The sequence below is a fragment of the Macaca fascicularis genome, chromosome 12 (genome assembly GCF_037993035.2).
Source record: "Macaca fascicularis isolate 582-1 chromosome 12, T2T-MFA8v1.1".
In the NCBI taxonomy this organism is placed as follows: domain Eukaryota; kingdom Metazoa; phylum Chordata; class Mammalia; order Primates; family Cercopithecidae; genus Macaca; species Macaca fascicularis.
Window position 1 is genome coordinate 111,098,749 of NC_088386.1, and position 288,358 is coordinate 111,387,106.

At 40.1% G+C, this 288,358-nt stretch overlaps 2 protein-coding genes and 1 pseudogene across 21 annotated transcripts; 2 read left to right on the top strand and 1 right to left on the bottom strand.

The window, feature by feature from the left end:
• The first annotated feature begins 93,346 nt into the window (after positions 1 to 93,346).
• On the top strand, positions 93,347 to 93,476 carry LOC123568204 (small nucleolar RNA U13; annotated as a pseudogene).
• A 7,726-nt stretch (positions 93,477 to 101,202) lies between these two features.
• On the top strand, positions 101,203 to 139,136 carry ATIC (5-aminoimidazole-4-carboxamide ribonucleotide formyltransferase/IMP cyclohydrolase). Its single transcript, XM_005574204.5, has 16 exons — positions 101,203 to 101,304; positions 101,628 to 101,754; positions 107,332 to 107,408; positions 108,836 to 108,902; positions 113,098 to 113,186; positions 114,150 to 114,301; positions 114,985 to 115,141; positions 121,106 to 121,231; positions 122,067 to 122,174; positions 123,285 to 123,370; positions 124,394 to 124,483; positions 127,134 to 127,262; positions 133,107 to 133,199; positions 135,085 to 135,267; positions 137,443 to 137,598; positions 137,875 to 139,136. Exons 1-16 carry the CDS (start codon positions 101,286 to 101,288, stop codon positions 137,992 to 137,994), a joined length of 1,779 nt encoding a protein of 592 aa, XP_005574261.3. The 5' UTR covers positions 101,203 to 101,285; the 3' UTR covers positions 137,995 to 139,136.
• Positions 139,137 to 149,604: 10,468 nt separating this feature from the next.
• Positions 149,605 to 225,207, bottom strand: FN1 (fibronectin 1). Of its 20 annotated transcripts, none has more exons than XM_005574208.5 (47): positions 224,795 to 225,207; positions 223,831 to 223,959; positions 222,454 to 222,591; positions 220,925 to 221,056; positions 219,825 to 219,962; positions 216,989 to 217,147; positions 214,568 to 214,759; positions 213,616 to 213,795; positions 212,821 to 212,997; positions 211,559 to 211,711; positions 209,896 to 210,024; positions 208,483 to 208,626; positions 204,294 to 204,415; positions 199,224 to 199,404; positions 198,853 to 199,029; positions 197,603 to 197,731; positions 197,413 to 197,502; positions 196,427 to 196,621; positions 195,528 to 195,800; positions 193,691 to 193,957; positions 188,513 to 188,607; positions 186,935 to 187,103; positions 186,394 to 186,480; positions 183,788 to 183,979; positions 182,107 to 182,379; positions 180,831 to 181,013; positions 177,347 to 177,436; positions 175,830 to 176,099; positions 174,019 to 174,135; positions 173,180 to 173,344; positions 172,487 to 172,642; positions 171,388 to 171,501; positions 169,979 to 170,248; positions 168,309 to 168,496; positions 167,354 to 167,441; positions 165,042 to 165,218; positions 164,164 to 164,253; positions 163,749 to 163,928; positions 162,210 to 162,299; positions 161,007 to 161,198; positions 160,807 to 160,913; positions 159,185 to 159,323; positions 156,723 to 156,887; positions 154,341 to 154,466; positions 153,714 to 153,820; positions 150,698 to 150,808; positions 149,605 to 150,367 (listed from the first exon to the last, which is right to left on the bottom strand). In XM_005574208.5, the coding sequence occupies exons 1-47, from the start codon at positions 224,940 to 224,942 to the stop codon at positions 150,296 to 150,298; spliced, it is 7,266 nt and encodes a 2,421-aa protein (XP_005574265.3). In that variant the 5' UTR covers positions 224,943 to 225,207; the 3' UTR covers positions 149,605 to 150,295. The 20 variants fall into 20 exon arrangements, with proteins under 20 accessions (XP_005574265.3, XP_005574264.3, XP_005574272.3 ...); XM_005574207.5 differs by having other exon boundaries at positions 161,007 to 161,273; XM_005574215.5 differs by lacking the exon at positions 182,107 to 182,379.
• Between the last annotated feature and the right edge of the window lie 63,151 nt (positions 225,208 to 288,358).

The window sequence follows — 288,358 nt, forward strand, 5'->3', positions numbered from 1 at the left end:
GACTGCAGTTGAACATGTGTTTATCACAGTGTTAATCTAAAAAGAAGGTACCTTATGTAAGCAAGAAGGAGTCCCCTCCCTGGGAGGTGTAATGTGGCAAATCAGTGTGCTGTGGAGGAGGGGTGTGTGAGCAAACAAGGTGTATCAGAATCACTGGAACATATCCAAAGCTTGTAAATCAATGTAGCACCTGGATGTTTATTCATATTAGAATCAAAATGTCCATTTCAGAACATGCCAATAGCTTAAGTTTGAATGCCTGTTAGTTCCTTAAAATTAAATGCCGACCAGGCAACTATCATGTAATTTATAAACACTATATTTCAAGAACATTTATTTATTCAACATGTATTGAGTACAGACCCTATTGAAGAAAGGTAGCAGACCTAGAAGAATCTGACAGGTCTCCCCCTTGAAATTTGGCTCTAATATCTTCTGGTTAGACCCCTCTGCCTCTCTGAGTCTAATTCTTCCCTTTAAAATGGAGATAACGAATCCAACTTGCAAAGATGTTGCAAGCATCAAATACTGTAATGTGTTTAAAATGTCTAGAGCCATGCTTACATTAAAAAAAGCAGAATTTATTCAATTAACATTATTAATGTAATGGCTGATGATTAAGTAAATGTTCAATAAATAGAAATTACTGCTACCCTTATTTTTATTATACATACTAAGTACTATAGTATGCAAGAGACAAATACACTGCCCACAAGGGACAAATGTCCCTGTTCATGCGTGACTCCCATTCTTGTGGAGAAATGCATAATGTCCTGTAAGGTGGGTCCAAAATTTTGCAAATTAAGAAATTCAGGTAAAGCATATTTCACAGATTTTGCTCTAAAATATATAAACTTCCTGAGACTGAACTTGTCCTACAATCCAAAATTAATGAGATGCAGTTCTATCTGAATGATTTCTAGGTATCAGATTGGAAATAGTTTTAACCTTTGACAAATACCACCAATAAAGGACCTGTTAGCTAAGACTCTGTTGACAGATGACATTTGCCCGTGGCTTGGACAAGGAGAGAGTCTGCTTATATTATGGTGTTTACTGATAGGTCACGATAACCCGATCTCGGTTCCAAAAGAAACCTTTCTAACTGTGTTTTAGCCATTCTAGTTGTCCTTTTTACAAATTTGACCCTGTAGTATAGTAAATGTAACTTTATAAATCTTATATACAAAAGAGCTGTAAAAGTTCTGAAGCAGTGCTTATAATTGTTTTGTTATATATTACAAGCCCAACATTTAATTAGATGTACAAAAGTGCCATATAAATATTAATATTTCTTATCCTTATCATTAAAATGCTTTTTAATAGACAAAAGGAAAATATTCACAGCAATCTATATCATATTTCCCATTCTCACTGCACATAAGAAAGTCAAGGTGTAATTCACTGTTATTTTTAAAATCACATTATCTTCATGCCTTGTCATTCTTTGTTAACATGTGAAGATAACTACAGTATAATAGGCTGATCCTATTTCTGAAGAGTGTATCTTGCAAGTAAATAATAAGCATTAATACACACAACGACTATGTGCTCGATCTCAGAAGAAATGGAAAGTGTTTTGCCATCATAAGCACCTATGTTAAGGCAATTAGAAACCTTAATTCTAGCAGTGCACTTAATTCACTTCATATATTAACGGCTAAGGCACTTCAGGTTTAAAAAGATGAATGATACTTGATTATCTAAGGGCCCTTATATGGTTGAGGAAGGAAACAGACCTACTGGCCATTATAATAGAAGATTGACTGTGTGCCCTCTATCCACATAGATGAGTGTCGACTTAAAATGAATCTTACAGGTCCCTCCATGACACCTTTTGTAACTCTCACTAGTTCTGTGCACTTAATGGAACAAAGCTTTCTACCCATTTCTACACATTTTAGAAATAAAGATTCACTTAGATTTTAGGTGAGACAATCTATTCTCTTTTCAGATTTTCCTTTCTTTTTATTTTTTTATTTTTTTATTTTTTTTGAGACGGAGTCTCGCGCTGTCGCCCAGGCTGGAGTGCAGTGGCTGGATCTCAGCTCACTGCAAGCTCCGCCTCTTGGGTTCATGCCATTCTCCTGCCTCAGCCTCCCGAGTAGCTGGGACTATTTTTGTATTTTTAGTAGAGATGGGGTTTCACTGTGTTAGCCAGGATGGTCTCCATCTCCTGACCTTGCGATCTGCCCGCCTTGGCCTTCCAAAGTGCTGGGATTACAGGCATGAGCCACGGTGCCCAGCCTCTCTTTTCAGATTTTCTTATGCTTATCTATGGCATCATATTTTCAAGTATTCCACCATTCAACCTACTTAATGTAAGAAAGCCATCAAAAATAATAAAATTATAGCTACCTGGAATTAACACTAACTTTTCCGAAAAAGTCTGAAGAAGTTTTACGGCATCAGTAGATTTAAAGCTATGCCTTCTGTTAGGATGATTTGAATAGCCGAGGGAAATGTGTAGAAAACTTGGTTATATTCCTGTTTCAGGCATGGATTTGCTTTGTAATGTTGAAGCTTTGAAGCTTCAACTTCGAAGCTTCAAGCTTCAGTGCCGCTGTTGTAAAGCTGGGAAAGAGAGTGGCTCTTCAGCTGAAATTCTACAATTCTAGGATTCTCAATAGAAAAAAAATAAATAAATCTTCCTTCAACTCCAAGGCTCTCTTCCATTACTATGAGAAAGTCGTCCCCCAAGTAGGTGACTTGACAAACCCTTGTGCCTAGAACAACTGACTTCTTCCAGATGATTTTCTTGAAGTGCTTCTCAAGTGGGAAAAAATAAAGGAAAATTAGCTTCTGGCTATTGCTAGCTGGATGTTGTCAAGAAATAATTGCCTAATTATATCTCTCAGAATCCAAAACAAATGATGCCAGAAAACTAGTAGCAGTAGTAGTAGAATATGAAACAGTCTCTCGCAAAACTTTATTTAAATGCCTAGGCATCAAGAAATATGATCTAGAATAACAAGCTTCTTGTGATGGTTAGTTTTATGTGTCAACCTGTCTAGACTATAGTATTCAATTATTAAATCACCTATTGATCTAGGTGTTGCTGTGAAGGTATTTGGAATACGTGGTTAACATCTACAATCAGTTGGTTTTGACTAAAGAAGATTATCATTGATAATCTGGGTGGGCCTTAGCTAATCAGTTGAAGCCTTAAAAGCAAAACCGAGGTTTCCCTGAGAAAAGGAAATTCCCACTAGTTGTGGCCCAAGAGTTTTCCAGCTGGCTGACCTGACCTACGGATTCCAGACACACCTACCCCATAGTCCTGTAAACCAATTATTTAAAATAAATTAAATTCCCTCCCCACCTCTCTCTCTTTCTCCCTGTCTCTCCCTCCCTCTCTCTAGTTTTCCCTCTCCTTTTTTTTTTTTTTTTTTTTTTGAGATGCAGTCTCACTTTGTTTCTCAGGTTAGAGTGCAGTGCTGCGATCTTGGTTCGCTACAAACTCCACCTCCTGGGTTCAAGCAATTCTCCTGCCTCAGCCTCCCAAGTAGCTGGGATTACAGGCACGCCCCAGCATGTCCAGCTAATTTTTTGTATTTTTAGTAGAGATGGGGTTTCTCCATGTTGGCTAGGCTGGTCTAAAACTCCTGACCAGGCCGGGCGCGGTGGCTCAAGCCTGTAATCCCAGCACTTTGGGAGGCCGAGACTGGTGGATCATGAGGTCAGGAGATCGAGACCATCCTGGTAACACGGTGAAACCCCGTCTCTACTAAAAAATACAAAAAAACTAGCCGGGTGAGTTGGCGGGCGCCTGTAGTCCCAGCTACTCGGGAGGCTGAGGCAGGAGAATGGCGTAAACCCGGGAGACGGAGCTTGCAGTGAGCTGAGATCTGGCCACTGCACTCCAGCCCGGGTGACAGAGCGAGATTCCATGTCAAAAAAAATAAAAATAAAAATAAAAATAAAACTCCTGACCTCAGATGATCCACCTGACTCAGCCTCCCAAAGTGCTGGGATTACAGGTATGAGCCACGGTGCCCAGCCTCTAGTTCTCTCTTTATGTGAGAGTGTGTGTGTGTGTGTGTGTGTGTGTGTGTGTGTGTGTGTGTGTGTGTGTGTGTCCTACTGGTTCTGTTTTTCTGGTAGAAGTCTGACATACATTATGCTGATAAACATATATATATTTTGATATCTATCTATGACATATATATGTGTGCATATATATGACATAGATTTTTATGTTTCTGTATTGAATATATCAGAACATCTATTATTGATGGAAACTTTTTTTAGTCCTGATCTTGTGAATTAAAACTGTCAATTTAGAATTAAACCTGACGTGACTGGGCATGGTGGCTCATGCCTATAATCCCAGCACTTTGGGAGGCCGAGGCAGGTGGATCACCTGAGGTCAGGAGTTCAAGACCAGCCTGGACAACATGATGGAACCCTGTCTCTACTAAAAAACTACAAAAAATTTAGCCAGGCATGGTGGTAGGCACCTGTAATCCCAGCTACTTGGGAGGGTGAGGGAGGAGAATCACTTGAACCCAGGAGGTAGAGGTTTCAGTGAGCTGGGATTGCGCCATTACACTCCAGCCTGGACAACAAGACCGAAACTCCATCTCAAAAATAAAATAAATAAAATTAAAGCTAATGCATATAATGCTTAACATATGTCAGGGATGTTTCAAACATACAGATTTATTTAATCTTCACTTCAACTTTATGAGAAAGGTACAACTATTGTCCCCATTTTATGATTAGGGAACCTAAGGCAGAAACAATTTGAGCAACTTGCCTAAGGCCATGTGACCAATAAAAGATAAAATCGGCCGAGTGCAGTGGCTCACGCCTGTAATCCCAGAACTTTGGGAGGCTGAGGCGGGTGGATCATGAGATCAGGAAATCGAGACCATCCTGGTTAATACAGCGAAACCCCATCTCTACTAAAAATACAAAAAATTAGCCAGGTGTGGTGCCAGGCGCCTGTAGTCCCAGCTACTCAGGCGGCTGAGGCAGGAGAATGGTGTGAACCTGGGAGGCGGAGCTTGCAGTGAGCCAAGATTGCGCCACTGCACTCCAGCCTGGGCGACACAGCGAGACTCCGTCTCAAAAAAAAAAAAAAAAGATAAAATCAAGATTCACAAACCCAGGGAGTATGGCTACAGAAGCAGAACCCTTAACCACTTACCTGTAGTGCCTCTTGGAACCCAAAGAGTGTAAAACAACACTAGAGCATTAAGAAGTTTAGAATGGCCAACTGATACAAGCCTGAGTTTTAGATTTGATTGCTGGAACCGGATCTGGCTAAATCTCTGATGACTCTAGTTAGTCCCAAATTCATCAAACAGGGGTCTACAATCTCTGATAGGGACAGGGGCAACCAATGTAAGTGAAAAGAACCCTTAGGCTCTATGAACAAAAGCACTTCAAAAGTCATTGCACATCTAGACACATCTCCTTTTGCTAGTCACAGTTTTCTTTAATATTAGCCATCGAACTGGGAGAAGCCAGAGTCTTCAGAGATGTTGAAGTGTCAGACTAGCCTTTGGAAAAGCAGTGAAACCACTGTTATGTTGGAAAATGTCATCATTACTGAATAGGTTGGAGAGTTTTTTCTTTTCCAAGACTTCTGCTCAGAAGTTGCAGGAAATAGAACTCTTAACTCTCACAATTGAAAATTGAAAATTTTTATCATTTTATAAAAAGTGTGGCCAAGGTGTCAACTGTGGTTATGGTCACCTTGTCCATTAAAATCTAGATGACATTTATAGGTCCCTGTTCACATCTCATAAGCAGTCCAATGTCCTCCCCTAAGACCTCCCAGTCGGTTTCTGTCCTTATATTCACCTAAGTGGTGAGTTCCAGCTTCCACAGAATTAGATCACTGTATGGGTTGTCACAGCATTCTGCCCATGCTACGTTTTCCTTTAACACATCAACTCAGACAGGTATTTCAATCCTCTTCCGTAACTGCCACAATTTAGTGTGTGTCTACATGTCTTTTCTGCCAAGAAAAATTGTGCATGACTTGGAAATGGGCAAAAGACATTACTGTATGTCCTTTTACAGGTCCAGGTATGGCCTAGTAGACCCTCTGGGAATTATGTCATTTTATACGAGTGTGCACCTTTGATTTTCTTTCCATTAACAAGGCCATTTTTTAACTCTCTAGGGATTGTAGAAGGCAGAAAGTAATGTGAAAGATTCTCGTCCAAAGCAATGCGAGTAAATTTGAAAATATTCCTGTTTGATAAGAAATTACCCAGTTTTTCATCTATTACCAAATTTAAGCATCTTGAGTTTCTATTTATACCTATTCTTCAATTCTCATCTGAACTAGTCTTAATAGCATACAACTTCCTGCATTAATGAATTGAATACATTTTTTACATGTTCATTTTATATTTGCACAAAAGCCATATTGCTAACTTTCAAAACGTACACAGTAACATTCTGAAGATTTGAAAAATGGAGGATATTTATACTGAAGAAACATGAAAGATTTTAAATGAAACATTAAGCATCCTCTTTAGAAAACATGTTCTGTGTTTTCATCAATTCAGGCTCCAACCTCCAGCTGGGTTGTTAGGCACCCTATTCTTCTGTTATCTCTGCTCTCCCCCACCCTTATGCAAAGCACTTTTCCACGTATCCCCTCCCCATGTCCCCATTAGCAAAAATAATTATTTTCCAAAATAAAGACCTTTTCTCCCTGAGAAGAATGGTACTGCCAACTTTGTTTATCTTGAAAGATACCAAAGTAAACAAGCCTAGCAAAGATTGAGAAGGAAAATAAATCCAGGTACCAACTTGCTTTATATGAATGAAAAATCTGAGTACCAGAAATAATTTGTTCACATATATCCAACTACCTAATTTATTATTAGAGAAAATAGGCTTTTTCTCCAATATAAAACATTATTTTAGAGGGAATTCAAATTAAGTATTAAAATTGAGCTATTTCAGTCTCATTAAAACTTTTGTAGTAGGATGGTGGAAGAGTTTTAATCAAATAAAGCACAAATTAAATACTATGTACATAGTAATATGTGATCCAATTTTAAATTGGGACTTTAGAACTGAGGAGGTAGCCGGGCGCGGTGGCTCAAGCCCGTAATCCCAGCACTTTGGGAGGCCGAGGCGGGCGGATCACAAGGTCAGGAGATCGAGACCACAGTGAAACCCTGTCTCTACTAAAAATACAAAAAAAAAATTAGCCGGGCGCAGTGGCGGGCGCCTGTAGTCCCAGCTACTCAGGAGGCTGAGGCAGGAGAATGGCGTGAACCCACGAGGCGGAGCTTGCAGTGAGCCGAGATCGTGCCACTGCACTCCAGCCTGGGCAACAGCGTGAGACTCCGTCTCAAAAAAAAAAAAAAAAAAAAAAAAAGAACTGAGGAGGTATTTTCCTTTGGAGGGAAAATGTTATGATGCTCACATTAGTAGATTAGATGTATTATTTAAACACCAAGAATTTACCATAAACAATTATGTAAAACATTATTGTTATATTATTATTATTATTATTATTAAGACAGAGACTTGCTCTGTCACCCAGGCTGGAGTGCAGGGGCGTGATCTCGGCTCACCACAACCTCCACTTCCAGGGTTCAAGCGATTCTCATCCCTCAGCTGCCTGAGTAGCTGGGATTACAGGTGCCCACCACCACACCTAATTTTTGTATTTTTAGTAGAGACTGGGTTTTGACATGTTGACCAGGCTGGTCTCAAACTCCAAACCTCAAGTGATCCACCGGCCTCGGCCTCCCAAAGTGCTGGGATTACAGGCGTGAGCCACCCCACCGGGCCTTATATTTTTATGGGGAAAAGATATCTAAATGGGGAGAAACTTTCCAAAATTTGTCTTTTTTTTGTTTTTTGTGACGGAGTCTTGCTGTATTGCCCAGGCTGGACTGCAGTGGTGTAATCTTGGCTCACTGCAACCTCTACCTCCCAGGTTCAAGCGATTCTCCTGCCTCAGCCTTCCAAGTAGCTGGGATTATAGGTGCCTGCCACCATGCCCAGCTCATTTTTATATTTTTAGTATAGGCTAATTTTTGTATTTTTGGTAGAGACAGGGTTTCACCACATTGCTGAGGCTGGTCTTGAACTCCTGACCTCAAGTGATCCGCCTGCCTCGGCCTCCCAAAGTGCCAGAATTACAGGTGTGAGCCACCACACCCTGTCCAAAATTTGTCTTAAATGATTCTTTAGGAAAATTTTTCAGGTTGATGAGGAAAATATGAACAGTTGTAGTGCCTTTGAAAGAAACTTCTATACATTTTCAAAAGCTCTAAGAAATAAATGAAATATCTGGAATATATAATAATGGTAACTAGAATTAAAAGGTAATGATAATAGCTAAGGTATGTTTGTTCAATTTCAGAAATATTTATATGGCTTGTTCTCTTCAGTCTTTATTGAGGCCGCCTTTGACCAACAGTATGGAAAGTTACCTCCAGTACTTTTCCTACTTTATTTTTCCACCTTTTCCTTCATTGTTATCACATGTACAATATGCTTCTTTTTTTACTTTGTATTCTATTTCCTCCCCTAGAATATGCTCTCCCAAAAAGGAGGAATTTTTCTGTTTGTTGACTGCTTATTCACATCAGTTAAAACAATGCCTAGCACACAGTAGGTCCTCAGGAAATTTTTGTCAACAGAATAATCATTATATCTCGCAATAGCAGAATTCGATTTTTTAAACAGACATACAAAAAAATTGACCATGAGCTAGGCCATAAAGGAGCCTCAAGGAATTTCAAAGATAATAAACACATCATGATTTCTGACCACAGTGGAATTAAGTTAGAATTACCAAAAGTTAACTAGGGGAAACACACACACACACACACACACACACACACACACGCACACACGCATGCGCGCACACACACCCCCACACACGCATGCGTGCACACACACACAGAGCAACATAAGGAGCCTGACTTTCTGGCCAGGCCAGTGGCTCATGCCTGTAATCCCAGCACTTTGGGAGGCCGAGGCAGGTGGATCACTTGAGGTCAGGAGTTCGAGACCAGACTGGCCAACATGGTGAAACCCCATCTCTACTAAAAATACAGAAATTAGCTGGGCGTGGTGGCACTTGCCTGTAATCCCAGCTACTCGGGAAGCTGAGGCAGCAGAATTGCCTTAAACCCAGAAGGTGGAGGTTGCAGTTAGCTGAGATCATGCCATTGCACTCCAGCCTGGGGAACAGAGGGAGACTCCGTCAGGAAAAAAAAGAAAAAGAAGCCTAACTTTCTTCCTAGTGGCGCAGCTGGCTCGTGCAGGGATGCACAGTGAAACAGCAAGGGAAATAAAGGTCCTACCTTTCTCCTCCCTTTGTCTGCTCTCCTCCTTCTCCTGCCATTGATCCCCACTGGCTGAACGCAGTAGGAGCCCATGGAAGCCAAGAAAAATATCCAAAGCGGTCTGTAAGTGTGAGACCCTCAGGGCACCAACCGGTGGGAAAAGTGGAGCGATATCTGCAGTGATCATGAAAACTATGCAGCACGAAATGGTGTATATAGAACAACAGCGAAATGTAAGCAAGCACACAAAGTACTTACTGATAAACAGCTGAGCACATTCTTTCTGAATCAGCTTCACAACAGGATACGGGCTGTCATTGCTCCTACTTGAAATTGTGTTTGAGATCTTTGCCAGGATATTAAAGTAATAAAATGGGCTGGGTGTAGTGGCTCACACCTGTAATCCCAGCACTTTGGGAGGCCAAGGCAGGTGGACCATCTGAGGCCAGAAGTTCAAGGCCAGCCTGGTCAACATGGCAAAACCCCGTCTCTACTAAAAATACAGTAATTAGCTGGGCATGATGGTGGGCGCCTGTACTTAGGAGGCTGAGTAAGGCAGGGAAATCGCTCGGACCCGGGAGGCAGAGGTTGCAGTTAGCTGAGATCACACCGCTGCACCCCAGCCTGGGTGACAGAGTGAGATTCCGTCTCACATAAATAAATAAATAGGAAAAAAAAGTGTAACAATCAGAAAGGAGGAGAAACAATGTCATTATTTATAGATGATATGATAGTCTCAGTGTAAAACTCACATGATATGCAGATTAAATATTAGAACCGAACAGGAGGTCTAGAGAAGTTGTACATATAAAATAAATATTTTAAAAATATATTGCATTTTTACATAACAAATTTACAATAGCAACACATATATTGTACCCATACATAAACAAGATGGAAAGATCTCTGTGGAGAAAATTATAAAACACATTAAGAGATGCCAAAGTTAGACCTAAATAAAATGGAAAGGTAGACCATTTCCTGGATAAGAAAAATTTCTACACTAAAGGAATCGCTTCTTCCTAAATTGACCTAGAGATTCAATGCAATTCAGATTAGAATCTCCAAGGGTTATTTTGGAGAAATTGTCAAACTCATTCTCAAAATTTATATAGAAGAGCTTTGGACCATGATGAAGACAATTACTGAAGAATAAAAGTAAGTGGAAGAAACTTGCCCTACCAGATCCTTATTATAAAGCTAGATAATTAAGACATGCCATGATATTGGCACAGGGATAGACAAATAGACAAAAAGAACAGAACAGAAAGCCCAGAGACAGCCCAATGCAGAAAATGTAATAAAACTGGCACCACAGATGTAGAGAAAAGGAAGGCACTGTGGGATATAGTTCTGAAACAATTGAGTATATCCATAGGGAAAAAAATGAAAGTGGGTTCCTACTTCACACTATATTAAAAAATCAATTTCAGATTGATTAAAGATTTGTAAGGCAAAATATACAACTGGTAAGAGATTATAGTTGACCTTTGAACAACATAGGTTTGAACTGCATGAGTCCAGTCGCACGTGGATTTTCTTCTACCTCTGATACCCCTGAGACCACAAGGCCAGCCCCCCTTCTTCCTCCTCCTCACCAGCCTACTCAATGTGAAGACGAAAAAGAAGACATTTATGATGATCCAGTTCCATCTAATGAACAGCAAATATATTTTTCACTTATTATTTTCTTAATAGCATTTTCTTTTCTCTAGCTTACTTTATTGTAAGAATATAGGCCAGGCGCGGTGGCTCACGCCTGTAAACCCAGCACTTTGGGAGGCCGAGGCAAGTGGATCACAAGGTCAGGAGATCGAGACCATCCTTGCTAACATGGTGAAACCCCGTCTCTACTAAAAATACGAAAAAAAAATTAGCCAGGTGTGGTGGCGGGAGCCTGTAGTCCCAGCTACTCGGAAGGCTGAGGCAGGAGAATGGTGTGAACCCGGGAGGCGGAGCTTGCAGTGAGCCAAGATCACGCCACTGCAATCCAACCTGGGCGACAGAGCGAGACTCCGTCTCAAAAAAAATAATAATAATTGAGTATATAATACATTTAACATACAAAATATGTGTTAATTGACTGTTTATGCTATCAGTAAAGCTTCCAGTCAACAGTAGCTACTAGTAGCTAAGTTTTGGAGGCGTCAAAAGTTTTACATGGATTTTTAACTGTGTGGAGGTCAGCATGCCTAACCTCTGCATTGTCCAACGGTCAATTGTATATGAGAACATCTTTATGAACTCAGGATAGAAAGAGATTTCCTAAGTAGACCTAAAAATCACCAACCTTAAAGAAGATTGAAAAATTAAAATTCAGGACTTTTATTCAACAAATGACACCACTATAAAAGTAAGAAAATAAGCCACAAACTGAACAAGATATGAAAGCTTGGCATCCAGGATATGTAAAGTATAGCTATGAATCAACAAGAAAATGACAGACCAATTGAAAAATAATCAAAGGAAAGAAAGATCACAGAAACAAGCACAAAAGGCCCAGGAACATATGAAAAGTTGCTCAACTTTATAGAATGAAATATAATCCCATACATGGAAGACTGGCAAAAAATTAAAGGTTGGTCAAATCCAGCACTGATAAACAGTAAAACAACTGAAATCTCCCATTCACTGCTGTTTAGAGAATAAATGTGGAAAGCAGTTTGGCATCATCTAATAAAATTGGACATGTGCATATATAGTAACACACTACTTCCACTCGTGTGTACATATCCAAGGGTTGTACATTTCAGACTGTGACTTGTAACACAGTCACTTAACACAGTCAATAGAAAGAATAGAAATATAAGAATTGAATAGAAATATCAGAATGTATTGCAATTAGGAAGGATATGTATTTTTCCTTCACACATTATGTAGGTGTGTACATATATGTATTGACTGAATTATGATAATAAAGATGTATTTTAGGCCAGACGCGGTGGCTCACGCCTATAATCCCAGCACTTTGGGAGGCCAAGGCGGGCAGATCACCTGAGGTCAGGAGTTTGAGATGAGCCTGGCCTACACACAAGACCCCATCTCTACTAAAACTACAAAAATTAGCCAGGTGTGGTGGTGCACACCTGTAATCCCAGCTACTCGGGAGGCTAAAGCAGGAGAATCACTTGAACTCAGGAGGTGGAGGTTGTGGTGAGCCGAGATCGCACCACTGCACTCCAGCCTGGATGACAGAGCGAGACTCCGTATTAAAAAAATATATATATATATTTTTACTGTGTATCTCAGGCAAAAATCTTTGAATATTACTGTCTACAGGAAGTCTTACATATGTATACCAAGAGACAAGTAGAAAAGTATTTATTGCAGCACTATGATGTTACGTCAAGACGACAAAAACCTGCAAACAACAAAATAAACTGGGATATATACACTGTGGTATATTTATGTAATACAATGAGCAATCTACTGCAAACATCAACACGGTTGAATCTCAAAAATGGAATGATGGGCAAAAGGAGTAACTCCAGAAGCATGCCTACTGTACGATTCCATTTATATGTAATTCAAAAATAAGAAAAGTAAATGTGCTATTTAGGAGCACATACCTAAGTAACAAAACTACAAAGAAAACCATGAGAATTATTAACACAATCTAGTATAGAGGTGACCTGTAGTGGGGGCTGGAGCAGGAGGAGAGGCAGTCAAGGCAGAACACTAGGGTCTTCTAGGGAACTTACCAAGTTCTATGTCCTAACTTGGGTGGTGAGTACACATGTGTTCATTTTATTATGACACTTTACTTTGTACACACATGCTGTGTACAACTATACATGCATGATACATGTCACAATTAAAATTTAGAATAAAATGTTACTTCCTGCTATTTTATTTAACTGTATCTCAACAGAAGTCTAAGTCTAAGAAGAAAATTTACTACTATGGTCAATGCATAGAAGGCTTAAATGAATATATAATTTGTTTAAAAATATTTCAAAACTTAGCACAGTTGGAGATAATCAGTCATCCTAAAGCTAGCAAACCACTTTATGACATTTAGCAGCTCAAATAGTGGTTCAAAGAACTCTGTAAGGAGAGGATACAAGGTTTACCTCAAAATCTAATTAATGCCAAGTCATTGGCATCCCGGCTCACCATCACACTAAACACACTAAATTTTTTTCTCTAGAAAGATACTCAGAAACTTAAAACAATTAATTGGATGAATAATTTTACAATTGGGGAAAACAGAGTTAGGGAATAAGCTCAGTACAGAATTATCCATATAAATGATAGCATCCAGAATGCATCACACTCTGCAGTCACTAAAATCAACCAGGTAATGTGTGCTGACATGAAAAGATGCCCCGATACTATGTCAAAGTGAGTAAGTTTCAGAAAAGTTTAATGTTTTAGGCCAGGCACGGTGTCTCACACCTGTAATCCCAGCACTTTGGGAGGCCAAGGTGGGCAGATCACCTGAGGTCCGGAGTTTGAGACCAGCCTGACCAACATGGTGAAACTCCATCTCTACTAAACACACACACACAAACGTAGCTGGGTGTGATGGTGCACGCCTGTGATCCCAGCTACTTGGAAGGCTGAGGCAGGATACTCCCTTGAACTTGTGGGGCAGAGGATGCAGTGAGCCAAGATTGTGCCGCTTCACTCCAGCCTCGGCGACAGAGTTAGACCACTCTCAGAAAAAAAAAAAAAAAAGTTTAATGTTTTAATACTACTTTAGGCTGGGCGCAGTAGTTCACACCTGTAATCCGAGCACTCTGGGAGGCTGAGGTGGGTGGATCACCTGAGGTCAGAAGCTCAAGACAGGCCTGACCAACAGGGTGAAACCTTGTCTCTACTAAAAATACAAAAAAAAAGAAAAAAAATTAGCTGGGCATGGTGGTGCACACCTGTGATCCCAGCTACTTGGGCGGCTGGGGCAGGAGAATCGCTTGAATGTGGGAGGCGGAGGTTGCAGTCTGGGAGACAGAGTGAGACTCTGTCTAAAAAATAAAATTAAATTAAATTAAAATTTAAAAAAATAAAATAAAATAAAATAAATACTACTTCAGGGTTTCCTTAATATTATATATTGGGAGATACACAAGCAAATATGTGAAAAAAAAATTAAGCTAAACTATTAATACTGGTTGAAATGGAGACTTTTGTTTTCTACTTTATACATTTCTGAATTGTCTGAATATTATTTTGTAATGAGTCTGTACTATTTTGTAATATATATATAATATACAAATTATATTACATACGAATTACATGTTTAAGATATATATGTTAACCATTAGATAAAGATGATATGGAATAATCAATATCTTGCTTTGAAATAAACAGAAAATGAAATGGTGGTAGAAGACTTCAGTTTAATAATAATTAGGACACTAAAATTGCAGCTATCTATCTTCTTTCTGAATATGAAAGACTTTGTTCTAGTCTGTGAGGCAATATTGGTTTATTTTGCCATGTTTGTGAAACACTGACCCAAATATTTTTCAGAAATACCACAGCCACACTATTTACCATATTGGCATTCCTTATTAGTGGATAATGCATTGTCCCCTCCTCTCTCCCACGCACACAGCAAATGCTCTTTTTATATTATTGAGTTGACGCTTGAATAAACTCTCTTTTGACTGGTTTGCCCACAAATGCCTCTAGGTGAGTATACAGCCCTGAGGACATAAAGTTCAAAAGTTTTATCTGCCCCCATTTGTACTTTCATTTAGTACATGTCTGCTGTAACTTACTTGAATATAAAATATAGCAACGTGAAATTATTAAGACCTTTTCTTTTCCTTCTTTCTATAGTTAGCTCTAAAAATCAAAAGTTACTAATTGCCTCAATTCTATGAATATGATGCAATAAAGTTGCAGCACAAGAAAAAAATAAAATTTCTGCAAGTAAATTTTCTGGTGGCTGGCCCAATAAGCCAAACATTTCACACATTTACAGACCTAGGCTTTCTACATCATCACACCCCTCATCCACCCCCTAACAACTGAGAACAGGAAGTTTAAACAGTTTCAAAGCCTGATGACTTACTTCTAAATCTAAAAAGGTTACATTAAAATGATTGCCCCCGGGCCCCGCTCCCTCCCCGCTGCCCCCCGACTCTGGAAATAAAAGCTGGCCAGGTGCTGTGGCTCACGCCTGTAATCTCCCAGCACTTTGGGAGGCTGAAGCAGGAGGATCACCTGAGGTCAGAAGTTCAAGACCAGCCTGGCCAACATGATGAAACCCTGTTTCTGCTAAAAATACAAAAATTTGCCAGGCGTGGTGATGGGCCCCTGTAGTCCCAGCTACTCAGGAGGCTGAGGAAGGGAGAATTGCTTGAACCCGGGAGGCGGAGGTTGCAGTTAGCTGAGATCGCACCACTGCACTCCAGCCTGGGCAACAGAGCGAGACTCCATCTCAAATAAAGAAAAAATAATAATAATTTAAAAAGCCATCTTTAAAAAAGTACATTCTCTAACTTTAGGGAAGATGAGAAAGAAAACAGGGGCATGAACCGTAGTTGCCATAAAAAGCACTATTGGAGATATCTATTTCTCTAATAGCAGTATTTTTCCTTGTTTAATTCCCTGTTATCCAATAGTGTTTGTTCTCCAATTTGGGTAAACAAAGCTCAGACCTATCTGAGTAATTTATCCCACCTATTGAAATCCGCTTCTTGTAGTACTGGTATCTCTACCCAGCTTTGCCTCATGGGCAAGAAAGATTACATGTCACTCTCCCAGTGTCACTATGCCAAATAAACTCTACCTACAATTCTCCTGCATTCCATTCACACCATGCAGTCCAGTAAGCTACCTTTTGTAAATTAGGCATATATTAGGGCAGGTAACAATTTATCACACGTAATGTTCATGATGCTATTATAGCTCACACCCTGTGGCTTTGGGACTGGGACACAATCTGAAGAAGGATGACGAAATTGAAACAGAGTATTGATGATTTATCAACACTGTAGGTAAGATAGTAACATAGAGGCATCACTCTTTCATAGTCCCCTCTTCTCTAATAGCTGTCGTAGCATAGATAAAACCCAGATCTTCGTAACAGTAGCTGAGAACTGGTAATAGACACATTTAAAACTGAGTAGTTAAGATCAGCAAAGTCCCTTACTCAATTCCACACGCTAGAACAGACAAGTAGTGAAAAGTCAATGTACTCTGAGAATACTAAGCAATATTTATTTCCATCTACAAGTCCAATAATAAGATACATTTCTGATCCTAATGATGTCAAGATTGAACTATATTTCAAACTGACCCAAGGCTACAGCAAGGAGATCTCAAGTTTTGCCAGTTTTATATTCCCTGTTTATTTTGTCCACTGCATTTATTTTTATCTGCATTTTTCTGATAATAAAAAGAGAAGGAGGACTGGCTTGATTGACAGGCATCCTCCGTTCAGGATCTCCTCCTGACTGTTAAATATGCACCGTACTGCTTACGGCACAGTGTTTCCAAGCTCGCCAGGACACAGCAGTCAGAAAGCCAGAAGACAACTTTCATCATTAGTAAACTTGCTGGAAGCTTTGGCAGAATTACAGAGTGAAAGAGCCATTCATGTTGAACTTAACTTTTTGACTAGAAAAGTTTGAAATGTAACATAGTTTACTACACAGCTTGTTTGTACTCAGACTTTGCAGAAAATAATACAATATAAAATGGATAAATATTCAATATCTACAAGTTTGTTTAAATTATATATAAATTAAGTGCTTTGAACTTATTACTAATGAAAATAAGGCGTAAAAAGCTTTTTTTTGTTTTGCTACAAATTTGCATTACTATCACGCATTAAAATTCCTTTTTAATTAAATGAGTTCATTGAATTGTCTAGCTGAATGAATTTTACTGTTGTATTGAGTTGAAAAGTCTGAGTTTAAAATATATCCACTGGAACAATGATCAGTAGTTCAAAACAGGCTGCAATGCCTGTAATCCCAGCACTTTGAGAGGCCAAGGTGGGCAGATCACTTGAGGCCAAGAGTTCGAGACCAGCCTGGCTGACATGGTCAATTCCCGTCTCTACTAAAACTACAAAAATTACTTGGGTGTGGTGGTGCATACCTGCAGTCCCAGCTACTCGGGAGGCTGAGGCAGGAGAATCACTTGAACCTAGGAGGGAGAGGTTGCAGTGAGCCACGATCCTGCCACTGCATTCCAGCCTGGGTGACAGAGTGAGACTCCATTCCAAAAATACTGTTTCAGTATTTCTCTCAATCAATTATAAGCATCAGTTAATATATATGTATATGTGTACATGTGTTTTATGTATATAGATAAACACTTTTTCATACTTTTTTTCTTAAATAAGCAACTTTCTTCACATTTTCTTAAATGCTTTTGAAGTTAGGTATAAGCTTTTAAGACTCTAAGACACTGCTTAGACCAGGCGCAGTGGCTCGCGCCTGTCATCCCAGCACTTTGGGAGGCCAAGGCAGGCAGATCACCTGCAGTCAGGAGTTCAAGCCCAGCCTGGCCAACGTGGTGAAATCCCATCTCCACTAATACAAAAATTAGCTGGGTATGGTGGTGCATGCCGGTAATCCCAGCTACTTAAGAGGCTGAGGCAGGAGAACTGATAGTACCCGGGAGGTGGAGATGGCAGTGAGCCAAGATCACGCCACTGTACTCCAGCCTAGATGACAGAGAGACTCTGTCTTTAAAAAAAAAAAAAAAAAAAAAGATACTGACTTAATTAGGTAATTTACTAAATTTACCCCACTCATGCATTTGTAACTTACTGAATGCCAATGATGTGCTGTAGAAAATCATACAGGTCATTTTCCTAGATTTGGATTTTCCAAATGTGAATTTTCCAAAGCTTATTTCTATTACCTGCAACAAGCATATCTGCTTAAGGACTCAGATGAGTCTTATTTCCTCTCAATATATATATTTTTAAAGGTTTGACTTGCTCAGAGCTCTTTAAGTTCTTTGGTTGACAGCATTCATTAAGCTTTCATTGGTCTTTCTTTTCTCAATAAGGTAAAATTAATTTCATTTTTAAGAATCTTACTTTGATATTGGCCCTCATAGTTTTTTGGTATTAAAGTGTCCTTTCTCTATAAAATGATAGTGAGAATGGATGGTGGTGATTGTTTCCTCACATTTTTCTTGTATGTAAATTACCCCAACATTTTTGTCAGTGCTGAAATTTTACCATTCAGGTCAGTCCAGAGTCTGGGAAACATAGTTCTTTTCTCATTCTCTGATGTTCTTTTATTGCATTGTAGACAATTTCCGTGATTGTGTGATTTTTGTCAGAGCCTGACAGTCACATATCCTGGATGGCCATACTCAATTCCACATCCCCTACAATGTCTAGCAACCAGCGCCACACTTACAACTACCTCTGTGTATGTTACTTGAATCTAGTTAAGTTCTCACATAAGATTACTGTGATGAGTTATGACAGAAAAAGTCATCTTGGCAATTTTAGCAAAATGTCTTGTAAAGGAAAGGTCATGAAAGGTACCTTTCCTGGTTCCTCTGTTAACCAATGAGATTAGACTTCAGATTATATTGACAGCCATAGACGAATGCTGATCCTAATATTCAGAATCTCCAAAATCATTTTATCTAATCTGTATATGATACATTTTGTGAATAATAAAGATTAGTAGCTGATACAGAACTCTTGAGTTTCTGAATTTTTTGAATGAAAAAAATTTAATTTGCAGAAAAGTTGTAAGAATAGTCACTAATTGCTAACATTTTACCACATTTGTCTCTGTGTGTGTTTGTATACTATATGTGTACATACATATTACTTTTGGCCGTGTGCAGTGGCTCACACCTGTAACCCCAGCACTTTGAGAGGCCGAGGTGGGTGGATCACCAGAGGTCAGGAGTTTGAGACCAGCCTGGCCAACATAGTGAAACCCCATCTGTACTAAAAATACAAAAATTAGCCAGGCATGTTGGTGCATGCGTGTAGTCTCAGCTACTCAAGAGGCTGAGGCAGGAGAATTGCTTGAACCTAGGAGGCAGAGGTTGCAGTGAACCAAGACTGAGCCACTGCATTCCAGTCTGGGCAAAAGACTGAGAGTCCATCTCAAAAAAAACCCACAAAAAACAAAAAACAAAAACAAACTGACAAAAAAAAGTGTATATACATATTACTTTAGCTAAATCATTTAAAAGTAAGTTGCAACTTTATGACTCTTTACACCTAAGTACTTCAACATGTATCTCCTGAGGACAGGTGTTCTCTTACAGAACCAGAGTAGAAATATCAAATTCAGGAAATTTTAACATTGTAACAAGACTATTATCTAAACCCAAAATTTGAATAAATTCAAATTTCATCAATTTTCCCAAGAGTATGTTTTATAGTATTTTCGCCCTTTTGGATTCAGAATCCAATTCAATATCGTGCTTTGCATTTAGTCATGTGTCCGTTTATATGCTTTAATTGGAAGCAGTTCCTCAGCCTTCCTTTTCCTTTCACAACATGGATTTTTTTTTTTAAGAGTACAGGATTTGGGTTTGTCTGGTTGTTTACTCATGACTTAATTCAGATTATGCACTGTTGGCAGAAATTCTACATAAATTACATTGGATCCTCTCAGTTAATCACATTAGGGGGCACAGGGTGTCCATTGATCCTATTACTGAATGTGCTAACTGGAATCACTTTGTTACAATGGTGCCTGCCAGTACCTGGTATTGTTTCATTCACATTTTGGAATCTGTACGTAGAATTTCAGAATAAGCCTCCTCCGTTCCTAAACAGAGATTAGTCTGTTTGGTCAAATCTGCTAATTTCCAGAACATACACTTCAATCCTCTTCAGTCTGCCATCTACCCCCATCACTACCCCACAACTGCTCTGCCCAACGTCAGCACTGATTGTCCCATTGCTGTCTAGTTTTTAGTCCTTTTTTGCCAGTCCTCAGCAGCATTCAATACTGTAGACAATTCCTTTCTTCTAGAAAGACCTCTTCCCTTGATAGCCTCCTGCTTTTCTGCTACTTACTCTCTTCAGGTTTTGCTCCCTTTACTTGGTTATTACGTGTTAAAATTTCTGAGGACTCACTATAAAGTCTGCATTTCTGTATCCTTCTTATTCTATAATCTCTATACAAACTCATTCATGCATATGGCTTTCATTACCATCTATATACATTAATAGTTCACTCTCATATTTACATCTGTAACCTCAAACCCCTCCCCTGAGCTCAAATCCCAAATAGCAATCATCTATTCACAGCTCTACTCAAAAATGACAAAGCGACCTCAAACTGGAAATATCTAAACAAAATTCCAATCTCCTCCACAAAACCTGCCCCTTCTCCCATTCTTCCTTGTGTCAGTGAAGGACATATTCAGTGAAAATCCATGAGTTATTCTTGACATTGCTTTGTTTATCACCCTTCCCACAAATCCAATCCTGTAACAAATTCTATTGATTTAACCAGGAAAATCTATCTACTTCTCCCTAAACCCACAGTCATCACCTTAGTTCCTTAGTCCAAGCCAGCATTATTTCTTTTCCAGATGACTGCAATAGCTGCCTATCTCCTATCTCCCTGCATTCACTCTTGCTTCCCGTACCCCATTCTCCAAATTGTGGCTGGACTTGGGGATTTGTCTTTTTCTCTTTTCAATCTCTCTCTCTCTTTCCACATACACACACACACACACACACACACACACACTCACTCACTGTACTTAAAACTTCTGATGTCCTTGAACTGATTTTAAAATGAAGACCCACATCCTTATCTTAGCATGACTTACAAAGACTTGCATGAAGTGGCACCTACCTACTTTCTGCAATCTCACTGTAAGCCTCTCTAACTAGCATTCTCTTTCCATCAGCCAAATAAATCTGCTTGCATTTTCAGAAAGATGTCATTTTTATTCCTTACTCAGAGAATGAACACAGGCTCTTTCCTTGGCCTAATTAATTCCCATTCATAACTCAGAACTTAGTTTAAATGTCAGTTCCTCTAGAAAGCCTCACTAGACTATAATATCACTACACTCACTAAACTGTATGTGTTCACTGCATCACGCATCTTTTCTTCTCCACTTAAAATTAACTGTACCTTGTTTATGTGAATATTTGAGTATCTAATATTTTCATTAGACCCTAAGTTCCATGAAGGCAGAGAGCTTCTACGCCCAGGACTTTACTTATTGTCTGTTATGAAGCAGGTATTCAATAATAAACTAATATGTGGGGGGGTTTTGTTGTTGTTGTTGTCATTTCTTTTGGAGATAGCATCTTGCTCTGTTGCCCAGGCTGGAGTGCAGTGGCACAATCTTAGCTCACTGCAGCCTGAAACTCCTGGAGTCAAGTGATCCTCCCAACTCAGCCTCTTGAGTAACTGAGATTACAGGTGTCACCACCATGCCTGGCTAATTTTTAGTTATTTTTTTGTAGAGATAGGGTCTTGCTATATTGTCCAGGCTGGTCTCAAACTCCTGGCATCAAGTGATCCTTTCACTTTGGTTTAATAAATGTATACATTTTATTGAATTTGTTTTCTCATCACATGCGTGTATAGTGTTTACTCTGTGCTAGGCACCATTCTAAGTATTTTTTTTTTTTTTTTTTTGAGATGGTGTCTCGCTTTGTCACCCAGGCTGGAGTGCAGTGGCAGGATCATGGCTCACTGCAACCTCTGCCTCCTAGGTTCAGGTGATTCTCCTGCCTCAGCCTCCCGTGTAGCTGGGACTACAGGTGCCTGCCACCATCCCCGGCTCATTTTTTGAATTTTTAGTAGAGACGGGGTTTCACCGTGTTAGCCAGGATGGTCTCGATCTCCTGACCTGGTGATCCGCCCGCCTCGGCCTCCCGAAGTGCTGGGATTACAGGCATGAGCCACCATGCCCGGCTCTGAGTATTTTTAAAATACTAAGTTACATAGTCCATGTTCTATTAGCCCTTTTCAAGCACTGGCTTCTATCTCCCTAACTTGCACTTCATTTTAATCAACACTACTTTAAGTTTGTGATAGTAGTACACACTCTAATTGGACAGGGTATTTTTTCTGACCCTTTATAAAGGTGAACTTTTAGAAGATTTTCTTGTGAACTCTACATACCATCCTAAATTACCTAATACCCAAATTTTAAGTGTGGAGAGAGATGCTAGAACTCTGCAATATTAATGACAAAGCATTCAATATGATCCCATTTGTGAAATGTTTCCCTTTAAATAATATTAATAATGCTGGAAGAAGTATGTCTTAAATTATCTCACAAATTCATTAGATGAAAAATTTAATTACAGAGTAAACAAAAAATCTTCTGCAGTTTTTTTTTTTTTTTTTTTTTTTTTTTTTTTTTTTTTTTTAGACGGAGTCTCACTCTGTCGCCCAGGCTGGAGTGCAGTGGTGTGATCTCAGCTCATTGCAAGCTCCGCTTCCTGGGTTCATGCCATTCTCCTGCCTCAGCCTCCTGAGTATCTGGGACTACAGGAACCCACCACCATGCCTGGCTAATTTTTTGTATCTTTAGTAGAGACAGGGTTTTACCATGTTAGCCAGGATGGACTCGATCTCCTGAACTCATGATTCGCCCACCTTGGTCTCCCAGTGCTGGGATTACAGGTGCGAGCCACCACGCCCGGCCCCGTAGTTCTTATGATCCCAGAGACTCAAGTGGTAAATGTTACAGCAGTATTGAGATCAACAAAATGGTTCAGGACAGGCGCAGTGGCTCACACCTGCAATCCCAACACTTTGGAAAGTCCTGAGGCGGGAAGAACACGAGGCCAGGAGTTCCAGATCAGTATGGGAAACACAGCAAGACCCTATCCCTACAAACAAACAAACAAATAAATTAAAAATAAAAATAATTAAATTTGGGAGGCAGGAGGATCGCTTGAGTCCAAGAGAGCTATGATCTTGCCTCTGCACTACAGCGTGGACGACAGAGCAGAACAAGACCCTGTCTCTAAAACAAACAAACAAACAAGCAAAAGAACAATGGAAAGACAAAAGTCACAGTTCATCCATCAAAAGAAATTTGGGAAATGTTCTAAAATCATTAACTTGAGTTTCTTTAAGAATGCTAAAGTTAATCCACTATATTCCCAACCCTTTCAAAAAAAAAAAAAAAAAAATCTCAAGACTCAGACAACTTCCTGAAGACTTTTAACCCCCAAACACAATGACATACTTATCCTTTCCTACTCTCAACTCTCCATGCCGTGTCCTCTGGCCTTCTGGGATATGTACCATGCTGGATGCTATAGTTTGTCTCAACTCCCATCATTTCACTATTTTCTCAAAAGAATCACAATTATTTTGGGTGGAAGGAGGCAAGATTAGAACACTCACATGTTAATATGTTTTTACACTTATTCTGGTACATCTCAAACTTTAGCATGCAAAAAAATCACTTGGAAAGCCTGTTAACACAAATTCCTGAGTTTCACCAAGCAGTGGTTATGATTAAGTAGGTATGGAATCAGGCTTGTGAACTTGCATTTCTTTTTTTCTTTCTTTCTTTATTCTTTTTTTTTTTTTGAGACGAAGTCTTATTCTGTCACCCAAGCTGGTATGCAGTTGTGCAATCTCGGCTCAATGCAACCTCTGTCTCCCAGGTTCAAGTGATTCTCCTGCCTCAGCCTCCCAAGTAGCTGGGACTACAGGTGCACACCACCATGCCCAGCTAGTATTTGTATTTTTAGTAGATACCTGGTTTCACTGTGTCAGCCAGGCTGGTGCTGAACTCCTGACCTCGTAATCTGCCCACCTGGGACTCCCAAAGTGCTGGGATTACAGGCATGAGCCACTGTGCCTGGCCAAATTTGCATTTCTTTTATGGTTTGTGTTTTCTGTCCTTTTGAAAAATCTTTGCCTAACCCAATGAATGTTAGAATTATTTATCTTATATTTATTTTTCCCTGTTTTCTTCTACAAATTTTATAGTTTAGCTCTTACTTTTACGTCTATTTTAAGTTAGTTTTTGGTATGATATCAAGTAAGAATTGAGGTTTAGTTTTTTCCACACACATATCAAATTGTTTTACCACCATTGAAGTACTCTAGAATCTCTGTTGAAAATCAGTTGAACCACGTATGTCCAATGATTTCTGAATTTCTCTATCTGTTCCAAACTGGGTTGAGACTAGCTTTACAGCAAGGCTTGAAATCAAGTACTCTAAGACCTTCAGTTTCAAAATTGTTTTGACTATTCTGAGCTCCTTACATTTTCACATAGGTTTTAGAATAAATTTTATCAATTTCTTTTAAAAATATCCTGCCAGGATTTTTATTGGTGTTACATTAAATCAACATGGGGAGAACTGCCATCTTAATAATATTGAGACTTCCAAATTATGATGGCAAATATTTTTCTTTTTTTAGATTATTAAAATTTTCTTTAGCAAAGTTTCATAGCTTTAGTATAGAGTTTTACATATCAGTTGTCTATAATTATAGGGCTATTTACATTTTGTTTCTTCTTGGGTTCATTTTGGAAATTTCTATCTTTTTAAGGCATTTGCCTATTTTAAAGAAAATTTGACTTATTAAAAGCTCCAAGGTATTGAGATGCTACAAGACAAAGAACAAACTTTGATAATATTGTGCTATAATGCTACAGACTGCCAGGAGCATAACAAAATTCTATTAAGTACATTCTGTTTTATTTGATGTAGTATACAGAGAAAACCTCAGCATATATATCTCAGGAAACAGAGTGAACAGCAAATCCCTAAATATCCCAAATAGACATTTTAAGTCACAATTTGTTCAAGTTTTAGAGTGGAAGTCATATTCAACTGTCAGTAATAACCTGGAGTGACTTTTTATATCTATTCTTGTCCAGCTTTAAAAGAATATTTAAATAAGATTGTATTATTCTCCTCAGAAGGTGTTGTCTCAGGATGAAAGTAAAACAACAGGCCAAAACTGGAACTATTTTTATATATTTGAGTAAATGTGCCATTTTTACCTATTCCAGAAGACTGGAGCAACAAATTGATTTTTTTTTTTTTTTTTTTTTGTAAGAAATACCAAATTACTACAGACTGACATACATAAAGCTAAGGAACTTGAGGAATTAAGTCAATAGTAAATGAATGATTGGTGGCTAAATATGAGTTTGCATTGATTCATTTATCATATTTAGGGCAAGATATGTTCTGTATCCTTGTTAGTCAATATTTTACATAAGTCTGATTCTACCACTATTTTAGCAATTTCCGGAGAAAACATTAATGGATTTCTATTATCATAGCATAAAGGTATCAGGTTTGTGTTTGGACCAAGTAGTTTGATTGCTAACACTTTTAAGAACAATGTCTGGCTCCATGTAAACCTGAAATTTTAAGGAAACTTTTAAAAAAATAAATCAAGGGTCAGGCATTGTGGCTCACACCTGTAATCCCAGCACTTTGGGAGGCCAAGGCCAGTGGATCACTTGAGGCCAGGAGTTCAAGACCAGCCTGGTCAACATGGTGAAACCCTGTTTCTACTAAAAATACAAAAATTAGCCAGGTAAGGTGGCTCACGTCGGTAATCCCAGCTACTCGGGAAGCTGAGGCAGGAGAATTGCTTGAACCCCAGAGGCAGAGATTGTAGTGAGTCCAGAGTGCACCACTGAACTCCAGCCTTCCAGCCTGGGTGACAGAGCAAGACTCTGCCTAAAAAACAAACAAACAACAACAACAAAAAAAAACAAACAAAAAACAAAACAAACAAAAAACCAGTGACCATTAGTAAGTATAGGAACTTGGGTCTTGTAACAGACTCCTCTCATATCCCTCTATCTTTCTCCTTCTCCAGACTCTTTCTGACTCCACAACTAAAAGAAGAACCAGAGAAAACAATGCAGTGTGGTGTGGAAGACGTAATTTCACTGCAGGAAGTATAGAGCAATTATTGAGAGACAGAATATTGGCCTTCTAAATTTTTTTTTTTTTTTAGATGGAGTTTCGCTCTTTTTGTCCACACTGGAGTGCAATGGTGTGATTTCGGCTCACTGTAGCCTCCGCCTCCTGGGTTCAAGCGATTCGCCTGCCTCAGCCTTCCAAGTACCTAGAATTACAGGCTCCTACCACCTGGCTAATTTTTTTGTGTTTTTAGTAGAGATGGGGTTTCACCATGTTGGCCAGGCTGGTCTTGCACTCCTGACCTCAGGTGATTCACCCACCTCAGGCTTCCCAAAGTGCTGGGATTATAGGCTTGAGCCACTGTCCAGCGGGCCTTCTAAATTATTTAAAAGATAAGAAACTCCTATAGAGAAAATAACTTGGTAATTAGGCAGTATGTCAGGTCCTGAGCATCATGACAAGCCACAAACTGTTGTATAATGACTGAAATAAGTTTCAGAGTCTATCCACTTTACTATGGTCAATCAGGAACCTAAGGCAATTCAATTAAATGGCAATAGCGAGTGAATAATAAAAAGTAGGTATCAGTGGCTGAAGGAGTAGACTTCTAAATTATCTCTGAAGGAATAAGGTGTACGTGACCAACCATACTAAGAAACCTCAAAGAAAAAAACACTACAGATACAAGTTAAGATGAATGACCAGAAAGCATTTTGTTCTCACCTTTCTCAGGGCACTTACCACTTTGTTTCAAACACGTGTTTACAGGTTGGTGTCCCAAGGTGGCGATAAACTTCTTGAAGTCAGGAAACTTATTCTTTGCTTCTCTAGCAATTAGTTCAAGGTCTAGGGCTTTAACAGGTACACAATGAATGATTAAAAAATGGGTGAATAACCAGAGATGATACACAAGAGCCAACAAGCATATGAAAAGATGTTCAACATCACTGATTATTAGGAAAATCAAAACTACAATGAGGTATTACCTCATACCCATTAGGATGGCTACTATAAAAAAAACAAAAAACAAAAAACAAAGTATTGATGGTGATGTGCAAAAATTAGAAATCTTGTACACCATTAGTGAGAACGTAAAATGGTACAGCTGCTATGGAAAACTGTATAGCAGGTCCCCCAAAATTAAAAATAGAATTACCATATGATCCAGCAATTTCACTTCTAGGCATATATACAAAAGAATTGAAAGTAGGGTCTTGAAAAGATATTTGTACACCCACATTTACAGCAGCACTATTCACAATAGCCAAGAGGTGAAAACAACCCACGTGTCCATCAACAGTTGAATGGCTAAACAAAATATAGTATATACAAACAATGGAATATTATTTAGCCATAAAATAGAAGGCTGTTCTAACACGTTACTACATGGATGAGCCTTAAGAACATTATGCAAAGTGAAATGTCAGTCACAAAAAGCCAAATACTGTATGATTCTACCTATCTAAGGAATCTAGAGTAGTCAAATTCACAGAAACAGAAAGTAGAATGGAGGTTTCCAGAGATTGGTTGATGAGAAAATGGGTAGTTACTTTTCAATGCATATAGAATTTCAGTTTCATAAGATGAAAAAGGTCAGGAGATTGATTGTACAACAATGTGAACATGCTTAATATTACTAAACTATACACTTACAAATGGTTAAGATGGTAAATTTTACATGATATATTTTTTACAATAAGTGTTTTAAATAAATGAATAAATGGTTAAATGAATGCAGGGCTACATAAATGAATTAATAATGAGAAACATAAGGAAAATAGAAAACCTGGCAATTTCTGGCCCAGTGCGGTGGCTCACGCCTGTAATCCCAGCACTTTGGGAGGCCGAGGCAGGCGGATCACCAGGTCGGGAGATCGAGACCATCCCGGTTAACACAGTGAAACCCCGTCTATACTAAAAATACAAAAATTAGGCGGGCGTGGTGTCGGGCGCCTGTAGTCCCAGCTACTTGGGAGGCAGATTTTGGAGGAAGCACAAAAGACACCAATGAAGTTTTAGATTTTCTATTAAAATTGAAGAATAGAATTCAAAAAGTCTGCCTATTAAGAGAAATATAACTTTGCAGTAATAAGAAAAATTATCCAAATTGTGGAAGTAAGGCAAAGGATACTATATATCCTGGCAATGTAATATGAAGCACTGTGTAACAGACCCACCCAAGAATCATTTAAATCTCTAGGAGAATGTAACTTTGTTTTACTGTTTTATAATGGACAATGCCCAGAATCATGGAAATTACAGATTTCGATTCACGGATAATACAAATGGTAATAGATTTACTGCTATGTAGCACATTAACCAGTTTTATATCTAACTGTGCAATCTTATTTAAGCAGTCTGTCTTTTATTATCCATAAATATTCAGACTCTAAAATTCTTTTAATCAAATTGACCATTCTAATAGTTCCCTCATTAATTAAATAATTACTTAACATACACTCACCATGGTTCTAGATGAGTCATGTTTAACTTTTTGGAAATTAGACTTTTATATAACACTACTGTCTTATGAGTTTATTAAGATAGCACCTTGGTGATTCAGGTAGTAAATTAATATAAACAAAGAAAACTCATTTATCTATGCATCATTAAAAGAAAAAAAATGAGGATACCAAAACAAAGTCAGAGAGGAGCTCCCACTAGTCAAATCTAAGACAATTTGAGCATCAATTTAAATAATGAAAGTAATAGCATCTGACTCAAATAATTAAAATAAGAATCTTGGTAATATAAGTAAATGAGTGAATGAATAAATGGAGGAGAAGAGAAAGCTCTTCCTCACATTGTAATGTAGAAGGAATAAAGGATACAAAGAGTCACCTTTTAAACAATCATTGTAGTAACAATTGATTCAGGCAAGAGTCATCAATGGATGTTAAAACCAGTGGATGAAGAATCTTTCATGAGAAAGAGGATATTTACATAGTCTCAAAGGATCTCCCCATATATCAGTTATAAACCACAATGTGATATAAATTACAAAGGGACATTCTGATACGATGCACGGAGGACAAAACCTCTGTGGTGTTCTCCCCAAAATGCGTAAGCTATATCTACGCACAAGGAAATTTCAAACTAATCCAAACTGAGGGACAACCTGCCAAATCACTAGCCAGTATTCTTCAAAACCATTAATGTCATTTAGACAGGGAAAGGTGAAGATGCTGTTCCACACTGAAGGAGAATAAAGAGCTACAACGACTAAACATAACATGTGTTCCCGGATCAGATCCTTCACAGGGAGAAAACTCTATAAAGACCATTATTGAGGCAATTAGTGAAACTGCAACATTTGAAAATATTTGTGGATTAGATAATAATATTGTTAAATTTCCTGATTTTGGTCATTATGCTGTGATTATGTAAGAGAAAGCTTATTTCTAGGAAATGCACACTAAGGTATAAAAGGGCAAAAGAGCATATTGTCTGTGACCTACTCTCAAATGACTCAGGAAAAAAAATGTATACCTCTATGAAAATATCCATATTAATACATTTATGTGTATGAATACACAGAGAGACGAAAGAAAGAAAAGAAAAGAAAAGAAAAAGAAAAAGAAAGGAACAAAAAAAGGAAGGAAGGGGGGAGGGGAGGGGGAAGGGCATACATTAGGAAATAAAGTAAATGTACAAATGTTAAAGAGTGAATCTAAAGCCGGGTGTGGTGGCTCATGCCTGTAATCCCAGCACTTTGGGAGGCCAAGGTGGGTGGATCACAAGGTCAGGAGATCGAGACCATCCTGATTAACACGGTGAAACCCCGTCTCTACTAAAAATACAAAAAATTAGCCGGGTGAGGTAGCGGGTGTTATGCCCAGACCGTTTATTCCCCGAAGAAGACCACCAGAGTCCAGAGTCAAAGCTAAACAGCAAGGATCTTTATTACAGGTTCGAACCTGGAACTCTCCCTCGCTCGTGAAACGAGACGGGCAGGAGAGCTCCCCCACTCTGCTCCGAACAATGTTATATAGTCTAAGAAAAGTGGGCATAGAGGTATTATACAAATCAGATATATGATTGGCTAGTGTTTGAACAAGGCGATTTGGCTAACTATGATTGGTTCCCGCCATTTCTGATATTTTGGTTCAAACTTTGAGGCGGGAGAGCAGGTTTATGGCAGCAAGAGTTTATCTTACTTAAACACGTCTTGTGACCTTGCCTCAGAACTTACAAAATCTCTGGTATGTGCAAAACAAAATCTCTGGTACGTGCAGAAAACCAGGTACTCACAGAACTTACGAAATCTCTGGTATGTGCAAAGATTAGAGAGCAGAACAAGGGTGTAGCGGGTGGGGGGCGGGTACACATCTATCTTTGTGTCCTTTCATTTCCCCCTTCTCATAAGTAACTGGATGTCCAATCTTGGATTTCCAGAGTCTTATAATATAGCCTCACTTTCTGGGTGCAGGAGAGGCTGGTGATGGCTACGGAGGACCATTAGTTGGATGGTATCAAACCTTTCTCTGACAAATTGTAAAATTTTATTTACCACACAGGGGCCTATAGTGAATAGAAGTAGTAAAGACATTAGGGGGCCTAAAAGGGGTGCCAGAAGGGAAAACATTGAAGAGCTCCACCAATTGTTAGCGGCTGTAGTGAATTGTTGCTTTTTCATTTCTAAGCTTACTTCGTGTAGGTGTTGGACTCTTTCCTCAACTAACCCTGACTCATTTATATAGAAACAGCATTCTTCTTTGAGGAACATACAGGTACCTCCTTTCTCAGCCGTGAGTAAGTCTAAGGCTCTGCGGTTTTGAAGGGTGACCTGTGCTAGGGAGGTGAGCTGCCGCTGAAGGGAGGCTAGGGAATAGGCGGAGTCTTCCATAGCAACAGAGAATTGTTGTAACAGCTTGTCGTTTTCTATCATGGAGTGTTGTAGGGCCCCTCCTGCTAACCCCGCTGCGACGACAGAGGTGGTTAAGGATATTCCGGCAATTAGTGGTAGAAAAACTGCTCGTCTATGTCGCGCAGTTTTAGTTGGGGCGGTCTTTGCCCAGCCTATGAACTCTGCCGGGGTTAGCAGTGTCAGTCGGGGAACTAGGGTAACAGGGATACACAACTGTCCGTCAGAGACGCTTTTGGACAGAGTTTTTAACAGAGTCATATTACACCAGAAGAACACACCAGGGGGAGCATATATGGGACATATATGTAGCCGATTGGTTACAGAGGCTGTTGCTAAATGCCGAATAACAATAGGGATATTTCTCTTGGTATGGGTCACGGTACAGGGCCACATCGGGTATCATGACTATCGATGAGTTAAAACCTGTATAGTTTGTGGGAGGGGAGGATAGAGGAACAGCCGTTAATGGTGGTCTTCCTAGGGTTGCACACATAAAGCAAGAGGACAGGTCACCTAAACCAGTGAGGTTGGCGAATGCTAGCCCTTCCCGTAATAGAGTTAGCCAGGAGAAGGGCTGCAAGTCTTGTGATAGCTTGGTTTCTTGCCTGTGGATTTGTGTGTGGATTAAGGGTTGAATCTGGACTAGACTTCTCCACAGATATGAATGGCTACTGGGCCAGGTACTAGTTGATGAGTAATATACTCCCCCATGTTGTGGGGTTGTCCACCGAGAGTCCCATGGGTCTCTAATTATCCAAGTGTAAGTGACGGGAGACTCAGTTTTGTAAAAATACCACCCTTGTCGTTCTCTCCAGTATCGGACAGAGTGCGTCTTACAGTAGCTATATGGGCAACCTGCACTCTGGTGCCACCAATAATTTTTACAATTATATTCAGTTTGATCATATTCAAAACAGATCATGGGTATTGCTGGTTGGGCAATCTGGAACCTAGTGAAATTGAGGTAAACTATAGTATTACACCCTGAGGGGGGCAGTCTGCGCTAGCTAGCAGTTTACCCGCTTGGGGGGTTTCCCCGGGGTGAGTTTTGTTCTCATAGAGCCAGAACCTCCAGACATAGGGATTAGACGGCGCAGCAGTGAGGAGAGTCAGATGCATAAGGCATAAAAGCATAGGTAAGCTAGACATGGTTACGGCTATGGGGATGACGGCGCAGGGTTAGCTTTAAGGGATTGTTCTTAGCTTTGTCTATAGTCCATGTAACCAGTGCTCCAGACGGCTCGAGAAGGTCGGATGTTCAGTCCACTGGTTTGACGTGTGTGTAGTGGATCCACGAAGTGATGCCTTCTACTTTGAGAGCGGTGGGAGTAGTCAGGAGAACTTGCAGTGGTCCTTTCCACCTGGGTTGAAGAGTTTCTTGCCGGTGGCGCTTGACTAGGACCCAGTCTCCCGGCTGGAACGGATGAGGCGTCGGCGGAGGTCCTGCCTCGTACAGTTCTCGTAGTCTGGCCCAAATTTCCTGGTGAATTTTCTGTAAGGCTTGTAAGGAGAACAGGAGCTCAGAGACATTTTCAGTTTCAGGTTTGAGTAAGTCATCTTTTAGACTGGGGACCAGGGGTGGGGGTCTGCCATACATGATTTCATATGGTGTGAGGCCTAGTCTGTAAGGGGTATTTCTGGCCCGGAACAGAGCGTAGGGGAGAAGTACTACCCAATTAGCGCCAGTCTCCATGGTCAATTTAGTTAAGGTCTCCTTCAGAGTCCGATTCATCCTTTCTACCTGTCTTGAGCTTTGGGGCCTATAAGCACAATGTAATTTCCAATTTGCCCCCAGAATGGAAGCCAAATCCTGACTTACCTTAGCAACGAAGGCTGGTCCATTGTCTGACCCTATTTGGACGGGAAAGCCATACCTGGGGAGGATTTCTTCCAAAATTTTCTTTGCTACAACCTGAGCAGTTTCTCTCTTAGTTGGGAACGCTTCTGTCCATCCTGAAAAAGTATCTCAGTCTCTGACGTTACAGCCGCTCCTGCATACCGCTGGCCTTGGTGGACGTAGCTGCTGCCATCAGTGAACCAGGTGAGTTCTGTGTCGGGGAGCGGACGATCTTGCAGGTCCTCCCGCACCCCATGCACCTGAGCCAGTATCTCAGTGCACTCATGGGACGGGGCGTCCAAGTCTGGATTTGGCAGCAGTGAAGCAGGGTTTAAAGAGGTTGGGGGCAGAAAAGTTATTCTGAGGGGGTTTAACAGCAGTCCTTGATAGTGGGTGAGCCGGGCGTTACTCATCCATCGGTCCGGCGGCTGCCGGAGGACGCCTTCAATGGCATGCGGGGTTATAACGCGCAACTCTTGCCCCATGATAAGTTTATCAGCGTCTCGGACCATTAGGGCAGTCGCCGCGATTATCCGGAGGCAGGGTGGCCAGCCAGCAGCCACTGAATCTAATTTTTTTGACAAATAGGCAACTGGCCTCTGCCAGGGGCCTAGGTACTGTGTTAACACGGCTTTTGCAACACCCTTACTTTCATCCACGTATAAGTGGAAGGGCTTGGAGACATCAGGGAGCCCCAGCGCGGGGGCTGATAACAAGGCAATTTTGATTTGCTGAAAGGCCAGCTCAGCCTCTTCCGTCCAATTGAAGGGCTGCCGTTCCTTTGTTGCCTGGTATAGGGGCTTGGCTAACTCAGCAAATCCGGGTATCCATAACCTACAGAACCCTGCCGACCCCAGGAATTCTCTCACTTGCCATGTTGACTGGGGTCTAGGGATGCGTAGGACTGTTTCCTTTCGGGCTTTGGTTAGCCAGCGTTGCCCCCCTTTTAATAGGTACCCCAGATAAGTTACCTCCGACTTGCAGATCTGAGCCTTTGTTGCTGAGGCTCGGTAGCCTAGCTCCCCCAGAGTCTTCAGGAGGTCCTCAGTCCCTTGAACACAAGTTTCCGGGGACCTGGCCGCTATTAAGAGATCATCAACATATTGCAAAAGAGTTATTTCAGGGTGTTGCCGCCGGTACTCACCCAGATCTTCATGAAGGGCTTCATCGAACAGGGTTGGCAAGTTCTTGAACCCTTGTGGCAGTCTGGTCCATGTTAGCTGACCGTTGATGCCCCTCTCAGGATCCGTCCATTGAAATGCAAAGAGTTCTTGACTTTTGGGAGCCAGAGGAAGGCTGAAGAAAGCGTCTTTTAGATCAAGAACGGTATACCACTGTTTTTTGGGATGTAAGGCACTCAGAAGGGTGTATGGATTGGGCACAGTAGGATGTATGTCCATGACCCTTTTATTAACTTCTCTTAAATCCTGTACTGGCCTGTAGTCCGTACTGTTGGGTTTACGAACAGGTAACAGTGGAGTATTCCAGGATGAGTGGCAAGCCCGTAGGACTCCCTGGTCTAGGAGTTGGCGGATATGGGGCGTAATTCCTTCTCTTGCCTCCAGGGGCATAGGATATTGCCGAACCCGAACCGGGTCCGTCCCTGGCTTAACTTCCACAAATATGGCAGGTCGATGTTTAGCTAGCCCCAAGCCCCCAGTTTCTGCCCACGCTTCAGGGAAACGCTGGAGCCAAGAGTCAATTCCCTGATCGGGGGGCTTTTGCTCTTGATGGAGTCGGTACTCATCTTCTAAGGTGACAGTCAGGATAGATATTGGCCTGTTTTGGGAATCAGTTATCTTGGGCCCTTCTGGCTCAAAGTGGATTTGGGCCCCCATCTTTGTCAGCAAGTCCCTCCCTAGTAGAGGGCAGGGGCTCTCTGGGATGACTAGGAAGGAATGGGAGACTTTTCCCGTTCCTAAGTCTACAGTCCTCTGGGTTGTCCAGGGGTATTTTTTGATGCCTGTGGCCCCGTGCACCCAGGATGTTTTCTTAGACATTTTTCCAATTGGTTTGGTTAGGACTGAGCGTTCCGCCCCAGTATCGACCAAGAAGCGAACTGGGGACCCCTCCACTTGCAAAGTTACCCTGGGTTCGGGGAGGGGGTCCGAACCCCGTCCTCCCTAGTCAGAGTCCTGGGTAACAAGTACGGAGGTAGGGTTAGCTGGTCTCCGTTTCTTTGGGCAGTCTTTAATCCAGTGGCCACGTTCCTTGCAATAAGCACACTGATCTTTTCCTAATCCTTGCCTAGGGCCTTGCTTTTTCTGCTTTCTGTTTTGGCCATTTCCTGCCTGGGGGAAAGCTGCTACTAAGACTTTGGTCATTTCTTTGGTTGCCTTGAACTGTTTTTCTTCTGGAGTATCCCTATTATTATAAACTCGCTGGGCCATCTGAAGGAGGTCCTGAATCTGCTTTCCCTCTAAACCTTCTAATTTCTGGAGTTTTCTTTTAATATCTGGTGTTGCCTGGTTTACAAAGGACATTACTACCGCTGCCTGATTTTCCGGTGCTTCCGGGTCCATAGGGGTAAACTGTCTGAAGGCTTCCATTAATCTCTCTAAATACACAGCGGGGCTCTCTGTCTTACCTTGTAACACAGAATATACTTTAGCCAAATTGGTGGGCTTGCAAGCTGCAGCCCGGAGACCCGCCATTAGAGTCTGGCGATAAATGAGCAGTCGTCCCCTACCTTCTGCCGTGTTATAGTCCCATCTGGGCCGGGTCAAAGGGAAAGCCGCATTAATGAGGTCAGGATTTGCAGTTGGCTGGCCGTCATCTCCTGGAACCAGTTTTCTGGCCTCAACTTGGATTCTTTCCCGCTCCTCCGTTGTGAACAGGATTCGGAGGAGCTGTTGACAGTCATCCCAGGTCGGCTGGTGAGTAAACATGACACTGTCTAACAACGAGGTTAGATCTTTGGGATTATCTGAGAACCGAGCATTTTGGGACTTCCAATTGTATAAATCACTGGTGGAAAAAGGCCAATACATGAGACGGGAGAGCCCGGTATCATCGAGCGATCCTATTTCTCTGAGAGGCAGGGCAACAGTGGAGTCAGGGAGTCGGGAAGCTTGGTCCCACTGTACGCGGCCTCGTGTTCGGCCGGCCGGCCCCCCCAGGTTACTTTCACTCTCGGCTGCTTCCGCTTCTCGGTTTCCCTCTACGGAAGCACCACCCTGGGGGACTGGGTCCTGCGGGATAAGTTGCGGATATGGTGGGGGAAATGTGGGTTCTAACATTAGGGGGTCCTGGCTGTCCGGCAGCACAGGGGCCGAGGGAGCAGAGGGAGTCTTTTGTCTTGTAGGTCGCGTTACTAGGACTTTGCAGGGCTCAGGGATGAATGGAGTTATCCAGGGTGGTGGGTTTTCCACAAGATCCTGCCACACTAGAATATAAGGAATTTGATCAGGATGTCCTGACTGCCCTGGCAGGAAAATCTTAGTTTTTACCTTAGTAATAATAGAGAGACAGAAAGTTCCTTCGGAGGCCCACCCTACGCCGAAAGAGGGCCACTCCGAATGGCAGAAAGTAACTAGCTTTCCCTTCTTTAGTTCTACGCTTAAGTTACGCCCCCGAGCCTTCACATCCTTAAAATTGGTAACAAGGAGTGAGAGCGGCGTGCTCTGGTTGTTGCCCATCTTTGGACTGCTCCTACAAAGAGAAGGGGGGACGAAAATGAGTGTGAAGCAGAGGGGAGTATCCGACAGGTCCGGTCGGGAAGGGGAAGAAAAGGTTTTATGTTTCGTTTGGGGCTTACACTTAACACTTAACAATAACGGACAGACAGTAATAACGATGAGCATTCGCGAGCGCGTGTCGGACTTCCGACCTGAGTCAGACGGGGCAACCAAGGATGGAGGCCCCCAGATGGGCACTGGGGAACGTCTCCCACCAGTCCCGAGTGGCTGTCTTCTAGCACGCCCGCCAAGACCGTGCCACTTACAGAACAGACCAATACAGATTACAAATTACGGATTTCACGAAATTTCAGGGAGACAGACAGAGACAAAGACAGAGACAGTGAGAAAGCCGGCTTACCTACAGATTAAGATCCGTTGACTTGGGGGTCTGGTGGGCTTGGGGGAAATCCCGGACGAGCCCCCATTTGTTATGCCCAGACCGTTTATTCCCCGAAGACCACCAGAGTCCAGAGTCAAAGCTAAACAGCAAGGATCTTTATTACAGGTTCGAACCTGGAACTCTCCCTCGCTCGTGAAACGAGACGGGCAGGAGAGCTCCCCCACTCCGCTCTGAACAATGTTATATAGTCTAAGAAAAGTGGGCATAGAGGTATTATACAAATCAGATATATGATTGGCTAGTGTTTGAACAAGGCGATTTGGCTAACTATGATTGGTTCCCGCCATTTCTGATATTTTGGTTCAAACTTTGAGGCGGGGGAGCAGGTTTATGGCAGCAAGAGTTTATCTTACTTAAACATGTCTTGTGACCTTGCCTCAGAACTTACAAAATCTCTGGTATGTGCAAAACAAAATCTCTGGTACGTGCAGAAAACCAGGTACTCACAGAACTTACGAAATCTCTGGTATGTGCAAAGATTAGAGAGCAGAACAAGGGTGTAGCGGGTGGGGGGCGGGTACACATCTATCTTTGTGTCCTTTCACGGGCACCTGTAGTCCCAGCTACTCGGGAGGCTGAGGCAGGAGAATGGCATGAACCCGGGAGGCGGAGCTTGCAGTGAGCCGAGATAGCGCCACTGCACTCCAGCCTGGGCGACAGAGCGAGACTCTGTCTCAAAAAAAAAAAAAAGAGTGAATCTAGGTAAAAAGTATAGAGTTCATTGTACTACTCAAAAATTTTCAGTAAGATTGAAGTTATTTCAAAATAAAAATTCAAATAAAAAAACAAAGTTGGATATTAGTGACCAAGACAGCTAAAGAAATTGAAATAATAATTTCTTATGACGTATAATAAAAAGAAAAAATATTTTTTAAATCTAGTGATAAATGTTCAATAATATTGAGCATTTATAGTCATAGGTATAAAAGGAGGTTTAAACATTCAAATGATTACTATTTCAGTTGTGTCCTGAAAGCACAAGTATATGGTGGTTGACAAGCAAACTTTTGCAAGAAATTTAACTTCTGGAAAAATCAATAGCAAAAAGATAACCTCAATGATACTTTTGAGTATCAATTATTTTCACAGAGAATTACCACTAAAAACTGATGTCCAGTTCAATAAGTTTTAGGGAAATAAATGAGCTTTTCAAGGATTACATTCCTTTAGAATACTACATGCTTATTAATATATGAAAATTCTGAAGCAATTATAGTCTCAGATGGCTGAGAAAAATACAAAACTCTCATTTTAAAGAAAACAAGCATGAATCTTTCCAAGGTAAATGAAGAATATTAAAGAATAGGAGTTCATTGTTTGTTTTTGTCTTACAAGCAGGTTAGAGGAAATGCTCATTTGAATATGCTCTGTACACATTGGCAGGTCTGACAAGAATCCTAAATTATAAAGGGAATTTGTTAATGAATTCACCACAGCCTGAATTATCTTTGTAAGGTCTTCAAGAACTGAGAAGTTGCTAGGAGACTGAAAGAAAACAAAAGTAATTGTATCTTTTAAAGAGGTGATTGAGGCAATTAACATCAAATAAATCACAAAAATAGCTTTCAAAACAGCAAAAACAATGGAAGAAAACTGTGTACAAACGAATAATAGGTAACATGTCTCTACCAAGGAAAGTTCAGACGTCATTAAATGATTATATTTTCAGCTCCCACACTGAACTGTGAGCTCCTTGGGAACAAAGGGATGTTGTACTCAACTTTGAATAAAACACTTTAGATATTAAGCAAATATATGAGTGTGAAGAAGAAAAGGAAAAAAGAGAATGGATTAGTGGGGGAAATTGAATATATTAACTGAACATTAATGCACTGCTTTTTTTGTTGTTTTTTGAGACTGAGTCTCACTCTATTGCCCAGGCTGGAGTGCAGTGCTGCAATCTCAGCTCACTGCAATCTCTGCCTCCCAGGTACAGGTGATTCTCCTGCCTCAGCCTCCTGAGTAGCTGGGATTACAGGAGTGTACCACCACACCTGACTAATTTTTGTATTTTTAGTAGAGACAGGGTTTCACCATGTTGGCCAGGATGGTCTCAAACTCCTGACCTCAAATGATCTGACCACTTCAGCCTCCCAAAGCGCTGGGATTACAGGTGTGAGCCACTGCGCCCAGCCTAATGCACTACATTTTGACTTATACGAAACATTAAATTCAATGCCCATTGAATTTCTACAAATTTTACTTAAACGGAAAATATAAATAAAGCATAATGTTGACCAACTATAACTAGCATATGATATTGAATAAATTTACTGTTATTCAATGTTCAATTAACAACCAGAAAAAAAGAAAATAATTGTTATTGGTTCATTCTTCTGTTTCAAACAGAAACTTCAAACTCCTAGAAAATATAATTTGCAGAAATCCAATGGTTTAAAGCTAATGACAGAACGGGTGTTTTACCCTCTCTGTCAATATAAGACATATATATTTTTATTCAATATATGAATTGACCTGTAATCAAAAACTATAAACAAGCTGTAGCTAATAATCTCAGTGATCTTTTGATGAATGAGAGATATAAACAGATGCCTTCGGTACAAAAAATTCAAGTTACAAAAGTGTAATACTCAAGACTGACTTCCTGAAACAAGTACGTTCTCTATGAAAAGCAAGGTGAGGATGCAAATAAGTTGCCTTTACCTTTCCTGAATGCTTAAGGAAATACATCAAGTCTGAAAGGATAAATTACAACATTTTGAATTTAAGAGCTTACTTCTGGAATCATCTTCAAACATTTATAAAGTCTCCACACTACAAGATGTATTATATTCTGAGCCCCTCTCTGGTAGAGATTTATCTAAGATGTTGATAGCATATTTAACACTTGCTAAATGAATATCTGAAAAAAAATTTTTGTCTTTCAAGTTATCTGTAGAACACCAGGTACACTCTGGGGAAAAAAATAATATAATATAAAGTGATCCTTAAATCCCAAGGATAAATAATGAAGATGTCAGGACTATGCCACATGCTGCTAGTAAAATATCCTACAAATCTATTAATGACCCTAGTGAAGAGAATCAAAATAATCAGACCAACTTATTTCACAGTCCGTGTGAGATTATTTTGGATATACAGACATAAAATACTATTATGAAAATTGACCAAAACACTTCTGTTGCCCTGCTTTCATAGCAGAACATTTTCAAAAATTCACCTGTTTTTAACATGTTTTAGTTGCTACTTAAAGAAAAGAATTTTAATAGGAGCCCTCTTTCCATCTAGAGAAGACCCCCAAAATATCCTTGTAATTGAAAATGGACAACTTACGATAATTCTTCCTTACTCTGTACTCCTTTGCCTTCAATTTCTTAAATGTATGGTTTCAGCAATCAGAAACTCTGACCAGTGAATAGGGGAAGCAGAGAGGAAATAATGAGAATAGGAAATCAAAGACAAGAATTGAGTATTTGTATAATTTTATTTAACCCATCACAATAGCAGATCTCTCCCTAGCTCTGAAATATCATTCTCTTACTGACAGATGACTGGCTGTTACTTATATCAGTTTGAAATTTGGATATGGTTTGAAATTACTAAAGAATTCAGCAATGGCCTATTGGAAGACTTGAAACTCTTTGCTCTTTAAACCTGAACTGACAAAGCAATGACTTTTTTTTTTTTTTTCTTTCTTCCGAGACGGAGTCTTGCTCTGTCACCCAGGCTGGAGTGCAGTGGCGAAATCTTGGCTCACTGCAACCTTCACCTGCCAGGTTCAAGCAATTCTCCTGCCTCAGCCTCCCAAGTAGCTAGGGCTACAGGTATGTGCCACCATGCCCGGCTAATTTTCTGTATGTTTAGTAGAGACGGGGTTTCACCATGCTGGCCAGGCTGGTCTTGAACTTCTGACTTCATGATCCACCTGCCTCGGCCTCTCAAAATGCTGGAATTACAGGTGTGGGCCACCGCACCCGGCTGCAATGACTTTTCACTCTATGGACAGTCAATCCATGTAAAAGGAGAGAGAGACTAATTGAAATCAAAAGGAAAATTTTGCTGAGTGACCAAAAAACAATTCTCCTTGTCAGTTCACTAATCAAACATGAAGGTATTCTCTCTAACCTGGGATGTTGTGTCTTTTAGCACAGGAATTTTCTCCTAGTTTGAAAAATATGGCATTTGTTTTTAAGGCATAATCCCTATTTACATTAATTCTAAATTGGCTGCCTAATTATTATATTGATGTTTTCTTTGTCTAATTGGGTAGGTCAAGGCACTAATTTGATTCACAGCTGCAGTATGTGTTTACAGACTTTGGTGAACTTTAATTGCTTATAAATATTGGATTATAAGACCATGAGCCTTCACTAGAATCCTGTTTAGCTCCATATGCTTTCAAACTTGACAATATGTTGTCCATTTCCTGAGAATCTTTCATTCCAAATGGCCCCAAGGGTAAGAAAGCAAAGAATAACACATATGGTTCACATAGCTCAAGTCCATTAAGAATTTTGCTGTTGACAGACCTAATGAGTTATAGACAGGAAACAATATTGTCAATGAGTTATTCCTTCCTTAATAATAAAATTGAAATACTAAGATAGCACAGCTCAATGCCCTGTAGTCTTACTATGAACGTTCCATTTTAATAATGCGCATGATTCCATACCCCGCCCTACAGTATATGCAAATGGAAACATAGACAGGGCAGCAGCTTGGAGCGGGAGAGGCTGATGCTGATGAAAATCTCCTGAACTATGTGGTCAGAGACCTAACCAGTCTCAGGCAGAAGCTGGTCACAGCCCTGTAGCCAGGCAAACCCTCCCAAGGTTGTGTCCTACCAATGGGGGCTTGTCACTATCCTCTCAACTTCTCCAGTGCCATCCCCAGGTGGATAAGGTCAGCCCTTAATGGGCTAGTTGAAACAGTGAAGGGTAATCGGAGGTTGGGAGGAGAACAACATTTCTACTGCTGAGTTATAGCATGGGTTTCTGGAAGCCACTTATCACACCCTAACCCCAATAGGCATTCAGATGGTCCCAAAGACAGCCATGGTTGTCCTGAAAGTGTGACTCATCCCACTTCCTGTGCTTCATCCCACCAAAGCCATCCTGGACTCCTTGATGACTAGCACTAGATCAGGTCAACGAGATTCCAATACCTTCTTGTTGCTTGGGCCACTACTCTAACTCAGAGTCCTGATAGTCAAGAGCATAGATTCTTCGCTCACAAAGATGTAAATTCAAATCCCACCTCTGCCTCTTAACACTGATAATTGCATACAAAATAGAATTTCAATTAAACCAAGGGACACACATTCATGTAAAAATTTTAACATGAGGTATTTTGATACACATCTCATAACTAAGTACTGACAGTTGAACAACTTGATAGGAAGAGATTTTTGCCTTGATTCAAATACTTTCTCCTTTTTGGTGCTTGGCACATATAGACATTATACTTTAATTTTTAAAATATGACTCTAGGAGGGGGTGCCCAAGATGGCCGAATAGGAACAGCTCCAGCCTCCAGCTCCCAGCGTGAGCGACACAGAAGACAGGTTATTTCTGCATTTTCAACTGAGGTATCAGGTTCATCTCATTGGGGCGTATCAGTCAGTCGATGCTGGTCCGCTAGTGCAGCACAACCAGCGAGAGCTGAAGCAGGGCGAGGCATCACCTCACCTGGGAAGTGCAAGGGGGAAGGGAATTCCTTTTCCTAGCCAAGGGAAATTGAGACACACAACACCTGGAAAATCGGGTAACTCCCACCCTAATACTGCGCTTTACCAAGGGTCTTAGCAAATGGCACACCAGGAGATTATATCCCACACCTGGCCCGGAGGGTACCATGCCCACGGAGCCTCCCTCATTGCTAACACAGCAGTCTGAGATCTAACTGCAAGGTGGCAGTGAGGCTGGGGAAGGGGCGCCCACCATTGCTGAGGCTTAAGTAGGTAAACAAAGCCGCTGGGAAGCTTGAATTGGGTGGAGCCCACCGCAGCTCAAGGAGACCTGCCTGCCTCTGTAGACTCCACCTCTGGGGACAGGGCATAGCTAAACAAAAAGCAGCAGAAACCTGTGCAGATGTAAAAGTTCCTGTCTGACAGCTTTGAAAACAGTGGTTCTCCCAGCATGGAGGCTGAGATCTGAGAACAGACAGACTGCCTGCTCAAGTGGGTCCCTGACCCCTGAGTAGCCTAACTGAGAGACATCCCCCACTAGGCACAGACTGACTCCTCACACCTCACACAGCGGGGTACACCTCTGAGACGAAGCTTCCAGAGCAAGAATCAGACAGCAACACTTGCTATTCAGCAATATTCTATCTTCTGCAGCCTCTGCTGCTGATACCCAGGCAAACAGGGTCTGGAGGAGACTTCAAGCAAACTCCAACAGACCTGCAGCTGAGGGTCCTGACTGTTAGAAGGAAAACTAACAAACAGAAAGGACACCCACACCAAAATCCCATCAGTACGTCACTATCAACAAAGACCCAAAGGCAGAGAAAACCACAAAGATGGCGAAAAAGCAGTGCAGAAAAGCTGGAAATTCAAAAAATCAGAGCACATCTCCCCCTCCAAAGGAATGCAGCTCATTGCCAGCAATGGAACAAAGCTGGACAGAGAATGACTTTGATGAGTTGAGAGAAGAAGGCTTCAGTTGATAAAAACTTCTCAGAGCTAAAGGAGGAACTATGTACCCAGCGCAAAGAAACAAAAAACCTTGAAAAAAGAATGGATGAATGGATAACTAGAATAATCAATGCAGAGAAGACCTTAAAAGAACTGATAGAGATGAAAACCATGACACAAGAACTACATGACAAATGTGCAAGCTTCAGTAACCGACTCGATCAACTAGAAGAAAGAGTATCAGTGATTGAAGATCAAATGAATGAAATGAAGCGAGAAGAGATGTGTAGAGAAAAAAGAGTAAAAAATGAACAAAGCCTCCAAGAAATATGGGATTATGTGAAAAGACCAAATCTAAGTCTGATTGGTGTGCCTGAAAGTGACGGGGAAACTGGAACCAAGTTGGAAAACACTCTGCAGGATATCATCCAGGAGAACTTCCCCAACCTAGTAAGGCAGGCCAACATTCAAATTCAGGAAATACAGAGAATGCCACAAAGATACTCCTCGAGAAGAGCAACTCCAAGACACATAATTGTCAGATTCACCAAAGTTGAAATGAAGGAAAAAATGTTAAGGGCAGCCAGAGAGAAAGCTTGGCTTACCCACAAAGGGAAGCCCATCAGACTAAGAGCAGATCTCTCAGCAGAAACTCTACAAGCCAGAGGACAGTGGAGGCCAATATTCAACACTCTTAAAGAATTTTAAACCCAGAATTTCATATCCAGCCAAACTAAGTTTCATAAGTGAAGAAGAAATAAAATCCTTTACAGACAAGCAAATGCTTAGAGATTTTGTCACCACCAGGCCTGCCCTACAAGAGATCCTGAAGGAAGCACTAAACATGGAAAGGAACAACCAGTACCAGCCATTGCAAAAACATGTCAAAATGTAAAGTCCATTGATGCTAGGAAGAAACTGCATCAACTAGCGAGCAAAATAACCAGCTATATCATAATGACAGGATCAAGTTCACACGTAACAATTATTAACCTCAAATGTAAATGGACTAAATGGTCCAATTAAAAGACACAGACTGAAAAATTGGATAAAGAGTCAAGACCTGCCGGGCGCGGTGGCTCAAGCCTGTAATCCCAGCACTTTGGGAGGCCAAGACGGGCGGATCACGAGGTCAGGAGATTGAGACCATCCTGGCTAACATGGTGAAACCCCGTCTCTACTAAAAATACAAAAAACTAGCCGGGTGAGGTGGCGGGCGCCTGTAGTCCCAGCTACTCGGGAGGGTGAGGCAGGAGAATGGCGTAAACCTGGGAGGCGGAGCTTGCAGTGAACTGAGATCCAGCCACTGCACTCCAGCCTGGGCGACAGAGCGAGACTCTGTCTCAAAAAAAAAAAAAAAAAAAAAAAAGAGTCAAGACCCATCAGTTTGCTGTATTCAGGAGACCCATCTCACATGCAGAGACACACATAGGCTCAAAATAAAGGGATGGAGGAAGATCTACCAAGCAAATGGAAAACTAAAAAAGCAGGGGTTGCAATCCCAGTCTCTGATAAAACAAACTTTAAATCATCAAAGATCAAAAGAGACAAAGAAGGCCATCACATAATGGTAAAGAGATCAATTCATCAGGAAGAGCTATTCTAAATATATATGCAGTCAATACAGGAGCACCCAGATTCATAAAGCAAGTCCTTAGAGACTTACAAAGAGACTTAGACTCCCATTCAATAATAATGGGAGACTTTAACACCCTACTGTCAATGAGACAGAAAGTTAACAAGGATATCCAGGAATTGAACTCAACTCTGCACTAAGCAGACCTAATAGACATCTACAGAACTCTCCACCCCAAAACAACAGAATATACATTCTTCTCAGCACCACATCACACTTATTCCAAAATTGACCACATACTTGGAAGTAAAGCACTCCTCAGCAAATGTAAAAGAACAGAAATTATAACAAACTGTCTCTCAGACCACAGTGCAATCAAACTAGAACTCAGGACACTAAGAAACTCAATCAAAACCACTCAACTACATGGAAACTGAACAACCTGCTCCTGAATGACTACTGGGTACATAAATGAAGGCAGAAATAAAGATGTTCTTTGAAACCAATGAGAACAAAGATACAACATACCAGAATCTCTGGGACACATTTAAAGCAGTGTGTAGAGGGAAATGTATAGCACTAAATGCCCACAAGAGAAAGCAGGAATGATCTAAAATTGACACCCTAACATCACAATTAAAAGAACTAGAGAAGCAAGAGCAAACACATTCAAAAGCTAGCAGAAGGCAACAAATAACTAAGATCAAAGCAGAAGTGAAGGAGATAGACACACAAAAAACCCTCCAAAAAATCAATGAATCCAGGAGCTGTTTTTTTTGAAAAGATCAACAAAATTGATAGACCACTAGCAAGACTAATAAATAAGAAAAGAGAGAAGAATCAAATAGACGCAATAAAAAATGATAAAGGGGATATCACCACCAACACCACAGAAATACAAACTACCATCAAGAATACTATAAACACCTCTATGCGAATAAACTGGAAAACCTAGAAAATGGATAATTTCCTGGACACTTACACTCTCCCAAGACCAAACCAGGAAGAAGTTGAATCCCTGAATAGACCCATAGCAGGCTCTGAAATTGAGGCAATAATTAATAGCCTACCAACCAAAAAAAGTCCAGGACCAGACGGATTCACAGCCGAATTCTACCAGAGGTACAAGGAGGAGCTGGTACCATTCCTTCTGAAACTATTCCAATCAATAGAAAAAGAGGGAATCTTCTCTAACTCATTTTACGAGGGCAACATCACCCTGATACCAAAGCCTGGCAGAGACACAACAAAAAGAGAGACTTTTAGACCAATATCCCTGATGAACATCAGTGCAAAAATCCTCAATAAAATACTGGCAAACTGAATCCAGCAGCACATCAAAAAGCTTATCCACCATGATCAAGTGGGCTTCATCCCTGGGATGCAAGGCTTGTTCAATATACGCAAATCAATAAACGTAATCCAGCATATAAACAGAACCAAAGACAAAAACCACATGATTATCTCAATAGATGCAGAAAAGGCCTTTGACAAAATTCAACAGCCCTTCATGCTAAAAACTCTCAATAAACTCGGTATTGATGGAACGTATCTCAAAATAATAAGAGCTATTTATGACAAACTCACAGCCAATATCGTACTGAATGGGCAAAAACTGGAAGCATTCCCTTTGAAAACTGGCACAAGACAGGGATGCCCTCTCTCACCACCTCTATTCAACATAGCGTTGGAAGTTCCGGCTAGGGCAATCAGGCAAGAGAAAGAAATAAAGGGTATCCGGTTAGGAAGAGTAGAAGTCAAATTGTCCCTGTTTGCAGATCACATGATTGTATATTTAGAAAACCCCATTGTCTCAGCCCAAAATCTCCTTAAGCAAAGGAGAACTTCAGCAAAGTCTCAGGATACAAAATCAATGTGCAAAAATCACAAACATTCTTATACACCAGTAACAGACAAACAGAAAGCCAAATCATGAATAAACTCCCATTCACAATTGCTTCAAAGAGAATAAAATACCTAGAAATGCAACTTACAAGGGATGTAAAGGACCTCTTCAAGGAGAACTACAAACCACTGCTCAGTGAAATAAAAGAGGACACAAACAAATGGAAGAACATACCATGCTCATGGATAGGAAGAATCAATATTGTGAAAATGGCCATACTGCCCAAGGTAATTTATAGATTCATTGACATATCCATTAAGTTACCAATGACTTTCTTCACAGAATTGGAAAATACTGCTTTAAAGTTCATATGGAACCAAAAAAGAGCCCACATTGCCAAGACAATCCTAAGCCAAAAGAACAAAGCTAGAGGCATCACGCTACCTGACTTCAAACTATACTACAAGGCTACAGTAACCAAAAGAGCATGGTACTGGTACCAAAACAGAGATATAGACCAATGGTACAAAACAGAGCCCTCAGAAGTAATACCACAATCTACAGCCATTTGATCTTTGACAAACCTGACAAAAACAAGAAATGGGGAAAGGATTCCCTATTTAATAAATGGTGCTGGGAAAATTGGCTAGCCATAAGTAGAAAGCTGAAACTGGATCCTTTCCTTACTCTTTATATGAAAATTAATTCAAGATGGATTAGGGACTTAAATGTTAGACCTAAAACCATAAAAACCCTAGAAGAAAACCTAGGTAATACCATTCAGGACAGAGGCACGGGCTTCATGTCTAAAACACCAAAAGCAACAGCAACAAAAGCCAAAATTGACAAATGGGATCTAATTAAACTAAAGAGCTTCTGCACAGCAAAAGAAACTACCATCAGAGTGAATAGGCAACCTGCAGAATGGGAGAAAATTTTTACAATCTACTCATCTGACAAAGGGCTAATATCCAGAACCTACAAAGAACTTAAACAAATTCACAAGAAAAAAACAACCCCATCAAAAAGTAGGTAAAGGATATGAACAGACACTTCTCAAAACAAGACATTCATATGGCCAACATACATATGAAAAAATGCTCATCATCACTCTCCATCAGAGAAATGCAAATCAAAACCACAATGAGATACCATCTCACACCAGTTAGAATGGCAATCATTAAAAAGTCAGGAAACAACAGGTGCTGGAGAAGATGTGGAAAAACAGGAACACTTTTACACTGTTGGTGGGACTGTAAACTAGTTCAACCATTGTGGAAAACAGTGTGGTGATTCCTCAAGGATCTAGAACTAGAAATACCATTCGCCCCAGCCATCCCATTACTGGGTATTTACCCAAAGGATTATAAATCATGCTGCTACAAAGACACATGCACATGTATGTTTATTGCGGCACTATTCACAATAGCAAAGACTTGGAATCAACCCAAATGTCCATCAGTGACAGACTGGATTAAGAAAATGTGGCACATATACACCATGGAATAATATGCAGCCATAAAAAAGGATGAGTTTGTGTCCTTTGTAGGGACATGGACGCAACTGGAAACCGTCATTCTCAGCAAACTATCACAAGAACAGAAAACCAAACACCGCATGTTCTCACTCACAGGTGGGAATTGAACAACGAGATCACTTGGACACAGGAAGGGGAGCATCACACACTGGGACCTATTGTGGGGAGGCGGGGAGGGGGAGGGATAGCATTAGGAGATATACCTAATGTAAATGACGAGTTAATAGGTACAGCACACCAACATGGCACATTTATATATATGTAACAAATTTGCACGTTGTGCACATGTACCCTAGAACTTAAAGTATAATAATAAAATATATATATATATGACTCTGGTTGCTGTGTGGGAATGAGCAGGAGTGGATGCAGAAAGTCAGTTAGGAGTCCACTGCAACCACCCAGAAAAGAGATGACAGTGACTTGAGGGAGGCTTATAGATGGAGATGGATAGAACAGTGTTACCCATGGTTTAGACAGTATTTTCAAGTGGAGTTGTGTTGATGGTATAGAAGTGAGAGTGAGGAAAATTCAGTTACCCACAATAGCTCCTGTAAGGCAGGAGTAGGAGATGAGGCCCATAGAGCAGTGGACAGCAGCCATGCGGGATTGTTAAGAGCTGATAAACCCTCAAAAGGCAGGTAGCAGCATAGACCTGCCAGGAGAATGGAAGAACTCAGCACTTCCTAGAAAGATTGAGGTTGGAGAGGGTTGATGGTGGATGAGTAGGACCTAGAGTTTTTACAGTAGGTGGAGTGAGGGCTCAACTCATTTTAACTAGACCCAGTGGTGAGCTGGAGCTACCTCACATTGGCTCACAACGGGAGATGGATAAATGTTCAGAAATTTTGCAAGTCCCATTGGCAACCTGAAGTCACCCAGGGTTGGGAATATTTACACCACAGAAATTGGCAAATGCTATAAATCTGAGTTTTCCCTCCTCGCCATCCCCCACCAGTGCTGGTTGTTAAACATTTACCAGTACACCACTGACAAGGCTGGAAGGCCTAAGATCTCCAGCAGATATTTGAGTTATACAATTAATTGACCTGTTCTCTCTTCCAGTGAGACAAAGAATGCTGCAGACACTTCAAAATCTAGAAGTCTTTAGAAAATTATTTTAAATGCAAGGTCTATTTGTCCTACCAAACTTCTTAATTTCTAATTATATTTTTCTGAAGCTACTATTAAAATAATATTTTTGAGCACATATTGCATAGAAAATAAAACATCATAACTAGGCTATAAAAGAATATGCTCGGTATCCAAGGAATCAAGAGTTGCCTTTATTTTAATATATTCTTCTGATAAACATTTTATAATATTTATGTGACCTAATCCTATTCTGATTGAATTACTAACAATAGCTCTATCTTAATAATATAAAAAATATAATAAAATGCTTTATTATAATTTCATCAAACCTTGTACTTTTATAAGAAATTTTTAAATGATCTACGACCTTGTGGAGAAGCAAAAACACAGCATGTTAAATCTAGAATTATAACTCCCAGAGATAATCAATGTTTGCAGTGATAGAGCAGGGGTCTACAAACTACTATGTACCCCAGGGGCTAAATTCAGCTATGCCCATACTGTGGGCGATTATTTTTGCACTACAACTAAGCTGAGTAGTTGTAATAGAAACCATATAGAGTCTAAAATATTTACTATCTGGCTCTTCACAGAAAAAGCATGTGGACCTCTAGTTATTCCTCGATTTATAGATATAATTTATAATAAAAATAGGGTGACATCATACATACTGCTTATCAACCTGCTTTCCTCTCCCACTTAGCTATGCAGTTGATACCCTTCCATGTCATTAAATGTTGTGTTGCATCACTTTTCAGTTGTGCAACAGTCCTTTTTTTTTGTTTGTTTTTGTTTTTGTTTTTGTTTTTGAGACAGAGTTTCACTCTTGTTGCCCAGGCTGGAGTACAATGGCATGATCTCAGCTCACTGCAACCTCCGCCTTCCAGGTTCAAGCAATTTTGCTGCCTTGGCCTCCCAAGCAGCTGGGATTACAGGCACCTGCCACCAAGCCTGGCTAATTTTTTGTATTTTTTAGTAGAGACAGGGTTTCACCATGTTGGCCAGGCTGGTCTCAAACTCCTGACCTCATGTGATCCACCTGCTTCAGCCTCCCATAGTGCTGGGATTACAGGCCTGAGCCACTGTGCCTGGCCCATTTTCTTGATATAACAACATTTATTTAGGTTGTTTCCAATTTTTTAAGGTAACAAATATACTTTAATTCTTTTCTCTGTAATTGATTTTTTTTAGGGTAAATTTCTAGTTGTAGAATTGTTGGATCAAAGTTGACATACAAAAGTTAAGATTTTGGTAAGTTTTGCAAAGCTGCCCTACAAGGATTTTCTTGTATATATTACAACTGTCTTCCTATGAATTTTAAATGTAAAAGGATTGTATTTTCTGGGTGAAAATTCCCCAAGTTTCTTCCAAAATGTCAAGAATAAGTATTTTAAAATATGTCTTTATAAAGTGCCCTGTGTGAGAAAAAGTCAGAAAAAAATTGCCTGAGGTCGTGAGTTCAAGACCAGCCTGGCCAGGATGGTGAAACCCCATCTCTACTAAAACTACAAAGTTAGTCGGGCATGGTGGCAGGCACCTGTAATCCCAGTTACTCGGGAAGATGAGGCAGGAGAATCTCTTGAACCCAGAAGGCGGAAGTTGCAGTGACTAGCCGAGATTGTGCCACTGCACTCCAGCCTGGGCAACAGAGCAAGACTCCATCTCAAAAAAAAAAAAAAAAAAAAATCCAAACTCCTGGTCTGCCCCCCACTCCCCCTAGCTACTCCACTCACAGCCTTCTCCTTCTCAGTTTCGAGCAATGCCATCATTTCAGTTGCTCAGGCCCAAAGCTTGGAAGCCATAATTACCCCTTGTCTTTCTCTCACACCACACGTTCAATCCATCAAGCAATTGAGCTGGCTCCACCTGACAAGTGTATTGAGAAGCAGCCGGCTTCCCAACTCTCCAGTACCCTGGCCTGAGTGCCATCCCTCTTCCTCTGGATTGCTGTAATTATTAACTACTTGTCTTCCTTGACACTTACCTCTCCCCCTACTCACATACACAGTCTATTCTCTGCAAAGCAACCACAGTGATCCTGATAAAATATTTGCTCTAATAGTGTCCTTCCACTCTGGCCATCCCTTTAGCTCAGTAAAAACCAAAGTCCTCACAGAAGCCCATGAGGTCTCTTCATGGGCTGCCCTCACATAGCACCTCTCTGACTGCCTGTCCTGGTATTTTCCCCCTCCATGGCCTCCACCCCAGTCATCCTGGCCTCCTCCTCCCCGGTCCTCTCCACTCTAGCTTCCCTCTGACCTGAGGGCCAGTGTTCTAACTGCTCTCCCTGCCTCCTCCTGGTAGCAGGCCCGCCTAGTTAAAACTGCAACCCCCACCCCATTCCTTATCCTGCTCTGTTTTTCTCTCTCTCTTTTCTTTTCTGCTTTTTTCTTTCCTTTTTCTTTCTCTTTTTTTTTTCTCTTTTTCTCTTTCTTTTCTATATTTCCTTTCTTTCTTTCCTTCTCTTTCTTTCTTTTCCTTTCTGCCTTTCTTTTCCTCTTTCTTTCTGCTGGTACTTACCTTCTACCACATAATATAATTTCCTTCTTTATTGTTTATTATGTGTCTTCCTCCCTTCTCTAGAATGTAAGCTCCGTGTAGATAGGGAATCCTTATTTTGTTCAATAGAACAAATAAATTAACAAATAGCTACATACTCACTTGGCAATCCTGAGACTGTATCAAAATCATGGTTAAGACAGAACTAGGCCAGGTGTGGTGGCTCATGACTGTAATCCCAGCGCTTTGGGAGGCCGAGGTGAGCCGATCACCTGAGGGTCAGGAGTTTGAGACAGACGAGCCTGACCAATATGGTGAAACCCTGTCTCTATTAACAGCGCAAAAATTAGCCAGGCATGGTGGCGTCTGCCTGTAATCCCAGTTACTTGGGAGGCTGAGGCGGGAGAATTGCTTGAGCCCAGATGGCAGAGGTTATTACGCCACTGCACTCCAGCCTGACGGAGCGAGACTCCATCTCAAAAAAAAAAAGAAAAAGACAACTAAATTTAGGGGAATAAAATAAAGAAAATTGATTAAATAATATTTTAAAAGACCCACACTATAGATTAAGCCCCCAAAAGAAATTTATTCAAAACGAGTAAAGAAGAAAATGGAGGCCGGGCGCGGTGGCTCAAGCCTGTAATCCCAGCACTTTGGGAGGCCGAGGCGGGTGGATCACGAGGTCAGGAGATCGAGACCATCCTGGCTAACATGGTGAAACCCCGTCTCTACTAAAAATACAAAAAACTAGCCGGGCGTGGTGCGCCTGTAGTCCCAGCTACTCGGAGGCTGAGGCCGGAGAATGGCGTGAACCCGGGAGGCGGAGCTTGCAGTGAGCCGAGATCGCACCACTGCACTCCAGCCTGGGCGACACAGCGAGACTCCGTCTCAAAAAAAAAAAAAAAAAAGAAGAAAATGGAAAAAGGAGTAGAAAAGACTCATAGGAGACTAGAAATCAGAAAAGCACCAGAGAAGGCTCTACTCTGCCGCTTCTTAACAACATAACCCAGTGGCAGCCAAAGTCATAAGGAGTCCACATCATGAAATACTTTAGAAGCATTGGTTTTTTAATCCATAAATTGGAAATAACCATTTACTAACTTTCTTATATCAAGGAATTATTGTCAGACTTGTAGATAAACACTCCTTGTAAATTGTAAAGTGCTTTATAAATATGAGTTATTTTAATGTGCTGGTATTAAAACACTGGGTTAGGTTGCCTTTTTTTTTTTTGTACTTAATTGGCAATTGGCAGTTAGCATATAAAAAGCCCTTAAGTAGTTTTCATTTAGGAGAAGGAAAATTGATCCCTTTCTACTTTAGCTCTCTCAGTAGACACAGAAAAGCAAGTTGGGGGTGGGAGGGGTCTCCCGTGAAACAACTGCTTTCTGCCAGAGTCCCAGCAGCATAGCAAAATGCCCGCAGCCTTTTTCTTAATTGGGAAAAGAAAAGCATGAAACAGTCCCAAAGAGTGAATATGTACAACCGTTGCATAAACGATGACAAAGCATTTTTTAGTAAAGTCTTAAATGAAAAGCCTTTTTCTATGTTAACTCTTAAATCATGTTAACTATTTTTATTAATAAAGATATCAATTGACCAGCAGTTGATGTCTTAAACATTTAACAATAACTAGATAAGGAGCAAGAATCTGCTGTAGTGTATTTCATTTATTTTAGGCTTGCTTTAAATTTGTTTTATGAGTCTGATAACATTAAAATAACTTGAACATGAACGTTTTAAGACATATTAAAAGCTCGATGAAGAAATCTGTAAACAGAGATAAATAAATATATGAAGATCTTGTAAGCGGCTCCTCTGGCATTTATAATTCTTTTTTTTTTTTTTTTTTTTTTTTTTGAGACGGAGTCTTGCTCTGTCACCCAGGCTGGAGTGCAGTGGCCGGATCTCAGCTCACTGCAAGCTCCGCCTCCCGGGTTTGTGCCATTCTCCTGTCTCAGCCTCCCAAGTAGCTGGGACTACAGGCGCCCACCACCTCACCCGGCTATTTTTTTGTATTTTTTAGTAGAGACGGGGTTTCACTGTGTTAGCCAGGATGGTCTCGATCTCCTGACCTCGTGATCCGCCCGTCTCAGCCTCCCAAAGTGCTGGGATTACAGGCTTGAGCCACCGCGCCCGGCCTGGCATTTATAATTCTACACTCCAAAAAAAGACATTCTTTGCAGTTGTGCCAGTGCCCTCTAGCGGTCAGTGTGGTGTCTACAGTTTTATTAAGTCATTCCCGGCCTTCAAAACGTGCTGGCCACCTCCCATTCTACCAGCCAGCACGTTTGAAGAAAAGAGAGGGGGAAAAAAAATCAGCCAATCAATAGAATAATCAATTTTTTATAATGCTAGAGACTTAAAAAAAAAAACAGAATAAAATAAAGAAAAAGCATACATCATGGTTAGAAATACAACTTTGTACATTAATGAAATCTCAACATTTTGAAGAAAGATTCCATCTCGTGGTTCTTTTCTTTTAGGGTCAAAGATGGAGTTGAGAATTTTATAAAAGCTGTGGATTTTCTTCTCAGAAAAAAAAAAAAAATGTGCCACCTGTAATCCCAGCACTTTGGGAGGATGGGGCAGGCGGATCATGAGGTCAGGAGTTCGAGACCAGCCTGACCAACATGGTGAAACCCTGTCTCTACTAAAAATACAAAAATTACCCGGGCATGGTGGTGCATGCCTGTAATCCCACCTACTCGGGAGGCTGAGGCAGCAGAATCGCTTGAACCCAGGAGGCAGAGGTTGCAGTGAGCTGAGATCGCACCACTGCACTCCAGCCTGGGCGACAGAGTGAGACTCCATCTCAAAAAAAAAGTGCATGTACCTATAATTTCAGAGGTTCATGTAGCACCTGAAGGCCTTGCATCCCAAATTAAAGGCTGGGGGTTTTATATACCTCTACACATCCCAGGTTCCATACGTTAAAAATCCTGTCTGAAATGGTGAGTTTAAAAATCACATTGGAGAAGGATATGTACAGAATGACTGTATGCAAAATAATACTGTATCGTTTCTATGTATATATACTAAAAATATGCAAACTATGGAATGATGCATATTGAATTCATGATAGTTACCACCCCTCAGAGTAAGAAAGGGTAATGAGATGGGGAAAAATGAAGGTGGCCTCAGTTATGCTTATACTGCATCATTTATTCAGAAACTATTCAAGCATATATGGCATATTATTTTAATAAACCTTGGTGGCAGATAATGAATTTTCATTATTTTATTTTCCATTCTTATCTATAAAGTTGGTATATACCCCAATTTTAAAAGGTTTCATTCAAAAAACTGAAATTATTATATGATCTAATTCCATTGTCATTTTAAAAAGGTTATTTTTCCAAAACATCGAAATGTAAGTTCATGTTCTCAGAAACATATTTAATTCTCTCTTGTATAAAATCACCCAAGCTTCTTTTCAAATACAAGCTAAAATATTAATATTAAAAAGCAAACCATTGCTCTCTTCAGAGTCCTCAAGCAGAAAAGCCTTTATTTTTATGGCCATAATTTGATTTCTTGATAGGGAAAGAAGAAAAGGAGAAAATTCTTCTGAAACTAATGTTATATTGGAACAAAATTTATTATCGATCCATATTCATTCTACTAGCAGATATAATGAAAGTTTGGATAAGGTATTATTCTTTCGGGGGATTTTATGTATAGCAAAGTCAGTGTGAAGCCGGCTATGTCATTGTTTGAGAGTCTGAACCTAATCGCCGCTTAATTGATTCAAGCTTGTAGCTGCACTCTGCTGCATAGCATCCCGGAGTGCTCAGATACTACCGGTCAGGTTCGTCCCATCAGAATGCAAAGCGGCAGCTCTTGTGCCTGCCTTGATTGAAATGGAATGCTGGAGGAATGAGGCAGCCCAGGCAATCTGGAAGGCTGGTAGGGAAGAGGATCAGCTTCTGTTTCACCTCCCCATTGATAAAACTGACAGATCCCAGACAGGCCTGAGGAGGTAAATTATGACCATAACATTAGCTAACTGTGGGGTAATATACACTGCTGGCCTATGGGGTCAGATCAAAGCTCCAGTCCTCCCTGTCCTCGACACCTAAGGAGAAGCAACATTAATTTCTGAGGAACTTTACTGGGCCACAGAGTTGGGGCAGAAGGCAGAACTTTCAATGTCATGGTAAGAAAAGGAGGCAAAAGCTTATTCTCTGGCTATGCTCTCCAGTTGGATTAGGGATTTTAGAGACCCTGTCGTTTTGGACTTGTCTTATTAAAATGATGTCTCCACCAGCTGCGGCTCTAGCAATTAAGACAGGCCTGCTTTCCACCTAGTAATGAACTCCTCCAACGGCCTTTTCTCACCAACCACCCACACCCCACTTCCTATTGCCACAGGAAGGCCTGGCCTGGCATAGAGTGTCTAGGTTTTGGGGCTGGGGAACCATCCTACCCATATTCTTTTTTTCTTTGGATTTCTCTCTCTTTTTTTTTTTTTTTTTTTTTTTGCCACTAGAGTGAGATCTGGAGGAACTTCATTTAGGCCTTTGACAAAAGACACATAGGAATGTTTTAAGCCCTGTGTAGTCCAGCACAATTCGCCAGGTCTGGGAATTCCAAATAGGATTTTGGCACCAAACCCAAATAGTGTGCCCAGGCCAGGCCTCATCATCAAGGCATGTATTGTGTCTCTTATGGGGAGCCTAGTAGACATGGTTGTGACTTAAGTGGTTTTTTAGGGATTTGGTGATCCTGAGTCCTGGCCTAATATCAGTTCAGAAATGACTGGCATATACTCTTGGAACAGCGTAGAACGGGTGGAAGGATTAAGGTGAAATGAAGATAGAGACATCTCGTATGAATCACCATCTCACGGCGCAGAACTATCAACATGGTTTCTCCAAATACATGATGTTTCCAAAACCTCTGAATTACATCTCTGAATATTTGGATATTTAAGCGATTTGTATGCCTTGCTTACATTTAAGCTACCTTCCAAAGCAAATTCCATCCATCCTAATTGCTTTCAAGCCAATGTTGCCTTTAAAATATTCCTACAAATCAACTGGTGTTGAATATTGATATACTACTACTCACCTTTAGATTAGAAAACCAGCATGTTTCATCACCAAATTTTTAAAAAGCAATTAATCTTCTCTTACCCATATTGAATAAGAATTCGCTTTAGAATTTCCTTCTCATGAGGCAGAGCTTGATATTTAACTCTTCATATGTTTCATTTTCAGAGGTAAATGAATACGCTGCAGCTAACCTGAGAGTTGATTCCTAGTTAGGAATACATGGAGTAACATGGGGGAAATATCGCCTTTCTTTTGCTCAGGTGAATACACTGAGTGGCTGTAAAGCTACCCACAGTGCCATCCATATCAACCAGATTGTTCGTAGTCAAGTAAGGGCATACGATCAAGGTGTCATCAGGACCTAAGCAATATTCATGATCTATGACAATATGGATCATGCACCGAACTTCTAGAATTGTCTTTAGAGAAAATCAAAAGTTTGTAGCACCACTTTTACCATAGTAGAACTTATTTTTTTTTTTTTTTGAATTAAAAAACAAAAAAACCAGATTCATGAAAAGGATTTTGGTCTCTGAATGCAGGTGAACCTGAATTTGAATCCTAGTGTTTGTAAGCCCTGACTATGTAATCTTGCTCATGGCCTGGCGCCTAGCAGGTGCTCAGAGTTTTCTCTGAAACAGATCTGTATTGATATCCTACTTTTTTTTTTTTGAGATTGTGTCTCACTCTGTTGCCCAGGCTGTAGGACAATGACATGGTCGTGGCTCACTGCAAACTCCGCCTCCCTGGTTCAAGAGATTCTCCTGCCTCAGCCTCCCAAGTAGCTGGGATTACAGGTGTCTGCCACCACACCTGGCTTTTTAAAAATTTTACTTTTAGTAGAGACAGGGTTTCACCATGTTGGCCAGGCTGGTCTCGAACTCCTGACCCTCAGGTGATCTGCCTGCCTTGGCCTCCCAAAGTGCTGGGATTACAGGTGTGAGTGCGTGGCCTGTATTCATATCCTACTGTGGCTGTAACAAATTACCAAAAGTTTCAAGGCTTGAAACAACACAGATTTATTCTATTTCTGAAGGTCAGAAGTCCTTCAGCATCTTGGGCAAGGCTGTTTCCTCTGGGCACTAGAGAGGAGAATCTGTTTCCTTGCCACAGCCTGGCCCCAACTACTATAGCATATTGGATGCTATAAAAAGAAAAATCTCCTAGGCCAAATTGCCTCTACATTTCACTGTAAACACAATTAACTACATTTACTCTTCTCCAGCAGTGATTTTCATACTTTTTGGTCTCGAAACCCCTTTATACTCTTCAAAAGTTTTAAAGACTCTGAGCATCTGTTTTTACGCAGGCTATATCTGTCAATATTTATCACATTTGAAATTAAGATTGGTATTACAAGAGTACACGAAGAGTACAGAAGCACACATTCCATTAAGCATCGGAACAATGATATTATACTTGATGGAGCCACTGAAAACCCCATTCATGAAAGAATGGGAGTGAAAAAAGCAAATGACATTAGCACCACTACGAAAAGATTTTTTACCTTGCAGATCTCCTGAAATGGTTGTAGGAGTCTCTCTGGGCCACATTTTAAGAACTGTTGTTCAGCTGGTGTGAGAGAAGACGCAACGGCTACAGAAATGCCAGTTCTCCATCTCTCAAAGCAATCACCATGCTGACTATGCCCAGAACAGCACAGCAGCCAGTGTTGCCTTCTGCTGAGAGGAAAGACCAAGCAGTCAGACTCTATCCTTTCCCTAAAGACTCTGGCTGTGGGCAGCCTCCATTCCCCGTGGTGTTGGAATCAACCAATGAGGAGGGGAGAAAAGACTTAGAAATAGAGTTCGAACAAAACTCAGTGTCAGCAGTTATAGTTGGTTCTAACATTATTTTTAAAACTCCATTGTTATGATTCTAGTAATCACACGCGGTGCAGGAACTACTAGCTATTTCTCTTTATATGAGTAAAACATTTGGGGACATTTCCCTCTGGTTCAGCTGGATATCACGGAGGCCCTTGACATTTGCCCAGAGGAGTCATCACCCAAAACCACGGGCAGCTGAACCCTGAGAACTCACCTCGGTGTTTATAAATACGGCAGTTGCATCAGGACCCTACAGGTGAGATATCTTGAGGCCACACAGGTATAATTACAATCTGCAAACCTACTCAAGGGGAGTCGCAGGTGAAGATGATGAAGTCAGCCTCATTCCATTCCCTAATTACATTCTCAGCCAAAGACAAACAGCAACATACGGGACATCAAGGTGAGCAGAGGAGCTGACAGCAGCGCTACTCACAATGTGGCCTGTGATCTGCATGGGTCTGAGAATTGTTTGTTATTGGTTCGTGGCATGTAAAGCACACAAAATGAGAGTAAGGATTTAAAACATTTAGAAAAGTTTGACAATAGTTGTATATCTGTTGAAACTAGTAATTCATAAATGTGTTTGTGTTTTACATGACTTTTTCATTTTCCGCTGTTCTGCTTCTTCAGTTTTATCAAAGTATTGATCTGCAACAAATTGTGTGTGTGTGTGTTGTGGGGGACTGATCCATCAGTAATTTGCCAAGCACTGATCTAGAGGTTAAGACCCTTTGGTCTATTGGTTGAAATGTAAAAACTAATTTTTTTAGACAAAAGAACTGATTTTACCTGGATATGATCAGTTTAAAAGTTTATTTCAAGTCTGACTAATCTCAATGAAACACTGAAGTCTAAATTTAATGTCAAGATTTAGATTTGGGCCGGGAGTGGTGGCTCACGCCTGTAATCCCAGCACTTTGGGAGGCTGAGGCGGGTAGATCATTTGAGGTCAGGAGTTTGAGTCCAGCCTGGCCAACACGGTGAAATCCCATCATCTACCAAAAATACAAAATAGTAACCGAGCATGGTGGCGCACACCTGTAATCCCAGCTACTCAGGAGGCTGAGGCAGGAGAATTGCTCGAACCCGGGAGACAGAGGTTCCAGTGAGCCAAGATCACACCACTGTATTCCAGCCTGGGAGACAGAGACTCTGTCCCCTGTCATACACACACACGCGTGTGTGTGTGTGTATTTAACTGGGCACGGTGGTGCACACTCGTAGTCCCAGCTACTCAGAAGGTTGACGTGAGAGGATTGCTTGATACTGGAAGTTTGAAGCCGCAGTAAGCTATGATTGAGCTACTACCCTTCAGCATGGGTGACAGAGCGTGACCCTGTCTCAAAAAAAACAAAAAACAAAAAAACACACCAGATTTAGATTTGACAATTTCAGGGCTAAATAACAAATTAATTAGCAGTTATTATGTTCATCAGACATAAGGCTATTTAATATCATTTCTTTTGCCTGATTCAAGGTTTCCAGGCTTTCAGAAAGCAGTACTATTTAATCAAATACCAATGGCATACTTGTTTCATGCGATACTACATTCCATAGGCAATAATAAAAATGCTATCAAGGCAAAAGTCAAGAGAAGTGGCTGTGGTCTAGATAAATGAAATACAATGTAATTAAGAATATGGATCAGAAAACCTAATTTTAAAAAAGCAATTTTCTCCTTTAGGTTTGTCCTATCTTTATAGTTCTATGTAAATTTTTAACATCCAATACAGATCTCATAGTGTTATTACTGAAGCTCTCGCAGTTGAAGTGCTTGTTTACAAGTGTTTACCTCACCAAACGGATAAACATTGAGGTGCCCTGTAATGGGTTTTTGTTTTGAGTCCATCCATTGATTTGTAAAATTCCGAGTGAGTGGATCCCCTGTGTAAAAGGCTTTTAAATTTGCAAGCACAGGAGTTCAATCAATTCCAATTGTTGGAGTGGGACCAACATCCTTAGGTGAAAGAAAACATTGCTTGATAACTCCTTTTATCTTTTTTAAGCTGAGAAAAGCGGCAGTCTCATTCAAATGCCAACTTCCCAATGAGAAACAAACACTTTCTACTTTATCTCCAGCATAAGGCAGAAAGAACAAGAGAATTCAGCAAGCACGAGAATACTACTTTGTATCTGAGTATCTGATAGCCATCATGTCAGAAACGATCGCAAATTGAATGTTTTGCACCTTGTTCGTGGATACAGAAGTTATTAAATGGACTTATTCCTCTAATCATAAAAACCAAGTCTTCATATTTCCTCCCTCATATTATAAGTATTATTTCTGTTACCTTTTCCCTGATTATAAAAGTAATACATGTTCAATACAGAAATATGTAATAGGAAAGCAAAATCATTCATAGTCATATCACATTTAAAGATAAGCATTCCTAATATTTGTATATACCATTTCCCATTTTTTCTATGGGTATTCATATATGTTTATATATATATATTTTTTGAGATGGAGTCTCTCTCCGTTGCCCAGGCTGGGGTGCAGTGGCACAATCTCAGCTCACTGCAAGCTCTGCCTCCCGGGTTCATGCCATTCTCCTTCTTCAGTCTCCTGAGTAGCTGGGACTACAGGCACCCACCATCATGCCTGGCTAATTGTTTGTATTTTTAGTAGAGACGAGGTTTCACCATGTTAGCCAGGATGGTCTCGATCTCCTGACCCCGTGATCCACCTGCCTCAGCCTCCCAAAGTGCTGGGATTACAGGCATGAGCCACCTCACCTGGCCCATATATGTTTATATTTCTACATAGCTAAGAATAATAATGTATGCATTAATGTGAATCTTATTTTTTTGTTTGTTTGCTTTTGAGACAGAGTCTCGCTCTGTCGCCCAGGCTGGAGTTCAGTGGCATGATCATGGTTCACTGCACCCTCCATCTCCCAGACTCAGGTGATCCTTCCACCTCACCTTCCAGAATAGCTGGGACTTCAGGCATGTGCCACCATGCCCGGCTAATTTTGTTTATCTTTTGTAGAGATGGAGCTTCACCATGTTGCCCAGGCTGGTCTTGAACTCCTGGACTCAAGTTATCTGTCACCTTGGCCTCCCAAAGTGCTGGGATGACAGGCATGAGCCACAGCACCCTGATTACTCTTTTATTTATTATTAAATTATAAGCATTTTCCAGTCAATAAAAATTAACCAAGAACATAATTTGCAATGGCGGCATAATATTCTGTTATATTGAAGTTATAATAGATGGGAGGAGTTTTCTGCTGTTGAATATTTACTTTTTCTAGAGGTTAGGAAGAGCTTTACAGTCAGAAAGGCTTGGCTTGTTGACTCTAAAGTCCTGGCTGGGGCTGGGCACAGTGGCTCACACCTGTAATCCCAACACTTTGGGAAGCCAAGGTGGGTGGGTCACTTGAGGACAGGAGTTTGAGACCAGCCTGGTCAACGTGGCGAAACCCCGTCTCTGTTAAAAATACAAAAACTCTGGGTGTGGTAGTGCGCGCCTGTAGTCCTAGCTACTCGGGAGGCTGAGGCATGAGAACTGTTTGAACCCGGGATGTGGAGGTTGCAGTGAGCTGAGATCTCACCACCGCACTCCAGCCTGGGAGACAGAGAGAGTCTTTGTCTCAAAAAAAAAATATATATATATGTGTGTGTGTGTGTGTGTATGTATATATGTATATATATGTATATATATGTTTATATGTATATATGTGTATATATAGTCACCAAGAAAAATATATAGTACTACTATTGCTTGACTGTACATATGTGTATATATATACATACATATATACATATATATATGTATATAAAGTCCTGGGCCAGGTGTAGTGACTCACGCCTGTAATGCCACTACTTTGGGAGGCTGAGGCAGGTGGATCACTTGAGTTCAGGGGTTTGAGACCAGCCTGATCAACAAGGTGAAATCTTGTCGCTACTAAAAATACAAAAAAATTAGCCAGGCGTGGTGGCATATGTCTATAATCCCAGCTACCAAGGAGGTTGAGGCAGGAGAATCGCTTGAACCTAGGAGGTGGATTTGCAGTGAGCAGAGATTGTGCCACTGCACTTCAGCCTGGGCCACAGAGCAAGACCCTGTCCCAAAAACAAACAAGCAAACAAAAGTCTTGGCTGGTTCCACCACTTATTAGCTATGTGACTTTAGTCAAGTTACGTATTCTCTATAAAGTGCAATTTTCTCATCTATAAAAATTGGGATTATAATACAAGTTACTTTATAGGGTTGTTGTTATAGTAAATAAAGATTATGCATATAAAAGAGTGCATCACAGTGTCTGACTTTTTTCAGTAAATGTTAATTATTTTGATACTGTGATGAATATCTTAGATCATACAGCTTTGGTCTAGTTTTATAAAATTATTTAATTTAAACAAATGCCAAGAAGACTTGAAATAGACATAGAGTTCTATATTTTAAAGAGTATTTTTCAGCTTTCAGTTTGACCAAGAGTAACTATTGAATAATGACTCTGTTAGATTTCTGTAAGTAAACAATTAGGTTGGTGCAAAAGTAATTGCGGTTTTTGACATTGAAAGTTATGGCAAAAACCACAATTACTTTTGTACTAACATAATAAGACAACATGGAAAAGTTACTGGATTTAAATAATGGAGCTAACTATCCTAAATATATATGCACCCAATACAGGAGTACCCAGATTCATAAAGCAAGTCCTTAGAGACCCGCAAAAAGACTTAGACTCCCACACAATAATAATGAGAGACTTTAATACCCCACTGTCCATATTAGACAGATCAATGAGACAGAAGGTTAGCAAGGATATCCAGGACTTGAATTCAGCTCTGCACCAAGCTGATCTGATAGACATCTACAGAACTCTCCACCTGAAATCAACAGAATATACATTCTCAGCACCACATCACACTTATTTTAAAATTGACCACATAATTGGAAGTAAAGCACTTCTCAGCAAATGTAAAAGAACAGAAATCACAACTATCTCTCAGACCACAGTGCAAAAACATTTTGTGACTGTCTACTTGACTTGGAATTATTCATATTCCTCAGATGTGTTAAAATTTGAAAGATGACTGGTTCACTTGGTAAAAGATAGAAAGAAAGGAAGGAAGGAAGGAGGGAGGGAGGAAAGGAAGGAAGGAGGGAAAAAGGGAGGGAGGAAAGGGAGGGAGGGAGGGAAGGAGGAAGGAAAGGGAAGGAAGGAAGGAGGGAGGGAGGGAAGGAAGGAAAGAAGAAAACACTTTGCACATGTCTTCCAAGAAATTAAACCTTTAGTATGCATTGCTCTGACCTGCCCAGGTTCACCATCAATTTTGACCTTTTCCCCTTTGTTCATCTGTTACCCCGCAAGTAACCTAGAAAAGTAGCTGCTGATGGCCAGTCTTCTGTAGAGGTGATAACTATACTGAAAAATACTTTCATATTCACAAATCTGTTTGTTTCTTATATCATCAAAGATGACAGAGAGGAAAAGAGAGGAGAGGAGAACCTGAGACATACTTATGTGTGCTGTGGACTGAATCATGTCCCTTCAAAATCCCTATGTCAAAGCCCTAACCCCTTATATGACTGTATTTAGAGACAGAGTTTTTAGATGGTAATTAAGGCTAAATGAGGTCATAAGGGTAGGCTTCTAATCCCATAGAACTGATAGCTTTGTAAGAAGAGAAAGAGAGTGGAGGTCCATTCCAAGATGGCCAAATGGGAACAGCTCCAGTCTGCAGCTCCTAGCGTGATTGATGCAGAAGATGGGAGATTTCTGCATTTGCAACTGAGGTACCTGGTTCATCTCATTGGGACTGGTTGGACAGTGGGTGCGGCCCACGGAGGGTGAGTCAAAGCAGGGCAGGGCGTTGCCTAACCCGGGAGGTGCAAGGGGTCAGGGGATTTCCCTTTGCTAGCCAAGGGAAGCCATGACAGACTGTACCTGGAAAAATGATATACTCCTGCCCAAATACTGTGCTTTTCCCATGGTCTTAGCAACCGGCAGACCAGGAGATTTCCTCCCATGCCTGGTTCAGCGGGTCCCATGCCCGGCTCAGTGGGTCCCATGCCCATGGATCCTTGCTCAATGCTAGCACAGCAGTCTGAGATCAACCTGTGAGACTGCAGCCTGGTGGAGGGAAGGCTGTCCGCCATTGCTGAGACTTGAGTAGGTAAACAAAGTGGCCAGGAAGCTCGAACTGGGTGGAGCCTATCCCAACTCAGCAAGGCCTACTGCCTCTATAGACTCCACCTCTGTGGGCAGGGCACAGCTGAGCAAAAGGCAGCAGAAACTTCTGCAGACTTAAATGACCCTGTCTGACAGCCCTGAAGAGAGCAGTGGTTCTCCCAGCATGGTGTTTGAGCTCTGAGAATGGACAGACTGTGTCCTCAAGTGGGTCCCTGAACCCTGTGAAGCCTAACTGGGAGAAACCTCCCAGTAGGGGCTGGCAGACAGCTCATATAGGTGGGTGCCCCTCTGGGATGAAGCTTCCTGAGGAAGGATAAGGCAGCAATATTTGCTGTTCTGCAATATTTGCTGTTCTGCAGCCTCTGCTGGTGATACCCAGGCAAACAGGGTCTGGAGTGGAATTCCAGGAAACTCCAACAGACCTGCATCTGAGGGACCTGACTGTTAGAAGGAAAACTAACAAACAGAAAGGAATAGCATCAACATCAACAAAAAGGACATCCACACCAAAACCCCATCTGTAGGTCACCAACATCAAAGACCAAAGGTAGAGAAAACCACAAAGATGGGGAGAAACCAGAGGAGAAAAGCTGAATATTCTAAAAACCAGAGCACCTCTTCTCCTCTAAAGGATTGCAGCTCCTCACCAGCAACAGAACAAAGCTGGACAGAGAATGACTTTGACAAGTTGACAGAAGTAGGCTTCAGAAGGTCGGTAATAACAAACTTCTCCCAGCTAAAGGAGGATGTTCTAACCCATTGCAAGGAAGCTAAAAACCTTGAAAAAAGGTTAGACAAACAGCTAACTAGAATAAAAAGTGTAGAGAAGACCTTAAATGACCTGATGGAGCTGCAAACCATGGCATGAGAACTTTGTGATGCATGCACAAGCTTCAATAACTGATTTGATCAAGTGGAAGAAAGGATATCAGTGATTGAATATCAAATTAATAAAGCAAGAAGACAAGATAAGAGAAAAAAGAGTAAAAAGAAGCGAACAAAGCCTCCAAGAAATATGGGACTATGAGGCCAGGCACGGTGGCTCACACCTGTAATCCCAACACTTTGGGAGGCCAAGACAGGTGGATCATGAGGTCAGCAGATCGAGACCATCTTGGCCAACACAGTGAAAGCCCGTCTCTACTAAAAAAAATCCAAAAAATTAGCTAGGCATGGTGGCGGGCACCTGTAGTCCCAGCTACTCAGAGGCTCCGGCAGGAGAATAGCATGAACCTGGGAGTCAGAGCTTGCAGTGAGCCAAGATCGTGCCACTGCATTCCAGCCTGGGTGACAGAGTGAGACTCCATCTCAAAAAAAAAAAAAAAAGAAAGAAAGAAAAGAAATACGGCACTATGTGAAAAGACCAAATCTACATTTGATTGGTGTACCTGAAAGTGATGGGGAGAATGGAACCAAGTTGGAAACCACTTGTCAGAATATAATCCAGGAGAACTTCCCCAACCTAGTAAGGCAGGCCAACATTCAAATTCAGGAATTACAGAGAACACCACAAAGATAATTCTTGAGAAGAGCAGCCTGAAGACCCATAATTGTCAGATTCACCAAGGTTGAAATGAAAGAAAAAATGTTAAGGGCAGCCAGAGAGAAAGCTTGGCTTACCCACAAAGGGAAGCCCATCAGACTAACAGCAGATCTCTCAGCAGACACCTTACAAGCCAGAAGAGAGATGGGGCCAATATTCAACATTCTTAAAGAAAAGAATTTTCAACCCAGAATTTCATATCCAGCCAAACTAAGCTTCATAAATGAAGGAGAAATAAAATCCTTTACAGGCAAGCAAATGCTGAGAGATTTTGTCACCACCAGGCCTGCCTTACAAGAGCTTCTGAAGGAAGCACTAAACATGTAAAGGAACAGCTGGTACCATCCACTGCAAAAACATGCCAAACTGTAAACACCATCAATGCTATGAAGAAAACTGCATCAATTAATGGGCAAAATAACCTGCTAACATCATAATGACAGGATCAAATTCACACATAACAATATTAACCTTAAATGTAAATGGGCTAATTGTCCCAGTTAAGAGACACAGACAGGCAAATTGGATAAAGAGTCAAGACCCATCAGTGTGCTGTATTCAGGAGACCCATCTCAAGTGCAGAGACACACATAGGCTCAAAATAAAGGGATGGAGTAAGATCTACCAAGCAAATGGAAAGCAAAACAAAGCAGGGGTTACAATTCTAGTCTCTGATAAAACAGACTTTAAACCAACAAAGATCAAAAGAGACAAGGCCATTACATAATGGTAAAGAGATCAATTCAACAAGAAGAGCTAACTATCCTAAATATATATGCACACAATACAGGAACACCCAGATTCATAAAGCAAGTCCTTAGAGACTTACAAAGAGACTTAGACTCCCACACAATAATAATGAGAGACTTAACACCCCACTGTCAACATTGGACAGATCAACGAGACAGAAGGTTAACAAGGATATCCAGGACTTGAACTCAGCTCTGCACCAAGCTGATCTAATAGACATCTACAGAACTCTTCATCTGAAATCAACGGAATATACATTCTTCTCAGCACCACATCACACTTATTTTAAAATTGGCCACATAATTGGAAGTAAAGCACTCCTCAGCAAATGTAAAAGAACAGAAATCACAACTAACTGTCTCTCAGACCACAGTGCAATCAAATTAGAACTCAGGATTAAGAAACTCACTCAAACTGCACAACTACATGGAAACTGAACAACTGCGGCTGAATGGCTACTGGGTAAATAACAAAATGAAAGCAGAAATAAAGATGTTCTTTGAAACCAATGAGAACAAAGATACAATGTACCAGACTCTCTGGGACATATTGGAAGCAGTGTTTAGAGGGTAATTTATAGCACTAACTGCTTACAAGAGAAAGCAGGAAATATCTAAAATCAACACCCTAACATCACAATTAAAAGAACTAGAGAAGCAAGAGCAAACACATTCAAAAGCTAGCAGAAGGCAAGAAATAACTAAGATCAGAGCAGAACTGAAGGAGATAGGGACACAAAAAACCCTTCAAAAAATCAATGAATCCAGGAGCTGGTTTTTTAAAAAGATCAACAAAATTGATAGACCGCTAGCAAGACTAAATAAAGAAGAAAGAAGAATCAAATAGATGCAATAAAAAAATGATAAAGGGGATATCACCACAAATCCCACAGAAATACAAACTACCATCACAGAATACTATAAACACCTCTACAAAAATAAACTAGAAAATCCGGAAGAAATGGATAAATTCCTGGACACATACACCCTCACAAGACGAAACCAGGAAGAAGTTGAATCTCTGAATAGACCAATAACAGGCTGTAAAATTGAGGCAATAATTAATAGCCTACCAACCAAAAGAAGTCCAGGACCAGACGGATTCACAGCCAAATTCTACCAGAGGTACAAAGAGGAGATGGTACCATTCCTTCTGAAACTATTCCAATCAATAGAAAAAGAGGGAATCCTCCCTAACTCATTTTATGAGGCCAGCATCATCCTGATACCAAAGCCTGGCAGAGACACAACAAAAAAAGAGAATTTTAGACCAATATCCCTGATGAACATCGATGCAAAAATCCTCAATAAAATACTGGCAAACCTAATCCAGCAGCACATCAAAAAGCTTATCCACCACGATCAAGTTGGTTTTATCCCTGGGATGCAAGGCTTGTTCAACATACACAAATCAATAAACATAATCCATCACATAAACAGAACCAACGACAAAAAACACAGGATTATCTCAATAGATGCAGAAAAGGCCTTTGACAAAAATCAATAGCCCTTCCTGCTAAAAATTCTCAATGTACTAGGTATTGATGGAACGTATCTCAAAATAATAAGAGCTGTTTATGACAAACCCACAGCCAATATCATACTGAATGGGCAAAAACTGGAAGCATTACCTTTCCGGCACAAGACAAGGATGCCCTCTCTCACCACTCCTATTCAACATAGTGTTGGAAGTTCTGACCAGGGCAATCAGGCAAGAGAAAGAAATAAAGGGTATTCAATTAGTAAAAGAGGAAGTCAAATTGTCCCTGTTTACAGATGACATGATTGTATATTTAGAAATCCCCGTCATCTCAGCCCAAAATCTCCTCACTGAAAAGCAACTTCAGCAAAGTCTCAGGATACAAAATTAACAGGCAAAAATCACAAGCATTCCTATACATCAATAACAGACAAACAGAGAGCCAAATCATGAGTGAATTCCCATTCACAATTGCTACAAAGAGAATAAAATATCCAGGAATCCAACTTACAAGGGATGCAAAGGACCTCTTCAAGGAGAACTACAAACCACTGCTCAATGAAATAAAAGAGGACACAAACAAATGGAAGAACATTCCATGCTCATGGATAGGAAGAATCAATATTGTGAAAATGGCCATACTGCCCAAGGTAATTTACAGATTCAATGCAATCCCCATCAAGCTACCAATGACTTTCTTCACAGAATTGGAAAAAACTACTTTAAATTTCATCTGGAACCAAAAAAGAGCCCACATTGCCAAGACAATCCTAAGCAAAAAGAACAAAGCTGGAGGCATCACGTTACCTGACTTCAAACTATACTACAAGACTACAGTAACCAAAACAGCACAGTACTAGTACCAAAACAGAGAGAGAGACCAATGGACAGAACAGAGGCCTCAGAAATAATACCACACACCTACAACCATCTGATCTTTGACAAACCTGACAAAAACAAGAAATGGGGAAAGGATTCCCTATTTAATAAATGGTGCTGGGAAAACTGGCTAGCCATATATAGAAAACTGAAACTAGATCCCTTCCTTACACCTTAATTCAAGATGGATTAAAGACTTAAATGTTAGACCCAAAACCATAAAAACCTAGAAGAAAACCTAGGCAATACCATGCAGGACATAGGCATGGGCAAGGACTTCATGACTAAAACACCAAAAACAATGGCAACAAAAGCCAAAATAGACAAATGGAATCTAATTAAACCAAAGAGCTTCTGCACAGCAAAAGAAACTACCATCACGCAACCTACAGAATGGGAGAAAATTTTTGCAATCTACCCATCTGACAAAGGGCTAATATCCAGAATCTACAAAGAACTTAAACAAATTTACAAGAAAAAAAACAAACAACCCCATCAAAAAGTGGGTAAAGGCTATGAACAGACACTTCTAGAAAGAAGACCTGTATGCCACCAACAGACACATGAAAAAATGCTCATCATCACTGTCATCAGAGAAATGCAAACCAAACCACAATGAGCTACATCACACGTCAGTTAGAATGGCGATCATTAAAAAGTCAGGAAACAACAGATTCTGGAGAGGATGTGGAGAAACAGGAACGCTTTTACACTGGTGGTGGGAGAGTAAATTAGTTCGACCATTGTGGAAGACAGTGTGGCGATTCCTCAAGGCTCTAGATCTAGAAATATTTGACCCAGCAATCCCATTACTGGGTATATACCCAAAGGATTATAAATCATGCTACTATAAAGACACATACCTACGTATGCTTACTGCAGCACTATTCACAATAGCAAAGACTTGGAAGCAACCCAAATGTCCATCAGTGATAGACTGGATTAAGAAAATGTGGCACATATACACCATGGAATACCATGCAGCCATAAAAAAGGATGAATTCATGTTCTTTGCAGGGACACGGATGAAGCTGGAAACCATTATTCTCAGCAAACTATCACAAAGACTGAAAACCAAACACCACATGTTCTCACTCATAGGTGGGAATTGAACAATGAGAGCTCTTGGACACAGGGCAGGGAACATCACACACTGAGGCCTGTCACGAGGTGGGGGGCTGGGGAAGAGATAGTATTAGGAGAAATACCTAATGTAAATGATGAGTTGATGGGTGCAGTAAACCAACATGGCACATGTATACCTATGTAACAAACCTGCATGTTGTGCACATGTACCCTAGAACTTAAAGTATAATTTAAAAAAAAAAGAAAGAAAGAAAGAGAGAGGAAAGAGTTATTACTCTCTTCATATATGTACACCAAGGAAAGGCCAATGTGGGGCACAGCAAGGAGGTGGCTCTCTGCAAGCCAGGAAGAGAGCCCTTACCAAAACTCAATAATGTTGGCATCCTGTTCTCAGACTTCCAGCTTTCAGAACTGTGAGAAAACAAATGTCTGTTGTTTTAGGCACCTAGTCTACAGTATTTTGTTATGGCAGCCCAAGCAGAGTAAAACAACATATGCAACCATTTTTACAATCTGAAATACATGACTTCTGAAGTTCTAATCAATAGTCTTATAAGTATATATGAGAAGGCACTCCTTATACACAGAAAGGGGTAAAACAAACGATGATAATTATCTAAATCCATTTACTTTCAAAAACATCTGAACCCTGGTAAGCAATACAAGTTGTTGATCCTAAAATCAATTAATTACATTTTCCATTATTCCTAGTAATAAACTGGGAATTTATAGGAATAAACTAGGAATAAACTAATAAATATTCCTAGGAATAAACTAGGAATTTATTATTCCTAGTAATAAACCCAACAGAACTGTATACATATGTGCACCCCAAAAATGTACAAAAATATTGATAGCCAAAACCAGAGAATGTATTTCAATAGAATACACATGTATTAAATGAATAATCTTTCTTCAAGCTCATTCTTTTTGGTAAAGAATTTTTAGGCTGGGCGCAGTGGCTCACACCTATAATCTCAGCACTTTGGGAGGCTGAAGCAGGCAGATCACTTGAGGTTAGGAGTTCAAGACCAGCCTGGCCAACATGGTTAAACCTTATCTCTACTAAAAATCCAAAAATTAGCCAGGCACGGTGGCATGCGCCTGTAATCCCAGCTAATTGGGAGGCTGAGGCAGGTGAATTGCTCAAACCCGCAAAGTGGAGGTTTCAGTGAGCTGGGATTGTGCCACTGCACTCTAGCCTGGGCGACAGACTGATTGAGACTGTCTCAAAAAACAGAATTTTTAAAAAGTGTAATTTTCCCTCTATTTACATTTTTAAAAGAGCTTGGGCAGTAAAGTTTATAATGACAATTGTAGCAGCTAATCCCCAAGATGGCCCTTGTGTAGTTTCCTTCCCATATTCAGTAAGGCTAACCTGTGTAGCCAATGGGATACTGGGAAAATGATGTGGTGTGTCCTCCAAGGCTAGGTCATAAAATGCGTTGCAGCCGCTACCTTGCTCTCTCTTGAGTCACTGACTCTGGTGGATGCCAACCACCGTGTTGTGAGGACAATCAAGCAGCTCTGTGGAGAGGGCCATGTGGTAAGAAGCTGAGGCCCCCTGCCAATAGTCAGCATCAACTTAGCAGCCATGTGAATCAGTCATCTTGACGCAAGTCTTCTAGCCCCTCTCAAGTGTCCCAGCTGGCATCGTGACTGTTAACCTCATGAGTGATCCTGAGCCAGAATGACCTAACTAAGGTGCCTCCAAATTCTTCACCTTCAGGAAATTTATGCCATCATACATATTTATTATTGTTTGAGGCCAGTAAGTTTTGGAGTAATTTGTTCTGTGTGCAGCGATAGATAACTAAAACATATGCTGGTACAGTTACCGCATTGTTATTAGAGTACTCAACTAGTCCATATCTCTATTTATTTCATGCTGTATATGAAGAATTTAGAGTAATAAATTTAAAAAATCAACTTTGGGGTCAGGTAAGGATATTTAAAATCTAGTACTTCACAAGCACATTCCAAAAGAGGATATTCAAGTAGTATTTAAGTATATAAAAGGATACTCAACCTCATTAGCCATAGGGTAATTCAAATTAAAACAACAACTAGGCTGGGCCTGATGGCTCATGCCTGTAATCCCAGCACTTTAGGAGGCTGAGGTGGGTGGATCACCTGAGTTCGGGAGTTTGAGACCAGCCTGACCAACATGGAGAAACCCCATCTCTACTAAAAATACAAAATTAGCCAGGCGTGGTGGTGCATGCCTGTAATTCCAGCTACTCGGGAGGCTGAGGCAAGAGAATGGCTTGAACCCAGGAGGCAAGTTTGCAGTGAGCTGAGATGGTGCCATTGCACTCCAGCCTGGGCAACAAGAGCAAAACGCTGTCTAGAAAACAAAAAGGGGGGTGGGTACATAGTACGTAATTCCATTCATATAAAGTTCAAAAGCAGGCCACACTAATTTATGGTGATGGAAATCAGGATAATGGTTACCTTTGAAGAGGAGGAGGAAGCAACTAAGATGGGACATAGGGTGGGGAGCTTTTGGGTGTTGATAATAATCTATTTCCTCATTTGTCTGCTGGTTATGCAAGTGTGTTCACTTGCTGGATATTCCTCCAGATGTATACTTATGATTTGTACACTTGTCTGTATGTATGTTATTCTCAGATAAAAAGTTTACTAAAAAAAAACATCCAACATGGTAAGGTATAAACCCCAATTTTCTCATTGACATGGTTGAACTCTCATCAGGTGGGAGAGTGCTCTTGTTGTTAGAAGTTACATACTGAATTATCAAAAGGTAATAGGGCACAAGTTTGTAATTCTTAAATGGCTTAGAGGTAAAAATATAAAATATGTGTTATATATGAATATATAGTGTATATGATACATATATGGAATGAATATATATGTATGTATTTGTATATATGTATGTGTGTATGTGTGTGTGTGTATATATATATATAGAGAGAGAGCTCCAATGATGAAGCAAATATGGTTTTTTAAAAAAACACAATTGCCAGATGCAGTGGCATGCACCTGTAATCTCAGCTACTTGGGAGGCTAAGGCAGGAGGATCACTTGAGTCCAGGAGTTTGAGACCAGCCTGAGCAACACAGTGAGACCCTGTCACACACACACAAACAAAACCCAAACAGGTTGGGTGCAGTGGCTCACGCCTGTGACGCCTGTAATCCCAGCACTTTGGGAGGCTGAGGTAGGTGGACCACCAGAGGTCAGGAGTTCGAGACCAGCCTGTCCAATGTAGGGAAATGCTGTCTCTACTAAAAATACAAAAATTAGCCAGGCGTCGTGGTGCGTGCCTGTAGTCCAGCTACTTGTGAGGCTGAGGCACGAGAATCACTTGAATCCAGGAGGCAAAGGTTGCAGTGAGGCAAAATCATGCCAATTTGATCATGCCAAAACAACTGGGGAGTTTGAGTGAAGGGTATGTGAGAGTTTATTGCATTTTTCTTGTATTTCTTCTGAAAATTTGAAACTCTTTCAAAATAATTAAAACATATTTTTAAAACAGCTGTTAGCTGGGTGTGGTGGCCCACAACTGTGGTCTTAGCTACTCAGGAGGCTGAGGCATGATGATTACTTGAGTCCAGAAGTTGGAGGGTTTAAAAAAAAAAATCCAACTGTTCCACTTACTAATTGTATTTCCACGGGCAAATGGTGAACTTCTCTATGTCTCAGAAGACTCATCTCTCAAGTGGGGATATTAGGCCAGGAACGCTGGCTCACACCTATAATCCCAGCACTTTGGGAGGCCAAGGTGGGAGGATCACTTGAGCCCAGGAGTTTGAGGTTCTAATGAGCTATGGGTGCACCACTGCACTCCAACCTCAGTGACAGAGCAAGATCTTGTCTCCAAAAAAAAAAAAAAAAAGAGTGGGGATATTAATATCAACTTTCAGGACTATTCTAATGATTTGACAAAATAATAAAAATAATAGGTAACAGTTATATAACTTGCCCTAGGTCACACACGTAGTTTTTTTTGTTAGTTAGTTTTTGTTTTTGTTTTTGTTTTCGTTTTTGTTTTGAAACAGAGTCTCGCTGTGTCACCCAAGCTAGAGTGCAGTGGTGCGATCTCAGCTCACTGCAACTTCCCCTTTACCAGTCAAGTGACTCTCCTGCCTCAACCTCTTGAGTTGCTGGGACTACAGGCATACACCACCACGCCCAGCTAATTTTTGTATTTTTAGTAGAGACGGGGTTTTGCCATGTTGGCCAGGCTGGTCTCGAACTCCTGACCCCAGGTGATTCACCCGCCTTGGCCTCCTAACGTGCTGGGATTACAGGCATGAGTCACTGTGCCTGGCCCACAGAGCTAGCTTTTATGAGCCAGAATTTAAACCCAGGAATTCTGACTCCAAAACCTACACTCTCATCTAATGAACAAATCAATCAAGTGACTGTCACATAGCAGGTCATTAGTGGTACCTAGAATGATGACAATGCTTGTATTAGTTTCCCAGGGTTGCTGTGAAAAAGTGTCACAAACTGAGGCTGGCTTAAAACAACAGTATTTTATTCCTTCATAGTCTGCAGGGGAGAAGCACAAAATCAAGGTGCTGGCCACAGTATCCAGCCTTTGATGCACCTTGGGAAGGATCTTTCCTTGCCTCCTACACCCTATTGTAGTCTCAGATGTGCCTTGGCTTGATGGCAACATAATTTCATTCTGCGCCTCTGCCTTCACGTGGCTTTCTTGTGTGTGTGTGTGTGTGTGTGTGTGTGTGTGTGTGTGTGTGTGTGTCTCAGTGTCTCTTCTCCCCTTCTTATAAGGACACCAGTCATACTGGATTCTGGCCCTCTGTAATTCAGTATGACCTCGTCTTAATTTGATTACATCTGCAAACACCTTATTTTTAAATAAAGTCACATTCACGGGTACTGGGGATTAGGACCTCAACAATCTTTTGGGGGAACACAATTCAACCAGAAACTATGCTTAAGAACTTTCTGCCCTTTTCTTGCCAAATAGAGTAAGTTTAACTGGAAGGACTCCCCCTGGGAAGAGAGGAGATGAAACTTGGACATGGAAAAAAAAAAAAAAAGAAAAGGAAAGAAAAAAGAAATCCCTTCATGGCTCCTCCCTCTGCTTAAAGATGGGGAAATAGAGATGCTGCATGTTGTTCTCAGAAACGTGGACATTTCAAAGTTCAACCAGATCCTTCAGTGTTAAAGGGTACTGACCAAGGGCAGATGGCTCAACAGTGCTTGAAAAAGGCCCGGGTTAGAGGAATAACGAAGGGTTATCAATGACCACTCAGGGTAATAAATGTAAAGTATCACATACACGTGAGCAGGGGACCTGGGAAAATTATGTTATATCTAGGTAAAAGTTTCTCTTCCTCTCTGAAAAGTACCTTTGCTTGGGGGGAATATAAATGTCTATGTAAGTATTGGATTTGAGAGTTGGAAGTTTCTAATGAGAGAGTATATTGCCATTTAACATTGCAGCAGGGGTGGGAAAGACGGAATCAAGGAGATTTGACTTGGAGTCTAGTGTTCATCTTACACCACCATGTGGAAGCCCTCAGGGATGATATTCTATCTTCAGTAACTCAGATTTTCAGAAATGTCATGCTGTGAATTATTATGTCTAGAGGAAGATCAGACATATCCCTGTGAATAGGGAAGTGATTTTCCCAAAAGGGAATTTGAGGCTCAGTGTGGGTATGAGTAAGAAAGCAATTACTGAGAAATGCAAGATTGAGGGCAGGAGATCAAGGAAAGAAACTGAGTTTTATCCACAAAGGGAATTCTTCTCAAAGGTTCTAACTTTTGGGAGCTCTCCCTTTGGGCAATGGGAATAATGACATGTAGCATGCAGCTTATTAGTTTTTGCATATCATAATTCTATTTACTCGCAGCATAATAGGTGAATCAGATACATCTGTACAGTCTAGTGTGGGAAGGACATGGAATTAAAGGATGGAGTAACAAAGGGAAATGTGGTTGGATGTTGCTTCCTCTGCATCCAATCGTGAGAAGCCTCCTTTCCAGAACAGGTAAGTATTGTTAGCATCCAAAAAAGCAGTGATCAGTCCCAAAGCAGAACAACACGAGATAGGGAAGAGCACAAAGCCAAGAAAGCCAACGCTCATGGGGATTACCCAGGAGCTGGTGTAGAATAAACCCATTTCCTTAATATTCTATGAAAAAGTAATCTTAGGAGATCCATGTATAGGGAAAGGGAGTTTGATGACATAAACAAGTATAAAAGCTTAGCCAAGAAAACCCCACCACTTCACCATTTACCACTTCACAGTATATATTCACATTTTTATAACTTGTATTAAGAAAAATTACCAGGCCGGGCACAGTGGGTCATGCCTGTAATCCCAGCACTTTGGGAGGCTGGGGCAGGTGGATCACCTGAGGTCAGGAGTTTGAGACCAGCCTGACCAACATGGAGAAACCTCATCTCTACTAAAAATATAAAATTAGCTGGGCGTGGTGGTGGGTGCCCGTAATCTCAGCTATTTGGGAGCCTGAGGCTGAAGAATTGCTTGAACCCAGGAGGCAGAGGTTGTAGTGAGCTGAGATTGTGCCATTGCACTTTAGCCTGGGCAACAGAGCGAGACTCCATCTCAAAAAAAAAGAAAGAAAAATTACCGGAAATTTTGAGAAAAGGCAAAAATATGATTCTGTTATTTTTAAATATTATGAAAATAAATTCACCTCGGAACTATATCTGTTCACTACCAATTAGGGTCTGAAGTCTGTGAAGTTGGATGTTTTACTTGGAGAAACTGATAATTGCAAATTATTTGAAAGAAAGAAGAGTCCATCTTTCTTTCCTTTCTTTATTCTTCAACTTTTCACTTCTCAAAGAAGGAGAGACAGACATATACTTAGAATGTCTGTCCAAAAGAGAAACTAACTCTGAAGGTTATGGTTTATTGCCATGTAGAAACATTAATTAGATTTGCAAATAATTTAACAATCTAATTTCTGTTTTTATTTATTTTACTTACCATATATATCAGTCTGATATTCTCACTTGCACTGGTTTTGTTAATCTCCTGGTTAAATAAAAGTTCGATTCATGCTAACATCTTGTATACAAATTACACTTATATTTTGAAATCATACATTAATGCCTGCATAACTTGTAGAAAATCATATCAAAGGACATATGCTTTCCATTTTTAGCCTGGTTGGTTACAGATTGAGTGGGAAAAAGGAGAAGGGCAAGAAGAAAACGTTTCAGGAAGTATATTTGTAGTTTGAAGAAGCAAACTTAATATTATAATATTTTAAATTTGACTGCCATGAATAAGCTTCATAAATTTACTGTAGCTGGTGGGAATATGTAGGTGATAGCAATGATTTTCAGTAGGAGCAGGAGAATTTTATGTTTATCAAAAAAGCAGTTTTGGATTCAAAAACAATACAAAACATTCCTTTAGGAAATTGTTCAGTATTGTAAACCTGAAAGCATGATGCAATGTTCTGTTTATATTTGCTTTATTTTTTAAATGTAAATTAAACAAAATATTGTGCTTGTCACAAATATACTTCAAGACTTTATCTTTTGGTGTACTGTAAATAAGAATTTTGTAGTTACTGTGGTGTGTGACCAATTAACTCAGCTTGTTAGTTACTGTGCTAATGAGGCCAAAGCCTTGGATCTGATCCCCAAATGATCAAGCCAGTCTTGCAAATTCATGCTGTGTCATTAGTCATAAGAGCAACCTGATGAAGTCAGAGAATCTCGATGAAGTAGCACAAATCCACTGGCCCCAAAGGAACTGCAGTTGTATATCCCAAAGTTCAGAGGTTGATCACATTCTTTATCATGGTATGGCAGCTACGGAAAAATGTTAAACCTGGAGCTGATGATAACCAATGATTCCTTTCTTGTGCTTTTTATCCTTTTTAAAAAAATGAATGAAAGATAAGAATGTTCATCATCAAATTTCATATAATGCTTTAGTGTTAATAATCCATTCATCAGGATACAAGGAATCAGAGGTGTGGGAAAATTTAAAATCAGATGATCAGGCCTGGCGCAGTGGCTCACGGCAGTAATCCCAGCACTTTGGAAGGCCAAAGGGGTGGGGGTGGATCACCTGAGGTCAGGAGTTAGAGCCCAGCCTGGCCAACATGGCGAAACCCTGCCTCTACTAAAAACACAAAATTAGCCGGGCATGGTGGCGAATGCCTGTAATTCCAGCTACTTGGGAGGCTGAGGCAAGAGAATTGCTTGAACCTGAGAGGCGGAGGTTGCAGTGAGCTGAGATCATGCTACTGCACTCCAGCCTGGAAGACAGAACAACACTCCATCTCAAAACAAACAAAGAAACAAACAAGGCCGGGCACGGTGGCTCAAGCCTGTAATCCCAGCACTTTGGGAGGCCGAGACGGGCGGATCACGAGGTCAGGAGATCGAGACCATCCTGGCTAACACAGTGAAACCCCGTCTCTACTAAAAATACAAAAAAAAATAAGCCGGGCGAGGTGGCGGGCGCCTGTAGTCCCAGCTGCTCGGGAGGCTGAGGCAGGAGAATTGCGCGAACCCGGGAGGCGGAGCTTGCAGTGAGTGGAGATCTGGCCACTGCACTCCAGCCTGGGCGACAGAGCCAGACTCCGTCTCAAAAAAAAGAAACAAACAAAAAAAACCAGAAATAGGATGGTCAGAGCAGACATTGCCAAGAAAGTGCCATTTAAAGAAAGCAAGTGAATTAGCCATACAAGTGTCTGGAGAAAGCACCAGACCAGAAGTGACCAGAATGGGCAGTCACTGTGTAGTTTTTAGGTGGGTGTGAGCACAGAGTCCATCTTTCTTTCCTTCCTTTGTTCTTCAACTTTGCTTTCTCTTTCTTTCTTCTTTCTTTCTTTCTTTCTTTCTTTCTTTTCTTTCTTTTCTTTTCTTTTCTTTCTTTTTTTCACTCTTTCTCTCTTTCTTTTCTTTCTTCTTTTATTTCTTTCTTTCCTTCTTCCTCTTTCTGATGAAGTCTTGCTCTGTTGCTCACGCTAGACTGCACTGGCATGATCTCGGCTCACTGACCTCACTCCTAGCCTCAGGTTGTCCGCCCACCTCAGCCTCTCAAAGTGCTGGGATTACAGGTGTGAGCCACCGTGCCTGGCCTATAAATCTTAAATTGTGCTTTTTGTTTTTACTCATCTTTAGGAAGGTATAATTGACAAATAAACATTATATATACTTGTGGTATAAAATAAGTAAATAAAATTTGAAAAACAATTCACCAAAATATTATTAATATCAGTTAAGCTAGATCTTCTCTTGTATAGAAGAATTGTGCTCTGTCACTTGTTATAAATTGTAGCTTTATCTGACACTGACCAACCCTCAGGCTTCTTTTTAACTCACTCTGACTTATTTGTCTTACCCAGAGATTGTGGATTCCCTGTCATCAAATCAGTCTAAAGGGTATTAAAACCCCTACAGCCCTTATTTCTTTGCCATAGGCTTTAGGTGACTAAAAAAAATGTACTGTCCTCTCACTATCTAAGGACTACCTTCCTTAGTATCTTTACGTAAGGAAAAAACTGGTTTTTCTGTTTTATCTGACAAAAGAGAGACATGAGGGAGAGACTGAATTCTTTCTTGAAACAGAAATATTCCTATCTCTTATCAAGTATTTTTATTGTTTAATTTCCTACACTACGTACAACAGGATTTTATACCAAAAGCAGTAGCTTCCCTAAAGTGTACTTGGTACTTGTTTTTTGTCAAAGTCTATTCTGTCTTAAAGAGATCATATTTTTTCAAGCAACATTTTATACACATTTGAATGAGAGAAGCTTCTCTCGGAGGCTTTGTGCATGTATCAGGCAATTTTCTCACTCATGATATGTGCTTCTGTGTGATACACGAAGCAAAATACTAATGTTATTCTTTTCTTCTGTTTTTTTGCAGTGCTTCCATGATTTTTATTTTTTTATTTCTTCTTTCTATAACTAGACTCAGATTCCAGAATGTCTATTTTTAAATTCATGCTTCTACATGCTTTCATGGTAGATTATTTGCATATCCCCAAGAAGATTTTGTCAAGGGATAATTTCAGTAATTTGTTTTAGAAAACAATAGGAATACTGCATTTTAAAACATGTGTTGCCAAACTTCACCAACAATACACCCACAGGATAAACACACTCTGTGTGAACTGAACAATGCCCCTTGAAAACCTACACTCCAAATGTGTACATTACAACTATCGTGCAATAAGTAATTTTCCCAAGTTACCATGCTCATTGGTTTCCACAGGACAGGCAACCTAGCAGGGCATTCCCTCCATGAGGTTACGAAAACACATTGCGCTCCTGTAGACACACAGCACCCTCCCCCATTGTGCTTATTGCCAAACACTGGGCTTCCCAATCGCTTTGTGTTCAGTCAGAGAAACAGGAAATCCAAACCCGGCCAGAAAAATGCACAACAGCTCAGCAGAAGCAACTTTAATAGGAGCTTAGGGAACCTTCCATTGCTCCCATCCTGGAAAAGCATGTGTTGTGGCAGAAAGAGCACAAACTCTAGCAATGGACAGGCCTCAGGTCATATCCTGGATCTGGCTGGGTTGCTGGGTTACTGGCTGGGTTGTCTCAGATAAGGTCATCTCTGGGTTTCATTTCCATCTTTTCATCTCTTTGTAAAATGGAAATTATCATCATACTCCCTACAGTGGAACCCACTGGTCAAAAGCCATTGCCAGGTCTGCTGCTGTTAATTTCAAGTGGGAAGTCTGAAGGATTGCTGCGGACAGTTTATGTACTGGAATCTTTCTGGCTTGAGCCACTTCCCCAGTGATTATTAACATTATGCCCTTTTTTCATCTCTAGATACAATCTAGAACCCAGGAACCTAGTTCTGCATCCTCTCCACTACAGCATGTTGGGAATCCTTTTGTATTTAGCTGCTTGGATACTAGAAGAGGATTGAAATTCCAGTCCAGTAATTCTCTTCCTAGTTCTTCCTTCAATATCATCAAAGCGGATTCAACATGTAACAGAATGTTCAACTCTGTTATTTTATTGGAGAAGATATAATAAGTTAAAATCACCTCACATATAAAATTTAGAGTATATTAGATGGTGATAAGGCTTTATATAGAGGAAATTGTGCAAGGAAGGGAAAGAAAATGCAGGAGAATGTGAAGCGGTTTTGCAAATACTTTAATAACTAACTCTCTTCTCCAAGTCTTTCTTTAAATATCATCTTAATGAGGTCCCCTGATAACCAGATTTTTTTTTTTTTTTTTTTTTTTTGTTTGAGACGGAGTCTCGCTCTCAGGCTGGAGTGCGGTGGCGCGATCTCCGCTCACTGCAAGCTCTGCCTCTTGGGTTCACGCCATTCTCCTGCCTCAGCCTCCTGAGTAGCTGGGACTACAGGCGCCCGCCACCACGCCCAGCTAATTGTTTGTATTTTTAGTACAGTTGGGGTTTCACCGTGTTAGCCAGGATGATCTCAATCTCCTGACTTCGTGATCCACCCTCCTCAGCCTCCCAAAGTGCTGGGATTACAGGCGTGAGCCACCGCGCCCAGCCAACCAGATTCATATCAAAAACCTTTACTTGTGTGGTGTCTCACGCCTGTAATACCAGCACTTTGGGAGGCCGAGGTGGGTGAATCATTTGAGGTCAGGGGTTCGAGACCAGCCTGGCCAACATGGTGAAACCCCGTCTCTCCTAAAAATACAAAAATTAGCTAGGCATAGTGGCGAGTGCCTGCAATCCCAGCAACTTGGGAGGCTGAGGTGGAAGAATCGCTTGAACCTGGGAGGCGGGGTTGCAGTGAGCCAAGATCACACCACTGCACTCCAGCCTGGGCAATTAAGAGAGACTCCATCCGTCTTAATAATAATAAAAGCATTACTTCTGGTCCTCCATAATGTGCTCTACTTTTTCTTTTCTCCTTATGATGATGCCTATTATCTGTCTCCACTTGCTCCACGAGGACAGGAATATTTGTTTATCCCTAAGTTTCTAGAATATCGCACGGCACAGAGTACTCAATAAATATATACGGAATGAGTGGAAAGTGTAGTAGAGGACAGCCTCTCTGAAAAGTTGACAGCGAGGAAACATGTGAAGTTGGTGAGGGAGTCAGCCCTGAAGGAGGAAGCATGGCCAGGCTGTGCAGGCAGCAGAGAGTCTACTATGGTGGCAGTGGGGCCAACAAGATGGTGAATCATAGAAGAGGGCAGCGAGGGACCAGAGGGCATCAGTTCTGTAGGTTATTATCAATACAAGTACTTTGGCTTTACTGAGAATGAGAGGGGAAGCCACTGGAAAGTTTTAGAGCAGAGTGTATTATGATGGAATATGTTTTTAAAAGGATCACACTGGCTTCTCTGCTTCAAAAAGACTATAGTGAGTAAGGATAGAAATAGAAAAGCCAGACTGGGCACAGTGGCTCACGCCTGTAATCCCAGCACTTTGGAAGCCCGAGGCAGGCGGACCACCTGAGGTGGGGAGTTAGACACTAGCCTGACCAACATGGAGAAATCCCGTCTCTACTAGAAATAGAAAATTAGCCGGGCATGGTGGTGCATGCCTATAATCCCAGCTACTAGGGAGGCTGAGGCAGGAGAATCGCTTGAACCCAAGAGGCAGAGGTTGTGATGAGCCTAGAACGCACCATTGCACTCCAGCCTGGGCAACAAGAGCAAAACTCCATCTTGAAAAAAAAAGAAAAGAAAGAAAGAGAAAGAAAGAAAGAAGGAAGGAGGGAAGGAAGGGAAGGAAAGGAAAGGAAGGGAAGGGAAGGGAGAGGAGGGGAGGGGAGGGGAGGGGAGGGGAGGGGAGGGAAGGGAAGGGGAGGGGAGGGGAGGGAAGGGAAGGGAAGGGAAGGGAAGGGAAGGGAAGGGAAGGGAAGGGAAGGGAAGGGAAGGGAAGGGAAGGGAAGGGAAGGGAAGGGAAGGGAAGGGAAGGGAAGGGAAAAAGCCATTTAAGAGGCCTTGCAATAACCCAGGAGGGAGATGCCAATTACTTGGCCAGGTTGATGGCAGTACATAGTGGCTAGAGTCTATATACCTGCTAAAGGTAGAGTTGATGAGATTTGCTGACAGATTAGACATGGGGTATGACAGAAAGATGTTTAGGGTGACTTCAAGGTATCTCACAGAAGCAGTGGTTGAATATAGGTCCCATCAACTAGATGTAATGGCTGTGGGAGGCATTCTTGAGGGAATAGAACTAAGTGTTGAGAATCAACACATCTCTTCCAAATTCCCCCATCACACACACACACACACACACACACACACACACACACACACACACACATATCACCTCTGTTGACAAGTGAAGCTACAAAGGTAAGGATTAAATTCTAGACCCCAATGTTTAGCCATCCTTTGAACTCAGGCTGCTTGGCAACAGCATTTCTCCACTTTTTTCTATGTGCTTGTTTCCCTAGACTGATAACATTGAGGACTTCCAGCAGTAATAGATATTTAGAGCTAAATGACCCTTCATAAATCATTCTAGCATGGTACTTACCACACAAAATTGAATTTCCACATCCAATCAAAGATGCCATTGATTGTAATATGCACCATTATTTTTTGCATTGCTAAGAAAGAAAAAGCAGCCATTTGAAATATGATTGATATTTTCTTATTTATCTATGACTTACTTGGACATAGATTTTTAAAAATTCATATACTCTTATGCATATGTAAAAAGGAAAATATAAGCAAAGTAAATTAAAGTATTTCTAAAATGTTTTCCTTTATTAGGTTATTAATTACATTTTATTCAATGTTATAAAGTCCTCACTTATGCAACTAGAGTTAGAACATTATGCCCCTAATTAGTATTAAGTTCATCAGTTTCATCAATAAATTATAAGAAACATGGATTAGACAAAATAGAAAATAGAAAGTAGAAAATAGACCAGAAATTAAGGAGAGAAAATAGAAAATAGGTTTTGCCTCTCCTGCTACCAAGTTATGTTTAAGTCTAACACCTATTTTAGATCCACCATTAAAACTAGATAGACTAACTTTAGTCAGTTTGGGCTGTAAATAAAGCATGCATAATTGTATGAATGCCTATGGGCCCTGCAACTTCCTTGTATTCAGAGTCCAACTCCTCTGAACACATTTCATTTCAAACCTATATTAGCTTTATAACAAAGTACTCTCAAGTTCAGAAGCTTAAAACCACAAACGTTGATTATCTATTTCTGTGGGTTCCAAGTCCAGGAGTGGTTTACCTGGCTGGTTCTGGCTGGGGGCCTCTCATGAGGTTGCGTCTCACTGTCAGCTGAGGGTGCAGTCTTCTGCAGGATTGACCAGGGCTGGGGAATTTCCTTCCCAGCTCATCCACATGGCTGTTGGCCAGCCTCACATCCTTGCTGGCTATTGGCTGGAAACCAGTTGCTGGCTACTCGGGCTTCTTCAGAGGGCTGTTCATAAAATGTCAGCTGGCTTCTCCTGAGCCAGTGATCCAACAGAGAGGGAAAGCAAGTGACAGCCTGAGATGGAAGCTGCCCTGTCATTTTCACAGTATGTTACGGGGCCCACCAACCAACCCTGCTACAATATGAGATAGAACCACCCAAAGGTGAGAAGATGGAAGACGAGCATTATTGGGGACTATTTTGGAGGCTAGCTCCCACAAATTTAGTTTTTTCAATTTCCATGTTTCACTGCACAATAACTCCCAGTGTACCATGAAGATAATTGACAACATGGTGGGGCGCGGTAGCTCATACCTGTAATCCCAGCACTTTGGGAGGCCGAGGTGGGTAGATCATGAGGTCAGGAGCTCGAGACCAGCCTGGCCAACATGGTGAAACCCCATCTCTACTAAAAAAAAAAAAATTAGCTGGGCATGGTGGCACGCACCTGTAATCCCAGCTACTCAGGAGGCTGAGACAGGAGAATTGCTTGAATCCGGGAGACAGAGGTTGCAGTGAGCAGAGATCATGCCACTGCACTTTAGCCTGGGCGACAGAGCAAGTCTCCATATTGGGGGAAAAAAAAAAAGAGAGAGAGAACTGACAATGCAATATTTGCTAAAAGGTTGTTTCACTAATACTTCCTTCAATAAGGAAGCTGGGAGAAAGGACTTCTGCTAAGCTACTGACAGCCATTTTGCGTTCAATGTTGGCACTGTCTGGATCTTGGCAGGTATCATTGGAAAGCTTTTTTTTTTTTTTTTTTTGTGAAAACTACTTATTTACCTTAATGTTCCCAGAACCAATCTATGTGCAAGACACATGGTAGGTATTGTATAAATATTTGCTGAATGAATGAACTTTTCAGATGATCTAATCTAATTTCATTTCAATACTAGCCCATGGTTTCTCAGCCCTTCAAAAACCCTGGCTATCAAATCAATCATAATTCCTACTTACTAGAATTTCCTGGTCATCACTGGCAGAGGGAAAAATATGTAAGGCAAGAAAGAGGTAGGCGTAAGGATGCAACACAATAAGGGTGGAGAACATATCCACCCCCATAGCATTGTTGAAAGGTGTTGCAAAGTCCACCTCCACCAAAATATCTTCTCTTTTGATACCAACTAGCACTATGACCTGATCTAAAAATGGGCATTGCCTTTTTAAAAGGAATAAGTACTTTTGAGAAGGGAAGGAAATGAAAGGATTCTACCCTGGCTTTGCTAATGAATCAGGACTGATCTGACAAGCATCACTTTGAAATTTCGAATGAGTATTGGCCTTAGGGCAATGAGATCAAAATGAACACATTTCAGTAAGAACCAAAAAGAGGGGCCGGGCGCGGTGGCTCAAGCCTGTAATCCCAGCACTTTGGGAGGCCGAGGCGGGCGGATCACAAGGTCAGGAGATCGAGACCACAGTGAAACCTCGTCTCTACTAAAAATACAAAAAAAAAAAATTAGCCGGGCGCGGTGGCGGGCGCCTGTAGTCCTAGCTACTCAGGAGGCTGAGGCAGGAGAATGGCGGGAACCCAGGAGGCGGAGCTTGCAGTGAGCCGAGATCGCGCCACTGCACTCCAGCCTGGGCAACAGCGTGAGACTCCGTCTCAAAAAAAAAAAAAAAAAAAAAAAAAAGAACCAAAAAGAGGAGCAAGAGGAAGACACGAGGCCAAGAATGACAAGAGCATAGACCCACTGTCCCGCTGTGCTGCTTTCTCCAAAAGATTGTCAACACACGCTAAAAAAGGATATTTGAATGGTTTATAGATACTCTATTCTGAAGTTTTAGCACATTTTTTATTTTTTATATTTCAACTTTCTAAAATTAGAATGCACCTTAACGTGGAATGTTATACGTCTCCTCAAAAATAAGAACAGAATACCTATTCTCAGCAACAACAAAGATAGAAAAGCAATGGCACACATTAGAATTCCAAAATTCAGTGGTTGCTCCTTTCCAGGCTGAAATTTATGCTCCAGGAAGGTGTCTTTTATTTATTTGTTTATTTAGTAACACAGTGTGGCTCTGTTACCCAGGCTGGAGTGCAGTGGTGCGACCTGGGCTCACTGCAACCTCCACCTTCCGGGTTAAAGTATTCTCATGCCTCAGCCTCCCAAATAGCTGAGATTACAGGCATGTGCCACCACTTCCAGCTAATTTTTGTATTTTTAGTAGATGTGGGGTTTTGCCACATTTGCCAGGCTGGTCTTGATCTCCTGAATTGAAGTGATCCTCCTGTCTTGGTCTCCCAAAATGCTGAGATTATGGGCATGAGCCACCGCGCCCAGCCCAGGAGGGTGTCTTTTAATCATTAGTTCTCTGTACATAATTAGCCCAAGCGTCCAGACTTCAGAGTAAGAAAAGGCAGTTTCAACTCTACCATTTCCTGGTATTGTGACCTTAGAGCTTCTTCAGGTCTTCATTTTCTGCATCTCAAAAATAGGAGTAGGAAGAGAATGTCCATCTTTGGGTTGTAATGAAAATGATTGATAAGAGCACTTCATTAACTGGAAGTCATTGTGCAAATGTAGTTGGTTGTCCTTGTCTTTGAAATTCTGAGTTGCTACTGATGCCCCAGGGAACAACCTTTGCCACTCCCTAGTGGTGGTGTGTTCTTCTGGGAGCACAGCTCCTAGAAATAAATCAACCTCCTTCATTACCCTTTTTGGAGATGCTTCTCTGTGGATATGCTTAATATTTTGTGTGGAACAACTGCATGAACACATTGCATAAAGAATACGTGGAGAATAATCTAAGCAGGGAAAGGTTGAAGTGTTCTTCTGTGTTTGCACCTTCTTAACCTTCTCCATTTCTCCACCTTTGTTAAGCCTAAATGTCCTCAATGCCCTCCTTGCCTGCATTTCATTGCCTTGTCTTTAACATCTTTGCAAACATAAAGTTTTTGTGAGAAGGAGCAAGTCTATAAATGAATTTGTGTTATGGACACTTTGATAACTCACATTTATGTTCTGTTAACTGTAGATCCTCTCTCCTTTCTAGCTTGCACCATCCTTAAACATGAAAGTATTTTTTAAATAAAAAATGTTTATTTAAATGTAGCTATTTGTAGATTCCTTTCCCTTTAGTCTGCACAAAAGTTTTTCCTGAGGGCAAGAATCATGTTTATTCTCTTTCTCTCTCTCTCTTTTTTTCTTTTTTAGATAGAGTCTTGTTCTCTAGTCCAGGCTGAAGTGCAGTGGCTTACTGCAGCCTCAACCTGGGCTCAAGCAATGTCCCCACCTCAGCCACCTGAGAAACTGGGATTACAGGCGTGTACCCACAAAGCCCAGGTAATTTTTTTTTCCTAAGGGACAGGGTCTCACTGTGTTGCCCAGGCTGGTCTTGAACTCTTGGGCTCAAGGGATCCTCCCACCTCAGCTTCTCAAAGTACTAGGATTATAGGCCTGAGCCATGGCACCCTTCCTGTTTATTCTTTATTATGTTGATGTAAGAACCCAGTCCTTGCCCTTGTACTCTCCTGCTATTCATATCCATCTGCTATTCATATCCATGCTGAATCAACTCCAAAAGCAAATGAACACATTCTTAAATGCTGATTGAAAACCTGGCATTGGCCGTGCGCAGTGGCTCACGCCTGTAATCCCAGCACTTTGGGAGGCTGAGGTGGGTGGATCAACTGAGTTTAGGAGTTTGCGACCAGCCTGACAACATGGAGAAACTCCGTCTCTATTAAAAATACAAAACTAGCCAGGTGTGGTGGTGCATGCCTGTAATCCCAGCTACTCGGGAGGCTGAGGCAGGAGAATCACTTGAACCCAGGAGGTGGAGGTTTTGGTGAGCCAAGATCGCACCTTTGCACTTCAGCCTGGGCAACGAGATCGAAACTCTGTCTCAAAAAAAAAAAAAGAAAGAAAAGAAAACCTAGCATTAAAGAGCCAAAGTAAATTATGTTTTATTTAATGAGGGGAAATAAAAGAAAATATATATATATTTTTTAAAAGCATAAAATTATGTTAGGGGTTTCACAATACTTGAACTTAAAATTTGTATTTATTTATGGTTGACATCCTTTAACATTTAACGATAAAAAATGTGATAATAAATTATACTGATGTTATTCCCAAGTTTTGCTTCTGCTTGAAAGGTCTTCTGACATCCAGGTTTGATAACAAATAGATGCAATGTGTGGTCTCTTGAGTCTGATATTTAATCTTAATCCTAAACTAGACTGTTTAAAGGAAAGAAGACATATGACAGATGACAACTGTGTTTCATCTTATAATTGAGCATATGGAGTCTTCCTTCTTACTCCTGAAGGGTGACACATTTCCTGCCCCAAGAAAACATCCAAGTATTTTATCATGCTCTTATTGTTCCAAGTGATCCAAAATATTTTTCTTTTGCTATTGATTTTTATATGGAGCTTTTCCAGATATTAGATTGAAGATTTTAGTTTAACCTTGTAGACTGAACTTTTCTTTTGAAATGCTTAGGATAGTGGTTCCAAGTTCTGAAAATATGATGCATTATTAAAGGTTTTATTTTTTATAAATAAATTCTAAGGAAGTACATCTGATTAAATGAATTCATTTGTGTAAAGTGTAGAGAACAGTGCGTGGCATGTAGTAGTGATATATAACTGTTAGCTATGTATTTATAATGAACATTGTCATAGCTATACATTTGTAATGGGCATATATACATTGCTAGACATCAGTATATTTTATTGAGTAAAGTTGTATAAATAAATCCATACAAATTATTTTCCTTAAAACTTAATGCAAATGAGATTTTTTGAAAATCCTTAAAATATGAAAATTCACTTTCCCTGGTATTCAGCCATGATATATACTTTTAAAATCTGTGTATATATTCAATTATTTTACTTTGAAAATTACAAAATCGACACATTGGCAAGCAACCCCAAGATAAAACAACACTTTCATGTGGCGATCACTTTTCAGCCCTCAAGCATGATAGGCTGTATCAGGTTGGAGGTTACTAAGGCTTTACTGGGGCCGCCATAGTTTACTAGGGCTGCCATAATATAATACTATATACTGAATGGCTTAAACCAGAGAAGTGATTTTCTCACAGTTCTGGAGGCTAGAATTTCAAAATGAAGGAAGCTTTAGTTTCTTCTGGCTTCTCTCTCCTTGGCTGGCAGATGGCTGCCTTCCCCGCTGTGTCCTCACATAACCTTTCCCCTGTGGGGGCACATCCCCAATGGCTCTCCCTTTTCTCATAAGGACACCAGTCATTTTGAATTAGGGCCCACCCTCATGACCTCATTTAAACTTAAGTATCTCTTTAAAGTTCCTATCTCTAAATATTGTCACATTATCTCTCCACATAGTACTGGGGGTTAGTATTCAGCATGTGAATTTGGAGGGACACAATGTAGCCCATAACACAGGCCCTGTTCTACTTTTTTCTAATGTTAATTATACTTTTATTCTTTGGGGGTTTTTTAAATTACACTTTTTTCTTTTTTTTTTTTTGAGACGGAGTCTCCCTCTGTTGCCCAAGCTGGAGTGCAGTGGCACAATCTCGGTTCACTGCAACCTCCACCTCCCAGGTTCAAGCGATTCTCCTGCCTCAGCCTCCCAAGTAGCTGGGATTACAGGTGCCTGTCACCATGTCCGGCTAATTTTTATTTTTAGTGGGGATGGGGTTTCACCATGTTGGGCAGGCTGGTCTCGAACTCTTGACCTTAGGTAATCTGCCCACCTCACCCTCCCAAAGTGCTGGGATTACAGGCGTGAGCCACTGTGCCCAGCCAAATTACACTTTTAAAATAAAGTTTTAATTTAGCTTTTCTTGTTATTAGAAACATAGCCAATCAGAGAACTCAAAATCTAGGATTTTAGAATCAAAGGAACTTACACTTCTGATCTAAAGATCGCTTTACATTACTTAATAATTTAGACACCAGAGTAAGACATGAAGAATACATCTATAAGGGTCTGGTACCAAAATCCTGAATTTATGCAAGCTAGATTCTACATAATCAGTTCTAAGTCTCTGGATTTTTTTTATGAATTCTGGCAAAACCAAGTATATATTGGTTACCACTTTTCTAATTTCAGATAATTCCCAAATTTGTAACTTATAGTTGAATCGTGCTGTATAAATAATATTTAAAAAGTGTTAATGTAAACCTTCTCAAGAAATTCTATGCGTTATCTCAGTTAGCAACTGACAGACAATTCTTAGATTCCATCTAGACCAGTGGTGTCCACTAGAAATATAATGCGGATGACATACGTAATTTCATTTTATTATTTATTTATTTGAGACAGAATCTACTCTGTCGCCCAGGCTGGAGTGCAGTGGCACCATCTGAGCTCACTGCAACCTCCACCTTCTGGGTTCAAGTGATTCTCCTGTCTCAGCCTCCCGAGTAGCTGGGATTACAGGCATGTGCCACCATGCCCGGATAATTTTTGTATTTTTAATATAGATGGGGTTTTACCACGTTGACCAGGCTGGTCTTGAACTCCTGACCTCAGGTGATCCACCCCCCTCTGCTTCCCAAAGTACTGGGATTACAGGCATGAGCCACCACACCCAGGCAACACATGTAATATTAAATGTTCTAGTAGCCACATTTAAAAACTAAAGAGAAAAAAATAAATTACTTTTATTAATATATTACTTTTAACCCCATATATGCTAAATATTGTCACTTTAACATGTAATCAATTAAATTATTAGAAATATTTTATATTATTACTGTTCTTTTCTAAGTCTTCAGAATGTGGTATTTGTTTTATACTTACAGAACTTCTCAATTCAGGTTAGCCACGTTTCAAAGTGCTCAATAATCACACGTGGCTCATGGATACTATAATACAGTGCAGGTCTAGATAGATAGTTAGTTCAATGGTCAGCAACACATTGTATTAGGTGCAGGTCCATGCTATCCTTTGCTAGTGTGTTTCTGAAACAAGTATATTCATCTACTTTTAAAAATCTTTTAGGGTGTTTTAAGTTACTTCTATAGATTTCAAATCAACTGCCTTCCACAAAAATGACATTGCTTACTCAAATAATAATGTTTGAAAGTAGGATGGCCCGAGATTTGGTTAATTCAAAGCCTTCATAATGGGATAAAAAACCCCAGGCTCTTCTCTTCTTTCTTAAACCTCAAGATTCTCTCTCTTGAGGTCTCTACTAAACCCGTCTCTACTAAAAATACAAAAATAGTCAAAGGATGGCTGTGACGGTTACTATAAACATATCCATAGAGGAAAAGGCATTGCTTAAGCTTCTTTCTAAGAGATAGGAAAAGTTTTCCCAAAATATCCACCTAATACAAAAAAAGACAGTAAAGAAGAAACAGAGGAACAAAACAAGTTAGACATATAGAAAACAAATAGCAAAATGGCATAATTAAATATAAAAATAATAACATTAAATGTGGGCCAGGTACAGTGGCTCATGCCTGTAATTCCAGCCCTTTGGAAGGCTGAGGTGGGAGGACTGCTTGAGCTCAGGAGTTTGAGAATTAGCCTGGTCAACATACCAAGACCTTGTCTGTACAAAGAATAAAAAATTTAAAAATTAGCTAGGTTGAGGTGGGAGGATTGCTTAAGCCTAGGAATTCAAGTGTGCAGTAAGTTATGACTGTGCCACTGCAGTCTAGCCTGAGTGACAGAGTAAGAGCCTGTCTCAGAACACCACCACCACCAACAAAAAACATTAAATGTAAATGGACTAAACAATCAAACTAAGAGGCAGAGATTGTAAAATTTGTTCTGGTTTGGACAATAAATTATAGTTCACCTAAAACAATATATTTTTATTTGGTTTTAATGTCATTAATAGGTAAAAACTCATATTGAAACTCTAATTATAATAACATAATTGTAGGACTTTCTCAAGGATAGTTCTAAGGAATTAACACCCACACATTCTTGGAATCAGAAAATTGAAACGCAAGGATATTCAATGAGCCATTGATGGGGATATTGACCTTACCAAAATAACGTAGGAGTTGAGGTAGAACACAAAGACTGTGAACCAGGTCCCCAGATCTCTGTGAATGAATATCTGTGTCCATGAATTGGAGGTGACGGAGACTAAGAGTAGAGAGTAGTAGAGATAGATCTTTTAAGTGTCTATAGTTAGTGTGTTATCTACTAGTTATTGTATTAGGCACTCAGATAAGCACAGAGAAATAAAATGTAGTCCCTGCCCATAAAGAGGGGTTCAGCATGAAGGGGCAGACAGCTTGTAAAGAAATAAGTGTGATCCTTTTGCAGTTCATAAGCATGATGTTTGGGTTTTCAAATGCTTTGAAAACTTTGCTTTGGGTTTTCAGATGCTTCTGTGAGAAGTACCTTCCTCAAACCCTGTTACAATGGTGGCTCACATCTGTAATCCCAGCACTTTGGGAGGCCAAGATGGGTGGATTTCTTGAGGCCAGCAGTTCAAGACCAGCCTGGCCAACATGGCAAAACCCGTCTCTACTAAAAATACAAACATTAGCTAGCCATGGTGGCCTGCACCCACAATCCCAGCTATTTGGGAGGCTGAGGCACAAGAATCTCTTGAACCCAGGAGACTGAGGTTGCAGTGGGCCGAGATTGTGTCACTGCACTCCAGCCTGGCCAACATAGCAAGTCTCTATCTCAAAAACAACAACAAACAAAAAACAACCTTGTTACAACATCAGGACATCAGCACATTACCTGTCTAACATTTAAAAAATAAAGAAAGGAAGAAAGGAAACAGACAAATGAGTGAAATTCAATGATACAGGTGTTACAATTAAATAAGCTCCTGGATCAAAAAAGGGGAAAGAATCAATCCACCACATGGAGGATACAGCAATCAAGAAAGCCTTTAGAGAGAGAGGTAACATAAGATCTATTTGTTCTTGGATTCATTCTGATATTTTATTTGTAGAAACATTGGTAGTAGGAGTCCAGGTGCTGAGAAAGCTATAACAACTATTAATGCTGATGGTGGCTATTCAGCCAAGTGTGAGATATGATAGAGACTGGAGTTAAGTGGTTGACATAAGTAATCTAGAATAAGAGGCAGAGGCTGGGGGCCGTGGCTCATGCCTGTAATCCCAGCACTTTGGGAGGCTGAGGTGGGTGGATCACTTGAGGCCAGGAGTTCAAGACCAGCCTGGCCAACATGGATAAACCCTGTCTCTACTAAAAGTACAAAAATTAGCTGGGTGTGATGGTGTACGTCTGTGGGAGAATCGCTTGAACCCGGCAGGCAGAGGTTGCAGTGAGCTGAGATCGCGCCACCGCACCCAGCCTGGGCAACAGAGTGAAACTTTGTCTAAAAAAAAGAAAAAATTATTTCCTTGTAGAAGCTTTTCCCTCCCCGCTGACAGTCCCTAGGTAGATCCCTCTACAATAAGACTTGCATTTCTCTTGCATTATCACATTTCCCTCTTCCCTACTGAATCAGTCAGTGTTACAGACATACAAATGTGAGTATTTATTCTTTCAGATTAAGAAAAAACAAGGCTGAGTGTGGTGGCTCACACCTGCTATCCAAACATTTTGGGAGGCCAAAAGCAGGAGGCTCACTTAAGCCCAGAGTAACACAGTGAGACCTAGTCTTTACAAAAATTAGCCAGATGTGATGGCCTGCATCTGTAGTTCCAACTACTTGCTAAGCTGAGGCAGGAGGATCTTGAGTCCGGGGGGTCAAAGCTGCAGTGAGCTGTGATAGCACCACTGTACTCCAGCCTGGGCAACAGAGTGAGACCCTATGTCAAAAAAACAAAACCAAAATATCAATAAGCTCCCTGGACCCACTTGCACTACCAGCTACCATGCTACTCCTCTACTCTCCTTTTAGAGTAGCGGTTCTCATCTGGGGGCAGTTTTTCCCACAGGAGACATTTGGTAACGTCGGAAGACATTTCCGGTTGTCACAACTGGAGTGGGGTGCTACTGGTATCTAGTGGTAGAAGCCTTGGATGCTGCTAAACATACTCAAATGTGCACGATGCACCCCCCCATCCCCCGCCACACACAACAAAGCATTATCTGCTCCAAAATGTCTATACTGCTGAGGTTGACAAACCCCGTTTAAGAGCAAAACTCCTTAAAAGTGTCATCTCTATTTCAAATCTCCAATTCCTTCCCTCATTCTGTCTCTCTTTTTTTTTTTTCTGAGATGGAGTCTTACTCTGTTGCCCAGGCTGGAGTGCAACGGTTCACTGCAACCTCAGTCTCCCAGATGCAAGTGATTCTCATTCCTCAGTCTCCCAAGTAGCTGGGATTACAGGCACACCCCACCACACCCAGCTAATTTTTGCATTTTTAGTAGAGACGGGTTTCACCATATTGGCCAGGATGATCTCAAACTCCTGACCTCAATGATCTGCCCACCTCAGCCTCCCAAAGTGCTGGGATTACAGGTGTGAGCCACCATGCTCAGCCCCCTCATTCTCTCTTGAACCTACTCCAGCCAGATCCTCGTCTGTACCACTTCCCCAAATGTGTCCTTGTCAGGATAATCCAACATCTAGTGGTCACGCTCAGTCCTCATCAGACTTGACCTACTGGCAGTATTTGACACACAGTATCCTAGGTATCCAGTGTCCTACACTTAACTCTGTCTTCCCCCCAGGGCTACTACATTTGTATCCTTCCCATTTTCAGCTGATGTCAACTTTATTCTTCCGGTTCTACAAGAGGTCGTCCATGCTCCTTCTCTTCCTTTCACACTTGGCATCCAATTTGTTAACAAATCTTATTGGTCTTCCTTCAAAATGTATCTGGCATTTAATTACTTCCTCCAACGTCCACTGCTGCCACTCTGGGCCATGCCACCCTCATGTTTCACCTAGTTTTAAGGTTCTAGATTACTGTGAGAGCTTTCGTAACCAGAGTGAGTGTGTGAAAGAGGTAAATTAGATGTCACTCCTTCTCAAAACTCTCCAAGGGCTTCCTTTCTCATTCAGAATAAAAGCCAAAGTCTTTACGATGTGCCCATACAGCCTTATCCAACCTGATTGCTGACACTGTGTCCTCCTTCTCCTAGTGAAGTTCCCTCTGTTGCTACCATACTGCCCTTCCTGACATTCCTTAGACACTACAGCCACACTCGCTATGCATGGCCTTTGCACTTGTTGTTCCCACCGCTTGGAACTTTCTCCTTCAAATGCCCTGTGGCTTGTTATCCCCCACCCAGCCCTCCAGTCCTTACTCAAATGTACCTTGTCAGTAAGGAATTCTCTGCCAAGCCTTCTTAAAGGTGCAGCTACCTCTGCCCTGTCTCTCTTCTCTGCTCTATTTTATCCAAAAGGACAAAGTGTCTCCTCATCTGCTGGCTGCAGTGTCTCATGCCTGTAATACTCGTACTTTGGGAGGCCAAGATGGGCAGATCGCTTGAGGTCAGGAGTTCAAGACCAGCCTTGCCAACATGGTGAAACCCTGTCTCTACTAAAACTATAAAAATTAGCCAGGCGTGGTGGCATGTACCTGTAATCCCAGCTACTTGGCAGGAGAATTGCTTGAACCCAGAAGGCAGAGGTTGCAGTGAGCCAAGATCGCGTCACTGCGCTCCAGCCTGGGTGATAGAGCAAGACTTGGTCTCAAAAAACCGAAAAACATTAAATGCCTTCCTGAATGAATTTTCTTTCTTTTGCTTTTTTTCTCGCTCAGGTTATCTGTTAGACCTAATTAAGTAAGCTTATCTTCTTCTAGGCTTCAACTACTACTTGAATTTCATTAACTTTCCACATTTATTTATCTCTAACCTCACTTTTATTCCTGAATTTCATTTGTATTGCCAACAATTTGCTATATGATTTTAACTGTGTCCACAATTATCTAGACTTTAAAATCAATATTTAGAAACGCAAACATATTTACCGAACCGCTGACACTGACCTTAAATTAAAATAAACACATGCCACAACTGTTCTTTCTCTTACATATATTTTTATATTTTAAAGCAAGAACTGATGGAGTCATCCTTACTTTTTTCTAATATTTCCTATATCTAATTTATCCCTTCATCCTGCTGATTGTACCTCTTTTGAGTTGTCTCACATAGATCACTTCTTTTCCACCTTCTTATGTGTGAGTGGATGCAAAACCTTCCTAACCAGTTTCTCTACTCCCTACTATTCCAATTCATTCTTTGTATTATTGTCAGCTTTATATTTCCAAACACTTCCAGGACCTTCAAGAAAAATGTTAGAATTTCATAATAGGTCATAAATTCGTTTAATCTTCTGAACCACAATAGAGAGGAATTTTGTACCAAGCTCCTGGGAATCACTTTATATGACAAACTACATCCACTTGAGTGGACAAACCCTTGGAGCAAGTCAGCCCAAGATGGCACAGCTTTATTAATCCTTAGAGTCCAATAGGAGATCCAAGATTTGGAAGGGAGATGGAGGTTTTTCAGAGAAAGTGATGAGTTTACACAAGAAACAAACAGCATAGGGGCAAAACCAGATTATAACACCTCCAAAGAACTGAAACAATTCATGTACATTAAATATTTTAAGGTATATTAATATGATTTCAGGGTCTTCAAGTTTCCTTTGGGAGGTATGTGAAGTAAGAAGAAAAGAAATGAAAATGTAATCATTATAGTGTATACACACCCTTTCTGTCTTTCTGAAACAATAATTCTGCAATAAACCATTGGTGAAAGATACATTCTCATCTTTGTGAGAACATCTCCCTTTTCTAAAACACTAGCTTGCTGGTGACTAGATCTTTGAAGACATACTTTGGTGCCCCGAAAGATACCTGATTAGCCAGACCAAGGGAACCGAGAAGGAGATTACACCTCTATTTTACTCTTATTAGTCTCTTTGCAGTTTGTACTTTCAGTAGACTACCTGTACTTAAATTTGCTTCTTAAAAGATGATGAAGACTGCAGAAAAAATACTATGTCCATATTACAGGTAAAGCAACAAAGGTCCCCAAAAGATGGAGGGACTTGGCCAGGATCACAAAGCTAGTAAAAAACTCATTTACTCTTTTTGTCATTAACATATTAAGTCCTATCAAGTCGGGATTCTAAAACTATGGGAGAATTAATCAAAGTAAATATCTTTATTTTTATTTTTTGAGACAGAGTCTCGCTCTGTAGGTGCAGGCTTGAGTGCAGAGGCACTATCTCGGCTCATGGCAACCTCTACCTCCCAGTTCAAGCGATTCTCCCACCTCAGCCTCCTGAGTAGCTGGGTTTACAGGCACCGCCACCATGCCCGGCTAATTTTTTGTATGTTTTTAGTAGAGACGGTGTTTCACTATGTTGCCTAGGATGGTCTTGAACTCCTGAGCTCAGGCAATCCAACTGCCTTGGCCTCCCAAAGTGTTAGGATTACGGGTGTGAGCCACTGTGCCTGACCCACTTTTTGTATTTTATTAGAGACGGGGTTTCACCTGTTGGCCAGGCTGGTCTCGAACTCCTAACCTTAAGTGATCCACCTGCTTCAGCCTGCCAAAGTGCTGGGATTACAGACATGAGCCACCACTCCCAGCCTGTTATTTTTAAAAAAATTTTAAGAGACAGGGTCTTGCTCTGTAGCCCAGGCTGAAATGCAGCCCTGCAATCATAGCTCACTGTAACCTCAAACTCCTCCCATCTCAGCCTCTCAAGCAGTTAGGACTGCAGGCATGCACTATGTTGCCCAGGCTGGCCTCAAACTCCTGCCCTCAAGTGATTCTCCTATCTCTGCCTCCCAAAGCACTGGGATTACAGGCATGAGACACCGCATCAGGCCCCAGAATAAACATCTGTAAATGAAAGAGTCTGTAATGAAAGAAGCTCTACAAAATCAGTTTAGTGCCATGTTTTCTCTATTAATTCTTTTTTTTTTTTGAGACAAACTCTGGTTCTGTTGCCCAGACTGGAGTGCAGTGGCGCGATCTCGACTCACTGCAAGCTCCGACTCCTGTGTTCACGCCATTCTCCTGCCTCAGCCTCCAGAGTAGCTGGGACCACAGGCGCCCACCATCACGACCGGCTATTTTTTTTTTTTTTTTTGAGACGGAGTCTGGCTCTGTTGCCCAGGCTGGAGTGCAGTGGCGTGATCTCGGCTCACTGCAAGCTCCGCCTCCCAGGTTCCTGCCATTCTCCTGCCTCAGCCTCCCGAGTAGCTGGAACTACAGGTGCCCGCCACCACGTCCGGCTAATTTTTTTGTATTTTTTTTGCTTTTTTTTTTTTTTTTTTTTGAGACGGAGTCTGGCTCTGTTGCCCAGGCTAGAGTGCAGTGGCCGGATCTCAGCTCACTGCAAGCTCCCCCTCCCGGGTTTACGCCATTCTCCTGCCTCAGCCTCCTGAGCAGCTGGGACTACAGGCGCCCACCACCTCGCCCGGCTAGTTTTTTGTATTTTTTAGTAGAGACGAGGTTTCACCGTGTTAGCCAGGATGGTCTCGATCTCCTGACCTCGTGATCCGCCCGTCTCGGCCTCCCAAAGTGCTGGGATTACAGGCGTGAGCCATCGCGCCCGGCCATTTTTTTGTATTTTTAGTAGAGACGGGGTTTCACCGTGTTAGCCAGGATGGTTTTGATCTCCTGACCTCATGATCCGCCCGCCTCCACCTCCCAAAGTGCTGGGATTACAAGCGTGAGCCACCGCGCCCGGCCTCTATTAGTATTTTTTAGTTATACATCATGTGTCTACATTTTCATTCCATCGTGAGCTCCTCGAGGACAGTGCTTAGGTGATATTTATCTCTGTCTTCTGACACTGTATTTCTGCCATCCAGGCAGAAACGGCTCAATAAAAATGTATTGAATCGAATAAGTATTTGTAATTCACATAACAGACAAATGCCTGATGCCTAAGCAACTGTTTATTTCCCCTTATCAATAAATGTCAGCATTGTTTTCTCCTTTCCCTGCTTTCAATTTCCTGTAAAAACCTAATAGTGACTGGCCAAGGAAATTTCCTTTTTAAATTCAAAGTTGGCGCACACACTGAAGACACTGCGATAATCTTAATATATTCCTCGTAGGAATGTGAAAAGTGTTCAGAGCAAAGGGTTAACATATTTGGAGGTCAAAAAATTGATTCTAGGCTGGGCATGGTGGCTTCCGCCTGCAATCCCAGCACTTTGAGAGGCCAAGGCGGGTGGATCACCTAAGGTCACGAGTTCGAGACCAGTCTAGCCAAAATGGCGAAACCCCATCTCTACTAAAAATACAAAAATTAGCCAGGCGTGGTGGTGAGTGCCTCTAAGGCCAGATACTTGGGAGGCTGAGGCAGGAGAATCGCTTGAACCCGGGAGGCAGAGGTTGCAGTGAGCCAAGATCACGCCACTGCACTCCAGTCTGGGAGACAGAGCGAGACCCTGTCTCAAAACAAAGAAACAAGCAAGCAAACAAACAAAAAACAGGCTGGGCGTGGTGGCTCACTCCTGTAATCCCAGCACTTTGGGAGGCTGAGGCAGGCGGATCACCTGAGGTCAGGAGTTTGAGACCAGCTTGGCCAATATGGTGAAACCCCATGTCTACTAAAAATTCAAAAATTAGCCAGGCATCGTGGCGCCTACCTATAATTCCAACTACTTGGGAGGCTGAGGCAGGAGAAGCTCTTAAATCCGGGAGGCTGAGGTTGCAGGTTGCATGTGACATAGCCGAGATCGCGCCATCGCACTCCAGCCAGGGCAACAAGAACGAAACTCCATCTCAAAACAAAACAAAACAAACAAAAACCAACAAACAGCAACAAACAAAACGGAGGATGGTAAATAACTGTCCAGATACTTTCCAGCTTTGCCGCTATGTGAACTATTCCTTTGGTTTAGTTTGTTTTCAGCATGGGTGCTTTGGCACTTTTATGTACATTCCAGCCTCTGGGGACAGGCTTCCTAGAATAACAGGCGTTTGCCCCAGAGGCCGTGGGGTGGCCTCACTTTGGGGGCGTGGGTAGATGGCGGCTCCCAAGCCGGGACTTTGGGCTCGCAGGCAGGATCCCTTCCAGCCCAAGCACCCCGCCCAGGCGCGCCAGGCAGAGCCCCGCCCCACCCGGCCTTTCCCTTCCGCCCTGGGGCGCGGATCTTGCGTTTGAAACTGAGCAGCGCAGAGCGCGGAACCTGGCCGGCGGGCCACGTGACAAGCCCGGAGACAGCTCCGCCCACCCGCTTCCTGAGCCGCACATCCAGTCCTCCCTCCTCCCTTCGCACGTGGTGCCGTTGCTGCTGCCTCCAGCTCGCCCCGAACCCAGTTCCTGCAGCCATGGCTCCTGGCCAGCTCGGTGAGGCCCTAGTGGAGCGGCGCGGTTCGTGGCCCCCCAAGCTCCCGCCATCGGCGGCGGCGGCGGGACCCGGCATGCAGGGGCGGCGCTGCGGCCCGAAAGCCAGCGTCCCCGCTCCCCAGCCGGGCCCCAGCCTGCGTGTGGCCCGCCTTAGAGCAGGTCGCGGGTGTAGGACCTGAGGAGGCCTGGGCCAGGCCTGCGAACGCTGGGTCCAGGTGCTGGCCTTGCGATTCGAGAGTCTCCTCCCCCAGACCCTCCCAAGGCCTTGCAGACCACAGTGCAAAGTGCTGCGAGTCATGAGAAAAAAATGCCTTCTCTTTCAGCCTTATTTAGTGTCTCTGACAAAACCGGCCTTGTGGAATTTGCAAGAAACCTGACCTCTCTTGGTTTGAATCTGGTCGCTTCCGGAGGGACTGCAAAAGCTCTCAGGGATGCTGGTCTGGCAGTCAGGTAAGGCACAGCTAGTTCATCAGAAAGGAGTGTGATCACATTAACCAGGAAGTATTGTATTCTAGGCACCAGGAGCTAAATAAATGCCTTACTTACTCCTCCCAGTAGCGCTGTGAGGTTGGTGCAATACTTCCCCACTTTATGGAAGACAAAAATGAGGCTCAGAGAGATTTACTAACTTTTAAGACCTTGGACGGCCGGGCGCGTTGGCTGACGCTTGTAATCCCAGCACTTTGGGAGGCCGAGGTGGGCGGATCACTTAGGGTCAGGAGTTCGAGATCAGCCTGGCCAACATGGTGAAACTCCTTCTCTACTTGAAATACAGAAATTAGCCGTTGTGGTGGGACACGCCTGTAATCGCAGCTACTGGGGAAGCTGAGGCAGGAGAATCGCTTGAACCTGAGAGGCAGAGGTTGTGGTGAGCCGAGATTGCACCATTGCACTCCATCCTGGGTGACAAGAGAAAGACCCTGGACAACACACTGGAGAGATTTAACAACTTCTGCACAAGTTTAAAGAGTTGAGTAAGGGAGAACTAGGATTGGAACCCGTGCTGTTCCTGATTTTAGGGCCCTAGTCTTAGCCACTTCCTTAAACAGATTAACGTAGGTGGGCCACTTGTTATTCCAGGAAAACTTCAGTTACTTTGGTGAGTTAGTAAAACTTGACATCATGAAGATTCCAATCTACCTCCCTTCCCTTAGAATCTCCGGTAACCATATGAAGGTGCAAACCATTCATTCCCACGTTCACAAGCCCTTCATTAGCTGACTAGGCCGTGGAAAGAAGGGACTTAGAAGTGATTAAGCAGGATGCCGTTCCTGACGTCAAGGACTGGCATTCTGGTAGGAGAGGGAGTAAGTCTACTGAAAGGTAGAAAATGGAAAAGACTGTAGGATAGCTATTTAATAAACGACAGTGAGAGTTCGGAGGAACGAGATGCCCACCCCTGAAACATATTTTAGAATGAAAGAGGTGAAAGATGCCTGTCTGCTTTTTGTTGTCATGTGGAAAATTTGCTTCTTGGTTTCTAGATCCATGTAGAGGTAGGTTACTACCTTTTCTTTGTGCAGTTCTCAGCTATGTGAGCAGTACACAGCTTCCCTAAATTTAACAAGATGGTAAGCATGCCTTACTTTGTTAACAAACACATATTTTATATTATCCGATGCCTTTTTGTGTCTTGTCTCTGGTTTTCATGGGAAACCTGTGAGAATCATGGCAGGCAAGTTGGCTCTTTGCTCATCAGGAACCGAATGAGAATTCGAAGTCCAGACCTGTGTTCTTTCCATTGGGCCAAACTGGGTCCTCCTATGGTAATGGAACCTTCTTTAAGCAAAATCCTCATCTGTAGTCTCTTTTTTTTCCCACCAAACTTTGTATTATGGAAACATTTCAGACACAAAAGTAGAAAAATATAATGATCCCTTGTGTCCTGTATCTGTCTTCCACTTTAGGTACCTGTCAACTGATGTCTTATTTCTGTACCTCTACCCACTCCTCACTTACTTTCATTATGGTCATATCTTCTTTCAAAACTGGAAATGTAAATGTGTTTCTCTTCTATGAAAGAGTAAGAAGTTCACCATGAGTGATTTATTTAGAACCCAGCACAGTAAAGTTCATTGAATGAAGTGTAAACAACTTGGAGCATTTGTTTTTCTGCAACAAAGGCCACATTCAGTTGCAGTGGTATTTTATTCAGTTGCAGTGGTATTTTATTCAGTTGCAGTGGTATTTTATTCAGTTGCAGTGGTATTTTATTCAGTTGCAGTGGTATTTTACATATATAAACTCTTATAGTCCTTGTAACAACTTTTTAGTGTAGGTAGTGTTGTCCCCATTTTATAGGTAAAGAAACTAAGCACAACGTAGTTAAGTAACTTGCTTGAGATTACACAGCTAGTAAGAGGCCAAGTTTTTTTTTTTTTTGAGATGGAGTTTCGCTCTTGTTGCTCAGGCTGGAGTACAATGGCACTGTCTCAGCTCACTGCAACCCCTGCCTCCCGGGTTCAAGCAGTTCCCCTGCCTCAGCCTCGCAAGTAGCTGGGATTACAGGTGCCCGCCACCATGCCCGGCTAATTTTTTTGTATTTTTGATAGAGACAGGGTTTCACCATGTTGGCCAGGCTGATATCGAACTCCTGACCTCAAGTGATCCGTCTGCCTTGGCCTGCTGGGATTACAGGTGTGAGCCACCACACCCGAGGCCAAGATTTTGTAGGGGTGGAAAGGTGTCACGACCAATATTTTTATAAGAGAAGATAGGTTATAAGAGAAAAGCATAACAAATTTATTTAACAAAGTTTTACATGACATGAGAGCCTTCAGAATGAAGACCCAGAGATAGAGGGAAAACCATCCATTTTTATGTTTAGGTTCAACAGCGAATACACAGAAAGGTAGAAGTATGATTGGACAACAAGGATATGCTGTATGCTAGTAGACTGAGGTAGAGAAAGCCAGGAAAGCCTTTTTGTCCAGATTCTTCTTGGCATTTCTAAAATTCCTTCTCCACCCTGCCCTCCAACAGGGTCTCCTGTCCTACTACTGGGCAAGGAGATAAGAGGATTTCTTTATGGCCAGCTCCTAGACAGAAAGCCAGGGGTAAGTTAGAATCATAAGTTTAATTCTTATGACTGGCTTTAGGAAAAGGGGTTCTAGATTCTGTAACCTGCCCTGGGGAAGAGAAGTTCTGGTTTCTGTGACTTCAGGGAAGAATGAAGGGTGAGAGGCAAGAGGACAGGAGAAAGTTAGATTTTTGTTTGTTTGTTTGTTTTTGAGAGAGTCTTGCTCTGTCGCCCAGGCTGGAGTGCAGTGGCACAATCATGGCTCATTGCAGCCTCGAACTCCCAGGCTCAGGCAATCCTTCTACTTCAGCCTCCTGAGTAGCTGGGACTACAGGTGCACACCAGCATGCCTGACTAATTTTTGTATTTTTAATAGAGATGGTTTCACCATGTTGTCCCCCGGGCCTTGAACTTCTGGGCTTAAGCAATTATGCCTGCCTTGGCCTCCCTAAGTGCTGGGATTACAGGTGTGAGCCACGATGCCTGGACAAGATCTTGGTTCTGGCTGGGCGCAGTGGCTCATGCCTGTAATCCCAGCACTTTGGGAGGCTGAGGCTGGCGGATCATCTGAGGTCAGGAGTTTGAGCCCAGCCTGGCCAACATGGTGAAACCCCATCTCTGCTAAAAATACAGAAAAGAATCAGTCAGGTGTGGTGGTGCACACCTGTAATCCCAGCTACTCAGGAGGCTGAGGCAGGAGAATTGCTTGAACCCGGGAGGTGGAGGTTGCAGTGAGCTGAGATTCCGTCACTACACTCCAGCCTGGGTGACAGAAAGAAACACTGTCTCAAAAAAAAAAAAAAAAAAAAAAAAGAGATCTTGGTTCTGAGGCTGCTTCTGAGCATATTTTTGGGTATTGTTATCTACAATCATTTTATCCCAGGAAGTTAACCATTACCTCGCCATGAGGCAAACTGATGGATTTTAATTGGATTTTAATTAGTGAGTATACAGCAGTGAGCATACATAGAATTATTTCCCAAGACTACAGCGATTATGTATAAATTCTTCAGTTCAAAGGAGTAGCAAGCTTTTTAATTACCCCAAATGTTTAATTCTAGAAATAAATCTACCTTCTCTAAGTTTTAAGTGACTGTCTTCATTTGGAGGAAATGGATTTTATTTCCTGAACCCCAGGAAAAGAAATTTTGAATTTGAAAACATTTATGTCACCAGTTTGTGGATGTTGGAACTGTGTGTGTCATTGGTCAAACACCAGTCTTTTGCAAATGGCTCCCCTTAATAGGAGTATCTACCCAGGAAATTCCATATCTTACTGGCAGAACTTGCTGCTTTAAAGTGTTTATTATAGTCTCAGCTACTTGGAGGATTACTTAAGCCCAGGAGTTCTCGGCGGCCATGCACTATAGTTGTACCTGTGAATAACCACTGTACTCCAGTCTGGGCAACATAGTGAGATCCCATCTCAAAAAAAGCTATGTATGTTGATTGTAGAAAATTCAAAAGTGTGGAAAACTATAAAGAAGGTAGTAAAAATGGATTGTAATTCTTAACATGTTAATATATTTTTCTTCTAGCATTTTTATAAGCATGCACTTTATTTCATAGCTTACACGGAAAATAGATGCAGTTTTGCTTACTGCTTTATTTATTTATTTATTTTTTGAAATGGAGTTTCGCTGTTGTTGCCCAGGTTGAAATGCAGTGGCGTGATCTTGGCTCACTGCAACCTCCGCCTCCCGGGTTCAAGCGATTTTCCTGCCTCAGCCTCCCGAGTAGATGGGATTACAGGTGTGCACCACCATGCCTGCCTAATTTTGTATTTTTAGTAGAGGTGGGGTTTCACCATGTTGGCCAGGCTGGTCTCGAACTCCTGACCTCAGGTGATCCATTTGCCTTGGCCTCCCAAAGTGCTGGGATTACAGGTGTGAACCACCCCATCCAGCCCCTGCTTTATTTTTTCTTACATATTGTGGACATTTTTACACACCATTACAACTTATAAAGTCTGCCAGAGTGTTCATGGTTACAACTTTCTAGGGGTCAGCTTGGTGATATAAATTAATATTTAAATACAGTCCTTCACTTGACCCTTTGTCACATTGTGTGATTATTTTTTCTAGTTTACTGTTTTTCCCCATGTAAAACTTTTTATTTGACATTTCTGTAATCAGACCTCTCAATCTTTGTTTAATAATTGCAAAGAATATTATACATATTTAATTTTGCTACATACATGATTTTTTAAATGCTTAAACCTTTGATTCATAAGGAATGTATTTTTGTGTGGTTTTAACCAGTTATTCCAATACCAACACCACTTTATTAAACAGTCTTTTATGTCTTCACTCACTTGATACGCTATCTTCATGTGGTGTCGTTGTTGCTTTTTGAGATTGGAGCCTTGCTCTGTCGCCTAGGCCGGAGTGCAGTGGCATGATCTCGGTTCACTGCAACCTGCATCTCCTGGGTTCAAGTGATTCTCCTGCTTCAGCCTCCAGAGTAGCTGGGATTATAGGTTCCAGCCACCACGCTCGGCTAATTTTTTGTATTTTTTTAGTAGAGATGGGGTTTCATCATGTTGGCCAGGCTGGCCTTGAACTCCCCAACTCAGGTGATCCATCTGCCTCGGCCTTCCAAAATACTGGGTTTACAGACATGAGCCACTGTGCCCGGCCAAGGATATTTTTAATGCTTTTTGTTACATACTGCCAACTTCTCAGTTGTATTTCTTAGTAATATTTAATGAGTGTGGCTTATGATTCAGTTTCTAAATTCTCTGAAAATTATAAAACCAATGCTGTGATAGCTACCAATTATCCCTGAACATACACAACAGTTAGGAAATATATTAAATAACCTTTTTTTTTAAAAGTAAATAGAATTTTACTTAAGAAATCAAGTATAGTGAAAGACTTAAAAAATCAGAATTTTCTTGTTGAATTCACGCTCAAAATCTCTTGAAATGAAAACAGTAGATGCTTTGAATAGTGTAAAATAACAGTTCATCCACACCAGTAGTACTATTCTGTTTATCTGTTTTTCAGAGATGTCTCCGAGTTGACGGGATTTCCCGAAATGTTGGGGGGACGTGTGAAAACTTTGCATCCTGCAGTGCATGCTGGTAAGTGGTTGGTATCTTTAGTGTAGAACAGTCAGTGGTTTCTAGGAATATTTTAGTTGATAACGTCCTAAAATAAAGGAAGAAAAAGGCTCAAGAGAAATTTACATATAAAGTTAATGTTATGAAGTTGCTGGCAAATTTCATAATATGTTAGAACTGGTTTAAAATCCGGCTTGTCTTACTACTTGATGAATTCAGATTGTTTTCCTCTGCTTGCTATTAGTCCTCACCTGATGTGTAATTTAGAGGCTGGTATTTCCTGCTCGAGTGGCTGAAGATATTTAGATTTCATAGTATGAAAAGACTTTTAAAATAGTTCAAACTTAGAATGAAGCATCACAATGTAACCGACTTGCCAAAGAATGTTTTTTCAAAGTGCTTTACATTTGTTCATTCACCTGAGAATGAACTATATATAAACCAAAGTGACAAGAAACTGATATCCTAGTTTGTCAGTTGTGGTACAATTTGGTGAATAAAGCTGAATGGCTACAGATCATCAGACATCCATTGACTTACAGGAACGCATAGACTGTTCTGGAACTAGAAACAGTTTTGTAAGATTCTGTTTACCTTTTTTATATTTTATTGCTCAAGAAAAGGGGAGCAAGAACTGAAGAAAAGATTTTTAAATGTATCCTTTTTTTTTTTTTTTTTTGAGACAGGGTCCCACTCTTGCCCAGACTGGAGTGCAGTGGTGCAATCACGGCTCGCTATAGCCTCTGCCTGCCTCCCAGGCTCAAGCAGTTCTCCCACCTTCGCCTCCCAAGTAGGTGGGACTAGAGGCATATGCCACCATGACCAACTAATTCTTGTATTTTTTTATAGGGAAGGGGTCTTACCTTGTTGCCCAGGCTGGTCTCAAACTCCTGGGCTCAAGCAATCCCCCACCTTAGCCTCCCAAAGTGCTGATATTACAGGCATGAGCCACTGTGGCCAGCCAAATATATCTGTTAATCCTGATTTTTTTGTTTGATAACTCCTCAACTATATGTTTGATATTCTTTAAGACTATTATGCTGGGCATGGTGGCTCTTGCCTGTAGTCCCAGCACTTTGAGAGCTGAGACAGGAGAATTGCTTGAGCCCAGGAGTTTAAGATCACCCTGGGCAACGTGGCAATACCCCCCTTCTCTTTAAAAAATTAAAAAGACCAGCTGGTTGTGGTGGTGCATGCCTGTAGTCCCAGCTACTTGGGAGGCTAAGGTAGGAGGATTGCTTGAGCCCTGGAGATTAGGGCTATAGTGAGTTGTGATTACGCCACTGCAATCCAGCCTGGGCAATAGAGCGAGACCATCTCAAAAAAAAAAAAAAATTTTTGTTTTTAATCAAGAGGATTTAATTTGATTGAAGACACTATGTTGAAAGAAATTCCTTAATCTTACTTGTTTTTTGAACCTAATACTTTGTTTAACTTTGTTAAATTAGGAATCCTGGCTCGTAATATCCCAGAAGATAATGCTGACATGACCAGACTTGATTTCAATCTTATAAGGTAAAAACCTGAAATTGAACTTTGAACACATTATGACCAATGACAAAGACTGTGCCAGACCTGGTATCCCTGGTTTTTCTTACTCACTGTAGACATTTACTGCCTGCCTTCTGTGTGACTTTGTATGTGTGTAAGCATTTTGGTTTGGCCAGATTTATATAACCAAAATACATACTTAAGGTTTTTAGGAAGTTAGAGTCTAAATCTTAGTATGTATAGGTTGAGTATCCCCTATCTGAAATGCTTGGGACCCAGAAGTGTCTTGGATTTCAGATTTCTTCAGATTTTGGAATATTTGCGATAACATATCAGTTGAGCATCCCTCAGAAATCCGAAATGCCCCAGTGAGCATTTCCTCCAAGTGTCGTGTTGACATGCAAAAAGTTTCAGGTTCTGGAGCATTTCAGATTTTGGAGCATTTCAGATTTCAGGTTTTCCTATTAGGGATTATCAACTTGCACAACTAACTGAGTTATTTGCATAAAGATACTGGCTGTTTCTCTTAAATATACATAACAGCTTTATTGAGATCTAATCCACATACCATACAACTCACCAATTTAAAATGTACAAATCAGTGGTTCACAGAAGTTGTGCAACCATTACTGTGTTAGTCTATTCTGCATTGCTATAAAGGAATACTAGAAGCTGGGTAATTTATAAAAATAGGTTTATTTTGGCTCATGGTTCTACAGACGGTACAAGAAGCATGTTGCCAGCGTCAGCTTCTGGTAAGGGCTTCAGGAAGCTTACAGTCACAGTGGAAGGCAGAGGGGGAGCTGGCATATCACATGAGAAGAGGCAAGAGAGAGGGAGAGGAGGAGTTGCCCGGCTCTTTTACTTTTTAAATTTTATTCTTAATTTAATTTTATTTTATTTTGAGACAGGGTCTCACTCTGTTGCTCAGGTTGGACTTCATTTGCACGACCTTGGCTCACTGCAACCTCTGCCTCTCGCATTCAAGTGATTCTCCTGCCTCAGCCTCCTGAGTAGCTGAGATTATAGGCATTTGTCACCACGCCCAGTTCATTTTTACTATTTTTAGTAGAGATGGAGTTTCACCATGTTGGTCAGACTGGTCTCAGAACTCCTGACCTCAAATGATCCACCCACCTCGGCCTCCCAGAGTGCTGGAATTAGGTGTGAGCCACCACGCCTGGCCTTCCCGGCTCTTTTAAACAACCAACTCTACATGAACTCAGAGTAAGGACTCATTATGGGGAGGGCACCAAGCCATTCATAAGAGATCTGCCCTTGTGACCCAGTCACCTCCCACCAGGCCATACCTCCAACATTGGGGATCACATTTCAAAATGAGATTTGGAGAGGACACACATCCCAAACCATATTAATTGCCACATCCCAGGCTGGTCTTGAACTCCTGACCTCAGGTGATCCGCCCATCTTGGCCTCCCAAAGTGCTGGGATTACAGGTGTGAGCCACCATGCTCAGCCCACAAAAGTTTTTAATTTTGATGATGTTGAATTTATTTTTTTTTTGTTGCTTGTGTTAATGGTGTCATATCTAAGAAACTATTGTCTAATCCTCAGTGATGAAGATTTTTGTGTATATTTTCTTTCTTTCTTTCTTCCTTTTTTTTTTTTTTTTTTTGAGATGGAGTTTCGCTCTTGTTGCCCGGGCTGGAGTACAATGGTGTGATCTTGGCTCACTGCAACTTCTGCCTCCTAGGTTCAAGCGATTCTTATGCCTCAGCCTCTCAAGTAGCTGGGATTACAGGTGCCCGCTACCACGCCCAGCTAATTGTTTTGTGTTTTTAGTAGAGACGGGGTTTCTCCATGTTGACCAGGCTGGTCTCGAACTCCTGACCTCAGGTGATCTACCCGCCTCGGCCTCCCAAAGTGCTGGAATTACAAGCGTGAGCCACTGCACCCAGCCTGTGTACATTTCTTTTAAGAGTTATTTTAGTGTTAGTTATTATAGTGTTAGTCTTTGTTTCATTTTAAGTTAATTTTTATATACAGACATGAAATAGAAGTCTTACTTTGTTTGTGGCTGTCCAGTTGTCTCAGCATCGTTTGTTGAAAAGACTGTTCTTTGCCCAATCGAATGGTCTTGGCACCCTTGGTCTGCGTGCCTATTGTTATGCCAGTACCACACTATTACTACAGGTTGGTAATAAATTTTGAAATCAGCAAGTGTGAGTCCTCCAACTTCCTTTTTCTTATTCAAGAATGGCTTTGACTCTTCGGGGTCCCTTGTATTTCCACATGATTTTTAGAATCAGCTTGTCCATTTCTGCAAAACAACGCAGTTGGAATTTTCATAGGGATTGTGTTGAATCTGTAGATCAATTTGGGAAATGTTGCCATCCTAAGAATATTAAATTTTCCAGTCTGTGAACATGGGGTGTCTTTCTATTCATTTAGATTGTCTTTAATTTCTTTTAACATTGTCTTGTGAAGTAGAATTGTTTTCTTAATTTTTTTCTCATTCATTGCCAATGTATATTTTAATACAATTGAATTTTGTGTATTGTTCATATATCCTGCGGCTTTGCTGCACTCATTTATTAGTGCTAAGAGGTTATTTTTGTGAATTTGGGATTTTCGGTATACTAGATGATATCATCTGCAAATGGAGATAACTTCACTGCTTTCTTTCCTGTCCTGATGCCTTTTATTTTCTTTTCTTTGCTAATTGCCCTGGCTAGAACTTCTAGTACAGTGTTCAGTAGAAGTGGTAAGAATGGATGTTATTGTTTTGTTCCTTTTCTTAAGACGGAGTTTTGCTCTTGTCACCCGAGTTGGAGTGCAGTTGCGTGATCTTGGCTCACTGACCTCCGCCTCCCGGGTTCAAGTGATTCTCCTGCTTCAGCCTCCCAAGTAACTGGGATTACAGGCGTGTGCCACCTTGCCCAGCTAATTTTGTATTGTTAGTAGAGACAGGGTTTCTCCATGTTGGTCAGGCTGGTCTTGAACTCCCAACCTCAGGTGATCTGCTCTCCTCAGCCTCCCAAAGTACTGGGATTACAGGTATGTGCCACCTTGCCCGACTAATTTTTGTATTTTTAGTAGAGACAGGGTTTCACCATATTGACTAGGCTGGTCTCAGACTTCTGACCTCAGGTGATCCGCCTGGCTTGGCCTCCCAAAGTGCTGGGATTACATGCGTGAGCCACCGGCTTGGCCTCTTATCTTGTTTCTGAGTTTAGGGGAAAAGTATTTAGTCATTCACCATCAAGTATGATGTTAGCTGTGGGTTTTTCTTACACTTTGTCATGTTCAGTAAGTTCCCTTCTATTTTTATTTAGTTGAGTATTTTTATATGAATAGCTGAATTTTGTCAAATCCTTTTTGTACATCTATTGAGATGATCAGGTGGTTTTTTGATTTTTCTAGATGCAGTTTGTTAGTGTTTTGTTGAGGGTTTTTGTGTGAAGGTACGTACCTAAGAGATACTGGTCTCTAGTTTTCTTGTGCCATTTGTCTGGTTTTAGTAGGAGGGCAGTAGACTTAATAAAGATGAGCTGCAAAGTGTTTCCCCTTCTCTTCTGTTCTTCTGTTTTTTGTTTTTTTGTTTTTAATTAGTTTTCAAGTTACGCTTGTTTCGCTAGGGAGCCTGCCCCCAGAGCTCCTCACACTACAGGTCTAGGAGTAGAACTGTACTTCACTGATTGTTAATTTTGGATTACTTCTGTATTTTAAATTATTCTTTTGGCATTCCTGTTACCATCATTTTTATGACCTCTCTGAAGGCAAAACAAATGTTTCACCCTTAGAATGCTCTGATATTTTTCATCATTGTACCAATCCATTGGAAAAAGAATCTAAATTCTAATGTTCTGAATAATAGTGATCGCATTCCAAAATGTGGATGTTGTCTGTAATCTTGTACTTTATCCTTTTATTAAAATGTTTTATAAATGTTTGATGGCTTGGTGGTTCTGGGTAGCTAAGGTTACGCAAGCAGCAGCGTTGCAGTGTGACGTGGAGGGAGTACTGTGTATCCAGATCCGGACAGCACCTGCTGACTAAATTCCCTCTGCTCGACCCCAGCAGGACACCCTGACTTTTTAACACACTTGTTAGAACTCCAAAATGTCAGGCTCATAGTTTATATTTTAGTTCTGTATGGCTTTTGATAACGTTAATAGTACTGACTTGTCTTTTTCCTAGATAGCTGTAAACCACATGAGTGGCGTTTTTAATGACGCCAGATTCGTCTTTGTTTTAGAGTTGTTGCCTGCAATCTCTATCCCTTTGTGAAGACAGTGGCTTCTCCAGGTGTAACTGTTGAGGAGGCTGTGGAGCAAATTGACATTGGTAAGTCAGAAAAACCATTTTAGAAGACTGAGAGAGGAGAGAATTATTTAAATTTTAGTGAGATTTCATTTTGACTTTCATTACTGAGGAAATAGAAAATAACTGCTTCTGGATTGTGTTTTGGGATTACTATAATTCATTTATATTTTCTTTTTTCATTTATATTTTCTTTTTTTATTTTTTTTGAGACGGAGTCTGGCTCTGTTTTCCAAGCTGGAGGGCAGTGGCATGATCTCGGCTCACTGCAAGCTCCGCCTCCCGGGTTCACGCCATTCTCCTGCCTCAGTCCCCCGAGTAGCTGGAACTATAGGCGCCCGCCAGCATGCCCGGCTAATTTTTTGTAGTTTGTTTAGTAGAGATGGGGTTTCACCGTGTTAGCCAGGATGGTCTCTATCTCCTGACCTCGTGATCCGCCTGCCTTGGCCTCCCAAAGTGCTGGGATTACAGGCATGAGCCACTGCGCCCGGCCTCATTTATATTTTCTAAGCTATTTTTTGTGTGCAGAGATTCATCTGGATAATTTTCCTGATTTTTTTTCTCTTTTTTTTTTTTTTTGAGACGGAGTCTTGCTTTGCCCCCCAGGCTGGAGTGCAGTGGTGCAATTTCGGCTCACTGCAACCTCTGCCTCCCAGGCTCAAGTGATTATCCTGCCTCAGCCTCCTGAGTAGCTGGGATTACAAGTGCACACCACCAAGCCCAGCTAATTTTTTTTTTTTATTTTTAGTAGAGACGGGGTTTTGCCATGTTGGCCAGGCTGGTCTCGAGCTCCTGACCTCAGGTGATCCATCTGCCTCAGCCTCCCAAAGTGCTGGGATTCCAGGCGTGAGCCACCGTGCCCAGCTTATTTTCCTGATTTTTAAGTCAAGAATTAAAATGGAAGTACATGCACAATGACTTTATTTCAAAGAGGTTCATAAGCTGATAGGGACATACAAAAATCATTATGTCTTTTGTTCTTCAAAGGTGGAGTAACCTTACTGAGAGCTGCAGCCAAAAACCATGCTCGAGTGACAGTAGTGTGTGAACCAGAGGACTATGTGGCAGTGTCCACGGAGATGCAGAGCTCCGAGAGTAAGGACACCTCCTTGGAGACTAGACGCCAGTTAGCTTTGAAGGTGGGATGCACTGTCATGATATTGTGAGTTATATCCATGGAGTGCAGCATTTGCCAGACCAGTCAGTATTCAATTCTTGGTAGATTGCATCACCTACCAAAGCTCTGCGTGGGGTTGCTGTCCTTTTGTTAAAAATTGAGAGACCAGCTATTACAGAGGTATTCTGTCACAAAGATTGAAAGAGGGCCGGCGCGGTGGTTCACACCTGCAATCCCAGCACTTTGGGAGGCCGAGGCTGGCAGATCACCTGAGATCAGGAGTTCGAGACCAGCCTGGCCAACGTGGTGAAACCCCGTCTCTACTAAAAATACAAAGATTAGGTGGGTGTGGTGGTGTATGCCTGTAATCCCAACTACTCGGGAGACTGAGGCAGGAGAATCGCTTGAACCCAGGAGGTGGAAGTTGCAGTGAGCCGAGATCACACCACTGCACTCTAGCCTGGGTGGCAGAGTGAGACTTTGTCTCAAAAAAAAAAAAAAAAAAAAAGATTGAAAGAGATTTGGAAAGGGGTAATTTGTTGGGCCATTCATTGCTTTGGTGTCATTCATGGTGTCATCATATCGTGCGGGCACCACATAGCACTGAATGGTGAGGAGATCTTGTTTGCCGTGGACCTAGAAAACCATCTTGTCCCCGCTTTGGGAAGTGCTGCTAGTGTCTCACAAAACTTACGCTTTTTGTAGGCATTCACTCATACGGCACAATATGATGAAGCAATTTCAGATTATTTCAGGAGACAGTACAGCAAAGGCATATCTCAGATGCCCTTGCGCTATGGAATGAACCCTCATCAGACCCCTGCCCAGCTGTACACACTGAAGCCCAAGCTTCCCATCACAGGTAAAGCCTGAGCGTTCTGTGGCATGGTTTGCTGTGTCTGGAGAGTGTGTGTTTCTCTGTATTGCATCTGATGTGGTTCACATTCAGAAGATGATACATTCCATAATGCCTCTTGTAGCCATGTGATAACCATCTGGTTGGAGATGCCATTTGGACTGAAGAGCACAGAAGTTGAGTAGTCCGGAGTTCTGAAAAGGTGTCATGTGGAGATGGAGATTGGAATGTCTCTGCCGGGTAGATGTTTTTGAAGACAGGAGACAGGATGGGATGGCCTGGACTTTATAGAGAAGAGGGTCAAGAATGAGCTTTGGGGTAAAGGCTTGGTAGGTATACTGTGGAGGAACCAGCAGAAGAAAACTTGTGAAATTCCTGTTGCTGACTCTTGAGGAGCAAGTTTTCTAAGCCCTTTAGGTTTCCCCAGACATTACTGAAGCAATTGCAGCCTCTGGAAGAAGTCTGACTATTCTCCAAGGTCTGCTTTGTGGTGAGCCCGTCCTGGGGGTTGGTGCTGGGTATGTAAGGAGCCTGATGACCACTGGCAGGTTGGCTTCCAAGGAGCCATTTGCGGAGAGGGACAGCTGCAACACTGGATGCTGGCTTCTGCCCTGGCATTAGGATGTAGCCTCTCCTCCAGGAAGGACCCAGTATTTGATGAAGTAACATAAACCATCAAGTTCTCAGGAATTTGAATTGTTTTGGAGACCTAAATGTGTTGATGGTCTGGCACAGAGCAGTTGTGCATTTGAGAACAGAAAAGGGACTGTTTGATTTGCAAATGTTGTAAGAAGCAGTTTCCTTGGAATGTCGGAGCTAGAAGCCCAATTGAAGTAGGCCAAAGGAGAAATGTGATGTTAAGAACTAACAATATTAAAGAGGTTTCTTTGAACAGAGAAAGTAGGACTTCCCATGGGTTGGTAGAGTTTAGAGAGAGTTTTTAAATTTGTTCTGTTCCAAAGGTAGGCTGTGAGAGCCTGTCCTGCTCTGGTACAAGGGAGAGTGGGGGCAGGGACAGAGGTGAGAGTCCCAGGCATGGAGGCCTTGGAATCCCAAGCACTGCTGGGGTAGCTGGCCTTGGCTGAGAGCAAGGGCAGCCTCCTTCCTGCCTGGGGCGGTCAGCATTTGCTGGTGGGATGCAGCCTGGGCTTCCTTTCTCTGTCACCAGCTGAGAGAGCAATGGGGAGGGGAGCAGCGTGCCAGGTGGGAGGAGAATATGAAATAGTCTTCATGTTTGCTGCATTCTATTGTTCTGCCTCAGATAGATTTTTTTTCTTTTTTTAATTAAGGTGATGGAGTCTCTCGCTCTATCACCCAGGCTGGAGTGCAGTGATGCAATCTCTGGTTGAAGCGATACTCCTGCCTCAGCCTCCTGAGTAGCTGGGATTACAGGTGCGCACCACCATGCCTGGCTAGTTTTTCTATTTTTAGTACAGATGGGATTTCACCATGTTGGCCAGGCTGGTCTCAGACTCCTGACCTCAAGTAATCTGCCCGCCTCAGCCTCCCAGAGTGCTGGGATATTACAGGTGTGAGCCACCACACCTGGCCTCAGATACATTTTGACACTAACACTTCCCAAGTCCTCACAGCACAGTAATCTTTTAAAAATGGAAATCGGATGATGTGAGACCCTACTGAAAACCATTCCTTGGCTTTTCTTAAGCACCTTGCCCTGCCCCACAAACCCTATGCTGCCTGCCTGCCACGTATCTGCCCCCTCTGCAGCTCTCCCTGCCCTGGCTCCTAGCCCCTCTGCCCTTTGCCTCCAGTGGGCCCAGCTCCTTCCACTCCAGAGCCTCTGGGGCCTTGTCCCCTTCACCCAGAATTCTTCCCTCTGCCCTTCACGATCCTGGTTTCTTGTTATTCAGTCCTCACCTCCTCAGAGAAGCCTTCCCTGACCACTCAGACCAAAGTAGCCGCCCATGATGCTTTCATCCCGTCACCCTGTTTTGCTGCACGTGTTTCTGTTTATTCCGTTCAAGTTGTCGTTCCCCATTAGGATGGCAGCTTCTTTTTTTTTTGAGATGAAGTTTCACTCTTTTTGCCCAGACTGGAACTCAGCGGTGCTGTCTTGGCTTACCGCAAACTCCACCTCCCAGGTTCAAATGATTCTCCTGCCTTAGCCTCCCGAATAGCTGGGAATACAGGCGCCTGCCACCACAACCGGCTATTTTTGTATTTTAGTAGAGATAGGGTTTCACCATGTTGGCCGGCTGGTCCTGAGCTCCTGACCTCAGGTGATCTGCCTGCCTCGGCCTCCCAAAGTGCTGGGATTACAGGCATGAGCCACAGCGCCCGGCCAGGATGTCAGGTTCTGAGAGCAGAAGCTGCATCTGTTTTTGTTTGTTGCTGAATCCCCAGGGTTTAGAAGACTGCTTGGCACATTCCCTAAATGTTTACTGAATGAACAATTAGAAACCTGACATTTTGCACAAATTTTTCCTTCTAGGACTTCTTGAAACCGATTTGTCTGCTGTTATATCTGAGCTATTTCCTGCTTATAGTTTATATTCTCCATTAAGATTCTAAGGCAAAAAAAAAATCCCTATGTACTGTCAGTTCTTACACTTTTCATTTTCCAAAGCGTTTTCACTGGACTATATAAAAGCCTTCATTGTTCCTTAGACTGTGTGTGTGTTTCTTTTGAAGTTTAAAGTATTATTTGTGGTAAACGTGGCAGAGGTGGCCCTGGACACATAAATAAGCGTTTCTTGTGTGAGATTCCCAGGGTTTCTCCCCATCATGGACTTATTTCCACAACAGAAAAGGCAGTTTGCCTTTTCATATGGTTTGAGTATTTGGCAGCGATGTTATTACAAAGTGTACAGTTGTGTTTGTATCTAAAACAAAATTGAAGCAAGAACAAAGATGGGGTTGTATGAGTGTGTGTATGTGTCTGAGATTTTAATGACTGGTTTGCTTATGTTTGGAAACACGATTCCTATTTATTTCAGCTATTTACTAGATTAAGCAACTTTCATCATTTCTCTGTTGCACTTTCTATTTCAGTTATTAATGTCTTTGAAAATTTGATATTTGAAGGGGAACCAGATACTCTTTTTTATTTTGAGGCAGAGTCTTGCTCTGTTGCCCAGGCTGGAGTGCGGTGGCGTGATCTCGGCTCACCACAAACTCTGCCTCCCAGGTTCAAGCGATTCTCCTGCCTCAGCCTCCTGAGTAGTTGGGATTACAGGCATGTACCACCACGCCTAGCTAATTTGTGTATTTTTAGTAGAGACGGAGTTTCACCATGTTGGCCAGACCAGTCTAAAACTCCCAACCTCAGGTGATCCACCCGCCTTGGCCTCCCAAAGTGTTGGGATTACAGGCATGAGCCACCACACCCATCCAGATACTCTTAACTATGAGATGTTTCAGAAACCAAAAGTTTTCTCCCACTTACCAACCTTAGCCTAAACCATCTATGATGAGTGGGAGGGAGATGGGGTAGTCATACATATGGTGTTTTGTTTTATTATGTGTGTTGTATGCCTTAGGGGATATTTTACTTTTATTGTTTACTATTTATTGCCTAGTTTGTTTCTTCTGTGCCTCTCCCGTAAATTTCATGAGGACAGTGATTTTATTTGACTTGATTTTTGGTTGGGGGAATTATTTTTTCAAGTTCTTTTTAAAATGGGCTTTATTTTTTTAGAGTAGTTAACAGGTTTACAGAAAATACACAGTGATTATAGGGAATTTCCATATACCCCCTCTTCCCCATAGTTTCTTCTATTGACATCATGCATTAGCGTGGTTCATTTGTTACATTTGATGAACTGATTTTGATTTCATCATTATTAAGTAAGGTTCATAGTTTAACATTCGTTCTTTGTGTTGTACATTCTCTGTATTTGGAAAAATGCATAGTGGTATGTATCCCCCATTACAGTATCACGCACAATCGTTTCAATGCCCTAAAACTCCCTTGTGCTCCTCCTCATCCCCTCTTTCCCTTCTCCCCAACCCTTTGCAACCACTGTCATCTTTTTCTCTTTTCTTTTTTTTTTGTTTTTTGAATGGAGTCTTGCTATGTTGTCTGAGCTGGTCTTGATCTCCTGGGACTCAAGCAATCCTCCTGCCTTGGCCTCTTAAGGTGCTGGGATTACAGGCATGCACCACCATGCCCAGCTATTTTTACTGACTCTGTACCAATTTCCAGAATGTCAAATAGTTGGGATCATACAGTATGGAGCCTTTTAGACACTTTCACTGAACAACATGCATTAAGTTTCTTCCATGTCTTTTTGTGGCTTGGTCGCTTAATGCTGAGTAATATTTCATTGTGTATGAATGCACCACATTTTATCCATGGACATATTGAAGGGCATCAAAACTTCCAAAACTACTAAAAAGGACAGTTTTGGTAGTTGATGAACAAAATTGCTATAATTGTTTGTGTGCAAGTTTTCTTTTTTTTTTTTTTTTTTTTTTTTTGTGACGGAGTCTCACGCTGTTGCCCAGGCTGGAGTGCAGTGGCGCGATCTCGGCTCACTGCAAGCTCCGCCTCCCGGGTTCCCGCCATTCTCCTGCCTCAGCCTCCTGAGTAGCTGGGACTACAGGCGCCCGCCACCGCGCCCGGCTAATTTTTTGTATTTTTAGTAGAGACGGGGTTTCACTGTGGTCTCGATCTCCTGACCTTGTGATCCGCCCGCCTCGGCCTCCCAAAGTGCTGGGATTACAGGCTTGAGCCACTGCGCCCGGCCCTGTGTGCAAGTTTTCAACTCATTTTGATAAATACCTAATATTTTCTTTTACTGTAGACTATTTATTGCCTATTTTTTATTTGCCTCCCAGTAAGCTCCGTAGGGACAGTGACTTTTTTTTTAAGAGGGTTGCAGGGACGGTTTTTTCCACTGATGTATCCTGAATACCTAGAACAGTGCTTAACATCGTAGTAGGCATTCAGTAAACATTTGGCAGGGTCTTTAAAAACTAGTAAATACTTGGCAAGGTCTTTAAAAACTATCTTAACCCATGAAGGACATGAAATTATACTTTTTTTTTTTTTTGAGACGGAGTCTTGCTCTTGTTGCCCACGCTGGAGTGCAATGGCGTGATTTTGGCTCACTACAACCTCTGCCTCCCAGGTTCAAGCGATTCTCCTGCCTCAGCCTCCCGAGTTGCTGGGATTACAGGCGCCTGCCACCAAACCCAGCTAATTTTTGTATTTTTAGTAGAGACGGGGTTTCACCGTGTTGGCCAGGCTGGTCTTGAACTCCTGACCTCGTGATCTGCCCATCTCGGCCTCCCAAAGTGCTGGGGTTATAGCCATGAGCCATTGTACTCGGTTCATTTTGTTTTTAATTAGTGCTGGCCCACCATTTCTTTCTGTGTGCTGAACTTCTTATGTTTATTCACAGGAGATACTAGCTCCTAAAAAAAATCTGCCAATGGTAAGACACTAGGTAATGGAAAACTCTGAAGTTGCAGTCTCCTTTTAACTACAGTTCCGCTTTAGGCAGAGTCTGCTGAGTTTGCCATCAAAGAAGGAAAAAAACCACATTATTTCTTCTCTTCTTCTTCCACCCACAGCTGTTGCTTTAGCTTGTAATATAATTTCTTAAATCTATAGGGTTTATGACTTAAATTTTGTACCATCTCTGTAATTACCTCAATTGTTTAATCTTAGTTCTGTATTTACATGAATTCCTGACTGATCACTAGTCTTGTCATAGTTTCTCCCATCCCTAAATCTCTATTTAGGGATGGTTCTGGTCCTCCAGTCGTGTGTGTGTGTGTGTGTGTGTGTGTGTGTTCATGTACATGTGCATTTTTTTTTTTTACAGATGGGCTCAGGCTCAGTTGCTTTGTTCTTTATCATCAAGATTTTATGCTTGTGTATATCTCTTTGGCTTTTAATTATACTTAAAACATTTGTTTAGTCATGTTATTTTTTGAGAAGTGTGCATACATCTGACCTCACTGATCCTGCTTAGTAATGTGCATGTATATTTTTACATTCAGTTCTAAATGGAGCCCCTGGATTTATAAACTTGTGCGATGCTTTGAACGCCTGGCAACTGGTGAAGGAACTCAAGGAGGCGTTAGGTATTCCAGCCGCTGCCTCTTTCAAACATGTCAGTCCAGCAGGTAAAGCTCTGCGCTCTAGAACGTTCCAGAATTGTTCGAAAGGCATTTCTTCTTAAATTTTTTTGAATATTAACAAGTTCTAATGTGAATATAGACATTTTATGAAATCTGAAAGTCATCTGTTGATAACAGTATCAGTGTAACAATCTAAAATCTGATACACACACACACACAGAAAATTGGGTAATATTGTCAGATAGGAAAATGAGGCAGGAATTCGCAGGGTAGAACCATAAAAGTTTAGAAAATAAAAGTGAAATATCCTAATGCAGTAGACACAGTCTTTTCCCACATCTTTGAAAATGTAATGGAGTAAACATAAAGAAGAAGTTCTTAGGACTGTTTATCTGAAACTTTTTGTAGTCATTGTATGAGATACTTTGCTTCTGTGTTTAAATCATTATTTCTGCAATCGAGCTGTCTGTACACCACATCTTGCTGACAGTCCAGCACATGATTTGTTCTCAGATGTTTACTGGATGTTAAAGCGATGTGAGTGGGGAAGAAATGAATGATGTGTGATGTCAAAGTGATATCAAGCAGAACAGAGAAAGAGACAGTAATGAAGTAAACCAGCTTCACCTACACGCTGGGTACTGTCAGGCTTCAGTGGCTCTGTGGTTTCAGAGGGCAGAGAGGAGATTTCCCTCACAGTGCTCCCACAACCATATTTTTAGTGTTTAATTATCTGGCTAAATAGATTTCTGTTTAGTTTAGCATAGGCACTAGAAAATATGCTGTATAGACTGGATGTTAAGAAAAATGTCTTGATTTAAGTGTTGACAGGTAGTAACTTTAGCTTTCTTGGTTTATGATTTTACTATTTTCTAACCAGGTGCTGCGGTTGGAATTCCACTCAGTGAAGATGAGGCCAAAGTCTGCATGGTCTATGATCTCTATAAAACCCTCACACCCATCTCAACGGCATATGCAAGAGCAAGAGGTCAGACTCCTAGGGCTTTTTGATTTGGAGGAGAAAGAAAAAGCAATGTTTTATCCCGAATAGAATAAAAAGGATAGAATAAAGAAAAAATATATAGATATTCTATGTAATATATAGATGAAATTAAGGGCTTCTATCTCTATATAAATGTGGTTATTTTATGTAATATAGTTTGATTAAAGTAAAATACCCTTTCATTATAGGATTTCCAATGTTTACTAATATTTAAGAGTGATTATATGAGTGTCTCAAAGACATTTGTTTATAAAAGTATGTTAGTATTTTAAGATAATAAATGGAAACACAATTGGAATTTGGTGAATGTAATTTTGCTAATTTAGGCTATTGAATGTGTTATTGTTTAATATGTGACCAAAATTGAAATTATAAAAAGCTATTTTTTTTTTTTTGAGACCGATTCTTGCTCTGTTTCCCAGGCTGGAGTGCAGTGGCACGATCTTGGCTCACTGCAACCTCTGCCTCCTGGGTTCAAGCAATTCTCCTGCCTCAGCGTCCCAAGTAGCTGGGATTACAGGTGCATGCCACCACGCCCGGCTAATTTTTTTGTATTTTTAGTAGAGACGTGATTTCACCATGTTGGCCAGGCTGGTCTCGAGCTCCTGACCTCAGGTGATTTACCTGCTTCAGCCTCCCAAAGTGCTGGGGTTACAGGCATGATGTATGGCTCTTCTAACTTTACTAAATTTGGTTAGAGTCATGTTTTATCAGAGACATTTACTTGTTGAATTTAATAACCTGTGAATATTTAATATTTGTGAAAGTTCTTGAGAAACTATTATCATAGTTTATCATCTACAGCAGCGGTCAGCAACTTCAGCTGAATCCAGCCTGCTACCTGTTTTTGTGAATATAGTATATATATTAACTGGTCCTTCACAGAAAAAGTTTTCTGAGTGTCACTCTAGAGGATAAAATTAAAGAATACTTTCTTACTGGTTACTTCAGTTAAATGACTTATCGATCTGTTAAAATCTTATGTAAACAGTAAGGTTAGATTTAGAGAAATGAATTTTCTATGACAGTAGAGAATTTTATTTTTCTATGTCAGGATACTTTGTGATAAATACCTCATTTTAATTTTATTTACAGGGGCTGATAGGATGTCTTCATTTGGTGATTTTGTTGCACTGTCCGATGTTTGTGATGTACCAACTGCAAAAATTATTTCCAGAGAAGTTAGTGGATATTCATGTATCTTAATCTGTGTGTAATTGAATAAAGCTTTATTTGTTCATATTGTTCACTGAAACCGTACTATATTTATATTTATATCTTTAAATTAGTTAAGTTTATCATTTAATGTTCATATTTTAAATAGGACATGAATCTTAAATTGTTAATTTTGAAATGTAGTGAATTATTGTTTCAAATGGACATTTGGCTGTTACGATAATGTTTTTAACTTATATATTTATTTTAAATTCTTTTGTTGTCTTTATGCCAAAGTTATTGTTTCTGAAGAGCAGAAGTTGTAATCTTAGGTAGTGATGCGATAATCTTATTGTACAATGGGGAAAAAATAGAAGCTACATTAATAAACTTACTCCATCAGTTGAATACCAAACAAGTATTCCAGACAGGTGGGGGTACTGATGGTAGTAGGAAGACAGGAAGAAAAGGAAAAAAGGTTGAATAGCTCAGAAAGGGAAAAAAATAGTCAGAAGTGAAGGCTGAAGGAGCATGTGGCTTGGCAGTATTTTGTTGCTTTAGGATTCTTTCCATGGCTACTGCCATCCCTGAGTTACAGGTTACAGGAGGGCTATGGCGTTTGTACCTTTCGTCATGTTGAATCTCTGATTTAATCTGGTCTTGCTGTTAAGGAAAACGCCTGCCGGAAGAGGTCATTTAACCATGTACTAGCAGAGTCAGGACTAGAATGTGCTCTTGTTCATTCAAAACACTCCCTGAAGAAATATTTCCTCCTGAGGTACGTGCGTTAGAGCACATCACTCATATTTTCTTAGTTTAAACTGAAACGAACAAAAACTTGGAAAGGACAGAAAGTTAGAATCTGCGATACAGAAAGCCGTATTCTACCATAGATTTCTCTTTTTCAAGTATAGCATTAGCATTGTCTGTTGGAGGCAGAAACCAGAACATGCTGCCACATTATTTAAGACTGATAATTGCTGCTAGATTTTTTTAAGAGGTGTTCTCTGATTTTTAAAAATAGAAATTAAAATTTAATATTTTTGCAGGTATCTGATGGTATAATTGCCCCAGGATATGAAGAAGAAGCTTTGACAATACTTTCCAAAAAGAAAAATGGAAATTACTGTGTCCTTCAGGTGAGTGCAATTCATGTTTGAAGCAATAATTTGTACTTTTATTCTGTGTCTCTTCCCCCCTTGTTTAATCTTTCCTTTATACGCATACCCTTCTAGTTTATCCTTATCATCCTTTTCCCCTAATCCTGCATTAAAAAAAATACTATTAACTTGGGGATTTGAGATGAGGGTAGCTTTCTTACCCTCAATTTTAACTTTTTGCTCGTTGAAATGGCTCATGCCTGTAGTTTCAGCCACTTGAGAGGCTGATGTGGGAGGATGGCTTGAGGCCAAGAATTGGAGGCTGTATTGTGGTACCGTGATGCCTGTGAATAACGACTGCACTCCAGCCTTGGTAGTGTAGTAAGACCATGTCTCTAACATATAATAATAACAATATTTAATGGAAAGTCTGTCCATCCTTCTGTTACCTTTTGAAAAAATAACTAATATTTTAAATTTCTGGATTATCTTTCCTGAAATAGTCTGTATATTCAGCAAATGTTTGCATGTGCATTTCTTTTTCTATTTTCCCATTGACACAAGTGCACCCTGCTTCACCTTCTTGGAAGTTTGTCCTGTATCTCTGTATTTAACTTACCTAGACAGTCACCAATCTTTAGCTGCTACAAATACCCCCACAGTGAATGACCTAGAAAAGTCCTAAGGGTGAAATTAAGGCTTTAAAACAAGCTATATGTGTATTGATAAGCCTGATTGATACTGCCCCTTTCAGATGTTGTAGGCAAATTCATTGTCCTAACTGAAATATATAAGGATGCCTGTTTCCCAACACTTTTGCCAGCATTGTGGTTTTATACTTTTAAAAAGTCTCTGCAATTAGAAAATGGCATCTCAATGTAGTTTTAACATTGTGTGTGGTATAAGCATCTTTTCATGTTTGAATGTTTTTATTCTTTTTATGAACTGTCTTTCCATATTCTTTGATTTTTCTACCAAGCTGTTGAGGTGTTGTGTTTGTTTTTTTTTTTTTTTTAACTGATTTTTATGAGCTCTTCTGTATTGGGAAAACTAACTCATGGTCTAAGATTATGCATTGATAAAGCGAAGAGTTATTTCAATTTAAAGTAAAAATTCCTAATGCTGCTTTTCACATAGTATTTGATATCAGAACTCTGTGGAATCCTAATTCCATATAAGGAAAGTTATTAAGTATATTCCTTTGATTGTAAGATACCAATAATTTTATAGTTCACGATAGATTCCATGTCAGCTATTCAAGGAAAGAAGAAAATACCACATTCAAGATACATATTTTTTTTTTTAGCCACTTGACAGTCTGTTGGCCAGGCTAGAGTACAGTGGCGCTATCTTAGCTCATTGCAACCTCTGCCTCCTGGGTTCAAGCAATTCTCCTGCCTCAGCCTCCTGAGTACCTGGGACTACAGGCATGCACTACCAGGCCTGGCTGATTTTTGTATTTTTAGTAGAGACCGGGTTTCACCATGTTGGTCCGGCTGGTCTCGAACTCCTGACCTCAAGGGATCCACCCGCCTCGGTCTCCCAAAGTGTTGGGATTACAGGCGTGAGCCATCACGCCTGGCCTCCAGTTTCTTAATCAAGTTTTTTTGTTGTTGTTGTTACTAAGAGTATTATGTACTTAACAACTATTAGCATTTTCTTGTAGCATCATGGAAAATATTTTCCAAAACCTGAATCATTGTCTTGATCTCTTTAACACCTGATAGTACCATGTTGGAGAGTGTCAAAGGAATATGAGGACTTCATTGCTATTTTACTTATTTGAGTATTTGGCTTAGTTTGCACATTGGATACATGATGATAAGCATGAGACAACTTATCCCTCTACCTGACTTATGATAAGTTTCTCCTAGCATCAGTTAATAGGAGAGCATATCAACTTTAGAAATTTTGTCATGCGTAATACAAAGGAACATTTTAGAATTCAAGAAAATGTAGATTAAGCAGAACTAGTATGTATGGGGTCTTGCTTATAAATTATAGATGTCAGTGCTTTCTAAATCAAAGATCATCCAAAGCATAAGGAAGAAATAGTGTCAAGTTTAAAAAAAAATCCAGGGAGAGAGTAGTGTTACACATATTGTTCCACATACCTCAATGTTTTTTTGGTTCAAAATTTGGGAGAGGAAGATGACAGTAACTCATACAGATTCCTTCCAAATAACAAAGACCCAGGTTACAAATCCTGTTTTCTCACTTTTAGCTTTTAATTCATGGGTTAGCTGGGTATTTTGTAACAGATTTTTAGAAAGGAAAATTAGAATTTAATGTTTGTGTCACGGCTTATTTAATTAGCACATCTGTTTTATCTGCCGACCTTTCAAAAGAACCATACACATAGTAACTTAGCCAAAAACACACTCACTGGAATCATTGGTTTTTAACATGTTGTATATAGGTTGTAAAATCTATAAAATGCTATTGGGTAGTAAAACCTATAAAAGACTTTGGAGAAAAATATTAGTGCCTGGCTATCGTATTGTATCATGTCAGAACAATTTAACACATCATTTGGTGTGTGAGAAAAATTAGAAAATTAGAAAAATGTGTAACAGAATTAGAAACATGCATGTAACTTTACTTATAATGAAATCTTTTGTACATAAAGTAAATGAAAATTTCAGGGAAGTGGGTAGATCACCTTTAACTTTTACAATTTGTATTTTAGATGGACCAGTCTTACAAACCAGATGAAAATGAAGTTCGAACTCTCTTCGGTCTTCATTTAAGCCAGAAGAGAAATAATGGTGTCGTCGACAAGTCATTATTTAGCAATGTTGTTACCAAGAATAAAGATGTAAGTTGGGAAGTATCTGAACTGACTGCTAGTAACTTCAGTTGGTCTATTTTCAATACTTATGAGCTTTACATTTATTAAGATCTGGATTTAGAACTGCTTTATATGCACACAGCTGTCTCATCTTTGAGTCATCAAATAAGCTTTGGAGTTTAAGAAATGAATCAAAGGCCATGTTAGATGCTTCTGTGCATATGTACATAGAGAGCTATGTAGCTTCAATCGTACATAAATGGGATCATGTGTTCCATAATCTGTCTCCTGTAACTTGCCTTTTTTCCATGTACTAGATGAGGCTACAAATGTGTTTTTGTATCAATAAATACAGATGCTGGGTGCGGTAGCTGACATCTGTAATCCCAAAACTTTTGTAGGCCAAGGGGCAGATCTCTTGAGCTCAGGAGTTCAAGACCAGCCTAGCCAATGTGGTGAAACCCTGTCTCTAGAAAAAGTACAAAAATTAGCCTGGCGTGGTATCTGCACCCATAGGCCCAGCTACTCGAGAGGCTGAGGTGGGAGGATTGAATGAGCCTGGGAGATTGAGGCTGCAGTGAGCCGTGTTTGTGCCACTGCACTCCAGTCTGGGTGACAGAACAATACCCTGTCTCAAAAATAAATGCGTAAGTATTCATATCTTTATCTGAAAGTCCATATGGCAATCAGTCCATGTGTAGATGTACTATGATGGATGTTTTTCTTATTTTTACTTTTATTATTTTTGTTTTAAGAGACTGGGTCTCGCTCTGTTGCCCAGGCTGGAGTGCAGTGGTGCGATCATAGCTCACTGCAACGTGGATCTTACGATGGATAATTAGATTGCTTACATTTTCAGTGCTATGATCAATGTTTTTATATAGACAAGTTTTTGGACTTGTGCTCTTTGTTATCTTGTAGTAGGTACATGTTCCTAGGATAATAATGGTGATTTTTGTGTTTTGGATATATTATCTCATTTAACACTTAGATCACTCTTTAGGGCTGACTACCATTGTGTCTGTTATGAAGATCACAAAATTGTACCATAGAGGACAGTTAAGAAATTTGCCCAGAGTTGTACAATAAAGAATGGACAAGCTGACATTTATTTTCTGGAGTATCTTAACTGGGCCTTAAGTTCAAAGGATGTTTTTCCTAGGTCTAAAGTAGGCTGTGCTTGTTTTTCAGTACTTTGAAGGAATCATTCCATTGCTCTCTGGTCTGTCTGGCTGATAGCCTGGAATTTTTTTATTGAGTGCTAGGCACTGGGTATGAAAAAACTGTAGCGATATTTGGAGGGCTGGATGATGTTATTTTTTTCTCCGGTGTTGACTTGTGCTTCGGTTGGGCAGATAAGGTGTAGGAGATATCTTCATTCTGTGAGGAATTGTTGAGCTGATAGGAGTTTAGCCTTCAGTCTTTGTGAGGACTGGTCTGTTTATGGTTCACTCCTGCTCTCTAAATATCTACTGCTGTACGCTGAACTCAGCTTTTGTCCCTTAGTCCTCTAAGACTGCCAAAAGTTGTGCTCAGCCAATTTACCTTTCAGTTTATTGCATGCCACTTGGAAAATACCTTGAGGAGAAAAGCAGACTGTCAGGCCCATTTCTTCCTGCTTCCATTTTCTCTGTGATCTTTGCCTGTTAGTACTTGCTGTCTGTCCTCTCTGCCCAGCTTTTTTGTTTGTTACTAAAAGAGGATTGGTCTCTTAGCAAGCTATTTGCTGTAACAGAAGAAGATGGGGGACTTGCTCCCAGGTCTGACTCCTGAGGCCTTTTCAGTAGAATTGCTGGAAATGAACCTTAAAATCTTTATCCAGAGAGTTCTGTCTGTTGATAAGCATACGATGATTAACACATCTTTTTTTGTTTGTTGATTTAATGTCTATTCTTTTATTTCTGTCTTTGACAATTAATGGTGTCCTGACGTAAAGAAACATGTAGGCATACATAGAAATATCTTTCAGCCCTTTGGAATCCACTCTGGTTGGTTCATGTACTTTGAAAAATACTGAATGGATATTGACCTAGATTCCATGGTACCATGTTGAGAATTGTGCCTACCTATTGAGAGTCTTTTTTCCTAAGGTTTGTAGATATTGGATTCATTAATAATTTAGCAATCTTGATAGGTTTTGTGCCTCTGGATATTTTTTTACAAGGGTGGTGGGTGTGATCTTAATCGTTTATCTAAACTCTCTCCTTGCTTCATGTGAATTCTTAGTAGAAATTTGGAAACTTAAGGATGAGAGAATGATAGCTTTATTCTCCTTTCTATTTTACCCCTGTCTTTTTAAGTGGATTTTTGTTAACATTCCAGCCTCAGAATTATTAGTCTGGAAACATTTCAGTCCTGAGAGAACCAGACAGGTGGACAGAATGTTTATTAATACTGAACATGTTTGAATTGTTTCCTCTTCTCCCATTTTTCTTGAATAGTGCTTTAATTGTTTTAACTATTTGTAGCATGTCTCTAAGACTGGATTCCCTTACTCCCAGTCCACTGGCATTTCTCGTATTCCTTGATCCCAACCCAGGATGTCAAGTATATTAGTTTTTATCACGCTGCTGTGAAGAAATTCCTGAGACTGGGTAATTTATAAAGAAAAGAGGTTTAATTGACTCACAGTTCCACACGGTTGGGGAGGCCTCAGGAATTGTACAATCATGGCAGAAGGCACCTCTTCACAGGGCGGCAGGAGAGGGAATGAGTGGAAGCAAGAGAAATGCCATACGCTTACTGTCAGATCTCATGAGACTCACTCATTATCACGAGAACTGCACGGGGGAAACTGCCTCCATGATCCAGTTACCTCCACCTAGTCCCACCTGTGGACACGTGGGGATATTATAATTCAGGGTGACATTTAGGTGGGGACACAGCCAAACTACATCACCAAGATTATCTTTGGAGGTCTAGACATCTATGAAGCTGGCTTTTGCTAATAAGTTTTCTGGGAACCAAAGGAATCAGATTTATAGTTAGTGACTCAAATAGCAGATAAAGATAAAAGATATGTAACAATAATAATACCTTAGAGTAAATTCTTAAGAAATCCTAATAGCTTTTTTAAATTCAACTTTTAATTTTGAGGTGAAAGTTGTAGGTTCACGTGCAGTTGTAAGAGTTCCCATGTAACCGTTACCCTATTTCTCCTAATGCTAGCATTTGTCACACTACAGTACAATTCCACAACCATGCCATTGACATTGATAACAGTTGAAGATACAGGACACTTTCTGGCCGGGTGCAGTGGCTCACGTCTGTAATCCCAGCACTTTGGGAGGCCGAGACGGGTGGATCACGAGGTCAGGAGATGGAGACCATCCTGGCTAACATGGATTGGGAAACCCCATCTCTACTAAAAATACAAAAAATTAGCCGGCCTGGTGGTGGGCACCTATAGTCCCAGCTACTTGGAAGGCTGAGGCGGAAGAATGGTGTGAGCCCTGGAGGCGGAGCTTGCAGTGAGCCCAGATCACACCACTGTACTCCAACCTGGGCGATAGAGCGAGACTCCGTCTCAAAACATAAAGAAAAATTAAAAAACATAAAGATACAGGACATTTCCAACACTGCAGTGATCCCTCATGTTCTTCTGTAGCCAGGCTCACTTGATACTGCTTCCACCCCCTCCTTACCCTTGGGCAACCACAAATCTATTTTTCCTTTTTATAATTTTCATTCATCATGCATTCATACACAGTTTTTTTTGTTTGTGAACATAAGGTTTTGTTTTTGTTTTTGTTTTTTGGGGAAACAGGTTCTAACTCTGTTGCCCAGGCTGGAGTGCAATGGCATGATCTTGGCTCACTGCAATCTCCGCCTCCCTGGTTCAAGTGATTCTCCTGCCTCAGCTTCCCAAGTAGCTGGGATTACAGGCATGCACCACCACACCTGGCTAATCTTTGTATTTTCAGTAAAGACTGGGTTTCACCATGTTGACCACCAGTTCAGGCTGGTCTTGAACTCCTAACTCAGGTGATCCACCTGCCTTGGCCTCCCAAAGTGTTGGGATTACAGGCGTGAGCCACTGTGCCCAGCCTAAACATAAGTTTTTATTTCTCTTTGGTAAATGCCCAGGGTTGTTAATTGCTTTGTGGTATGGTAGTTGCATGTTTACTAAGAAACTGCTGAATTGTTTGCTAGAATGGCTTGTACCATTTTGTATTCCCCCCAGCAGTGGATGAGTGATCCAGTGTCTCTGCATCCTTACTAGCTTTTGGTATTGCCACCTTTTGTTTTGTTTTGTTTTTTAAAGACATTCTGATACGTGTGTATCAATATCTCACTGATTTTAATTTGCGTAATGGCTCATGATGTTGAACATTTTTTTGTGTACTTATTTGCTACCTGTGTATCCTTTTTGGTGAAATGTCTCTATGTCTTTTGCTCATTTTCTAATTAAATTTTTGACTTAACTGAGTTGTTTTGTTTTGTTTTGAGATGAAGTCTCGCTCAGTCACCTAGACTGGAGTACAGTGGCACGATCTTGTTTCACTGCAGCCTCCACCTCCCAGGTTCAAGTGATTCTCCTACCTCAGCCTCCTGAGTAGCTGGGATTACAGGAATGCGCCACCACACCTGGCTAATTTTTATATTTTTAGTAGAGACGGGGTTTCACCATGTTGGCCAGGCTGGCCTGGAACTCCTGACCTCAGGTGGTCCACCTGCCTTGGCCTCCCGAAGTGCTAGGATTACAGGCGTGAGCCACTGCGCCTGGCCTGTTACTGAGCTTTTAAAGTGTTTTTGTGTTTTAGGGGCTAGTTTGTTGTTGGATATGAGGTTTGTTAATAATTTTCTCCTAGTCTGTAGCTTGTCTTTTCATCCGCTTTAATGAGGAATCTTTTACAGAGTAAAAGTTCTTAATTTTACTGAAGTCAAATTTATCAACTTATCCATTGGCTGCAGCGAATATTCTCTGTCCCCTTAGCATACAGAGGTGGACTGTCATCCTTCTTTTCCATTTGTATTCATGCTTTATACTAAAGATAGTGATATTTTTGGGTGTTACTCTTGTTGTTCTGTTTGGTCCAGTAACTCCTAATGGTTTTTGAACGGTTTCTACTTAAGTTATTCTAAACAAAAGAGAAAATGATCCTAATTTGATTTTTCCAAACAGTCTTGGCTGTCCGTGTGCATCATAATGATTTTTGATGTCTATGAAACAATTCTCCGCATTGGTTCTGAACATAAATTTTACCATGTCTCCAGATTGTTAAAACTACTCTGGTCAAGAAAATATTGTTTGTCAGTTTTGGAATGGGTATGGTAGTTCTTACCTCGTGTGATATAAAAAGATTGAATCCACAATTGCTGCAAAATAACATTAGTTTGTTTCTATGGATGCATTGTGCTAAGTTCCACCACAAATGTGTTAAATATTTAAGTAAATCATGGTAGTGTGTAGCAGGAACAGTTAATTTCCCTCTGTCATTTGAGAGGTATAACTATGTCGTAGGTCTTTTATATTAAATAGAACTAAGAAGCTTGAAGTTGGCTGGGCGTGCTGGCTCACACCTGTTGTAATCCTGGCTCTCTGGGAGGCTGAGGCAAGTGGATGACTTGAGCTCAGGAGTTCGAGACTGGCCTGGCCAACATGGTGAAACCCCATCTCTACTAAAAATACAAAAATTAGCCAGGCATGGTAGTGTGCATCTGTAATTGAAGCGTGAGAATCTCCTGAACCTGGGAGGTGGAGGTTGCAGTGAGCCGAGATAGTGCCGTTGGAGATGTCCCATTGTGTCTGGGAGACAGAGTGAGATTCTGATTCCAAAAAAACACAAAAAATAACATTTGAAAAAAGAAGCTTAAAATTAAATGAGTTTAAAAGGCCCCATGCGATTTACCATTGTGTATGTGTTTCAGTTGCCAGAGTCAGCCGTCCGAGACCTCATCGTAGCCACCATTGCTGTCAAGTACACTCAGTCTAACTCCGTGTGCTACGCCAAGAATGGGCAGGTAAATGGGCTGTTGGACTTGCCTTCAGGGGACTGTTGTTTTACGAAATTATATTTAAGCATCCGTCTGCCTTAGATATTGGACAGCCTAAAAGGGAATACGTGCCAAGTGTTTCTCTTTTGGGTTTGTTAGTGTTTTCCTCAGTACCCTGGTGGGCTGTTAAAACTAATGATGATCAGAAAATATCTTTGGCACCAGGTACTTGGAACCAGGTACTCAAATTAGTTGTGCCGCTTCTTGCCTGGAGTAGCTTGGCACATTTTGGATTAGTGAGACTCTAATAGCTGTTACAAAACTGGATTATTTACTCTTCTTTTCCCCCATTGCTAGTATTTCCAGGGAAGAGGAGGTAAGTTATGGTACTGCCACCTGCCAGCTTGTATTTTTGCAGCCTGCAGGGTATTTTCACATTATTTTTTACATTGTCTTATCAAGAATCTGCTGAGTAGAAAGACTGCTAGACTAGGAGTTAACCTGATCTTTAAAAAATCATGTTTATTGAGGCATAATTTGTATACAGTAGAATTCACCTTTTTAAATGTACAGTTTGACCAGCTTTCACAAATTTCACAGGATGTGACCGCTGCTGCAATAAAATACTGAACATTTCTCACTGTGTAATGTTAAGCAAGATATTGAACTTCTTTCCTAGTGTCCCAAGCCTCAAAATACAAGATCGAACTGATTCATCTCTGAGGTCTCTGCTAGCCTTTTCTTCACATGGTGTCCTGAGCTTATCTCTTTGGCATTTGTTAAATTATTTGGCCCACACGTGATGGGGAGGCAGATGGATATGAATTAGCCTATGGCCTGGAAGACCCAAGATTGCCAGTCTCTGTAGTAACAAACTCCTGGGACATTGTGTCTACTGACGTCAGGTCCTAGGAAGTTCTGTAAGTCCATGTAGAGTGAGTCCTTCTTTCCTGATGTCCAGGTGGAGGCGGCTGCACAGGTGTTTGTGATCTCTTTTGTCCTCTTGTAGCTGTGGGCAGGGTTGCCAGCAGCTTGCTCAGAAAGAGATAGACTGTTGGGCAGACAGCTGAGGGGGCTGTTCATTGTAGTAACTAAAACCAGAAAACACACCTGTGCATTTAAGTCCTTAGTGCTTAGAATTCAACCCATAGAAATAGAGGAAGGAAGGAAGAACATTTGTACCTGGTGGAATTGTTTCTACTTTTAAGCTACCCGCGTCAGATCCTTATCTCAATTTCTGAGAGTTGATATTTTAACTATAATTTATACACTGGGGCAAAGACTTTCAAATAACCGTAGTTATTTTTGTGGTCATTGGTTTTATTTATTAGTTAATTATAGAGACAAGGTCTTGCTCCGTTGCCCAGGCCAGAGTACAGTGACATGATCATAGCTCACTGTAGCCTTGGACTCCTGGGCTCAAGCGATCCTCCCACTTCAGCCTCCTGAGTAGCTGGACTACAGGTGTGCGCCACCACCCCCAGCTATTTTTTTATTTTTATTTTTTATAGAGATGAGATGTTGCCATCTTGCCCAGGCTGGTCTCCTGGGCTCAAGTGATCCTTCTGTCCTGGCCTCCCAAAGTGCTGGGATTACGGGTATGAGCCAGTGTGCCCAGCATTGGTCATTAATTTTAACTTTTTTTTTTTTTTTTTTGGCCTCAAGCCATCAATTTTATTGAATTGTAGAATATTAATAGTCATGTCATATATCACTGAAGAGCTATAAATAGTAGTTATAAACCTCTTATTACCCCCCCTTTTAATGACTTAAAAATTATTTATATTTCTCTTGGCCTGATATGTTCCTCCACAAAACTAATAAATAGGTTTTAGAGAATGTGCACAAAAGATCCTTTTGAGAAGAAAGTGTTGTTGGAAGAGGTGTTCACTTTAATGTCTGTGTTCCTCAGGTTATCGGCATTGGAGCAGGACAGCAGTCTCGTATACACTGCACTCGACTTGCAGGAGATAAGGCAAACTATTGGTGGCTTAGACACCATCCACAAGTGCTTTCGATGAAGTTTAAAACAGGAGTGAAGAGAGCAGAAATCTCCAATGCCATCGATCAATACGTGACTGGAACCATTGGCGAGGTGAAAGACTTGTCATTGGGTTCTGGGCTGTATTAATATTCAGTTCACTCCTTTATGTGTAACAGATTTTAGCTTCATCACTACACAGAGAAAAAGATACTTTCCTTGAAATTCTATGTTGTCTAAAATTGAGCATTGAAACTTCTTACACATTTCTCATTTTCTTCTGTCTCATGTAACTTTCTTCATTGTTTTTGACCCCTTTCTGAAGCCACAGACCTCTGTCTTTTTAAGTTGCAGCCTTGGTGTAGGTTTGTATATTGTACTTCCCCTGTTGTTTATAAGCTTTTGATGACAAGGACTGCTTTTCACCTATGTCGAGATGTCTGCCATCGTGTCAGGCATGGTGCTTGCTGTCTGACGGGTCTATATTCAACATTAAATACAAATTGCTTGACGGCAGGTAACTGTAGAGTCTTCTCCCACCATATTTTCTACATGTGCCATTAATAACTTGATATATTTTATTACATTTCATGTTCTTCTGTTTGAAGAAGGTATGTGGGAACATGACAATCGCAAACTTTAGGTAGGTAGCCTGCCAGAAGAAAAGATCTAGCCTAGTTTCTGGACATATTGCATGCCTAACAAAATGCTGGATGGAAAACAGAAGCCTGCTTAATCAAATAGTAGATGGTCTTCTGAAGAGCCAATTGACTACCCTCAGTTTTTTATTCAGAAGCAGGAATCAACATCAGTGTCATTGAAGAATGAGGCTGCAGAATGTAACTGAAGTACTTAAAATATCTTTTTTTTTTTTAACTTTGATACTTGGATTTTTCTGTTTGATATTATCAGTCAACCCCTGCTACTAGTCCTGGAAGAGTCCTGGAAGTGAACAAGAGTAAAAGTACATCAAAGCTAAAACATCACCCAAGATAGAAGCACCTTGTAAAATATGATTAACTGTCTTAGTCTGTTTGTGCTGCTATGACACAATACTGCAGGCTGGGTAACTTATAAACCATAGATACTTATTTTTCATAGTTCCGGAGGCTGTGAAGTCTCAGATCAAGGTACTGGTGGGCTGAGAGTCTGGGGAGGCCTACCCTCTGCTTCCAAGATGGCACAGCCCTCTCTGGAGAGGACAGACACCATGTCCTTACTTCACAGAAGGGGCAAACTTCCTCTGAAGCCCTTTTATAAGTCCATAATCCATTCATGAGGGCCCCACTCTCATCGCCTAATAACCTTCTAAAGGCCTTACTTTTTAATACTGTTGCATTGAGGATTAAGTTTCAACATGAATTTTGGAGGAGAGACACACTCAAACCATAGCAAATATGAATTGTGTTTTGTCTACAACTGATTTTAGATTTAAAATAATTTTTGTATAAACATAGTTATAGAACATTCATCCTCATCTCTTTCCTAGATTGGATATGGAGGGGTTTTATTTGAAAACTGAAAACCCTTGGAATACAATTTTTTATTTGCCTTCTTTGCTACAGTACTATCAAAGCAGTAGGTCTAAATTAGACAGTAGTCTAATTAATAGACATAAAGTAGTAGATACGAAGCAGATTTAAATTAGAGATTTTTAAAACTGTGTATTTTTATGTAAGTAGCTTAGCCAAAAATAGAAAAATTATATATATACTTGGAATAAACTGATTTAGAAAGTAAAATGGTATTATCTTTATTTGGTAAACTTAGAATCACTTTTTTTCCTTAATGAAAATGTTTCTAAAAGCATCAGAGAGATTCTAGATATGTGAACTTCTATGTAAATAATGGTCATTATTTACAGTTAAGAAGTTCTGGCTGGGCGCGGTGGCTCATGCCTGTAATCCCAGCACTTTGGGAGGCCAAGGTGGGCGGGTCACGAGGTCAAGAGATTGAGACCCTCCTGGCCAACGTGGTGAAACTCTGTCTACACAAATACAAAAATTAGCTGGGTGTGGTGGTATGCTCTTGTAGTGCCAGGTATTTGGGAGGCTGAGGCAGGAGAATTGCTTGAACCTGGGAGGTAGAGGTTGCAGGGAGCCGAGATCGTGCCATTGCACTCCAGCCTGGTAACAGTGCAAGACTCCGTCTAAAATAAATAAATAATAATAATAATAAAAAGAAATCCTAGGAAAAATGCCCAGGTGCTTTCTGGCATTGGTGCTTTGCACCAGATGGGACTAAAGACAATGTCAGACTAAGCTTCTTCCTTTCTCTCTCCCCACATAGGATGAAGATTTAATCAAGTGGAAGGCATTGTTTGAGGAAGTCCCTGAGTTACTCACTGAGGCAGAGAAGAAGGAATGGGTTGAGAAACTGACTGAAGTTTCTATCAGCTCTGATGCCTTCTTCCCTTTCAGAGATAACGTAGACAGAGCTAAAAGGGTAAGTATGGAATTGGGTGCGTTTGCCTAGAGTTGAGCATTATGTAGAAACTGTTTCAGAAATTCTGCTTTTGATTTTTTAAAGGTGTGGTAAAGTGATACAGATCGGTAATATTCAGAGAACCATTTGGCTTATCCATTGGGTGGATGGAGAGCCCAAATCTGTTGTTATTCTGCCTGTTTGAGTGGATCTTTGTTAGCATATGCTTTTTAGAGGGGGATTTTGAGTTTTGCAGGTTTTTGCATAAAGTTGCGTTTTGAAAATCAATTCCCCCAGAGTGGTGTGGCGTACATTGCGGCTCCCGCCGGTTCTGCTGCTGACAAAGTTGTGATTGAAGCCTGCGACGAACTGGGAATCATCCTCGCTCATACGAACCTTCGGCTCTTCCACCACTGATTCACACGCTGCTTTTTGGCTTGCTTATGTGTAGGTGAACAGTCACGCCTGAAACTTTATGAGAATAACTTTTTAAAAAAATAAAACAGCACCTCTTAATCACTGGATCCATAGCTTTTGGTAGTTGTGTTTTATGTTAAAGATACAGGCTCTTTCAACTGACACATGACACATAAATGAGGAATTCCAGAGCACCCCTGCCTGCCGGAGCTCAGCCCGTCCCACAGCACTGCCTGTGTGAAACATAAACATTCACGGGAACCAAACGGACTGAGCAGCCAGAGGACATGGCACAAGTGTCTTAAAGCTCCATGTTTCCTCCCAGGGGAGTCTTCTCATGCTGTTTTTTTTTTTTTAATGTATTTTTTTGAGATGGAGTCTCGCTCTGTTGCCCAGGCTAGTCAGTGATGTGATCTCAGCTCACTGTAACCTCCGCCTCCCAGGTTCAAGTGATTCTTCTGCCTTAGCCTCCCAAGTAGCTAGGATTACAGGCATGCACCGCCATGCCTGGCTAATTTTTGTATTTTTAGTAGAGACAGGGTTTCACCATGTTGGTTAGGCTGGTCTCGAACTCCTGACTTCGTGATCCACCTGCCTCGGCCCCCCAAAGTGCTGGGATTACAGGCGTGAGCCACCGCGCCTGGGCCTCATGCCATTTATTTTTAATCACACTTCTGAGAAGCTTCGTTGTCTACTTTTCAAACACAGCAGATTGACACCTGTGAACTGGAACCTTAGAGGGGATTAGTAAGTCTTGCTGACACCCTGTATGGATAATCTAATGCATCTTTTTCTTAGTGCTAAGTGAAATGTTTCCCAGAATTTCAGCAGCCATGGATTCACTCTCTGGAGCTACATAAAAATGTCGTCGATGTTCAGTGCTCAGAAATTGTACCCAATATTCCAGTTACAGGCTTATCACTGCAGTGGGCACAGTGGGAGGGCAGTGCCTTCCTTCGTCAGGACAGCCCTGTGGATCTGTGTGTCCTGCCTGTGTGCTTCTGACCATTCCTGTGCATTGCACCTGTGTTCAACTAAAACCCTTTGCCATTGTTCACCTTGACTGATGAGTCCTACCCTCTTCCCAAGTCTTTAACCTACCCCCCCTTGCTAAATAAAAATTTCTGAAGTTTTTTTCTTAATGGTCATGTTTCTAATTTATTTCTGCATCAGCTAGTCTTCCAGCCCCTGCATAGTACCTGCCCACATTGAAACAAGGCTGACTTGTGTGATCAGTAAAACACTGCAGAAAAAATATGACTTTTGAGGCTAGGTCCTAATGCATTGCAACTTTAACCTTGTTTTTTTGGATTACTTCCTCTGGGATAAGCCAAGGCCACGTTGTAAGATTTAAGCAGCCCTCCACAAGGAGAGAAGCCATCTTGCTTACACTTGCTGCCAGCCATATGAGTGAGCCACCTCAGAGGCGGATCCTCCAGCTCCAGTCCCAGGCAACATCTGGCTTCAACCTCTTCAGAGACCTGAGCCAGAACTGCCCAAAAGAGCTCTTGAATTCCTGACCCAGAGATACAGAGAGATGCATGCTGTCGTAAGCCACAAAGTTCTGGGATAATTATGTAGCAGTGAATAGCTAGTACAGATCTTGGCTTATAAATTAAGTGTGCATTGTCTTTTTGATGGTTCTTTGGCTTGACCAAAGGTTAACATTAAGGGTATGATAATGGGAACAGGCTGGGCACTGTGTCTCCCGTCTATAATCCTAGCACTTTGAGAGGATCGCTTGAGGCCAGGCATTCAAGACCAGCCTGGGCAACATAGCAACATCCTCATCTCTAAAAATAAAAAAGAAAATTTTAATTAGCTGGACGTGGTTGCTCGTGTTTGTAGTATTCTTCACACAAATGAAGAATAAATAAATGGAGAACATACAACTCCCATGCAGAAGAATTCTAAGTAATTTACATCAACATTCCACCTTTAAGATGGGCATAACTCCCAGTCCTTAAGTGTGGCCTGTACACAGTGACTTGCTTGCAAAGAGGAGAGTATAGAAATGGGAATAAAATAGTAACTACAGTGGAGAAAACTGACACTTTCTCAGCCAGATGATCAAGGTCAACATCGATAAGGTCATGTTGCTAGGAAATACCTCAAAATGGGAGAATGGCACTTTACCTTTTTGGTCTTCTTTCAAAGACCCTGTACTATCAGCTTAATCATGAGAAAAACATCAGATATAACCTAGCTGAAGGACTTTACAAAATACCTTCCTACTGTCAAGATCATCAAAAAGAAGAGAAGCATGAGAAATTGTCATGCTTAGAAGAGCCTAAGGAGACGTGATGACTAAATACAGTGTGGTGTCCTGGATAGCATACTGGAACAGAAAAAGGACATTAGGTAAAAACTAAGAAAACCTAAAGTGGTTAGTTAATATGTATCAATATTGGTTCACTCATTGTAATAAATGTACTATGCTTTTGTGAAATACTAATAATAGGGGAAATTAGGTGTGATGTATCCTCACAATTTTTTCTGTAAACATAAAACTTAGAAAATAGGCTGGGCGTGGTGGCTCACGCCTGTAATCCCAGCACTTTGGGACGCCAAGGTGGGCGGATCACCTGAGGTCAGGAGTTCAAGACCATCCTGGCCAACATAGTGAAACCCCGTCTCTACTAAGGATACAAAAATTGGCCAGGCGCGGTGGCTCACGCCTGTGGTCCCAGCACTTTGGGAGGCCGAGGTGGGCGGATCACGAGGTCAGGAGATCGAGACCATCCTGGCTAACATGGTGACATCCTATCTCTACTAAAAAATACAAAAAAATTAGCCAGGCGTGGTGGCGGGCGCCTGTAGTCCCAGCTACTCGGGAGGCTGAGGCAGGAGAATGGCGTGAACCCGGCAGGCGGAGCTTGCAGTAGTGAGCTGAGATGGCGCCACTGAACTCCAGCCTGGATGACAGAGCGAGACTTCGTCTCAAAGAAAAAGAAAAAAAGAAATACAAAAATTAGCCAGGTGTGGTGGCACGCGCCTGTAGTCCCAGCTACTTGCGAGGCTGAGGCAGGAGAATTGTGAACCCGGGAGGCGGAGCTTGCAGTGAGATGAGATCGCTCCACTGCACTTCAGCCTGGGCGACAGAGCAAGACTCCGTCTCAAGAAAAATTAAAAAATAAATTAAACTCTTACAAAATAAAAAGCCTATTTAAAAAAGTATATAACCACATTCAAGTATCGTACTAAAAGGATAAGTCGTTTTTAATATTAAATACCCAATCACCTTTAGATCTCACCCAATGGCTAATTTTTTTTTTTTTTTCAGTTTTTTGATTGTGCTACCCAAGCCTGGTACATCCATTGCATTTGATTGGCATATCTCAAGTGTCTTCAACAACTGGTTTCTCCTTTTTAGATTTTTTTCTTGCAGTCAATTGAAGATTTTTGATCCCATAGTGTCCCACATACTGTACTGTGCCATTGCATTCCTGTGATGTCATTTAGTTTGTGCCTCTGCTCCTTTGTTACACATTGATAGCTGTAGTTAACGTAAATTTTTTTAGTTTGATTTATTGAGAATTTAGAAAAAGGTTTTGAAACTTCCCTCCATGAGGATGAGTTTTCCATTTTCTTCCTGCAGATTTATAAATGTTCACTTCATACATATTTGAGGCTAAAAACATGGACACATGTTTAAGGTTATTACTGATTTTGGTTCTGAGTTTTCTTTAATGCATTTTGTCAACCTTTCCCTTTGCACTCAGCCCATTTGTATTCAATTACTGATAATATTTGAGGTCTATTTTTACTATCCTATAAAGTTTGACCCCCTTTTAATTCCTTTCTTCTCCCCCATCACCCCTACCCCACCCCATTCCAAACTCCTGTTGATTCCTGGACTTGAGGTTACATTTTCACTTAGCCTTTTTTTTTAAGACCAGACTAAGGTTTCTATTTACCTTCACTTCGTGTATCTATTCCAGTGCCTACAGTTTCTCCTCTTGTGTTAACTGTGTGCAGTGTCTGTGTGGTGAAGCTTCCGAGACCTTATATGTCTAAGGTTTTTTTTTTTTTTTTTTTGAGACAGATTTTCACTCATGTGGCCCAGGGTGGAGTGCAATGGTGTGCTCTCGGCTCAGTGCAACCTCCACCTCCCAGGTTCAATCGATTCTCCTGCACCAACCTCTCAAGAAGCTGGGATTATAGGTGCACGCCACCACACCCAGCTAATTTTTGTACTTTTAGTAGAGATGGGGTTTCACAATGTTAGCCAGGCTGGTCTCGAACTCCTGACCTCAGGTGATCTGCCTGCCTTGGCCTTTCAAAGTGCTCGGATTATAGGCATGAGCCACCGCACCCGGCCAACTAAGGATATTTTTATCATGCTTGTATATTTGAATTCATTTTGGCTATGCTTACAATTCTCAGTTTTAAATTCTGTAATACTTTAAAAACACTGTTCGGTTTTTTCTTGTATTCATTGTTGTATTTAAAATCTGATGTCAATCTGGTTCTTGTTCCTTCTCAGGAAACTTTTTTTGAGACAAAGTCATTCACTGTTGACCATGGCAGGCTGGAGTGTAGTGGTGTGATCTCCGCTCACCACAGCCTCTGCCTCCGTGGTTGAAGCAGTTTTCATGCCTCAGCCTCTCGAATAGCTGGGACTACGCGTGTGCACCACCACACCGGCCAATTTTTGTGTTTTTAGTGGAGATGGGGTTTCACCATGTTGCCCATACCGGTCTTGAACTCCTGACTTCAGGTGATTTACCCGCCTCAGCCTCCCAAAGTGCTGGGATTACAGGTGTGAGCCACCATGCTTTCTCAGGAAACTTTAATTTTTTCCTGGGTATTTTCAAGCTTCTATAATGTGTCTAGGTGTGGGTGTTACGCGTATTTCCCTTTGTTGGCACTCTGGGTTTTTCATTCTAGGAAACTTATTCCTGTTATTTGTGCTAATATTTCCTCTCCCATTTCTTCTCTCTGTGGTGTTTTATCCAAATGTTAGTATTTCTAAGCAATTCTATATCTCTTAGCCTTTCTTTTATATTTTATATTTCATTTTCTTTTATTCGTCCCTCCAGATTTCTTTAGTCTGGTCTTCTATTTTTTTTTTTTTTTTTTTTTTGAGACGGAGTCTCGCTCTGTCACCCAGGCTGGAGTGCGGTGGCCGGATCTCAGCTCACTACAAGCTCCGCCTCCCGGGTTCACGCCATTCTCCTGCCTCAGCCTCCCGAGTAGCTGGGACTATAGGCGCCCGCCACCTTGCCCGGCTAGTTTTTTGTATTTTTTAGTAGAGACGGGGTTTCACCGTGTTAGCCAGGATGGTCTCGATCTCCTGACCTCGTGATCCGCCCGTCTCGGCCTCCCAAAGTGCTGGGATTACAGGCGTGAGCCACCGCGCCCGGCCTAGTCTGGTCTTCTAATTTACTCATGAATTCTTACAGTGTATCCATTCTGCTGTGTGTCCTGTCTATTGATCTCTTTATTTCAGGAGTTATATTTTTCACTTCAAATATTTCTGGTTTTCTTTTCCAATTGTTGGTATCATCTTTCTAGCTTTGACTATTTCTACTTCTGTTAGAATCTGTAATCTAGTATGTTACTGTTCTTTTAAAATCTGTTTACTCAAGTGTTGTGATATGTTGGCCTGTGAGCTCATTTTCCCTAACACCGGCTACCCAGCAGCACGTGCTTGAGACAGATCAACTGATGCACTCCTCGCCAGCCCCAAGGGGTTCAGGAAGGACAGGTTTGAAAGAACCCTGGGGAGGAGCACCCAAGCAGCAAAAACAACCATTCTTCACTCTAGAAAACGACTCAGTTTAGGGCTGTCAACAGCTTCTTTCTCATTTTACTGTCTCACTTCCCTGCGTTTTGCGAAAAAAAGCGGTGTCCTGCCTTAAGCGAAAGTGCCACCCCTCACACACAAGCTCACTCCTGGGTTCCTCATATTTTGCTCTGTGAGGTGGTGTTTTCCTTTATATGTACTCAAGTTAACGTTGGTGGACGTAACCAGTAACCAAAGAAGTTGAGCACTTTGGGAGGGTCTGGAGCTGGAACCCCATTAACATACGTGTCTAGTACAATTCAATCATTTGAAACGTCAAGACTGGAGTTTCACTGGTATGCATAATGATCTTATGTCTGTTGTTTCCATGGTACTGAAGGAAAGAAGATCCATGATGTAACAATGCCCTGACCAATACCAAGTGTATTTCTATTGGGGGATTCCCTGGGCATAGGGAAAAAACAGTCCATGAAAGGGATTCTCTACTCTTCCTCCCATTGCCTTGCCCTTTGACACCTGCTTCTCTCCAGGCCACCTTTCTAAATAAAGCCCAGCCTATGTCCCTTCCTCAGAGCACAGAACCCTGCAGGCCTTTAAGCTCGCAGTGCCTTCCATTCTTGGACATTTTTATACCTTATTTTTGCCAAGCACTGTGCCAGGCACAAATTTATCTTTAAAAAAAAATTGTAATGAAGTATGCATATAGAAAAGTGCATGAAACTTGTACCATTTAAAGTATAATTTTTAAGCAAACACCTGTGTCACCACCAACCAGGTCAAGAAGGAGATTTTGCTAGAAGGCCCCCACATTCCTGTCCTTGATCACGACTCCATCTTTCCCTCAAGGAAATTGTCTTTGTGCCTCTTAGGACAATGACTACTTTGTTTTGCCAGTCAGTAGGTGGGCAATCTTGGGCACATAGCTTAACCATCTTGGAGTTTGATTCTTCTGTAAAATGGGGATGGATTCACTCCTCCAAAAGGCTGAGTAGCTTCTGGCTAAAAGCACATAGTCTATCAGGTTCAAGTCCCACTTCTGCTACTTACAAACTATGTGATATTTAATGATTCACTTTGCCTTTCCCTCAATTTCTATTTGTAGAATGAGATGAGAACAATACTAACCTCTTAGAGTTGCTCTGAAGAGCAAATGAGATAAAATATTGTGGGCACTTAAAATACCACCTGAGTCATGATAAATACTGTTTCAAAAAGATGCTAATTATTCTTCTCATAATGCTTTTGTGTATATGGAAGCATAGGAACTAGTGGAAGATAACCTATGGAAATTACTATGAAAAATAATAAGTCTATTTATGGATAAGTTTGTTTCAGTTTCCAAATTGGTAGCCACAAAGTTTCTGAGTTCTTTCAACCTTCATCTACTCTTACCCCACATCTCTTCCTCATGAAGGAGCAAAATTAGATTTTCTACAACTAAAGTGGCATTTCTTAAGATTTACATAATGTAAAATTCACCATCTTAACCATTTCAAAGTGTATTGTTCAGCGGTTTTCGGTATATTCACACAATTGTGCAACAATCACCATTATCTGTTCCATAAAGTTTTCATCACTCCAAAAGGTAAGTCTTAGCCATCACCGTCCATTTCCCCTTCGCCCCAGCCCCTGGCAACCAGAAATCTACCTTTTGTTTCTATAGATTTGCCTATTCTGGACATTTTGCATAAATGGGATCACACAATATGTGCTCTTTTGTGTCTGGCTTCAACTTAGCATAATATTTTGAAGGTTTATGTTGTAGCGTGTACATTCCTTTTATGGTCAATTATTTCATTATATGGATATACCACATTTTGTTGATCGATGGACATTGGATTGTTTCCATGTTTTGGCTATTATGAGTGATGCTGCTATGAACATCTGTGTGCAAATTTTTGTGTGAACATATGTTTTCTGTTCTCTTGAGTATATGTCTAGGAATGGAACTGTGAAGTTGTATGGTGACTGTTTAACATTTTGAAGAGCTGCCAGGCTGTTTCCCACAGCAGCCACACCGTTTTACATTTCCACCAGCAATGAATGAGGGTTCCAGTTCCTCCACCATTGCCATATATTTTTGAGTCAAAAATAGCTTTCCAGCACTTGGCCCAGCATCTTACATCTGAAGCTGAATTACAGAGATAGACAGGTTTCATTGTAAAGTCCTGTCCAGCATTCTGGCAAAGGCAGTGCTTCATTCTAGAATGAAATGGCCATTTACAAAGTACCAAGTTGCAAAGGGCTCAGTGGGAGACTCCTTGGCCTTTGACGAATTTTTGCCCAAGGGATCCTGCTGTGGTGGGTAGCTTCAGGGCAGCTGACGCCAGCCCCAGTCCATCACTCGGGGCTGGCTGCCTTGTACGGCTTCAACCAATGCTAATTTCAGTCCTTTGGGGGCCCCACACAAGCTATTTTAGAGGTAAATTTGGCTCCTGAGATTGTTAAAACCTGTATGTCTCTAAAGAGTAAGTAAAAAGGAATTCAAGGAAATGTAAAACACGCTTTAATATCTCATACCTGACTCTACTGAGGAATGTTAAAGGAATTTCCCATTTGGGACTTTCAGCTGAAGCCCCATTTCTGTTGCTCTTTTATTACATATTTTCTTCATTTGTAATTTATACAGGTTTCTATTTGCAATTCAAATGGAATCTTTAATGAGGATATGGAGTAAAACGATGTGATAATGAAAACAATGTGCATTTCAAGTATAAGTGCCATATATTCTTGAAAAAACTTTTAGTTTCTGCAAGGTCATCTTTGTGTTTCTTCTGCTTTATCAGCCTTAATGGTAATCTTTAAATGTTTCCAAACATGGGAAGTCCCAACAGTGGTCTTTTTTTTTTCTTTTCTTAATAGTTGAATTGTCTCCTTCGAAAATGGGATTTTTTAATTGTAACCTGCCACATTCCCTACCACAGAAATGGGAACTTACTAAATAGGAAGCAATTTCAGCACTTAAATGTGCTGATGTGATGTTTCTTAATCACTTTAATGAGTTTCATACCACTAGAAATGGAATAGAAGTTTCAATGGAAATATAATTAAATAGAAAAGTCATTTCCTATACTTGTAATTTCCCCCTGATCGTTTCTTTATTCACCTCCATAGAAAGGGTGCCCTACAGGTGTATAGCGATATTATTATACAGACTTATTTGCATAATTCACTTAGGTTATTAGAGCTGAAAACAATATAAAACATAATACATTTTATTACAAATCAAGTGTAGCAAGGCAATGTAAAACTTTAAAACGATATTTCTTTTTTAAAGTCTGATTAATATTTACTAGTTTTACCTAATTTTTCTTGAATTGTCAATTTCTTGCCTAAAAATAGATTTTTCTTTTAGCAATGCCTTTTCAATGTTGCCTGCTTAAAATAATGCTCGGGGGAAGCAATAACCTGAATCAATAAAAACGGCAAAACATCTTTGGAAATAGTTGATTCTCCTGTTTGAGATCAGAAGTAAACAAACTGTTTAGCTGGGAGCTTATCAAGCCATGCTAAAAGTGTCAGCTGACACAAAGTAAGACACGTTAGATTGGGGTTATCATAGGGGTTTCCCTAAGACAAAACTCTATACTATACTATTTGCTGAGAAATAGTACGAAAGTTTTACCATTCTTGTACTGTGATGCTAAAAGAAAAGGCCATGTAAATGTGTTTAATTTGCTATTCGTTTAATTCATAAATTTAATGTAAGGAGAATCCAACAGACATTTTGGAAAGGGTGGCATTTTTCCTGACCTTAAGTGGGAAACTTGAGGTTTTTTACATTTCAACATAAAAGTAAAGGGGCTTGCTATCCATTTAGTTAATACAGTCCAACTTAAACTGCAATTTTTTTAATTTTTAATTTTGAGATGAAGTCTCACTCTGTCGCCTAGGCTGGAGTGCAATAGCACAATCTTGGCTCACTGCAACCTCCGCCTCCTGGGTTCAAATGATTCTCCTGTCTCAGCCTCCCAACTTATGGGGACCACAGGCATGTTGCCACCATGCCTGGCTAATTTTTTATTTTTTTTGTAGAGACAGGGGTCTTACTATGTTGCTCAGGCTGGCCTCGAACTCCTGAGCTCAAGCAATCCTCCCACCTCGGCCTCTCAGAGTACTGGGATTACAGGTGTGAACCACCATTCCCAGCCCTTACACTGCATTTTAGGGTAAATATTTTTAGGTTTGTAGTTAGGCAAGTGGTTTGAAGCATCATCAGTCTCAAACCATAGCTGCTCTTTCCTTATATTTTTAGATATCAAGACCTTTAAGCAAGATTCAGATGAAGGGCCTGCTTTACCAGCTCACCTGTGAATATGGAGGCACCAGCTTACTTTCTGCAGCACATGTATCTCAGGGGGTCGTCCCTTCCCACAGTGTATAGATTGGTATTGAGACAACATTCTCTCTCCAGGGTGCAGAGATGACCCACATATGTGAGACAGTCATTTACTGTCACCTTTATTTTATACTTTCTGTGGTTTCTAAAAAACATACAGAGTAGCTCTCTTGGTGACTACTGGGCTGATAAAGCTGAAAGATCAGTAATGTTAAACAGAAGTCCAGGGTCTGGGTCTGTATTTTGCTAAGGAACCCTCATCTGAGCTTCATTCTCTGTAAAATTAAGCTCTAAAACCTCTCCTAAATGAGATGGCTAAATGTCAAAGCATTTTGTAAACTGTAAATCAATTCAAATGTGAGTTAGTTTTTTTTTTTCAAATGAACATGAAGTATCTTTCTGTATTTAGTTTTAATATTCTTTGCCAGGTATTTATTGAAATACCTTCTTTCATTGTACAATAGTGTATTTAAAAAGTGCTTTGCATGTCTTGTTTATTATGAACTACTAATTTTTTACTAATTAACAATTAACTATTTGCAGTGGCACTATTATACTATTCTGAATGTCACATTTATTTATTTATTTATTTATTTATTCATTTGTGTTTTTTGACATGGAGCCTTGCTCTGTCCCCCATGCTGGAGTTCAATGGCACAATCTCGGCTCACTGCAACTTCCACCTCCTGGGTTCAAGCCATTCTCCTACCTCAGGCTCCCGAGTAGCTGGGACCAAAGGCACCCACCACCACGCCTGGCAATATTTGTATTTTAAATAGAGACAGAGTTTCACCATGTTGGCCAGGCTGTTCTCAAACTCCTGACCTCAGGTGATGCACCTGCCTCAGCCTCCCAAAGTGCTGGGATTACAGGTGTGAGCCACTGCGCCTGGCCTGAATGTTAAATTTAATCTCAAAGTTTGTTTCCTCAATGTTAAATTGAAAAAGAAATGACCTTTACAGATCAGGAGTAAACAAACTGTTTGGCTGGGAGTTTATCAAGCCATGCAAAAGTGTCAGCTGATCCAAAGTAAGACATGTTAGATTGGGGTTATCATACTATGGGGTTTCCCTAAGATAAAACTCTATATTATACTATTCAAATACTTTTAATATCTTAGTCATTTTTATTTTCCTTGTAGGCAATCTCTTTGAACAGAGGTTTATTCAGTAAAGGAAGGAAAGGTGGAGGAAGGAAAGAATTATAATGGTTAGAAAAGAGTAACTAAAGATTATTTCGATTATACTTCTGAAGAGCAAACTAGCAATTTTAATAAATATTTGGGTTCACTTAAACTTATTAAAGCAGAAAGTATAAGGCTGTCTCCATTAGTGCAGAGATGGAAGTGACAAAAACGAATTCGTTTTTGTAGCAACTGACTTAGAAAATCTTGTACTGAAATCAACAATTAGAGAGACTTGCACATCATAGATTTTCAAATGTTTGCTGAATTGAAAAAGAACATTGACAAGAATTATTTCCCCGCAAAGTGTCTTATGTCAAATAGATGAACTTCACGTTGTGGAATGTAAATCTTTTATTAAAACAGTTGTCTTTCCACAGTAGTAAAGCTTTGGCACATACAGTATAAAAAATAATCACCAACCATAGTTATACCAAATTCCTCTTATCAACTGCATACTAAGTGTTTTCAATACAATTTTTTCCGTATAAAAATACTGGGAAAAATTGATAAATAACAGGTAAGAGAAAGATTTCTAGGCAATTACTAGGATCATTTGGAAAAAGTGAGTACTGTGGATATTTAAAATATCACAGTAACAAGGTCATGCTTGTTCCTACAGTATCACGGGCCAGACACTTAAGTGAAAGCAGAAGTGTTTGGGTGACTTTCCTACTTAAAATTTTGGTCATATCATTTCAATACATGTTGCATCTTGGTTGGCTGCATATGCTTTCCTATTGATCCCACACCAAATCACAAGTTAGAATCACTTCATTTAAAATACTGAGCGGTATTGAATACTTTGAAGCAGAACAGGCAATGTGCAGCCCTCATTTACGAGAAAACTCTCAGGACACTCCCAGGGTGATGCTTGGAGAAGCTGTGAGTTGAGCTGAAGCTGGAGCACTTCCTCCAGAGCAAAGGGCTTAAGAAAGAAACAAGAACTCTAAGATGGGTCTGCTAACATCACTCCAGTTTAGATGGATCTTGGCAGAGAGACACGCTTGTTCCTCTGGGTTGGAAAGATTTACTCTCGGGAATCTTCTCTGTCAGCCTGTACATCTAAAGGCATGAAGCACTCAATTGGGCAATTAACATTCTGTTAAAAAAGAAGGGAAAAAAATTAGTGGCAAATACTGTAAAGTGTACAGAAAAAAAAATGCGGGGAGGTGGGGACTCGTGACAGCTGCTTATAAATAGGATAATATTTCTTCCTAGTTTCAAGAACCTAGCAGCATACTGGGCAATAGGAGATGTTCAAGAGTTAAATAAATGATAACTTAAACTGTATTATAGAACACAGTGTTTCACTTAAGTCATTCATGGGTTTTTTTAAAAAATTAAAATATTTGGTTCATTCTGAAGGAAGATACCTGTAGAAAGGACTGTCTAGTATGAGGGAACACACTCGTGGCGCCAATGCACTTACAGTGTTTGTTCTTTGATGGTATCTCTGAGAATACTGGTTGTAGGACTGACCAGTAGTGCCTTCGGGACTGGGTTCACCCCCAGGTCTGCGGCAGTTGTCACAGCGCCAGCCCTGAGAGAGTAGAGGCATGAAGTCAAATGGGGTTTATGATAACCTGAGGACATCGTAATTTAGTGTTTGAGTTAAAGAAAAATTTCACAGCTTATGCACTGGCCAAATATAAGCAGTTAATCACTAAGGAAACTTTGATGATGATTTCATGCATTTATAATTCTTAGAATACATTTTGGCTTATTACCATATCTTATACCTGTATCTGTCTCTCTGTGTTGTTTCTTTTCCCCTGAAATGTCCTCTCTTCTCCTCCTATTCAAACCTTACCCATCTGCTGAGGCTCATTCCAATCCCAACTTCCTCAACAAGTTCTCTGCACTAGATGATGGAAAAGGTTTTCATAGAATCGTAGCGATTTTAAAAGGGACTTGAGATCACATGAACAAACATTGTCATTTTATAGGTAAGGAAACAAAGACCCAAAGGAGAGGAGTGACTTTGCTTAGAGGGAGCAGGGCAGTCATACAGTGGACCACTGGTGGAGTTGGGGCTGCTACCTAGGAGGTGGGGTGACCCCGGCCATGTTCTTTCTAATGCACCACTTTGCCACTCCCTTCCTAAACTTCCCTAGGCAGAGACATGGTAGCCTTTCGTCCGGCCAGAGATGGCATGGGAGATGGAAACGGGACCAAGCTGAGCCAGTGAGGCTCCTCCCTGAGGTTTTTGCTGGAAATGGGAGGACATACATGTTCTCTTTTACTACTGTTCTTAAGCTGGGAGGGGGTAAAACTGGAGCTCACGGAGGTCAGTCATCAATGACACCATCTGCAGAGACCCCTCTGAAGCATGGCGCCAGTGCATGGGAAGGCACGAGGAGCAAGAGGGACTCCGGGCGCCATTGCTGGAGCAGCCCCTGAAGCCAGTGGGTCCTGGGACTTTTCCATTCTGTGGACCATTTTTGCTTAACTTGAGTTGGACTTTTTTTCTTACAACTAAAATGCAGCCCTAAATAATACAATCACTTTCTTTTTTATATTAGAATTTAAATATTTTGAACATATTTCTCTGTGTAAGCACATATGCCCCTTAATACCTAACACAATACCAGTGACTGCCTCCTTACAGAGTCATTGAATCTTCCTTTCATATGAGAAAGTAACCGTTTCCACTCCTGTCTTATGTTTCATTTAGCACTTTACTTGAGAATGGAATAAGCCTCACACATGAAAGGTTTCATGTGCATAAATAATGAGAAGATGCTGAAGTGAGACCAAAATCAACTTCCCAGCAAATTCACTCTCCATCACACATTTTTAAAACCAGAGTGACTGAATTCCAGAGTGACGATCACAGTCGTTATAAGTGTTAATGGGGGAGAGAGAGAGAGAGAGAGAGAGAGAGAGAGAGAGAGAGAGAGATACTGAATTCAATCTAAATTCCAATCTCCAATTCTCCTCCAGAATTGGGAGCACCTCCCTCCCCATGTAATCACTGGGGGTGAAACAAGATCAGAGTAGTTTCCATGGGCTGCCCCTGGTGGGGTCAAGACAGGCCCCTGAACGCCCTTGCTGCCAGATTAATTTTCCTAAAGATTAATTTTCCCAAAGACTATTTTCCATCATGTTTCTTTGCATCTTGGATACCTGTAATTGGTTAATGCCAAATGCATTAACCAGTGAGTCTCACCCTCGAGTGTGAAGCACGCCCCTCACCTACCAGGATTTGGGGAGTTGCTGGGAGGGCACGTCTTCACTGAAAACAAAGAGCTGTCACGTTCCATTTCTTTTATTTGAGTTACGCGTCATTTTGTTTTGAAATTTCAAATCATATTAGAGAAAGGCATATTATTTTTTGTTATACTGGGCATATTTTAGAAATGGTTGAGAAGTACTGGTTTAAACAATGGGCTGCCAAGGCCCTCCATAAGCCACTTCTTCCCATCTAATTTCTTACCAGAAGACAGCAGGCAGAGGGTTGGCTCACCAAAGCCCACCTGGGCCAGCTCCTTTCGATCCCAGGGGGTGTGCTTTCTGTCTCTCTGCTTTCTACCTTCTCAACTAAACCTTAGGCATCGTAAACTTCAGTCAGTTCATGCTTCTCTTTCTTGCTAATTCCAGCCTACCCAGAACTGTATTTGTCAGACCCACTTAGAACTTAATTAGCTTGACTTCGAAATGTATGCTAATTTAACATCTTCAACTATATCATTAAGAGCCAAGACCATTTCCCATTTCCTCTGTTTTTCCTGTATTACTTAGCACAGTGCTAGACCTGTAACACGGATCTGTTCTGAATCAAGAGAGAGGGTGAAAGAGTGGCATTTTCTTACATCTGAGATATTATTCAAAATATTTAACAACGTTGCCATGGGGACACCAGTCCATCAGAATGGAGCTGGAGGCCTAGAGCTACACTGCACTTAACACTTTAGTTGCTGAAAAATAGAAGCAGCCTGAGAGTAGCAGGGGAGGGGATGGTCTCAGGCTGCCCAGGATGGGGAGAACTGGCTGAAATGAAACACATTCTGCTCACCACTAATTAATTTGACTAGTATCTCTGCTTCACTTTTTTTCAGTGTAAATGATACCTCTGAGATGCCAGGGAGCTTAGGAAAATGATTCTAGCATAGTATAAATGACAGGTATTGCTATTAAGAATGACTCAGGACTCATGTTTTTGGTACTCTACATGCCATTCATTCTTTCTATTACTAGAAATAGTAATTCCTGCCATTCATTCTTTCTAGTACTAGAAATTACTATTACTAGAAAGAATGAATGGCATGTAAGGTAGACATAGAGCTACTCTAGAGCGCTGTGTCAGCAGCTGTATGCCAGCAAGAAACATGGTATTTTAATACTTCCGAAGGGTCTCTGCCCCTCCTGTGTGTACGACACATCCTCGCAGGAGCCCACCCTTTATCTTAGCTAGCTTGTAGGGAGCCTGGCACATCTGGTCTTACCCGCTGGCCTCCAAAGCATGTGCAGGAGCAAATGGCACCGAGATATTCCTTCTGCCACTGTTCTCCTACGTGGTACGTCTTCCCATCATCATAACACGTTGCCTCATCTGCATGTAGACACAAGACAGATGCACGTGTAAGCTGAGAATAATACTGCAGACTTGATCTAGGGGTGGGTTCTATTTCTGTCCTAAATTTGTATCATCACAGTGCAAATTCCACATATTTATGTGAATCATCCATAAGAGAAGTACTACTATACAGATCTTAGGGTGGCATTTCCAAAAATTAGACTTAATATACTGGAAAGGCTCCAATGGGAAGATGGAAATCATATTTTACAAGTTGAATCTACAGACTAATAAAGCTGCTTTCTAGCATTTTACTGCAGATAATGGTCAAAATACTCATGTTGGAAAAGTGCTAAAGTGTCCTGTAATAACATTAAATCATGACTCATTTTTGAAGCTTGTCTTCACTTTCCCAAATCAAAAGACTAAGAAACCCACTGTTCACTCTTCAAGGAGACCTAAAGTCTCCGATCATTTCTGTGAATGAGAGTTACAGCCTGATAATGAAAGTGGGAACGCTTAATAAGGCAACTAAAAATGATCTGTGATGACGTACGAGGGTCACACTTGAATTCTCCTTTTCCATTCCCAAGACACGTGCAGCTCATCATCTGGCCATTTTCTCCCTGACGGTCCCACTTCTCTCCAATCTTGTAGTTCACACCATTGTCATGGCACCATCCTGTAGGGGTGGGGAAAGTCAGGACCAAAAAGTTATTTGTATATTCTGACTCACAAGACAGTGGGTGAACTGGGACATGTCACAGGGTCTTCAGAAGCACGATCTGGAAGAAACAGCAAGTTAAAGATAAAAACCCCTATAACGGGCCATTTTATTTGATTATTTTTATTTATTTAATTTATATATATATATATTTTTGAGACAAAGTCTTGCTCTGTCACCCAGGCTGTAATGAAGTGGTGCAATCTCGGCTCTCTGCAACCTCCATCTCCTGGGTTCATGCAATTCTCCTGCCTCAGCCTCCCGAATAGCTAGGATTACAGGCACTCCCCACCATGCTATTTTTTTTTTTTTTTTTTTTTTTTTTTTGTATTTTTAGTAGAGATGGGGTTTCACCATGTTGGGTAGGCTGGTCTCAAACTCCTGAGCTCAGGTGATCCACCCACCTCAGCCTCCCAAAGTGCTGCGATTACAGGTGTGAGCCACCATGCCTGTCCAATGGGCCATTTCTTTGGTTGACTTTTAAAATATTATTTCTTTATCATTTACCATTTTCTAGGACATTTTAAGATCCAGTTTATTCTGCCACAATCATGACATAAGAATAGTCAGATGAAATGACTTTCATTTGAATTCTCACTATTAAGATTTAAAATTGTGGAAAACTAAAGTGGGATTGGAGTAGACTGTTAGGAATAGATCCTAGATGAAAAATCACTTTTGGATTTGCAGAAACCCTGGATATGAAATAGTTCAATTAACCATAAAACAAGGATCAGCTGATCTCTACATGCCACCACCTGTTTCAGGTACGTGGGAAGAGTAAAAAAAAAAAAAAGAACCTGGATAAAACAAAACAAAAACAAACAAAATGCGAAATTATTGGTTATTATCCACATCAAATAAGACTGGTTCTGTGGAATATCTAAAAGTCACAGTTATATGCCTTTAACTACTATACATAAGAGGTAACGTTTTAACCTCCAGGGCTTGTACAACAAAACACACCTCAGAAGCTTATATAACAATATACTACTTCTTCCATTTTATCAACACTTCAGCCTGCCTTAAGTTACAAAGTAAAATAATTAGACAACTATGACATCAAAACAAAGATTATGTAAGTTTAGCCAAAGAGTCACATAAATGAACTTGACAGCTCTGCTCCCACAATTGCACCTAAGTGCTTAAACAGGTAATAAACGTACAAACTTAAATGTAGTTCGATTTCAGGAGTTAAAAACCACCTACTTGAAGTAAAATATTAAAATTTCCAACTCCTAAACAGCATATGATGTTTTTACTGTTTTTCATTTTCAGATGGTCAAATATGGAAGTCTATATTGAAAACAGCTGGCTCTAAAATTTCAGTCTGTATTAAATGATTTCAAGTATACAAGCTAAGTAAAATACTTTGAAAATCCTTTTTTACCAAGTCCTATATTCCAATCCCATGGGACATGATTTCTGTATGTCTATAGGTGGCTTATTTATAGGCATAATGGTCAACATCTATAAAAATGAACCAATTGTCAATAATAATCACATCTCGTAAACATAAAGAATAAATGAAAGGTTTATAAATTCTAATCCTAAATCTCAAAGCATAATAGATATTTCCTAGGCACATTTTAACTTAAAAAGTTTGAAAAATTAAAACCTATTAGAATTTAAAAATCAAACATTTATCAATTCAAGTTGATTTTTAATGATCTAAAAGCAGATTATCTGTTTTTTCTTTTATATTTCTAGCAACATTCAAGCTACCTGGGCTATGTGTGTGAGGCAAAAGTGTGTGCATGTGTACTATGATATGTGCATGTTTGTTTTATGCTGAAGGAGACAGTGTTTTTGAGTCTAAATGTCCACCTCTGATTTCACTCAACACTAAAGATGAAAAGAGATTTGAAGTTTTTCTGTGTTTCTAATACTCTTAATTAGACCTGGTTCCAAAAGCCTTTAACTTTATCGATTTGTTTTCACAGAAAATTTCAAAAATCAAATTAGCACCATAACCTTATGTTTAATTAATGGTTGTGTTGGCATACAACCCTTGAAATGAAGCAATGTCCACCAAGTAAAATTTCCCATCATTTTTCTATGATGCAAAATATTACTTCGAGTCAAACAGTATTCCCTTGTTTGCTTCATGTTTGGAAGAACCTGTGTCTTCCAAACATGCTTCCTTGGCACATGAGTGCATGCATGGAACTGAGGAGACGAACACGCAAGTGGATGGACAAAGCAACTACTCACTAGATGAATCACATCTGAAATGACCACTTCCAAAGCCTAAGCAGTGGCACAACAGTTTAAAGCCTGATTCAGACATTCGTTCCCACTCATCTCCAACGGCGTAATGGGAAACCGTGTAGGGGTCAAAGCATGAGTCATCCGTAGGTTGGTTCAAGCCTTCATTGACTATGAAGAAAAGGAGGAAAAAGCAAAAAGAGACATCTTATTAATCGATTTGGACCATAAGAAAAAAACTGAATGATTGTATACAATCACTTAATCTACAACAAAAATTTTAGGAGGATTAAGAGGCATTCATCTGTTCTATCAAGGCATTAACTGCTCTAAAAAACCATGCTTAGATGTAGTCAGTGGACACCTGTCACAGGCATCTGACAAGAAGCCCATCTTTTATTTTTCCCTTTGTTTCTAAAATAATTGCCATTTCTGCTAAAACTACTTTATAGAACGTGGAACAGATCTCGAGGCAGTTTAAGCTAGTTGAGAACTTTAGTGGGATGCAAAGACTAGCGATGCCTCTCCACTGGTACCTGAGTGACCTTGGGCTAGCTATTTAACATTGCTCTGCCTCGCTTCCCTCATCTGCAATACTAGGAGAATAATAAAAATATCTATACCTCCTGGGGAATCTTGCGAAGATGATATAAGGTCATGAATTCAAAACATTGACCCTTTTCCAAGGCTTAGAAAGTGTTCACTAAATAAAGAATAATTATTAAGGTTGTCTTTTGCTTATAATGCAAAAGTCTTAGCATTTTAATATACCATTATAATGTAATTTTCAATTTTATTATTTTAATTTTTGCATAATAGTGCAGAAAACCTAGATTTTGGACACTGTTACTATAGTGGTAAGACCGCTTTATCAGTGAGGTCAACGGTTCCAAATAAGAAAAAGCCCTTGGAATGCAGATGATTTAGGAATGAGTAAGGGAGTGTCTTCATGTTACCTAAGATCTTATCTCTTCATGATTTGGAAAAGCTTATTTTAAAAAAAATCTATGCAAACAAAGCATGCTTCAAATTATTCCCTAAAAATTAAATAAACTAATTTACTTTGACTTAAAGTCCCACCATGTATTTTTCTTTTTACAGTGCAAAACTCAACAGCTCAAAAGCAGTAGATATTTGAAGTGCCTAATTTTTAAAAGGCATCACCCTTGAAGAAAAAAGTGTTTTGGAGAGCTAGTAAGTCTGAGACGTCTCAAAGCTGGGAGAACCTGGTTAGAATGTAGAATACTGCTGCTGGGAATAAGGAGTTTAAAAGAAAAATGGAAGGAACTTAAATTGTTCCTAGGGGTTTCTATACTCAAAAGAGCCAAGAGTTAAAATTCCATCCTAACTAAAGTTAAAGAGATGGAATCTTTTTTTTTTTTTTTAAATGACTTAGAAAAGCACGAAGACCTTTTTGCTCTTGAAAATTCTGTTCACGTGGCATTCTGCTAGTAAAATCACAAAAGGCAAAGATAAGCATTACTGTGGCTATGTAATACAACAAACACAAATTAATCTCCTCCCAACCTCTCTCCAGCCAAATGCTCAACTGCTTAATTCACAGGAATTTATACATGTAAAGTAGCACAGTCTTCTATCAGATGAGGGAAGAGACTAAAATTAAGCGACTGGCCTTAGGAATAAAATCTGTCACTTGGCAAAAACAGGACTTAGCACTCTCTGTTGGTGTGGAGTAGAGAACCCTCCTGTTGGAAGATTCGGGATTCACGGTTTTGATTATCTCCTATCTCATGTGCCTTGGTGGATCTTCAGCTGCTTCAAATTGAGAAGCCAGGTGGCACACTATTGATTTAAAAGGATTTCCCAGGTGCTACAGAGAAGAGTCAATGATCTTTTAACCTCTATAGAAGCTTTTGACCTATATAGTCAGGAAAAAAATGGAAATAACGTTGGGAAAAATGGAAATAACATTGGAAAAATGAAATAACATTGGAATAACATTCTCTGCAGACAGAAATGCACAATGGTGGTAGCATTTTATATCAGGAGCAAAAGCCAACTGTCCCCATGTCTGCAGAAGGGGTATTTTCTTTATAGGTAATCATTTCAGTATTTAAGAATCACTCAAGAGGACAGCAGCATGGTGAGATGGAGAGGGTCTGGGGAAAGACATCAGGAAACCTGTGCCCTATATCAACTCAGATACTCACAAGTAAGGACTCAGAGTGTTGTACTAAATAATATTTGAAGTCCCTTCCAGATCTATAATCATATCACCATTTGACAGTCTGTCAATTACGTATGCATTTTGTGAAGACAACAGGATATGGCAGGAGGTGAGGGAGAGATTAATTTAATACAAAGTTGCTCATTTATTTCATGTTGATGTGTTGCATTATTTCCCAAAGATAAAAAGACAATGGCAGCAAAGGTACAGTCAATAGAAAAGCCCATCTCTGGTGTAGAGCAGAGGGGAGCCTGTGTCTTAATAATACGTGTTTACATACCAGAGTTGCCCACGGTAACAACCTCTTCCCGAACCTTATGCCTCTGCTGGTCTTTCAGTGCCTCCACTATGATGTTGTAGGTGGCACCTCTGGTGAGGCCTGTCAGAGTGGCACTGGTAGAAGTTCCAGGAACCCTGAACTGCAATTATCGGTACATCCAAAGCAGAGAAAAAGCATTATAGTGAGGAATGACATGGGCTCTCCTCTTACCAATAACCCTCACTGTTTAAACAAAGCAAAGGAAGACAATAAACAAAAAAAAAAAAAAAACAAAAAAAAAAAAAAAAAAAAGGAGGGTATAGTGGTCCTAACCAGCGGAGGAGAGAAATGGAACAAGGATAGGGGCTAACATTCCTGCCAGATTTTCCTGCCAACAATCTACCTATGTGGTCCGTAGTTAGCAGGAGCCCTCGACAATACTAGAGACAGCCTGCCCTTGATCTTGCTTCAGTCGCAGGTCTGCATAAGCCCTCTGGAAGCTCTGGCCATGTTTGCTTGACATAAAACCTGGACACTGCACTATATGGGAGACACAGTCATGCTACTCCAGGAGATATCTGACCCCAGTGTGGAGTCCTTAAAACAGTTGGGCAAATCCTCAAACCTGTGTTTCTAAGCTCATAAATTTCCTCCAGTGTTGTCAGTTTTTAAATTCTACCACTTTCTAAAAATAACAACATAATAAAAATTGATACTGTCAGTGGGCCGGGTACAGTGGGTGGCTCATGCTTGTAGTCCCAGTACTTTGGGAGGCCAAGGTGGGTGGATTACGAGGTCAGGAGATTGACACCATCCTGGCCAACATCGTGAAACCCCGTCTCTACTAAAAATAGAAAAATTAGCTGTGTGTGGTGGCACGTGCCTGAATCTCAGCTATTTGGGAGGCTGAAGGAGGAGAATCGCTTGAACCAGGGAGGTAGAGGTTGCAGTGAGCCAAGATCACGCCACTGCACTTCAGCCTGGGCAACAGAGCAAGACTCTGTCTCGGGGAAAAAAAAAATTGATACTGTCAACACAAAGAATATACATTTTAGAGAATCAATCACTTATCAGCTGCTATGCACAGCTTAGCCTGGTTTTTTTCTATAGACATATTGTAGATAGTGGGGTTCTTCAAGGACAAATCGCAAAGGTAGTGTTGTAGACTGATGCACACAAATGGAGATTCAGGTAGAATGTTTTTCTTTCTTTTCTAGAATCATCTCTTTGTCCTTACTCAAAAAGGAACCTCAAATGTGTGAGAATAATAGAAATAGTTTCATTTTCTCTATGAAATAAAAGCTAGTGTCTCTCTGGTATATCCTCCAAAGTAGAGCCATGTCGGGATTAAAAAAAAAAAAAAAAAAGGCTTAAATGTGCCATCTTCTAAGAGGTTCTAGAAGGAAAGCCACTTTTTTTTTTTTTTTTTTTTTTCCTTCAAAAGATGGGGTTTCACCACGTTGGCCAGGCTGGTCTTGAACTCCTGACCTCAAGTGATCCACCTGCCTTGGCCTCCCAAAATGCTGGGTGAGCCACTGCACCCAGCCATGAAGCCACTTTTTATCTGAGGGCTGGTCACTTCAGTTACCTAACTTACTCCTTTCTGTGCTGCTCCATGAGAAGTGAAGAGAAAAATTAATTACCTGTAAGGGCTCTTCGTCAGTGCCAACAGGATGACATGAAATGATGTACTCAGAAGTGTCCTGGAATGGGGCCCATGAGATGGTTGTCTGAGAGAGAGCTTCTTGTCCTGTAGAGGCATTTGGATTGAGTCCCAGCCCATGTGGGTAGAGGTGATAGTCTACGTCTTCCCTGGGGATGTGACCAATTTGAATCTCCTCACCTACATTCGGCGGGTATGGTCTTGGCCTATGCCTTATGGGGGTGGCTGTTGTGGGAGGTGTGGTCCGCCTAAAACCATGTTCCTCAAAGATCATTTGTTGCCCAACAGTGGGTTGCTGACCAGAAGTGCCAGGAAGCTGAATACCATTTCCAGTGTCATACCCAGGGTGGGTGATGAAAGGGGTCTTTTGAACTGTGGAAGGAACATCCAAGATCTCTGGTCCATGAAGATTGGGGTGTGGAAGGGTTACCAGTTGGGGAAGCTCGTCTAGCCAAGAGAGGTTAGAGCCAAAAAAGCAAAGCGCATTAAGCTCCAAGAAGCAGCAGCAATAATAATCATCTATTCAGGCAACAATGAATGTTCACCAATGTGATAAAAAGCCCTCAGAAAATGAGCAGTTCTGAGATCACGAAACACTTTTTCCAGAAAGAAATCTTTAGGATTTTTCTCAAAGGTTTCTTTATAGTTTAGAAAGAAAAAAGTGTTAGTATGAATTTATCATACACACAGCTTTAAACCGCTGGGCCCCTTAGAAGCTGCCTCTGCTCAAATTAAACCTGATGGAACCGAAATGTGCATTCTCTTTCTTTCTTTTTTAAATTTGAGAAGCAAGTTGTAGGAAGTAGAATCCAGACTAATCATATCAGTGTCTTAAGTATGAGAATTACAGAGGTTTGGCTCAACAGTTTTTCATGGTTTGAAATGGTAAAAATAGATAAAACACACATTCATTTTTTAAATTTTCCTATCACGACAGCATTTTCTTGAAATTAAAACTGGGTGCAAAAGCAAGACATTATTTAGCTCGAAGTTGTAGAAACCAAACAATAAATAAAGATAAATGTGAGAGGTTTCTCTTCCTCCTTTAAAAAAGGAAACATTTTAAAATTCAACAGAAGGTATAAAAGAAGAGCAATGATAGCAACTTGGTTTTACATTTTAGCATCTTGTTTGAATTTTTAAAAGGTGAATAACAAGGCTTTATATTGAGTGGCTGTAGTAAAGAAAAAAAATAAAACCAAACTCTGCAGTGCATGTTAAATTATTCCTACTATTACAGAATACAATATATACACTATGCTGTTAGAAAAAAAATCACAAGAAATGCATCAAAACACGGAGAACCTTTTCATATTGCAAGATTGCTCATCTGTTATTAGTTTTGTCCTAACTTTCTCCTTGTTACCTGCAAGGTACTCTTACCTGTCTTTTTCCTTCCAATCAGGGGCTCGCTCTTCTGATTATTCTTCAGGGCAATGACATAAATTGTATATTCGGTTCCCGGTTCCAGGCCTGAAGGGAGAATAGAACCATCACATTATGTCAATGGGCTCAGCTAGTCAAGTGGAAGTCGGTCTCACCAGCAGATGCTACTGGGAGGAGGCACTTCCTCTTCAGCTGGCTGTTGGCCTCTTGAAGGTAAAATCAACTTCACTTTTCCTCCATAAACACCTAAATATCCTGCATATAAAGTACACATCGCAAAGTACTTGTCTGACTGTCATATCTGACACCTGAATAGACACTTTTTGGGTACCTTTTCCAGGGTATTCTTTTACCATGTGGTCTTATTTGCCTTTTTGAATTTAAGAAAATCTATCAGCATCATATACCACCAGTCCTGCAGATTATATACATGAATCTACTTAGACCTAATAACCAAGTGGTCCTCAGTGGCAGATCAATGAAAAGCAAAACTCAAGGCAAGTGAAGGGTAAGAGAGATTGGCCAATCTTTGTACAGCCTCTGTGGGAAGTGTCTAGTTCAATTCCTCTCATATCTGCTTCTATTTTCCTGTTCTCCCGAGTTTTAAAAAGGCAGTGTGTCCTTCTAATGTCTGTATGTTCTATGGGAATTTTAAAGTCTAGGTGATACTCTATACAGACTGATATGGTTTGGCTCTGTATCCGCATCCAGATCTCATCTGGAATTGTAATCCCCATGTATTGAGGAGGGGAGGTGATTGGATCATGGGGGTGGTTCCCCCAGGCTGTTCTCATGATAGTGAGTTCTCACAAGATCTGATAGTTTTGTAAGTATCTGGAATTTCCTCCTTTGTGCTTCTCTCTCCTGCTGCCATGTAAGACATACCTGCTTTCCCTTCCACCATGATTGTACATTTTCTGAGGCCTCCTCAGCCATGCGGAAATGTGAGCAATTAAACCCCTTTATAGCAGTGTGAAAACAGACTAATACACATAGTTTAAAAATTTCATCTCTTGGGCAAAAATAATACTAGAGACTTATAGTCTTTCCCACCAAGGTAATCAACTTTTATTGGCCATTCCAGGCATTCTTTCTGATGTGGGTGGTTGGGATTGCTGTGCCTCAAGACCTATCCTGTGATAGTGGTCAATGGCAGGTGGTACTCTGGCAAGTCCTGCAAGAATGCCATATCTATAGAGATCTGAGTGTAATGACAGAATCACTATCAGCTAGTTTGCTTTAAAAATATCTTTCTCCAGGACTGAATTGACAGGTATCTGGCAAACTTGCAACAAAAGGAAAACATGAGTCTAGTCATGCCATTTAGGACAGTCTTGAAATTGCATTTTCCTTCACTCATGCCTTCTGGGATGTATTGAGCTGTACCACTCCTACACAGAGAATGCTTTTTGAGGTTATCAGGAACAGGGTTTTGCATTCTCATGACACAGTATCAAAGACGCAGCGGGCGTTTGCTAAGGACTTCATGTGCCCTAGGTAGTAAGAAGGAAAATGACAGCATGAAAGCAGCAATACCAGTAATAGTAGCCTCTGTGACACCAGGGCGGGGCCGAGGGACCACTTCTCTGGGAGAAGACCCAGGCTTCTCATACTTGATGATGTAGCCGGTGATCCTGGCACGTGGCGGCTGCCACGATACCAGCAAGGAATTGGGTGTGGTGGCCAGGAAACGCAGGTTGGATGGTGCATCAATGGCTGAAAGAAAAGAAAATTAAGTCTCTAAGAAGGCAAATAACCAAGAAAATTATTCCCACACTTTTCTCCCTAGCCCTTCTAAACACACTTAAAAGAATCTGAGAATACTGTAAACCGGAAACAGGATTCTCGGGAATCTATAATACAAAAATATCCGCCTCACTTTTGTTTTTTGAGTTCATGAGACTGATTGCATACAAGTCAGTGGCATTTCCTCAGTAGAAGGTATAGTTACCAGTGGAGGCGTCGATGACCACAGGGGAGCTCCGGGCATTGTCGTTCAGGGTGTACAGGTAGATCTTGTAGTCAGTGCCTGGTTGTAAACCTGGGATTTGAGAAGAGATGATTTTTACCAGTTCTTGCTTTACTAGGAGAATTCTCAAGCTCGCCTGCAGTTTTTCTGGGTTTCTCTATCATCCCATATTTATATAGACTATCAAAGTGGTCCACATTTGAACAGTAAAGTAGAGCATGGTATGGATGTAACTGTTAACAAGAAATGTATCTTGAAAGTGAATCACTGATGCAGATAAGGACACTGGCTAAAGTAAATTCTGGAATGCAAAAATGCTATATTGGAAGAGGCAACATTCATTGCAGAATGAGGGGCGGCCATTTATTGAGGTTTTCTCTTTATAGTAATCAGATGATCAATAGCTGAGCCTTGGATTCAGAATTTTAAAAAACTGAAAAAGACCTCAGATATTGAATATTCTTTGGTTACAACTTTGACCTTTATTAAGTAGTATCATTTACTTTTATATTAACTATGCTTTTTAATCTATACTAATGCTAAGATCTATACATCACTGTTTTTTATTTCTTTTAGTTTTAAACTTTGTGTTATAATTTTTTAAATAAGAAAGGGCACAATGATGAAAGATCAAACTTGTTGAATGAAACTTATGCCATTTCCATGACAAATATTACACAAAATCAGGCATTCAAAAGACAAAGCAATTTCTGATCATAGCATGAAAATAATGTTCTAAAACTGGGTAATGATAACACTGAAAATAAATTTTATCAGTGTCAGTCTTAGAGCAATTAATAAATCAGTTTACATTGTGGATATTTTTTAACAAATGTGGTTAGCACAGTGAGTTCCCTGACCTGTGATGGTGTAGCTTCTGACATCTGGCTTGATGGTTCTCTGGATTGGAGTCTGGCCATTGGCTGGAACAGCATCAACTTGGAAGCCAGTGATCGTCTCGGTCTTGGTTCTCCAGCTAATGGTGATGGTGGTCTCAGTAGCATCTGTCACACGAGCCCTTCTTGGTGGGCTGACATCTGTACAGGAGCATAACTAGAGATTAGTGCCTGCTTGGCTCATCCTTGTAAAGTTTTGGTATTTTAAAATGTTTCCTTGGTATATATCACATTCATCCATTTCAAGAAATATATAACTAGTAATGTGTAGATTATCTCCTTTGGCATTCAGAGAGAAAGGTCAACTGCAATTAGAAAATATGGAAAAAAATGGCCGGGCGCGGTGGCTCAAGCCTGTAATCCCAGCACTTTGGGAGGCCGAGACGGGTGGATCACAAGGTCAGGAGATCGAGACCATCCTGGCTAACACGGTGAAACCCCGTCTCTACTAAAAAATACAAAAAACTAGCCGGGCACGGTGGCGGGCGCCTGTAGTCCCAACTACTCGGGAGGCTGAGGCAGGAGAATAGCGTGAACCCGGGAGGCGGAGCTTGCAGTGAGCTGAGATCCGGCCACTGCACTCCAGCCTGGGCGGCAGAGCGAGACTCCGTCTCAAAAAAAAAAAAAAAAAAAAAGAAAATATGAAAAATCTACCTCTCATACACTTTATTTTGAAGAACTGAAAAGCTTTATAGATACTACCAGTGGTTCCTAGGGCTGGCTTTTTAATATCTACAAATATTTCAATAAATATTAAAATTATTAATGCATTATAATGTAAAAATATGTGTGGTAGGAGTTATAACATGGCCAGCTAACAATTATATGTGTGTGTGTATGTGTGTGTGAGAGAGAGAGCATGTGTATGTCTGTGTGTGTCTAATATTACTGCAAGTATTTTATCTTTTCTCTCAACAGGTAAAATGCCATCCTTCTTTTATAAACTATGAAACTTTGACACTTTACCTGACTTTTGAAAAGGCATATATCAAGTGATTGATACAACAGAAGACTAGAATCTAAGCCTGATTTTGGTCCAATGGTTACTGTGCTGTGATATAATTTGGATATTTGCTCCTGTCCAAATCTCTGTTGAGTTGTAATCCCCAATGCTGGAGGTGGGGCCTGGTGAGAGGTGTTTGGATCATGGGGGCACATCTCTTGTGGCTTGGTGCTCTCTTTATGACAGTGAGTTCTCAAGAGATTGGGTCATTTAAATCTGTGGAGTCGTCCCCTACAACTCTCTCTCTCGATCTTGCTTTTGCCACAGCCATGTGATGTGCCTGCTCCCCCTTGGCCTTCCATGATGATTGCAAGCTTCCCAAGGCCTCCCTAGAAACCAAGATACCAGCACCATGCTTCCTGTAAAGCCTGCAGACCTGTGAGCCAGTTAAGCCTCTTTTCTTTAGAAATTACCCAGTCTCGGCCGGGCGTGGTGGCTCAAGCCTGTAATCTCAGCACTTTGGGAGGCCGAGACGGGCGGATCACAAGGTCAGGAGATCGAGACCATCCTGGCTAACCCGGTGAAACCCTGTCTCTACTAAAAAATACAAAAAGCTAGCCGGGCAAGGTGGCGGGCGCCTGTAGTCCCAGCTACTCGGGAGGCTGAGGCAGGAGAATGGCGTGAACACGGGAGGCAGAGCTTGCAGTGAGCTGAGATCCGGCCACTGCACTCCAGCCTGGGCAACAGAGCGAGACTCTGTCTCAAAAAAAAAAAAAGAAAAAAAAAAAGAAATTACCCAGTCTCAGGTATTTCTTTATAGTAATGCAAGAATGGCCTAATGTGCATTATTAAGATAGAGCAGAAGCCAGTGGGGTCTCCCCAAGCTTAGCTCTATGAAAACAAATTCTAAAAAGTAGAGCATAAACTAGATGTCAGTCCTAGTCCATAACATCAACATTATAAGCTGATGAAGTGATTCCATTTTATGGGTCAGTAGACCCCTTTCTGAAGGAGTATAAAAGATGACAGTCATGCGTCAAAAAGACAATCAAATTGATTTTCAAATTAGGACTCATTCCACTGTTAACATATATAGCTTAAAAACATTTTTATTTATTTATTTATTTATTTATTTATTTATTTATTTTAAGAGACAGGGCCTTACTGTGTTGCCCAGGTTGGTCTGAAACTCCTGGCCTCAAGTGATGCTCCCACCTCAGCTTCCCAAAGTGCTAGGATTTTAGGCATGAGCCACTGAACCCTGCTGATTTACCATTCTTTAATTTTGGTCTATACAGAAGGTTTGTCGATATGAAGAGATTTTATTGCTTACTCTCTAGAGTGGTGACAACTCCCTGAGCTGGTCTGCTTGTCAGAGTGTCCTTAAGAGCATAGACACTCACTTCATATTTGGTGGCCACCTAGAGAAATAAGGGCATGGTGAGCATTAGCAGTGTCATGAACTGAAACCCAGGGAGTTTCACTACAGCATTAGGTAAATACAATGATTAGAAAATAAAAAATAAACAAACTAGCAAAACTCACAACCTTGTAAATTCCTTGATTTCATTCCTACAGTGCAGGTGATCAACGTATTTAATTTATCAATTTTAAAATGCTCTTAGCGGTTAAGCTTAAGTAAGCCATAGATTACATACTTAAACTAAGCTGGTAAAAAAATGAGGAAAGTGGGTATTAGCATATTTTTCTTTTTTATGATCTGACAGGTGCAAATCATAATTTTACCCTTATCATAGAGAGGCAAAAAGAATGTTCCATTTTGTCTCTGAACAATCTTTCTGTAGTTTCCCCTGAAATTGACCTTACGTTAAGAGCTACATCAACCCCCTAGGTTCCTAGCAGTTTTCTGCATGTATGTCTGGAAGGTTTTTAAAATGTTTTAATGAGGGTAGGGTCAAGGTAAACTGGTACAAACTGTAAAATATTCTTTACCAAGATAACAGAGCTCAGAAAATGCATAACTAAGTCGATTTATGCATTCAAGCAACGGATATGTAAATTGTCCCCCACAACCTTTTAAAATAAGCACAATACATCTAAAAGAGCTGAACAAAATCCAAAGCTATTTATAAAATTCTGTCCCAATGGTTACCTGGAAAACTTAGGTCAACATAAAGGAATTCTGTTGATACAAAGTTACAATAAGAGTATTTGATGCAGAGGAAAAGAATAGTTAGATTTATTATTACATTATATTTTCACCACCTTAGAAACTGTATTAGAGATGGTCTCCATCTTTATTCCAATGAACAAAGGTCACGTCTTACCATAAGTCCTGATACAACCACGGATGAGCTGTCAGGAGCAAGGTTGATTTCTTTCATTGGTCCGGTTTTCTCCTTGGGGGTCACCCGCACTCGATATCCAGTGAGCTGAACATTGGGTGGTGTCCACTGGGCACTCAGGCTCGTTGGTGTGACCTGAGTGAACTTCAGGTCAGTTGGTGCAGGAATAGCTGTCGGGATTGTCATTGGTTAGAGGTTATCTTATAGGAAATGGGGAAAAAGGAAAATAAAGTGGGTTCCAAGAAGTAGAATGGATTGTTCTTGTTGGGTTAGGTGGGTTCCCTGGTCAAGCAAAGATTCAGTATGAGAAAGTACAATAAGGGATGTAAAATGAAGAAAGTGTTTGCTGAGAAATGCGTTTTATATCCACCAATTCTCAGAATCACTGAAAACATTTGGATAAATGCCAGAACTCTAAGAGATTTTAGGTTTTAGAAGTTTTTTTGCTTTCCCTTAAAAAAAAAAGTTATATTGCCTTATTGACCATTATGATTTACTTTCCCTTTGTATGGAAAAATAAGCAGTAGCCCTTTTTCTTTCTTAAAATTTTTAATTAATTTAGAAACAGGGTCTTGCTCTGTCATCCAGGCTGCAGTGCAGTGGAGCTGTCATAGCTCATCGCAGCCTTGAACTCGTAGGCTCAAGCGATCCTGTACCTCACCCTCCTGACTAGCTGGGACTACAGGCATGTGTCACCACACCTGGCTAATTTTTTCATATTTTTTGTAGAGATGGGGTCTCACTTCATTGCCCAGGCTGATCACGAACTCCTGGCCTCAAGCAATGCTCCCACCTTGGCCTCCCAAAGCACTGGGATTACATGTGTGAGCCACTGCACCCGGCCTCCTTTTTCTACATAAAGTATCTTTGTATGGATTACCATTTCACACAGTATTCCATCCAAAAAAGAGAGAATAATGTTTTTATTGTCTCTTTATTTGGACCCTATGACAGATATGGCTGCTAAATTTGATGTTCTCTCTGTAATGCGGCATAAGAAGAAAATTGGCTCCCAACAGAAGCAGAAAAGAGAAGCGAAAAGCAATAATACAGACTGTCACCTCTAGGGTTTATGCTGTCACTAGGATACATCTTTAGCATTCTACTCTGCTTCAGAAATAAAGCACAAGAGCTAAAGTATTATGGAAAGCAATTGCCCTATTGATTGTTTCCTATGTGTCTGAATCACAATCATTTAAGCTAATTATACACCAGCGCATGACATCTAACCAGAGAAGAAAGGTCTTACCCATGTGTGCTCAGAATCATGCTGCTATGAAATGCCCCAGTTTGGGTTCCTTTTTATAAGTAAGCTGTATGATGCCAAACTTCTTTCCTTTATACATAGTGAGGGTAATCACAGGGAGTCAGAGCTTAGGAAATAATCCACAATTTTAGTATCCTCTTCAAACGTCTCATTTTATGGTCTTGTTTATAAGCCAAGATACTCCAAAATTTCTTTTTATCAGACTTGTTTACTTAAATATCACCTCAGTTTTATTGTTTCTTACCATTCCTCTTTAAAGAGGATCTTTCCTAATAATTTTTTTCACCCTTACACGGGAATCAATAGCCCAGTGAAGTATAATTCATTCAGCAGGGCATAAAGCCGCTGCTCCCATGGGCACCTGGTGGTGCAATTAACCATATACCTGTGGACTGGGTTCCAATCAGGGGCTGGCTCTCCATATCATCGTGCAAGGCAACCACACTGACTGTGTACTCAGAACCCGGTCTGAGGCCTTGCAGCTCTGCAGTGTCTTCTTCACCATCAGGTGCAGGGAATAGCTCATGGATTCCATCCTCAGGGCTCGAGTAGGTCACCCTGTACCTGGAAACTTGCCCCTGTGGGCTTTCCCAAGCAATTTTGATGGAATCGACATCCACATCAGTGAATGCCAGTCCTTTAGGGCGATCAATGTCTGTTAGGCAAATTAATGGTAAGAGGTTATGTGAAAAGCAAGTTGTGAAATAAGCATTTTTATAACATGCAAAGCAGTTTTGCAGATACCATTTTCTTTGACGAAGTCCAATTAACCCACTGTCAAATGGAAAATCACTTAAACACTTGCTTAATCTTTCTTGGTTTAGAAAATATGCAATGTTGCATCACTTATTAAAACATAGGTGTATGTGAGATAAGCAGATACCCCGCAAAACGTCCCCACAATGGCAACGTATTTATATTAATTTAAAGATATTCTACTACCATTTGATTTTACAATGTGATGTTAGTCTCATAGACCTGGATTTTCTATACCTTGGAAGTGGTAAAGCTGATTTGCAACGTCAGATTCAAATTGTTATAATTGTTCTTTTTTTTTTTTTTTTTTGAGATGGAGTCTCCCTCTATCATCCAGGCTGGGGTGTAGTGGCATGATCTCAGCTCACTGCAACTTCTGCCTCCCAGGTCCAAGCAATTATCCTGCCTCAGCCTCCTAGTAGCTGGGATTACAAGCACGTGCCACCACGCCTGGCTAATTTTTGTATTTTTAGTAGAGACGGGGTTTCACCATGTTGGTCAGGCTGGTCTTGAACTCCTGACCTCGTGATCCTCCTGCCTCGGCCTCCCAAAATGCTGGGATTACAGGCATGAGCCACTGCGCCTGGCCCTATAATTGTTCTTACACTCTTCTTTTCTCGTCTCTATTAAGCATTTATAGTACACTCTGGTCCAGCCATAGTCCTTCAAATGCCCCAAACATAACAGCTACATGAGGCACACTTCAATCAGCTTTACCATCCAGTTGTAGAAAAGACGGTCTAGGAAAATTTTTTGTAGATTTGCTATAGGCAAATAAGATTTCGCTGAGGCCATTTGAGCAAAAGAAATTCAAAGCACAGCAACTAACTATGGTAGTTTCACAACTTCTTTCTCTATAAATTCCTTGCTTGGCACCGAGAAGGAAAAAAGATGTTCGTAAAGGGCTCAGCTCAAGACATAAACTAACCAACAAGTTGACTTTCCCTATATGTAATTGCAAAAGACATGTGGCGGGCATTCAGACACCCAAGAACAAAATTCGACTTTGAAAATGGAAACCAAGCAGTGGTTACGTACTGGTTACTGCAGTCTGAACCAGAGGCTGACTCTCTCCGTTTGGATTCTGAGCAAAGACACTAACCACATACTCCACTGTGGGCTGCAAGCCTTCAATAGTCATTTCTGTTTGATCTGCAAAGGGAGTGAAAAGCAAATACGATACCCACGTCATCCACTATAAAGTCCTCCAGGTGGCTTCTAGAGTTTGGTAGTGAACATATGGTGGCCTAGAATTTTTATTTGCAGAATTGTAACAAAAATATGGAGGAGTCAGACTTTGATTTCCTCTTGGACAAACCTGTTCATTGCTAATACAAATTACCATATGGGAGTGAAGTCACACTCAAGGATAAGTTCTAAAGCTTAATATGATGCCCCCAACAATTAGTGATACTGCTCTCAGAAAAAATGAAAATTAACTTGACTTTAATAAATTGCCTTAAGATCCTAATTTCACAAGTATTCTATTTAAAAACAAAGACAACATAGCTAAAAGGATCTGAAAAAGTCAGTTAGGCCATTTCTCTTTTTAGTGTGAATGATAAACAAAACCAGAAGGGTGAATCTAATAATTTAAGATGCCCATATCACTAAATAGAACTATCCATGTTAAAACAGAAATGCACTTAAGACTTCTACTGTGAAGAGGGTTGATAACAGTCTTGAGCCCTGAATTCATGAATGGGGAAAATGATGACATAGGACAAGAATTACATAGTACTCACAACAAGGTAGCCATTTACATAAAAAAGAATATTAGATGCTACCCCATCTATCCTGTTGTATATGAGATGCAGATTATTCTTTTTTTTCCTGAGATGGAGTCTCTCACGCTGTCTCCCAGGCTGGAGTGCAGTGGTGCTATCTTGGTTCACTGCAACCTCTGCCTCCAGGGTTCAAGCCATTCTCCCTCAGCCTCCTGAGTAGCTGGGATTACAGGCAGGAGCCACCATGCCCAGCTAATTTTTTGTATTTTTAGTAGAGATGGGGTTTTGCCATGTTGGCCAGGCTGGTCTTGAGCTCCTGACCTCAAGTGATCTGCCCGCATCAGCCTCCCAAAGTGCTGGGATTACAGGCATGAGCCACCACGCTCGGCCAAGATGCAAATGATTCTTACCTGGACCTGCAGTTTTAGTTTTTGTTGGTCCTGGTCCATTTTTGGGAGTGGTGGTTACTCTGTAACCAGTAACAGGGGAACTTGAAGGCAGCCACTTGACACTAATGCTGTTGTCCTGAACATCGGTCACTTGCATCTGTGATGGTTTGTCAATTTCTACATATAAAAGCAGGGAGAAACCGGTGAAGCCCCAGTCCTTGGAGAAAAGATTGGACAAGCCCTCCTCTCTAGGTCTGCTATATGTTCAAATGATCTCTTACATGAGAAAGGTATTTCTTCTTGAAAGAACACAGAGAGAGCTTTTAGAGGGATGGGGCAGGCATCTCAATACCATTTCCTATTTTTGAGATGGCTGCTTCATCCACAAAGAAGCTACATTCCACAAGCAGATACCTGTCATCCTACTTTATCAACTCATCCATTCTTTTCCAACAAATATTTATTGAACACTCTCCATGCCCGTCTTATTGCAGACATGTGGAATATATCAACAAAACTGACAAAACTTCCTGCCCTTGGGGTGCTTCCTTCTTTATCTGGCTCAAAACTCTGTTAGCTGCAGGTGTTAGCTGCAGTTTGTTGTCTCATTAAAAAGGAAAATCTATTCCACAATGAGAAAAATACCTTGGGAGAACATTGTAAAAAACTATCTGAATAAATAAGCTGGTGTCACCCCAGAGTAGAAGTTTGTACCTGTTCGGTAATTAATGGAAATTGGCTTGCTGCTTGCGGGGCTGTCTCCACGGCCAGTGACAGCATACACAGTGATGGTATAATCGACTCCAGGTTTGAGGCCACTGATGGTAGCTGTAGACTTGCTCCCAGGCACAGTGAACTCCTGGACAGGGCTATTTCCTCCTGTATGAAAAGGGGTTAGTTCAGAGTGTGAGGGGCTTAGAGCTACTTGGGTATTACTGATTAATTGAATTACCACATTTATAGCAGCATGTAAATCACATCTTCTTGCTTATTCCCTTTTAAAGAGCACTCTCTTGAACAGAAAGAGGTATTTATGCACGTAGCAAACCTTGGTAAGTGTATAAACATTGAGAGAAAATTACAGTTAGCGCTATTTTAACATTTCAGCTTTAAAATGCCACTGAGTAGTAGAGTAGCATTAAAAGTGGGAAGAAGGTAAGCCCTCAACGGAGGATTGCACGCATTGTGTCCTTTTTAAAAATTTTAACGGAATAAATTCCTGTTAAATAAAATTTGGAAAATATAGAAAAGTAAAGAGAAGAAAAAATAAAAATCACTTATTTCCACCACTGATAATATGTCTGTGAATTTACAATCCTTTTATTTCCTCCGCTCTGCTGTTCCCCCTCTAGTTGTATTATATAAACAACTTTTTATTTGGCTTTTAGAACAAATTATATCATCTATATCTTCCATATTTTCTTGGAAAAAACCAGGGCTCCATTGAATGGACTTGCCAACATTTCTTTAATTCTTTGTTCACTGTTGGGCTTTCAGGTTATCCACAACAGTCTGATTTAATCAGAGTGTAAAATAGCATTTTGCTGCCGTACCTGTTTCTCCATAAGTGATCCTGTAATATCTCACAGTGACAGCAGGAGCATCCCAGCTGATCAGCAAGCTGGTGGGGGTCGCAGCAACAACTTCCAGGTCCCTCGGAACATCAGAAACTGGAAAAAAAAATGGGAAACTTTTCACATCCGTAATTTTCAAACAATACTCAGATTTATTCTTTGTTTATTTTCCAAATAGTTGTCTTAATGATTCCTTCATACAGTAATGTAAATAATATGTGTAATTAGCAGAATTTAATATTATGACGAATTCAAGATAAGAGGTTACAGAGCCCATTCAAATTGTGATAAAATGATTATTTCAAATTTAGGGAAGAATTTTTTTCCCTCAACATTGTGTTTGGAAAAATTTCAAAACTACAGAAAAGTTAAAAAAAAATGTAATACAAGGCCGGGTGTGGTGGCTCACACCTGTAATCCCAGCACTTTGGGAGGCCAAGGCGGGCAGATCATTTGAGGTCAGGAGTTCAAAACCAGTCTGGCCAACATGGTGGAATCCCACCTCTACTAAAAATAAAAAAATTAGCCGGACGTGGTGGTGGGCGCCTGTAATCTCAGCTACTTGGCAGACTGAGGCAGGAGAATTGCTTGAGCCCAGGAGGCAGAGGTTGCAGTGAGCCGAGATCCCGCCATTGCACTCCAGCTTGGGTGACAGAGCAAGACTCCATCTCAGGAAAAGAAGGAAAAAAAAAGTAATACAATGAACACCTATATACCCTTCCTTTAGGTATTTGTCTCTGGCTTGACAATTTGAGACTAAAATACAGGTATCATGATGCTACTGTTCCCCTAAGTACTTCAGCCTCTATCTGCTAAGAACAATGACACTGTTACCCTAAAATTATATTTTTAAAGGTACTTTGAAAAAGTGTTCAGTTTTCTACATTTTTTTTTTTTGAGACAGATTCTTGCTCTGTTGCCAAGATGGAGAGCAGTGGAACAATCTTGGCTTACTGCAACCTCTGCCTCCTGGGTTCAAGTGATTCTCCTGCCTCAGCCTCCGAAGTAGCTGGGACTACAGGCGCATGCGACCACGCCCAGTTAATTTTTGTATTTTTAGTAGAGACAGGGTTTCACCATGTTGGCCAGGATGGTCCCGATCTCTTGACCTCATGATCCACCCGCCTTGGCCTCCCACAGTGCTAGGATCAGAAGCGTGAGCCATTGCACCTGCCCCCCCCCCTTTTTTTTTTTTTTTTTTGAGACAAGGTCTTGCTCTGTCACCCAGGCTGGAGTGCAATGGCTTGATCTCAGCTCACTGCAACCTTCGCCTCCCGGGTTCAAAGATTCTCCTGCCTCAGCCTCCCGAGTAGCGGGAATTACAGGTACATGCCACCACACCTTGCTAATTTTTGTATATTTAGTACAGATGGGTTTTCACTGTGTTGGCCAGGCTGGTCTTGAACTTCTGACCTCAAGTGATCTGCCCACCTCGGCCTCCCAAAGTGCTGAGATTACAGACGTGAGCCACCACATCTGGCCAATTTTCTACATTTTCAATAAAACTTGTGTTATTAGAAATGCATAAATGCCCAAATCAGGTGAGAAATTTCTTGAGAGGAAAAAAATGATCTTCTTTACTGCTACCATGCCCAGACTTCTTTACCATATTCTAAGAGAGGTGTTTCTCCACATATTCTCTCCCTTTCCTCTCCGTGTCCCATGACAGTGATCTATTTTTTTTTTTTTTTTTAAGAGCTGATGACAGACAACAGCAAGCTACTTTACAGAATCTACCAACTGGGTAGGAAAGTCTTCTGAGTTTCTTTGCAGACCAGAAAACAAGTTACCTGTTGATTGTTGGCCAATCAATAAGGGACTTTCCTCTCTGCCATTAAGAGCAACGATGCTGACCACATACTCTGTGCCTGGAGTGAGGTTGGTGAGGGTGATGGAATTCCGAGAGGGGGGCACCCGATCTTCTCGAGGTCTCCCGCTCATGTGCTCGGGGTGATGGCGGATCCTGTAGCCAGTGATGGTGGCTCGAGGAGCAATCCAGTGCACAGTAAAAGAGTTGGCAGTAATATCAGAAAAGTCAATGCCAGTTGGGGAATCAAGACCTGTTGTTCCCACCCAGGGGAGGAAGAGAAAAAAGAAGAAAAGATACTACCAGTTTAGGAAGTGAAGAAGGTGTAGGGGAAATTAACGTACATCCAACATTTCATTCCTGTCTCATCAATACCATGATTTGCCATAAACCTCAGAGTAAGATGTACTGATTCTAAGCTACATATGAATTTTAAAATCTTAAATTGACTCACTTCAAAATAGCCAGCTCAAGCACTCATTTTTTTCTTTTGCTAAGTAATTCAAGCAATTTTTAGGGGTTATTACTGTAGGTTTCTGTGTTACATTTGGAGATAAGTGTTCAAGATCTTCTGAGAATTGACATTTTCAAATTCTTCAGTGTTTAAATATTCTGTGTTTCTATCCTGTAAGTGTATCCTTCCAAGTAAAGCAAGATCTGCCCACTCTCAAGGTAAATGTTTGACTCTCAGAGAAGCCTCCTAAGCTCAAGAGGGAATTTATATGTCAACAGAATGGTAATGATGCCAAACACAAAACTTTCTGAAACTAAAGACATTATCCCAGACAAATTACAATGCTGATAATTCCTCATGAATTGACATTTTTGAAAAATGCACAAAAATTCAGAGTTTGTTGTAAATTTAAACCACTTAGTCTCTGGGACTTCCAGCAAATTTCTGTTCTAGTTACAGCATTCACTAGTTCTATTCAATAAGAAACCAAACTAAGATATCGTAAGTCCTTTTTGGAAGCAAGTAGACTATAAATAAATTAATTAATACACTAAACTGTATCTTTTTAAAGAAAAAATTAAAAGAAGCATTCATATTTAAGTACATAATATTTATGAGGTTCAGTTCAACTTCCTTCTAGTAAATTCATATTTTATTAAGTAAAAAGTAAACTTGCTGGGTTAGTAAAGGAAGAAAAATAGATGACAATGAGTGTTGGGTCAGCCATTAGACAGAGCCACCTAATGAAAAGGAATGTCCACTAAATCTAAATAACAAAGATCTTCTTAGGAAATGTTTTTTAAAAGGACAGACAACAAATTTCTTGATTAATTTGTTAGTGACTGAAAGTCTAGGTGATTGTTGAGTAAGGTATCTTTTAGTTTTTCAGACCAGTGGTAAAGTCATACTGTGATGACAAAAGTACACACACCACGACCACAAAAAATGGAGATGTATTTCATTTGTTATACAGAATTGGTAGGCAAAAGTCATACTTTTGACTTTATCCAGTATGACTGGATAGTCATACTGCCAACATCACTCACCTGTTTTCTGTCTTCCTCTAAGAGGTGTGCTCTCGTGTTGTTCGTAGACACTGGAGACACTCACTACATATTCTGTACCAGGCAGGAGATCTGAAAGGGCAAGTGGGGCTTATTTTAAAACTGTGCTTGAAAGCATGAGAAACCAAAGCGCGCCCAGGACTATTTCAACTGATGAAATGTCCAAATGTCCAGTCTTAAATCCTACTTACACTTAAGTGAACACTAAGGCAAAGTGTTCACTGAACAGACCTGGCGAAGGTCTGTAATTAGATGACTCAGCTGGATTTCAAGTGGGACGAAGTTGCTGCAACAACTGGATATTTCTCGCATCCACCTGAGAGTATGTCTCTGGAGGGCACATGATAATCCTGGCTGTGGTACTATGGATTGCCATTGATGCCTCACAACAACCCTGAGAGGTAGTTTGCTACTTTTAAAAGCAATTTTCTTGCCATACAATGTACTGCATATATTTAAAGTGATTTGATGGGTTTTTACATATGTGTGACTTGGGAGACCATCACTGCATTCAAGAAATGAGCAAACCTATCACCTCTAAAAATTTGATTTACAATTATCTCCATTTTGTAAATGACAAAAAACCAAAAAACAATAACAACAAAAAATACTGAGGCACAGAGAAGTTATCTTCTTTAATTTACTTGCCCAGGATCATACAGGGATTGACCCAGGCCAGCACTGGTGGTCTTAGCAATTAACCTTTACTGGAAAAAAGCCACACTTCAAGAGAAAGCAATCGGTTCTGCCATATTAAAATGAGAGCAGAATAGTTTTTTAAAAATTAAATATACATCCCTGAGTCTCTTCTTCCTTTTTTTTTTTTTTTGAGACAGACTTTCACTGTGTTGCCCAGGCTGGAGTGCAGTGGTGTGATCTTGGCTCACTGAAACCTCTGCCTCGTGGGTTCAAGTGATTCTCCTGCCTCAGACTCCGGAGTAGCTGGGATTACAGGTGCCTGCCACCATGCCTGGCTAAGTTTTGTATTTGTAATAGAGACAGGCCTTCACTGTGTTGGCGAGGCTTGGACTAGAAATCTTGACCTCGTGATCCGCCCGCCTTGGCCTCTCCACGTGCTGGGATTACAGGCGTGAGCCACTGTGCCCGGCCTCTTCTTCCATTTTGATACACAATCATGCATAGCTTAATGATGGAGATACATTTTGATAAGTGTGTGATTTGGTGATTTTATTGTGTAAGCATCATAGAGTGTACCTATACAAACCTAGATGGGCTTGTAATCCCAGCACTTTGGGAGGCCAAGGAGGGTGGATCACTTGAGGTCAGGAGTTCAAAACCAGCCTGGCCAACATGGTGAAACCCCACCTCTACTAAAAATACAAAAAAATTAGCTGGACCTGGTGGCTCATGCCTGTAATCCCAGTTACTCGGGAGGCTGAGGCAAATCGCTTGAGCCTGGGAGTTGGAGGTTGCAGTGAGCCAAAATCGTGCCATTGTACTCCATCCTGGGCAACAGAGGGAGACTCCGTCTCAAAAAAAACAAAAAACAAAAAACACCTAGATGGTAGAGCCTACGGCACACCTAAGCTATAAGCTATATGGTCTAGATGGTAGAGCCTACGACACACCTAAGCTATAAGCTATATGGTCTAGATGGCAGAGCCTACGACACACCTAAGCTATAAGCTATATGGTCTAGATGGTAGAGCCTATGACACACCTAAGCTATAAGCTATATGGTCTAACCTACTGCTCCTAGGCTACTAGCCTGTGCAGCATGTTACTGTACTGAATACTAGAGGAATTGTAACATATGGTAAGTATTTGTATATCTAAAAGGTACAGAGAGTGAGGTTTCTAAACTTGGAACTCCTACTCACTCAACCCTCATTCCCCTGCACACCATTTGCCCTTCAGCGTTTCTGTAAAGCCTCCTGCAAAGTTTGGAAAAGTGCCAGATTGGAGGACCAGATGCTTGCATTCCATTTGCACCTTACTAGCTGGCCAGTGGCAATTTACTTAACCACTGGGGACCTCAACTGCTTCGTGTTTGTTTATTTATTTTTTTGAGACAGGGTCTCACTCTGTCACCCAGGTTGGAGTGCAGTGGCATGATCATGGCTTGCTGCAGCCTCAACCTCCCCAGGCTCAGGTGACCTTCCTGTCTCAACTTCCGACATAGCTGAGACCACAGGTGTGCATGACCATGCCCGGCTAATTTTTGTATTTTTTTTAGAGACGTGGTCTCACTGTGTTGCCCAGGCTGGTCTCGAACTCCTGGGTTCAAGCAATTGGCCCACCTCAGCCTCCCAAAGTGCTGGGATTATACAGGTAAGAGCCACTGCACCTGGCTTGCTTCATCTTTAAAAGAGGATAATAATGACTTTGCTAGGAGGGAGAGAGGCTACCTTGAGGTCATTTGTAGCATTAGGATTATAATAAGGTCTTAGAACACATGATTAACATGTGACAGGTCTATGGCTAAGGGGCAGACATTGTGATACAGGGGCTTGTATACTGGGTGATGCTGTAATTAGTGATTCCAGGGTGCTCTAGAACAGAAGCAATAGCCCTGGGGTGGTGGATATGCCAAATAAAGATATTCTTGCCCTCAGCCACAAAGTAAGAAACCAAGATTATGGTCACGTCAAGCTGCTCTTCTTTGTGTTTCATTGTCTAAATTATGTTTGAAAGGTAGAAGATGTTTTCAGACTAATATTTGTTAATGTACCTAAATGTAAGCTATTTTTCCCTTATGTAGAATCTTTTGCTGTTGTTATATATTTGACTATTACAGTGAAAATAATAAAAAGCACTGTTTATGTGAATCACAGCACCATCTTACAGCCTACTGTTTGATTCTTTAACAAAAGATGTCTATTCTATAATGGTTGGGACTAGAAAGAGACAATTTCCATAAATTGTTGTTGTTTATTTAATGTCAGGTTTTTCTTTTTTTTCTGAGCTCTCAGCCTTCTGAGAAATCCTTCTAACAGATTCTTTTTGAAGTACAAATTAAACTTCTGACTCTCTTCAAAACAACATCCTAATCTAGCCCAAGCAATCAGTCACTTTTCTAAGTATTCAAATCCTAAATCAACTACTGACACTTTTTTTATAAAAATGAGAATAAAGCATGCCTAGTGACACTATTTTCAGTTCTCATTTTTTTCTCTAAAGATTTACATTTAGTCATGTAATTTCTCTTGATATTCACTTATTTTTATCTGCTTATTTGGAAGCGGAGTTTGTTTAAAGTCATGGAACTTTCCTGCTGGTGTTTTTCCACTATGATTTCTTTAAAAGCTGTAGATATCAAAAGTATATTAAGATAGCAACAAACATTACAGCTTTCAAAATTTATGGAGCTGTACATTGAATTTGGAGTTTAGTTTGTAGCTTGGTTGCAGCTGTCTTGCTTTTAGCTGCTCCTACTTGAGAACTCAGAATTCATTTGCTATGCTCTGGGTTAATATTTATGGAACAGATACATTCGACTGCTTACTTGTTAAGACCACTGCATTGTCTGAAGGAGAAATTGACAACTCTGCAACATCTTCCTCATTTTTCACAGGTGAGTAACGCACCAGGAAGTTGGTCAAATCAATGGATGGGGGTGGAGCCCAGGTGACACGCATGGTGTCTGGACCAATGTTGGTGAATCGCAGGTCAGTGGGAGGAGGAACAGCTGGTTTCGAACAAGAAGGAAGACTCATTTAATATAATTTTAAAATTAAAGCTAACGAAGTAGCTGGAAAGGTAAAACCAATATTTCATGCATAAAGGAAACAGAATCATAATCATGCAAACAGTCTAATCTAAATCTATTTTAAGTCATAGTGTACTACTGTTAAAAATAAAACACTACACACAGTACTGTTAGGCCCCCTTTAACCTTTTTGCCATCATCGATATATTTAAAAAAATAATTTTAATCTACTTTCAAATATGTTGACTTTATGTACATTATTAATACCACTGCAGATTATTTTATCCCAGGCTGAAGAGGCTTAAGTCGCCACACAGCAAAGAGAAACATAGCGGTACTTGACAAAGAAATACATGCACACAGACAAAAAGACAAGAGGGTCCTAAACTTCCCCCCATGTGAGATGTCTAGAGCTACAAGTCCATTCAGTGAATTCTACTTACAAGTGAAAAGTGTTCATGCAAATTGGTTCTCAGCATGTTTCTTTTCCCATGCACAGCAGAGAACCTTTAAAACGTTGCATGCATGTCCCCAGACTGTGGTTAAAGAGGTGTTTCTTTACCTAGTGACAGCAACGAAACCTAGAATGCTCCCAAATTTACTTTTCTCCTACCTCAAAACACTCTACCCTAAATTTTGATGGGTTTTTAGCTACAAAGAAGGAACATGGTAGAGTTTATCAAAGGGTAGAAGGAAGAGCATGATGGTACATTTTGGAGATATCTTTCTTATAATTAATTGGTGCTTATACAATTTGGTATTCGTGTTTGGTATTTAAGAAGAAAAATTCTAGGTCTCCAAATTGAATGAACATTTGCTATTTTATATTTAACAGAACAGACATCTGAATTTTTCTAGCTCTATATCTAATTGTGGTTTAAATGAGAGTGTACTGAAGAATACTTGCATATGTTTAGCAGATGCATTTGATTCCTTATCCCCATAGTCCACCTTGTCTTAATCTTTGGCCAACTGCTGACTTCCCCCTTAAAACATCCATATTTAACCAGAGTAACTGGTGGCAGCATGCAACACCATCTATGTCTCAAACACAGAAGTTTTCGAAATTCACCCGTTTGTTGTGTCAGTGTAGTAGGGGCACTCTCGCCGCCATTTATGAGAGTGATAACGCTGATATCATAGTCAATGCCCGGCTCCAGCCCTGTGACTGTGTAGTATCCTACTGAGGAGTCCACAAAATCTTCAAAAATAGGGATACCTTCTCCTGCCGCAACTACTGTGATGCGGTACCCAATAATGGTGGAAGAGTTTAGCGGGGTCCACCTCAGGCCGATGCTTGAATCGGTTATATCAACAAAGCTTAGGTCAGTGAGTTGGGGCACCTCTATTGAGTTACAAAGCAAAGGGGGTGGGGGGCAAAAGGAAAATAGAGGCAAAAAAAGAGGAAAAAATAAAGCAGTGTATATCAGGTTACCAGTAGTAACATTGATGGAATGTTAAAGCAATGATGGTAATATGCAATCTGTTTTAAATTCTCTGAAAAGACTTCCTAAGCATCATGAACAGTTTGCTTCCCTGGAAGAATAAAACAGGTTACAATATTCTTTTAGGGATTTTTTTGTTTGTTTGTTTTGTTTTGTTTTTGTTTTTGTTTTTGCATTTTGAAAATGTCCTTAAAGGGTACAATTTGAACTGTTCAGATTCCTAAAAATCATATGCCTGTTTAGGATGTCAAAACCATTCTTAGAGCCTAGACATAGTATCTGAAGTAAGCATCAGCAATGTTTAATAAGTATCTGAAATAAGTGTATGAAGTAAGTATCAGTATTATTTAATAATTCCAAAACTGTTTTAGTAGAAAATAAGCTTGCATGAAGAAGGTTAAAAAATAATAATTAGGTGATAAATTGATATTTTTTCTCCCATACAAAATTCATGACAATATCATCGCCATAATGCTAATGCATTATGAATGTATGGTGTGAAATGTGCCATTCAAAAGCACATCGAGGCTTAGGAAAGAGGCTTAAGGTCAAGGCCATTGCCACTATTTTAGTTCATTTATAATCAACATATGTAATTAGCGTTAGTAAAAGCATTCTTCTGAAGAGTCCAAAGGGGGACACAACTGTCCAATGCTTTCATTCTGTTATAACCCAATGGACAAACAAGCCTATCCTTAGACAGGCCTTTACAATGTTGTCTTTCAAGCCACAACAAAGAACACCCTGAAGGTGTGGCTTTTACTTCTTTTTTTTTTAATCCAATTTTTAAAAAGAAGGATTTGAAACTGCAAGATGAAAAACTGGACGTGTCAACCAAATGCTGTTCCCGTGCTCACATACGAGGACAAAACTATTTTCGAGGACAAAACTATTTTATAGGCAGCTGTTGGAAATTGATACGGACTGTAAAATCAGGCAGAAATGTACCGATGGGATGCATTTACCATATTACTTTGAGCCTGTCAGTACTGAGTACAGACACGTGACAGTGTTTTAGTCATACTTCCATGTGAGCGGACATTACAGAGTTAAAGCCGTGGCTGCCACTCCATTACATACTCGCTGCAACACACAGCATCCCAGTGAAGCACAGACAGTAAAGCGGTGTTAACAGCAAGCATTTGTCCAAATCGCTGCTTTGACTTCTTGGTTTTGGAGAGTGCAGCTGGGAGATCGGAATTAAATCCCAACTATATTTGACACCCTTAACCGTCTAGGGATTAAGGTGCTAATCCCCACTCTTATTGGAAGTGCCACTCTCAGGATAGCAGCTTATTTTTCTATTACCTGGGATGATGGTATCAGAGATAGGGACACTTTCCTTGTCATCCTTGACAGTGTAAACACTGACATTGTACTCCAGGCCGGGACTCAGGTTATCAAAAGTGCAGGAGCTCTGATCAGCATGGACCACTTCTTCCAAAGAATATCCCTGCTGGCCGTTTGTAGGGGTTGTGGTAATTCTATAACCAGTAATGTCTGGAGGAAAAAGAAAAGAGGAAGTTATTGCACAGAGCATCTGTGAGCCAGAGCATATTTAACTAGACTCCAATGACGGACTCACAGAGCGGAATGCAGAAGGACTTGGCATTTGCTGAGGACTCCACTGTCACTGTCTTTCAATGCTTGCAACAATCCTTTCAGGCAGTACTAAGATCCTCACTTTATTTTATTTTTTGTTTTTATTTTTTGAGACACAGTCTCCCTCTATCACCCAGACTGGAGTGCAGCGGCACGATCTTGGCTCACTTCAACCTCTGCCAAGATCCTCACTTTAAAGGAAATTTTGAACCAGGGGAGTGATTCCCAAAAGCTTTCATTTCCAAATCCCATGGTCCTACCACTGTACCCTGCTTTTCCTTAATGAATCATTTGAAGACAGCTGAGGAATATTCCTTTCTACCTGCCTAGTATGGAATCGCTCTCAACCTTAAGCACATTCCTCAGAGAGCTCTCCTAATTTAAAAGGTCTGAAACTATGGGATTTAAAGGAAGAGAACCAAGAAAGGAGAAAAGGCGAAAAACAAAAGTAGTGATACTTATTCTATAAAGAGTATTGATTGGGAGGTTGAGGCAGGCAGATCACCTAAGGTTGGGAGTTCAACACCAGCCTGGCCAACATGGTAAAACCCCATCTCTACTAAAAATACAAAAATTAGCTGGACGTGGTGGGGCATGTCTGTGGTCCCAGCTACTCGGAAGGCTGAGTCACGACAGTTGCTTGAGCCCAGGAGGCGTAGGTTGCAGTGAGTCGAGATGGCACCACTGCACTCCAAGCCTGGGTGACAGAGCAAGACTCTGTCTCAAAAAAAAAAAAAAAAAAAAAGAGAGTATTGATTGTTGAAGTCTTCAGGAATCATAGAAATTGGGCAGTAAAAGAGTTGAGGGGGATGAGAGATATTCAAATAAAAACAGTGAGGACTAGAGAGCTATAGAGCCAGATTAAAAGTAAAATGAGAAAGTATATTAAACTTTATAAAAGGCAAGGAGATGACAGAATTTCATTTGCCATTAGGAACAGGGTAAACACTAATGTGGCAAATACAAGGAAACCCAACTGAATGAGAAATAAATATTGAGATCATTACACTTGCTAGTGATCATCCAAATGTGTGGGCTGGGTCATTGAGACAAGGTATGAATGATCCTGCTGCTAACAAGCGTGAAGCTTGCCAACTGAAAGTTTCAGATTCGGAGCAACTCAGCTGGAAATTGTATAGCTTTGGCTTAAACGATGTTTAGATAAAAAACTTTACCAAAATCATTCTACTTCAGAGAGAGATTAAAAGAGATATTGTGAGCTAGTTTTTTTCTGTGTGGTTGCATACATTAATCAGACTTAGAGATGATAGCCTTAGCTCTGTGCCCTGGCAAAGATAAGAACTATACAGTACTTTTTTTTCTAACAAAAATTTCACAATAATTTAACAGTAAAATTAGAAATAGCTAAGGAATAAACTAAACATATCCCTTAAATTAACAAATATAGGAGGTTAGAATGCAATCAACATTAATTGGAACTTCTATTTTTGTTTAAGATTTTTCTCCATAAGTTTTGTGAGACTTCCATGCGGTTTTGGCAAAAGTAATGAATATCTAAAATTTCCTGTTATTGCCATAGTACATCGTGCTATTTGACTATTATTACAGCTATCTTTATACATTTTAGCATTTTGTAAATAATTTTCAAATATATATGAACAAGGAATTTAGACAAATGCTTCATTTAAAGCTTTAAAAATGGTCAAGAAACCCCTTAATCAAATTTTTCAGTTTGCATAGAATATAATTTTAAAAAATTACATTCCAAATATGTGATGTTGGGTGTGAGAAGGAGTCTACAAACTTAAGTTACAATCCCAGTTTTGTAACATTTAAAATGTGTGACTATGAGTAGGCCAATTTTTTCTAAGTCTCAGTTTTCTTATTCTGTAAAACGAAGGTATTTCTGCCTTTCATCACCCTTAAATATTTGTGGTGCAACTTATGACAAAACATTCATAAAACTTCAAGGAATAATAAACTTAGGCTCTGTAACAACTCACAAAAGGGAAATTACGTAATATGACTTCAGCCATTTGTTTGGCACTTTTTAATGCACTCAGCAAAAGGCACCTTCCACAGCGCTTTTCTTCAGCCCTACAGCTGTGTGAGGATCTGCCTTGTCCCCCTAGACTAGGGTAAGATTGTTCTGTTTCCTGTGATTGAAGTCAACGTGGATTAAAGCATCCTGCAGGCTGCCCCATGATGTACGTCATGTACTGCTATAGTCTGTATGGAGAGCTGAGCATTTGTAATTTGAATCCTTTCTTTGTCTGAAAGAAACAGTTTCTAAAATCTTTGTCTTGGGAAGGTATGGTGTATACTTGCCCTGTGATCCATCCCAAACTTACCTGGGGTGGTACTCCTCTCCCAGGAGACTGTGAGCACTCCAGTGTCAGGGTTTGTCTCCAGATGCAAGTTTGTTGGTGGAGACAATGCTACGGAGAAAGAAAATTTTAAAAGTTAAAGCTGACACAAAGCTCTTGACCTGTGTAATCTTTCCTCCTTCCCTACCTCCCTCTCTTCCACGCTTCTTGCCTCCCTCCCTCCCATATAAATATAGGTCACGTTATGAAAACATGATGGACAGCAGCAGTTCTCTGACAAGACTTTTCTTATGATTAATGATTTTGCAATACTATTGAAATTATTTTCATCTCGCCTGTTCATAAATATTCTTGACATGGAAGGAACATTTCTGATGCCATAAAATATAAAGCATGAATTGAACCTGCTACTCCAAATTCAGGAATAGCATTAATAATTTAAGTAAGGATGAGATATCTCCCCTGTGCCATTCTCATAAGTAAAAAGTGATATTGACACTAGATTTTTTCAAAAAGTGGAACAGTTTTAAAAACTAATAGAAAAGGGAAAAAGAGTTCTTCTTACGTGTCACCACTTTGTTTACAATTGGCGCATCTCTTTCCTGTCCGTCTCTCAGGACTTGGATGGTGTAGACATATTCCACTCCTGGAGTCAAGCCAGACACAACGATGCTTCCTGAGTCTGAAGTCACTTCTCGTGGTGCCTCTCCTCCCTGGCTTGGTCGTACACCCAGCTAGAGGAAGGAAAGCAAAATAAACACCAAGGACGAATATTTCCAGAGGCCTGTTACTGCTGTGAGGTTGTGATTATGCTTTAAATAGCGTAAACTCTTCAGAAACTGCACAATGTACTTTTATTAGGAAATGATTTGGGGACTCTTTTATATACTTTAGCTGGAAATTCCCCAAGGTGGGGAAGGTTATCTTCCAAACTGCATTAAGGTGGATTATTACGGAAGGTTCCAGAGAAATGTCATTACATACTGTTTTGCTTGATAAAGAATCTCTTGTTACAAACCAGACATACCCAGGGACTGTGGGCCACATGCTATTTTGTTTCTATTTTTCTGTGTGTGTGCTGGAAGGAATGTTTGAGCTCTCCCTTTAACAAGTTATTCACATTCAATTCACCTTTCAGTTGCCATATAAAGGCACTAGCCCCTGTAGCAACTGTATTGCAAAAACACACCTTTCGAAGAGCTATGTTCATAGCTTCAACTGCAGGATGATACATTACAAGAGAAGAATTAGAATAACTATGCCCGTAATTTAAAATCCTTTTAAGATCCTTTTTCAAAAACTCAGGTAACACTGTGCTATCAAATAGTGTCCAACTCTAAAGAGATCCTTCACACACCATAAGGCTTCTGAAAGTCAGCATGACATTCAGGGAATTTAAAAGGTATACTGGCAATCTTCAAAAAGTTCCTCTATATTTGAGTAGCATAATCATAAGTATGGCCATTCATATACTTTATCTTTGGTGTATTTTTTTAAATAATCAAGGGGATTGAGTCATGATTTCCAGCGATAACAAATATTTCTGTCTTCACACTAAATGCCAAAGAATGGAATTCTTTTCAACATATTCATTTGTATTCATCACTTCCCTAATATCATTACTTTAAAGAAGATGAATCCAGATATCCACAGGGAAACCTTAATCTTAACTTCTATTAAGAGATTTACCCGCAGCGCTTTGAACAGTTGGAGATGAAACTGATTGGATGAAAATGCGATTTTTAAGTGACTCTGAGTTTAACTGATCTCCCTAAATTGGCTTTTGTGAACTTGTTCACACCCATTTAGAATGACACATCAAATAAAGTTTTCCTATGTTTTTTTGAAATGTAGTTCCCTGCGGGAAAGGATAGAGAAAATAAGATAACAACAAGCAGCAGCTTCGTGCTAATGTTTTATCCTTAGAAAAGCACTTTCATAGCCTCCATCCATTCTTGGAACAATTCAGTGAGGTAGGCAGGGAAGGATTGTTAGGCCCTGACAATGTAGTCAAAGATGTATGAACAGAAGCAGGTGGCAAAACCCAGGTCTCCTGACTCCTGAGCACCCTGTTTCCACTACATGGGAAACACAAGGACAGCTCAGGGCTGTATCACAGAGATTAGGAACATGGGCAGTTTACCTTAAAACCAATTCTTGGAGCAGGTGTCCATGTGATCACAATGGTGGTCTCGGTCACCTCAGTGTTGTAAGGTGGAATGGAGCTCCCAGGCTGCACTGTGAGAGAGAATCAATACACGTTTTCAAAACTTAAGATCACAGATGATTTCATAGAATAGAGATAACAAGTATCTTTATAGAGAACCTCAGTTTAACCAAGCAGTGGATAGAGAATGTAACATATTTTTTCATTGGGTGAGAATTGGGAGAGGATCAGGCTTCTCAATCTTTAATGTGCCACACACATCATCTGGGTCTGGCTAAAATGCAGATTCTGTTTCTGGAGGTCTAACAAAGAACTAGGGAGTTCGCATTTCTGACAAACACAGATAATACCGATTCTGTTGGCCCATGAATTATACCTGAGTAACAAGGGGTTAAATATTCGCTAAGGCAGTCTTTTCAATGAAATTATATAATCTAATTCATGTCTTTCCATCATTGTTGGGATTTGAGTTTTATGACAATAAATTTCCCTATATCGTCAGTGTAAAATCCCTTATAAAATGTACAACTGGCCACCACAAACTGATTATCGTATTGTTTCTTAATCATTAATTTAAGAACAGTGGTAAATTATAGATGGTGATCTAAAAACAGTTTTATGCTGGGCAGGGATTGGTGGCTCATGCCTGTAATCCCAGCACTCTGGGAGGCTGAGGTGGGCAGATCATTTGAGGTCAGGAGTTCGAGACCAGCCTCGCCAACATGGTGAAACCCTGTCTCTACTAAAAATATGAAAAATTAGCCGGTCGTGGTGGCTCGTGCCTGTAGTCCAGCTGCTGGGGAGGCTGAGACACAAGAATCGCTTGAACCCTGGAGGTAGAGGTTGCAGTGAGCCAAGATCATGCCATTGCACTCCAGCCTGGGTGACAGAATGAGATTCCATCTCAAAAAAAGAAAAAAAAAAAAAAAAAGCTTTATGCTGAATTATTCCACAATAATGGTCAACTATTTTTGGTTGCAGTAAAACATGCTATATAAAAGTTAAACAAAATCTGCCACCATGGATGCACTTTGAAGTCTAAAGATTTGTACTTTAAATATGTGATTATTTATTCAGAATAATAACACTGCAAAAATTTAGTATTTTATCACCAGAATCAGGAATCATAACAAGTTTGTTTTGCATTTTCTAGCATCTTGACATCACTGTTCTTTTTCTTATCGAAAATATTACTTTGGCTGGGTACAGTGGCTCATGCCTGTTATCCCAGCACTTTGGGAGGCTGACGTGGGTGGATCACTTGAGGCCAGGAACTCAAGACCAGCCTGGCCAACATGGGGAAACCTCATCTGTACTAAAAATATAAAAAGTAGCCAGGTATGGTGGTAGATGCCTGTAATCCTAGCTGCTTGGGAGGCTGAGGCAGGAGAATCAATCACTTGAACCTGGGAGACAGAGGTTGCAGTGAGCCAAGATCACACCACTGCACTCCAGCCAGGGCGAGAGAGCAAGACTCCATCTCAAAATAAATAAATAAATAAATAAATAAATAAATAAATAAAATAAAATAAAATATTACTTAAACAAATTTTTATTTTTATTTTTTGAGATGGACTCTTGCTCTGTCACCCAGGCTAGAGTGCAGTGGCACAATCTCATCTCACTGTGACCTCGGTCTCCTGGGTTCAAGTGATTCTCCTGCCTCAGACTCCCATAGCTGGGACTATAGGTGCCTGCCACCACACCCAGCTAATTTTTGTATTTTTAGTAGAGACGGGGTTTCACTATGTTGGGCAGGCCAGTCTCAAACTCCTGACCTCAGGTGATCTGCCCACCTTGGCCTCCCAAAGTGCTGGAATTACAGGCATGAGCCATCGCACCTGGCCAAAAATAAAAAAAAAAATTTTTTTTTTAAATCTTCTTTTTAAATAAAAGATTTGTTTTCGGTTTTAGCACCAAAAATGAAAGAAAGAGAGAGAGAGAAAGAAAGAGAAAGAAAAGAAAGAAGGAAGAAAGGACGGAAGGAAGGAAAGGAAGGAAGGGAAGGAAGGGAAGGAAGGAAGGAAGGAAGGAAGGAAGGAAGGAAGGAAGGAAGGAAGGAAGGAAGGAAGGAAGGAAGGAAGGAAGGAAAGAAGGAAGGAAGGAAGGAAAGAATGTATATATGAAGTTAAGATAGAGCTTTCTAACAACCTCACAAATCTTATTATAAATTTAGAAAGGTAAAGTCACAGAAGGCCATATATTTTGAGTTGGGTAAGTTAAGTTCAAGGGTATCAAGTGTGTGAGTAGCCCTGGTCACATGTTTGATATCTCCACAATTCTTCCTCTCTTTGCATCTCAATCAAATTTTGTTCCCCTTTACATCTCAATCAAATTTTGTTCCCATTGGGAAAAAAACCTCCGAATGTATTTATACTAAATTATGAATGGCTGGCAAGACAAAGAATTAGTCTCCAGAGTTATACAAACAGGGATTAAAAAGTGTTCAGACTCCAGTCTCAACTCAACTCCAGTCAATTTTTTTTTCTTTGCCATGTGGGAATTTAGAATCAACATCGCAATTCTCGCATTTCTTTTTCAGTCTGGATTCTAAGGAGCCATTTTTTTATTTTAAAAATATTGTGTGAGAAAAAGCCAAAGATATATGTGGGCCACTTCATAATGATAGCTCTAATGGCTGAATTGAGGTACTACTGGTTTAGTGGGCTGTTTCATCTATGTATGTTATTATTTTGATGGTGTTTGGTGGGGGTTGGGGGAACATGACTGGGATGGGTGACCCCGATGCCTTTTAGTACCTCTGAAATTATACACCACTTGGCTGCTGCTGACTCTGCCAAAATGCCATGACAGCCCTGTGTGACCATTTTTTAATGGCCCACGAAAAGCAATTCAGAGAACAGTCAGTTTCTTTCACTGAACATCTGTGAAAACCACAACTTTTTTACAAATTATATTTGCCTCAACTGTCCTGGGCTTTAAGACTAGGTATTTTCTATTGCTTGAGCCAGCCAGCTAGAGTCTTCCGAAGTTTAAGATGATGCTCTCTGCCTGGGAAGGCCATTATGGGAAAATCACCAAACCACAAACCCACAAACGATGTCAAACAAAGGATGTGATTCTGAGTGTGAGCTATGGGTTCTGGCAGGTCTTGTTAGGGAAGAAAGCCCAGCTGTTAAAGAAATAAAATTTGCCCTATCAATACAGGAATAAGCTGAATTTTCCCCAGAAACAGCTTTTTCCCGTAACTTTTCTCACATTCGCTCTTAAGAATTTAGCACAAGTTATAAAACTCAGAAAAGTTACTCCCAGAATTCAGCTTAGTAAGACAGTAAAAAAGTTACAGAAACTTAGTAATTTCAAAACCATGCAAGCCTTGAGGATGTTTACAACCTTAAGGAGTACTTAAAGTTCAAATGGAGTTGTAGAATACCCTGCTTACATTAGTTTATTTAAATATAAGCTTCGTTGAACTGTTTTTGTTATTATTCCTTTCTCAATCATCTATTCACCAAGTATTTTTTGAAAGCATACAATGTTCCAGACACGATGTTAAACTTTATCTAATAAAATTACTTTTGGCTATTAGTACTTCAATTAAAATAATTATATTTTATATGAATCTATTATGCAAAGCATAAAATAATATATCCAATATATCAAAGTCTTCAGAAGTACTTGAAATATCTTGACCCACCACCTTCCCTTAATTATTGTTAGCATCATTAAAAATGCTTTTTCTTTCTTCAGCACTGTGTTCAACCAAAGAAACTACATAAAATATGCCTTATGTTAAGGAATGAACAAGACAACTATAGAATTCTACATTTTAGTAAAAGACAACATCTACTGAAAGGGCACCTTCACTGAAATCTCCATTCTAATCCACTGAAGGACATTTATAACAAATGAATATTTACAAGAAATATAAAGACATTAATTTCATGAGAGTAGATCTTAGACTATCTTAGAACCGTGTAAAATTTTAGCCAAATTTTCAGGTAAGCTTATTTGCAAATTAAAAATGAATTTTACTTGCTTACGATTAACTATTATTTAGGAAAAGGGCCAAATTTCATACAGTAAATTTAAATGGAAGTAAGTTTTCCTTAAAGTATGTATTTTTATGGGGAAAAGTTTATATTTTCTTTGGGAAATCAATTCCATAGTTATTTACAAACTAGGCTTCTATTGACTTTTTGAATGCTTTTTAACATCCATACTTTTAAATTAGTCGAAGAGTAACATTTGTTGAAGGCTCTTAGAAAATTGCAAACTAGTCCATGGTTACAATATATGCTAAAAAAAGTGCTTATGTTAGGTGCTTCTATAATTCAAAACGTCAAGTTGAAAATAACAAATAATGTTCAGCCAGAAATAAGGAGTCTCATAATTCTCTGTAATGTAAATGGAAATGTATTTAATAGAAATCAGTTTGTGAATAGAGGTCTTTATTGTGATGTAGATATGTGGGAGATTTAAGACCACTTCCTTTAAAATGTTGAGCAAAAGGACAGACGTGGCCAAAAATTATTGTTAGTATTTTCCTCCTCTGAGGAATTTCAAGAGTAATTTAAGAAAAAAGCGATTCTGTCTGCAAAAGTACTTTAATCTTCTGCAGCCAACACTCATAAAGAAATCATTTCCCTGGCTTCATGTTCAATTAGTTGGTTCCCATTCAACCTGTAGATATTTTTATTCTGCATTCATAGTTACTATTCAATGCCCAAAGTAATAGAATATAGACATAGGTGCTAATTTTTTCTTGCCTTAACTAGTATTTGGTAAATTCATTTAATGTAATAGAATTTAATTTTTGTAATAACAGAGTGCTTTAAACCCATGTTACTCAAAGTGCTGGCTCTAGAGGAAAGAAAGAGCTTGGCAATGTATGCGAATTAACGCACTGCTTCCTTCAAGAAAATCTGGCTTCAGAAAAATTCTCAGCTCTACTAAGCAGTGTGCTTTGTGATTTACATTCTGGCACAACTCTTTTTCTTGTTGCAGACTAGCAGCAAACAATTAACGGGCCAGCAGCCAGTCTACGGAGCACATTTTTAGTATCACTGATTTAAATATATACTAACTTTTTAATGGTTTTTTTTTGGGGGGCCGTTGTTTTGTTTTTTTGTAAAGCATGAAGAATAGAGAATGTAAATATAGTTAAGAAAAGGCATTTAATTTTCGGCTTACGTGTGGTAAAGACTCCAGTGGCTTTGGGGCTCTCTTGGTTGCCCTTTATGGCCACAAGGGATACGGTGTACTCAGATCCAGGCTGCAGATTCCTCAGTGGGTACTTCGAGACAGAGGGACCCACATTGTACTGCCTGGGCTGGCCTCTTCGGGTCAGGCCCACAGTCAGTCGGTATCCTGTTATCCGGGCCCGAGGTGGAGTCCATCTCACCAGGACAGTAGAATCCGTTTCATTGACAAACTGGAGGTTAGTGGGAGCATCCAGTTCTAGGAAAAAAGATGAAACATGCCAAGAAATATTTAGATCAGTAATGATCATAACTCAAGTCCTGAAGCTTGATTGAATGTCTAAGTTTTCTCTCCTCAAGGTTGCAACTATGTGAAAGTCAGAACCCCGGAAAAACTGAGCCAGTAAGAGATTGAGTGCTACATAGAACTTTGCCAAAACTCTGCCAGTCATGAGAAATTGTGGAACCATTTTGCTTGACTGTGATCCTTCGGGAAGTCTAATGTTCCAGCATGACCTTCCCATCACTCTCAGAAATTATAGTTACATTAAAGCAATGGTATTTTTAAAAAGGCAAAACAAACACTTCTGAACTTCACAGGTTGCTCTGAGCCAAACAGATTAAGGAAAAAGGGATATGCCTCCTAAAATGACAGCAAGAAGCAGCTCTCTATGGGTCAGAAGCAATATTCTGTGAAGAGTCCCTGCTAGAGAAATAAAAGTTATTTTCACATGGTTCAGATTAGACAGTAATTACAGTAATGATAACATATCCTCAGATTCATGGTAGGATACTGGTGAGTTTGCACTATCAGAATCACATAAGTTGTGGAGTTTATTCTTAAGAATAATAACCAGCAGTTTTCCCACCGAAATTTAAATTACATTTCAAATAGAGGAAATATTTAAGAGGCAGTCAAGTATAATAATTCAGAGCATGGGCTTTGGACATAGGTTATAGAGCCAGCTCTATCCATTCCTATCTCTGTGACCCTACAAGTTCCAGAATTTTTTTAAAGCCTCAGTTTCTTTATGTATTCAATATGGATACTAGTAAGACCTTCCAGCTGGGCACGATGGCTCATGCCTGTAATCCTAGCACTTTGGGAGGCCAAGGTGGGTGGATCACTTGAGGTCAGGAGTTTGAGACCAGCCTGGCCAACATAGTGAAACCTGTTTCTACTAAAAATACAAAAATTAGCAGGGCATGGTAGCGCATGCCTGTAGTCCCAGCTACTTGGGAGGCTGAGGCAAGAGAATCGCTTGAACCCAGGAGGTGGAGGTTGCAGTGAGCTGAGACTGCGCCACTACTGTCCAGCCCTGGCGACAGAGCGAGACTCCATCTCAAAAAAATAAAAAATAATAATAATAATAAGACCTTCCTTCCTAAGGTCAAAACAGAGTAAATATGAGAATAATGCTTGTAAAAACTGAGCAGATAAGCTGGTGGCTAGTAATACTAGATACTTGACAATTGCTATTCTTAAATGAATTCTACTGTGTTACGATCCTGCATTTTAACTTTGATCTAGATATATTTAGTTACAGGAAAAATGCACTCAAATTAGATTCTCTTCAGTTCTCCCTCTTAGTACCCTTCAGCTGATACATGTATTTTAGAAATGGGTTACCACTTAGCCTCATGGAGCTTGTTTGAGTTTTGTTTTCAAGTTTAATGTGCTTTGTGTTCACTATGCATTCCCTTGCCGGCTGGGTATTTCCCTCTCTCTAAGCCATACACCTCTGAGTCAATGGTTTGCTGCACTTCCTCACGGGCTGGAAGTGAGGGTGGAGAATTTGGAGGGGAGGTAAAGATAGGAAAAGACATACTGGTTGTCTGTTCGGCAGTCAGAGGCTTGCTCTCCCTCCCGTGGTTCACGGCAAAGACTTTGAAGTAATAGGTGACCCCAGGGGACAGCCCGGTGACTTCTGCGAAGGTGTTCCTGCTGATGGGCAACCTCTGCCCGTGCTCCCCAGGCAGGTTGACGGGGATCACATCCACGCGGTAGCCGGTCACTGCACTCTCAGGCGGTGTCCACATGATGGTGACCTTCACGTCTGTCACTTCCACAAACTGCAGGTCCCTGGGAGAGGGCACTGTATCTGACAGACAAGAGTCAACCAGTCATTCACATTTTCTGCTGAAGATTATTTTTAAGAAGCCAGTTTCTCGGATATGATAGGCAGTTCACTGAGCCTCTCATTCGAGAGTTTTGCTAAGTTTTGTCTCTTAATCAGATCATATTTTCATGGCCCCGTCATAGTGCTTAAATTATGACATTTGAACCTTTTGTCTAAAATAGTTAGGTAATAAATGAGTTACCAGCATATGAAGTGTCATATGATGGTGAGGGGAGAGGGTTATAAGAAAAGATACTAAAAAACAAAACAAAACAAACAAAAACCTTTGAAATAACTGCAGAAAATAATGTAATGGTTTTTGTTTTACTGAATCATTTTATAATACTTAAGAATCAAAGATGAAATGACCCTTGAGCTTCTGGGAGAAAATTTGTAGACGGACGTTATGGTGTTGGTTTTTAATAAGAAAGGCCAGTAGCCAGCTTTGATAAGTTACTTATGACATTTCAGCTAAACATCAGAAGTTTAGGGAAAAACTATTGCATAAGATTATTTGAATGTGGGAACTATTGACAGAGACAAAACCACCCCCCCTCAGGAACAATCTTGATAACATAACATAGGAAGTGTCTTCTTAAAAAAGTTACCTGAACGTGGGGTGCCAGTGGTTTCTTGTTGAATGAAAACAGGTGTACTTTCTTGATTTTCTTCCACGGCAAAGATAGTGATGTTATACTGAACGCCAGGTTGCAAGTCACTGAGGGTGACGGAGTTTGCAGTTTCAGGAAGGTTGAGTTCTGTGCTGCTGCCTTCTACTGACGGTGAATAGACTATTCTGTACCCTGCAGATGGATCAACAAAAGTTAAGATGCACTGTTTTCTTTGAGACCGAGGCTTAGAAACACCATAAATCCTCCCTTTTCGAATATTCCTTAGCATCTTGCTTGATTAGTGAAGAGCCAGTGATTCTTTTTGACTCTTTTAATATTGCCACTTCTTGTAATAATGACTACTCAGCACGAAGATAAAATAAGAACAGTCATGCAAACCTTGTTAATAATAAATGTCATCCTTGAAGACCTGAGATCCTTAATAAATGTCAATTAGAGATGCCATTAGGTGAAAATATTCATGTTAAGCTGATTTTTCCTCTTTGAGCTCCAGATGAGGGAAGCAATTAATGAACCAGCCTGAGCAGAGTTGTCTAGCACTGTGTGTGTCTTTTTGGAACTTCAGTGATGAGGCAGTTGAATCACCTAATGAGCTAAGAAGGCAGCTCAGCTTTCTCCTTAAGGATAAATCTTAGAGCAAGGTTTTCAGGAAAATTACACCTCTTCAACCCTGGGAACACTTGCTTTAATAAGCCAATGAGCTGGCTTTACAGGTTGTGTGTATGTTGTGGTGTGTGTGTATAAGGGAGTTGGTAAAATGGTTTCGAGGGGAAATGTGCCATAGAAAATAACTCCCCCCGACACACACACACACACACACACACACACACACACACACCTCTCTCCCATAAATTATATTGGAGATTTAAAGTGATATGCAGATCCACAGTCAGAATCTGCGCCCTCCCTGTTGATGTCATTAAGATTAACATAGCAGCCAAAGAGCGGGAGGCTCAGCTGACCTGTGATGGGAGCCTGGGGTCTGCTCCAGCGAACAACAATTGAGGTGTCATCAACTTGGTCCACAGTCGGGTCAGGAGGGGCGTCGGGCGCTAAGAAAGAAAGAAAGTGGGGCAAACAGTCAGGAAGTGCTACTACAGGCCTGTGTTTTACAGAAAAAGATTATTTTAACATTATGTAGCACACAGGTACCTGTTGTTTGTGAAGTAGACAGGATCAAACTCTGCTCCCCATCCTCAGATATCTCATAGACATTTACAATGTATTTTCGGCCAGGAAGCAGGTCAGGGATGTTCACGGAAGTGGCTGTGCTTGGAAGATCTTTGAAATGAAAAGACAAGGTAACTAATCGGAGCAAACTAGTCCCTCAAATGACTCTACAGCTTAGAAGAAGGATATTTTAAGAACTATATATTCATAGGGAAAAATGACTGAAGGTAATGTGCTAATAGATAATCAGTGATTATTATTTTTACGGAGTCTTGCTGTGTTGCCCAGGCTGGAGTGCAGTGGTGCGATCTCAGCTCACTGCATCCTCCACCTTTCGGGTTCAAGCAATTGTTCTGCCTCAGCCTCCTGAGTAGCTGGGATTACAGGTGCACACCACAACACCTGGCTAATTTTTTTGTATTTTTATTAGAGACAGAGTTTCACCATGTTGACCAGGCTGATCTCGAACTCCTGGCCTCAAGTGATCCACCAGCCTTGGCTTCCCAAAGTGCTGGGATTATAGGAGTGAGCCACTGCACCCCGCGTAATCAGTGATTATTAATGTACTATGGGAAAACCCCACTCCTTGTCTTTCTCCTTTCTCCTCTTCCTCCTTCCTTTCATTTTTCCAACTTTTTCTCTAAAGATGTGTAACTTTTGTAATCTAATGCCAAATTTTTAAAAATAGCTCTCTGCAGTAAGAAGTCAGGGTAGTGATTATTGGTGGAAGATGATGTGGTCAGGATAGACAGATATTCTTTTTCTTGATCCGGGTGCTGGTCTTGTGGTGTGTTCACTTTATAAGAATTCAAATTCACTGAACTCAGTGCTTACGATTGGCACACACTTCAGTGTGCTGATAAAGTTTTTTAAAGGCCCCTCACCATAACTATTTGAAAAGTATGAGTGATGATACTGTGCTAACATTGTCAGCTGCAGTCCTGGTAATTACTTCCACCAAGAAAACAGCTTTTGCTGTAGAAACTTGTGCCCAGGTAGGCACATGATGCAGCTGGCATCAGGGACCAGGAACATGTGAGGGTGGCTTGGGAAAAACCCGGCCACTTCCTAGAAAGAGTCAGTCCTTTCCTTCCTCATGCCGAAGGCTGGTTTGTTCAGTCTGAGCTGTCAGCCAGTTCCAGACCACAGATACCACCTGCCTAGAGGCCCCTCCCAGTGAGAGTTTTCCAGCAGCTGCCCCAAACCGGTCTTGAGCGACATATTGCGCTTACCCAGATACTGTGGCTCATCTCCCTCCTCACTCAGCTCATATTCCACCCGGAATCCTGACACAGTGTCGGAAGCTGAGACCCAGGAGACCACAAAGCTGCTGGCTGTGATTTCAGTGACAGATTCAGAAGTGGCCACAAGGGGAGAAAGGGGAGTTGTCTCTCCTGTCACGGTGTTGCCTAGAGAGTCACAGAAAGGGGAAAGTCAGCCTTCAGCCTTCTAGAAAATGTACCGTCCTTGCTGCCAACATCATTTTTTAAAATGTTGGTGCCCCTCATGGAAGAATATGAATTGAGAAGGAAAGCACTTCCTCAGGAGAGCTCAGCTCCAGGAACCTTGGGCATAGGAGGCGTGAGGGTGGTTGTGTACGTACTGGTCACAGGTGTGCTGGTGCTGGTGGTGGTGAAGTCAAAGCGAGTCACTTCTCGGTGGCCGTACTGCTGGATGCTGATGAGCTGGCCCTCGTATACCACACCAGGCTTCAGGCCTTTGATGGTGTAGGAGTTTAAGTGGCCTGGTATGGTAGCTTCCTTCCAACGGCCTACAGAATTTTTCTGAAAATTTAAATAAACACACACACACACAAGTGTTTACAAGGATGAACATTTGAAGATGTTCAGTAATCTTCAGAGAAGAATGACATAGGCAGGACTTAGGCAGCTCCATTCCAGAGGCACATCATGGAAAACTGGATTCCCAATGGTTATATAGTTAGGTATAGTTAGATATAATGCTAACTACTGTTCACATAGTTAACACATAATGCTAACTACTGTTAACATCAACAAACTGCTGCAGTTTACTTACTAATACCCATTCTCTGTGCTATTTACCTACATTCTCCCATTTAGTCTCCATATCCTCCTGATGGTGAGGCAATGGCATTGTTGCTCCCATTTTACAGATGGAGAAACAGAGTGATATGTGATATGTCCGGGGTGACATAGTTGCAGACACTGGGCACCTTCCCTTTTTTTTTTTTGAGACAGGGTTTCACTCTTGTTGCCCAGGCTACAGTGCAATGGTGCAATCTCAGCTCAACGCAACCTCTACCTCCCGGGTTCAAGCGATTCTCCTGCCTCAGCCTCCCAAGTAGCTGGGATTAGAGGTGTGTGCCACCACACCCGGCTAATTTTATATTTTTAGTAGAGATGGGGTTTCTCCATGTTGGTCGGACTGGTCTCGAACTCCTGACCTCAGGTGATCCGCCCACCTCGGACTCCCAAAGCGCTGGGATTACAGGTGTGAGCCACCACACCCGGCCCACACCTTCACTTTTACCAAGTTAATTATGTTATATCAGTAACATAATATGATTAACCTAAGCTTTGCCTCTCCTATTTATTTTTTGTTCCTATAACAGATAACATTCCTCTCTGAAGTACAGAAATGCCAATGCCATATATTCTGTCTTTTAACTCAGTGGGATACGATTCAAGTTTCTTGCCCTGAAAAAACAAAGGCAGAATGTTGCTTTGTGACTCAGTTCCTGGGGCCATCACATACCAGGTTCAACAAGTCTGGTTTTGTGACTCATTCTTGGATAGGAGCTACCCCATCAGAAGTGGTTACCCAATTTTGGACAAGACTGCAGAAAAAACGCAATTTTGGTTGATTTAATCTTTTGCTCCCAGTTTATATTTCACATCCTGTTCAGCTTCATTAATATGCCATGGGTCACAAAACTCAGTGCAATAAAATGTGTATGAAAGAAACACCCTTACTTCAGACAAGATGAGACACTTTCAAGTGTAAATATTCTAAACTAATATAAGTCAAAATATGTTTTTTATGCCCAGTGGTTTTTTAAAATTACCCAGTCAACCAGTTCCTCAATAATTCAAATACTCAAGTGTCCATTTATATTTCTGGTATAAGCGAGAGTGATCGTAGTACTCTTCACAGTGAAATTTTAACTCCAATACACTGTGGAAAAAATTTGAAATCAGTCACTGCAATTAGCTCAAATTTAGTAATAAATCATTTTTCAATGTGAGCTTGTTTGGTTAGTTATTAGAAGAAAATAACAGAAAATAAAGTCTCAGGCGGCATCCATTAAAAAAATCCCTGAATTTATGTAGTTGTTAAAAATCTCAAAAAATTTGTCACTGCTGCTCTTTGAAGACTTTCCAATTCAACATACATTTTATATCTCCTTTTAAGTGTCTCCCACTGCAATGGTCTCACATAATACTTTGGATATCCTTAATTTTAAAGTAAATAAAATTAGTGATGCAATAAGAAGATGAGAGACTAGAACGTGTTGGATGCACTGATGCTGTTGACTTAGATCACTGGATATCAACTTCTGCAAATGGCCAGATTATGGACATAGGGTGAAAGAAGAAAAAAGGATGACTTTTTTTTTTTTTTTTCATTCACCATTTGTTAAGCAGTGTGCCAGGTGCTGAACCATTCTAGACTCTAGGGAGACTATACTGAGCCAATGAGAAAGACACGATTCCCCTCTCTAAGAGAATCTGTTTCCATTTTCTATTCTTCTGGTCTTGCCGCCATGTAGACAACATGCTTACACCTCTATTTTTTTCATTTGTCAACAAGAAGTCATATTTACAGACTCTTTGCTATGAGACTTGAGGATTTATTTATATATTTATTTACGTGGACACAGGGTCTTGCTCTGTCTCCCAAGCTGGAGTGCAGTGGTGCCATCTTGGCACACTGCAACTTCCGCCTCTCAAGCTCAAATGAGCCTCCCGCCTCAGCCTCCCAAGTAGCTGGGACTACAGGTGCATGCCACCTTCCCCTGCTAATTTTTATATATTTTTGTAGAGCTGGGGTATGGGCATGTTGCTCAGGCTGGTGTCAAGCTCCTGGGCTCAAATAATCCACTGGCTTCAGCCTCCTAAAGTGCTGGGATTATACATGTGAGCCACCGTGCCCAGACAAAGTTGAGGATTTAGCTCAATAATACCACCCTTTTCCTTCCAGAATCGTGGACATTCCCAGGGTCTGACATTTGTATCATTATATTTGTTCTTCTTGTGTTTATATTTGTAATTTAAAGTATTAAGTATCTTTTTTTTTTTTTTGACTTCATCAGCTTTTGGTACCATCTCTCTTGATTCTCTATTTTGAAAGATAAAGCTATCACCTCCTCTCTTCTCCACCTTCCATATCCACCATTTTTTCATGTAAATGTTTACTTTTTACTTTGTTTTTGTGCAACCAAGTTTCCATGATGCATCTATAGACCGATCATATCAAGCATTAGAAATATATTCTTTTCAATGAGTCTAACATCATGACTGCTGGGTGGATCAAAGTTTCCAGAATCAAGGTTCAATGGAATTTTTCCTCTCTTTGTTTTTATACCTTAATATTGCTGCATTTTAGTTTGCTTTATATAGGAATTATTGCCTTATAATACATTCGGGTTTTTTTTTTTTTTTTTTTTTTTTTGAGGCAGAGTCTTGCTCTGTCACCCAGGCTGGAGTGCATTGGCGCTATCTCGGCTCGCTGCAACCTCCGCCTCCCGGGTTCACGCCATTCTCCTGCCTCAGCCTCCAGAGTAGCTGGGACTACAGGCTCCCACCACCGCGCCCGGCTAATTTTTTGTATTGTTAGTAGAGACGGGGTTTCACCATGTTAGCCAGGATGGTCTCGATCTCCTGACCTCGTGATTCGCCCGCCTCGGCCTCCCAAAGTGCTGGGATTACAGGCGTGAGCCACTGCGCCTGGCCACATTTGGGGTTTTTTTGAGAAAGACTCTCTCGCTCTGTTGCCCAGGCTAGAGTGCAATGGCGTGATCTCGGCTCAACTCCCTGCAACCTTTGCCTCCTGGGTTCATGCGATTCTCCTGCCTCAGCTCCTAAGGAGCTGGGACTACAGGCATGTGCCCCCATGCCTGGCTAATTTTTGTATTTTTAGTAGAGATGGCGTTTCACCATGTTGGCCAAGCTGGTCTCAAACTCCTGACCTCAGGTAATCTGCCTTCCTTGGCCTCCCAAAGTGCTAGGATTACAGGTGTGAGCCACTGCACCCGGCCACATTTGGGTTTATTATACATTCCTCCACCTGATTGTCATGTTATTATTTTAACTGCATTATTTGCCCCTGTGATTAATTATCCCCAAGCCTGCTTTTTCTGTGAAGTCTCTCTTTATTCTTGGAGACCTCAATCCCTGATCCCTCAATCCCATCCTCATCTTTCTGTTCCATCTGTATTGGTTGCCCTCTAAGCCAGCTATGCAGTTACTACATTGCAAAGTTTTCCATCACTATCAGGGGTCTGATTTGGAAGCACTGTTTGCTGGACCCCACAACTTTCTTCTTATTTCACTCTTGTTTTTCTGGAGTGTATCTACAAATACTCTTAAGGAAAAGGATGTATGGAAAATAAACTACCAAAAATCTGTCTGAAAATATTAATGTGCCCTCATATTTGATTGATAACCTGGCTGAGTATGGAAGACTTTAAAAGTTTCTTTTTATCCTTGGAACTCTGACACATCAAAGATGTGTCTAGACGTGGTTCTTTCTGCTAATTTTTCTGGGCACCTAGGAGGCTCTTTTAAATCTGAAAAATTCTGTCCCTCTGCTTTAGGAATTTAGAAAAAGAATAATTTTAACAGTTTAAATTTTTCCCGAAGAGTTTAAATTTAACTGCCTGGGTTGGTCAAATTTTGTTTGTTTGTTTTTAATTGTGGAATTCAATAGCTATGATTTAAAATGGACATTTTTTTCTTCTATGTTTAAAATAGTGTTTCTCAAATTATGAGCCATGAACTTTGGAGTTAAACAGGGCAGGGTTTAGAGAGTAAGAGAAACTAAAACTAAATAGACCAATATCCTCCTTATTTGGTTTCTTCAATTTCTAGTCACTTCTCATTAGGAAATCACAGGGCTACTGTTTAAATAAACCAACTGTCATCCTTCATCTAAACTTCCCTCCCATCATCTCTTTTCCTTCTATCTAAATAAATTCAGTAGATCAAAAGTAAAATTTTAAAAATGATCACTTTAAAAGTGAATCAAAAAAGAAATATATTAATTTAGCTATTTTTTTTTCAAATTATGAAAATGACACCAGTAATTTTCCTTTGATGAGGTTGCAAGACATATAAAAACCTTAGATTCTCTTCCCACATTGGCCAAGAACAATTTTAAGCATTATCAGTTCTAAGTCCTTACAAAAAAGATTTCTCTAACATAAAGAGCTAAATTCTTCCAAATACCAGCCACCCCCGCCCCACTGCAAAAAAAAAAAAAAAAAAAAAAAAAAGAACCCAAAACCAAAATCCCCTCAGTCTACAAGTCAATTTAATTGAGCACATATTGTTTGTTCACTAAGCAAATATAATAAAGGCTATAGGAATAGTTAATCAGACTTATTGGCTCAAAAGCTGGGAAAAAAAGAAACCATCAGAATTTGATAAGGTCAGGAGACTCAGTATCCAAGGTTTCTGGGTGGGATACTCACAGGCCTCCACCTGAGAATGTACTTGGAAATGTGAGACGGCTGTGGTGCATTCCACTGGATGGGGTGAGAGTTGGGCTGACTCGGAGTCTCAGTGATAAATACTTGGACAGGACCACTTGAGCCTGGAAATGAAAATGTAACATTTAATTATCTTAGATATTCACTCCAACTTAAAACTGTGTACATGGACAGTCATCATTACAAACAGCTTTGCTTGTCGTTAAATGTGAGTATAGTAAAATTATTTGGGATTAGTTAATCTTTTAAATATTTACGTTGAAAATCAATGCAGCAAATCCATTTTTAGCTGATAATTACTGTTCTTCATATGAGAAATGCAAATCGTAGTTGTTTATAGCAAATAAAATACATTTTTAAAAAAAGTCTCTTGGCTTGCTTTTATTTTCTCTATTATCAAAGTAAGAATTATGAGAAAATTGTGAAACGATCCTATAAAAATAATGTAATACAGAATGCAAACTTCATTTACTTATTGTATTGAGCCTCTTTTAAAGCAAATTCTAATTTTGGAAGGTTTTCATCAAGAATGAATCTACTACCTAAGAAGGAAACAACATTCCAAAGGCCATATGAGATGATGTAAAACAAACACATTTCTAAATGGGGGTAGAATCTTAGACAAATAGGCAAAGGTAATAATTAAAGACCTAGTTTTATTTCTCATCAGTCTAAGCAATCTATCAGTTTGGAAAAAACATCTCGTTTTATTTTTATTCAAGAAGTGTATTCCCAAATCACACCATTGATCCATAAAATTATTAAGTGATTAAACTTATTTTTTTCCAAAATCAGTTATCAACAGAAATGACTTTATGAAGTATATACTAAATTCCGTATTTCTACATCTTGATGTTTATCACTGCTATCAACAAAATTTAAAGTATGGTTTTGGTTCTTTTGTCTAAAAAAAAAAAGGAAAATAAGGGAAGTAGCATCAATTTCTAAATAGTGTTAACTCCATTTAAGATAATAATGAAATAGCTAGAAAATTTATGCTTGCAGAACAGAAAACTATCTTTTCTTAAAACACTATCTTTATGATGTCAGTCAATGTTTAAATTACTAGAAATAAAAATCATGTCTTATAATAACCTTTTCAAGAATTTTTAACTGACACTCTGTCAAACAGAGCAAAATTTTGCATGTGTAATAAAGCACTTCACCAGATTATTAACAGATTTAAGTTTTCTGAAAGCTTCTAGGAAAAACTACATTGATTTTCAAGCTTTATTATCTAAGCTGTTAAATTCTCTTTGAAAACAAAGCTTTCTGTAGCAGAAAAAAACATATAACTTGGATATCCATGTAGATTCAGAAATTCTAGAACAATATGCTCACTTCTACACCAGTAACAATTCCGGGTTGGTTGAAGATTAACAAATACTTTGAATCGTAATTCCATTTAATGCACATATTTCCAAGCCACATGAATACCAAAATACCAGAATGCATAAAATTATCAGTTTTTCATTTTAAAGTTGTATGCATTTCACAGAACACATAGGATGTTTGTTTTAATCAATTGGCCTAAGTCAATTCCATGTCCCTGTTTGAATTGCCCCTTCTGTTTATGAAGATCCTTACAAAGGGAAACACATTTTTAAAGACAACTATTCAAGAAAAATTTTGGAGATGTGACTATTTAACGTACTTCCATGTAGATCAGGAAAGCTAGGAATATCATGTCCTTAATTATTTATGATAATTGGCATAGGGTTATTTAAATATTGATCCTTTAAAGAAATCCGTCTACAATTTCCTCTATAAAGAGACATCTGATACACAGTTTATTTAGTTTTGTCAATCACGATTTTGAGGGGGGAAAAGCTTATAATGGTTAAATGTCTACTAAGTTTTAAAAAAGCAACATAAATGACCTTTACTGTTCACCTCTAAGCCTAATCATATTTCTACATCCACAAGGACACAAGGAGGAGGATAAAAATGGGCAGGGAAAGGAAGGAAAAAGGGTACTGCAATGGTTTTTACCCCAACCAAAGTGGAACAAAACTACGGGTCCCTTTTGCTTTCATAAGATTTTAAGCACTGGTCTGAAATTCTACGTTTTAAATTTAGCCTTGTGCCATAGCCCACCTTTAAAGGAAATGGACTGAACAGCAATGGAATTTAGCATGTTTTTGTTCAGGAAGTAAAGAGACTGTGACAGTTATTTCTTAGATCAATTAAATTCCTCCATACTAGCTTATACTACATATAATTACTCTAGCTTATATTACGTACCTTTGAAGACAGAAAAGTTAAAAATTATGACATCTTTTACATTATTAGATTTAAATTTTTGATAATCCTTTTGCTACTGGTAGTTGGTATAACTTTTTAAGTTAACTTAATTGGCATATACTAGCTATTGCCATTGTGAAATCTTTACTCCCTCTCTTATTCAATATGAATAAACTAACAATAAAATGGTTGAGATGATACCAAAAAAGGAGATAGTATAATGTCTACACTTTTAAAATTAGTTTAAAATAAAGTCTAACTGAGTAATTTCCAATAGTAGTGTCCTTGGAGAAGTTAAACATTTATGATTTTTCGACTCAGTCCTTTTTTTCTCTATTTATTTTGCTGAGATCTGTGCTTTTCTAGTTGCTTATTGACAAACCAAATGTCTCTTATCTTTTGCTAGTTTGAACAACTCTACCAAGTTCTCTGTAGGAGGAACAAACAGGGCAGAACTCAGAGACAATCTATTGGTAATCTGTTGTTCCTTTATTCTCACCACACTCTTAAAGCCCTACATGCTAGGCCACTGAGCAAACCAGAGATACAGATAAGCACCAAAGAGCGTATCTGAGGTCAAATGCCAATCTCTTCCCTCCAAAATTGCCTCTGTGCTCAGTGGGCTCTTGCTGTTCTCCTTTTTAAAGAGTAGGAGTAAGGTCAACATGTAAAACTCCAATAACTCAAGGATTCCTTCCTTTACGGATTTTATCTCTAACATGTCCACCTAAATGCTTCCAGCAAGCATATATTAAGTTACAAAACATTAAGTGATTCCTACACCCAAATCCTCCAAGAAATACAACTTAGGAGGTTGATCAATCTGTGCTATAAGCCTTCAAAAGCAAAGTCACCTTCCCCAGCACTGACAGTGTCTGAGGGTTGGGAAAAGCAGAATCTTCCAAGTTCCCAGAAAAGGTGCATCTGGGTGTTTAGTACTTAGGATGGAACTTTCAAGGTAATCAGCTACAATCTCCCCATATTACAGATGAGGAAATGGAGGAGTGAGGCTTGGCTAACACTACCTTTGGCCAAGTTGTTCCCATAGCTTGTTCTCTGTCACAGTGAATCTCTTATTACAGAGTTAATTTAATCTTAATTTCTGTCACATGCAGATTCTGACACCCTGAAACTCTTTTTTATTTCTGAATGTAGGCCATATTTCAAGTCAAACATTAGTGAAGACTTCGGAGATTTTGTACCTCAGCAGTTGCTCAAATAACTGATGTCTTTTAATTAGCCTTTCATGTTTTAGTAACATGTTTTATTGTAATCACTCAGTGAATATTTAAATGCAATTTTTCCCCCAAATGAATTAATTACACCTACAGCTAGGTATGATGTCTTTTTGACCTGGAAAAACTCAGCAATAAACATTTGAGGGTGTTTGAACTGTGTGGGCAGAGAGTTGACCGAGTTACTCAACCCTTGGCCCAACATACTGTGTTCCTGGCTGCAATTGATCAAATAAATGAGAAGTTTGATACAAAGGGAGCTTAGATGACATGTTGAATGAACACGTACCCTAGGTTGCATTTCATGCCATCTCTCTACACAGCTTCTCTGTTAAGAATCATAATATAAAACCCCAAACCTTTACTCCCAGCATAACTCACTTGGTGGTTTTTATTTCCATGTATGGATATAAGATGAAATCAGCCAGAGTGTCTTAACCTAATGGCATATTTTACAGTGTTAAGAAGTAAAATTATAGACAGGCACATCTTCATAGCCTTCTCTACCTTTTACTTGACAGAGGAAGAGAGAAAAGTTATTTTAATGAAAAATTCAATTATTAGATAATAATAGGAGAAAAGGGTGGGAAAGAGGGGAGACCCCCAACTTAGGCATGAGATCATTAATAATCACTGCCCTGTTGTTATAACCCAATTGGCAGTTCTCAACTTGCAGTAATAGAGCTACTTACTTGGATAGGTCTGTAAAGGTTGGCAATGCCACTCCCCAATGCCACGGCCATAGCAGTAGCACTGGTATCTGACACCATGCACATACTTCTCCCATGAATCTCCAATTTGATAAAATGTCCCAGTCTCTGAATCCTGGCATTGGTCTAAAATACACGCAAGGAAAAGATAAACAGCCTTGAAGACTTAAAACTATGAATTTAATTTCAGGGTGCTAGAGCATACATTTAGTTTGAATAGAAATTTGCAACTGTCCTTACACATATATGCAGTCAAAAAAGTATTTTGTTCACATTCTTCACCTTACAGGACAATTTGTAATAATAATTTAAAAAAGTACCTATTAGGAGGAATAGTTTTCTAAAGGGTAATATTTCTAAATAAAAATGTAAAGATTTGGATTTCAGTGTATATTGATAATCTACATATTAATATTAAATATTAGATATTATTTTACCCATATTAATGTAACTGGCTTAACATTTGAATAGCAAGAAAAAAATCTGCCATAATTTCATTTTCCTTCTTCAAAATTTAAAGAAACTAATTTGACATTTAAATGACAGAGCTAGACTTTAACTATGAGTACTTGCTGAGCAGCTTCTAAGAAAACCTCTCAGGCTTCTCTCTCAGTTCTCGCAATCTCACACTAAACGAACTGATGATATCAGTTTGTTTTCTTAGTTAGCAACCAGTCTCTTTTGGTAAAAAAACTAGTAATGGATTACCTTAAACTTTGTCGTGCTGGTAACACAGCTCTTTTAAGGCTCAACCTTCACTATTTGCTTAGTTCTATTTTGAAGGGCAGCCAAACAAATTCTAGAGTATTTTGGTGGGCGATATTTACTGGTACAACCCTTTGCTCATGCTGTTGCACAGCTGGTAAGGAAGAGAGTTTGAGAGCAGCCTCACCAACATGGAGAAACCCCGTCTCTACTAAAAATACAAAATTAGCTGGGCCTGGTGGCGCATGCCTGCAATCCCAGCTACTCGGGAGGCTGAGGCAGGAGAATTGCTTGAATCCAGGAAGCGGAGGTTGCAGTCAGCCGAGACTGCCATTGCACTCCAGCCTGGGCAACAAGAGCGAAACTCTCTCTCTCAAAAAAAAAAAAAAAAAAAAAAGGAAACAATACTTTTCATAGCATGAATTATCTTTATGATTCTAAACCAAAGAATAAATTCCATTCAATTAAAATAAGCCTAAATTTGTCATCAAATTCAGCAAAAACCAGATGACTACCAATATCAAGATATTTTGGTTCAGTATTAGAGAGAAGACTTTACAAAGCTCTTTGCAAGCAACTGATTAAAGTCTGGAGCCAACTTCAGTCACGTGATTTCACATAGCTTTTCTCATCTGAAACTTGCTACCATTCTCCCTGTGCAAACTCATCTAGGGAAATGGGGCTACTCACCGACGGGATCACACTTCCATCTACCCCGACCCTGACCGAAGCATGTACAGTTCAGCATGTGTCCCTCTTCATGACGCTTGTGGAATGTGTCATTCACATTGTAAGTGATGTCATCAACAATGCACTGATCTGTTGAGGAAATAGGTGGGTGAGTGAGAAACTTTTTAAAGTTCCATTGATGAAAGAAAAAAGGTATGCTTCTCAAAGCACACAGCTACTTCTGCTTAATTATCAACACCTTCCACTAAAATAACTTTTCTACAAGCATAGAATAACCTTTTTAATACAATTTTTGCCAAAAATTTTTTTTTTCTCTCCAAAATCTGTAACTGTTGCAGAGGTTACAGCATGCTCAAATAAAGGATATGGCCGGGCGCGGTGGCTCACGCCTGTAATCCCAGCACTTTGGGAGGCCGAGGTGGGCGGATCATGAGGTCAGGAGATGGAGACCATCCTGGCTAACATGGTGAAACCCTTCTCTACTAAAAATACTAGCCGGGCGTGGTGGCGGGCACCCATAGTCCCAGCTACTGCAGAGAATGGCATGAACCTGGGAGACGGAGCTGGGAGTAAGATCACGCCACTGCATTCCAGCCTGGGCGACAGAGCGAGACTCTGTCTCAAAAAAAAAAAAAGTAGTAAAATACACTTTCCTGTGAAAAGCCAATATTTGAACAAATATACATCTTACTTTCTGAAAGTTTCTTGCTTAGTTGGTAATTTCCTTTAAATATCTGCTTGTTAGGATAAATAAGAAGAAGATTAAACATATTTATCTAACACCCAGCATGATGTAGTGGTCTGGTCTATGGAATAGGGGGAAGGGGTGGAGATATATATATTCGGGAAATAAAATGTCAACAGTATTCATATTGCTAAAATAAATTAGGCCAACTCTGTTGCTCACTCTTTGAGAGATCCTGGGGAAATGACTTTTTCCTTTTTGGGTCTCAGCTTCTTGATCTATAGAGTGAGGTCTGTATGTGTTATTAAGGTCTCTTTCAGCTCTGCAACACCACAGGTAATTATTACTCCTGGATGGTGTTACCCACTGGACACCACAAAAGGAGAACAAATTCAGACCAATATCTACACACTAGCCATACAGATTATTAATAGCTCAGAGTTCTCCCTAACTATTACTTTTCAAATCAAAGAAATGGAAAACTAAAACACTTTAAATAAGTCAATACTTCCTCATATTACACAGCTGGGTGCAAAGGAGAAAAACTAATCTGAACAAGGAAAGTTAGTCCCCTATGTATTTGTTTCCTGAAATTTAGATCTGCAAGGATCTGATTTTAGAATAACAAGGTCTTCATTTCTTTACAGAAATTATCCTATCTTTTCTAGACATGAATCCAGTGGCATAGCCTAAAGCTGAATGGATCAAATGTTTCATTCTTACTTTTGAAGTCATCTTTTTGGCTCAGCCTAAGTACTTACATCCTAGGAATGTTTCAGGACGTTAGCATTGCTATGCCAGCTTGTCTTAGCAGGCTGCCTGAAAGGCTTATCTTACCAAGCATGGTAGACTAATGAATGAAGTGGCATTGAGTATTTCTTCCCCTGCTTGTGGCAAAGTGCAAGTTTTCATTAAAAAAATGTCTCCCTCTCTGTACCTTTTGCCATCTCAAATGTTTTCATTAATCAGCCAGCGTACCTCGAAGCTGCGAGTAGGCAATGCATGTCCATTCCCCACGACCGTTCCCAACACACGTGCACCTCATCATGTGGCCCATGTCATGCTGCTTATCCCACTGATCTCCAATGCGGTACATGACCCCTTCATTGGTTGTGCAGATTTCCTCATGGGCTGTTTGGAAATGGATGAGAAAGGCACTTGATAAATGATCACAAGGTCTAAACAGGTATGTGTGCAATAGGATCCGTTCAGTTTGGTCATCCCAAGAATTCTCACTGGGGAAGAAGCTTTGTGTGCATCCAAGAAATCTAAGTGCTGTCAGGTGAAGGGGTAGAATTTTTGAGCCCTGGAGGCAGAAAACGTAGTCCAAACATGAAGTATGTCATAGAAAATAGTTACAGGAAGGGTTAGGGGATGTTAAACTAAGATAATACCTACACATTCACACAAAGGGTTCATGCTGTTCTAGAAGCCTGGATTTAACTACTGCTTCATAACTTTTCCCAGTTCCAATTTATTCTGGATCAAATAAAAACTATGTGTTTGGATATAGAATTTCAAGCAAAAGTGGTTTTTTCTTCTAAACTCAACATTTTCTTTTGTTGAAATAAAGAAATAAAAGTGTAAGCAGTTTCTTTGTCTCATAGTCACTCTTGACAGTGCCTACTGCACAAGCTCTTGGTTCTACAACTGGAAAATCAAGGGGAATCTATGGGGTTCTTGAAATCTGAAAACAAGTAAAAGATATTGGTTTCCATTTGTTCGCCATCTATACAAACTGGAAACCTTAAAAAAAAAAAAAAAGGCGAGATTCCCTACCTGTTAGAAAACACTGAGTTTTAGTCACTTTGGCACTCTTTAATAAGTGCTGGAGCTTCTGCCATCAAACCACAACCATGTGTCAATGTTGTAGCTCTGTGACTAAAGCCATCATATATATATTAAATGTTGTGAGCTACTCAGTTGTGTGCTCTTTACAAAGACAAACCTGTGTAAATTCATATTTCCAGACTTAGAAATAAGCAATTATACTTTTGACACTAAATCATGTCAATGAGGTTTAAAAATTATATAAATAATTATCTAATTATTCTTCCCAATCCTTATGTATATGATGTAACATCACACACATACACACACACACACACACTTCACATGAAGTTTTCTGTTGTCTCAAAATTGTCTTAATGAATGAAATAGGAGTAAACTGGACACTAGTCTTTAGTCTCTATTCCCTAAATAGTTGTCAAACAAGACAACCCACAAGGGCTTCATCTTACCAGCCATGGGGCAGAATCCAAACTTCTGGTCGGCATCATAGTTCTGTGTGGTCCCACACCACTTCATGTTGTCCCTTCTGCCCTCAGAAGTGCAATCAGTGTAATTGTGGTTGTTGTATAGGAAGGGGAAGTGGCACAAGGCACCATTGGAATTTCCTCCTCGAGTCTGAACCAAAACTGCCAGGAACAATACACAACAAGGAAGGAAAAGATTACCGCTGAGCTTTCCAATGTACACAGAATTACTGGTCTGAGAGAACCAAGTTTCTGCAGCTAATTCTCAGAGAGTCTATTTCAGAATAAAAAATATCTGATAATATAGTTCTAAGCTTCTTATAATGTTTACCTTCACCTTCAAAACAGATTTAAATCCCATTTTCACTGTCATTTCCCCAGCACCCCCCACAAAAGATTAAATGATAGCTTTGAATAAAACATTGTTTTAACTGGAAAATAAGCTAAGGCATTAAAATATTCATCCTGTGTATTCCTCAGCTCTGTGGGATCATCTACTGATTCCAAAATACAAGTATCTTTAATCACATCATAATCCCAGTGTGTTAAATCAAATGAACTGGAAGGCTATTCCCTTGGTGTCATTTCCCAACAGTACTGGGGAAGACGGAAGAATCCTCAGCTGTTATGTGAGCTCCATTACCTCTTGAGTCCAAACTTAACAAAAGCGATGCTTCTTGGGCAGCCTCAAAATAAATGGCTAGAATGCTGGCAAATAAAAATAGGGCATGCAAGTGAGTTTTTTTTTTCACTTCTGTGGCTCCCCCTTGGGACACTCACCAGTATGGTCTGTGCAGAAAGAATATTTCTGGTCCTGCTCATAATTCGAAGTTGTGCTGCACCAGAGATGTCCGTCCTGTCGCCCTTCTGTGGTGCAGGAGTAGAACGTCCTGCCATTGTAGGTGAATGGTAAGACACATGGCTCTCCATTTGAGTTGCCACCATAAGTCTGGGTTACAGCTACAATCATAATCAAAGGAGTGTCAGTAAACAGAGATGCTTTATCTCCCACTAGCAGCTGCTTATTTATGGCTTCAATGAGATACTGAGCTTGTGCCCTCAAAGGAAGAAGGTATGAGTACAGATGATCATCGTTAATTTCAGTCTAAATGCATTACTCAGGAATCCACGTCTACTGTGGATAGAATGACACCTGAGTTCTTCTGCTGATATCCTTCATGACCACTTCTGCTGCCATGCCTCAGTTTCTCTATTTGTAAAGCTATATTTATACAGGTCAATTAAGGATGCTGCTTAAGGATGTTGGGATAATATTTATGGCTATATCTATGCCATAAAAATTAATATATAAGGCTATTCTGGGGGAGAATTGTGTACCAATTTTTATTGCCATAGTTACTACCACATTTGTAGCCCAGAATACATATATTAGGTTATTGGAACATGTTTACATCACAAAGTTGCTGAAAATTGAGATTTAGAATATAAAATTTTGATGATCATTCAGAAAGCAGCTCTCTTGTAACAACACTTTAGACAAATAAAGATAATACAATCTTTACCCATGATGCCCATCGCCAGAAAGAAAATACATAAATTAAAAAGGTTGGAAGAAAATGTTTCAAATGCCAACCCTGATTGTTATCACAGGGTGGTAAAGATTACAAGCTTCTCTTGTTTGTTTTATTGTTTCACATTGAATGAATGTATTGTCCTTCAAAAACTAAATAATAAAGTCATCAGTCCTATTCTTCAAAAAGATAATGCATACCTGTCTCTTGGCAGCTGACTCCATTGCCCAGGCACATGCAAAGCATTTGCTTATTTCCTTGTGTCTTCAGCCACTGCATCCCCACAGAGTAGACCACACCACTGTCTGTGACACAGTGGCCATAGGGGGCAGGCTGGGGGTGAGGCTGCGGTTGGTAAACAGCTTCACGAACATCGGTGAAGGGGCCAGATCCTAATGGCATGAGAAGGGAAGGTCATGAAACTGGGTGAGAGAAGACTGTTCACTACTTTCTACAGTCAGGATCTTTAGGATCTCACAGAGATCACTCTGAAATCCATGTCGTTACTGGCCTGGGACTGGAAAAAACAAATGTCCCTTATTCAGCAGTTGCTTTTGTATTTAGTCTAGGAAATAATCCACAAGTGTCTACCAAGTGGTCTCCATCCTCCAGCTCAATTGGGGCTACTGGGATTATATTTCTGTTTGTTTGTTTTATGGGGTTATTTTTGAGATGGAGTCTCACTCTGTTGCCTAGGCTGGAGTGCAGTGGCGTGATCTCGGCTCACTGCAACCTCTGCCTCCTGAGTTTAAGCGATTCTCCTGCCTCAGCCTCCTGAGTAGCTGGAATTACAGGCACATTCCACCATGCCTGGCTGACCTTTTTTTGTATTTTTAGTAGAGATGGGGTTTTGCCATGTTGGCCAGGTTGGTCTCGAACTCCTGACCTCAGGTGATCCACCCGCCTCGGCCTTCCAAAGTGCTGGGATTATAGGCATGAGCCACCACACCTGGCCAGGATTATATTTCTAAATCACAGACATCATCCTGCCACTCCATACAGCAGATACCTTGAACATCTCCTCGCTTTTCTGTGTAACTGAGCTCATTAGAGGGTGCCTTCGGCAGCTGTCCTGGATTCTCTGGAGGTCACCTCCACCTTCCACATTTTATTTCTCCTCAGTATTATTGCGATTCTGTTGTGCTTTTTCTAAAACCAATCGATCCTCTTAAGACAGCTTTCCTTTCAGAACAATACAACAGGATGTGTCGATCTTTTCTTTCAACTTTTAGATATCTGTTCTCTTGGAGGCCAGGGCCCACCGCAGAACAGAATCAGGGTTGATGCTAGACCAAAGGTACACTGAATTCAGTGCCTCCCTAAGTGCTGCTGAACACTAGAACCCAAAGATGTTCACAGGCAAAGAATCCCAAGGTCAAACGTACTAGGGAGACATGGCGCCCATCCCCTACACGCCACCATGGAGAGTATGATGTAAAGGAACATACAAATTCTGCAGAGCAGGTTCCATTTTGTTTAACCCAGTGCTTTTCAAACTTTTTTGAACAATGGAGTCTTTTCAGTATTGGCAATATTCATAAAAATAGCTAACATTTACTGAGTATTTATCCCCATTTAATTCCCACCTACTCTTTTAATCTATTTTGGTAGATTGACATTTATAACTTTTTTTGGTCAGTAGCAATTTTATTAAAGATAATCAAATAACTCAAAGATATCAAATCTAATCTTGTTCACCTTTGTAAGTGCCCAAAGCAAGACAAAAACTCATCAAAAGAAGAAAAATTAGAACAATTAATATTTTTAACTGAAGGATGGCTGAGACACTATATAATGATACTGGCACATCATATAGTAAAAAGTTGATCAAAACGTATTAAAAATAATGAGAGGAGTGCACATTCATGTTGGCCATATTTCTCTCTTCAGATTTTTATGAAACATTTATGATGTAAAAATCTTGTTCTTATGCCAAAAATGATTAAAACTTGTTTTTTTAAAAAGAATGCTTGGATATCATGTCTTTCATGGCCATCTCCAGGTCCTCTCTGAATTTCTAAAATTTCAAATGCCAATACATGAAGAAAATGATTGTGCATTACTTTATAAAATGTAACAAAGTTTGCCAGAGCATAGAAACCACATATGAAGGATGGTTTCCACTACAAAAAGAGCTCAATGTCGGAACAGGGAAATATATTTCATTCAAAAACAAACAAACAAACAAAAAACAACAGAAAACTCAAATGTACTTTTTTTGTTCTTTCCTAGGGAAGAACCAAGTAGTCATCTAATTAATTATAACTCTCATTTCCTTTCAAATGAACTTTGGATATTCAAAATACGTGTGCGTGCGTGTGATCTATCCATGGTAGATTTTATGATGATAGGATTCTTTAAAACTCAGTTTTATCTTTTGGAGATAAATCTGGCTTTTTTCCCCCTAAGATTTATTTGCATCATTTTCATTTATTTCTCAAAAAGTTAAAACCTGACATTAAAAAAAGTTTTAACAACCCATAATGTGTTAAATGATCTTAGGTTATTCACTGAAACCCTGCAAATTATCCCCAAATGGCATGTCAAAGGAAAGATGGATTTGTGGAAATATTTCTTGACCTGCTTCCCCGTTTCCCGCCCCTGCTCATCCTGTGCCTCACCGCTCGATGTGGTCTGCACAGTGGTGTGCCTCTCACACTTCCACTCTCCTCGGCCGTTGCCTGTGCAGATGCACTGGAGCAGGTTTCCTCGATTATCCTTCTTGCTCCAGGTGTCTCCAATTCTATAGGACGTCCTCGTGTCCTGATCGTTGCATCTATCTGTGTCACAAAGGAAGCACATAAATACATATATCAGGTCAAGAGTGGCAAGTGGTCAGTTCAAACTTAAAAAAGGAATGCTATCTATGCCTGGTAATCTATTTTTGCTAATAGGTTCATATTCAGCTCTAGTGCTGCAAGGTATTACACTTCTGAAAGATGAAATTATATTTGTTACAATGGAAAGGGAGCTGAATGGTTTAGTCTAGTTTCATCTCTCTGTCAAATAACATATTCATTCGTTCGTTCATTCATTCATTCATTCATTCATTCATTCATTCATTGTTTTCACACCGTTCCTTTGGCTAACTTCATTCTCTGGCATTATATTTCATCTTTTTCCTTCTCAGGCTTTTCCAGGACTTTTCCTAGTCATCACTGTCTATGGCCTGCCTTTCTTTTTTTTTTTTTTTTTTTTTTTTGAGACGGAGTCTTGCTCTGTCACCCAGGCTGGGTTGCAGTGGCCGGATCTCAGCTCACTGCAAGCTTCGCCTCCTGGGTTTAGGCCATTCTCCTGCTTCAGCCTCCTGAGTAGCTGGGACTACAGGCGCCCACCACCTCGCCCGGCTAGTTTTTTGTGTTTTTTAAAAGAGACGGCGTTTCACCGTGTTAGCCAGGATGGTCTCGATCTCCTGACCTCGTGATCCGCCTGTCTCGGCCTCCCAAAGTGCTGGGATGGCCTGCCTTTCAATAGGGAACTTGCTTTAGAAAACTATAAACAGGCTGAGTGCCGTGGCTCATGCCTGCAATCCTAGTACTTCAGGAGGGTGGATCATTTGCAGTCAGGAGTTCGAGACCAGCCTGGGCAACATGGTGAAACCCCCGTCTCTACTAAAAATACAAAAAAAATTAGCCGGGTATAGTGGCGGGCCCCTGTAATCCCAACTATGCGGGAAGCTGAGGCAGGAGAATCGCTTGAACCAGGAGGTGGAGGTTGCAATGAGCCGAGATCACGCCACTGCCCTCCAGCCTGGGCGACAGGGCGAGACTCTGTCTCAAAACAAACAAACAAACAAACAAACAAATAAGCAAACAAAAAAAACTTAATGGGGAGACAAGCAGGTCTTAAAGGGTCTTCACCAATGGATACAAAGAAGCTATAAAAAGATGGTAGTATCTCTTTCTTCATTTGTTATGTAAAAAATTTAGAGGATGCACAATTTCTTTTACTAAAATGTTATTTTCCCCTCCCCTATACTCCAACACCTACAGTATTTAAAAATCACTAGCAAAATAGCCCCAAATTATTCAGTGTTAGCCCTCCAATGGAAGAGTGGGATCAACATAAAATGATAATTTGTAACTAAATGACCATTAGTCTATGTGTTCATTTATCTGGTAAATAGATTATTTAAAGTATAATCCAGATTTGCTCTGTACCATGATGTGAGTATAGAGGATCTGATTTCTTTGTGAATCAGATATTGTTGCAACTACTGGGTTAGACACAAAAAATTAACAGTCGATGTAGGTTCAAACAAATACACACTCGCATTCATCTCCCACAAGAACAGAAGTTTGCGTGAAGGTATAATTACTGATTAGAGCTTTTTCCCAACTCCCCCGCTAAAAGTATTATCATCCCCTGAACCTCCATAGTGCTACTTTCAGTAGTTCTGTTGAAACCTTTAATATTGTGTTTTGCAGATGATAAATATGTGTAAGACTTTCTCATCTCCCTGACCCCCTAAGTGCTCTTCGAAGGCTGAGCTAATGTTCAGTTCATATCTGCACCCCTATAATACCTCGAACAAAGTAAGTGCTTATAAAATTGTCTGGAATAAATGACTTCTCTTTCCGAAACTTTTCCCAACTTGCTATTTAAAGAGTTCTAAATAATAGATAAGGTTTGAGTCAGACATCTAATTTGTCTTAAGCTAAAATATTGCCACAAAGATCCTGGAAGTCTGATGATCACAGTAACATTTTAAATGCAAAATAGCTAATAAACCAGCAAGTTTCTGGGAAAGTTTTGGTCAAAATTGTTACCATTTTTCATGAGAGACCTATTTTTTGTTAGCAAAGAATTTGAATTTGGATGATGGCTATGTTAAGATAGTTAAATGTTTTCAGCCAGATAAATAAAATAGGTTCAAATTATTTGGATTTGATTTTAAACTTATTTACAACACCAGCAGTTAATGGCTGTTTTACTTCAACAAACTCTCTAGTTGTTATTAGTGTAAAATATCAAAAAAGGAGCCTTGAAACCCAAAGGCAACAATTAAGACCCCAAGACAATCTTAGAAGGAGCAGTAAAGATGCCAGGGCCCAGTTTCTTTATAGCACTAATAAAATGCGTTGGGTCAGAGATACTATTCTTAACTCCAGAGTAGATCATTTAATGTATGGGATAAATTCTTTTTAATTTTATCAATTTAGCCTACGAATGTGCCTTATTTAAATTTCAAACATAGAAGGAAACCTAAACCTTTTGTTCAACTCTTTGTCAGTGGCAGTGAGCTGAGATTGAACCTTATTGAAGTGGTATGTTTTTCTATTTATGTAGTCTTCTCTGAAGATGCAGAGTAAGTTGGTTATGAAAGTTTTCTTGACATCCAGAAGTTACCAAAGCATGCTGGTATACTGGATAGGTTCTAAGTGACATAGTATTACCCGTCTCTCTAGGAGTCCAGAAAACAATACCTGGACTTTAACATAAGGATGTAAAACATACTTCTAGAGGTGCATGTGATGCGTCCGCTGCCTTCTCCCAGGCAAGTACAATCTACCATCATCCAGCCTTGGTAGGGCTTCTCCCAGGTTTCTCCGACCACATAGGAAGTCCCAGCAGCATGATCAAAACATTTCTCAGCTGTAGGGAAATTTGGAAGAAAAACAGGAAAAAAAAAATGGTTATTTTGAATTGTGCAAGCTCCCTGTAATTTAAAGTGTAGTGTGTAAGCAAAAATTCAGCCACATTTTTTTTAAGTGGCACTCTGTTCAGAAAGAATGACACACCCAGCATCTAAGCACACAGTAAGTAGCCAAGGCAAAAGAAAGCTCCAGCTGAGTTGGCAGGCAGAAATTCCATTCTCCTAATAAGTACATGGACTACATATTTTCAGAGAGCCCCAAACTTCCCACCAGCATTTCCAGTAGCAAGGATTTATGTGTATAACTAGTCTGTGGGAGACTAAATATGCAAAATTCCAATTACAAATGACCAATTATGAATTTTGAGTGGCCTAAATACAATGACAAAAAAAAAAAAAGCTATTTTAAAATGTTGGAAAGCAAAACAATACAAAACAAGACAAGAATCTCTAAATTAGAAGATAAATAAACAGAGTAAAATTTATAGCCAGAAACTTTCAGGCTTATACTTACAGAATTCAACTGAGGACTGAGACCCAAAGAAGCTCAACAAGTTTTAATTCGAAAAGAAATGACCAGAGTGTGACAAGCACACACTATTTCATGTTTCAGTCCAGGACATTCCATAGAGAAATGTGTCCAAAGTGTCATTTTTTTCTTTTAAATAAATTATATCTTGACCAAAGAGGAATCTGGGATCAGCTATTAGGTAAAAGAAATGACTTCATTCTAAATCTCTATACTTTTGAAGCAAAGTTCAGACTTCTATGTGCAGTCAGTACTTTTTGATCTGATTCCTGTAAGAAGACTATGGATTCTATAATAATTCATTATTTCAAATAAAATTCCCATTGGTTTTCATTGGAATTCAGGTCTATGACCTACGTAGATGTGATTCTGGTCTAACTCCACATTAGAACTAAGCATCCCAGCTCTGGCTCAGCCCTGAGACTCACACACCTATGGGCTTGCAGGTCCATTCTCCTTTTCCATTACCAAGACACACACACTCTAACATGTAACCACCAGTCTCGTGTGGTCTCCTCCAGGTGTCACCAATCTTGTAGGACTGACCCCCTTCATGGCAGCGGTCTGTTGAAGATACAACACAAATGTTAGGAGAAGGCAGAACCAATTTTTCTCTTTTTTTTGGTCTCATGTTCCACCCATGGTAGGTACTTAGGTTGGCTAAAGTAGAGACACAGACAACAGCTTTCCCATCAGAGACAGGGGAAACATTAACAGGTCTGGTCACTTGGAGTCAATTCAATTAAGTGTCTTGTTTAGAACACAATGGAAAACTACAGAGAAATCTGGATGGCAAGGAAGAGGTCAAAAATCCTGCTTTCCCAGAGAGATCACAGGAAATTGGGTCCTAAGCAGAAAAGAAAGGCTGGGAGGCTTGGTCTTCACTCACATACAGCAGGCTAAGACTGAGACTAATTCAGTGAAAAGGCCACAGCAGGCATAGCACTCCAGGTTTTAGGAGCATGGAGAGCCTGTATTTTACCCTAGGATAGAAATGTCATTTTGGGGGAAAGCAAACAGACACATACATATAAAGTGTGGAAATCCTGGTAGTTTTCTAAGGTGTTAAGTCCAATGGCACATTCAAATGCTGAACTAGACTAAACACTATGGACCCTTGCCTCTTGCGATTTGCCTGTAAAGTTGGATAAAGCCTAACATGAAGTATGGGGTAACTTGACTGGGCCTATTCACATGGAACACTTTTGAATAGAAGCCTTTAAGATGACTTATATTTAAAGAATGGATCTAAAAACTTAAATACTATGTTAATAGAATCTATTGGTAACTCAGTGAATCATACTGGAAAGAGTGCCTTAGCTAAACTGGAGTTGATGAGAATCAACCCGGTTCCCAAAGTTCCTTAGCAAACACGATTGGGTTAATAATTTAGTATTATCCCTTGGAATAGGGACATCTGCTTCCTGGGTACAACCTACTGGTCACCAAGAAACCAGACTGTTTCTGTGAGGTGTAAGAGGTCTCTGCATGGCAAACAAGAAGATCACACAACACATGGCTTGTTCACTCTTCATGAACACCTTCCTAGTCACGGCAGAAAAGTCTCATGATTTGTCTAGCTTGAAGATGTCCAGGTGATTTAAAATGGGCAACTCACCTAAGCATGTCTTATTGAAATGGAACCCAGGAGGTCTCTTGGTTCTACTGTGTACACAAACACACACACTCATAAATGCACACACACTCATAAATGCACACACACTCATAAATGCACACACACTCATAAACGCACACACATCAAACACTGACTCCATCTGTGCTCATACCCGTCTTTAAGAAACACAGGAACCAGTTGGGTGACCACTTAAGAGTACCTGGTCACCAGGGCCAAATCCCAAAGTTAGGAATATCCAGTCATGGATAACAGAAAATGACAGTGATGGTAACAGAGACGTTCATATTTGGTATTTTGGCGTCATTTTACACAATGTCTTCCTTACTTGCTATGGTGCAGCTTATTCTCCCTCGCCCAGCCCCGATGCAGGTACAGTCCCAGATCATGGAGTCTTTAGGACGCTCATAAGTGTCACCCACTCGGTAAGTGTTCCCAGTGTACTTGTCAAAGCAAGTCTCTTCAGCTGAGGGGAAAAGGAAAGTCCACGTGAGCCTCACTTAGGTACAAGTTTTTCTAGTTCACTAATCCCCTCTAAAGGAAAACCCACTTTTCTATTCCACAAGTAACATGGTACAACTCAAAGAATAAAATGAAGTGAGAGATACAGATTTTTATCCTAGGCTCTAATAAGGCCATGGTTTCTGACCTTGACAAATTCTCAAATTTTCTGTAAATTATTCATATTGTAAAGAAATCTCAGGCTCTTAGAAAAAGGCCATGTGAAGTACTAACTTATGACAGAGCTAGATTTGTGAAGGGTTTCAGATCCCAATCTCTGACTCAGGAAGTCAAACCAAGGTTCACATAAAAAGCAAACAACTGGCTGGGCACAGTGGCTCAAGCCTGTTATCCCAGTACTTTGGGAGGCCAACGCGGGTAGATCACCTGAGGTCAGGAATTCGAGACCACCCTGACCAACATGGGGAAACCCTGTCCCTACTAAAAATACGAAAATTAGCTGGGTGTGGTGGTGTGCGCCTGTAATCCCAGCTACTCAGGAGGCTGAGGCAGGAGAATTGCTTGAACCCAGGAGGCAGAGGTTGCAGTGAGCTGAGATCATGCTACTGCACTCCAGCCTGGTGACAGAGCAAGACTCTGTCTCAAAAACAAAACAAAACAAAAACAAAGAAACAATTTGAAGATCCCCACCTCCCACCAGGCCTTAACATTTGTTAATCCTATGAGTTCCATTTTCCCCTCATGAGTGCTTCTCTGACAGAGTTGCTATAATTTATAAGAAAAATGTCAATGGTCCCAAAGGAATGAGAACTTTGAAGTGGCTAGTGGTTTTGTGTTAACTGCCGCTGACAAATTATTTTATAATATAGGTCCCCAAAGTGTTTTCTGGCTCATAAACTAACAGTTTAAGATTTGAGACTGCTTTCTAATAAATTAAAATTTTATAAGCAATTTTTTTTTTGGTCAGAGGACACACAAAATCTTTGATTTTCTCATCAAAAACTGTGAGAGTAAAGCAAAAACAAGACTCTAGGAACGAATTTGGGAAAGATTCGTTTCTTTGTTTTAAAGGTAAAAGCATGTGAAAAGCAAACACAAGCAGTTTTTAAACGTTTATTCAGAGGAAATGACAGGTAATTCTATTAGAAAAATGGTGTATGTAGTTTTACTTACGAATGCAAAGTTTAACAATTACCACTTCATGTATTAAAAGATACTAACTATGGGGTTTGTGGTCACTTACCTTCAGGTTTACTCTCGCAGTTAAAACCTCGGCTTCCTCCATAACAAGTACAAATCAAGGCATTGCCCAGGTAGGTCCGCTCCCACTGTTGATTTATCTGATAGTGTTTTCCATTGTCATAACAACCGGCTGCAAATAATTGAAGGAAAACGTTACTACATTTCCATTCCTCCTTTTCCCAAAATTATGGAATTTTCTTCATGTGAATATTTAGGTATATTTTTTTCCTTTCAACTTTGCTAAAAGTTATATACAATGATGTCATTTGCATCTGGCCAGGGGTCTACATAAAAAAGTTGGAAACATTTTGGAAGGCAGACAATTGAAATCACATTTTTAAAACTTGCAAGGAACTTAACTATTCTTTTGGAGTAATAGTAAAAAAGGACAACTTTAAGCAGGTTTCTCGAAGCAAAAGGAGGGTGTGTCTTTGAAAAATGGAAAGAATTCCAACCTCTGTTCTTGGTGAAGTATCCTGAGCGGCCCTAAAGAGGTTGGAACCAATTACATCTCTTCCAAGTCAGTTACAAACAAGACAGCTATTTCAATACCCCCTTTCCACCCCCATGTTGAAAATATTTGACCAATTATTTAACAGAAGGAAATAAGTAGCAGTAAGGACCACACTAATCCTGGACGGAAAATTTATAGACATGCATCATTTTTCTCTTTAAAAGCAAGTTTTGGTTAATTCCTAGAAGGACAATCTATCTGAACGTGCAGAATTTATTAGAACACGGGTAGGTCGCAGAGTCCCCGTCCTCCAATGCATGATCTTATCATCTCAGGCCCTCAGAAGCAGCCTGCTCAAAACTCGATCCTTTTGTGTGCACAGCTGGTTTCTCTCAGTAAAGCGCGCACACACTCGCACACACGCGCGCGCACAAAACTTCAGCCCCAACTTTGGTCGGCTGTAGGGTCCCATCCCTGAGGCAGCCTGTTTCAGCCCGCGGTCAGTACTCACGCTTGCTTTGACTGACAGCCACCGGAGACTGGGGCTGAATCATTTGCTGAGCCTGCCTCTTGCTCTTCGAGGCTCCCGTGGAGGGCACCGCTGTCCCCAGGCACAGGACGGCCAGCAGCAGCAGCCCGGGCCCCGGACCCCTGAGCATGTTGAGACGGTGGGGAAGAGATGCCCTCACCGGGAAGCAAGTTGCCACCAAGTTTGCTTCCCTTCACAACCTGCGGGAAAAATCCCTTCCAATGCCTCCGGGGGGTTGACGCCTCCAATAAGGTGGGGGCCAGAGGGTGGGAAGGGGACGGGTGGAGGAACAGAGGGGATGCAGAGGACCAGAGAAGTTGTGGCTGCAGGTCCCCTCTCCCCGCTCGCGCCTGGGGTTCCCTCTCCTCCCCCTGTGCAGCACAGCCGGCGCGGGCGTCCGAGCCCCGGGAGCCGGGGCTTATATGGGACAGTCCCCTCCCGCCCCGCTGGAGGCCTGGGGCGCGGGGGAGGAGAGACCCGCTGGGCTGTCCCCGCCCCGCCCGCGGCCGCCGACCGCGCGCCGATTGGCCCGGGCTCCGGGTGACGTCACGGGGGACTGTGGGTTCGCAGCGAACAAAAGAGATGCTGATGGCCCGCCAGGACTGGGGCAAGACAACTTTTTTTTCGGTTTCCTTTGCGGTCATCAAACTTTTTAGGGGATGGGGGCAGGGATGGGAAGCGGCTGGGAGGAAAGGAAGTGGCTGGACTTGTGTGAAGCGAAGGGGTTGCAAGACGCTCCCCCTTCCCTTTTCTTTTTTATTGGGGGTGGTGGTGGTGTTTGAGGACATTGCGTCACCTCTGGTCGGGGTGGGGGGTGGAAATCTCTGCTTATAGGAATGTATTTTGTGGGGAAGAAACCCCATAAAATATCCACCACCTTGCAGCTGTAAGAATCCAGACTTTTCAGTCCCAGGGCGGGGCTGCCTTTCCCCCCACCCTGCTCGCTTTCTTTGGACTAGAGGGCACTGACTCGGGACTCCCTTATTTTGTCTTCACAGCTCCCTGTTCGGACTTCACTTCTCAGCTCTGCGCCTGTCTGGCTCTGAGAAAGGGCCAGGGGACGAACGGGGAGCGAAGGGGAACAGAGACCTTGAATGAGCTTCTACTAAGTACCGGGAGTTCCGCGGGGCGCTTTGCAGATCCCGGGGAAGTTCAGAGAATAAAGTTTTCCTTTGCAAGGACAAAGTAACAGTTTGCTTTTTCACAAACTCAGGAAAGCCTTTCTTTCCTGGGGATGGGACACCCGTTTCCACTGAAAGTGAAATCACCGTGAACAACCTGAAAATTGGAAAGTTGGACCAGCTGTGGGGAGCGAAAGGTCTTCGTGTCCTTTCCCACATTCACCGCGCCAGTGACACACAAAGCAGAGAATTTTCTGCCCGAATCATTAAAAGCCGGGTGGGTGGGGGGCACCCTGTGTACTGTCTTGCCCTCCTTCGGTACCTTTCTCGCATTTATTTGCCATTTTCTTTTTGCTGACACGTTCCATTACAGAATGTCCCCTCCATCCCCCGCCGCCAGATTTTTTCTATTTCAATTGTTATTTACTCCAAGAGTGTGGAAAGTGCTTTAAGATTCCCCCGTCTCGAACTCTAAACCCAGAGTGGAAAGGGAGTCTAAAAAGTCTCTCATTTAGCAACTCATCACATCAGTCCTTTTTTTCAGACAAACGCAAGCACAATTGCTTTTAAAGATCTTCAGAAGGAGGAGTCCACCGCTTCCACAGTAGATCCAGAGAGACCCAAACTGAATGCTTTGCCTTCTCCTTGCGTTAGGATTTCAGAGGTTCCATTTACTTTGAGAGGACATGAAGCTACTAATAAAATATATTTATTTCGGCTAGATACCTGTTTTCTCCAAAAGTTTCACCTTCAGTAATTGCCACAGGAGTAATTAGAACTCTGTTCTATAAAATGCCGGACACATTAAAGACACAAAATTAGCATTTGTTTTTATTCATGCAAGGATTTAAAACCAAACCAAAACAAAGCAAAACACCCAGCAAATATCAGGTTCCTACAAATAGTGTAAAAAAACCTCTTGAGGAATCTTGGTGACCCACACTCCAAGTTGAAAGAGTGCCATGGATTTCCCCAAATTTAGAATTCTGTCTGGGTTAAAGTATTTTTTTTTTTTTAATTTCTCATCGCTTGACAAAACAGTTTTCTCTTTCAAATATAAAAGAGCTCCTTGTAAAATGCTTGGTAAATTTCTGGGAAGCTGAGTGTTTCTTCCAGAGGGATACCTGGAAATCCGGATGTAAGCAAGATAAACCTGTAGCTAAAGCTTTCTTAAAATCCATTGATTCTGGGGGAAGGAAATAAGTGATTAGAAAAGTGTTTTCTCAACCAAAACCATGATAGTATGATATATTTACTGTACTGAAAATACACTAGAATAATATGCATAGTGGAGCTTGAAGTGGAAAGCTCACCTTACATTTTGGAAGAAACTTTTGTATTTCAATCCCATAGATATCTAATTTATTTAAGGAAACAGGATATCTCTGTCTCATAAGAAAAAAATAATAACATCTGACTGATTTTTATAGAAATGCTTCGGAGTTTACTCTTTTACTTGAAAGGTTTTTTTTTTTTTTTTTGACTTTTTTTTTTTTCTTTAAACTTTAGAGACAGAGGCTTTTCTTAGTTATGATAACAGGGCTTACTACAGTATTCTTTAATTATCAAGATCCCTTGCAACTCTAAGTCTGTTATCTCTGACTGGAGAGATAATTAAATCCTTAAAGACTATTCTGACTCTAATTCAACCAATGTGTGTGGTGTCCAGGATCTTTGGACTTCCTTAAGAATTCTATTTTATCAAGGTGGTTCTTCCTCAGTAAGTTGTATTCTTCTATTGGTAGGAAATGCTCTTGGATTTCTTTCTTTTCTTTCTTTCTTTCTTTCTTTCTTTCTTTCTTTCTTTCTTTCTTTCTTTCTCTCTCTCTCTCTTTCTTTTTTAAAACTGTACTCAGAGAGGGAAATGTGACAAAAGAGAAATCAATAGAGACAAAGTAGATTCACGGGTACCCAAGTTCATGGGCTGGGAACAGGAATGAACTGTAAAAGGGCACAGGGAATCTAATTGAGGTGATGGAAATCTGTGTTCTAACACTACATTGCAGTGATGACTGTACAGTTTAGTAAAAGTTTCAGAATTCTAGGGATTATACACTTAAAATGAGTGAATTTTACGGCATGTAAATTATGCTTCAATAAAGTTGTTTTTTTCAAAAGTTGATTTTAAAAGTTAGTATTTGCTCTTTTTTACTCCTAACCATCTCCTGATTTTGGTTTCAAGGATTTGCTCTTAAGTAGCAGCAACATACACAAGGCGTCCTCATTTCTTCATATTTCTAAGAGGAAGTTTGCCGTGAATATAGTAGTGGATTTCTTCTACACCAGTAACTCCTTCTGAAACCTGCTATTTGTGTGAGGGCATATATGTGGTAGACACAGAACAGATCTTCATTTAGGACTGTGCCTTGTTTCTTCTTGGACTTGCCATAGTGATAGAATTTTCCCAGAGCCTCAGACAACTTAAACTTTTTGTAACAAAAAGAAGCACATATATTTTCAGGAAGTTGGGGGGGGGGGGGTGCGGGTGGCGGGGGGCCATGGTATTGGGAAATTTTATTATTCCAGAAAGTTAAGGAGAAGGTTAAGGAGGAGCATGAGCAATTATGGAAATCTTAATTAAATTGATTTCATTTGTTTTGAAGATTAGCGATGGAAACATTTGATTAAGCACACAAAAGAATTGATCACATCCAGTCATTTAAAAGGACTGAACTAAAAACAGGCCAGGTGTGGTGATTCATGTCTGTAATCCCAGCACTTTGGGCGGCCAGTGTGGGAGGGTCACTTAAGCCCAGGAGTTCAAGTCCAGCCTCGGCAATATAGTGAGACAGTCTCAATAATAATAATAATAACCAGATTTGGTGACAGGCACCTCTTGTCCCAGCTACTCAGGAGTCTGACTTGAGTCTTGGGGGATGACTTGAGCCCAGAAGATCGAATGATCAAAGCTGCAGTGAGCCATGATCACACCACTGCACTCCAGACCCAGCCTAGGTGACAGAGCAAGATCCTGTCTCAAAAATTTAACATTTAACATTGAAATGTTAAATGTTAAAGGTTACATTTAAATATGTCACATTTATATGTTACATTTAAAAATGTTACATTTAGATGTAACATTTAATTGATGGGCTGTTTTTCCTGAAACCCTTTCGCTTTTCTCCTGTTATTAATCTCTTTCAGTTCTGCTCGAGAGGAGACCACTGACTCTGGAGAGTTCGAACTTTCATTTCATCTTCTTCTATAAGTAGATTAGAGGTAGATAAAAATTAGAGAAAGAGGGAGATTAGAGTAGTTTTTTTTCTTATTTTGAATTTTTTTTTTTTTTTTTTTTTTTTTGGCATAAAATGCTTCCCTTCTTCCTTGAAAATGGCCGAGTTTACAAAAATGTTACTCATTAACCACAGGTGTGAGAAGTTAAAAATAAACTTCCCTGCGGGCAGCCCTCATGAGTAGAATGTCTGAAAAGTTTGTCAATAATTGACAGGGTGCCTGCAACCAGGGAGAAAATAGTGGATAAGGGCTTTAAATGATGCCATGAAAACTAACCAGTTTTTGCTTAATAGGCATTTTGTTTATAGTTTAAGTGACTTTGTTTTTTAATCAGCACTTTTTAAAAGCCTTAATCTATGCTTTTTCTTCTTAACAGGAATATTCTTTTCTCATTAGAGTGATGTAACTCCCAATGGGCATGGCAAAGGCGTTTAACTTATCCAGTAAAATGGGAACTGACTACTATGTAGCTGGAACATGGAACCAAAACTATCTTGGAGAGCATTTCATCTTTCCAAGCAAGGCAGCAGCTTCTTGGAAAAATTTTAATTTTGTGTGTTATTTCATGTTGCTGGCATTAAAGAGTTTTTGTTGTTGTTGTTGTTGTTGAAAGGCTGAATTAAAAAAAAATTAGAAGATTTGCCATATTTAAATTATTTTCTATTCTTTTTACATTAGCATATTTTAAACATCTCATATGCAGCTAATCACAAAAGTTAGTTGAGTCAAATGCTTAAAAATAACCACAAACATTATCTAATAAATAACAATTTATGCCAACAACAGACTATTGTGATATAAGCAGTCAATATTTATGCCTACCTGTCTAATTAGTGAATTAATTAGTTAAAATAAATTAAGAATATATTGAACCGAATTGTAAAAATGCCAATATACTTGTAATTGTAAATTTATATTGAACCATTTTCTAGATAAATTTGATATATTCTTTCATTAAGTATGACCATTTTACTGAGATAAAATGGACATTTAAAATCATTACTATTTTAAACATTAAAAACTAAGGCACTGCTTACATGCATGCACATTTAAGTAGTCACGAAATCACAAAGATTTCAGCACCTAAATAGAAATAATTAAATAGCTGGATTTTATTAAACACTCTAAACCAGATCCAGTACTAAGTGTTTCATATGCATTTTTTCATCTAACCATCAACAAACTTTTAAGGTAAGCACTATCATCTTCTCATTCTTACCGATGAGGATATAAAGCTTAGAAAAGCAATGTGCAAAAATGTTACTTGTTAAGTACAGACGTGAAAAGGAAAAATAAAGTGCCCTGCAGGCAGCTCTCATGAGTATAATGTCTGAGAAGTTTGTTGATAATTGACAAAGAATGAAGTTTTCTGACTCACCAGCCTTGTAGAAATTGTGGCATCAGGTTGTGTCACTGTCAATACCAGGTAATTAGTCAAGTGATTACATAATGGTCTCCTTCAGAAACAAATGTATGGACAAGACAATTGGCTAAACAATTTTGTGGTGACTTCTTTCACATGAGATTGATTTATCAAAAGATGTCACCCAGGACTCTGCTAACTGACATGCTACCAATTTTCTTCTGTTGTAGCCAAGGCCATTCTTCTGGGAACCAGTTTCCTTCCAACAGCCTGGCTGTGTTTTAGCATTTTAAATCAAGTGTGGAAGATGGTTACCATTGACTCTCCACTGGGCTGGAAGTTTGCTGGGGGCAGAGGCTCTGTCTTGTTTCCTCTCTATGCCCAGCACTAGGTACCAGGCACCCTTGGATAAGTGCTTGGCAAATGTCAAATGAATGAATGGAAGGAAAGAAGGGCGGATGACAAACACTCTGAGATTCACATTCAGTGGCTGTCCAGCCAGGCACAGTGCTAAGTGCTCTTCATATGCTATTTTATTTTATCTTCAAAGCAACTGCCAGAAGTAGATATTAATAATGCCATTTTACTCTCTGAAGTTCAGAGCTGAAAGATGGTCCAGATCTGATGCCATAAGACAGGGACAGAGCTGAAATTGAAACCAAGGTCCTCCTGACACAAAATTCTTGCTCTTACCCAAGACATACATGGCTTTCCCCAAAGATACTTTGCCCTATATGTTAAAAGAAAGTTGGAAACATTCTCTGGTGGTTACTTCTTATCTTCCTCTAGATTGTTCTGCCTTGCTTCTGGACCCTGGGCCTGACCCTGTGAACTGCAGGGCTGGTTCCTCTGTTTGCTGGAGGACAGAGGATGAAAGGTGAGAGTTGTTCCTCCCCACTTCCTCCTTGCTTCTAGCTTCAGTGCCAGGGTTCTGGTGGCAGCTCCCTTTCCCCAGGACCGGCATTCTCAATGGGGCAACATTGCCCCAAGAGGGTGAAAGTGGGTTCTTGGGGTAGAAGGGGAGTGGTTAAAAAAACTTCAATCCTACCTAATAAAAATGTTATTCCTTAGTTGTGAATTTATCTTTTTTTTTTTTTTTTTTTTTTTTGATAGAGTCTTGCTCTGTCACCCAGGCTGGAGTGCAGGGGCATGGTTTTGGCTCACTGCAACCTCTGCCTCCCGGGTTCAAGCGATTCACCTGCCTCAGCCTCCCTAATTGCTGGGACTACAGACATGAGCTACCACACTGGGCTAATTTTTGTATTTTTAGTAGAGACAGGGTTTAACCATGTTGGCCAGGCTGGTCTCGAACTCCTGACCTTAGGTGATCCGCCCACCTCAGCCTCCCAAAGAACTGGGATTACAGGCATGAGCCACCACGCCCGGTCATGAATTTATCATATTAGTTAGACTTCAAATTTCATTTCTTTCCTGGAGGGTTGTGTAGGGAAGGGTATTAACACATAAAAAGAAAAAGGGAGAAATATTGCTCTAGAACAGCAGTCCCCCCAAGGCTGTGGTCCCCCGAGGCTCCAGCTGTCACCAGCTCCTTCCCTATGATGGCAGCCCTAGGAGTGACAAACTGCCTACATTGCTAGTCCCTGGGAACCTCAGCATCCCTTCTTTATCCCTTGGTCATGCCCACACTGGGGTAACTAACAGTGCTTTCACCAAACTCTCCCAGTGGAAATCACTTTAATTCCATTTTCTGCTAAAACCCTGGTGATCCAGATTCTTTCTTTTTTTTTTTTAGATGAAGTTTCACTCTCGTTGCCCAGGCTGGAGTGCAATGGTGCGATCTTGGCTCACCGCAATTTCCACCTCCTGGGTTCAAGCAATTCTCCTGCCTCAGCCTTACAGGTATGCACCACCAAGCCCAGCTAATTTTTGTATTTTTAATAGAGACAAGGTTTCACCACATTGATCAGGCTGGTCTTGAACACCTGACCTCAGGTGATCCACCCGCCTCGGCCTCCCAAGGTGCTGAGATTACAAGCATGAGTCACCGTGCCCAGCGACGATCCAGATTCTAACCATCCAATGATAACATGAGCAGCCTACCCCATAGTTTTAAGCCTTAAATTATAGCAGAATAGACTTAGGACATATGAATTCTTTTACAACCTTAGCAACTAGTATTAATCCTGCTGTGATTTCTTTGTATTTCCCATGACTTGCATGGTCTTATTTTTTTCTCTCTCTACTGAATGCCTGCCCTTTTAACACTGTATCTTTCCCAAAGTAAAATGCTCAGATGATAGGAGCAAATGACATAGTGATCATACAATGATGGAGAAAAGAAACCGGAATTTTATATTTAAATTTATGGTATTTTAGACAGGTTCTCACTTCGTTGCCCAGATTGTAGTACAGTGGCAAGATCTTGTCTCACTGCAAAGTCCACCTCTCAGGCTCAGGCAATCCTCCTACCTCATGCTCCTGAGTAGGTGGGACTATAATCCTCCCACCTCAGGCTCCTGAGTAGGCGGGACACGTACACCACCATGCCCGGCAAAATTTTGGTATTTTTTGTAGAGATGGGGTTTCGCCATGTTGCACAGGCTGGTCTCAAACTCCTGGGCTTGAGTGATCCTCCCGCCTTGGCCTCCCAAAGTGTTGGGATTACATGTGTGAGCCACCACGCATGGTCATGTCTTGACTTCTTAACTGTCTTGGAAATAATTTGATTTTGTCCAAGTAATTTTGTTCACGCAAAGAAGTTGAGATCAGGGGCACGTCAGAAAGAGATTCATCTTTTAAAGTGCTCCTTAAATCTACAAATGCAATAAATGTAAAAGCTAAAGGTTTTTATATATTTTTCACACATGTAAAAATGCAAGTTTTGCCTTTAAATTCATTTTAGGTACTGAAATAATCTAGCTGAGAGCATGCAAAGTCAAGGAAAGCTTATTCAGATCTGCTCTACTTCAGCATGTGGTAAATTCCTAGGTGTTCACAATATTAGTGTAGACAAATTCCTTCTCTAGAAACAAAACCTTGGACAGACCTGGTAGACTAGTATCACTTATGCCTCATAGAGACTTTCCATCAAAACCAAACAAAAATCTGTCATACCTTTATTCATAGAATACAGTGTGATATTAGGGAACACAACTGTTTCTGAAATGCATTGAAACTGATAGTATTCTATAGGTTTTTCTACTTACATTTTTTCTTATTCTTATTATTGTTGTTGTTGAGACTGAGTCTTGCTCTATCACCCAGGCTGGAGTGCAGTGGCATGATCTCGGCTCACTGCAGCCTCCGCCTCCCAGGCTCAAGCAATTCTCCTGTCTTAGCCTCCCCAGTAGCTGGGATTATAGCTGCCCACCCCCAACGCCCAGCTAATTTTTGTATTTTTAGTAGAGATGGATTTCACCATGTTGGCCAGGCTGGTCTCGAACTCTTGACCTAAGTGATCTGCCCGCCTTGGTCTCCAAAAGTGCCGGGATTACAGGCGTGAGCCACTGTGCCTGGCCTCAACTTACATTACTTATTTTTCAAAACCTAGAGAATCCATTAATTTTGGCTTGTTTGAATTTAAAAGTGATTATAATGTTTTTGTTACTTATATATGAGCAGTATTTCACTACAGCTCATCTTAAAGATATTTGATAATTTATCCTCTGTTTTTACAGCAAAATGGTCACATTTTTGTCAGTTGACAATAAATAAATCCTTTTTTTTTTTTTTTTTTTTGTAGAGTTGGGGTTGAACTCCTGGCCTCAAGTGACCCACCCAGCTCAGCCTCTCAAAGTGCTGGGATTACAGATGTGAGCCACCACACCTGGCAGACAATAAATTCTTGAAAGATTCCTGATACTTTACCAACTTACACATTAAGTTAATCTTCCCATTTTCTTTGTCCAATTAAGTTTTAAAGCAAAATAATATAAATATTTATAGACCCAAATTGTAAACACATTTCAGTTTTGAGGAACAATATAAATGGAATTACAATTAGAATACCAAGTTTGCACCGATATTTTTAAAACTTCTCTGGGGAACTGAGTTTTTCAACTTAAGGACACAGCATATTAAATTAGAAGGTATTTTCCTTCACTAACGAACATTTTTGTTTTTTAATTGTCTACGGTTCTCTTTCAAATTTGAGTTTTAATGGCGGACCAATTAATGTTGCTTAAAGTTACAACTTAGACAAACACTTAAAATATCTTAGCAAATTGTGGTTCTGGTTGTTCTCCTATATAGGAGGTAATTATATAGGTAATTAAGAGGGCAATTACTCAAGATTTAAAAAATTAAATAACATGTCCATACAATTTTCTCTGAAATGTTCCCTTCAGATTTTTAAAGCAGGTTTATTGAGATCTAATTGCCATATAATCTGCCCCACATACCTGTATACAATTTGATAAGTAGTGACATAATTTTGACAATTTTCTATTACATCACTTTATCTTTTCTTTTTTTTACACCACCTCTCTCCACTTATTACATATATTTTTTACTATTGTTTTAATATTTCCTTTTAGCGTATATAGCATTCAATCCTTTTCTATCAGTCTGAGCTTTGGAAATAAATTTTATTTTTTTGGAACAGGATATCAAAGAGTAAAATTGAAGGAAAGTTTAATCTCAAACTCATGGGGTAAAAGATATCACAGGAAATAAATGCTAAAACCATGGGTTTTTAACGTGTTGAATTAAATAGTTCTTAACTTAATTGGTAGATCATTATGAGATCTATTATCATTTGATATAATTAGTATGTAAATAAGGTGATATAAATTATGTTCTGTGAGAAGTTGTCACTTGTGATGATTGTTACCTCTGTGTAAAAGTGAGAAAACCAACAGAAAGATGATGATGTTTAGTGGCAACATTAATGATCATGAGCCTTTTCTAATTATTATGGCCCAATCTGGTATTTTTCTTCTCCTCATTTTGACTTTACCTATACTTTTTTTTCCCACACAGACCAGGATATTATTATAGCGCTTTCAAAAATTTTATATTGATTCTTTTTTCCCCAACAGTACTGTAAAGTCTTTGATTGTAGGCACTAAATTAATTCCTTCTGGAAAGATTTTTTTTTCTTTCTACCATTTGAAGTTTTTTAAGTTGTGTGGTGGAGACTGCTAGTTGTCCACACAGATCCATTCTCTTCTTTCACAGTTAGTCCCATCGTACACAATTAGGCTAAATTTCACAGTCTCCCTTGTAGTAAGTTACGCATGGCAATAGAAATAGTTCCTCATCAGTGGAATGTGAGAAGAAGTGATCTATCCCAGCTCTGGGTCTGGGCCTTAATTTATTAACATCCCTCCTCCAGATTCCCTTGTTCACTCCCACTAGCTGAAATACACAACGCAGAAGACACCCAGCTTCTAACCATGTTGCTGATCAAAATGTCTTGGAAAAGTTTGGAACCTGAATTACCATGAAGAGCAGACCTTGACTATTGACATGAGCCGTTCACTTTGAGACTGTTGCATGAGAAATAGACATCCTCCTTGATTGTAGAAACCCCTGTGTTACTAAGCAGCTTTGTTACAGCAGCCCAGCTTTCATAGTAACCAGTATGACACACTACCTTCCTTACAAGCCTAGTTGTTTAGCTGCCCTGTTCCTGCTGACTGCGTGTGATTTGTTTATTAGCTTTGCCCTGATATTTGCAATTCTACTTTCAAGTTTCCTCTCTTTCGTAGCTTTCCATAAACTCCACGCAAAATTTTAGCTTCTATGCTAAACTCCCATAATATTTTACCATTTGTTTGTAAATAATAAATTCAAGTCTTCCATTAAATATTCTTGAGCACCTGCTAAGAGGACTGTTATGGTTTGAATGATGTCCCTCCCAAATTCAGTCTGGACCCCTAGTCTTCCAGAATGTAACCCGAGTTGGAAATAGGATCTTTAAAGAGGTCATCAAGTTAAAACACGTACATCAGGGTGGATCCCAATCCAATGTGACTGCTGTCGTATAACAAGGGGAAACAGACACCCAGACAGGGAGAATGCCAGGACAGATGAAGATAAAGATCAGGGTGAGGCATCTACAAGCCAAGGGGAAACAAAGATTTCCCACAAACCACCAGAAGCTAGAGGAGAGGCATGGAATGGATTCTTTCTTACAACCTTCAGAAGGAGCCCACCCTGCTGACATCTTGATTTTGGACTTCTAGTTTCGAGAACTGTAAGACAATACATTTCTGTGGTTTAAGGCCTCCATTCTATGGTACTTTGTATTACAACCTTAGCAAATGAATCCAAGCACCTGGAATATTAATGATAACAAGAGAATGAGTGATAAATTTAGGTTCATAGATAGAACTCCAGAGGCATGACATAATATGCCCAAAGGCAAATGCCTGGTTAACTGAAGGGCTGAATTTGTTGATGCTTGCTCTTTCTTACAGATGTTTTTGTGTCAATCATTGTGTGTAGGAGACATTGATAGATAAGATGTAGGCTCTACTTTTATGGAATGTAAAATATAGTAGCCAATTGACAGAGATAAAAAGGTTGATTTTTGTACACTATTGGTAAGTGTGTCAGTTGGAAAAAGGTATACATGTGCACAGATTTTAGGAGTGAAAATTGAGATAATCTTTTAAAAGGACATTTTGGCAATATTTAAAATGCATGAACCTAAGACACGGTAGACTGAACACATGCATTTTCTCTACACCCTCCTGAAATCACACCTATAGTTCAGAGATGAAAACAATTTAAACACACAAGAATAAAGAGAATAAGAAAGGAGACAGTAGATGAGAGACAACAACATTTTGGAAAAAGGAACACAGGTGGAGAAATAATAACTAAGGTCACAGAATTAATGCCAGCAAGCCAAAAAAAAAGGAAGCTGATTGGCATTCAAGAAACCCAGAAAGCCTCAATCATGGGAGGCATCAGGTACCCCTAAATGGAGGGAAGGAAAGTGGAACTGAGAGGTGTTTGAAAGTCTCTGCAGAAAGAATAACTGGACACGCTCTTTACTCCTGCCCCTATTCTACCCAGCCATGGACTGATCCACCCCTCCCCCACCTTAACCAAGTAGGACTCAGGAAATTTGCTGTGTGGATAGATTGAACCAGAAAAACCCCAAACTCAGTGGCAGGGCGGGTGATAGTGGTGAAGCACAGGGCTAAAAAAAAAAGGAGAGTTAAGTGGAGGTATACTTGCTTACTCTCCATGTGGCGGATTGAAAATGTGCTCTCTGGACTTTGTCTCTTTGGAGACAATAATCTGTAGATCTGACACTGGGGATTCCTGCAGTAAAATAGCCAGACCCCAACCCCATCACTTACGGTGTTGCCAATCAGTCACTAAGCTCCACCACTCTGCGCAGTTTCCAATCAGATCTTTAGTGTCCCGATTCTAAACATGAATGGATGTCAAAGGATCAGTCACCAAACCTTTGAGAAAAGCCTCCAACACAAAAGTTTAAAGTGAATTTATAGAATACAAAACTATAGAAAAGAATAAGAGGCAATGCAAAAAAAAAAAAAAAATAGAAGAAAGTGAAGATTAAAACAAACTAAAATCTAAAATCATGACTGTAGAAAGAGAAGATATTGTGAGAAGGAAACAAGAATAGTGATCTATACATGTATTCAGAGATCAAGACCCCGATCCTTAAGATTAGCATCCTTATTAGAAGAGGCACCAGAGACATCTCCCCAACCCTGTATGCCTTCCTGACCCCAGGCAAGCACAGAGGAAAAGGAATATAACAGGAAAAGAGCCTGCACCAGAAACGAACCCTGCCAGACGTTGATCTTGGACTTCCAGCCTCCAGAACTGTGAGAAAATAAATTTCCATTATTTAAGCCCCCTAGTTTGTGGTATTTGTTATGGCAGCCCAAGGAGACTAGCATAATGTCTCACATTTAATAAAATTAAACGAACACTAAAAACAGAATGCATTTGCCTTTTGAGGCAGCAATTCCAAATTTCTCTGTTCTTTAAGATATGTAACTTAACCTAGGAGTCAGCAAACCTAGGGGCCAAATCCAGCCTATCCTTTGTTTTTGTGCAGCCTGTAAGCTAAGAATGATTTTTAGAATTTATGCAGTTGAAAAAATTAAAAATAATACTTTATGACATAAGAATGCTATATGAAATTCAAACTTCAGTGTTCATAAATGAAGTGAAAAAATACATAATCGCATCTATTTTTAAAAATGTATTGTCCCTGGCTACTTTTGTGCTACAGTGGCACAGTTGATCAGTTGTGACAGGGACCATATTGACTACAAAACTGAAACTATTTACTGTGTTCATTTAGGAAAATGTTTGCTGACTGCTGGTGTAGACCATCTGAGTGGAATTTCCTTCCAGATTCTTATACTATTTTCTCCAATCTTTTATAGTTGTCTTGCCCAAACTTAATTAATAGCAATATTTTAAATATCTCAATTTTATTGAGTTTTTCCAAAGTAATTCAAATTGGTTTTCTTAGGAATTGCTCTCTTTTAACATTTTGATTTTAAAGATAATATGGTTTGGATATTTACCTCCTCCAAATCTCATGTTGAAATGTGATCCCCAATTGTATTAGTCCATTATCATACTGCTATGAAGAAATATCCGAGACTGGAAAATTTATAAAGAAAAATAGATTTAGTGGCTGGGAAGACCTCACAGTCATGAAGGAAGGGAAGGAGGAGCAAAGGCACGTTTTTCATGGTGGCAGGCAAGACAGCATGTACAGGGGAACTGCTGTTTATAAAACCACCAGATCTCGTGAGACTCACTCACTATCACAAGAACAGCACAGGAAAACCCACCTCCATGATTCAATTACCTCGAACTTGGTCCCTCCCATGACATGTAGGGATAATGGGACCTACAATTCAAGATGAGATTTGGGTGGGGACACAGCCAAACCATGTCACCAGTGTTGGAGGTGTGGTCTAGTGGAGGCGTTTGGGTAATAGGTCAGATCCCTCATCAGTAGCCTGGTGCTTTCCTCATGGTCATGAGTGAGTTCTCACTCTATTAGCTCTTGGGAGAGCTGGTTGTTAAAAGGAGTCTGGCACTTCCTCCCTTCTCTCTCTTTCCCCCTTTCTCTCTCCCTGTGACATACCTGCTCCCCCTTCACCTTCTGCCATCAGTAAAAGCTTCCTAAGTCCACTCCAGAAGCCAAGCAGATGCTGTATATTGCCATGCTTGTACAGCCTGCAGAACTGTGAGCCAAATAAACCTCTTTTCTTAACAAATTGCCCAGCCTAAGTATTTATTTATAGCAATGCAAAACAGACAAATACAAAAGGTAAAAAAAGCTTAACTTAATTACATAATTATCAAATCCATTACAATGGCAATAAACAGTTAGGTACCCAACAACTGACTTCTGTTAAACATATAAATCAAATTATAACAGCACAAGAGCAGTGACCTGGTAGGGTGGAATCATGAGGTTTGAGTATACCTTGAGTATTTCCCTCCATTTTACGGAGGGAAAGCAGAGCACAGTTGGGAAGTGGGTTGAATGGAAGTTGCTTAAGAGATTTTGTTGTAATTAGCCTAGTTATTTCAGGTATCTGATTTTCTCATCCCAATTAAAGAATAAACCTCCTAAGAGCAGGGATAATATTTTGATTTCTTTTGTATTCTTTCGAGCATGGAACACCAAGTTGGGCACATGACAAATGTTCAATAAATCCCTCTTGAAAGGTTAGATGATGAGACTTCTACATGCCAGAGGTGATAATTCTTGGGGTAAGTCAGCTCTCAGCCACCTAGAAAGGTTTTCTCAACCACTGATTTTAGACTCTCAATCTGTTTTGATTTGTGATGCTGTATTCTTCTTTGCCATTCTCCCAAATGACACGTCAGCTTTCATGATTCATTTTTATGTTTTCTTGTCTATTGCCTCAATATTGGACTTCTGCCTAAGCAGCAAAATTCAAAGAAATCTCTTCTGTTGGAATTGCTGATGTGAAAGAAGCCCGTGAGGTTCAAATGACCTCATAGTGCATAAAACAATGTGAGTGAATATGGGGAGTACTATTTATTGTTCAAGACAAAAATGAGTATGTTGTGAAAAGCTTGCTCAGTTTTTAGTAAGATGAAATTGCTGGCTGAAGACTGCCTAAAACTCACATTCTGAGATGTCATTAATATTGACAACAAAAAGGAACTGTCTTAGAAAGTTAACTGTTACACATAATATATATAATTCTTGCATTAACTATTTTGATTTTTAGCTACCCAGGAGTATGATCAGGAATCTGTAGTAGTACAGCCTAGTCTAAGTTGCCTTGTTATTTCAAGGAGAGAAATTCTTTTAAAATTCTGTTAAAAGTTAAATTCTGTTAAAAGTTGAATATGTGAAATCTGGTGGCATAGTAAGCACTAATAGAAATTAGGTTATTTATTAATTTATTATGGATTTGCCTTACGATTATAGAAAAGGTACATATTTGTATAATTTAATCACTTAATTACTCTCATTTTAAAAGCTAAATAAAATTATATCTGGTCTATTCACATCATTAGTATATTGCAAAGATGCTTGACAATTGTCTATAGAGTGGCATTGGTGGCTTTGGGTGGTATGATATTTATCAGTTACAATTTTTATATAATTGACATTCCAGTTCCTGTTCTGTCAGTATATATCTATGTGAACTTGATTATACTGAAATCTTTGTTCCTCAGTTTCCCTAAAACAAATGTGTTGGATTAGATTAATTCTTATTCCTTGGGTTCAAAAATTACATAACTGTAAAAAAGCTTTTGTCCATTATATTTTTTCAACTTCACCTAAAAATGCCCAAATGCAAAATGATATATGCGTACTTCTTAAACATTCATGTGCACATTTTGCATATACTCAGAATATTGGAGCACACATCTTAGCAAGGAATATAGATTTATATCCTAAATTTGCTTTTGTTTCTAACAGAAGAAATGAAGAGTTCATACCTGACCACTAGTAAGAATAAAAGCTTTGTTTCTCTCCTCTGTTTAAGTAATTAAAAGATCTTTGTTCCTGTACTTCATGATTTCCCATTTTGAGGGTCCCTAGGGATGAGAGGAGCGCTCATTAAACAGCTCATCTCTTTCCTGCCTGAATTCCACATAGAGAACTGATGGGGGCTAAGGTGAAGGAAGTGGCTCAGGAAGAGAGTGAAGGAGGCCTGCGTAGTGTACCCAGAGTTAGGGAGTCTCATCCGTCCTCTCCAGGCCCTGCTGGCCAGAAGTGGCCCACACAGGGCACGTTGCTGTTCCAGTAAAGCCAACTGCATGGACAAACAGAGGAGCAGCAAATATCGCAGTGAGCAGCCTCTCTACCCAGGAGAGAAAAGGAGAGCAGAGTCGATCAGTCTGGTCTGGATATTTTCCCCAAATTTACAAAGCCAGTGAGTCACTTCACTTCTCCAGAGGAGAAACAAATTGGGAAAATTGGCCCAGAGAAGCACCAAGACTATGCTTATGGAAAATCACCAGGAAGTGGGAAAAGGTGTTCCCTCTAAACCTAGAATCATCATCACTAATAGCTGTGTTCTCTATAAATAAACTTCTGAAAATTAAAAAAGTATAAAATGCCAAGATATGTCATGTAAAACCATTTAATGTAACTTTTCAAGTAGATTTATCTATAATTAAACCACTCTTGGTTTTAAATTTGCAGATGCTCTTTGCAAAGAAAGTAGCATGAGTTTAACATTTACCTTCAGTATTAACTGTCTTAATACTACTATTGCTTACTTTGACATGTTAGTTTTAATATTTATATTTGGAGGAATTAAAAAACAACTGGACTTCAAAGGAGGTATAACTCATTTTCACAATCTGAGTTCATGTGAATGTTTTAGAAGAAATTTCAGAAATGGCTTTGAAGTTATCTGAGAAAATGTTTACAATTATGCCACAGGGAATTACAATTCTATGTGTAGGAATTGTTTCTATGGAGATACAAATTGCTGAACAATGCAGAATGTAGTTTGATAGAATGAGAATGTTAGAATTTTCACAGTGCTTAAAGACTGGTAATTAAATTATAACTAGCAAAATAAGAACAAAATAGCCACATCTTAAGTACAGTTTGACTTTCATAACTAAAGATAAAAATTACAGGGAGGTAGGATTTTATTTCACCATAAAGATGAACTTCCTAATGGTAAGAGCTATCTAAGATGGAAATGGGCTGCCATAGTTGAACAAAAAACATAAAATTACTTGGGGATGATATTTAAAGGGGAGTCACTCATGCTTGTATTGTACTGCATGCCTTCCAAGATGTCTTCCAATTCTAATACTTGTATTCTATAAGAGCAACAGAATCATGCAATGATGAAAACCTTTTCACAATTTTTTTCTTTTATATTAGTTAATAGACTACACTAAGAGTACACAGCATGCCTCTGCTTACAATAATAGAAAAGAACAAAGAACATTTAAAATGGGCTATTGAACGAGACCATTTGAAATAAATTTTTACAAATTAAGGTGTTAAACCATATCTATTTTCTAAGCAGATTTTTAAAAAAGATCCTCGCAGGATCTTTTTTACTGCTAGTATTCCTTTGTTAGTTCTGAAAATAGATTCTGTACATCACTCTGTAAATAGTACTGTATATTACTAAAATTTTATTGGTAAATTTATTTGACTGATTCTGAAGTTTAGAAGGAAAACACTGAACAAAAGTTTCCCAAAGAATGGACCGTATTAATTTGGAAGCACAGTCCTGAGGAGTTCCCAAGTGGATGGGTTCTAGTGACCTGGCAATCATTCATCAGTTAACCACAGCTGATTATTATCTCTATGAATGGAGCAAAGTTGATATACAGACCTTGAGGCAACAATGATCAGGATACATGACTAGTTTTCTTATTCCATCTCAGAGTCACACTTCAGAAAATTTCCTTAATATTTGATAGTAAATGTCACGCCCTCAATGACAACTAGGAGGAGCTGTTTGGTCTTGACTCTGTCTCAGAACTCTTTCCATGGGATCAAACATTGCACCTTGTACTGAATTAATCTTTCGTGTCTTTTGACCACATACGTAAAAGGTAAATAAAAATATATGTATTTTAAGCTCTGTTAAAAAAAAGCACAATTGCTGGTCTCTTGGATAATTAAGAGTTTATAACAATGAAGATTGCTTTGTCCTTTGTTCTCAGGATGCCCTCATGGGCTGTTTTAGAAGGATGACCTGTTCAATTTTCACCTCGGTCATCACCTCTGAGTCCTGTTTCTGCACACGGGAACTTTCAGTGCTCCTTACCTCTTCTTTTAGTTTGAAAATAAAGGGTTTTAAAGTCTCAATCTAGGGTCTGAAATGAAAAACGTCTTTTCTCTCTAGTGGTTATGCTAATGCAAATTCTCCGATGTTACTCTGCATAACTGAATCACTAACTCTGCATTTCAAAGTGCCAACATTGGTAAACCTGAAGCTTTATTAATGTAACAAACATTGTGCTGGAAACAAAAATATGGTTTCTGATCTCAAACATTTTAAGATCACATTGGAGAAAAGACACAAACTGTAATGTCTTCACAATTGGTAGGCAGTGGAGGACATTTTCTCTGTCATAGAACTGAGAAATTGTCAACATATATACTTTTTTTGGTGTGTGCATTTTGGGAAGTAAAGAACATGGGGATGAGTAAAATTATAAACCTTTAGTTTTTGTCTTCCTAAAATGTCAAGTCTTTAAGAACCCATCAGCAAATAATATTAGCTTGATCATCCTCAAATAATGTTAGATTGAGTCAAATGAAGTAATTATTTCTGTAGGTCACAACAGTCAATATTGACAAGTTCATATGGTTCGCCTAATTTAAAAAAAGTGTACATTAGTTTTCTTTTTTTGAGAGAGAGTCTCACTCCGTCACCCAGGCTAGAGTGCGGTGGCACTCACTGCAACCTCTGCTTCCCGGGTTCAAGTGATTCTCCTGTTTCAGCCTCCCGAATAGATGGGATTACAGGCACACACCACCATGCCCAGCTAATTCTTGTACTTTTAGTAGCGATGGGGTTTTGCCATGTTGGCTAGACCTCTGCCACCATGTCCAGTTAATTTTTGTAGTTTTGGTAGAGACAAGGGTTCACCATGTTGGCCAGGCTGGTCTCAAACTCCTGACCTCAGATGATCCACCCTCCTCAGCCTCCCAAAGTGCTGGGATTATAGGTGTGAGTCACTGTGTCTGGCCTTGCCTTAGTTTTCCACTAACGCACAAATCTATGACCACAAATCTGGCCCCTTAAAAAAACACTCATTTATTATCTCACAGTTCAGTAGGTCAGAAGTCTGGGTGGGCTTGACTGGGTTCTCTGCTTAGGGTCTCATGAGGCTGAAATCAAGGCTGAGCTCTTACCTGAAAGCTCTGGAGAAGAGTCTGCCTCCAAACTCAGATGGATTGTTGGCAGAATTCAGTTCCTGGTGGTTGTTGCCAGGGGTTGTTCTCACAAACTAGAAGCAGCTCTCCAGTCCTTGCACGTGTTCCCCTCCATCTTCAGGTAGCAGTGGCCTTGTGCTTTGAATCTCTCTGACATTTCCTGTCACCAGTCTGAGAAAGCTCTTTGCTTTTAAAAGGTTCGTGTGATTTGATTAGCCCCACCAGATAATCTGCTTTTAATTAACACAAAGTCAACTAATTAATAACCTTAATTACATCTGCAAAATCCCTTTTGCCACATAACATAACATAATCAAAAGTGCGGTGAGAGGTTGTATAGCAAAGTGGCTAAGGGCGTGGGCTTGAGAATCAGACTATCTGGGTTCAAAGTCATGCTCTATCACTAAATTAGGTGACACTGAACAAAACTTTTTAGCTTCTCCGTGCTTCTGCAAAACAAGCATCGTCTTTAATAATCTACCTTGTTTGTTGGATTTTAAAGAGATCATTCTTAACAAATATTTAACAGAGTGTCTGGCACATAATAATTGCTCAATGAGTAACATTTAGTATTATTAATGCAGAAAAAGAAAATGAGAGAAGAAAAGGTGAGATAAAAAAAGAAGTGAAAGAAAATTGTTGTAGGCAGAGTGATCAAGGAAGGATTTATAAAGGAAGTGAGGCTTGAGTTAGAGTGAGGTTAACTGAATTTTTGTAAGCATGAAGAGGGGCAATGTATCCTTTCTAAATTGTAACAAATTTACCAATAAAAGGTTTGCATTTTGTAGAAATGAGAAACTGATTACCTCTGCTTATTTGGACAGTAAATGGAACCACATTTTCTGCCTGTTGGCAAACACCAAATATGTATAATATATTTTCTTCAAAGGTAAGTAATGAGAAAATTAACTGACAAGGCACGCTGGATTAACAGGTTACTATGCTATATTTGATAAATAGGCTTATTCCTGATACCTGAGACTTACTCCAGGACTTTTTTTTTTTTTTTTTTTTTTTTTTTTATAAATGGAGTCTCGCTCTGTCACCCAGCTGGAGTGCAGTGGCATGATCTGGACTCAATGCAACTTCTGCCTTTCGGGTTTAAGTAATTCTACTATTTCAGCCTTCCTAGTAGGTGGGATTACAGGTGCCTGCTACATCACCTGGCTAATTTTTGTATTTTTAGTAGAGGCAGTGTTTCACCATGTTGGCCAGGCTGGTCTTGAACTCCTGACCTCAAGTGATCTTCCCACCTCGGCTTCCCAAAGTGCTGAAATTACAGTCATGAACCACCGCGCCTGGCCAGGAATTTGGTAAGCCATGTTTAAATATACAGCAGACCAGGTAGGAACCCTAAATATGCTTTTCCTTCATCATTTGATTGGTCCAAATGCCTTGGTCATTCTCTCCTAGCATAACCCAAGCAAAAATAAACAATGACCAACGAATAAGGCTCGACAGTCAATCAATTGAATGGGAAAGCACCATAGCCACTTAGATCATAAAAAGCCCAAGTCTGCAGCCAGTCAGTCCATTCTGCTAGCAGCTTTCTGATTATATATCTTCTCTCCAAGAAGGGGCTGTTCCAAAGTTGGCCCTAGATAGTCCCTCAGTTGATCAGTGAATTAATAGTCAATTAACTAAGTATTAGGTTGATGTGATAGTAATCGCAGTTTTGCCATTGAGTATATTACATTGAATATAATGACAACAATTGCGATCACTTTCACATCAACCTAATATTATGATCTCTTTTTCTAATACATGACCCTGTGATAAGAGAAAACACCCCGATTTTCCTCTAAAGACCCATCATTCTCCACTTTCAGTGCATGCTTTTCAGGTCCAGCTGATCTCTGGGTGGGATTTTGATTCAGGTCCCAGTAATCAGAGCACTGCAGTGACTGATTACCAACAGCCTTTACTATTGGTTCGTGGCTGGGCTTGCAGTCCAAACTAGGCCAATGGAGACCCTTCCTGAGAATTTTTAAAGAATTAATTAATAATCACACTTCTGTTTGGAATTGCTAAAATGGTAGAATATAGGTGTGATGCTACTGGTGATTACTCTGCCTCTGTGTGGGAAGAGCCTTCCTGAGAATGAAGGCACCCCAAAGAAAAGTGAGATCTGAGGTGGAGGGGCTCAGCCCTGAAGATGTCATTTGAGCATCTATACCGTGCTGCATTTTACATATCATGCTTCTGGACTTCTAAGTTATTGAGCCAGCAAGTTATTATATTTTCTTTAAGCACACTTGAGCTTGCATTTCTGTCATTGTCAACCAAGAGTTCTAACAGTCAGCTCACAGAGCCTCCAATTTAACATTCCCACTTTAAACACTCAGATTGATTAATCAATTTGAATCCCAGCTATAGAACCCTGATAGAATCTCTACCCTCTGATCCAATCAGACAGGCTCACAGAGCACAGAAACACCTGTTGTACTTTGGTGGGTGGGTGAGGGGGGATAGTGATCATGGAAGAGGAACAGACATACATAACCAAAACCATTTGGTTCAAATGTGTGTGACTTTTATAATCAGACAATAAGAATATTTATTTATTTTGAATAATAACTTAAAACAATTTAAATAGATTTAAATAATCTATTAAACAATTTTTGCTCTTTTGTTACATTCAGTGGCTGCCAAGAGTTTTTAATCACTCAAGTAATTTTAATTAACAATTAATAATGAAAATCTAAGCAACAAAAATGTTCACTCTAAGTCATTTGAAATAAGAGAAGTAGTGCTCATATGGTACATGGAGAACCCGTTTTTCATTTTCACACTTCACAATCTCACACTGTTTTGCCAAATTCCTACAACCAGTCCTTAATGACCTAGTCTCAGTCTCAAAGTACCTCTCTCCCTAAGGCATCCCATCTCCACAGCAACAGAAATGTATTGCTCAGTGAACCTTACAGATTATTAGGCCAGCTTTCATTTGAGATGAAAAGTTTCAAAGAAGTCAGTAATAGTGAAATATTTTTTAAAAGGTGGGGGAGGAGAATATAATTTTATTGAAATCCCCCAAACAACTTGATATTACAGGTGACATCAGTTCCAGCTCAGACTGTAGCTAGTTGAGTCCTGCGTTCCACAGACTTTATTCCTAAGTAGATCTTTGTCTTTAGGAGTGAGTGTCAAGCCTCGTTCAGTAATTTCAAGCTGGAAGGGACCTTGGAAATTTTCTAGTCCATACCTGTCATTTTATTTTTATTTTTATTTTTTTGAGACTGAGTGTGCTCTGTTGCCCAGGTGGGAGTGCAGTTGTGCTATCTTGGCTCACTGCAACCTCCACCTCCTGGGTTCAAGGGATTCTCCTGACTCAGCCTCCCAAGATTACAGGCACATGCCACCATGCCTGACTAATTTTTGTATTTTTAGTAGAGATGGGTTTTCACTGTGTTGGTCAGGCTGGTCTCGACTCCTGACCTCTAGCGATCCACTCACCTTGGCTCCCCAAAGTGCTGGGATTACAGGCATAAGCCACCGTACCTGGCCCGTACCCATCATTTTAAAGAGGAGAAAACTCAGACTCCGAAAATGTAGACCAATAATCGAAGCTGGGTGACACATACATTCCAGGAAGGAAAAATGGCTGGAACAAAGGCTCTGAGTCAAGAAAAGATATGCTCAGGGACAAAATTTTGACAATGAATTTGGATGTGACTTTAGGTGCTTGAGGGGTTGACTGTAAACTTGAAAGGTAAATTATTAAGTCCAAATTATAGAAGGTTTTGAATGTTAAGGTGAAGGGTTGTTGTTTTGTTTTTAACTTTATAAACACAAAAGTATGGAAAGTTGAATAATGAACGCCATGTGGTTACCACCCATTTTCTACAATGATCAACTCATGACCCATTATATTCCAACTATGACACTACTTCCTCCCTCCTTCTCTTCTGTCTCCCAGATTATTTTGAAGAAAATCTTTGTCATGATATAACTTTATAAATATTCCAACATATTTCAAGCCCCGCACTAAAGACTTAGAGGGTTTTAAAGTATTCTGTAGATAAGAAGAAGCCTTTGAATATTTTCAACCCAGGGAGCAACATGTCCAGAATTGCAGAAGGCTCTTCTGGCCGTTCCATATGGGATGGATTGAAGTAGGAAGTGGCAGGGCAGTGTAAGCACTTGATATGCCACATTGTCCTTGTCACAGAAGCGTTGTTTCCTATTTTCTGAGTTTAACGTATGCTCTGTGGTTTCCCATGCTGGTATTTAAGGGTAGAAATAATTTATAGATTCTTGGCCAATGGAGATATTTCCTTTTTAGAGGTTTTGTCATTTTGACATTTCAGTTTCACACTTTGTAGTTCTTTTATTCATTGAGGTGTATGGCAATAATGTAAGTGTGAATTTTTCTATTTCTCCTTATGTATTAAATATTCATCTTTTATTTTATTATGTTGCTTATGAGGGACATTCTGGGTACTAGCTTGATGTTTATGGAAGAAAAAAAAAAGCTTCCCTAGCTCTAAAAAATTGCCTTTTAAGTTCCTCATCTCTATAAGTAGCAAAATATAACACATAAATTATTCAGGCAATACAAAATGAAAATAAATACATTTCAAGTGACTATCTAAGAGATTATTTCTCTGTGCATTGAGTCCTCTTTTATATAGTCATTGCAAAACCATGAAAGACTGAAATATTTTCTGAATGAGAAAACTTTCAACATGAAGCAGCACACACAGCACCGTGAACAGAAACTAAAATAAACCCTGTCTGGCCTCAAGGTTTGTGTTGCATATTTAGAGTTGGAAATACTCATTTCAGGGTACATTTTTCTTTAACCCAGTCATCCCAGAGTGGAACAACAACACTAGAGAACAGATAAGAGTGTCTGTCTGGCTAGCTGAACACACTGTCCTTCACACTGCTGAGAAATTTACGGAGAATGCTAGAGGTTTTTAGATCTTGAAACTGTACAAGGCACTCTTCTGCTTTTAATTTATGCTTTGAGGATTTATACAAGATAGAAAAGAGCAAATAACTCGCTTTCCATTTAAAATGCTCACATTTTCCATCTGGTACATTGTTATGAATAACATGTCTGCATTACATAATAGTAAATTTTTCATACCAGTATGGGTCTGCCATCAATTTATAATCAGAAATGTCACATGGTGTATTGAAAAGAAATCAGAATTGCACATGGTTGCTGCATTTGCCTTCTTATATTTCTTACCAGAAGCCCTTTTCCTTCTTTTCAGCTGCTCTGTGAATTGTGTGGAATCATTGGAGAAAAACCCAAGTAGAGAGCTAGCAATTTTAAAAAATTGTAAAAAATTTCTTTGAATAACTATAACAATGGTATATTTTCAGTGCTTTTCCTGTTATCCTTTTGGTTGCATTTTAAAAATCAAAACACAAAATTGATAGATGACAGATAATAAAAAAATTTTTATAACCAAATCTCCTAATGCTTGAAATTTCAGGCGAATCAGCAGAAAGTGTTATGAGCATGATTATGCTGCTGTAATGGGTCAGACAATATCTCATGCTAACTAAAAGCCTGTCTATGACTGTGGCAGTCATACATATTTTCTGAAAAGGAATTCTAGCTTCTCTATAGGATTTCAGACTTAGAAAGTCAGACACCTGCCCAAAGCTTTCCCAAACTTCTAATTAACAGAGCAGCAAGGCAGAGAACCTGAGTTCTCATTACTGATCTCCCACTAATGGGATGTGCCACTTTAGGTGTATTGTTAATTTCTGTTTACAGTGTTTCACTTTCTGTATTTCCAGATAAGAAAGGATTCTAATTACAAAAACAATTTAAAAAGAGTCTACACATATAAGATAATGATTGCTATTATTTTTACTTATTTATACTAGGGAATCATGATTGCCAACAATCACTCAGCACCAACAATTTATTGAATGTTTATCTGCCCGCATTCTTCTTGTGGCTGGAAATGTAGCAGTGAACCAGACCGAGACCCGGCTCCACTCGGTATATAGTGGGGGGAGTCAGACATTCATGAAAATAACTTCTAGTGCCACAGATATTTCAAAAGATGGAGTAAAGAGTTCTGTGGGTCTGAATGATAGGGTGTGCTAACCAAATATGAGAAGTTGATGAAGATCTCCTAGAAGAGTTGGTGCAAAACTTGAGTCTCAAAGGATAAGCTGGCTGAGGAGTTGAGCATAGTATTCTTGGCAGTGGGAACATCATGGATAGAAGCCTGGATGCAGAGGAGAGGCTGATGCACTGTGGACATGAAGGAGATCAGCATGACTGGACTGGAGCTCACTTCCTGGTATTTTTCACCTCACTGCATATAAGCATCAATGAACCTGCCTCTGCTTCTGGCCATATCAAACAGTTCAATAGTTTGGCATCTTTGTGATCAGCTTACAGAAGTGCTGTGGGCTTTGTCAAAGCAGTTAGGAAGCTCTAGCTTACTGGTCGAGAGAACTTGGCATGAGAGGATGCTGACGAGTTAGACAGAGGTCTGATTGGAAGTGGTTGGGTGCTGAGCATAAGTTGGGAAAGGAGAAGTTAGTGCAGGCAACACATTCAAGATCATTGAAGGTTAGTGATGGGGTTTGACTGTGTTCTCACGCAAATCTTATCTCAAATTATAATCCCCATAAACCCCACGTATCGAGGGAGAAAGTTGGTGGGTGGTGACTGGATCATGGGGCCGGTTTCCCCCATGCAGTTCTCGTGAAAGTGAATAAGTTCAGATGAGATCTGATGATTTTATAAGTGTGTGACAGTTCCTCCTTCACATGGTCTCTCTCTGTCGCCTGCTGCGATATAAGTTTTGCCTACTTCTCCTTCTGTCATGATTGTTAGTTTCCTGAGGCCTCCCAGCCATGTGGAACTGTGAGTCAATTAAACCTCTTTTCTTTATAAATTACCCAGTCTTGGAAAGTTCTTTAAAGAAAGTGTGAGAACAGATTAATACAGTCAGATAGGCCTTTCTGAGCCTAAGTTCTTGACTATACTAAGAGCAATGGAGAGCCATGGAAAATTTTTAAGCAGGAGAGAAGTTTGACAAGAGGAGGACGAGATCTTGAGATGCCTTTAAGAAATCCACTTGTAGGGGCCAGGCGCGGTGGCTCACGCCTGTAATCTCAGCACTTTGGGAGGCTGAGGCAGCGGATCACTAGGTCAGGAGATCGAGACCATCCTGGCTAAAACGGTGAAACCCCGTCTCTACTAAAAGTACAAAAAATTAACCAGACTTGGTGGTGGGGACCTGTAGTCCCAGCTACTCAGGAGGCTGAGGCAGAAGAATGGTGTGAACCCGGGAGGCGGAGCTTGCAGTGAGCCAAGATTGCGCCACTGCACTCCAGCCTGGGCCACAGAGGGAGACATCATCTCAAAAAAAAGAAAAAAAGAAACCCAACTGTAGCTGCTAAGGTCTGGGGCTCAGAGAAGAGTATAACCCCAAGCCCAGTTCTCCAGAGTCATATTGATTCTAGGAAACCCTGATATTCTTTCAATACATTCCTTTTTTTGGTCCATAGCCCTGGTTGGTTTCTGTTGCTTGCAATGAAAGAACCCTAACAAATGCAATAATGCAGAAGCAACATTGAAGATGACACTGATTTAGACAAGATTTAATCTGTTACATGAGTAAATAAACAAAGCAAAAGGAACAGAATTTACCATACTGCATCCCTGCTGGGAGTATGTTGAGCTATCTGGTCTGGGAGACCTTTGTGACCTGTTGAAAGAATATACATGGATTTACTTCAGGAGGGAAAGAAATATAAAGTGTTGCTTTAAAAATAGATCATATTCATTGTAATTAAGAATGAAAGTTGTAAAAATTATGGAGTGTGTCCGGGTGTGGTGGCTCACGCCTGCAATCCCAGCATTTTGGGAGGCCGAGGCAGGTGGATCACCTGAGGTCAGGAATTCAAGACCAGCCTGACCAACATGGTGAAACCCCGTCTCTCCTAAAAATACAAAAATTAGCTGGACGTGGTGGTGGGCACCTGTAATCCCAGCTACTTGGGAGGCTGAGGCAGGAGAATTGCTTGAACCTGGGAGGCAGAGGTTGCAGTGAGCCGAAATGGCACCACTGCACTCCAGTGTGGGTGACAGAGGGAGATTTCATCTCAAAGAATAATAATAATAATTATGGATTGTATAGAAAAAATTACAGTGGAAGCATTATGTGTGAACTTTATTGGAGAAATATTTATTATGACGTATCGAGTTACATATACGAGACATAAGGTTAAAATGGTACCTTACTTTTTATCATCTTTGTATAGTCAGTGAGAGGCTTTTTTCTGTATACATTGGAAACCTAATTTTTAAATTTAATATTTAAAACAGATAATAGTTGATATATATATGAACTGGACACAAATTAGCTAGACTCTCTTCCTAGGGTAAATGATGTCATTTTATTTGACTCCTTTTCTGTTTTAGCTCAGTTTTTTTCCAGCTACTTTAATAAAGAATTAAAGGTAAATTTTTTCTCAACTTGTATTACTTCAGCAGATTAATTTTCCATTTTGTCCATGTTGAGATAAAGATGGTAGCATCCCTATACAAAATCTTACTACCCATATTCACTTGGAAAAATATCATGAAAAGGTTTTACTAAAATGAATGAAGTGAAGCCATTCTGTTTTGATAGTAAGTTTCAGAGGTCGTTTCATCAATGTGTAAGTAGCCTAAAGACTTCAGTGGACTTCTATAAGAATGAAAAAGAGAAAAGCAAACCTACGAAGATGCATAAAAATTATGAACTCTGGGAGTTATCTAATTTACATATGGTTTCTTTTCATAAATTCAGGCAGAAGCGTCACCTATTTCTCACCCCTAGTTTTTGGAACGTCTTCCTGTTCCTATGCTTGGTTACGTGTGGATTCGGTCTAGACATACCAACCATTAAGCAACCAATTTCACAGTTAAGTGAGTTGTCTGTGTTTAGATTTCCTGTTGCCCTCTTAAACCCTATTGTCTTCATCCCTTGTGATCATCAAATTATATACATCCTGGGTATCCTGTTTCAGAGAGATGACCAGTGGCTCTCATCTTAGCTCTCATCTTAGTGGCATCTCATCTTCATTCCTGGAAGAATTCCCACCCTTTGCCGTTCCACATGATTTTCTTTGGCCCTAGAGCAATTGTCTCAATGTGCAATTGAACCTTGATAAGGAAGTCTTCAGGAAATTCTTTGATGATGACAGGCATGTTTGTACTCCTACCCATGTTAATGAGACACACATGAAATCAGTTTGAAAACCTTAATGCTGTTAATTTTTCATTAATGTAACTTTTCTTCTGATGCCTCCTTCAAGGAAGCATAATTAATTCTTCTCTCACATTTCTTTCAGTTCTCACTAACCTCCTCCCCAAAAGAAGTGCCACTTTTTCTAAAATTTCAAATATGAGCTACTGAAGTTACTGTCATAAGAGATTTTTAAATCAAATATGTACTCAAGTGCGAAGAAAATTAACTCGCTATTGAAAGCTCAGAAACAAGAGATAACATGATGTAGTTATCTACCAAGCAGCACTTCTCTTATTTGGGAAAGTAACATTCTATTCCTCAGTCACACCCATCCATCTGCCCCCTCCAGGTGTCTGACAAGAGCATCTCTAAAGGTAGTGGGGCTGGGAGGAGCTACTAACTTTTTCTGAACCAGGCAACTAAAGTTATAAGCTCATGCCAGTGGTTTACAACATTTTTAACTTACATTTTATCTAATTGAGAAACAAATTAAAAAGCCAGATGTTTCTGTGGCTGAGGTTCAAAAAATTAGTCCATCCCTAAACAATACCGGTCAAGTCTCTTTCAATTGCAAGCATCCAAAATCTAACTGGCCTGAGCAAATGAGTGAAGATGTTGGCTCCTATAATTGAAAAGTTCACAGGCATCAGACACAGCTGCATGTAGATGTTTAATATGTGTCATCAGAACTTGGGCTCTTTTCAATACTCCTGGCCCTGCCTTCTCTGCATTGGCTTGTTTTCAGGCAGGACTCCTCCCATGCACAAATATACAGTGATAAGATGTCTAGCAGCAGTTCCAGGCTTTTATTCTACTAATTTAGCAGAGGGAAGAATGCCTCTTTCTCCATTGATGCACTCTTTCAGAGACTCAGTAAACAACATCTGTTTTTGCTGCCTAGATTTGGAACCATTGAGAAACAAGAAAAGTAATAAGGAGCCCAAATACCACCCTAATTACTGACAAAGTTGGCATTAGATATCAGTTGGCCTCAGATGGACTTCCTAATATGAGCCATATAACCAGGCAGACTTTCTACTCAGTCCTGGGCTGGGTCTCCCGAAGGGGCCTCTGTGAGCAAGCTGGCCTAGTGAACGTGACCTATTTATTCTTTTCAAATTTACCAATTAGATAAGTCATTCTTCCTTGAGGACTGGGAGGAGGGGTTGAGAAAGGCCAGAGCTGTTGCATCTAGCAAGGCTGGAGATGTCATGAATGTGGAGAAAGTTCTGACCTAGGATCTCCTGGCTCTTTTTGTTTCTTAACCCACTGAATTAACTATTAAACCCATGAGCAACCAGTCCTTGGCTGCCTCCCTCCAAGGACAGTTCTATTCCCTCGTTTATAGGGCCACCCCCAATAGTGAAATCCACTTCATTGAGGATCCCTCTCAATCTTCAGTGGTCACCCAGAGCTCTGAAGTGGGTCAGAGCAAAACAGGCACAATTCAGAGATATTGTGGGTTTAATTCTAGATGACCCTAATAAAGCAAATATTGCAATACAGCAAGTTGCACAAACTTTCTGGCTTCTCAGTGCATACAAAAATGATATTTCTACTATACTGTAGTCTATTAAGTGTGCAATAGCATTCTGTCTAAAGAAACAATGTATATACCTTAATTAAAAATGCCTTATTGCAGCCAAATGCAGTGGCTTACGCCTGTGATCCCAGCACTTTGGGAGGCCGAGGTGGACGGATGACGAGGTCAGGAGTTCAAGACCAGCCTGACCAACACAGTGAAACCCCGTCTCTACTAAAAATACAAAAATTAGCCAGGCGTGGTGCTGTGCGCCTGTAATCCCAGCTACTCAGGAGGCTGACACAGGAGAATCGCTTGAAACCGGGAGGTGGAGGTTGCAGTGAGCTGAGATGGTGCCACTGCACTCCAGCCTGGGCGACAGAGGGAGACTCCGTCTCAAAAAAAAGAAAATCTTCTTGTTAATAAATGCCAACAATGATCATCTGAGCCTTTAACAAGTTGTAACATTTTAGCTGGTGGAGGGTCTTGCCTCCGTGTTGACGACTGCCGACTGATCAAGGCGGTAGTTGCTGAAGTTTCTTAGAATAAGACATCAATGAAGTTTGCCACATCAATTGACTTTTCCTTTCACAAAAGTTTTCTCTGTAGCATGTGATGCTGTTTGAAAGCATTTTACCCACAGTAGAACTTCTTTGAAAATTGGAATAAATCCTCTCAAACTCTACCACTGTTTTATAAGCTATGTCTATGAAATAGTCTAATTAAGTTGTCATTTCAGCATATTCACAGCATCTTCACAAGGTGTAGATTCCATTTCAAGAAACCACTTTCTTTGCTCTTCCATAAGAAGCAACTCCTCATCTATTAAAGTTTGATTAAGAGATTGCAGCAATCCAGTTACATCTTCAAGATCCACTTCTAATTCTAGTTCTCTAGCTATTTCTACCATATCTGCAGTGGCTTCCTTCACTGAAGCTTTGGACCCCTCAAAGTCATCCATGAAAATTAGAATAAATTTCTTCCAAACTTCTGTTAATGTTGAAAATTTGATCTCCTCCCATGAATCATGAATGTTCTTAATGGCATCTGGAATGGTAAAAAGTTTCCAGGTTTTCAATGTACTTTGCCCAGATCCATCAGAGGAGGCAACTATAGCCTTACCAAATGTATTTCTTAAACCATAAGACTTGAGACTGGGTGCCGTGGCTCATGCCTGTAATCCCAGCACTTTGGGAGGCTGAGGCAGGCGGATCACGAGGTCAGGAAATCAAGACTATCCTGGCTAACATGGTGAAACACTGTCTCTACTAAAAATACAAAAAATTAGCCAGGAGTGGTGGCCTGTGCCTGTAGTCCCAGCTACTTGGGAGGCTGAGGCAGGACAATCGCTTGAGCCTGTAAGACGAAGGTTGCAGTGAGCTGAGATCATGCCACTGCACTCCAGCCTGGGCAACAGAGTGAGACTCCATCTCAAAAAACAAAACAAACAAACAAAAACAAACACACAAACAAAAAAACCTTGAAAGTCAAACTTAGTCCTTGATCCATTTACTGTAGAATGAATGCTGTGTTAGCAAGCATGACAATAACATTCATCTCCTTGTACATCACTAGAGCTCTTGGGTGACGAGGTGCAAGGTTAATGAGCAGTAGTATTTTGAAAAAAAAAACAAACCTTTGCTTTGAGCAGTAGTTCTCAACAGTGCGCTTAAAATAATCAGTAAACCATGCCATGCTGTAAACAGATGTGCTGTCACCCAGGCCTTGTTGTCCTACAAGCAGAGTAGATTTAACATAATTCTTAAGGGCCCTAGGATTTTCAGAGTAGTAAATGAGCATTGGCTTCAACTTAAGAAATCAATTGCATTAGCGCCTAACAAGAGAGTCAGCCTGCCCTTTATAGCTTTGAAGCCAGGCATTGATTTCTCCTTTCTAGCTATGAAGGTCTTCAATGGCATCTTCTTCCAGTAAAAGACTACTTCATCTACATGGAAAATCTGTGGTTTACTGCAGCAACTTTTTTTTTTTTTTTTTGTGAGACAGAGTCTTACTCTGTGACCCAGGCTAGAGTGCAGTGGCGCCATCTCAGCTCACTGCAACTTCTGCCTCCCGGGTTCAAGTGATTCTCTTGCCTCAGCCTCCTGAGTAGCTGGGACTACAGGCGCATGCAGCCATGCCCAGCTAATTTTTGTATTTTTAGTAGAGATGGGGTTTTGCTATGTTGGCCAGGCTGGTGTCGAATTCCTGATCTCAGGTGATCCACCCACCTCAGCCTCCCAAAGAGCTGAGGTTACAGTTGTGAGCCACTGCACCAGGTCTACTGCAGCAACTTTTATCAATTATCTTAGCTATAGATTTTTTCTGGATAATGTGCTGCAGCTTCTACATCAGCACTTGCCGCTTCATCTTGCACTTTTATGAAATGCAGATGGCTTCTTTCCTTAAACCTCATGAACCAACCTCTGCTAGCTTCCAAGTTTTTCTTCTGCAGCTGCTTCTGCTTCACCTCTCTCAGCTTTCATAGAATTGAAGAGAATTAGGCCCTACTCTGGATTAGGGTTTGGCTTGTGGGAATGTTGTAGCCAGTTTGATCTATCTAGATGACTAAAACTTTATATCGGCAAGAAAGCAGTTTTGCTTTCTTATAATTCGTGTGTTCACTGGAGTAGCATTTTTCATGTCCTTCAGTAACTTTTCCATTGCTTTTACAACCTGGATAACTGACATAGGAGGCCTAGCATTCAGCTTATCTTGGCTTTTTTCATGCCTTCCTCACCAAGCTTAATCATTTGTAGCTTTTGATTTGAAGTGGGAGATGTGTAACTCTTTCTTCACTTGAATGCTTAGAGGCCATTGTAGGATTATAACTTGGCTTGATTTCAATATTGTTGTGTCTCAGGGAATGGGAAGGCCAAAGAAGAGAGAGAGGGAGGGGGGGAGAGAGAGAGTGGGGGGGGGGAGAGAGAGAGAGAGAGAGAGAGAGAGAAACAAACAAACAACTGGTCAGTGGCTCAGTCAGAACACACAACATTTATTGATGAAGTTCTCCTCCATCTTATATGGTCACAGTTTGTGTTGCTCCCAAAAAGTTAGGATAGTGAATACTAACATCAAGATCACTGATCACAGATCACCATAAGAGACATAACAATAGTGATAAAGTTTAAAATATTATGAGAATTGCCAAAATGTGACACAAAGACAAAAAGTGAGCACATACTGTTGAAAAATAGTGCCAATAGATTTGTTCAATGCAGGGTTGCCACAAACCTGCAATTTGTAAAAAGTGCAGTATCTGTGAAGTACAATAAAACAATGCATAATAAAACAAGTTATGGGCTGGGTGCAGTGGGTCACGCCTGTAATCCCAGCACTTTGGGAGGCCAAGGCCGCTGTATCACCTGAGATTGTGAGTTCAAGACCAGCCTGACCAACATGGAGAAACCCCATCTCTACTAAAAATACAAAATTAGCTGGGCCTGGTGGCACGTGCCTGTAATTCCAGCTACTCAGGAGGTTGAGGCAGGAGAACTGCTTGAACCCAGGAGGCGGAGGTTGTGGTGAGCTGAGATCACGCCATTGCACTCCAGCCTGGGCAATAAGAGCAAAACGCCATCTCAAAAACAAACAAACAAACAAAAAAACCCCAAAAAAACCAAGTTATGCCTGGACATTAATTCAACCAACTTCAAAGTCAGTTTGTATCAAAGACTGAATATTCACTTCCTATTCTCTTTTCCATCCCACCTGATATCCTAGGTCATCCATTATAGTCTTTCAGAGGTCAAATGAAATCATAAAACACTCCACTAATGAAATGCATAGAAATTTCAGTCGTACATTCCAACAATTTAGAGATCCCCCAAATGTAACCATAACAGTTTTTTAATGATCAAAGTCCTGGGAAGAAATTATAAAGCCCATAAAAAAGCTTCCTTTTAAATTATAAACTACAGATATTAAAGTCTAGAGAATATTATATTCTATAAATAAATGTCACCATTCTTATGCAAGGAAAGGTCAAAGTCCAAATGTCTGATGTTAAAATTAAAGTTCAGAAGCCATTCTCCAAAATGTACTATGCAGTAGCTCAGTCTCAGTGCGTGGGGCTGTGGGTATGTTGGAAGAGGGTAGGGGCTGGTTCTTTCTGGACCTCAGAAATTATACTAGTTCCACACCAAATCTCTCACTTTCTAAAGAACCCAGAGAGTTAATAGGACACACAGATTTCTATAGCACTGGCATCACACTCATCATTTTTAGAAAACAAGTTAATACCCAACCTTCTAAAGCAGCCATCCTTAACAAAATTATGTATCAAGAACTGAGTATTTTATGCTGCCAAAAAGCATTACAGACATATGAAGGTGTTTGAAGAAAGGATAGTAGATGAAAATCTTTTTTTTTCTTTAATCTACTAATCCTTTGTTTACAAATGGGGTCTCACAGCCTGGTGCGGTGGCTCACACCTGTAATCCCAGCACTTTGGGAGGCCGAGGTGGGTGGATTGCCTGAGGTCAGGAGTTTGAGACCAGCCTGGCCAACATGGTCTCTACTAAAAACACAAAAATTAGCAGGGTGTGATGGGAGGCTGAGACAGAAGAATTGCTTGAACCTGGGAGGTGGAGATTAAGTGAGCTGAGATTGTGCCATTGCACTTCAGCCTGGGTGGCAAGAGCAAAACTCCTTCTCAAAAAAAAAAAATAATAATAAAATGGGGTCTTTCTGTGTTATCCAAGCTTGTTGTGAACTCCTGGGCTCAAGCAATCCTCCTGCTTCAGCCTCCCAAAATGCTGGGACTATAGGCTTGGGCCACTGTGCCTGGCCTCCCCCAGTGCTAGTTGCCTGGACTCCATGGCCTATAAACTGCTATTCAAATAGAAGATTCTCAGAAAGTAAGAAGTTCATTTTGGCACTTTGTATTTACCATAATTTGGGAGAAACATCCATTTCTGCCCACTCTCTCCATTCCCAGAGAGTGGCATTTGAGACACTGCTGTCTTCTTGCACAGTTTGCAGAGTGGCAACAACAGCCCCAGTCAGCAAGTCTTGTTTAAGATTCCTGTTTTTCTTTTCATACTGGAAAACTCTTAATTGCTGTTTCCTCTTGATCCCTGTTTTTCTTCACTTCCTTCATCTTTATTCAAATGTTACCTTCTCAGTACACTCACTCATAGTCACCATAAGTAAAATTGCAATCTTCGCCTATGATAGACAGAATAATGTATCTTAAGTAAAGATATAATTTCTGAATTTACTAATGCTTTTGAAAAACAAGTCTCATTTTAAAAATCTTAAATGAAAACTATTTTTTCTATTTTAAATCATTTAAAATGTGGGAGTGAGCTTTATAAATGAAACTGCTATCATCATCAACATCAACTTTGTATAAAGGAATTCCTTATCATATGGAAGAAAAGGTCGTTTTGACCAAAAGAGTTTTCACAAAACTGTTCAGAAAAAGGCTAGGTGTGGTGGGTGAATATGTTTTGTTACATGGCAAAAGGGACATGGCAGATGTGATTAGGTTAAGAGTCTTGCGATTGGTGAGTATTCTGAATTGTCCAGATGAGTCCAATGTCATCACTAAGATTCTTATAAAAGGGAGGGCAAAGGGTGAGGATCAGAGGAGAGGCGATATCAGAAGCAGATGTGGGACTGATGTGATCATTGGAGGGGGACCATGAGCCAAGGAACACGGGCAGCCTCTGGAAGCTGGAAAAGGCTAGGAAACGGATTCTCCCCTAGAGCTGCCAGAAGGAACGCAGTCCTGCTGACACTTTGATGTTTAGTCCAGTGAAACCTTTTTTGTACTTCTGACCTGCAGAACTGTAAGAAGATAAATCTGTGTTATTTTAAGCCAAGTTTAGGGTACTTGGTCATAGTACCAATAAAAACTAATATAGAACTAATATAAACTAATATAGAAATTAACACAACTCCCTACCTCTGTACTCCCCATCCCCCTCATCTGTTTAGTTTTCTCCATAGTACTTAGCACTGTATCACATACTAAATATTTTCTCATGTGTTATGTTTTATGTTTGTTTTCTGTCTCTACCCACTAGAATGTCAGCTCCAAGAAGGCAAGGGATTTTGTGTTTGTTTCTAACCCCCAATGTCTATAACAGAATCTACCATATACTAGACCTTCAATAAGTATTTGCCAATGGAAGCATGTATTTGTCTTTAAAATTTTTACCACCTTATATCATTCTTAGTTTTTTTTTGAACTGTTTTTAATTTTTACTTTTAATTAATTTATTTATTTATTGAGATGGAGTCTCGCTGTATCACCCAGGCTGGAGTGTAGTGGCACAATCTCTGCTCATCGCAACCTCCGCCTCCTGGGTTCAAGCAATTCTCATTCCTCAGCCTCCCAAGTAGCTAGGATTACAGGTGTGTACCATCATGCTTGGCTAATTTTTGTATTTTTAGTAGTGATGAGGTTTTGCCATGTTGGCCAGGCTGGTCTTGAACTCTTAACCTCAAGTGATCCACCCACCTCAGCCTTGTAAAGTGCTGGGATTACAGGTGTGAGCCACCACACCTAGCCTTTTTCTGAACAGTTTTTTAAAAACTCTTTTGGTAAAAATGACCTTTTCTTCATTATGATAAGGAATTCCTTTACACAAAATTGATATAGATGATGATAGCAGTTTCATTTACAAAGCTCGCTCCCACATTTGAAATGTTTTAAAATAGAAAAAATAGTTTACATTTAAGATTTTTAAAGAGAGACTTGCGTTTCAAAAGCATTAGTAAATTCAGAAATTATGTCCTTACCTAATACAAAAAAAAAGCAATCTTTAAATTTCTGGCCAAATATCAATTTCCTGAAGTCACACAACTCCAAATCTAAGGATCTCAAGTCTTCTAGTGAGAATTCCAAATATGTTTCTCATAGATTAGAGGAAGTAAATCATCTCAGAATAACTCCCTCCCTTCCTCCCTGTCTCCCTGGTACCACATAGTCTTTTCTCCATTGCAAATAGAGGAAATTACCAAATGTGCTACGTTCTAATTTTTATGAAATCTGCCATGATGTATTTTATTATTATGACCCTGAGTCACAGGCTGGGTTTATGGTATTCTACTTTCTGCCTATGCAATTGACGAGTGTTATGTTTCCTCTTTTCTTTGGAAAGTGATACGGTTTGGCTGTGTCCCTACCCAAATCTCATCTTGAATTGTAGTTCCCACAATCCCCACGTGTTTTGGAAAGGACCCAGCTGGAGGTAGTTGAATCATGGGGGCAGGTTTTTCCCATACTGTTCTCGTGGTAGTGAATAAGTCTCACAAGATCTGATGGTTTTATACGTGGGAGTTCCCCTGAACAAGTTCTCTTGCCTGATGCCATATAAGATGTGACTTTACTCCCCCATCATCTTCCACCATGATTGTGAGGCCTTCCCAGCCATGTGGAACTGTGAGTCAATTAAACCTCTTTCATGTATAAATTACTGTCTTGGGTATATTTTTATTAGCAGCGTTAGAATGAACTAATACATAAAGTTTGTAAGTAGTGCTATGTGCTATGTGGTCATTCTGCTCCAAGGCTCGTGGGTTTGTCATGAACTCTGCATGTTACCCAGTTGTCTGCACAGGTATCTCTTAAATTAGCTTAAGGATATTTATCAAGCCACTATTTTGTGCAAGGTGGTAGGGATACAAAGACCACAGTCTCTAATTATCTTGAGCTTTTAGTCTAGTGAGTATCTTCCTTCTTACTTTTAGGGTGCCAAGTGTCAGAGCTTGTTGCTGTTTGATGAATTCCAAGAGGCAATGGAGAAAATATAGGAATAAATTACATTTTCTTCTACATTTAAGATGTAAAGGAAACATTTTCTAAGTAGAAAATCCTTATTTTTCAGAAAATAACTTCTTAGGTAAAGCATATCATTTTAGCCCTTTTTACAGAAAAAAAAAATACAATGCTTCTGGTTCAAAGTGACAATTTGAGCACATATGTTTTAATCCTCCTCTTTCCCAAATAACCATGAAAATGCAGGAGACACTTTTTAGCATTGCTGAAACCACGACAGAGTGACATCCACGTGTTCAAACTGAGTGGAATTCGTGGAGGATATATGCAGATAGAAGAAGTTGAGTGACAGACAAGACGACCAATAGTTTTCTGCACAAGAAGAAGCCAGTCAGAGAAGTAGGTGGAAGCACCTTCTACCCCAGAGAGGGAGCCGGAGGAAAGGTTGGGTTTTGGGAGGTCTTTGAGGTGCAAATTTCTGTGACACTGGTCATGGCTCACATAGAGCGTGATTGCTGCCATGGCTCTTAAATTATTTGAGCTCACACTTTATGTAGTTGGTCATTCCTAGGCAAACAGCCAGGGCTTCCTTTGCTGAATCCTAAATGAGGCAGTTATGCCAGGTAGGAAAGGGAAGTGCTGCCCCAGCTAGCTAGATACCACAACAGAGGAGGCAAGGAATTCCCCAAAGAGAGGTACACTTGGGTGTGATGGCCTTTGGTTTGAAGTTGGAATTCCTTCTTACTCCCCAAGTTCATGGGCCACCAGCCTAAGAAAGCAGTGAAAATGCTTTCCTTTGTCTGTTTTCTTGTTTTTGTTTTCATCAAAGATTTGAAGAGGTAGACTTGCAATTTCTGATGAAAGCATTTTAACCACATAGATACACCTCTATCTGCTTTTGCAGGGGTGGGTAAATAGAGGTGAATGGCAGGATAGATAAGTGAGAAGCCCCAGCTGTCAAAAGGAGAGGACCATTATGAGAAAAGGTGTTCTTGTGAGACAGTGATTATAAAAGAGGATTAAAAGGTCTAAAAGCTCATCTTCCACAATTGATTAAATAAAGTGCCTCATCACCATAAAATGGCAGCCATTAAAATGATATGATTAGAAACATGTATTGCATGAAAGGATTTTCACAATACATTGCAAAGCTTAAAGAAAGAGAGCAAGAAAACAAATGAAATAATAGCAAAATGAATACATTGTGTGTGTGGATAGCAGGAAGGCGGGAGTGAGGGTTGGCAATAATCGGAAGATCAATACCAAAAAATTATACACCAAAATAGGTAATAAGGCAAAAAGTTAATATACAGCCTGGAATTTGATTTCAATGATTTTATAATCTTTTTGATGATGTATTTTTATTTTTTCACACAAAATGAACATAAAGGGATATGTTTTTCTTAAAGTAAATATTGTTTCTCAGAAAGATTACTTTCCAAAAAGACACTAGACTGAAACAATGTTATGGATGCGTTCTTAACGCTTAACAAAGAAAGGGGTAATTTCCATTCTATTTAAAATATTCTTCAATGCAGGAAGAGATGGAAAGTATACCAATTCATTTTATGAAACTGTCATATCTCTGGATATCAAAGCCTAACAAAGGGAGTTGGAAAAAAATCAAGCAGGAGCCAATTTCAGTTGTGAATATGATGCAAATTTTTGAAAATGATAATATAATTGTTTTTAGTATTTTGCTAAGTAATAATGCTATGGCCAAGTAGCGTTTCATCTCAAAGTGCAAACATGTTTTAATACTAGCAAGTTTATTAATAAAATTGTTAAGCAACTCAGAAAGATAAGCTAAGGCTCTAGAGATGCTTATATTTGTGACACACAAAGCAAGAGAAAATGGCTTTCATTTCAATCTGGCACTTTGCTGGGATGGTACATTCAACAGAGAAAGAGGGCCCCGTCACAGCTGACCCCCAACAAAGATAGCCTTGCCAGTTACAGGTGGCAGGCTGAGAGGTTGCCACAACCTACCAAGGAGAAGACTGATAGCTCAGAATGTCATACTCACTCTCTGTTGAAGAAGTTTGGTATTCTAAAACGACAGAACAAAGCAACTACAACAACTACACAGCAACTTAAGTTTTACCCCACCCTCCCCTTTTTCACCCTGAAAGACTTGTGCAGGGATTTAAACCATCTCTGACAAAATCCCCTATCAAACAGACAATGAAGAAAACTTTAAAAAATAGGTCATTCATTTTATTCTTCAGTAATTATATAAATAGGCAATTCATTTTATTCTTCAGTAATAAAATGAATTGCCTATTTATATAATTCATTAATAAATTAGCTATTCAAAGAAACAGAAGAAAACTTAAAAAATAGGTAGTTCATTTTATCACTGAATATTGGGAGGACTTTTGATGTAGATCAAGGTGTGAGGTCAGGAAACGCTTCCTAGAGGTGAAAATATGTTCTTTAAAAAATGTGATGGAAGCAGTAAATTGCAGATTTAAGAGGCAGAAATAAAATCAGCGAATTGGAAGACAACTTGGAATTCTCCCAGCATTAAGAGAAAAATAAAGGAATCAATATGATGAGAAGAGACAACAGACATGAACGAGAGATCCGGGTAGTTCAGTTTATGCATGAAGACTTTTAGAAGACAACAGAAACAGATCTGAGTCACTGAAGATGTGGTCTTCATACCAGAAGGGCTAAGAAAATGCCAGGCACATTAACAAACACATTCCACACATAGCCATAAACATAAAATGTCTGAATTTCAGAGAAAAGGAGATTCTTTAAATGGAAAGTTAAAGGTATCCTGACATACAGCTGCAGAGACAGACACTGTATTGCCATGGGGAGAACTCCAGCACCAGAGGTGAGTAGGTGATGGAGAAGAAGCAGAGTTTGACATGTACAAAGCTGAAGTGAGTCTCTAACTATTTCAAATATTCCAAATATTCCACTCTCTATGAAAGAAACTATATAGTGCTTTTCCAAAATATGACAAGGATCCAAAAGAATTATGTTTCATTACCAATAACAAGGGGTGAAATGAAAAGTAGTTTTTGGTACTGTCAATAATAAAAAACACATTTTGATCACTAAGCTATAGAAATTCTCTTACACATCTCTGTATAGATAAAGGCATTACAAAATTTTTGTCATTTGGAGAGGTGATTAAAAATATGCAACAAAAAATGTAGAAAAATATGTATAATATTGCAGAAGTATACCAGACAATTAATTAAGATAAATACTATATTATTTTTCTGAACTTTCTGAGTTTTGTCATATTTTCTCATATTTTAAGATTGTGTTGGCCAGGTGTGGTAGCTCATGCATGTAATCCCAGGACCTTGGGAGGCCAAGGCAAGTGGATCCCTTGAGCTCAGGAATTTGAGACCAGACTGGGTAACATGGTGAAACCTCATCTCTCAAAAATAAAATAAAAATAAAATCCAAAGCTCATACTCCTTCTCCACAGTCCATTGACACATCATATCTTGTATTTGGGAGGGGTACTCTTGAGGTTTTCAGGTTCAGGGACTCAATTGAATATCCCTCACAAGGGCCTAGTGCTCTTAGAACTTGAAAGTTTCAGAAACAAAAAATAAAAAAAAGAAAGAAAATATTTTAAAAATTAGAAAAAAAGAAATTAAAATAAATATTTAAAAAGATTGTATTTGTTGTTCTTTCTCCTTTTAAATGCAAATTCCTATTCATACCTAATTTTTAAATCAAAGTATGATTTATATACAGTAAAATAAGTCATTATAGTTGTTTATTTTTTTCTTAAATGTAACCCATAAAATTGTATAAGTTTCAGGCATCCAAAACCAGGATCCCTCTCTTGCACAAAAGCCAGGCACTCTTTCTGCATTTCTTTATCCTACCAAGAAATAAATCAACATAAGGAAATAAAAACTTGAAAAGGGGAAGATTAAGAACTAAAGGGATTCTGGGTGATATGAAGATTGGAAAACATTTTTAATGTCTACATAATTGTTAATATAGTTGTAAAACCTAGTGTAAGTGTAAAAAGTAATTTTTGAAAGAGAAAAATAATAGAAAAATTAATTATTAGATATCAAAAATATTGGATCATTTTATAAAATGTGGTATGGAGTTGGGGGAGATATGAAGAGGACTCTATTTCCCATGGCCCATAAGCTTTGTATTTAGAGTCTGTTGAGGATGGTATGTGGTTTTGTCATTTAACCTAACATTGGTGTAATATTCTACATGTGATAACTTGTGTATCATGGGTACTCACAGTCAGGATGGACACTAGTTGGAACAACTCACATAGTCATCACAGAGCATACAGAAGAAACACTATCTTGGATGTAAATAATCACTGGTAGAAAGTTGCAATTCTAAAACATTCAATTTTTTTTAAAAAGTAAATTCTAAAATCTTCAATTAATATCCAGTTATTATTCTCCAGTGAGAATGTTGGATTTGGGAAAACAATAACTATTGAGTGGATCAAAATGTTTCTATCTTATCCTTGACATCATTAAGCCAAGGCAAATAGAGATACAGGGACCCATTAGCTCCTATACTAGATGGTTAGAATACCAGTGGTCAAAACATACCAGTTCCAAAGCTTCTGGTGTCTTCAATGTTGGCTTCAAAGACAGCAATTGCAGTAAATGTCTGTGAACTTTTGAAGGGCTGATCTCACTTTCTTTTCTCCACTCCAGGAATGAAAGCAAAGCCCTTTTGAAAAAAACATATTCATCATCTATCAGTGCCTTGACTTTGTTCTTCCCATTACAGATTCATTGGTTTAAAAAAGTATTTGCTAAAATAGGTAAAGGCCCTCTTTTCCCATCAAAAGCAAATAAAAACTCCCAAACCCCAAACAACAATAAATTTTCTGTGAAGTGTTAACTGATTTCTGTATTTGTTATATAGAAAATGTTGAAATTATAATTGGAAAAGTAGTGAAATTCGGAGTTGGAACTTTGAAACAGTGATTCTTTTTCTGTCATGTACAAGGTGGACATTTTTAATATTTAGGAATTTTAATTCTATATAATTTTTTTTTTGTTAGTGGTTATAGAAAGCACAACTCTGGAAATACATCCTACCTTCCACTTAACCTGAAATCTCAGGTCAATAGTTGATCACTTGTGGGTTATGTCATAGGGATGGCATTCCAAGTATTCATCCGTCTGAACAAGGCAGGAGTATTGTTCCCCCTCTATTTTTTTTTACATAATTATGAACTGTTGCTACGATGCTTCAATTCATTTGTTGGCTATAGATGTGTGTGTGTGTGTGTCCTATCTGTTCCCATGTACAAAATTTCTAGTAACTCAAGATTGTGATACCAAGGCAAATGTTTCCAGCACCACAAATGAATTTTTCATGGGCCTGTCATTTTAATTTTTATTCTTTTGGCTTTTGCTTAGGAATAGTTTAGTTCAGTTGCTTGGGTACAGTTGATTGAATACAGTTGCAGCAACTAATTAAAATCTGTTATAAGCTAGGGGCACTTTAAATTTGTACTCTTTTGTCTCCACTATGATGCATTATGTTAAGCCCAGAGTTTAGCACCTGTACAAATTCCCTCTTAGTCTGAAGCTTTGACGAATAATGAAGAGGATGCGGTATTACTCACTTTGAACTGAAAAAAAGTTTATTAAAATATAATGTTCTATAAAAAGGTGGCAGAAACAGATCCTCTCGCTTTTCTTGTTGAAAATAGGTGAGGCTCCCTTGCCATTGGGTTTCCTGTTCAATGGTTGGGTTTTTCCAGCAAAGGTTTCTCCCTGCAGGAAGTCGGAGGCTCAGAGGAGTGCGAGGTCCGGGTGTTTACTATCCCACCTGCCTGTGTGTCAAGTCGCTGAGGATTGGCTTTGGTCCTCTACCAAAGGCCACAGCCCCTGCCAGGGAATCCCTCGTCCAGCCTGCTGTCTGGGCCTATTCTCTCCTACCTGTATGTTTCCAGCCCTAGGATTGGCAGCAGCTCCCTTTTTTGTTGTTTGTTTGTTTTTTGTTTGAGACGGAGTCTCGCTCTGTCACCCAGGCTGGAGTGCAGTGGCGCGATCTCGGCTCACTGCAAGCTCCGCCTCCGGGGTTCACGCTATTCTCCTGCGTCAGCCTCCCAAGTAGCTGGGACTACAGGCTCCCGCCACCACGCCCAGCTAGTTTTTTTGTATTTTTTTAGTAGAGACGGGGTTTCACCGTGTTAGCCAGGATGGTCTTGATCTCCTGACCTCGTGATCCGCCCGTCTCGGCCTCCCAAAGTGCTGGGATTACAGGCTTGAGCCACCGCGCCCGGCCAGCAGCTCCCTTCTGTTGATACCCTCAAGGTACTGTACCATGCCTTCTTGCTTCTTCTAAACCCTGCACATTCCTTTGTAAAAAGTGGTTTTAATTAAACTCACCTCAAATTTTCCAGTGTAAGTGTGCCTTCTGTTTTGTTTTTAGGTCCTTGGGTAAGGCAGTCATTTAAATAAATTAGGCATTTTGGGCAATGTTTATGATAAGGGAGAGAGAATAGGGAGCCACAGAGCCCTGCCTGAAATTCCTGGGCAATTCCTTCCCTTTCAACTCCATTGATCATCCTAATTGACTCTCCCTTCTTCTGGTCCCCAGTTTCCTCGTGTCTGACTAAAACCTTTAATTTCCCTTCTCCATGGAATCATCTCTACCTCAGATTAAGTCCAGTAGTCTAGATATAATGCTCTCTCTCATCTCCTGAACTTCTCATAAACTTTTTGTCTCCTATGCCTCATTCTTTTGAACACCGATGTCAATTAATTGTTAACTAGGAAAGCAATTTGACATACTAACCTATGTTAAGGCACAAAGGTCTACTAATGCCTTAATCATGTGTAGCACACCATGGAGTACTGACTTCTGAAGATAAAAATGACTTATCCCAGATTACACAGCATAAACAAAAGAACGACTCTCTAATGGTGAAAATATCACCCATAAACACAGGGAGTTTTACTAGAAAGACATGATGAAGCAACAAGTGCAACCTAAAGTCACATGATAGGAGTCTGTCAGTTCTACTTCAAAGTAAGGTTTGTATTGAGACCTCAGTGGTAAGTTTAATGTTCAAGACTGTGCCAAAATGAGACCATTTCTCTTCCTAGTAATAAGAACAAAAGTAGAATGGATATTGGAAAACTTGATACAAGAAATGAGCACCTACTATAATAATTATGTCTAGATGTGAGCAATCTTCATTTAGATATGGGGTGGGTACGACTTAATGTGTTAAAACTTAAGAAGAAGGGGGAGGGGGGAGGGATTGCATTGGGAGTTATACCTGATGTAAATGACGAGTTGATGGGTGCTGACGAGTTGATGGGTGCAGCACACCAACATGGCACAAGTATACATATGTAACAAACCTGCATGTTATGCACATGTACCCTAGAACTTAAAGTATAATAATAAAAAATAAATAAATAAATAAATAAATAAACTTAAGAAGAAATTTGAAGAGTAAGGAATTGGACATACTTTGGATAAGGTTAAGAACTTCTGAAGGATAAGGACCATTTTCAGAGCCATGTTGATTTTTATTCCTCTGAAATAAAAATATTGGGGTGTTGTTAATACCTATATGATGGTTTGCATTATTAAGTATTTGATGCCATTAACGTCAGCACTCAGATATGTTTTACATACCATGTTTTAAGAGCTTCTGTTGGTAGTGGCATCCAGTGTAACCCAGAAATGAATGAACAAATCTCACTTTGTCATATGCACTTTATCCAGTTTGATTAGGACATGCATGCATGTTGCATAGCAGGATTTTATTAAAATACTGCACATCAATTCATTCTCAAGGGGGAGGCCAGTAATATCCCTCCAGCATCTACATATGATTTCTAGCACCCCAAACCCTAAGTCTATCAGTTGGCTGAGAAATAGCACTTGGAGTACAGCTAGGTTGCAACATCAGCGACAGAGGCCTGGGGATAGGAGAGTGTGAACCAGAGGGAGGTTTGCAGGAGAGAATCTTTTAGAAAGTTCAATCCTTTGAAAACTCTCCCTAAACCTTCCCTAAAAGCCTCATATACTGACCATTGAGGTTTCCATTGAATATTTTACACTGCTTCTTTCACCATTCATCCAGAAGATGCCTGCCAAATACCAGATGCCACTCTGGGTGCTGCAGATGCATCCGTGAGAAAAAAACAGATAAACTATTTCTACCTTATAGGGAGTGAGGGGCCGGGAAATAGACCGTAAGCAATAAATATAATAAATAATTAGACCATATAGTGGGCTAGAAGATGGTAAGTGTTGGCTCAAAAGAAATAGAGCTGGGTAAGGGAGTCAGGAATTTGAGAAGTTACAATTTATTAAGTGACCTTATTGAGCAGGTGACATTTGAGTCAAGACTTGAAGGAGGTAAGGAAATGAGCCACACAGCTACCTCTTTAACACTGACCATTAAATCAGCCTGTTAAAGCAGCTCTGGGCCGGGCACGGTGGCTCACACCTGTAATCCCAGCACTTCAGGAGGCCAAGGCGGGCGGATTGCCTGAGCTCAGGAGTTCGTGACCAGCCTCGGCAACATGGTGAAACTCCGACTCTACTAAAATACAAAAAATTAGCCAGGTGTGGCGGCATACTCCTGTAGTCCCAGTTACTTGGGAGGCTAAGGCAGGAGAATCGCTTGAACCCAGGAGGCAGAGGTTACAGTGAGCTGAGATCGTGCCACTGCACTCCAGCCTGGGCGACAGAATGAGACCCCATCTCAAAAAAAAAACAAAAAAAAAAACAAAAAAAAAACCAGTTCTGTCCGGTTGAAATAGAATGCAAATAGCATAGGTCATTTAAGATTTCACAGTAGTCACATTTTAAAAAGTAAAAAGAAATAAATTTATTTTAACAAAATATTTTATCTAACCTAATATATTCAAAATAGTTCAGCATGAAATCAAAATTCTAGAAAAAAATTAGATATTTTGCATTTTGTTTTTCATACTAAGTCTTAGACACGTGATGTGTATTTTCTGATTAATCAATTTGGACTAGCCACATATCACATGCTCAGTAGCCACATATGGTCAGTGGCTACCATATTGGGTGGTACAGCCTTAAAGAGGGTTGAAAAAGTGTCGCTTTTGAAGAACACACTAAAAAGGAGTGAGTGGTCCCTCTGCTCTCCCATCCCTCCAGGCTAGGCAGGGGGTGCTTGTGGGCAGTGGAGAGGTGGCAAGCTTAATTTAGGGAGGGAGAAATTTACTGCAAACAAAGCATTAGGGAATTTTCTTTCTATTTTAGATAAATAAGAGTAACTATCCCATATCATCCATCCCCTTTGATACGAAGGGTCATGTTCAATTCTCAGGCCTTTGTCTACATCTTCCACCAAAGCCTTCCTCTCCTTTAGGAATTGTCTCACTGAGAGACTGGTTTGGCCGGATTATCCATTCAAGATCAAGCCTTTATTTGTGGTATTTTGTATGTTTCTTGGAGATGGGGACGATAGCCTTAAACTAGAGGTTAAGAATATAAAATAGTGGCTTTGAAGGATGCAATTGTTCTGTGGGTGCCAGGGTTCTAATATTATGACCATTTATAAAGTATCAAGTTCAGCAAGAATGAGGAAGAAACAAACCATATATTATTGCCATTTTCGTAGTTCCTAGCAATCAACTATGAAGAACAGCTGTTATTAGTTTTCCCTTTCGCAACTAGACTATAAGTCCACAAAAATAGGAGCCATGTATTCATGACTTTCTCTTTTCTTTCGTATCCTCCATAGAGAATGGTGCTGAGTTGCTATTTAATAAATATTTATAGATCACTCCAGGTGTTGGCAAACCTTTTCTGTAAGGACCAGATAATAAATATTTCAGTCTTTGAGAACCATACTCTTTCTGTCACAACTACCCTATTTTGCTGTTGTAGCACAAAATTAAGCGTAGACAATATATAACTGATGGGCATGGATGCATGCCAATAAACCTTTATTTATATATACAAGTTTAAATGTCATACAATTTTTACATGTTACAAGATATCGTTCCTCTTTTGTTTTTTTCAATTGTTTAAAAATGTAAAAAAACACTGTTAGCTCAGCTGTGCGAAAACAGGCAATGAGCTGGATTTGGTCTGGGAGTTATTGTGTACCAGTGCCTGGTTTCCATTATTCTCATTTTTTGCTGAGCCGTTTTTCTTTCTTTTCTTCCTGTGCCTCTTTGTTACCTAATTCTCTCTCCATTCTTTCTTTTTGACCTTCTTTCATCTCACTGCTGATTCTCCTATATCTTCCTTCTTCCCCATTCTTCCTTATCCTTCTTTTCTTCTTTCTTCAAACCCCACAGCCATTTTCTTCTATTTGCCTAAGCACTGTCATCTTAGGTGGAGGGGTTTCCAGAAACACAGCTTCACTTTCAGGAAGAAATAGATGGGATTAAAATAATATTTAAAACATGGAGTCCTAAAATTATATTATGCCCTCCCATTTCCCTTCTTTTCCTCCTCCTCTTCTTTCTCTTCCTCCATATACCACATACAATGGTAAAAGAATAAAAGTGACTTACATGTGTCTATTAACAGAAGTCTCATTACTAATATGTGCATGTATGTGAGTGGATAATGGTCATGTCAGCTGTGCTATTTGTTGTGCGTTAATCGGTAGTAATTGAGCCCTTCATTTGTTCATGTTTTCACCTTTTCCTGCAAAATCAGGCACTTATTTGAGAAAATTTTCTTGACTTGCTAACATATTTAGTTTGGCTGAAAGTAATTTGTATTATTCCCAACCACTTTAATTCATAGCTATTAATTATAAATATGACCTTATTCAAGTCCTTTTTTTACAACACTTTCACAAACAGTTTGCCTCAAATCTATCAGGTTTGAAAAATAGTCTTTATAATTCAGTTACCAGGGAATTTCTGAAAGTACAGACACCCAAAGCAAAAAGAAAACAAAACAACCTCCACAAAAACAATAACAACAAAATCCCTTTGGTTCTTGCCAACACTGTTCAGAGCATGTCTCCTTTGAAACAAGATAGTTTCACCAATTAAAAAAAAATACAGCAAATTTTCTCTTCTTGGTTTCCCCCTCTTTTTAAAATAAAATTGCCAACTTAAAAATATTATAAAAATTTTACCATTGTCAGCAGTTATACAGAATTTTGCTCATAAATCCGAGATGGTTTCATCTTTCCTTATTTTTTTTAGGACACTCTGATTAGGTATTAGAATCAATACCCCCCTTCCTTTGACACAATTCTTTTTTGTTTTACAAGTAATCTCTGAATTAAAGGTTGAGCAATTGATTTCTTCAACTATCTTTACCATTGTCTTAGTCACAGAGATCTGATCTAAGACAGACCATAATTTTTCCCCTTAATTCAGAATATTTGATAGAATATGATAGTACAATTAGCATAATCTAGACTGAAGCAAATTGCTTACAAAAGGCATGAAAGTTTCATAATCATTCTGTCTTCAAATGAACAGAGTATTGATTTGAAATATTGTTCCGGCTCCTGTCCTCTTCAGGAGTATACTGACAATTCACTGAATATTGCAAAAGCATCTCAGTTATGTGGATTGCAGACGAATGCTGACTATGATAACATCTGTGATTTGTTATTACAAATTGAAAGATAATAAAATAATTATCTCTAGTTGCATAGTTACTGTTTTTAGCATTGCAAACATATTGCACTTAATACCTTGATAATGTTTACAACATCCCATAGATATGAGTCAAAAATAAAAATACCAGTATTTTAAACAAGAAAGCATAGCTATTCAGCAAGTGTTTTGTAATAAAATTTGTAATCTAATATTACATAATCATAGTATTAAATTATTAATTTAATAATAATTGTAATTTAATAAATTAAAGTATTAATCATAAATATTAAAGTTTAGTTTACATACTGTTTACATTTCCTCATTTGTTCATTAACAAAAATTAATCTGAAGACTGTAAACATAAAAAGGTTACTGTCTATAAAACACATAACTTTGTCATTCAGATGTCCTAAAGTCTTTCATATGCTTTATATGTAGTTTTACCAATGTTAGAGCGAGAGAAAAAAACAACCTCTTTAAAACCAGAAAAGAGCAAAAAAAAAAATAGTTTCGTGGGCATACTCAAAGAAACAGAGGTGGTAATTATGGCAGCCCACACTAAGAGTGATATTTCTCTGTTTCAACCCTCTAAAAAATGTGCAAAGAAACAAGTAGGCCATTGTGGCTGTCTTTTCTTTTCTTTTCTTTTCTTTTCTTTTCTTTTCTTTTCTTTTCTTTTCTTTTCTTTTCTTTTCTTTTCTTTTCTTTTCTTTCTTTCTTTCTTTCTTTCTTTCTTTCTCTCTCTCTCTCTCTCTTTCTTTCTTTCTTTGAGACAGAGTCTCACACTGTTGCTCAGGCTGGAGTGTACTGGCACGTTCTTGCAATCTCCACCTCCCGGGTTCAAGTGATTCTCCTGCCTCAACCTCCTGAGCAGCTGGGATTACAGGCACATGCCACCACGCCCAGCTAATTTTTGTATTTTTAGTAGAGACAGGGTTTCACCATGTTGGCCAGGCTGGTCTCGAACTCCTGACCTCAAGTGATCCACCCACCTCAGCATCCCAAAATGCTGACATTACAGATGTGAGCCACCGCGCCCAGCCTGTGGCTGTATTTTCTAAAGCTTGTTGCACCAATATATATCTCATTCCACATGCTCTTGTACAGTGTTGCATCAATATGCCTGCATTGAGCTGTGGGGTCTCTTTTCTCCCCTTGAAACTGGGTGGAGCTTTCTAACTGCCTCAAGCAATCGAATGTGATGAATGTGACATTGCATGACTTATGAGACTAGGACATAAAGGGACATATAATTTCTATCTGGCTCTTTCTTTTTCGCTCAGTGCACTAGCCCCTTTGGAGTCAGCCACCATGTTATGAGGAAGTCTGGGACACATGAAAAGGCCACATACACATCTAAAAGCCCCAGCTAATTGCATGACTGACAGCCAGCAGCAACTATCATTTTTGCAAATGAATGAGTCTTCAGATGATTCCAAATCCCAGCCTTTGAGTCAACCCAGCTGATGTCAAGTAGAGCAAAGATGAGCTATCCTCACCGAACTCCATCTAAATTACGATTCATGAGCAAAATAAATGTCATTGTTCTAAGTCTCTAAATCTTGGAGTCATTTATTATGTAGCCATAGATAACAGGAATGGCATTCAACAAGATAGTTCTTTAACACTGTAAAAATTACCTTGCTCGTGTAATAGGAGCTCCACTGGATCTCAAAAACCAATGCTGAATCATAGCAATTCCTGGCATACTTAACTCATTTCCCCATTTGTTAAGTGTAGAGTTCCCTTCTGTGATCGCCTTGGGAATGGAAACAAGAGAGATCACTTCAGAACAGAAAGAGACCAGGGAATTACTGCTCTATGGTTTTTGTGAGTCCCCAGAGCTAGAAAAAAAATTAATTGGCTTGCATTAAAATGCTTAACTTGGTTCTGTTCTTGGAGGAACACTTTTACGGCTAGCGACATGATAGACATTGCCACTCTTGTTTACTTATTATGAAACAAGAATGATCTATCTCCATAATGGGAACAAAAATGACTTTTGAGATGTGGGTAAGTAAGCGGTAGGTACGGGCAGAGCAGTAACTAAGTTGTGTTCATAGGTATTGCTCAAGTTCTTAAGTAGGCTGGAAGCACACGGTTATGGCAAGTGTGGAGTTATTTCCCCGTTTTTAACTCAGCAGGATGACTCCTGTCGTTGACCTAAGAATCACAGGATGAGATGGAGAAAACTGCCAAGGCATGTCGGCCAACTCCTCAGAGAAATACTACAGTTAACTTAGAGGTCAGTGTCACCATTTCAGCATGGCTTTTTAAAATGTTGGCACCTTTCAAAGATTCCTGTCAACAAAACTCTTAAACTTTATTAACATAAGTTGTTTACAGCATCTATATGGTATGACTAGCTGATGTGGCTGAAAAGTTTATATTTGGGGTTAATTCCAGGTGTTTTAAGGACTCCACATCAATAGCGTAGTTCTTCCCTGGATGTGATCCCAAGAAATTCATATGGATTATTGGGCAAACATAATCTTTATAGAACAGCAGGAGGCTCATATGCAGCCATGTAATATACTATGGTAACATCTGAATCAATTGCAGTTCAGTAGACAAAACTTTGAATCAAAGCTTTTATGCAAATATTCTCTGAAAGTGCCATGATAAAGTGGCCCAGACAATGTAAAATATACTTCCTAAAAGAAAAAAAGGTAGAGAGTAGAGTATTTAATAGTATAGACTCTGGAGCCAGACTGTCTGGGTTCAAATTCTGTCTCTGACACTGGTTTCATGATTCTAGGTGGAGGTATGTAGTCTTTCTTTGCCTCAGTTCACTCATTTACAAAATGAAAATGATGAGTTGTAGGCAGAAAGAAATTGATACATGCACAGAGCATACAAAAGTGCTTGCTTTGCAATAAGTGCTCAGAATTGTTACCTATTATTATTATTTTGTGAGTGAACTATAGAGTATTGTGAATAACTCAAAATTGTCCCCTCTTTTGCCATTATGGAGTATTTTAGGGTTCTGGGAAGTTACTTACTCAGCTTCTTCGGCCAGGAAAAGATATGCTCCAAGCACATTCTGTAATATTGACATTTTCTCTAGAAGTGGCTCAATCTCTGTAGGAATCTCCTGTAATAGCTCTGAACGCCAACATTAGATACTATTCTTTTAATTTCACCCTCGGCAAGTAGAGAGCACATCATGACCAGTGAGTGTGTGGCTTCAATGCTGCATAGTGAGATAATGAGAAAGCCTTGCAAAAAGAGTTTCAAACAAGGCTTGTATTGTAGTTGTGAAAATTGAGAATGCAGGTGAGAGACTCCTGACTTCAAAAGGAATTCAGGCTATAGATGATATTCTTGAAGCACTTAATGTTTCAGAGCTAGCCATCATTATTTTTCTAACTATGTATAGCTCCCTTCCCATAAGTTTAAGAATAAATGGTAAGAAATTGTGGTTTATTCTCCCTGAATGCCCATCAAAGATCGACTGGATAAAGAAAATGTGGTACATATACACCATGGAATACTATGCAGCCATAAAAAAGAATGAGATCATGTCCTTTGCAGGAACATGGGTGGAGCTGGAGGCCATTATATTGAGCAAACTACTGCAGGACCAGAAAACCAAAAAAACCCACATGTTCTCACTTATAAATGAGAGTTAAATGGTGAGAACACGTGGACACATAGAGGGGAATGACACACACTGGGGCCTGTTGGAGGGTGGAGGGTAGAAGGAGGGAAATGATCAGGAAAAATAACTCATGAGTACTAGACTTAATACCTGGGGGACAAAATAATTGTACAACAAACTCCCATGACATAGTTTTACCTATATAACAAACTTGCACATGTACACTTGAACTAAAAAATTAAAACAAAACAAACAAAAAATGTCCATTTTAATTGTTTGCTGCTAATTTATAGAAATACAACTGATTTTTAAAAATAAAAACCCTAAACTCAGAAAAAAAATGTGGTTTATTCTCAACATAAGGAATTCATTTTGACTGAGAAGCGAATGACCATATAATATCCCAAAAAGTAACATTATGCTGAGATCAGCTCCATCGAATGGTTTTTCCAGTAAAATGTGAAGTAACCTGACAATGGCAGATTTTTGAGGCAGAAAAATAGTAGGAAGTGCAGAGCCCCAAGATAGTTTAGTTTTCCTTAACCTTAGATCATATCCAGTGTTGCACATATGTATCTCAGTTGGCTAAATGCTGATAGCAGAGATAGAGAAACCCAAGAAGGTGCCAGTGGAAGTTCTCATTCCAAAACTTCCCTCATCATTTGGATGCCCACTATATTCTACTTTCATGAGACTGTCAACTTTTTTTCCTTCCTTGAAAAGACATTAGTATTTTACCATTGTCAGCAGTTATGAGAAACTTTGTGAAGACATGATTTATCTTCTCTCTTTATTTCTGAGTTTTTCTGTGAATTCAGCGTTTTTGTGGATGCCATAATGAACATATTGTTGAAGTATGAGCACCTTTTGTTCGTCACTTCTCAGTTTTGGTGTCAGATCCAGTCTCTGCCCTTCTCAGTAATGGGAGAGCAACACTTCCCTGTTTCCCTTGCAAGCTGACTTCTGGATCACTCTGACCAATAGAAGGCACAAGTGAGACAGTGGAGGGCAGACGGAGGGGAGAAGACACACCAATTCTCTGTCTCCACTTCGGTCAGTATCTCTAACAGATGTGTCTCCTCTGTAGCTCCAGCCCGCATTGGGCAGATGGAAATGGTTCCACTCTGCATTGGGCTCGGGCTTTAGAACTTCTGTAACATCTAGTTAATACATTTTCTGTATTAAGGTCCTTCTATTGAAAACATAGACTTATTTCTGTTTTCTGACTGGACTCTGCCTGATACACACTTGTAGAATCCTTATTAATATCTCTGAAAGAAAACATTAGAATGCTAGAAAATTCTAGGATTGTAGGGGTAATAGAAATTCTAAATAATATCACTAAAACTGTTTCGGGATCATTGATGATGCTTTGGTTATCTACAATCATGCCATTTATGATCAGATATTATTAGGCATAGACAAGCTAATCTTTGTGAAGACCTTATCCTAGGTAAGGATAATGAGAAGTTTATTAACTCTAAATACCACATTTGGGGATTTCTTAAGGGCTTTCTTCAGAGTCTTTCTATAGTCTCTACAGAGTTTTAACAAAAGCATCAGTCACAGTATGATTAGCTTAGTCCTTAGCATGCATAATTTATTCAATGGTACCTTAGTTGACTAGAAGCTCAAATATCTCCTATGTATTTTTTCCTTAAAATAAAAAGCTTATTTCTGACTTGGAGCAAATTGCTGCAATAGCTGGATGTAGATAGAATGATACAGGCTTTTTTATTTTTCCTGCAGTTTTAGGTTTACAGAAAAATTAAACCAAAAGTACAGAGAACTTACATATACCCCCTCACTCTACCCCATTCCCCACACTTCAGTTTCCCCTAGTATTAACATCTTGCATTAGTGTGGTACATTTATTAGAATGGATGAGCCAATATTGATACATTATTATCAAGTAAAGTCTATAGTTTATATTGGGATTCACTCTATGTGTGTACATTCTATGAGTTTTGACAAATATGTGATGATAGGCATTCACTATTACAGTATTATAGAAAATAGTTCCACAGCCCCCCAAAATCCCATCCCCTGCCTCCTCATCCTGCTGTGTTGAACCCCTGACAATAATAGCTCTACTGTCTGCAATTTCTTTCCTTTTCCAGAATGTCATATAGAATCACACAGTATGTGACCTTTTTAGATTGGCTTCTTCCACTTAGAAATATGCATTTAAGTTTCCTCCATGTATTTTCAAGTTTTGATAATTTACTTCTTTTTATCACTGAATGCCATTCAGTGATATGGAATACCATTGCATGGATGTATCACGTTTGTTTACCCATTAACCTGTTGTAAGACATCTTGTTTGCTTCCAGGTTTTGGCAATTATGAATAAAGCTGTTATAAGCATGTGTGTGCAGGTTTTTATGTAGATATAAGTCTTTGGCTCATTTGAGTATATACCACATTGTAAGAGAATATTTAATTTTGTAAGAAATTGCTAAACTGTCTTCAAAAGTGACTGTATCATCTTGCATCCCCATCAGCAATGAACGAGATTCCTGTCGTTCCACATCCTGGCCAGCCTTCGGTGTTGTCAATGTCTTGGATTTTAGCCATTCTAATAGGTGTGCAGTGGCACCACATTGTTGTTTTAATCTGTGATTCCCTAATGTGACATATAATGTTGAGTATCTTGTCATTTACTTATTTGCCATCTGTATATCTTCTCTTGTGGGGTGTCTGGTCAACTTTTACCCACTTTTTAATGGAACTGTTTGATTTCTTACTGTTAAGAGTTCTTTATATATTTTATATATCAAACCATTATCAGATGTGTGTTTTGCAAATATTTTCTCTCAATCTGTGGCTCATCTTTTCATTCTCTTAACAGGCAGACTTTTTAGTGCAATTTTTCCCAATGTCTCTGGAAATTTATTACCATCTTGTTGAAGCTAGGATATTTCTATGGTTTTGAATACCTGGGAAATTAATTCCTCATGTTTTGGGATAGTAACTCCCCTCCAAGGTATTTTTATGACCAATGGAAATGTATTTTATAGCCCACAACATAACTTCTAGTATCAGTTGTGTTATCATTATAATCTTGAAGAATTATGATTAGTGGTCATAGCAGTGGAGTGAAAGAGCTTGGAGAAAATATCACTGAATGGTCTCAATCATACTTTTAGACCACTTCTACAGTTCACTTCCCATTTACTCTGTAAGCAGTAAAGCAGTCTGGCTCCCAGCCCTCTACTCCCACCCTTTAACCTCTCTATTGGAAGTGTCTTGAGAAACCAATCAGTGACCTGCAATGTTAACTCCAATACCTTTTTCTTGCAAATCTCTTTACTATAATCTTGGCCTTTGCAACACTACTTTATCCTAGAGACAGGTAGTTAGGAATTTTATTATCTTTTTTTCTGAACTTTGTAATGGCCTCCTAAGTTGTTTCATTGCCTCTCTCTTTTCCAATATATCCTTCACATCATCACAGCACAGAAGGTAACATGGTACAATGAGAAGATCACAGCCCTTGAAGCCAATTAGACCTAGGTTTACATTTCAGCTCTGCCACATAAGTGACTTAATGCTGACTCTCAAGTTCAACATGACATCTCTTACCTGTAGTAATTTATAATACCTATAAAGTGGCCTGAACGTGGTATAAAATCATTTCAATTTCTGAAGAACGAACCCAGTTATGAGCACATCTGTCTTCCATTAGTTATACAACAAATTCCAGACTTCTCAGCCTGATATGCCTGGTCCTGCACAGGTGACTGTTTCTTGTCCATCTTAGCTTCTATGCCATCATACATGCTCTGAAAACACAGATGGGCTCGTTTTCTTCCACATGTGGCCTCTCAGCTATGCCTATGTGTGTGTATATAGTGCTCCAACTGTAATATCTTCTGTCCTCCTGTCTGAATGGCAGGCTTCCAATTTATTCTTCAGGGCCCTATTCTAATATTACCTCCCAGTCCTTTGCCCTCATTCTAATAGATTTTGAACAACTTATGCTATTGAAGTAATTTCCTATCTTTGAAGATTTGGCCCTTCACATCCTGGAATTTGCCAACACAGTGAATCTGTGGCTCCATTTCTCAAGAAGTAGATAAACTATAGGACCAGCTCACTTTCCTTAGGGTCTGTGAAGCCTGCTTTCAAAGGCATGATATTTCATTTTAAGAATATAAACTTCAGTTAAAACTTATTGTGATAATTCTTTGTACTGGTGAAGACGTGGTAAGACAAGCATTTCATAGCACTTACAATGGAAATGCAAATTTTAGTATCTTTAGGGAGTGTAGTCTGTCAGTATATATCTGAGTTGATACTTAAAATACTTACACCTTTTGATCCAGTGATTTTATTTTTGAAAATCAACTTAAAGAAAATATATTTATATATAAACATGGTTTATCATGTGTAGTAAAAAATTTGAATGGAATTTAATAATCCAAACAGTTTTTTAGTTTTTTAAATTATATTCATACCATAGAATAATAAACAGTGATTAAAATGTACATGTAGAGTTTTCAATGAGACAAACCTTATGATATAGTATTAAATAAAAAATTTGAATACAAAGACATACTTTCAATATGACCATTACTGTATTCAATATGTATCTAGAAAAGAGACTGAAAAGAAATATACTGAAATCTTTGTGATTCTATTAGTCAGGGTTGAATACCTGCTTAATAAACAACCTCTGAGTCTCTGTGGCTTGACGCTAAAGGTTTAATTTCTTGTTCATGTCACAGTACAATGCAAGGTTGGAAGGTGGCTCTTCATGTAATTATCTGAGGACCTGATCTCCTTCCTTCTTTTAAAGACTGACTTACTTTATGTATTCATTGGGCAAGTGAAGGAAGGAGGTTTCAGTGGCATGGCCTGGAATTGAGACACATCACTTCCATCCACATACCACTGGGCAGAGCTCAGTCACATGAACCCAACTAACTGCAAAATATTGGGAACTACATTTCCAACAGAAAGAAAAGGAACTTGAGTATTGACAGCACTAGCATTGTCTTCCTCATCTTTAACAGGAAATCTAATAATTACCAATTCATTTTTCTGCATCTTCCAATTTTTCCTCAGTAACTATGTATTACAAGAGAAAAATGCACACCTAGAAGCCCTCAAAGTTTTAAAAGAGGGCACTCCTTTAATTTCCACCATGTAAGTTTACACAGTCAAAAGTATTTCCTTGGACATTCAAAAGGTTAAATTTGGTTCAAGCAAGAGTTGCTGCTGTAAGATTTCATCATTAACACCACAAAAAGAAATTCAATGCAGTTTGAACAGCCTTTTGATTCAGTTAATGATATTAAAATATGTAAATAACATGGAGAAGTACATTGATTATTTCCACATTCATCAAATATTTTTAATAAAATAGGGTGTTGTAAATCTAACTTTAAATTATATTTTTAGTAGGAAGAGACGAGAGGTGGAGATGTCTGAGATCCAGATTGGTGGACTTCAAACTCTTTCCTGTCGGCACCCTTTCTATAGTTTATTGCTCCCAAATTGTCTTTATTGTTGACCACATCAGCAGTCTTCCTGGTTGTGGATAGACAATAAGCAGAGAGAGAGGATGCTGGAGACCTACATTAGCCACTTTCTTCAGCCCTTTCCTTCAATGTCTTAAGGCCAGCATATGTTCTGGATAGTATTAAAAATCTTGTTGCCCAGACTGTCAGGGTGCTGGCAATATTTCTTTCTTTCTTTTTCTTTTTCTTTTTTTCTTCCTTCCTTCTTCCCTCCCTTCCTCCCTCCTTCCCTCCCTCCCTCCCTCCCTCCCTCCCTTCCTTCCTTCCTTCAGCCCAATCTCCTATGTAAGAAACATTGATTAAAAATCTACAGTGACCCAGGAACTACACAATGTAACTCTATTTTTTTGTTTTCTATTTTTATTTGCTACATGATGAATGAAAGTCTTTTTCGATATGTATATCAGAGAGTCAGTACAGTGACAAAAATTCTTCCTATTTGCTCTAGAACAGCCACATTGGGGAAGATTGCACTAAAAAGTTTGCCTGTTAAAAGAATGAAAAGATGAGCCACAGACTGGGAGAAAATATTTGCAAAACACATATCTGATAATGGTTTGATATACAAAATATATAAATAATTCTTAAAACTCAACAGTGAGAAAGCAAACAGTCCCGTTAAAAAGTGGGTAAAAGATATGACCAGACACCCCACAAGAGAAGATATACAGATGACAAATAAGTATATGACAAGATACTCAACATTATATGTCACATTGAGAGGTGGCAACATGCTAGCAGCCCTCACTCGCCGCGCCTCCTCTGCCTTGGCGTCCACTCTGGTGGCACTGGAGGAGCCCTCAGCTCGCCACGGCACTGTGGGAGCCCCTCTCTGGGCTGGCCGAGGCCAGAGGTGGCTCCCTCTGCTTGTGGGGAGGTGTGGAGGGAGAGGCGCGGGCAGGAACCGGGGCTGTGCGCGGCGCCCACAGGCCAGCGCGAGTTCTGGCAGGCGCGGGCAGCTTGGGCTCAGCTGATCCGGCACTTGGAGTGGACGGCCGGTGCTGCCGGCCCAGGGCAGTGAGGGGCTTAGCACCCGGGCCAGCAGCTGCAGTGGGTGCACCGGGTCCCCAAGCAGTACCGGCTCGCCGGCACTGTGCTGGAGTTCTCGCCAGGCCTCAACTGCCTCCCTACAGGGCAGGGCTCCGGACCTGCAGCCCGCCGTGCCTGAACCACTGGCCCCCAGATCCTGATCCTGCTCAGACTGCTGAGTGGAAGTAACATTCTTTTGCTTATTATTTCATAGTATTTGAGGATACACCTACGCTGACAGATGGTTGCTTTCCCTTGTATGCACACATCTGCCTCAAACCTCTTATTCTCAGGGGCTGAAAAAACTGTGGCATATCAATTTTTTTAAAAATCAAGCTAAAATTAGCAGGTCTAACACAAGGTAATAACTTCTCAAAACAACACACCTTGCAACCAGAAAGTCTCAGAAAGACTCTAACAGCCATAGCCAGCCCATTACCCTCAATGTATCTGGGGATAAAAGAGCCTCCTGCTGAACGAAGCATGATCTTTCTACACTTATTAGAACCTGCTTTCACAGTAGTTCACAAGTATCCTTCAGTCCCAGATTGTTGAAGGAAAATATGTCTAGAACAAAAGTCCTAAAGAAGAAATTGGATATTAGATTAACAATTCATTTATTCTATACTACTCCAGTTAAAATTAGGAAAGTCTCTTTTTTTTATTTTTGGCCCTTCTCAGTTTACCAGATTGAGAAATATAGATTGCTAATCTATACCAACCATGGGTTATTAGCATTTCACAATCATTAACATTTCATTACCCTTTTTTCTTCTCAGTACAAAATGTCACTGGAAACATGTGAAATATTTAGGAATCTTATATAAAATATATAAAAGAACATGAAAAATATGAACATTTAATGATAAGAGGAGAAAAGGACTTCTCAAAATGTCTTGTTAATTTCCTATTTGAATTCTAAACTCTTGGTTAGATGCTTAAGTCAATCCTGCCTAACCGAATGCAATTGGCCAGCTCTCCATCCCTGCCCAGTCTTGCATATTTGCTATCTACATTCACATATTTCTGTAGTTGGTTGTGTCTGCAGAACCCGGAGATTCTGGACATAGGATAATATTATATGTGTTTGGGATTATTGGATCACCCACTCCACATTATATTAAAGTCAAGAACATTGGATTTTCTAAACTGTCTGGTTATGAAATAGATAAAATTTTCTAGGTATTTCGACGACTCCCTCCTTCATCTAGGAGACTCCGGGATTTGCTCACTAGTTATGCTGATGACTTTATTGAGTGCACACAAGTTAAGTTATGCAGTCTGTGAAAAAGTTACTTTAGATTTAGTCCCTGACCAGGAGTCTCATAGCCTTTATTTAGCAGTGGCACTAAAAAGCAAACAGAATTAACTGCACTTTTACTGAAATATAATTGCTATTGTATAATGGAAAGGAAACTAAGTTTTTTTCTTTTCTATCAACATTGCTTGGTGGTTGATAATTTTGACCATGCAGTGAGAGAAATAAAAGATTCCTGTTTTATAAAGGCATTTTTCAGTAATACAAGTATGTTCATTTTAAGTGAGAAAGTGCTTTTTGGGACTAGAATTAACCACATGATATTTGAGGTGAGTATCAATGCCACTATTTGAGGCTACTGCTTCTCAGTGAGATGCAAGTTGTGTGGGAGACCAATATCCAATCATTTACTCCAAAAAAGTCTCTGATCTGCTCATAGCACCATTTTCTAATAACAATGCAGGAGATAGATTTATAAACTGTTCAGGAAAGCCAACATGAGTCCCTGTTGGAGCTGAGAGACTGGGATAGGAAAAACCGGCACTTTTTTTTTTTTTTTTTTTTTAAGCCATGTTTTAGGTTAAAGGGCAGTATTAATCCTCCTTTAGAATCAGGTGGATCATTTGAGGTCAGGAGTTCAAGACCAGCCTGGCCAACATGATGAAACCCCGTCTCTACTAAAAATACAAAAATTAGCCAGGTGTGGTGGCTCACGCCTGTAGTCCTAGCTACTCAGGAGGGTGAGGCATGAGAATCGCTGCAGCCTGGGAGTAAGAGGTTGCAGCGAGCCAAAATCGTGCCATTGCACTCCAGTCTGGGTGACAGAGTGAGACTTTGTCTAAAAAAAGGTATGCATTTTCTTATTTTCTCCATATTCCCTTGAGAAGATAGCTCTAGTCATTAGAAAATGTAAACTCAGCTTTCCTTTTTACCTTTCGTTAAAAAAAAAGTATTCACGGTTCTCTTCAGAACTAGGCTGGCTTACTTTGGCCTGTGTTTTTATTTGCTCTTTTCTCCCCTATGTTGCCTTCTTTGTGCCCTGTTTTTCCCTTTCCGCCTCTTCTGAGTCACATGTTGACGTAACTCAGTGTGAAGCCTGGGGTTTGAGAAGATGCAGATGCCAAGTCCAGGTACACAGAGATTTTTGTCTGATAACACCACAAACACTCCGCCTGCAGACTTCCTATGCTCGAAACATCGTATTTTCAAACACCAATTTGCCAAGCAGGTTGGCTGTGAATGTGCCTGCCTGCGGCTGCTTGTCGATGTGAGGCTGACTCGCTCCATTCCTCTAACTCTTGGGCTTCATTCGTGATGTAGTCACACTGATAAATATAGCTTCTTTTTGAAGTAGAGAGTCTAGATTTTTTCCCCCAGGCTTTAAAAAAATGGACTGCTTTATTCCAAACTTTATTTTTGATGAAATACAACTCGCAACTCATGTTGGGGAAAAAAAGCTTTTCAAATTTTGAACTGTTGAAAGTTTGAGTCTGAGGTGCTATGACATCTTTTTGATCATTCAATAACTTTATTTCCTTTCTTCTCGATTGCTTCATAAGTTGGAAATTACATGCACCTAATACCACTGTTCCTATTTGATGTTTTCAGATGTGAACAGGGGTGACGCTTCAATCCTTAATTAAATCTCCTCTTCCCCAAGCTCACTTCTACATTTCTAATAAGTTCTTTTCTATTCTATTTATAGTTAATGTATGTCCAAATTACATAGAATGTACGAGAGGGAAAGAAACATAATAGAGAAAATAAAGAGATACAAAGGAAAGAATAAAGTGAATGAAAGGACAATTCAAAGGGGGTGAGAATCTGAGCAATGGGTAGAGAATTTTAAGAAGAAATGCAACAGGATTTCTACCTAAGAATATGAAAAATTTCACTAGGTGTAGTTAGACAACTTGGCTTCTTTCATGAAACAAAACATATAAAACTGGTATGTTTTCATAAAGAAATTTTCCTGATTTTAAGTCTGCCAAAAGATGCATGAATAAGAAGACTCTAATGAGTCACCCACACATGCCGGTGGAATTTGATAATTAACATTTAACCG

Bases quoted from the DNA above. Each gene is read 5' to 3' on its own strand.
- ATIC (XM_005574204.5), top strand. The intron at 113,187-114,149 runs GTAAGTCAGAAA...TGTTCTTCAAAG, and splicing joins TGTGGAGCAAATTGACATTG to GTGGAGTAACCTTACTGAGA. The intron at 114,302-114,984 runs GTGGGATGCACT...CGCTTTTTGTAG, and splicing joins GACGCCAGTTAGCTTTGAAG to GCATTCACTCATACGGCACA.
- FN1 (XM_005574205.5), bottom strand. From the start codon at position 224,942: ATGCTCAGGGGTCCGGGGCCCGGGCTGCTGCTGCTGGCCGTCCTGTGC. The intron at 197,732-198,852 runs GTAAGCGCAATA...TTCATTTCAAAG, and splicing joins AGATGAGCCACAGTATCTGG to ATCTTCCAAGCACAGCCACT. The intron at 172,643-173,179 runs GTACAAACTTCT...TTTTATATGTAG, and splicing joins TTCCATTAATTACCGAACAG to AAATTGACAAACCATCACAG.